Source organism: Cervus canadensis, chromosome 9, assembly GCF_019320065.1.
Source record: "Cervus canadensis isolate Bull #8, Minnesota chromosome 9, ASM1932006v1, whole genome shotgun sequence".
NCBI lineage: Eukaryota > Metazoa > Chordata > Mammalia > Artiodactyla > Cervidae > Cervus > Cervus canadensis.
Window position 1 is genome coordinate 83214437 of NC_057394.1, and position 287439 is coordinate 83501875.

At 44.6% G+C, this 287439-nt stretch overlaps 5 protein-coding genes and 1 non-coding gene across 22 annotated transcripts; 3 read left to right on the plus strand and 3 right to left on the minus strand.

Moving 5' to 3' along the window:
- The first annotated feature begins 3526 nt into the window (after nt 1-3526).
- XPO4 (exportin 4) lies at nt 3527-89909 on the plus strand. 4 transcript variants are annotated; one of them, XM_043477625.1, is made up of 23 exons: nt 3527-3728; nt 20799-20904; nt 26041-26182; nt 29976-30114; nt 39682-39798; nt 40503-40656; nt 51744-51856; nt 56091-56248; nt 56449-56623; nt 71313-71489; nt 72036-72178; nt 72676-72821; nt 73570-73747; nt 77012-77171; nt 77660-77829; nt 78830-79004; nt 81243-81536; nt 82574-82754; nt 85312-85430; nt 86489-86619; nt 87135-87252; nt 87630-87722; nt 89686-89909. In XM_043477625.1, exons 1-23 carry the CDS (start codon nt 3660-3662, stop codon nt 89881-89883), a joined length of 3456 nt encoding a protein of 1151 aa, XP_043333560.1. In that variant the 5' UTR covers nt 3527-3659; the 3' UTR covers nt 89884-89909. The 4 variants fall into 4 exon arrangements, with proteins under 4 accessions (XP_043333560.1, XP_043333562.1, XP_043333561.1 ...); XM_043477626.1 differs by lacking the exon at nt 3527-3728 and adding an exon at nt 25779-25932 and having other exon boundaries at nt 20793-20904; XM_043477627.1 differs by lacking the exons at nt 87135-87252; nt 87630-87722; nt 89686-89909 and having other exon boundaries at nt 85312-85483; nt 86489-86620.
- Nucleotides 12073-12197, minus strand: LOC122447695. The gene has a single exon (XR_006271352.1). It is a non-coding gene; the product is annotated as a small nucleolar RNA SNORA40 (small nucleolar RNA).
- A 7616-nt stretch (nt 89910-97525) lies between the features above and the next one.
- Nucleotides 97526-116779, plus strand: EEF1AKMT1 (EEF1A lysine methyltransferase 1). 4 transcript variants are annotated; one of them, XM_043477645.1, is made up of 5 exons: nt 97526-97673; nt 109477-109630; nt 112158-112240; nt 115191-115471; nt 116260-116779. In XM_043477645.1, the coding sequence occupies exons 2-5, from the start codon at nt 109484-109486 to the stop codon at nt 116427-116429; spliced, it is 681 nt and encodes a 226-aa protein (XP_043333580.1). In that variant the 5' UTR covers nt 97526-97673; nt 109477-109483; the 3' UTR covers nt 116430-116779. The 4 variants fall into 4 exon arrangements, with proteins under 4 accessions (XP_043333580.1, XP_043333582.1, XP_043333579.1 ...); XM_043477647.1 differs by having other exon boundaries at nt 97582-97734; nt 112161-112240; XM_043477644.1 differs by having other exon boundaries at nt 97583-97734.
- A 382-nt stretch (nt 116780-117161) lies between these two features.
- IL17D (interleukin 17D) lies at nt 117162-152330 on the minus strand. 10 transcript variants are annotated; one of them, XM_043477633.1, is made up of 5 exons: nt 149977-150997; nt 149425-149548; nt 147975-148184; nt 147226-147521; nt 117162-118476 (listed from the first exon to the last, which is right to left on the minus strand). In XM_043477633.1, exons 1-5 carry the CDS (start codon nt 150007-150009, stop codon nt 118090-118092), a joined length of 1050 nt encoding a protein of 349 aa, XP_043333568.1. In that variant the 5' UTR covers nt 150010-150997; the 3' UTR covers nt 117162-118089. The 10 variants fall into 10 exon arrangements, with proteins under 10 accessions (XP_043333568.1, XP_043333569.1, XP_043333574.1 ...); XM_043477634.1 differs by having other exon boundaries at nt 149425-149506; nt 149977-150762; XM_043477637.1 differs by having other exon boundaries at nt 118085-118476; nt 147975-148135.
- Nucleotides 152331-152471: 141 nt separating this feature from the next.
- On the minus strand, nt 152472-214672 carry IFT88 (intraflagellar transport 88). Of its 2 annotated transcripts, XM_043477632.1 has the most exons (26): nt 214546-214672; nt 207560-207655; nt 201305-201367; nt 194844-194900; nt 193700-193753; nt 193020-193083; nt 192254-192323; nt 189538-189628; nt 188121-188225; nt 186785-186887; nt 186291-186405; nt 184258-184489; nt 183236-183306; nt 176637-176723; nt 176151-176250; nt 173471-173557; nt 170676-170862; nt 169709-169817; nt 168281-168431; nt 167703-167818; nt 166305-166357; nt 165346-165411; nt 162242-162348; nt 156345-156411; nt 152989-153099; nt 152472-152780 (listed from the first exon to the last, which is right to left on the minus strand). In XM_043477632.1, the coding sequence occupies exons 2-26, from the start codon at nt 207647-207649 to the stop codon at nt 152659-152661; spliced, it is 2478 nt and encodes an 825-aa protein (XP_043333567.1). In that variant the 5' UTR covers nt 207650-207655; nt 214546-214672; the 3' UTR covers nt 152472-152658. The 2 variants fall into 2 exon arrangements, with proteins under 2 accessions (XP_043333567.1, XP_043333566.1); XM_043477631.1 differs by lacking the exons at nt 193700-193753; nt 194844-194900 and having other exon boundaries at nt 214546-214671.
- A 16288-nt stretch (nt 214673-230960) lies between these two features.
- On the plus strand, nt 230961-283900 carry CRYL1 (crystallin lambda 1). Its single transcript, XM_043478041.1, has 8 exons — nt 230961-231118; nt 235115-235222; nt 246940-247066; nt 268134-268295; nt 270096-270290; nt 279184-279289; nt 282902-283008; nt 283347-283900. The coding sequence occupies exons 1-8, from the start codon at nt 231069-231071 to the stop codon at nt 283455-283457; spliced, it is 966 nt and encodes a 321-aa protein (XP_043333976.1). The 5' UTR covers nt 230961-231068; the 3' UTR covers nt 283458-283900.
- The last annotated feature ends 3539 nt before the right edge of the window (nt 283901-287439 follow it).

Below are 287439 nucleotides of genomic sequence, written 5' to 3' on the forward strand. Positions count from 1 at the left end.
TTTAGAAATGCCTTTTAAAAAAGAGATTTGTTCTTGAGTCTCTCAAGTAAAATAGAATAATCTCTCACTCTGTTGCATAATTTTATCTATGTTCCTTGTAAGGCTTCATTGTAGTTTTGACTTGGATAAAATTTTTCAAACAAATATTTAGTTGGCTGCGTTGGGCCTTAGCTGCAGCACGTGGGACCCAGGCTGTTGTGGCATGCTGGCTTAGTAGTTGCGGCTTGCCAGGTTAAGGGCTTAATTGCTCTGAGGCATGTGGGATCTTCCTTCCCCGGGGAGGATGGAACCTGAGTCCCCTGCAGTGGAAGGTGGGTTCTTAACCATGGGACCACCAGGGAATTCCCTGAAACTGTTTTCTTAATTTCCTTTCCTGATGGCTCATTGTTAGTATATAAAAATGCAACTGACATTTAAAAATTCATTTTATATTTTGTAACTTTGTGGAATTCATTGATTAGTTCTAACAGATTTTTGTGGAATCTTTAGGATTTTCTGTATATAAGATCACGTCGACCTCCACGAGTGGAGGGAAGAGTGATCTATGTCTCTTCCCCCAGCAGCTCGGACCAGTCCCAGCCCCCCACCCCCTTTCTCAGCCCCTGGGGAGCTGGGGAATTCCTGCCAAGCACCTTGAACGGGAAGGGCCTCAAAGTGGGTAGAGCCAGGGTCCAGTGGGGGTGGGGGGGGTTCCTGCTCTGCCCCTGCCCATCCCCACCCCATCTTGCCCTCCCGTCCTCTCATCTATCCCCCCTCTCCCCGCTGGAGACGAAGATCTTTTATTTTCTATTATTTATAACCTTGGGCCCCCTGTTCTTTCTTCCCCATTAACTTGAGTCACCTGCGTAAGAGAAACAGACATGCCCCGCAAGGATGGTTGGACAAGGACTTTTACTTTTTATTACATAAAAATATTTTAAAAAATTAAAAAAAAAATAAAATTTTAAACTAACAACAAAAAAAATAAGATCACGTCATCTGTGCAGAGATAATCCTTCTTCCTGATTTGGATGCCTTTTTTTTTTTTTTTTTGTTTTTTTTTTTTTTTGTCTTTGTTTTTTCTTTTTTCTTATTTTTTTTTTTGTTGGATGCCTTTTATTTATCTTGCCTAATTGCTTTGGCTAGGACATCCATTAGTATGTTGAATAGAAGTAGTAAGAGGGAACAGATAGTTGGATCCTGTGTTTTTAATCCATTTAGCTAATCTGTGTCTTGATTGGGGAGTTAAATCAATTCAAAGTAGTTACTGATAGGACTAGTCACTAAGTTGTTCAGCTGCTCAGTCATGACTGGGTCTGAGTCATGACTCAGTCTGACTCTTTGTGACCCCATGGACTGCAACAAGCCAGGCCACCCTGTCCCTCACTATCTCCTGGAGTTTGCCCAAGTTCATGTCCATTGAATTGGTGATGCCATCCATCCATGGCTATAGGACTAAAGCCATCTGAAAATAGTTTTGACCAAGATCCTCTCATAGGATCTTAGGGATCTCCTTGATGTTCTGGGACTTAGTAAGTGTCCCTAGCCTACGCTCTGAGAACTGTTGCTCCAAGGTATTTCAATCAGCATGTTTATGTTGACAAGATGTTTATGGCTTGACACACACACACAAAGACCAAAAAACCACCCCACATCCCCCAAACTAAACCTGTTTCCAAGGAAAAGTATACAATATATTCAACTAATCACTTTTGGAGCCCATGACATCACAAGTGTTAAAGGCATACCCTAAGAGTATAGGAGATGTAGTATTTGTGAATTGTTCTTGATTTCAGGAACATTTCGAGCAGATTCTTAGACCATAAATATTTCTCTTTTGTGTCAAGTGAGAAATTGCAATCTGACAACTTTCTTCTACTTAAGGATGTGAAGCGTTATGTGGGTAGGCAGGGACACTACTCTGCCCCACCCCAGGAGAGTGCTACTGTCAAATAGTAAGTCAAGAAATAACAAGAGTCAGACACTGGAGAGAAGGCTAAAGTAGTAGGTAAATTCTAGTATCTTTCAACAGTGAGAGTCTACAACCCTGTCCTAAAATTTATGGCTCCATTATGTTGAGATGTAACTTCAAAATGCTAAGCTAATTTGAAAGGAAGCATACTCATCTTCACATTTAATAAAATACCTTTTCTTCTTCATTCTTAAAGAGCATCTTGATGCAAAGCTCTTGTGTAGCTGCACAAAACAAATGCTCTGGAACACAGGGCACAATCTGAAGCATTATAAGCCTCAAACATTTAATGTCATAAAATACTCATTTGTCTACACTTTTGAAGATGTATCTTTGATCTGCAGTGATAACTTTTGGTAGCAGGTAGAGACACTGTAATCTTGCAGATTGCTATACAGATCTTCCTTGGCTTATGATCGAGTCAAGTCCCAATAAACCCATCATAAGTTGAAAACATCATAAGCTGAAAATGCATTTAATACATCTAACCTACCAAACCTCACAGCTTAGCCTCACCTACATTAAAGGTGGTCGGAACACTTATATTAGCCTCCAGCTGGGCAAAATCATCTAATAGCGAGTCTATTTTATAATAGTGTTGACTGTCTCATTTAATTTAGTGAACATGGTACTGAAAGTGAAAAACAATGTTTCTAAGATATCAGTTGTTCACCTTCCTGATTGTGCACCACGTCTGTGTCAGACCGCACCTGCTGCCCAGGAAGAGATCAAAATTTGAAGTACAGTTTTTAATGAATATGTATCGCTTCACACCATGGAGTAGTCGTAAAATCAAGTCCAGACGTTTGTACTTAGTGAAATATTTATTGAATGCCTTCTACATGTGAGGCACTATGTGAACCAATTTCACACAATTTTTTAAAAAGCCATTAACTGCACTCACTTTGCCCTTTTGTAACGAAATAAGAGGTACTTCCTTTGTTTCTTAAGCAATAAAAACCTTGTTAATTCACTTCCTCAACTTCATGTTGTAGAGATGCCAAATATAATAACTCGTTTCTCAAAGAAGTTAACAATGCAATTCTGTTGCAGGGACATAAAAAAGGGAAAACTCCGCAAATATGGCTTATTTACAATTGGAAGAGGAAATGAAGTTATTAACAGAGGAAACTTACACTGAAACGAAACTGACTTTCTGTGTACCCCAAGAAGCAGACCGGCACCAAGAGGTGGAAGCTAGTAGCAGGTACGCAGGTGTCGCTCAGAACAGAGCCTGGTCTCCAGCAGTTGAGGGCCGGCGCGAGCGCGGACAGGGCGCTCTCAGGCTCGGGTGGGGAAGCTGGGCACTGAGCCCTTGCCAGACCTGCCCGTCGGCTCCGCCCGGAAGTCGGCCTCGCGGGGGCTGGCCCCGACCTCGGCCCGGTCCCGCGCCGGCCCCGCACGGGGGCACGCGCTCTCGCGGGGCGCAAGCCGCCCTGCCTGGGAGGGACGCGTTCACAGAGGACACTGCAGGGCCGGAGGCGCCCCCGGGGCCGGCGGCGAGCGAACGGGCGGGCCGAGAGGCGGCCGGTCCCGGGGGAGCGCCCACAGCCCTCGCCCGCCCGCACCCGTGACCCCGCGACCCTGCGTCGACGTCGGCGGCCGCGACGGCTCGGGCGGGAGCGCGCGAGCCCGAGGAATCTCGCGATTGGCCGGCCGGGCGCCCACTCCCAGAATGCAGCGCATGGCGCGTCATTGAAGAGAGACCATGATGGCGGCGGCGCTGGGGCCCCCAGAAGTGATCGCTCAGCTGGAGAACGCGGCCAAAGTTCTGATGGTAAGTGCTCGCGCCCCCGCGCCCCGCGCCCGCGGTCTCTGCCGGCGCTGCCGTGCTCGGCCTTGGCGCCCGCCGGACTGGTGACCGGCCGGGGCCTCCCGGGAGCCCAGGGCTGGAGCAGGCGGCGGTGGCGTGGCGCAGGACTCTTCTCCGCCTGCGCTCCTGCCTCGGCGCCCCTGGCCGGACTGTCCGCTCCCTGACTGTGCGGCGCCCCAGCCGCGCCACCGAGTGGGGCCGAAGGAATGCTTCGTGCGCCCCGGCCCTCCGCTCGGGGTCGGGGGGAGGCGGGCGCTAGGTCGGGGCTGTGCGCGCCGCTGGGGAGCGGGTGCCGGCGGAGGGCTGGCATGGCCCGGGTGCCGTCTGCAGCTGTGGTTCCGCTCGTGCTTTTGGGTCCCCGAGCGCTTTCTCCCACCTGCGACCGCGGCTGGGCAGCCGCAGCCGGCCGCACAAGGAAGGAGCGGCGGGAGGGAGGGAGGGGAATCCTAGGACCAAGGTCATTGGGGCACAACTTTGGGGCCGAGCTCCTTGTGGGTCGTGCGTTGGGGAGAGTTGGGTGTGCAGCTCTCGTGGACTTTTTCCTGCTGCAGTACAATGAACACAACAATTTAGTCAGTAGGTTATTACCTACTCGAGAAAGTAAGGCCGAGTCAGAATAAGGCATTCCACTCACAGAGTAGAAGCAAGGATAAACCATGTTTAGTTACTCAATAAACTACTTGCTGGCTCAGTTTTGTTTTTGTAAACCACGACTTCCGTGTTTTTGATTTCTCTGGAAGTTAAGAGGCTTGATTCCTTGAATTGACAAACAGCCTTATTAAGAATTGGATGCAGCAATCTTCGGTACCTTTTTGCACCTTTTACCCCCTTTTGGCTAGGTGTTTGGGTTATATGTTCAGGCATCACATTTTAAGACTTTTGAACTAATTCTCATATAGTTCGTAGTTCCTTTTATCAAGTTTTCACACCCAACACCAGATAGCTTATGAAATTTAGCTTATGAAGCTGAGAAGTTTAATTAAAGCAGGGTTTACTTGCCGCAATATGAGCGAAGTTAGGTGAATCGTTTTATCACAAAAAGTGACTTAGGGAACGTTTTCAGACTCTGGCAACTTAAGTCCAGAAAAAAACTAGCTATTATTTCCCTTAAATACCATGTTCTTAAAATCTCTGACTTAGAGCGTTTCCTGAGATATCTGGAAATTTTCTATAAGGCAGAGGCCCCGTTTTCATTAGACTTTGGAAGGAGTATGTGACTCCCTCCCCCCAAAAACACGGCTTTAGTTCTCATGGCAACTAATATAAAATAGTTGTCCTTCATTGTTGGTCTCAGTACTGGTTAGTATTTGTGCTTGCTAGGACCTTTTCTCTTCCTGGCAAAGCTATTCTTATCACTTGTAAGGGAGTAGGGGGGAGGAGTCCGAGTAAATACTAGTAATTGAGTGTATATCACCCGCCTGACACTGTGCTTGATGCTTTACATACTTTGTTAATCCTTGCAACGCCTTTACAAGGTTGAGAGAGAGCTTAAGTGGCCCGGGTTACATAATTACTTTGTGGCTGAATTAGGTCTACAACTCCCATGTGTGGCTCTAAAGCTGGGTCTCTTTCTGCTCTGCCTCACCACCTCTCCTGTGTGTTGTATTGGTATCTGTTTACATACTTGAAATCTTTCCAGAGGAGAAGAGTATTGAAAAAAGTGTTATTAAAATAGAAAATTTCTTTTTGGAAAGTCCACTTACTGTTTGACAGTGTGGATATGTAGCAGAGACTGCGTGGTTTCCCAGATGGAAGCTGCAGTCCATCTTAAGAGTGACAGCTGACATTTTACCCAGTGCTCACTGTGTGTGAGGTACTATGCCAGCCACTTCACATGTATTACCTTATTTGATCATCAGTAACTGTGAGGTAGTTATTACTTTCATTTTCATGAAAGACTAAGGGACTGAAATATGTAGATGTTAAGTAATTTACCTAAATTTTCAAAGAAAGTGGTAGAGTGGGGAATCCAGCGCAGGTTCATCTGTTACCAATGCGTGGTTTTTAGCCTTCGGGGTAGTGAGAATAGAAAGCAGGTGAACTAATAATTTGGGGATACCTGGCGTGCTGAAGTCCATGGGGTCACAAAGAGTTGGACACGACTGAGCAATTTAACTGAAGATTGTCAAACCTCCTTCAGTTACTTACTGTTCAGTTCAGTTGCATCCGACTCTTTGTGACCCCATGAACTGCAGCACGCCAGGCCTCCCTGTCCATCACTAACTCTCAGAGCCTACCCAGACTCATCCATTGAGTCGGTATTGCCATCCAACCATCATCCTCCGTCATCCCCTTCTCTTCCTGCCCTCAATCTTTCCCAGCATCAGCATCTTTTCAAATGAGTCAGCTCTTCACATCAGGTGGCCAAAGTATTGGAGTTTCAGCTTCAGCATCAGTCCTTCCAATGAACACCCAGGACTGATTTCCTTCAGGATGGACTGGTTGGATCTCCTTGCAGTCCAAGGGACTCTCAAGAGTCTTCTCCAGCACCACAGTTCAAAAGCATCAATTCTTCAGCGCTCAGCTTTCTTTATAGTCCAACTCTCACATCCATACATGACTACTGGAAAAACCATAGCCTTGACTAGACGGACCTTTGTTGCAACGTAATGTCTTTGCTTTTTAATATGCTGTAGGTTGGTCATAACTTTTCATCCAAGTAGTAAGTGTCTTTTAATTTCATGACTGCAATCACCATCTGCATTTTTTGGAACCCCAAAAAATAGTCAGCCACTGTTTCCCCATCTGTTTGCCATGAAGTGATGGAACCGGATGCCATGATCTTAGTTTTCTGAATGCTGAGCTTTAAGTCAACTTTTTCACTCTCCTTTTTCACTTTTATTAAGAGGCTCTTTAGTTCTTCTTCACTTTCTGCCATAAGGGTGGTGTCATCTGCATATCTGAGGTTACTGATATTTCTCCCGGCAATCTTGATTCCAGCTTGTGCTTCTTCCAGCCCAGCGTTTCTCATGATGTACTCTGCATATAACTTAAATAAGCAGGGTGACAATGTACAGCCTTGACGAACTCCTTTTCCTATTTGGAACCAGTCTGTTGTTGCATGTCCAGTTCTAACTGTTGCTTCCTGACCTGCATACAGGTTTGTCAAGAGGCAGGTCAGGTGGTCTGGTATTCTCATCTCTTTGAGAATTTTCCACAGTTTATTGTGATTGTCCTTAATGAGTGTGTGCAGTGATAATATAAAATAATGGCGAACACATACATTAATTGATACTTTATATTTGTTTTAAAGCTGGAATAGGTTTTAATGAATCTAAATGGAACTTTAATGAGAAGGGTTCATGATTGGTTTTTATTACGGAATTTGGTTAACATTTTAAAAGCATTGGCCAAAATGTAGTGCTGTAGAACAATTCTTTCCATTTTATTTGATTCTCTTTTTGGCTGCACTGGGACTTAGCTGCTGCGTGTGGGCTTTCTCTTGAGTTGTAGTGAACTGGCGGTTTCTCCTGTGGAGCACCGCCCTAGGCCACGGGCTCAGAAGTTGTGGAGCAGCATGTGGGATCCTCTGGGATCAGGGATTGAACCCTTGTCTCCTGCATTGGCAGGCAGATTCTCAACCTGTGAACCACCAGGGAAGTCCACCATTCTTAAATCAGCCCTGTGAAGTGGATGGGAGAAGAGTTATTCTTAAACTTTATAAATGAGAAAATCCGAGGTTCAGAGATGGTAACTGGTATGCCCACGGTCACACAGGTGGTTTGGCTCTGGAATTCAGTGTCTGGCCATTCACTCATTCTACAGAGTGTCTTCAGTACACGTCTGCTAGGCATGAATTGTACATGCTGAGGAAACAGGAGAAAAGAGACCTTTTAAAAAAAATATTTATTTGGCTTCGCCAGGTCTTAGTTGTAGCCTGTGGGATCTAGTTCTCCCACCAGGATTGAACCTGCAGCCCCTGCGGTGGAAATGCTGTCTTAACCACTAAACTGCCAAGGGAAGTCCCAAATTCAAGTTTTGTTTTTTGGAACTTTCTGAAATTTTGTCCTAAATATTTTTGATCTGTAGTTGGTTGAATCTGTGGATACACAGGGCTGAAAGTAGTTATTTACAAGTATAAGTTGCAGTACATTTAGAACTGATGATTCTTGCAGAAAGTTTTTTCTTAAAAGATTTAAGTCTTGACAGAGTTCCTGTCATTAGGTTCAGTCTGAAGCATTTAGTATCTGTAGGGTGCCTTAGGGACAGGCTCTGGGGTGGACCAGCAGGCTGGTGGCGCCCTTCTGCTGCTGCCGCTTGGACCCAGCTCCCACTCTAGCCCCCTTGGCCGGTTGCCCCAGGCCTCCTAGAGGCATGTTCTTGAGTTCTGTCCTCACCACTCCTGTGCATTCTCCATTGTCCTGTTGGGCTTCACTTACAAAAGACAGGTTCAAAGATAAAATGGTTAAGAATTTCAGGATGGCCACCACAGAGTGTCACATTAAGGTCGAGGCCCTTTGGAGAGAGCTGGGCCCGATGCTACCGCCCTGGTCACACACTCGGGAAGCTGGCCTGGGGCTTTGTAGACTGGCACCTGTCTGTCACATTGGATCAGCTTCCTCCTCCCTGAGCCTCCCAAGCAGGTACGCCCCTGGCTTGCAACAGCCTCTTCCGCTTGTACCTAGTGGGTGTTTGGCTTTTCAGACCTCAGTGTAGTTGTTCACTTTGGCAGAAATAAGTCTGAGCACTCTGGACTAGATTTAATGCTCTTTTCATATCACTGTTTGCTTTAGTAACAGTGATAAAACCTCCAGTTTTATGCTACTTGTCGATTATGTAATTGACTCCTCTGCTGGATTGTGAGCTCCTGGGAAACATGGATTCTATTTGTTTTTGCTTATCATTGACTGACTTGTGTCTGAAGCATCTAGCACATTGCCTAGCACAGAGTGGACGTTTGATTGTAATTTGTGGATAGAAATATGTTGTAGGGGAGGGTTCCAGACAGAGTACCTGGGTTTGAAGTTTCACTACATTTTCTGTTTGTAAGGCTCTGGATAAGTTTCTATCTTTCCAGCTTCCAAGGACCCTTCTCCCATCGCTTTTCTCTGAATCAGCATAGCAGCTCTCTCCATCCTTCCATCTCCCATCCTGTCCTTGGTCCTGTCTCAGAGCCTTTCGTTCCTGGTCACTCTGCCTGAAACACTTTTCCTCACTCTCACTTGATCCTTCAGGTCTCAGGAATGCCCTCTTAGCTTCCCAGAAATGTGAGACTCACCTGTCCTGAACTTAGGTACATCTGTGCCATCTGGGATTTTACATTTGTTTGTGTGATTAATGAATGAATGTTGGTCTCACTGCTGCTGCTAAGTCACTTCAGTCGTGTCCGACTCTGTGCAGCCCCATAGATGGCAGCCCACCAGGCTCCACTATCCCTGGGATTCTCCAGGCAAGAATACTGGAGTGGGTTGCCATTTCCTTCTCCAGTGCATGAAAGTGAAAAGTGAAAGTGAAGTCGCTCAGTCGTGTCCGACTCTATGCGACCCCATGGAGCGCAGCCTTCTAGGCTCCTCCATCCATGGGATTTTCCAGGCAAGAGTCCTGGAGTGGGTTGCCATTGCCTTCTCTGTTGGTCTCACTGGCTGGATGCTAATATGTATTAGCTTAGGAATTTCGTTTGCACTTAATATTTGGTTGGTAATATTTGTTGAAGGAAGGGAACGAGTAAATAGGGAAGGAAGATGGGCCCAGGGGGATGGGCAGGGTGGGTGATCTAAGGTCGCCCTACAGTATTCCACACCAGTTCGGTGGTTTCGCTGGGTGACAGCAATGTGAAGATCGGCCTGAGAGAAGCAAGAGGTTAAGTTCAAAGACCAGTTAGGAGGCTTTCGACGTTGTTCTGCAAAGAGAGGATGAGACTCTGCGCAAAGCTAGGATGGAAGAGGGATATGTTAATATTCTTCCAAAAATTTTTTAATGCCAGGATGATTTGTTTGGTAAAAGAGAGTGCATGTGTATTTGAGGGAAGCTGGGGAGCTTGAACAGCTTGTATAAGCTAAGAATTTCTGAGTTTTTATCTTAGTAGAAATTTTATTTTAGTCCATAATATATCCATATAAATAAATATAAAATATATTTATTTTATGAAATATAGAAATGTCCAAATATAAAATTCTTTGACCCCATTCCTGCTGGTCTATCTATAGTTTGTGACTTTGTGGCAGGGATTAGAGAGCTAATTGGGAAATAATACTATTATGACGGTGACATAGATAAGATGTTAGAAAGTCATCCCATTGCTAGACCAGGAAGCATAAGTACTGACTCTTAGGAATTGAGCAGCAGGAAAACACAGAGGTTCTGGAGCCAAGTTGTTTGGATTCTTCTTGGCTCCACCCATGACCAGACATGTGACACTTGGCAAGTCACTTAACCTCTGTGTCTGTTTCCTCATCTCCAAAATAGGAAAATATATTATTTCCAGAGAGTTAATGTATAGATTAAGTGATTTCATTTACTTTAAAAGAAACATGTTTAATACAGTACCTGGTACATAATAAGTGCTCTAGAAGTGATAGCTGTTATTTTGTACATTAATCTGTCAAATAACATTGCATGAAATCATGTGAATCTAGGTAATCTCATAGGAACCACTTAGTAAATATTTGCTGAATTAATTAAATTTTTTCAAGTGTCTTCTCTTCAAGTGTCCTCTATATCTGCACTCTCCAGTGAGGTAGCCAGTAGCCACAGGTGGTTGTTGAGCCCTTGAAAGATGGCTTGTGCAAAGGAGGAACTGAGTTTTTTACTTTAAAACAGTCGTATGGGGACAGTGGCTACCATTTTGGGCAGCTCGGGCGTAAAGTGTGACTATCTCTTTGGTTTCACCTTCTGCTCTGTAAATACTGATTCTTTTGTGACCTCTGCCAGGCTCCTCTGTCCATGGGATTTGCCAGGCAAGAGTACTGGAGTGGGTTGCCATTTCCTCCTCCAGGGGATCTTCCCGACCCAAGAATTGAACCCATGTCTCCTGTATTGGCAGGTGGATTCTTTACCACTCAGCCACCTGGGAAGCCATCTTTAATTTGTTTTAGATTATTATTCTGATTCTTTTTCTTGCTGTAGAATCATTTTATGAACTGTATCAAGCAGATTTTCTTACACAGACATCATAAGAGAGAAGACATTGTCACATATCCTTTTAGCAAAATATGTTGGTTCAGGTTCTTGGTGACAGAATATTGGGTAATGAAGTAGTTCTGTGTAATGGATGAGAATTCTGAATTGCCTTTTTGTCCTTGGAGGTATGTTGTTCGCTCGTTGATTCTTGAGTCTGAGAAAATCCACCTGGGGTGGGGGTTCCCAGCCCTGTCACTCTGGGTCTTTGGGGCTGGGCTGTGCACTGCAGGACCTTGAACAGCATCCCTGCTCTTTCTGCACTTGCTGCCAGCAGCACCCCTTCCCAGCTGTGGCAACCAAAAGTGTCTCCAGACACTGCTAGCTGCCCCCTAGGGCACACAGTCGCCTCAGCTGAGAACAACTGATTTCGAGTATCACCATCTCAAGACGAGGGCTGAGATTACACTTATATGATCAGTTTTATCATCATTAGTGGAGTTGTCCCTTAGAACTCTCTGCTGTGATAGGAATGTTCTGTGTGGTCCAGTGTGGTAGCTGCCAGCCACACAGGGTGTTAAGTTAAGCACTTGAAATGTGGCTAGTGCAGCCAAGGAACTGAATTTTCTGTTTCATCTATTTTTAAAATTATTATTATTTTTTTTCCTGCACAAAGGTTTCTTTTTATTCATAACATAGGCAAAGTTATTTAAGTCAATAAATTTTTAAGGATTTTCACACGTCCTGATTCTTTCCACTGCCAGTCACCATAGTTCCTCCAAAGTTGTCATCTTCAAGGCAGCCCTACAAAAAGTTCTGCTCAATCCACAGCTGTGATGCCACAGCTGTTTTAGTTGGGCCTCTCTGATCTTCAGTGGAGTGCACTTCAAAGTTTGCCACCTGTAATCTAAGATCCAATTTCCTCAAGCAGTTCACTATAGGTTCCTGTTTAGGGTCAGGAGATGGGATGTCTAGTTCTCTAAAAGCTTATCAAGTTCAAATGATATTAATTCCTAAGTTATCACACCCTAGAACTTGACAGAGATCATTGGGATATGCCAATACCTTTGGAAAATCCAGACACTGTATTCCGAAGATAAAAGCCTAAAAAGAGGAGCCCATCTTTGTTTGTTTTATGTCAACATTAAAACTGAGTACTAGGATCAACACAGCTGGTAATTTAAAAGCTTATTTAACTTTATAGCCCTGGAAGCAATCTTCATGCTCATCAATACACACCCATTTTATGGATCATGTTCCTTCTTATCTGTATCAAAACTCATACTGAACAATGAGTTGTGGGTTGCAAAAGAGGACTTACTTTTGCACTTGTCTGTAAGTCTTTGTCCACAAATTATAAAATTATTTTTAACTGGAGGGTAATTGTTTTACAATATTGTGTTGGTTTCTGCCCTACATCAACATGGATCAGAGGTATATGTTTGTCCCCTTCCTCTTGAAGTTTCTTTTAATTTCAACAAATGTGGCCAGTCACTGCTGTTTTAGACAGTATAGGTTTAGTGTGCTGCTGTATGTCTTTTTGCATTCATCTTCTGATTTATATTTCAGTTATGAAATGCCTTTCCTTACCAGTTTTTTTCTATTTGTCATTATGGGTAGAAAATGAAAAATTCTTAATTCTCAACACTGTTCAATGAAACTTAAAAAAAAAAACTACAAAGATGGTGTTCCCAGGTTTCATTTTTACCTTCTAGGAAGATCATATTACACTCTGAGCAATGTAGTAAAAAAAATTGAGGATAATATAATAGTGCTGATTTATTTTTATTTTACTATTGTATTACTTTTCTAGGTGGCTTTAAAATCATTTCTTTTTTTAAAATTTTGTTATTATTTTAGTTTTTTCTTAGCATAATTTGAAATAATTGATGAGTTCTGATGAAATAATCCTTAGAATGATGAAATAACAAAATCTTTCAAGATATAGAAAAAATATGATCATCAAGATCATCTTATATGTCTTAGAAAAGGGTCCATTGGATCCATAAATGACTTCAAATTACAGTGAGTTTTATTCTGTTTTTTAAAAATAGAATTTGCCTTTATTCTTTGGAAGACCTCTAAGTAAAAATCATGAAATATCAAGCCTTGCAGTTAGTTAAAACTGCTTTAAAAAGAAAAAAGAAATCTCCAAAATTTCTGAGTTCAGTGGACCTTGATGGTTTACTGATAGTTTACTGACAATTCAAGGAAATACCTTTTTTGTTTCAACATTAGTTGATGTCTGCTGTAGTTTTTTTTTAAAGTTCTTTCTATCAGGTTAAGGAAATCTCTAACCATTCCTACTTTGCTAAAAATTTAGTCATTGATCTTAATAAACATGTTTCTGCATTTTTTTTTTTTTTAATAATAATGTCGTCTTTCTCCCGCAATACATCCAGAGCAGGGAGGGAGACTGAAGAATTGGAAAGGACTGTGGCTACAGGGGCAAGCAGCCTTGTGGGAGCTGTGGCTTTGGTGGGGAAAGGAGGTGCTGGGGCCAGGAAGAGGTGAGGAGGCTGAAGGGCCTGGTCTCTGTGGGTCAGCTCCTGGGGCTCCATGGAGGGCAGAGAACTGACCATCATTTTGTCCTCTAAGACTCTTAATATTTGTGCCTTTCTTCATTCTCAATAATTTTTCATATCTGTGTTCAGTTTTCTTCTCAATGTATCTAGTCTGTCTTTTAATTTGCCCATTGAGTTTTTGAAATATTTTGCTTGTGGTGTATTGACTTACAGTAAAATTCACAAATCTTGGGTGTCTATTTTGAGGAGTTTGGGCAGTTGAATATACCCTTGTAACTACCATCCAAACAAGGTCTATGTCTATGAATATTCAAGTTTCTCTCACTGCTCCTCAAAATTCTGTTGTCTTGTGCATGTGCATGCAAAGTAGCTTTAGTTGTGTCTGACTCTTTGTGACCCATGGACTGTAGCCTGCCGGGCTCCTCTGTCCATAGGATTCTCCAGGTGAGAATACTGGAGTGGGTTGCCATGTCCTTCTCCAGGGGATCTTCCCGACCCAGGGATCAAACCTGTGTCTTAGTCTCCCGCATTGGCAGGTGGGTTCTTTACCATTAGCACCACCTGGGAAGGCTCTGTTGTGTTTTCTTCCTTCTTATATATTTTTTTAAAAATGTAAAATTTTTACTTATGTTATATGTAAAATATAACATAGAATTTTCCATTTTGAGTACTTTCACATTGTTGTGCAACCATCATCACTATGTCCAGAATTTTTCATCTTCCCAAAGTGAAACTGGTTGCACTAAACAGTAACTCCACATTCTCCCCATCCCCCAGCTCCTGGTACCAGTATTCTGCTTTCTTTCTCCATGAATTCAACTATTTTATATTTTAGGTACCTCATATGTGTGGAATCATACAGTATTTGTCTTTTTTGTGTCTGTCTTATTTCACTTAGCATAAGGTTTTTGAGATTCATCCATGTTATAGCATGTGCCAGAATTTCATTCCTTTATAAAACTGAATACATCACATCCTGTGGATATATTATTTATCCATTTGTCCATCAGTGGACACTTGGTTGTTTCTACCTTTTGTCCATTTTGAATCGTGCTGCTATGAACATTGGTATACAATCTTTTTGAGTCATGCTTTCAGTTCTTTTGAATGTATACCTAGAAGTGGAATGCTGTCTTGTATAGTGTGTGTAATTTTTTGAGAAACTGCCACTGTCTTCCATGGTGGCTGTGTATTTTTTTTAACCTGGCACCTTTTACATTCCCTCCAACAGTGGACAAGGGTTCCAGTTTCTTTACATCCTTGCCAACAAGTTATTTTCTGTTTTTTTTTTTTTTGCTTTGTTGTGTTTCATCAAGTGCTATATCATTGCAATGTTGATATGTTTCCCAGATTAGTGATCTTGAGACTTTATCAAGTGCTTTTTGACCATTTGTGTATTATCTTCTTTGGAGAAACATATATTCAAGTTTTTTGGCCCCCCCTCCCCCCACTTTTTTTTGGCCATGCTGTGTGTGGCATGTAAGATCTTCGTTCCCCAAGCAGGGATCAAACCCGTGCCCCCTGCATTAGGAGCAAGGAATGTTAACCCCTGGATGGACAGAGAGATCTTTTCCTTTGCCCATTTTAAAATTGTTTTTTATTTTTAGCTGATGTTGTAAGAGTTCTTTATAGATTCTGGCTATTAATCCCTTATCAGAAATGTGACTTGTAATATTCAATAATTTTCTGAATTTCTCTCATTCTCTGAATTGCCATTATCTCCGTTGATAATATCATTTGATGTACAAAGGTTTTTATTTTTGATGACATCTGCTTCATATGTTTTAAATTTTTCTTTCAAACATTTTATATTACATTTCTGGCATTTCCAGTGTCTACGAGTGTTGCTAGTTTGATCCTTTGATTTGCTGTTCTGCAAACTTAGGGTGGCTTGTGTCTTTATATGTTTTGAATTCGAATATCAGCTCTGGAAGTGTTTGTGATAAACTCCAAAGCCAGTATTCACTGTGTTACTCTAATGCCTGAACACAGGACTACTTTATGTTTCTCGGGTAAAAGTTTCCAGACCTCATGGGTCCTGTTGAAATGGAACAAGAACTCTGTCTGTGGACCTGCTTCTGGTTGTCAGCTGTCTGGAGTCATTTTCCCTCTCTTATCCACTGGGGGCCAGACTGGCAAGCTTCTCCCTCTTTTCCTTCCTCCTCCTTCTGATTTTTTTAAGTTTACCCTTGTCTGGAGGATGCTAGCTTTCTGTGGAATGTGTCCCTGTCTATCTCTCCTGTCCTCTACATCTTGGGTAGCTATCCAGATGGAGCTTGAGGTGACTCGGGTTGGTAGGTGTCTCCAGGGTGGATCCATGAGAACATGCTGTCATGTCATCTTTGGATCCCTGCTTTTGCTTCCTTTCTCACTTCTGGGGATTCCTTGATTTCTTGTAAGTGCAGCAGTATATTAAAATTTTAAAGAAGTGTTTTATTCACTATTTTAATTTGGTTTTAGCAAAAGAGTTGTTCATGGTATCTGGTCATCATTACTATCAGGATTGAATGCCCACTCATTTAAAAAAAGGACATGTTTTAAATAAGTGGGAAAGCACATAGAACAATATAAATCACACCCCTGTACCTACCTCCTTGGGTAACATGTTAATAGCCATTTTACTTACCGTCTTTAAAAAAAAAATCACAGATATGATTCAGGCCCCTTTGGATTTCCTTTAGATACCATTCTTCAGCCCCTGCTTCTTCATCCACAAAGATAACCACGGTTTTAAAGTTGTTTCCTTTTTGTGTTTGTACACTTTGCCTACAAAGGTAAATAATATAGTATATTGAGTTAAAAATGTTTTTACATAAATGATACATTGTATATGTCTCATCATTTGCTTCTTCAGAATAACTGTCAGAGTTTATCTCCTTGGTAAACATAGCTCTTACAAACCATTCTACGGTGGTACTGCACATATTCCCCATTGGTGGGCATGTCGTTGTTGTTAGTAGTCCTGTAGGCGTGTCTGAGTGTAGGGGAGAGGTTCTCCAGGAATAAGTGCCCAGAAGTGGACTGGTGCACACCTTGCTGTTCAGGCCCATGAACTTACTCTAGAGAACTGTGAATTTCAAGTGAATGGCCCATCTTAGATCATCAGCAGTTTATAACTGTTTGCAGTACCCGGAGCTCTCCAGGCTCTTGTTTTTGTACTAGACTTCTGTCCAGCATTCAGAGACAGACAGCTCATTGTTTCAGCGTGCATTTCTGAGGTTCCCAGTGAGACTGAGTATGTCCCCTTGTTTATCAAGCAGTTTTCCTTCTACTCTGTGAGTTGTCTGTCCATTGGCCATTTTTCTGCTGAGTTGCCTATCCACTGGGATTGGGTTTGGCCGCATGTAACAGGAAACGCCGAGGACAGTGCCTGAGCTCTGGGACTGAAGAGGACGCGCTGCCCGTCATGCTGCATGTTGTCCTTTCTTTTGTGGGGTTTTTATGATTAATCCTTTGTTAATTACATGCAGTGCAGTTATCTCCTAATCGTCTTTTACTTATGGTTAACGTTTAGGAATTATTTTAATATAATTGAATTGATTAATTTAAAAAACTGTGTCTTTTATTTATTGTTTAAAAAGTCCTGCCCTACCCTGGTGTTTTCCTGTGTCTTGTTAAAAGTTTTTTTAAAGTTTTGCTTTTCACTTTTCACCTAGAATTTATTACTGTGTGTATAAACGGGTGGAGAGCTAATCTTACGTTTTTGCTTATAAATAGCCAATGTTCTAGTGCCTTGTATTGTAAAGTTTAGTCTTCACTAATTTGTTGCATCTCATGAGTTTCTGGGAATTCTCTCTGTTCCATTGTTTGTTTTTTCCTGCTCTTATACTGTGTTTTAAATTATTATTATGCCTTAAGTGTTGACACTTAAATTATTATTTTAAGTATTTATATCTGGTTGGATAAGACTCCCTTCTTATCATTCTTTTTCTGCATGTTTTTAAAAGGCTATTTTTTTGAACTTCAAGTGTGATTTGCTTTTTATTTGAGGTGTAATTGACATTTAACATTATGTTAGTTTCAGGGATTTCCCTGGCAGTCCAGTGGTTAAGACTCTGCTTCTAGTGCAGCGGGTGAGGGTTTGATCCCTGGCCAGGAACTAAGATCCTGCATGCCACGAGGCCAAAGACAAAACATACAAAAAGCAACGAAAAAAAAGCCACCCGAGTTACGTTAGTTTCAAATGTAAGACATAATGATTTGTATATATTGATAAATGATCATCATAATAAGTCTAGTTGACATCTATCACCAAATATTTTTATAGTGTGTGTGTGTGTGAGATGAGAACTTTTAAGATCTGTCCTCTAAGCAATATTCAGATAAGCAGTTCAGTATAATTAATTGTGGGCTTCCCAGGTGGCTCAGTGGTAAAGAATCTCCTACTAATGCAGAAGACCTGGGCTTGATCCCTGGGTCCGGAAGATCACTTGAAGAAGGAAATGGCAATCCACTCCAGTGTTCCTGTTTGAGAAATTTCATGGAATAGGAGCCTGGCGGCTACAGACCATGGGGTTGCAAAGGCGCACCGACTTTGTGACTAAACAGCCAACAGAATGGTTATTGCAGTTACCACGCAGTGCTTTACAGTCCCAAGGCTTAGTTCTTTTGTAACTGGAAGTTTGTACCTTTTAACCACCTTCATTCATCTTGACCACTCCCCCTCCTGCTTCAGACAGCCACCAATTTCTGTTTTCTGTATCTTATGCTTAGGGTTTTGCATTTTGTTGTTGTTAGGTTCCAGATGTAAGTGAGACCATAAGGTATTTGCTTTTCTCTGTCTGACTTATTTCATTTAGCATAAGGCCCTAAAGCGCCCCTTTTCCAAATTATTTTGACTGTTCCTTGTCTTTTCTTAGATGTGTCTGGGTCACCTTGTCATATTCTGAGGTAGTACAATTCCAGTTTAAGTCTCAATAAGGTTTAATTACTGGAGGTGGATTTTGGGAGATCCATAAGCACGTTTTTAACCACAGTTCTCTTAGCAATTATAAGGTGCATTCCTTAGCATCATTAGATGGGGGGACCAGAGAGGGGTCCTTGCCCAAGGCTTCCCAACTGTTGTGCTGCACAGATAAACAATTAGAAACCAGGTCTTTCTGATGGCTATAAGGGATTTTTAAGAGAGTTGACCTGTTGTAAGCAGAAAGACCTGTCTAGTGCAAACTGCTGCATGCTCCATACTCAATGTCAGTGCTCTTCCCACCTCTCCCTTGTGCATGGGCTCGGCTCTAGGAATTTAGAGATGAGTGAAAGGATGGCTCTGGTGTCACAGAAACAGTAGAGAAAGGAACGAGGGCAATGAATACCTGCAGTACCTTGTGATGAGTCGGGTGATGGAGGCCTCACACGTGTGGGTACTGGGGACTCATGTGTTGGTGGTGTGAGGTGGGGTAGAGACGTCTCTTGTGCTCCATCTAGGGGAAGGTCAAGAGAGGCTGGTAAAGAGGGACGGGACTGAGGCAGCTGTGAAGGGTGACGTTCTGAAGAGGAGGGCATTCTAGGTCAGAGCTGCCTGGGGATCTTGGAAGGGAGATGCGTGTGTTTGGTTTTGACTCCCAGCCTGTTGAATCTTCAGGCACTGGGGATTTTTTTTTTTTTTTTTAAGACGAAGTTTCTCAGGACTTTATAATAACTTGCTACTTGGAAACCGTTTTAAACTCATTTTCAAGGAGAAAGAATTTGAAAGTTTAGTTTTGAGAAATTAAAGTGAATACCATCTTGTACCTTAACTTATTGACTTGATGATTTTATTGTTTGTATGATATTCAACCAGGTGGTTAACACAAGCTTTTAGTTTATACTTCATCATTTGAACTTAAAAATGAAATTCATTTTTTATGTTATATTAAAATTGTATTCAGACTTGTATGTTATTAAGTGTATGATATTAGGCTGTCCCAGTATCATTAACTTTTGGAACTGTTTTGTTTGTAGAACTTGTGTTCATAAACAGTATAGCAGGTGGTGGTAGTGTTTAGCATGCTGTGTATTCAGGTCATAGTCAGTAGATGAAGGGTCTTATGAGAGCACAGACTCAACTTGTTGAATTAGGGAAAATGGTGGAAATGAAGAATTTGCAAATGAAAAAATATTTATATTTAGCATAGTTAGCTGTTCACAGTATTTTATTAATAAAGCCTTTAAAAATATTCAAGGGGACTTCCCTGATGGTTCAGTGGCTAAGACCCTGTTTCCAATTTAGGGGATGCGGGTTTGATCCCTGGTTGAAACTAAGATCCTGTATGCTGCAACTAAGTTACCTGCTGTAACTGAACATCCTGAGTGCTGCAACTAAAACCTGGTGCGGCCAAAATTATAAAACAGAACTGAATGTAACACAGTTCTTTTTAAAAGACTGTCACATAGATGATTTACAGTCTTAGTTTCAGGGTACAGTATAGTCAGTGGTTTTGTAGATTATACTCCATTGTAGGTTATTACAGGATAAGAGCCGTAGTTCCCTGTGCTGTGCAGTGTGATTCTTGTTCTCTGTTTACCGGAGATTTTTAGTGGAAATTTTTCATTTTTACCTGGAGAGCTGTAGAGGGTGCTATATCTTTAGGAATAGTAGTCTGAACTGGCTTTAGCTAATTAGAATTCCTTTAGGCAAGAGAATCAAAGTTAGTTGACTTCTTGGATTTTTAAAAACTATTTTAACTGAAGATAGAGTGACTAATGTTGCATAGTGGATAGACTTTATATTGAGTATTGATTTAATGTATCTGGCAAAATGTTTTTCATCTTCCTAGGTCTTTGAATACACTTGAAGTGATTTCCCTAATTTATATTGGTTACAGCAACAAAGGTTTATTTTTTTGCCACCCACCCCCCCAGTTGAGGAATCTGATATTTTAATCTGTATGCTGTATAAGCCAGTCTCTCCTTCTAAGCTTCAGATGGGTCTCAGTGAAGTCAAAGATAACTGAACCGTGGAATGGGAATGTATGTTTTAGGTCGGGCTGGTTCAGAAGATACTGTCTTTGAAAGAAATATTGTTAAAACAAAATGGAACTTGAAGACCTGGGCAGACCATATTAAAAGATCATTTTTAGAAATCAAGTTTTAGTAACTTTGGATTCAGTTTCACCAGTGCCTAAGAATTTAGAAGTGATTTGAACTTCATCAGTTTAAATGGAATGGTATATTTGGGAATAAGAGACAATATTAGCTATGTTTTTTAAAAAACTTATCAAAAATTTTTAAATAAATACCTGCCTTTCTAAAATGTTAGGCAACTTGATCCAAACCTTGCCAGGAGTTTCTTCTGTTTTCTTGAAGATGTATTTTAGGTGTCTATTATAATGTTTAATACTGTAGTTCCTTAAGCAAGTGTTTGTCCTCCTGTTGTCCCCGAAAGTGAAAATATCTTCTCTTGTTGTGGATAAAAGGATTGCTGTTGTTGAAGCCTCCTTATTAAACAAGTGTGCTCTGTGTGTGTTTGACTCTCAAGGCGCCACCTTCCATGGTTAACACCGAGCAGCGCCAGCATGCCGAGCACATATTCTTGTCATTCAGGAAGTCAAAGTCACCGTTTGCCGTTTGCAAGCATATTTTGGGTAAGTGTGTTTACTTTAAAAATACCTAATTTTTCTGTCTTGAACTTTAGATGTTTGAATGCATTTAAAGATAAGCAGGTTTGTACAGTTAAATTTTCCATTAGTCATTCCACTGGAGTGACTTTAAAGATATTCCATAAGGCCAGAGAGAAAACTTTGGTTTTGCTTTGGATTTTTCTTCGCTGAGTGTCTCATTCAATAAGTTGTTTCATTATTGGCCATAATGTCAAGGCTGATAATGGTGAGAGGAAAATCTAATGTTTTTTCTATTGTTTTCAAGTATGATATCACTTACAGGAAATGCACTGTAATTCATCCCAGTGTTTTAAAGTTAAGATTATTTTTGGAGATTTCCACAGTTTCTTTTAGTTGTTTTTTCAGTTTTTTAAAAACCGTATATAATAGTTTGTACTCAGCTCACGTAGTGAACATTAGTCAGTTCTGTGTAGGTTCTTCATTGTATGTCCTAAAATGAAACATTGAGTTTTTTACTCTTGTAAAAAATGTTTTGTTTGTACTTTATATCTGACATACGTACAGAGTGATCTCTTTCCTTTAAAAGTAATAACAGCAATTATAACTTGTTCAAAGATGGCATTCTCTTTGCCTCTTAGATATTTTTCAATTATTATAAGAAAGATTTTTGTTGGCTGTTTTTCTTATTTGGAATCATTTTTTGTAATCCCTATTGGGGGCTCTGAAAGGAAGCCTTTTGAGGTGTCCATGGCTACAGAATTGGTTAGTTGAGTGTTAGGAGCTGAAGAATCTGCCGTGTGTCCTTGTGCTTTAGGAAGGCTAACCCGCTGGCCCCCAGCGCTCTGGTAAATAGCCCACAGTCGGTCTCTGTGTGCGCAGTGCTTTCCGGGTCAGGGCTGAGGTCCAGGGCCTTTAGTGGAAGGGCTGGGCACTGGGGTCCCTGCAGCCTGGAAGCAGCACGGGAAGTCACATTGCCCCTCAGAGCCTTTTCTATCTGTGAAATGGGCATAATGATGCCATTTCCTTAAATGGACTTGACCGTGTTAAGTCGTAGTGAGGCGCAGATATAGCAACATGTGAAAGCACTTGGCGAGAGGTCAGATGAAGGTCATTGCTGCGTGACCACATGTCAGACGGCCTTTGAAAAGTGCTCTGTGCGGAGCTGGCAGCGGTGGTAAAGGCGGCCCTGTCCCCTCCAGGAGTTAGAGCTTGAGTTAGAGAAGCAATCTAGTACTCACCTTTAATTCTAAATGAGGCAAGGTTTTTTTTTTTTTTTTTGAGTAGTCAATTTTTATACTTGGTTGAATTTGTTTCTGACACTAAGAAAACTTGTTACCATGTGGAGAATATTTAACTCAGTATTAAAAGAAGCAAAACTGAAGATCATTAAGAGTAGGAGGGAGCCTTGCTTCTTCATCCTTACGGCCTTGAAGCTGTCAGAGTCAGTGGAGGGAGAAAAGCTCAGATGATCTGAGCCTGGCTTTTGAGGCTTTGGCCTAACTGCGTCAGCAGGTCCCCGCGGTGTCTCATCCGACTTCCGGCCACGACTCGGTTGTCATTCTGTACTGGCTGGGAAATACCGGTCTCAGTGATAAGTATGATATTAGAGTGTATTTGTTTACCACTCTCTTTTTTAGAGTATGTATATTTTATAAAGAACTATTGCTTTGTTATGACTTGAGCTTGTTTTAGAATACTATTGTTTTCCTGATAAAAATTTCTAAAGAATAGTATTGCTAGTTCTGGCTACACTACTGAAAGCATTTTGGGTTTTGAGACATAACTATTTAAAAGTTGGGTGCATGTGTTACAAGCATAATCATTAATGTACTGCAAAGCCTGGTGTTACATTAATGTTGACCTCTGAACTTCACAGAAAGCTTAACTCCTTACCCAGTTGCCACCAGCCCAGAAACGTTAGTTCCTCTGAGAAGACTTCTCACGCATGTGGCAGTCGATTGCAATCCAGGGTTTTCACGTTCTTGTTTCGGGATATAGGTCACTTGTGTGGAGTGTCTGGGTGATAGGTTCTGACGAAGGGGAGGCTTTCTCTTGGATGTTTCCTTTTTCTGACTTTTTAAAATTCTTCCTTCTGTCTTCTAAGTTTTGTTATTTCTTATTTTTCCTCATTTCTTTCTGGTCTTAAGCTTTTGTTTTCATTGTAGCTTTAATTTCTTTGCTCTTTTCTGAGTGTGTGCACATGTGTGCATGTTGCATGTTTCTGTGTTTTGTTAGAAGGGCACTTTCTGACTTTTTCGCCTCAGAAGTCTTTGGAACTTAGGAATTTACTAGTTTTGTAGGGTCAGATGTTCCTTCAGGAAACCTGTGCGTTCTGCTCTTGTTGAAGAAATCCCCCCCCCAGACCAGTACTTTTGGAGCTCTCCGAAAGAAGAGGATTTTTCTCGTTTTTCATCTCAGAGACAGCCGAGACAGAGCGAATCTGAGCCTTAATACTATTGGTGTGCGTGGGTCACCATGCGGCTTACATGGCCTCTGCTTTGGATGGGAGCCCCAGCGGGCAGGGCGGTGCAGTTGCTGGATGCTGGAAGGCAGTGCTTGTGCTCCCAGCCCTTAGCTTTGCTCTCTCTTTAGTCTTCCTGTCTCTGTCTGGTTTCAGATGGCTGACAAGATGCACCTGAATTTTATTTATAATTGTTATTAGAGTGAGTTACCATGGTAGGAAGTAAAAGCTTCCTGCTAAGCTGGCTTAAATTAACTTGTCATCTTTCAGACAGTGTCCTAGTCAGTGGGAAATCACCCCTGAGAGTGCTGGTGATTCCAGCTGAGCCAGGAGCTCTGCACAGGGACCTTGCAGTTTTGAGCATCTCAGCAGAGAGAAGACAGAGGCTCCTTGGTGTGCGAAGGCCTCACCTGCTACTGGCAGGCTTGCAGAGTTCTGGCTGCCGTCTTCTGCGTGTTTCTGTTATGTTTAAGTGCAGTTTAGGAAGGCCAATGGCAGTGTTTATGAGAAAGAACTTTTTATTAAGTTAGGAAAACTACTCAAATTTGGAATCTGACTTTTTTTTTTTTTTTCAGATTCCTCCTTTCTTAAAAGAGACATTTTCTTACAGAAATAGTAGTACAAGGAAAAGAGTTCTCTTGAAAACTTCTGTATGTCATTTATTTTCTGTAATTGTCCCCTTACAATTGCAAAGAATGGGACAGGGAGGAAAAAGGCTAGACTGTAAGCACAGTTAGATAGGAGCATGTTCAGCGGTCATGAGAAGCGGGACTGCCTGCCAGGCCCCCTCCTGGCGCCTGCATTCAGGGCGGGCCCACATCACCCAACAGACAGGGCCAGCCACGCGGGCCTCAGTCTCCTCTGTCTCTCAGTGCGACTTCTTCAGCTGTTTCATGCAGGGATTGGATTAGGGAATCTTCAGGGTTCTGTTTCTAAAATTCTGTGAGTCCCTACAATATTACTTCCCTGTTCAAATCCAAGGTTAAGGATTACAGGTCCTTAAAAACTTTACGTTGCAGTGAAAAGTGCAGATAGGCAAATAACCATTGTTTTAAGAAGAGGTTTATAGTAGATGATTTGAATTACTTTTATGAGGCAGTACCATATTTCTCCTTAGTGAGCTAAATAGATAATAGCACTGGTTTCTGTTTCAAGTCCTCTTTGACTAAAACACTTTCTTTTCCCTACTAGAACTTTAAATGCATCTTTTTAGGATCGGTTTACATTTTTGGAGACTATTGCTTTATTCATTATATTTAAGTTTTCTAAAATTTTGTGAGTTCTGATTACCATTTCTATTAGAATTCATGTTAAAATGGCATGGACTAATAAAAAAAAAAAAAAGAAAAAGGTCCAGATTGATTCATTCCCCTTACTAGTTTTGATATTTTCAAACCCGCCCCCACTGTACCCTAGTATAATAGGAATTGACGTAGGCATACCTTTCTTCGAACACTTCTATAGAAAATTGTGTCGAGATCACTTGTAATAAATGGTCTGCACTTGAAAAGCGGAGAATATGATGTGCCTGCCCATGTCTTCATTCTCTTCTGAGAAGTCATTGTAGGTGCTGTTCTGTGCCTACAAGTGTCTCTCGGGCCTCAGGCACTCCTGTGCAGTGCAGTTTCTGTCTAGGCAGAAACCCGGAGTCGGATCAGACTCCGTGTGGGTTGCACATGATGGTTATTTTGTAGAGCTTCAGAAAATTTCTCCTTTTTCTTGACTTCATTTTGACTGTTTCTCCCTTTTGATAATGCTGCTTTGGAAACCGATAATAGTGGTGTTGATGAATAAAAGAAAAAAATAGAAAATTAATGTAAAGCGATTCTTCAGTATGTTAATTTTCTATTTTTTTCTTTTTTTAAACTTTCTTGATTTAGTTTTAGTTTACTGGGTAAAAAAGGAACAGGTAACCATCTCCTTCCTTGTCTGAAAGTTCTGTTTAAAATGAATAAGCGCAGAATGCGCAAGGGAAGGTGAGCTGCTGTTTAAAGATGGTGTCTGGTTTCCCCTCAGAAGCGAGTTCAGTGCAAATGCTGTAACTTGCTCATTAAAGCTGGATCTTTCTGAGTGTAGCTTTGGGATTTTACTCAGTTTGATCACTACTGCAATCAGAAAATTCACAAGAACTTCTCACCTTGTGTAAATGTGACTTTATTATTTCTTAAACATTCTGAGGAAAAGAACCTGAATGTGATTGTGCTCATTTCTGAACTTGCTATTGGAGATGGGCCATTCTGCTCAAAGCTTAATTACCTAACAAACTTGAGATGTCTTGACAGCATGGCTCATCACAGATAGTAATGTTCAGAGGCTCATTTGTCAGATTCTCTGCAGATACAAAGTTCTGTTTTGCATAGGGTGAGAATCTCTTAGAACATTTTCTGATTGCTTTCTATTTTTATTTTATTTTTGTTAAAGCTGTGTTATTTTTTAGTTCTTCATGCTTTGGAAGTAACAGTTGAAGAGAGGTGAGGAAAGTTTGTGACAATTGTGATCGGTGACTAGCTGCCACCTGCCTGAGGTGTCTTCTGAGAGGAACTAACCTCTTTGTGGTGCTAGAGCAAGGTCACTGGATAAAAAAGGAACAGGTAACCATCTCCTTCCTTGTCTGAAAGTTCTCTTTAAAATTAATAAATGCAGAGTGCGCAGGGGAAGGTGGTCTGCTGTTTAACGATGGTGTCTGGTTTCCTCCCCAGAAACGAGTAAAGTGGACTATGTCCTCTTCCAAGCTGCCACGGCCATCATGGAGGCCGTGGTCCGAGAGTGGATTCTCCTGGAGAAGGGCATTATCGAGTCCCTACGCACCTTCCTCCTGAACTATGTCCTGCAGAGGCCTCAGTGAGTACCTGCTCTCAACTCATCCTCGGGTTGGGTTTTCCTTTGCTTTTCAATCACTGACATTTATAGTTAAGCTCTGTGTGTGGCTCGTATCTTAAAAATTCACATACATGTGATTGTAGGTTGTTTTGAAACTTAATGAAAGAAGATTTTTTACTATAAACTTGTGACACTGGGTTTCATTTCTTTGAATAGATTATGCTTGGATGTTAGGGCTTTTTGTTGTTGTTTAGTTCTAGGATTTTGTTTATAAATAAAAGTTGATCTTTGACTCAGTCGAAAATCCTTTGTACTTACTTATGCTTCTTTTGGTTCTTGGTGTGTATTACAATAGGTGAGTAGCCATGAGGGGTGGGGGAAGTCAGGCACCATTAACATGTACATGTTGGGAACGTCATAGAGCAGAAAACACTGCATTCTTTTTAAGTTTCCTGTGGAGAGGGGTCAGGTCTGAGGAATGGGGTGAGAGTGAGTTTTCTTTTTATATTATACACATTGTGTTGTTTAAAAATTTTACAAGATTGTGTGAATTCATTTCCTGTATGATTTAGAAACAAATGAGGAAAACTACTGGCCATACAGGTTTTGGGAGAAATTCATTTACTGTACACTTTTGTACCATTTTTTTTTTAAGTCCCCTCAATGCCAAGTCTTCTAAGGAGAGGCATCGTACATTGTCTGTGTGCAGTTTGTGCAGTTGAACACTTTTTGCACAGATATTTATTTTCACGCTCGATGTAGAAATGTTATGTGATGAGAACTGCTGGTGATTAAGGATGCTGGTCGTGGTGACAGAGATGCACACAGCCTTAAAGATATGTCAGAGTGTTCTGTGTGGCTTTGTTCCTGCTCGGTTCACTAGCAGTCTCTGAGTTCACAGTACTTAGCACTCAGTAAAGTGCTAGTAAGTGCTTCATGTAGAAAAATGCACAAGGGAAAAATCCCAACAGGCTGTGACTCAGCCTGTTAGCATCACAGGTTGGAAGGATAAAGTGTTCCAGGGATGAGCAAAGGTGCTTGTCTCCGAGTGAGGGTGTGGCTTATTTGTTTCAGTTTTAACAGCATAAGGAAAACTTGCTCCTGTTTCAGACCTTTCTCTTCTCCTTCATGCTGTTTTTCTTCCTTTATTTAAATTTGTTGTTTAATGAACCCTTTTGAATGTTGCTGTCAACTTGCCCTGAAGCTTCTCATGTATCACAGTCCAACCCCCCCCCCCCCACCCCACATACACACACAGACACTCCCCCACCAACCTGGAGCTGCTCATTTATCACAGGTCTCCCCATCCCCACCCGTATGCGCCTACTTACCCAGCCTTTCAGCTTGGCAGAGTTCAGTTGTGTGCATGTCATCTCTTGTGTTATCCAAAATCATCTCACCATAATAATTCCAGTGAGTTCAGGAGCTATTTTAGAGTTGATTGTCAGGTTCCACATGGAAATAGTTCACTTATATATTGTCTCCCACACTTACTTTTAGGGAAAAAAGTTTTCAGCCAAGTGGAAAGAGGAGTGCTGTGACCATGCCATGTGCCTTCTCCCTGGCAGAGGCTCAGCCAGTGATTGAGTGACTCCCACCCCTTAAATCCTGCAGTGCAGCTCTCCTCAGATCATCTCAGTGCTCTTGATATAACTCTGTATTTACATTATTCACCATAATTCTGACCTTCCCAGTTGTCTGAATAGTGCTGCTTGTATCCCTTTTATCTTCTGTAGGTTACTTTTTGATCCAGGATTTAACCACAGATTATATGTATTTAGTTGTTGTGTCTCGTTTAATCTAAAACAGTTCTGCCTTTTTTGGACTTTCACGGCACAGATGTTTTAATCTTGTATAATGTCCTGTGAGTGGATCAGAGTCAAGTTAAAGCTTTTGGTATGCCACATGGGTAGAGTGCTACAGGTTAGGGACTGTGGACTAATACATACATACTGTTGTGTATCTCCCATGGCAGACACCAGAGTTTTCCTTTCTTTTCTACTGTTTCCTCCAATCTGTGAGTGAAATGCAGGGTACACTTTTTAGAGGCAGTATAGCATAGTGATTGAGAACTGGACTATGAATCCCCCTTGTGGCCCTTACTAACTCCATGGCCTTGGGCAAATTAATGTCTTTGTGCATTAGTTGTCTCATTATTAAATAGAGTGAATAGTTGTACTTTACTCAAAAGATTGTGAGGATTAAATGTATTAATTTTTGTGAAGTTAGTTTATATAAAGACAGATCATAAGCACTTAATGAATTGTAGGTATTACTGTTCTCCAGTGAGTTGGGCTTCCCTGGTGGCTCAGATGGTGAAGAATCTGCCTGCAGTGCAGGAGACACGGGTTTGATCCCTGGGTTGGGAAGATCCCCTGGAGAAGGGAAAGGCAACCCACTCCAGTATTTTTGCCTGGAATTTTTCCATGGACAGACGAGCCTGGTGGCATACGTCCATGGGATCGTAAAGAGTCCCAGTAGTGATCTTTAAAACTAGCTCTGTGTACCTTTCTAGTGGCAGTCATTGTTTCAAACTGTTGTGTCCCTGAGAAGTACAAACATTCCCCCTGGTCACCTCACATTTTTACACACAGTAGGGTCTTTGCTTTTATTTGCTTAATGAATCCTTCAGGTCTATTTTGAAGGAATATTTTTCTCTTCATTCTTGACAGAGCAAGTCATGTTTGTTCATTTGGATGAATGTCTGGTAAATGCCTGTTGTATGGCAGGCAGTGTGCTTTTTCCATGGGACTACAGCAGCATGCTCGGCATGGCAACCAGCCTGGGAGACACAGTTAACCCCCCAGAAACAGACACTTCGTGTTGTGTGTGGTATGGGGAACCCTCCTCTGGATGACCAGCCAGGTGCAGAGAGAGGTGTTTAGGGGGCAGGCCCTGAGGGAGGTTCAGTGCAGCTGCAGTTGTGAGAGTGAGTGGAGGGGCTGAGATGGAGGGAGGCCCAGGAACCCCCTTAAAAGTGAGGGCTCTACCTTTTATGTCTGCATGGGGACACCATTCAGAGTAAAGCAGGCACTGTTTGTTCTTGTGCTGGACGGCAAGGGGTGGGGAGTCTGGGGTGGCTCCTACTGCCATGAGCCATGCTGGGGAGTTTGGGTTTTGTCCCAGGGGCACGTGGTTATTGAATCTGTGTGACGTTCTAGAGGCTGGATTATGAAGTTCAGAGTTAGGTTTTCCAAGCCTTCCTTTTAAGAAACGGTTGTGAAAAGGCAGTTAAGTCTGTATGTCCCTGTGGCCCAACGGGCTTTGTAGGAGGCTTCCATCTGAAACAGGTGTTTCTGCCACCACACTGAAGAACAGAACTTAGATACAAAGACTTTTGTATTTCGTGTTCGTATCTGTACAAACAGGTTTTTAAGAGTGTGTATGTTTTTATGGTGCTGTTTCTTGGCTAGCTGGCACATTACCTTTCCATGTTAGCAGTGATGGAGATGGAGACGAAGTTGCAGCATGTCCGTCTGGCAGGGTTGCCCGGAGTTGCCATGGCGCTTAGTGTGCATGGACTGTGAAGCTGAGAGTGGGCAGTCCTTGTTGTGACAACCCTGTTACTCTTACCCCTATTTCATGAGGAGACTGAGGCTCTGGGTGTGAAGGAGCTTGTCCAGGGTCACATAACCGTTGCTGCTGGAGTGTGGATTCGAGCCCCGGACTCTGCAGTAGACCATTGTGTGACCAGGAGCACGCCACCTTAGTTGTGAGCCGTGCTGCTAGCAGCTGCAGGCACAGTGAGGAATCTGGGAGTATTTTTATATTGGATTTGTGTAAAAGTTTTCACAATGATTTTTATGTTTTACAGCCTCCAAAAGTATGTTCGGGAACAGATTCTATTAGCAGTAGCAGTAATTGTAAAACGAGGATCATTAGATAAATCAATTGACTGCAAAAGCATTTTTCATGAAGTCAGCCAGTTGATAAGTAGTGGCAACCCCACTGTGGTAAGTGTGCTATTTGTAAATATTTAAGTTTTATTTTGTATTACACTAATACTGTTACAGCAACAGTAATGGGTATCTACATTGAAAAAAGGCACAGTCTGATAAATCAAGCAATTTCTGTTTGTTCATGTTTTCTTCTAGTCTTTCTTTTATATGTGTACATACTGTGGGTAGAGTGTACTTTGCTTTTTCATTTGATTCTGTTTTTCTGTGTTACCAGGATTCATAATCATAAGTTCATAAATCTTGTATAGTTTTCATAATCCTATTTAATGGTGTCCAGTATTACAAGCTAATATACCATAATATTCTTAACCATTACCCTTCTGTTGAACATTTCCCCCCATTTTTAATAAACCTTTGAAAGGATTTGGAAATGTGTGAGGCAAATACGAAAATGATATCTGACATGAAAATTCTTAAGTGTTGCAATACTAATAGGTGAAGGCGTGCTATGACTACCAGGTGTGACTGCACACCTGAGTTTTCTGGGGAGCCTGGCTGGTTCTTACCTTTCCATCTCCTGTTGCCTATGAGAACCAGTCAGTCTAGAGAGTGGTGGGCTGTGGTCAGCTGTGGTTCTTGGCTGGAGTTGCTGACTTCATCAGCTGGGGGAGATTTAGTTTGTGTCCAGTTGGGGTTGGCAGTACCTGGCTCAGCTGATTCTCAGGTGTTAAACCTTTCGGTATTTTGGGCCATCTTTTCACATTCCCAGTTCCTTTTCCTTAATCATTTGAAAGGTGTCTTTGAGGCTCTGCCCCTTACGTCTCTATATGGATGGTGTCTAGTGGTCCCCCAGCGAGCAGGGTGGTGGTATGTGACTTGTGGTGTGAGATCATTTTAGGAGGACCATAGGCCCTGTCCTTTCCCTTCTACAGTATCTGGGGTGTCTTCTGCCACTTCTGACACACACACACACAGACACAACATATGTGTGTGCACGCTTACCTCCCACTCCTTCTGGGACTGACCCAGTGAGGTCTCCACCAAAGGAATTTCCTATATCTGCCCTAGTTATTTCTTTCCTTTGGAGTTTTTCTTATCAGCTTTATTGAGTAAATTCCATGCATTACTGTATCCATCAGGTTGTGACAGTTCTGTGTGCCGGTGAACAACCACACAGTCAAGACAGAGCGTTTGAGGTTGGCTGTGTAGATGGTGTGCTGTGTGTTGTGTCGTGGCTGGTTTCTTCCAGGAGCCGTGCTGTCGGTAGGAGTCACTGTGTTGATGCAGATGTCCTGTCTTCACTCTCCAGCCTTGGCACATGCAGCTTCTGAGTATTTGAAATGTGGCTTGTGTGACTGAGGAGCTGAATTTTTTATTTTATTTTAATTAAATTTTATTTGAATTCAAGATAGCCACACACCACAAAAGACAACTGAATTGGACCCTGTAGTCTAGAGACTTTGTAGTCTAAAAATCCTATTCTGTGTTCCTTCCACTTAATTGTAGTCTTCTAGTTTAATTGTTTATATAAAGCTAACAACTTCAAAGATGTGCATGTTTGAATCATTAAATTTTATGAGTTGTTTTGACTTTGTGTAGTGAGGAGCTCTGTTGAAAATAGTCTGCAGATAAGATTCCATTAACAGTTTCCAAGGTAAAGATACCTGGGAATACGCTTTCAAAACCCTCTGTAGGTAGATGGAGTCTCCCACTTCTGGTGAAGAGCTTTGCTCTTGAGGCACTGGCACCTCAGGGCCTGCATTCATTGTGTGTCCAGAGTACCACAGTGGCGTGGATTTTGTTTTCCTGCCTCACTTTTGGCCATGTGGGCAGTCCAGCAAGGACCTCGCTGATGGTCATGGGGAAGTCATGTGGCAGCCTGTCTGGCTGGAACTCATAGGGAAAAGGTTGGAGCTGAGGCTGCCCCTTGGAAATATCATCCCAGCCCCAACTCTGAACAGGCTCCTCTTTGTAACTTTGATTTTACTTAGCGACTCTCTGTCTCAGGTGACTTGTGTGCAGGACAGGATTCCAGCTCACTGTGACTGACCAGGAGGTGGACTTGAGGAACTTAGCAGTGGCTCTGGGATTGTTGTTGATTGTCCTTGGTGATCCTGTCGGCTGAGGTGTCAGTGTCGAGGTGGAATTTCTACTCTGTTCTCGTTCACCATGGTAGTCTCTGGATGCTGAAGACGAAGGCCTGGAGCCCTTGCTGTCAGGAATGCGCACACGCCGGGAATTGGGAATTGTGCCCTCCTCTCTCTCCCCCTGGGTAACCAACCCTGACCCACCCCAGAAAGTAGGCTCACTGCAAATGGCGATAGGTTCTTAGAGCCACTGAAATAACCGATGTTCCAGAATGATTGAAACAGATGTAGCTGTTTAGTTAGAGAAGATTTTGCGCTGTTCACAGTACATTCCCTTTGAGAGGAATGAGTAAATTTAATATTCTCAGGAACTATTCCAAAACAGGAGGAGTTTTTTAAAGTTAAATTTCTCCTAACAGGACTTTTATAGTAGCAGGAAGTCAGTAGTGGGATGTAGAACTTAATTTCAGGATTGCTAGATGAATTTGTTTTGGTGACCACACTGAAAATGTGTGGTCTTGGAAAGCATTCCCGCATTTATATGGCAAATTCAAGTTCAAGACGTGTGCCTGGAGCCGTTCCTGTTCCTTCAGCAGGTTTAAAGATGAGGCTGCAGACCAGGAAACGTTTTAGTCTGTCTTCCCGTCTTCTCAGCTGCTAAGGATTTGTGCGAGTGCTTCAAGAGTTTGCATGAGATTTTCTTAGTCTTGGAGACATGAATAGCAGTGAGGAAGAGGTTTAAAACTTTGATAAGAAAGCAAAATGATAAAATCGGAGAACTGATGATGGTGGCCAGAAACTTTTGGTATAAAGGTGATTTTAGAGATACTTGAAGTGGTAACTGGTTTTCTTTGGATGAAAGAAAGGGTTGACCTCATGATTTTGTAGGTTAGTTGACTAACTTTACCCTTTTAAGAACGATGCTTCCTGTTGTTCCTAATTGACTGGAAAGTAGTCAGTTTGGCTAACTGACTATTAGCCAACTTAGTTCTGGCTCTCCCCCTTGCTTTCTGAGTGTAGCTTCTGGTCCAGCATCATGCTAGTCAAGTTGCAAGTGTGAACGCATTTGGGGCAGGATCATATGCTACAGCATGGATTTTGACTTTGGATTCACACTTAGGTTCACGTCCTAGCTTTGCCATTTATCAGTGGTGGTAAACTACCTCTCTTACTTGAGAAATTGTTTTAACTTCTCTGGGTGGTAATTGACCATTATGGGAAGGACAGCATTAAGAGCACTTGGCAAATGCTATGTCCCTCCTGGCCTCACACCCCCTTTTTTTTTTTACAGGATCTTAGGACATGCTATCATTTTTGTCTATTCAATGGCATTTTAAGTGTTGAAAACCAGAAGAAAGTATTTCTGCTCTTATCCATGAATGAAAACTATTTGTGTATTTTAAGAGTATATGACCAGCATGTTTCCTTTAAACACTTTTTAAGAGTGCCCTATGGTCTTTGTTCTCTGCATTTTGTGAGTTAACACAGTTTCCTGTTGAGACCACACAGTTGTCTGTGTGTTGTGCTGTCTTTGCGGGCGTTGTGTGTGTGGGTCTCTGTCCTGTGCCGTCCCCTCCTGATGTGCACAGGCCTCCCCCTGGGCTGCTTTGTCCCCAGGGCAGGGGGTCACCCCTTGGAGGAGTTAATAGGAGTCCTCGCTTCCCAAGGAAAGTGGCTAAATGTTGTATTTTAATTAACATTCAGACTAAATTTTTAACCTATTTCATGTTTGTTTTATTTCCTTTGAAAGCAGTTGGCCTATGTAAGTCACTCTTAAAGCTGTTGAATGTGTGGTTTAAGCCTCCTTTCTTCCTCTTTGCCATGCTAGAGAGAAGAGGGTGAGAAATTCCCGGCTGCTGGTGGACGTGATAGCAACTTAATCTCTCTTATCACAAGTCTCATTGATGTTTGCTTAGAGGAGCAGCTGGAGGTCTGCTTTATGTATGGCAACCTTTCATAAAGTTTATTCTTGGTAATAAAGCTCTAGGGGCAAGAGCCAGGCTATTATAAGAGACAGTTCTCTCTGAACAAGAGTATTGTATTTTGTCAGCTGGTTAGTGTGCGAGTATCTTGTTCTAGTGACAGTAAGCTGGAGAGTGAGGCACGTTGTCCCTGAAGGGTGTTCTTTCCACTTCTGTGAAATTAGTGTCTTTTACTGGAAATGAGAATTCTGCTTTAAGACTTCTAATATGAAGGCTGCAGTTACTTCAGCTGTTAGCTGGTGAATCGACTTGTGAATTTTAGTACTTCAGTGAAAGAAAACATATTAGACTCTTTCATTACCTTCAAACCTCATTGAATGTCCTCTACTTGTTTTACATATTAAGTTTTGTCTTTGACATTCATCAACAGCTAAAAAAAAATTGGGAACACTCATTTTCCTCCTTCCCTTGTGTTAATGTTAATTTTCCTCCTTCCCTTGTGTCAGGCACAGGTTGGCTTACTAACCTAGGTGAGTAAGCACTGTTGGACGAGCGATGCTTTAGTTTTGGTTTTCTTTTTTAAATTGGTAACTTACCTTGTGATTTTAATTTGGTGGATTGTAGTTAACAGTCAGGAAGTAGGACTAAAGAAGCCAACACAGGCTATTTTTATGATCATGAGGATGCTGTTGCCTTTTGACTTTATCCTGTCATATTTGCTGCATTTATGTAGCATTTTCCCCCGTCATCCAGTCTGAACCTCAGGGCCGTCATGTGACCTCTGTGGTGACAAGGTATAGCCGTTTCATGGTTGACAGTCGAGGCTGTGATGAAGTGCTTGGGTTCAGTCACTAGACGTGCTGAGTCTCAGCCTGTCAGGGCCCAGCTTTTCTGACCTCTTTATGTGAAACAGTAGGGTTTAAGGTCCATGTCCTGGCCCACTGGGGGAGTCCCGCAGAGGGTTTTCATTTGGAATTGATTTGGGGTATAGTTGTAACGAATATTATTATTTGGCTTCTGAGTTATTGGAAATGAACGCTGTCGCTTGGGGCTGCTTGTTAGTGCTGATCACACTGCCAGCAGCAGCGAGTGACAGGCACAGACGGCGCCTGGGCACAGCCGTGGGCACACGTCTGTCCAGCAGGGCTGGGCTCTGCCCCCAGTGTCCTGGGCTGGGAACTCGCCTTGTGTGTTTTAGTGGATTCCCGGTGCTCGCTTTGTCACCATACCATGTATAATTGCCTTAGAATGGTTGTTTTGGAAAATTTTACATGAAGTAAGTTTCATTAAAAGCGTTTGCTTGCTGCATTTGGAAGATCAACAGATACTTAGTCTTTATGATTTTGGATAAATGAAGCATTGCCGTGTTCACCTCTTTGTACTGACGGTCCTTTATACCAGCTTCATCCTGATTGATAACTTCAGTGCAAGCCTCACGGTACACTGCTTGCCAGTCAGCCAGTCACCTCTGACCTGGTTTCAGTGGGGTTCCCACTGTAGTGACCACAGATTCTGTTTCTGGCCCCCGAAATATTGGAGTCACTGTCTTTAATACAGCAATAAGACCTAGCTCTGTCTGTCCCTAGAGCAGAAATAAGACCTAGCCCCGGAAGGCACTGAGCTGTGGGGGTTCAGGGGTTATGCCCTCGGGGGACCCCTGGAGCTGGCAGAGGGGAGGACTTCCTCCACTTCTCCCCGAGAAGGAGCTTCCCCTTCTCTGAGGCTCTTTGGCTGCCTCCTGAGTGCCCTGCCCTGCTTGCACGATGCTTAGTGTTCATGGGATCTGGTTGGTAGATGGTCTGGAGACAAGTGACTCGTCTTAGACACCAGGAAGTGTCTGCGTCCTCTGTGAACAGGAGGAGCGCTCTGCTGGTCTGTGCAGAGCACCTCGCTTATTCCGTGTGCAGTCCATGCTTCACATTGATCATTCTCCAGGGATTTCTGTTAACTGGCAGTCTTCTGGGCCACAGTATTCTCATTAATGATGCCAACCTCGAAGCCTTGCAGGGCTTCCACATTAAGGAGCGAATAAAACTGCTCAGTTATCTTTTAATGATACAGTATCTCACTTAACTTTAGTTCTTAAAGAGCTGGTTGTTTTAGGTAGGTCAAAGCCAGGATATTTGATTTCTGGTAGCACCGCTGACCATGCTGCATGATTTATTTTCATGTATTTCTTAAGTCCTTGAATGGTGGATTTGCTAGGGACCCACTTGTTTTTGAAAGTTTGTCCTTTTGTTTCATAATTGTAAAGTGGAAAAGGTAGAATATAAAACAATACACTGGGATAATGGTAATGTATTATAATAAATAATGTATAACTGCACTTAAAAATTAGAAAGCAGTAAACACATTACAGTAGTAACCTCTCAGTGGTTATTTTTGTAGGAATAAAAATTAATTTAAAAACAAAATATTCTTATGGTCAACAAACTAAGTCTACAATAAGAATGTAGTTTGTTTTTACTTATGTATTGAGTTGGCTAAAAAATTCGTTCCCATTTTCCCATAACATCTTATGAACTTTTTGGCCAATCCAGGGTTAAGAATACACTTCCCTTTATGGGTGTATTTGTACTTTATTGGTGTGAAAGTCTCCGTTGTGCTGGGATGTTGCAAAAGCAATACCATCCCACTGGGGACTCCCTGTGTGTCTGCTGAGGCTTGTGGCTAAAGGAGACTGACTTTTAAGCATGCTTCCTTCTCCTCTGCTGGAGTGGCCTCAGGAAGGTCCTCACCTCTCCCTGCTCCTGCCTCCTTCACTCGCTCACCACAGACCCGTGCTCGTACTCCCAGGAAGTGCTTATTTCACATAAAAATAAAGCTTTATTGTGAGTACATGCTCAGTCAGCATGTACTCAAACAATAAAGTAAGTTATGTTACTAAACATTTATATATGGTTGTAGTTTATGCTGTTTTGAGGTGAATATAGTTTGGAGAAGAAGTGGAAACAATGACAGATTTTATTTTCTTGGGCTCCAAAGTCACTGTGGATGGAGACTGCAGCCATGAAATAAAAAGACCCTTGCTCCTTGGAAGAAAAACAATGACAAATCTAGACAGCATATTAAAAAGCAGAGACATCATTTTGCCAACAAAAGCCCATCTAGTCAAAGCTATGGTTTTTCCAGTAGTCATGCATGGACGTGACAGTAGGACCATAAAGAAGGCTGAGCACTGAAGAGTTGAAACTTCTGAACTGTGGTGCTAGAGACGACTCTTGAGAATCCCTTAGACATCAAGGAGATTAAACCAGTCAATCCTAAAGGAAATCATCCCTAAATAGTCACTGGAAGGACTGATGCTGAAGCTGAAGCTCTAATACTTTGGCCACCTGATTTGAAGAGCCAACCTACTCAGTTGGAAAATACCCTGTTACTGGGAAAGATTGAGGGCAGAAGGAGAAGTGGGCAGCAGAGGATGAGATGGTTGGATGACATCACCAAATCAATGGATATGAGTTTGAGCAAACTCCAGGAAATAGCGAAGGATAGGGAAACCTGTCATGCTGCCGTCCATGGAGTTGCAAAGAGTCGGACAGGACTTAGCTGAACAACAAAATAATCTGGCACTAAAAACCAATTTGTGGCAAGTTGTAGATTACTTGTGCAAAACTATTATAGATAATTTGTAAAGATGATATGTTTATATTTAACGAGTGCTTCTGGGTTCTTTTCAGTTTGCATGTTTTTGAATAACTTGTGCATCAGTCCTGTTTTCAGTAGATTGATTATTTCACCTGAGATTCCAAAATTACTTTCTGTTTTTCAGTAAGACATGTTTTCTTAAACATTTAGGTTTCTGTTCATAGTGTTCTTTCTGTGTACTGAAGTCTTATTTAGAAGGGGTAAGAGAAAAGTGGAAAGTATGGGGGAAAATTGTTTTCAGAATCATAGGATCTTGTAACTCATCATGATACATCCTTGTAAGTTAACTTTTCCTTTTGAATTTCATTAATTTGTATTTAATACTACTACCCACTTTCCTTACCAGAACCTAGCCGTATTTAAAAACTACATTCATCGTTGATCCCAGTGCTACTTAAATGTATCTGTGAACTTTTGATTGCTGGCACTTCGATCATTAATCACTATTTTAAAAGAAAGCCAGTTTTTCAACCAGTTTTGTTAGCTAAACATGAAGATGGTTGCACTTGGTGCATGTCTATGCCCCTTTCAACTGTGAGATGAAGGGAGTGTGGTCAGCTGTCGCTTTGAGAGAAGCTTTGAACGCTCATTTCTCCCCCGTGCCTGGGTCCCTGCAAAGGCAGTCCAACTTACACACTCTTCTTGAAGATTGGGTAAAAGGGGATATTTTAATGTTATAACATAAGTGTATTTTGAAGTACAGTTACAAAGTGAATGTGTGTGTCTTTAAGCTTTATAGTCAGAGGACTTACTGTCAAAGGCAGTCGGGTGTGTGCACCCCGGGATTCCTGAGGGTATTCACACGTAATCCATGTTGTTAGGGCTTTCTGGTATGGAAAAGTCTGACAAGCTGCTTGAATCTCTGGGTCAGGGTGCTATCATAATTGTTAATTATACATCATACTTACCAGTTAAGATTTAGAGGCCAATAGGAATTTATTTCCTTTTTGCGTTTTCTTTGAGGAAAATTTTAGACACGTGCAAAAACATACCAATACTACAAAAGTGTACAAGTACACTGTGGGTAGTATAGTGGTCACCTGTATAGCCATCTTTCATCTTCAACAAGTATCAATGTGTGGTAATCTGTAGGAATTTAATTCTTTGTGTATTTGATAAGATTGCCGAGACAAGTATCTGTAAGGTCAAGGTACGGACATCAGAAGCATTTCTGAGCAGAGATGCTGCAGTTGGTGGGTGGGTAGGACTGTGCTCAGCTGTTGTATAAGCAGCATAAATAGTATCGTCCTGACTTTAATCTTTGGGTTGTTCAGAGGTAGTGTGCATATTTCTGTGGGTAGTGTGCATATTTCTGTGTAACCTCTGGAAACTTGCCAGAGTAAGTGGTATCGTCCCTGTCATGGTACCTTGACACTGTGAGTAAAAGCAGTGAGCTGATAGTTGGGCCTATTGATACAGCTACCGAGAAGGAAAATCTTTGTTTTCAGTTGCAAAAACTCAGCAGTACTACCTGGTTAATATTTTGGAGACTCTAAAATCTGTTTCACTTTTCTTCTGTTTGGAAATACAGGTTACAGTCATCAGAACTTAGAGTCAGACAAACCTGGGTTCAAAACTCAGTTGGCCTTGATGACTCGCTCTTTGACTCTCACTTCTTTCAAATGTCAAATGGGGATATGGATTGTGTGAATCAAAAGAAATAATACATTAAATATCAATCATCTTAAAATACCATTTATACTGTGGTTGAGGAGCAGTAGGAGGGCGTCCTGAGTGCCAGGCTCAGTGTCTCCCATAACTGGGGTGAGCTGATGTATCCACAATTCCAAGGCCACAGGGAGCGGCGAGCTCATCTTTACCCTGTTGTGTGTGATTTTCTCGTGGCAGAAGATATGATGGGTGCTCCAGAGATAAAAGCATTTCATTATGTTGAACAGATATTGTATTGAAACCAAGCATGGGAAAACAGTGACTCACGATCATTTGTTATCGAATACTTACAGCAAACTTTGGCCTGTTCAATTCTCACTGCACTGTTGAGTGAATTCTCAAGTTCAAGTAAAACGAGCAACATTGGACTGAGTATGGAGTTCCATGGCAACTGCAAAAGAGTTTTCCAGGTACTGTTATTTTTGTTTTTATGTTTTAATCATTAGATCATTCACTTTTTACTCAATTTGTTTCTAGTGGAGTGAGAATGTTTCTTTTATCTAGTTGAATGATAGCCTGTACCTGAAAATTTGTGTTGTGATTTCATAGGATACAGTAAAGTGATAGCTTCAGTGAATGTAGTTGATGATTTAAGGTTATTTGTTTAATTTTAGTCTTAAAACAGAAATGCTACTATTAAGATCCTCAGCTTATTAATTTTGTTCGTATTGTGTTTAGATAGAACTAATTCAGTTGGTGGGATTCTGCTGGTCTTAAAAATAGGCCTGGCAGTGTGCCAGAAAGGGCTGTGTATTTCAGTGTTATTGCAGATGGCGTGGGCTCTTTGTTTTGTGTGTATTGTTTGACTCCAAAGTGAGTTATGTGAAGACACTGGTTTCAGTCGGAGGGCTCACGCTGAAGCCACTGGCTCTCACCTCAGACCTGCTTCTCTGGAGAGTGGCCTGTAAGTGACGGTGGTGTCTTCAGATGGCATCACTTGAGAGCATTCTGCAATGTAACTTCCAGGCAGGCCTAAAAATGGAAGGTGTCTTTAAAGAAGTCATGCTTTCCATTGGAAATTTTAAGGTTTCTGTTTGTTTGCTTTTATGGTTCTAAAAGGGAATGTATTTTGTATAAGCGTTTGACCAGCGCACGTGTGGTTAATTGACTGCAGGAGGAAGACCTCCGCCAGATCTTCCTGCTGACGGTGCAGGTGCTGCAGGAGTTCAGCCAGCGGGAGCACCTTAGCGCCCAGATGTCGTCCGTGTTCCAGCGCTACCTCGCCCTGGCCAACCACGTCCTCAGCTGGAACTTCCTGCCTCCAAACCATATCCTTCCAGCCTCTGCAGGCTGACATGTGGCCGTGGTCATGCATGACTTTTGTAGCTGAGGGCACTGTGTCTCTGTAGGTCAAGAGAACATGTTTTTGAAAGAGAAGAAGAACCTTTTAGAAATAGAATTTTACTTTATGTTACCACAGTGCAGTGGAATGCTTAAGACATTTAAAGTTTCATTTATAACTTTGTAGAAGAGGGTTGAATACATGGAAGTGTGGTACATCACCAGGCTGTTGCTAACCACGGGGTAGTTGCACACCTTGGTGGGGAGGGATTTTATGAAGAAACCCAGTCATTTTCTCCTGTAACCTGTGATTCCATTCAGATTGTGGCTGACTTTCCTTAAGGCTAGTTGGGAGTTCTCCACTTGATCTTTGTTGATTACAGTGTTGTTAAAGTGTAGATAATAAGGTAATAATATGTTTACTCCTCAAAAAGTGTTCCCAATATAAAAACATGAAAATTTCAGTAGCTCAGCTGGTAAAGAATCCACCTGCAATGCAGGAGACCCTGGTTCAATTCCTGGGTTGGGAAGATCCCCTGGAGGAGGGCATGACAACCCACTCCAGTATTCTTGCCTGGAGAATTCCATGGACAGAGGAACCTGGCAGGCTACAGTCCATGGGATTGAAAGGAGTCAGACAGGACTAAGCACAGCACATTATTAGTAGTACAGAGTTTAAATGGACTATATTATAGACACAAAGTATCTGCTTTTTAATTATTTACTTAAGTAGAGATACTTGTGTGTTAGAACTGCTATTAGAACTGTTCTAAATAAGTTGCTGCTGTTCCTTAGATTTTGATTTGCTTTTCTAGCACATTTGCTCACTTGATAGACAAAGCAGTAATATGCATCCTAGTTGAGTCACAGATCCAGGCCCGAGTTTCAGCCGATCTCAGGCCTGTTACTTACTCCTTTGAGTCTCACTGTATCTACCTGTAGAATGGGGACATGGGCTATGAGTGAACAAGAGGATGCATTTACAGCACTCTTGGGAGCTAGCACATGTTTGCTGAGCTCGTAGGCGTCTGCTTGATCAGCTGTCTGTCTGTGCTGTGCTCTCTTTTCCTTGATCTGGTCTGTTCCTTACAGTACAGGAAGTTACACGGTGTTTCATTTAACCTGTTCTCCGTGTGTTAGTCCCTTCTTGGAGGATGGGGGTCTGTTTAGGAGAAAAGAGTAGACGGACGTAGAGGACCAACCATTTCAGACATGAGGATGCACTGGACTCTGCACAGATGGGAACTCATTCGTCCCCTGGGCTGTAAACTGGGAGTTTGGTGGGGGGGCTACTCCATTTATGTGACAGAATGCGAGCTGTCAGATGCTGGGAAGGGGAACGAGTCCCCAGACCTCTTGCCCAGAGGGGGTCACAGTGAGCGGGGCAGAGCTCACAGGGAGGTTAATCCTTACCATCCTAGTCTCGAGTCCTCTTTCTCCTAATAATCAGCTTTATATTTTCAGTATTTTCCTTTTGATTGTTAGGGGGCATGTATTACCTTAGGTTTGCTTTGAAAAACATTTCCCGTTTGTGTTTTGCAATCTTAAGTTTTGCTCCAGTTTTTGTTGGGGGTTGAGGGGAAAAGAAAGAAAGTGAAGTCACTCAGTCGTGTCTGACTCTTTGCGACTCCATGGACTCCAGAGGAGCCTGCGACTGCCTGGCTCCTCTGTCCATGAGATTTTCCAGGCAAGAATACTGGAGTGGGTTGCCATTTCCTTCTCTAGGGGATCTTCCCAACCCAGGGATTGAACCCAGGTCTACCTGAATTATAGGCAGACACTTTACTGTCTGAGCCACCAGGAAGATCTGGTGGAGAGGACGAAAGATACTAAAAAACTTTGGGACAGATTGAAAAAGTAACAGGCCATAAGGAACTATCAAAACATTAATGATATGTGGGAAAATCAAGGAAAGTTACGCTGTGTATATTGTAGCCAACTTTAAAGTCTCTGTTTTACGGGAAAATTCAGTGGACTGAAGAATAACTGTTTTGTATGGGGAAATAGTGCTCTGGGAGTTTGGAAACATAATTTTTTAAAAGATACACACATACAAAATGGTTTTATAAAGTGTAGTGAGGGCTTTGGAAGACCTGTCATCTGAAAATGATAAGCAGGACTGCCGTGTTGCTGAAGGCAAGCTCTCCTTGTGTCAAGAAAAGGGAGCCTCAGTCTTGCGGGACGGGATCCTTTGTCACGACGCACAAGGGGTGCCTCTCTGCCTGTGTGTTCCTGTACAGCCGTCCGCTGGCTCAGGAACTCCAGTCAAGCATTTCTTCCTTTGAGTGGATTAGCCCAAATGTAGGACAAAGACTATGGCAGTGGAATGAAACTCAGTTCAGTTCAGTCGCTCAGTCGTGTCCAGCTCTTTGCAACATTATGGACTGCAGCACACCAGGCTTCCCTGAGCTTACACCAACTCTCAGAGCTTACTAAAACTCATGTCCATTGAGTAGGTGATGCCATCCAACCATCTCATCCTCTGTTGTCCCCTTCTCCTCCCGCCTTCAATCTTGCCCAGCATCAGGGTCTTTTCAAATGAGTCAGGTGACCAGAGTACTAGAGCTTCAGCTTCAGCATCAGTCTTTCCAATGAATATTCAGGACTGATTTCCTTTAGGATGGACTGGTTGGATCCCCTTGCAGTCCAAGGGACTCTGAAGAGTCTTCTCCAACACCACAGTTCAAAAGCATCAATTATTTGGCGCTCAGCTTTCTTTATAGTCCAACTCTCACATCCATACATGACTACTGCAAAAACCATAACTTTGACTAGATGGACCTTTGTTGACAGAGTACTGTCTCTGCTTTTCAATATGCTGTCTAGGTTTGTTACAGCTTTTCTTCCAAGGAGCAAGCATCTTTTAATTTCATGGCTGCAGTCACCATCTGCAGTGATTTTGGAGTTCCCCCAAAATAAAATCTGTCACTGTTTCCATTGTTTCTGCTTCTATTTGCCATGAAGTGATAGGACTGGATGCCATGATCTTAATTTTCTGCATGTTGAGTTTTAAGCCAACTTTTTCACTCTCCTCTTTCACTTTCATCAAGAGGCTCTTTAGTTCTCCTTAGCTTTCTGCCATAAATGTGGTGTCATCTGCATATCTGAGGTTATTGATATTTCTCCTGGCAATCTTGATTCCAGCTTGTGCTTCATCCAGCCCAGCATTTCTCATGCATTTCTGCATATAAGTTAATATGCATTTCTGCATATAAGTTAAATAAACAGGGTGACAATATACAGCCTGAGTGTACTCTTTTCCTGATTTGGAACCAGTCCGTTGTTCCATGTCCAGTTCTAACTGTTGTTTCTTGACCTGCATACAGATTTCTCAGGAGGCAGGTCAGGTGGTCTGGTTTTCCCATCTCTTGAAGAATTTTCCACAGTTTGTTGTGATTGACACAGTCAAAGGCTTTAGCATAGTCAGTAAAGCAGTAGTAGATGTTTTTCTGGAACTCTCTTGTTTTTTCAATGATCCAGTGGATGTTGGCAGTTTGATCTCTGGTTCCTCTGCCTTTTCTAAATTCAGCTTGAACATCTTAGTTGTTAATATATTGTCAGTGCTGATTAAGAAAATTAGTTGCAAGGAACCCAGTTCTGACATAATTTCTAATTTTGGCCATTTCTTGGAGATCTACTGTTTAGGAAACTGAGCAGGAGTTGAATGGTTAGTTTTATACCTTGTAAAAGATCTAATGATCACATTTAACTCAGTATATTGAGTTGAACAGATCAGGGATGTTTAATTTTAGTAAAGTCCAGCATATCAGTTCTTTCTTAACGTGGATCATGCCTTGTTATTCAGCCAAACACAAGATCATCTAGATTTTCTCCTATATTGTCTTTTAGGAGTTTTGTAAGATTCTCTTTTTTTCTCTCTCAGCTGCGCCGCACGGCACGTGAGATTGTAGTTCCCCGACCAGGGTTGAACCTGTGTCCTCTGCGTGGAAAACATGGAGTCTTAACCTCTGGACTGCCAGGAAGTCCCTCGCAGTTTTCCCTTTTTACCTTTAGGTCTGTGATCCAGTTTGAGTTGACTTTTGTGAAAAGTATATGGTCTGTGTCTTGATTCTGTTTTTTTGGTATATGAATATCCAGTAATTAAGCCTTTGTAGAAGACTTTTTTTGCCTCATTGTATTAGTCTTCTTCAAAGATCATTTGACTATGTGTCTGTAGGTCTATTTCTGGTTTCTCTGTTCTGTGCCATTGATCTATTTGTTCTTTCTCCAAAACCATATTGTCTTGATTTTTGTAGATTTATAATAAGTTGAGTTGTGTCGGTTCTTTGTTCTAAAGATCACAAAGATTCAATCCTTTATTTTGTTCTAAGAGTTTTATAGTTTTGGCCCTTGTGTGTAGGTCTATCATGCATGAGGTCTATTATCCATTTTAAGTTTTGTGGAGGTATTAATATAAGGTATAATGGGATTTTACATGTAATATTCTGTTGTTCCTGCATAGTTTATTATAAAGGTATTTTTTTCTCAGTTGAATTCTTTGGTCTCCATGTGTAAAATCACCTAACTGTAAATGTAATAGTGTATTTCAAGATTATTTTGTCTTCTCTGTGTCTTTTTTTGTAACCATTTGGAGTTTAGGGTCAGTTTATCAGTTTCTTCAAAAAAACCTGCTTGGATTTTGATAGGAATTATGTTAAATCTGTAGATCAGTTTGAGGAGAGTTGCCATGTTAACAAGTGGCAAAATATTAAGTTTTCAAATCCATGAACATGGGATGTCTTTCTACTTTTTAGGTCTCTTTTTTTCTTTCAACTCTCTTTTAATAGTTCTCAGAGTATAAGTTTATACTTTTTTTGTTAAATTTATTCTGAGTATTTAATTTTTTTAATTCAGTTACAAATAGCTGATGTTTATTGCTGGTATATAGAAATACAAGGTTTTGTATATTGATCTTGTACCATATAACGTTGCTGAACCTGCTTATTAGCTCAAAAAATAGTTTTAGTGGATTGTTTTTGGATTTTTTGTGTACATGTCTTCTGCAAACTGTTTTTTTGTTTTTTTTAAGGATTTACATGTAGGTTTCATATGCACAGAAGTGGTTTATGGAGGTGTCCTCACTCCAGGCCTGGCGGTGCAAGGCCTGTAGCTCCTGCAGTTTGGCAGATGTCACAGACAGCCACTCTGGGCTCACTGTCTTTAAAGATCTGAGGTGAAATCCACCTGCTTTCGTTTTTTTGGATTATTATTGTCTAAAGGGAGCATCCTTGTCCTGGGTCCTCTGTCTTACCTCCACCCCCATTGAAAAGTATGCGCTGCCCCCGTGGGCCCTGCCTCCTTCTGCCCTGGGCCTCTGCACGTGGAGTTCTCTGCCTCCTGACCGTCCCTCCGTCCTGCACCCAGGCCGTGCCACGTTTACTTTGCTGTGGCTTTTGACGTGCACACTGTGCGTGCTTTTCTCCCACTGGCCCATTCTCAGGTGTCACGTTCCTTTCGTCAGTGTGTTGAGCAGTGCCTGTCTGCTGCTTTTCTGGGAGCGCAGGGAAGCGCGGCTGTGTCCTGCTGCTGGGTGGTCAGCTCTGTGCAGCGTCCAGTGTGCGGTGACAGATGCTTGACACGTGCGTGCGTCCTGCTTACTGAGCGGGCAGCTCAACAGCCTTCGCTCAGGCCTCGGGTGTCTCTCTCTGCTGTTGACACTGTTTAGCCGTCAGCTCACCTAGTGTCCATAAACGCTCGGGTGTTGGCAACGCTCATCAGAGATGACAATGTCGTTTTGTAATAAGAATGCTTGGCAGGTATGTGTGGTATGTTGGCATAAGTAGTCATTCTTTTTTTAGTTTGGTTACACTGCCTTTTATTGGTATTCTATTTTTGTGGATCCGATTTGGTTTTGGTAAAATTTTTCGGCTCAAGCTCTTGGGGAAGCTAACTGGATCATAAGATAGTAACGGGGTACAGAAACTTCCCCTACTCTAGGATTTCCAGTAAAGCCGACGTTGCTATTTGGAGGCAAGGCTTTGGAAGACTTTCAGGTGAGGTCAGTTCTCCTTTATTTCAAAGGACTTTGGTCCCTTGGACTAAGTGCTGTGTGAGACTGGGCTCCATGGTTCTGTGCTCTGCCAGAAATAGCAGTTTTTATTGTTAGAAAAAGTAGTACCAATGAAGATTAAATATGTCAGGAGAAAAACTGGGCTTCCCCTTGCTTCTGAAATTTTTCATTTTACTAATGAGGTGGGGCAAAGAGTGTGGCCAGATGGGGGAGTTAAGGTATTCCTTCTGTAAGATGTGCATGAGGTTGCTGCGAGAGCTCCCTGTGCTGTGAGGTGCTTGCACGGCCAGGCTGCTAAGAGTCTAGCCTTTCCACCTTTGTCGGAGGGTAACTTGTCGCTGTGGTGTGAGCTGTGGAGTTGTTGCTTTGCTGTTGGTCCCCACTGCGTGGTGATTCTGTGCAGAAGGGGTCAAGGGGTCCGCAGATGAACAGGACCTCATTTGCATGTGTGTTTCCAGGGTGACCTTCCCTTTGTGTTAAGAGCCTGTACTTAGTTAGGGTCACGCTGTGTGGTTGAGACAGAAGACGTGGCTGGTTTATCTGCTGACACTTCTGTGCCCCTGGCTCTTCGGTGTGTGAGGCTCTGGCCGGCGGTCCCGGGGCCGGCCAGGTGCTGGTGCCTCTGGTTGCTTGGACGGGTGAGCTTCACCCAAGGAGAGCTTTAGAGCTCTGTAAACTCTCCGCGGGAGGAAGGCCAGGAGTCGGAGAGTTAATTCTACACCGTGTGCGCAGTTAGCCTCCAGCTGTGACCAATTTCCAGGGGACTGAGAGCGCAGAGCTTGGAAGACACTGGGTTTCCACTTAAGCATTGCAGCCTTGCTCGGAGAGGGGCTTATAGTGTGTCCAGGGACACGGGATTCCTTGTGCTGTAGCTCCTGTTTGCAAAGTTGGTGAAAACACGGGAAGGTGAAGTGACATTGACATGATGACAGATTTTTTTTTTTTAATGTGGGATTATTAAAAGCTGAAAGCAGCTCCCTGTGTCTGTCATGTGGGTTGAATTTTATTTGATCACAAATGAATAGTTCTGATACAAAATATTAATTACTTGAGTTTAGTATTTATTTAAAAAAAATATGTAAAGCCATAGCCCCAGAAAATTCTTGGTTTAAAATCTGATTTGAATTTTGGTAAACGATTGCTATTTAATGTTTTTAATCACCAGATTGACTTGTATGTCTCCTAAAATCTGACTGGTATATAATAAACAATCATTTAGTAAATGATCAGTTCATTATCACACTTCTCTTTATTGATAATGTATTTAAATAAAAAGATAAAGCAATATAATATTGATATTATGACACAGCTGTTAAAGTAGCACTGTAAACTGAGACTTTTGCAACTTTTTCCTATTTAAGGAACCTGTTGTTTTGCTAAAACTGTTAGAGACTCTTGCTTTGTGTAATAGTTTTTTTGGGAAAACTTACTTTTGTCTATCAGGAAAAGAAAAGTGTGATTACCATTTGTATATCATAGACTAGGTTTGAAGAGAATCACAAATTATTAAACAAGAACTTGAAAAAGGTAAAGATTTTGGAATCATGGAAAGAAGGGGTATGATGGTCACAGAAGAGGAAGAATAAAGGCACAAAACTGGAAAAGAAGGGGAAATACTGCTTCATTTAAATTTTAAATCATTTAAAATTACTTTCTTAAGAGGAAAAGTGCTAGATTTCTGAACCTTAATGATGGTCTTCTCCTTTTGTTTTTAAAGTATTCTACATTAAGAATTATCTGGGAGAAGTATATTTCGGGGTCACTTATACATAGATACAGACATAAGTAACTGGTAATGCCAAATCAAAAGTTGAATTACCTTAATTCTCTATGTTATTTTGAGTCTGCAGTTACGGTCCAGATCTACGGGTGACTGGTGTGTTCACGCTGTGATACGGTTCTAACTGACTTTTTAGTTGAACTGTGGTGTGAGTACACATTCTTAATAGCAGTATTTTAGGCAGCACAGGGGTCCCTGTTCTCTCCTTTCACAGGCAGCAACTGCAGCCGTTTCACAGGACAGTGTGCTAAGAATGTGTTTCTTGTTAGAATAGCATTTTTAAAAATTTGTTTCATTTTGTTGTTTTTGTTTTAAGTTCGTGTTAAAACGTGTCTGAGGATAATTACGTTATTTTAGTAGAGATGTTGTTTATAACTGAGTCACAGGATTGTGTCCTGTTGTACAAACTGGAGCACATGTTCACTCTTCTGTGAACACCTGGTGTTAGGTGGTGGTGCTCAGCTGAGCAGCAGAGAGAAGGTAGGTTAGTCTGCGGGATCTAGAGCAACTCCTCGGGGAGCAGTCAGCCTGCCTCTTGGCCAGGCATGTTACCAGTGAGCTTCCTCAGCAGAAGGCAAGAATCATGGCAGAGATAAAGAGCCTTTCCAGGTTTGGAGTTAGAAAACAAAACTTACCTGGAACTTTAAAATACTTGTTGGGGAAAAGTATTTTCTGATGGTGCCCGATTTTAAAGTCTGAGGTCTTCTTGTGCTGTGGAGAACATGTAAGGAATGACGATTCTAAAACCAGCCTGGTTGTCAGCTTTTTAAGGACATTTTCCCATAGAGTCTGGGTTCAGGAATCAGTGTGTTTAAAACCAGCTAAGATCAAGAGAAGCTAACACTGGAAGTAAAAGATTTGAGGATTATTTTGCACCTGATGTTTAGGTGAGCCATTGCATGTAATTCCATTTCATATCTGGAAAAAAGCCCTCTCTCAAACTTTTACCTATTTCCTCTTAATATGAGTAACTGATATCTACAACTATTTATGGAGCATACGCTCTTCGTAATTGAAAGATAGGAAGGAGACTTGAACAACTGTCTTGGTCTAGGTCTTGTTTGCTTTTGTAATACTTATTTTTCACGTTATCACCTCTCACTTACCAAAGGACCTGGATGAAGCCCTTGCTGTTTTGTAACTGGCAGGCTGAAATGAGCTTTTCCATGTGTCCAGGGCTATCAGAGTCCACAAGCGCCCTCTTTGCTTCTGCCCCCAGTGCTCCCACTCTGTGCTGGGCCTTCCAGGGGCCTCCACTACTCCTCACCCGAGAGCTGCATGCGTTTGTTCTGCCTGGGCGGCTGTGTGAATAAAACCCAGGGCAAGTGACCTGACCATTCTATCAGGCTCAGTGAGTCTGTTGCACAGCTCCCCTGATGTGAAGTAGAATCTTGACACCTTAGCATATAGCATATTAAGTTCTGTTATTTTCCTAATTGAAAGTGTGTAGTGATTATGCACATATATTTTGTGTATTAGATTTGGATATCCAACAGATAACAGTTTATTACCATTTTAATGTCAGGTTGTGACTCCTTAAAAAAATAAAATGAAATTGTTGTAATTTTTTTGTGCATCTTTGCTCAACATAGTCCTCAGTGTAAGTATTTAATAAATATTTTTCATTATTGAACAATTTAAATACCCCCAAATTGCCTTTAGTTGGCAAAAATGGGACATTGCAAATTAAGGAAATTAACTTGGAAAAGAGTAAGTGAAGTATTTTTAGTAAAGTACAAAAACTTTATTGCCTTATGCAGGTGCTTTATTTCATGTGTTCGAGCTTCCTTGTTTTATGCCCCAACCTTTTATTGTGGAAAATTCCAAAGATGCACAGAAATAGAACACGCAGCTTCAACAGCTGTAAGCTTTATTTCATGTGTGCTCTTCCAGCCCCAGATTATTGTGAGGCACGTCCTAGACATCAGATAAGTCCACCACAGACATGTCAGTGTGTTTCTCTAAAGGGCGATCAAGCCCCGTTTGTAGACAGCTCGTGGGGAGACCTAGTGCTCAGTCATTGTGTTCCCTTCTGGTGGAGCCGTACCCCAAATGGGAGCTCTGTGAGAGGACGAGGTCGTGGAGGAGGTGGTGCCTTCCCCACCATGCACAGAGTCCCCATTGCTCCCGACTCCACGAGGGGGCAGACAGAGGAAGGGGAAAGTGAGCTGGACGGAACCTGGTTTGAGTTTCACTTTTCAGCAGTCACGTGAAGGCAGACCATTTCTGGGGTGACTTTTCAGAAGCAAGCAATGGCTTCTTTTCTGAAGGAACTCAGTGCCCCTCCTTGCTCTTAAGATACAGAGTGAGATTAGATACTTATTAAGCAAAAATCTTCTAAAACATTTCCAGAGCATTGCCTGTAATGTTCTCTGTTAATGATTTGGGCTTTAATGGAAATACAGCATTTGAACTTATATCTGATTTTTGCAACCTGTAGTTTTGGATAACCTGTTGAAGTTTCTCACTGGGCGATGAGCATGTGGCCTAATTGACATACGTCTGTGGGCACTTAGCTCGTGCAGACGGGGTGCAGCGCTGTCTCTGTGCTCACATAGCCTTCTCCTTTCTTACACCCTCAGTGACTTTGTCCGTGTCACCAAGTGAGTTCTGCTCACAGACACCTGCAGGTGTGTCGTGGTGACTCTGGCGCGGACAGGGTTCTATGTGAAGCAGCCAACAGTGAACGCCTGAACACTGTAAACGTTGGTTTTTAGCCTGAGATAGAGTTTGTGTAAACAGATAACTTCTTTGTGTGAGGTCATATGCTCTGATGTGTGGGACTTGTTCTCCTTCAGCACCACGTGTATTTGCTCTTACTGTGCTCTTTTTTTGTTTCCCAGAAAATGTATTTCTTTGGGGAAAATGCTGTTTTTCCAAGCAGACTGTATGAGACTTGCACTTTGTATAAGTGGTTTTAGCTGCTGTAAAATCCTGGAGGGAAGTGATGGGATAAAAATGCAGAAGTTGATTTTTCTTTTTTCTTTGCCTGTGTTTTGGCATCTGTTTTGCATTGGTTTCCTTCTGTTGCCACCACTCAGATCGCCTATCCCTGCAGCGTGACATATAATTATAATAGAACTGCTATCTGCATTCCTGTAGCATTCTTTTTTTTCCAGCACTTAATGCCTTTTATTCCTTAGCTTCAGGCAGGAATTGTGTAGCATATGTGAAGAGGCTTAAACTGTTTCCATTACATTCTTTCTGGATGGCTCTGTTATATTTAGGCTTACATTTTAGACAAAGTCGGAATGTTATTGTGGTTGACCTTGACCCCAGATCACTGGGCAGACATTATATAGCCATGTTTGAGTCCTCACAGAACGTGCTCCTGAAGCCGACGGAGTCCTGGCGGGAGGCCCTTCTGAACAGCAAGGTCATGGAGCTGTTCTTTACCGTAAGTCCTTCCCCACTCACCCCTGCCAGAAGGGTTCCATGGAAATGCCGGCTTCTGTATTTCTCTTAAGTGAAACAAGACAGATGGCTTTTCTCCTTCGAAGCATTCTCTTCTAATCAGTATACTGCTTAAACAAAGATCATATGTTTTTGCTGGTTTATAAAAATGTTATATAATTAGGATGGGTTTAATGTCATAGGGCTCAAGGTGTTTGCTCTTGGGACCTCTTTACACTCTTAAAAATTATCGAGAACCCCAAAGAGCTTTTGTTTATGTTGGTTATAGCTAATAGTATTTATATTTCCCATATTAAAAATTCAAACTGAGAACTTTAAAATATAAGTCATTAATTCACCTAAAAATAGCAATATCAGACCACTACATTGTAACGTAAATAACATTTCAGTGAGCAAATAGCTACATTTTTAAAAACAAATTAAACCTTTAGTGAGAAGAGTGGCGTAGTTGACGTTTTTGCAGATGGCGCTGATGTCTGGCATCCTAGCCCAGCCCTCACCCCTGCTCCTTGTCCAGTTGGTTGCAGCTTTGCCATCACATTACCGACACGTAGAACGTGTGTGTGTTGGAGGCGGGGGTTGGGCAGTGGGAGTGGAGAAGGCAGGCACTGCCCTCACTGCGCTGAGAGGAGTGTTGACCTTATGACCTGGCAGAATCAAGGAAGTCCTGGGGACCGTGGGCCACATGAGAAGAGCTCCCTGGAGCAGTGCACTTTGTTGCCAGCCATGGGTTAAGTCAGTGTTCTTGAGTAGTAGTTCACTTGGGCTGTATCCCTGCTTTAAGGAGTCCTGCTTATTGTTTGCTAAATAATGAAGTTAGGAACGTGTTCCCATTTTTGCCCGAGAGAGTCCCCGGTGTAATAGGCAGAAGCTGGGGAAAATACATGTGTGTGTGTGTGAGATAGAGTGTATGAGAGAGAGAGTGTGTGTGTGTGTGTGTGTGTGTGTATATGTTGGATGCTGGTCTGCAGATACAGCGCAAACATCCACATTAGTTATAGCAACTGGGACAAAAGTGCAAATAAAGACCAGTTAAAAAAATGATAAGCTATTTTGCTAAATGCCAACCATTAATTATAGTTTACCTTTTCATTTGTTTTAAAAATGCTAGTCACCAGCCTTACAACTGCTTGCCTATTTATACAGCATTTAAAATATTGTAGGCATATAGTGTATATTTAAAAAAAAGTGAGAACAAGGTTATTCGTCCCTCGGTGTACATAAAAATATTTTTCTGTGGAAATGTTCAAACTGAGTATTACCTTGCATTTTATCCTCTAAATCCGAGAAGTAATGGGTAAAAACAGTATCAGTATCAAAGGTGATTGTAACTACACTTTAACACTCTTTTGCCTGCCTCCTCGGGCAGAAATTGTTTTGATGTGGATCCAAGTTCAATTCTCTGTATTATTCATTTGACTGAAAACAGTTTTTGAAAAGGTAGAAAACTTTCCGGCAGTGCTGGAAGTGGCTCCTGGCCTGAACAGCTGTCTAGACACGGCGGCAGCTGCCCCTGTCAGCTGGGAGCCACCATGGGCAATCACTCAGCCTTGAGAATTAACCCTTTTGCTTTGTTATTTTAACAGTTTTGTGTCTGTGGTCTGTTACTTTCACAGTATGCACTTTATGAACAATTGTAATTTTGTCATTTGTTAGAAAGATGTCAGTGACTAATCTTGTTTCTTTTTTTTTTTTAAGGTTACTTTTTAAGTTTCAATTCTGTGAATTTATTGCCTCTTTCCAGCCTTTTTCCACAGGTTGTTCCTTTTCTCTAGGTTTGGATTGCTGCACTTGCATGTATTGTGTCACAGCCTCAAGACCTGGATGTGGCCCTTCTGGGTTCAGGGGGCTACATGGCCTTCCGGCCCTTGCAGGTTGACGACTGATCCCGTTTTCTCCTTTCCCTTAGGTGTTGGAGAAGCCCCTCTCCTTAGTTTTTCCTTTCTGATCTTCCACATGGTCTCTTCTTCACACTGCTTGCTGTGTGGATACTGGTGGTCCCGTCTCAGCTCTCAGCTTTGCAGCCGTGTGCGATCTCCTGGTACTTGTCTTCTGCTCATCGCCCATCTCGCCCCACTCCTTGTCTGTGTTCAGTCCCAGAGCCTTCTGGTCCCATGCCTCACCAGGCACTTGACTGGAGGCCCACAGACATCTTTGATTGCCTGTGTCTCCACAGAGCCCAGCGTCTTACTCATGAGCCTTTCTTTACTCTGTATTTCCTGTCTTGCTTCTCCACTCACCTCTCTGGGTCTTTGGCTGGACTTAGCCTTTCTTTATCCCTCTGTTTTCCCCTATTCAGGTGTTGGATTCGGGTCTTAAGTTGTGTAGCGTAGTTCAGATATGGTAGAGCTCCTGTGTGACGGAAGGAGGGCAGGAATCTACATCTTCCATAAGAATCAGTCGTTGATTTATCATGCGCTTTATCTGAACATGTGGTTCATGTTTCAGGAAAGATAAGCCCGAACAGTGAAGTCAGGCTCTGAGGATGGTTTATTTTATTTTATTTTATTTATTTCATGACATGGTCCACATTGGTTATTTCTTTTGCTTCCTCAGCTCTAGACCAGGGTCGAGCGACCACTTGGCTGATGAAGCAGCCCTCTGGGGCCCCAGACTGTGCTGTCTGTCACATTTAAATGTTGATAAGGTTAAAAAACACAGTGATAGAAATGTAGTTACAGCCTTCAGATAAGGTGCTTGAGAATAGTTGTGTTCAGAAGTTCTTGAAGTAGAGTTTATATATGCCCTTGTGCATCGTACTTTTAATCAACTTTATATAAAACACCGGATATACTTCTAAAAACACTGTGTTGCTCTGGACCAGGGAGGGCCTGGCCAGGTGAGCTGCTGGGCTTCGCAGGTCGTGAGTTCTCCAAGGCAGCTTCTACTCTACCCTCCGAAGACAAGCACACAGCAAAAATGACCTGAAAGCTGTTAAGTCATGAGTTCTGTGTAATTTTCATATGTCCTGAAATACTGTATCATTCTTCAGTTTTGTTTTTCCCAGCCACATGCAAAGGTAAACACCATTCTTACCTCACAGGCCACACAGAAGCAGGCAGGAAGCCAGGTCTGGCCCATGGGCTGTGGGTTGCCAACCCCTTTTCTAAACCAGAGAGGGTAACATGTCAGTAGATAAATTAATTTTGTGACTTGTGGTAAGTTTCTAATATTTTAAGTTTCTTAGAACCTTAAGAAGCTCGGGAATTGAAGGCTAGTGGAATCCATCTGAGAACTGGGGTTGTGTAAGTGCTCGGTGTCCCAACCCTGCACCAGTGCATACTTGGGAAACATTCTACCTTCACATAACTTGTAAGTGATTTGTAGAGTCAGAGTGAAATAACATGAAACCCATGGAGAATAAATGTATACATTGTGACATTCAGAAAGCAGAGAGGTTTGTGTAGGGGAAAGGGGGCTGGAAAAGTGAAATGCTTGTGGAAAGTAGAAGATGGCCATAGTAAGTGTGGTGGGTTGAGATGAGAAGTTTCCTGTGAGTTCTCTGAACACGTTTTCCTGGGTGGTTTTGGTTATTAAGTCTGAGAACATTAATGACCTTCATCAGAATGCTGTATGCCAGGTGTTTCAGATAAGTATTGCAGAACTGAAGTAAAATCTAGATGAGGTTCAAAGTGAACTTAAATATAATCTAAAATTAAAATTTTTTTAAATTTATTAATTGCAATGATGTAGCATAAAATGAAATTGGGACAACTTGTAGGCAGTCTCAGAGTTAATGGAAGACTGTTTATGTGTTGTCTGAATGAGCGCGCTCCTAGGGTTGGAGGGATGCGCTGGTTTTCTGAGTGTGACTGTCTGTGTCCACCGGAGTGCCATCTGTACACTCCTGCCTGAACTTCGCTAACTTTAGCAGGAGCCTGGGTGAGGCATAGTTAGCATAATACAGACGACTGTCGTCCTTGCTGTTTTTAGAAGGAGCAGTGTGCCTGACTGGCCAGATCTGTTTCTCTCTTTGTCACAATAGGCTGGAGACAGTTCAGTTTTCACATTGTAGGTAGCCCTCCACTGAAGATTAACTGATACGTTTAAAATCATGGCCTGTAACAAGCAGTACACTGAGGCACAATTTTCAAATTTAACTTGGGAATCAGTTTTCTAGAAATAATCAGCTGCAGTGAATTTTTCTTTCCCTTCATTTGGCGTGACCCTTAAATAAGAGGAATTTATTTTTATGGATTAGCTCATCTTTCCAACAGGTACATCGAAAGATCAGAGAGGATTCTGACATGGCCCAGGACTCGCTGCAGTGCCTTGCACAGTTGGCGTCCCTGCACGGGCCTGTCTTCCCTGATGAGGGCGCTCAGGTGGACTACCTCTCCCACTTCATCGAGGGCCTGTTGGGCACCATCAACGGGTAGGTGTCCCAGCTGGGAGCAGCCCTGGCTCTCCTGCATGGTTCGTGGTGGAGGGGAAGAGAAACCAGTGATTTCCCTTAACCCTATGAAGTAGAGTTATATGTGAAGTGAGCACACAGAGACGTGCCTTTGGAGTGAGTGGATGGAAACCAGTTTCCCTTGCTCCACTTAACGCTGGTGCCCACACCTTGGGTTGTAGGATTGAGATAGAAGACTCTGAGGCTGTGGGCATCTCCAGCATCATCAGCAACCTGATCACCGTGTTCCCTCGCAACGTGCTGACTGCCATCCCCCGAGAGCTGTTCTCTTCCTTCGTCAACTGCCTCACGCACCTCACCTGCTCTTTCGGGCGCAGCGCTGCACTGGAGGAAGTGGTAAGTGGCTCCTCTTATCACATGGTGTCCGTCTCACAGTGAGGGCCGCTGAGCACTGCTCACAGCGAGTCATTGTTTTAAAGGCGTGCATTCTTGTTTATATGTGCAAATTATTTGGCGATCTGTGCTTGGAAACAGGGCTTTTAAAACTTTTGTGATTAAAATCACATTCAGCTCAGTTGTGTCTGACTCTTTGTGACCCCATGGACTGCAGCACGCCAGGCTTCCCTTATTGGTCTAAGTAATTATTTTTAATTACTTTCGTCTATTTCTTATAATTTTAGTTATTTGTTTTTGACTGCATAGGCCTTTTCTCTACTTGTGGCAGGTGGGGGCCTCTCTCTGGTTGTGGTGCTTGAGCTTCTCATTGTGATGGCTTCTTTTGTTTGGATCCTGCGCTCTAGACCACAGGCTCAGGAGTTCTGGTGCACAGACTTGGTTGCTCTTTGGCATGTGGAATCTTCCCCTGATCAGAGATCAAACCCGTGTCTCTTGCATTGGCAGGAGGATTCTTTACCACCGAGCCACTTTAGTCCTGGTTTAAAGGTTTTAAGTTGAGATAATTTAGTACATGAATATAGGAGATGGAGTGAAATGTTTATATTAAATATTATGCTGAAAGCCCATTTTAATATTAAGCTATTTGATTAAGTTCAAAGGGTGCTGTGAGCTTTATGGTATGGTTGTGACTATATGTAATTTTAAGTGTTTCTTGAGAATTTAAAAATCTTGGGCTTACCTGAAAACTGCATAAATATAATTTGGTTCAAATAATTGTAACCCTGTTTATTTTGATTAGACTATGCTCTTGAAAATTTTTTTGGTGCTATGGTTTAATAATATACCTTAGTAAATTTTAATTTACATTAAAATGAAGACCAGTTCAGTACTCAGAGATGTTTCTTGGTACAGATTTTAAATGCTTAGCTTCCAAGTTTTATATTTAATTTAGAAAACATGTACTAAATTTTTTGACAGCAAAGCTGTGTGTGTAATCGTTACTGTGAATAACTCCATTAATCTTGGGAAGTAATTGATTTTTTTCCCTGCAAAGTAGTTATTGTTGAAACTAATTTTTCTTTTTATGAAATGTAAATCCTTTTCAAAGATTGTAAGGGTAAGAATATTTGTGAACTTGACAGAATTTCGAGTTAAGTCCTAACGGCTGTTTTGTTGGAGATCTGGCAACATGCATGGAAGTGTTTAGTGTCCCTTTTTGGAGGTGTCAGAGCGTGAAGAACCCAGATGTGGCTGTGTCTGCACCGTGGGCGCCCCGTGGTTTGATGGGGAAGGAGCCAGGCCAGGAGGACATTTGTGTGTTGGAAAGTGTGGGAAACACAGCTGCTTTTTAGTGTCTGTCTGTGGGTTGAGGAATCTTCTCACCATTTTACAGAGGAATTGTTGGAAGATACATAACATTTTTGGTTTGCAGATTTTTAATTTGAGCATTTATTTATTTTGCCTAGAGGACTAACAACTTGGAAAACATTGTTTCTGCCAAGGTTTGACATAGAAGTATTGGAACTCAGAGAGCCTGGCTGCCCTTGCAGAGAGTGGATGTTTATTGTGCTGTCTTCCTTTCTTTTAACAAATCGACTTCTTTTAACCTGTTTATGACGTTTAAAAAATGGTGTTAGAAACAGTTGGTTATCCATTGAAAAAAGCAAAGGGAAAAGATTTGTCTCATGCTTTCCATGACTCATAGCAACCAAATTGGCAAGGGTTGTACTGCTTACAAGACTATTGTTGGAAACAACTAGATCTAATGGCCAGGGTTTCATAAGGGAACACTCGAGTAAGGAGGCCTGGCCACCTCAGGGCAGGTGGGCGAGTCCCAGCGACACTGGCCCTTCGGAGGGCTGCTGGGTCAGCCCAGTTCTGTGGACGTTTATCTGTCGCCTGCATTTCACCAGGCACTGTGTTTGATGAATACGTTCTTTAGCGTTAAGAATTTGGAAAGTCATGTATGTTTCCAAAAGGAAAAAGTTAATCTAAGAGTGTAACGTTAAAAATTCTCTGAAAAGTTATAATTCAGACTATTTATTCAGAGGCCAGGAACACTGTCATATACATGGGTGCTCTGAGTCAAATTAATTCTGTGCTGTAAGGACTGGCTAGAAAAACAAGAGAATGAATTAATTTCTATTATATTTGACATTCAGAGACTTCTCTAAATTCTCTCTTTTTTTTTTTTTAATATTTGTTTGGCTGCACCTAGACTTAGTTGCAGCCCACAGGATCTTTAGTTGCAGCATGAGAAGTTTTAGTTGCAGCCTTAGGGATCTAGTTCCCCAACCAGGGACTGAACCTGGGCCCCCTGCATTGGGAGCATGGAGTCTTAGCCACTGGACCACCAGGGAAGTCCCTAAATTCTTTTTAAAATGGAGAGATCATGACTTTTTATTTGTAACATTTCTGTGTTCTTTCTCTGTGTTGTGATTTTTGCTTCATACGATGCTACACCTGGAAAGCTCCTTTCTAGGGGCTAGTAGTTAAGCTAGTAGTTAAGAACCTCAAGAACCCAGCTACCCATGCTGGAGATGTAAGAGACACTGGGGTTGGGAAGATCCCCTGGAGGCTGAAATGGCAGCCCACTCCAGTGTTCTTGCCTGGAGAATCCCATGGACTGGGGAGCCTGGCAGACTATAGTCCGTAGAGTCACAAAGAATGCAGTCACAGAGACACAGCTGAAGTGACTTAGCATGCATGCATACCAGAAAGAGTGTAGCAGATGAACAACGGCACAGACTGTTTTAGTTCTTTCCATCTTTAATCTTTCGTATGTCCTTGCTTGCTATTTTACACTATATATTATCTGATACATGTATTACACATGTATTATCTGTCATTGGACTTGTGGGCTATGGCACTGCCTATAAAATTTAAACTTATTGTGAAGTATTTTGTTCATGTCAAGTAAAAACTTAAATGTGTGTGTGTGTCTAAACATTGTGAAGAATAATAAGATGAACAGCTGTGTGCCAGCCATGCAGATATTACAGTATATCCCTGGTGCCTTTCCCCCTTCCAACTACCTGGAGTTTCCCCCTGTTGTCATAAGCATGGTTTATATTGCGCAAGTTACTTCTGCCAAATGATTTTGTGTCGTGTTTGCTCATGAGCGCTGTCAGGGTGCCGGGCCGTGCTGTTGGCTCCTTTCTACCCTCTGTGACCTCGATAGTTCTGCGTGCTCGCCTTCCCAAGTCCTCCTGAGAGCAGGAAGGCAGCCCTGGCTGTGCACAGGAAACAAGTGTTCAGCAGGCTTTTCATTAGAGGTGCGGCTCCATGTGAGAGCTGATGGCCCACAGCCACTTACTGTAGTCTTTATGTCTGTGGATCATAATGCTTTTCTTAACTGAGTCAGGTAACTCACGTTTATATATGAAGACAATACTCCCAGGCAGAGAGAGCTTCCCAGTTTTGTGAAAATGATTTGGAGTTGTCACGTTGGTTTTTTGCTATTTGTAGAAAAAGGTCTGCTGGAGTTGTCTGCAGCATAGCAGTCAAATGTTAGAAGCACACTGGCACCAGGTTTTATCTGGTATACTTTTACAGTATCTGACATTAGGCACACATGCACACTTTTTTTTTTTTTTTAGCAGAGTTTTAGATTCATAACAAATGGAGAGAAAATACAGAGTTTCCACCGCAGCCCCCCCCAACACACGGCCTCCCCCACCATCAACATCCTACCAGAGGGTGCATGTGTGACAGTTGATGAACCTGTCTGTCTGACTACCTGACTACTACTGGCCTGACAGTCAGTCTACCCTGACTGTCACCAGCTCCCCGAGCCCATGTCTTTGTCAGGGTTCCCTGTGTTGTATGGGTCATGGGTGTGGACGTGTGTGATGAGTGCATCCGCCATTATGGTTTCACACAGAGGAGTCTTACTGCCCCCAGCCCACCCCTCCCTGGCAACCAGGGATCTTTTCCTTGTCTGCAAAGTGTGGCCTTTAAATGTCATACAGTTGAAATTGTACAGTAATGCTAGATTTTAATCTGAAATTCACATGCATGTTAAAAGGAGACCAGATTCACATACTGAAACTTTTCTTCCCCAAACTTCATTTGGCAGTGTTTTCATAAACAAAATTAACCACTGTTTCTGTGTGTCCAAATGGTTCTTCTTGTTGTTCAGTTGCTAAGTCATGTTTTAGGCACTTTTTGACCCCAAAGATGGCAGCATGCCAGGCTTCCCTGTCCTTCACTATCTCCCAGAGTATGCTTAAACTCATGTCCGTTGAGTCAGTGATGCCATCTAGCCATCTTGTCCTCTGTCATCCCCTTCTTCTCCTACCCTCAGTCTTTCCCAGCATCAGGGTCTTTTCCAGTGAGTCAGCTCTTTGCATCAGGTGGCCAAAGTATTGGAGTTTCAGCTTCAGCATCAGTCCTTCCAGTGAATATTCAGGACTGCTTTCCTTTAGGATGAACTGGTTGGATCTCCTTGTAGTGCAAGGGGCTCTTAAGAGTCTTCTCCAATGCCACAATTCGAAAGCATCAATTCTTTGGTGCTCAGCCTTCTTTATGGTCCAACTCTCACATCTGTATTTGAGTACTGGAAAAACCACAACTTTGACTAGACGGACCTTTGTAGGCAAAGTGATGTCCCTGCTTTTTAATATGCTGTCTAGGTTGGTCATAGCTTTTCTTCCAGGGGGCAAGTGTCTTTTGATTTCATGGCTGCAGTCACTGTCCACAGTGATTTTGGAGCCCAAGAAAATAAAGTCTGTCACTGTTTTCTTCTTTGCCCCTTCTGTTTGCCATGAAGTGATGGGACCGGATGCCATGATCTTAGTTTTTTTAATGTTGAGTTTTAAGCCAGCTTTTTCACTCTCCTCTTTCACCCTCATCAGAAGGCTCTTTAGTTTCTCTTCACTTTTCTGCCATTAGGGTGGTATCATCTGCATATCTGAGGTTGTAGATATTTCTCCTGACAATCTTGATTCCAGCTTGTGATTCATTGAACTGGACATTTTGCACAATGTACCCTGCATATATAAGTTAAATGAGCAGGGTGACAGTATACAACCTTGACGTACTCCTTTCCCAATTTGGAATCAGTCCGTTGTTCCATGTCCAGTTCTAACTTGCTTCTTGACCTATATACAGATTTCTCAGGAGGTAGGTAAGGTGGTCTGGTATTCCATCTCTTTAAGAATTTTTCACAGTTCGTTGTGATCCACACAATCAAAGGCTTTAGTGAAGTCGGTGAAGCAAAAGTATGTGTTTTTTGGAATTTCCTTTCTTTTTCTATGATCCAGTGGATGTTGGCAATTTTGTCTCTGGTTCTTCTGCCTTTTCTATATCCAACTTGTACGTGTTGAAGTTCTCAGTTCATGTCCTGCTGAAGCCTTGCTTGGAGAATTTTGAGCATAATCTTGCTGTCATGTGAAATAAGTGCAATTGTATGGAATTTGAACGTTCTTTGGCATTGCCTTTCTTTGGGATTGGAATGAAAACTGACCTTTTCCAGTCCTGTGGCCACTGGTGAGTTTTGCAAATTTTCTGGCATATTGAGTGTAGCACTTTTAACAGCATCAACTTTTAGGATTTGAAATAGCTCAGCTGGAATTCCATCACCTCCACTAGCTTTGTTCATAGTGACGCTTCCTAAGGCCCACTTGACTTAATACTCCAGCATTCTGGCTCTAGGTGAGTGATCACACCATTGATGTTATCTGGGTCATTAAGATATTTTTTGTGTAGTTCTTCTGTGTATTCTTGCCATGTCTTCTTAATATCTTCTGCTTCTGTTAGGTCCATACCATTTCTGTCCTTTATTAAGCGCATCTTTGCATAAAATATTTCCTTGGTATCTCCAATTTTCTTGAGGAGATGTCTAGTCTTTCCCATTCTATTGTTTTCCTTTATTTCTTTGCTTGTTCACTTAAGAAGGCTCTATCTCTCCTTGCTATTCTCTGGAACTCTGCATTCAGTTGGGTTTATCCTCTTTGCCTTTCACTTCTCTTCTTTCAGGAATTCATAAGACAACCATTTTGCCTTTTTGCATTTCTTTTTCTTAGGGATGGTCTTGATCACTGCCTCCTGTACAATGTCACGAACCTCTGTCCATAGTTTTTCAGGCACTCTATCAGATCTAATCCCTTGAATCTATTTGTCACTTCCACTGTATAATCATACAGGATAGTGTTTAGGGCATAAACTTGAATTACTGTGATATTGAATGGTTTGCCTTGGAAACAAACTGAGATCATTCTGTCATTTTTTGAGATTGCACACAAGTACTGCATTTCAGACTCTTCTGTTTGACTATGAGAACTACTCTATCTCTTCTAAGGGATTTTTGCCCACAGTAGTAGATACAGCGGTCATCTGAATTAAATTCACCCATTCCCATCCATTTTAGTTCACTGATTCTAAGATGTTGATCTTTACTCTTGCCATCTCCTGCTTGATCATGTCCAGTTTACCTTGATTCATGAACCTAACATTCCAGGTTCCTATGTGATATTGTTCTTTACAGCATTGGACTTTACTTTCCTCACCAAACATCCACAGCTGACTGCCGTTTCCACTTTGGCACAGCCCCTTCATTCTTTCTGGAGCTATTAGTAATTGGCCTCTGCCCTTCTCCTGTAGCGTATTGGACACCTTCTGACCAGGTGGAGCTCACCTTCTGGTGTCATATCTCTTTGCCTTTTCATACTGTTCATGGGGTTCTTGCAGCAAGAATACTGGAGTGGTGTGCCATTCCCTCCTCCAGTGGACCACGTTTTGTCAGAACTCTCCAGGGTGACCCGTCCATCTTGCGTGGCTCTGCATGGCATGGCTCATGGCTTCATTGGGTTATGGAAGCCCCTTGCTGTGACAAAGCTCTGATCCATGAATGGGTTCAAATAGTTACCAGATATAAAAGCAGACTGTTTTCCTGAGGCTGGAGAGCTGCAAGTTCACCCCTCTGTACACTCGCAAGTTAATTATGGGTGTTGACGTGTCAGTGCTGATATCATGTTTTAATTACGTTCTCTACCCTCTGTTCCCAGACGAAGTGAATGGGGTCAAGTACCCCCCTAAGCTCCAGGGCCTCTCTAGAGCTCTGCTGGCAGTGGGCCCAAGGGCCCCCGGGCGTGAGCAGTGTCCAGCTTGGTCCCTTCGTCAGCCCTGGGCACGTGCTCTAGCTCGGCTGCTGGGTGCTGGCCAGAGGGGTGGTGGAGCGGGGCCAAAGCATTAGGAGACAGTGCTGGGCCGGGTTTCAGTTCTCTGATTAGACTAAAAGTTTAGCTGCCAATTGTCATCAGCCAGATTTCTCACACTTTGCCTGATGAGTCACTTGTGCTGGTTTCCAAGTGGAACAGAAGGCTCTGGGAAGTTTGCAGTGCTTATTTTAGATCTGCTTCAGGGAGGGGGCTGAGTGTCCGATGTGATCCTGGTTTGTCTCACATCAGGGCTTTGTACGATGGACTGTGGAATGCTCTTCCAAGAGTAAACAGCTTCTAAGGAAGGCTTTTACAGTTTTTTTGTATTTCTCTGTGTCAGAATTTCAGATTAAACACGGTAAGCGTGCATCACATATATGCTGAGGGACAGTGAGGAACATTGCTTCTTCCTCCTGAGACATGGGCTCAGAGGATGCTGTTCCTCTTAAGATATGTTACCAGTCTGTTTATTTTGGCAAGATAAATTGTGTTAAGACTTAACAAATGATGTCTGCAAAGCACATGCTTCGTGAAGTGTATTGACAGGCCGCAGATGTTTCTCTGGGCGGAGACTGTCTTGTTGATCCCCCTCCTCCATCCTTAGTTGGCTCTGGGTTAGAGATTTGTGTTGAAGGCCCATGGCCAGCTGCTCTGCTGCTGCTGCTCAAAGCAGATCCAGCACTTACCTGGCCGCTTTATGTGTCTTTCTCGAGTCCTGAGAACCAACATCCACAACTGTGTTATAGCATATGCGATACAGATAAAAATAAACAATAACAAAATGCCCACAGGTGAGCTCTCAGCCCAACTGAGAACGTTACTGGCTGAGTAATATTCCATTGTACGTCTGTTCCACATCTTTATCCATTCGTCTGTCGATGGACATTTAGGTTGCTTCCATGTCTTGGCTATTGTGAATACTGCTGCTATGAACACATTTGTCTTTTCCAGATATATGTCTTTATCATCTTTTTATAGTTGTCAACATATAAGTCTTTCATCTCCTTGGTCAGGTTTATTCTTAAGTATTTTATTTTTTTGTATGTGATTTTAAAAGGAATTTTTTTTTTTAACCTTCTCCTTCTGATGTTTCATTAATGTAGTGTTTCCCTCTTGTGTCCTGTCGCAGAGCCCGCTCATTAGTTTCTTAGGCTGCTCTGCCCTGATGGGGGGCTCCCGCAGTGGACCTGGGCTCAGGGGCGCACACATACCCCACACCCCTGATTGTGGCTCCGACCACACTCCAGCCCCTTTGGCCTGTCTCCAGCCCCTTTGGCCACCCTGTGCTCACCCCAGGTCTGTCTGCACTAAGACTGGAGACTGCAGGGTGGTGGCCAGGACCCTGTGTGCGCAATCGCTCTGTCCTGCACGCCGCAGTCCATGCTGCTCCCCCAGCTGGTGAAGGGTGAGAGCACCTTTCCTGTCACGCAGGTCCCATCCTGATTCCCTGATTTTTTTTTTTTTTTTTCTTTTGTCATACCAGCTACATGATAAACTTTCTGGCAGTTTTGATTGTATGAGGTCTTCTGCCAGCTTCCAGTGGGTATTCAGTGAGAATCGTTCCACGTAGAGATGTAGTCTAAATGAATTTACGGGGGGGAGATGAGCTTCGAGTCCTTCTCTTCCACCATGTTAATCTCTCAGCCTTAATCAGATTCTTAAGCTGTTTCTTTCATCTGTTTGGTTTTTTTTTTTTTTTGCTGTTGGATTGCAAGAGTTTCTTATATATTTTGGATATTAACCTCTTATCAAATATATGGTTTGCAAATATTTTTTCCCCATTTGTTAGATTGTCTTTTTGTTTTGTTGCTGTTTTCCTCTGCTGCCAGCAAGTTGCATCAAATAGCCCTTCCTTTCCTAATGATTTGTAAGACTATTACTGTCATATATCTAGTGTTCACATACTAGTTCATCTTTCCTGAGCACTAACCACTTCCATTGGTCAGTTAGTCTATTTTTGCACCTTTGTGTTGTTTTAAGGTAATGTCAGTTCCCACTGCACCCTGGATTTTCAGGAGGAATCTTGACTGTGTTGGCTTTTTCATTTTCTGTAAAAATTGTGTCAGTTTTTCAAGTTGGATTGTGCTTGGAATTATAATGATTCTTTAGTGAAAAGTAGACATCTCTACTGTATTAATTCTGCCCATAAATGTGGTATTTCTCCATATTAATTAAGGTATAATTTATTACCTTTCAATAAGGAATAAGTTTTCCTTTAATGCCTTTCATTCTTGTTGCTGTTGTAAATAGTATCTTCTGTAAATCTCATTTTTGAGATTGCTGCTGGCATGGAGAATTGAAGTTGGCGTTTGTATGTTGATCTGATATTTACTGACCTTTCAGAATTCTTACTGATTCTAACAGTTTTCCTCTGTGGACAGTTGTGTCATCTGAATAATGACAGTCTTGTTTTTTTCAGTCTTCACCATTTGTATTTCTGATGCTTAGTGTATGATTCATTTCTTATGGCGCAGTGTTGAATCACTTGGTAATAGAAGACATGTTTTCTGGTTCATCATTAGGAGTAATGTTTGCTAACCGTTTTTGAGCTCTCCTTTATCAGAATGAGTAATAAGTTTTTTGTTTGTTTTTAAATTTTGATTGCTAGGTCTTCATTGTGATGTGTGGGCTTTCTCTGCTTGCATGGGGGCCTCTCTTGTTGCAGAGTGCAGCCTCGGTAGTTGCACCTTGCCGGCATAGTTGCCCTGAGGCAGGTGAGATCTTAGTTCCCTGACCAGGGATGGAACCTGTGTCCTCGGCATTGGAAGATGGATTCTTAACCACTGAACCACCAGGGCAGCCCCACTAATAGATTTTAAAAACATGGTTGAGTATTGAATGTCATTAATTGTGTTTCTACTTGATCTGTTAGTGTGATCAGTTGGTTTTATAGATTTTTCTTTTGTTAAAGTTGCCCTTGCATTTCTGAGTTGAACCCAGCTCAACCATGTGTCATGGCCTTTTGTGAATGGCTGGGTTTGTTTGGTGTCAGGGTCACATCACTTCCTGAGTTATGTCTTTCTCATTCTTGTTTCCTCTTCTCTGGATCAGTCTCTGTAAGATTGGTTGTTTTGTTTTTGCTTTTTGCTGGTTTAGTAGATCTCACCTGTAAGTTTAATTAATAATAAGCTGGTATTTTCTTTGGGGGAAGAATTAAAAAAAATTTTTTTTGTTTGGTTAGTTATCGGAGTATTCAGGTTTCCTTTTTTCCTTGATCCAAATATGAAGACACTTTTTTTTTCTATTAATACATTTATTAGAATGAAACATGCCTATTTCTTATAATTTTGTTCCTACTGTTATTTCAGAATACAATTTTAATGTGAAAATGGTATATGGTCATTGGTAAAAGCAATTCAGATAGTACATGAAATTAAAATTCTCCAACATTCCATCATTTATCACTTTCTTGGCATCTGTTGATTCACATCCAGACCTATATAATACCTTTATATAATCAGCATCTAATGTCATTAATTGGAGTTAGAAATCGTTTTTAATGCAGAACCTTAGGGAATGATTCAGTGAATTAGTTTGTACTGTTTTCAGTAATGCTGCAGCAAATACTTTCATGCACAAATCACAAGTGACTCCCCGGTTAGACAGACATTCTTAAATCAGCTCCATTTTCACATAACCCCTCAAATGGTGTCTTGTTCTCTGTAAGATTTCCCTTTCATGAATTAGGCAGCCTTTAACAGTGGATGTGTCCTAGAGAGAAAGAACTTAGTCATTAAAACTATAACAGAGGTTATTGTATTTTTTCATAACTCTTTGTTTCATACAAAACTTCTGATGGCTTATAAAAAGAATGTTTATAGTGAGATAATCTTTTAGAACTTGCAGAAGGCAATTAGATGAAAGAGGAAAGTAGAAAGCCAAGCCTAGAGAAAAGGAGCAATCTGAATAATCAGGCTGTAGTATCTGTACCTGCAAGCCTGACTTTTTAGAAGGGGCTGGAGATAACCAGGTCCTTAGAAGGCTCTTGGGGGAAAAAGAGGAAGCACACCTGCTCCTCAGAGGAATGCTCCCGAATATTTGGTAAAAATAAAGATGGAAAATGATCTCCTGCAAAGCTTCATGTTGTGAATGACACGGATCCTCAATCCCATGGCAACAGATGATGTCTGAATAGGTTTTATTTGACTCTTTAACCTTCAGTGTTCCACCAGAGTCTAGCTTTTGGATTTCTTTTTGAACAGCTCTGTTTAATCATCAGTTTTTCATTATTTTTATTCTTCCTTAGAGACCTTAGAACAAAAAGAATATTTGTAATTATCTTAACATAAGGCTAAAATGCATTGTGGAATTTTAGTGATCTGCTTTATATTTTGAAGCGTTTTGCTATTTCATAATCTTAGAAAGTAGTTCACCATTACTCATCAATTCCCATCTATAATAAAAAAAAAGAGACTAAAAGAATAAGAAAATGGAAGAATGATAGAATCACCTACAAGGTTGGTGGAATAGTGAAATTAATCATCACAAATAGAATAAATACTCTTTATGACTTCAGTTTCCTGATTGCATTTTCTAAAATATGGTACAGTCTTTCAAGAGGTCTTGAGATGCCATCTTTTTTATGTTATGTTGTTGTTGTTAACATTTCATTGGATGCTATTTTAAATTCAGAGTTTTTCACTTTCTGCCCAGAGTATCAAAGAGAGAAATTTTCAGAATAAGATGTTTCACAGTGCTAAGCAGAAGATGAATGTAGAGACAGCAGCTCTCTGAGCTCTAATAATGTTGGTAAAACTGATGTGTAAGTGAAATCTGGGACAGTTTTAGGCAATCAGTTTTCCCAAGCTCAACAATTTATGAGCCAACAGTCTTATTTCCAAGAACAAAAAGAAAATATGGCATTCCCATCCAGTCAGTTATTCCATGGAAAAGCTTCACCCAATATTTTGTGAGTTTAAAGTTTCCTAAAGTTTACTGACGGTACTCCTTCATCTTTTTTGATGTTTGTGCAAAAGAATTTATTTAATAGGGTTTATAATTGCATTGAAAGCAGTGTGGAAGGAAATAACGGATGTAATGGAAAAATTGACTGAATTGATCATTTTTATTGGTATTTAGAAATTAAGCAAATATATGTTACTGCCTTTATGGAACCAAGAACATGGCTGTCCTTCAACAAAATTACGAGCTGTCAAGGTTTGAAAAAAACACCTTCTGATGGTGCGTGAGCAGGAAGAACCAGCATGAGTAGGACGCTAGGACCTCCTGGAGTTAGACTTTACAAGTGCAGTTGGTCCTCGTTGAATGTGGATTCCATATTTGCAGATTCACTTTCTTGCTGAGAACTCTTTGTGACCCCCAAAATCAGCACTAGTGTGACTTTTCTTGGTCATTTATGGACATGTGCATGCAAGAGAGTGACAAAAACCATGATCCACCCAGCATGCTTGTTCTCACTACAAACAGATGTCCTTCTTACCATCTCCAGTGCTGCATTTTTGTGTGAAATGGGGTTCCCCAAAGTTTTGTCAAAAAATACTGAAGTACTTAACAATTCGATGATCTTGCTATTTCAGATGGCTTCCAGGTGTTGTGCCCAAGTGCACTGAGGCTAGAGCATGCCTTAGGGAGAAGATGTGTGTGTTAGATGAGCTTTGTTGAACAGGCTGCTGGCCATGAATCAACATTGTATGTGAAGTAAGGTGTCTATGCACAGAAACACATGTGAAACAAGGTGATGTATCTGTTCGTCCACCTTTGCACAGTGTAACTGTAGTGACCAGAGTGTTCGCTGATTCAGTGCTGGGTCAACTTTACAGGATGTAAATATCACAGATACTAAGAATTGACTGTTTACAACATGAGTATGTCCTAGTTAGTTGTACTCAAATAATGTTGCTCGTTTTCAGTAAAAACACCTTCACGGTCAGAAAAATAGGAATAAAATTTGGGTTTGCTATTTTAAAAAATTATTTGTATAATTTACTCTACTGATTTATTTTTGGCTGCGCTGGTTCTTCATTGCTGAAGAGAACTTTCTCTTGTTGAGGTGCTCGGGCCTCTTGTTGCAGGGCAGGGGCTCCAGCTGTGTGTGCTTCAGCCATTGAGGCTCCCGGGCTTAGTTGCTCTGAGGCATGTGGGATCTTGCCAGATTAGGGAATGAACTCTGTCCCCTGTGTTGGCAGGTGAATTCTTAACAGCTAGACCACCAGGGAAGCTCTAGGTTTGCTATTTTTAAATTCTTTATGAAGTTATCTAATGAAGATTTTTTTTTACTTTCCCTTTATTCTTTTGTGAAGTTTTCACAGATTACTTTTAAATATTTTTTCAAAAAATTAAAGCTTCATCTGATATAGAAAATGACCATTTTTCTCTGTATCCCCTAGGTTAGTAAAAGCTAAAGACATAAAACACTATTGCTGGACGCAGTTCTTCAGGTGCTTACCTACTCCCGTCTGAAGGTGGTATTTGACGTCTGGCTTATTTGGAATTCTTGAAAGAGATCTCCCATTACTTCCTTCTTTGAGTCATTGACAGATTGCTGGGATAACAGTCTGAGGTGGTTGTCCTCTGATGGAGGTTCCAGACCTCTGTGTTTGTAGCTTGAGGCTAGAAGACGAGCTGTAGACCAAACCTGAGAGACACCATTATCACAGCAAATACCAGCCCCGTGATGTGCATTTCTCTCTTGTGACCTTCAGTGTGTCTTCTGCGATTGTTTGTTCGCTTCTCCCTTTTTTTCATTGGACACAATGTGAAAGTCTCTGAATGCTGTTATTTATGTTTTTGAACATAGTGCTTGATACATAAGTATTCTGGTTTTCGCTGATTGGTGATCTGGTGAATTTGTGGATGAACAAATCAATGCAAAGACTGAATTGTATACAGTCGTACTAATTAATGGCAAACTTCAGGCGTAGTTTCTCACTGGCACGTGAGAAGAGTAAAGTGTCAGACGCTGCGCTCGCAGAGCTGCCCAGAGTCGCTCAGTGTGGACTCTTCCTTACCGAGAAACCCTCTGCTCTGAAGTGATCTTAGAACCCAGCCTGTCCACGCTGGGGACATGCTATCCAAGTCTGACACCCACCCCCGGCCCCCAGGTTTGCTCGCCATCCGCTGGCCTCCCCATGCGTCCTCACTCATGCTTCTCCTTAGGGCCCTCCTCCGGGTTCTCTGAGGCCCATTTTTGCCTTTCCAGTTTCTAATACAATGTCATGGAGTATGTACAAAGCCCGAACAGTTCTCTTCTTGACATAGACAAATGTCAGTTATCTTTGCTTGAAAAATACATGATCTACAAAGTGCTGAATGGTTAGTCTTTTACAGAAATGAACATTAATTCCTATTTGCCTAAGAATTTGAGTAAGTTAGAAAGCTTTTTAGAAAGTGTAATAAGAAGCCTGTACATGTTTACTGCAGTGTTTGAGTTGATCAGTTAATTTGAAGATGAGATCAGTTAGCTCAGTTGCTGATTGCTGATTGGGAACTTTGTTGAAGGCCAACGCGTGGACCTGTCTGTGGTGACTCGTCTCACTGGTGTCTGTCTTGTGAATGCCCCTTCCTCCTAGCTGGACAAAGACGACATGGTGTACATGGAGGCATACGACAGGCTGCTGGAATCCTGGCTGACGCTGGTACAAGACGACAAGCATTTCCATAAAGGCTTTTTCACCCAGCACGCAGTCCAGGTGTTCAATTCCTACATTCAGTGCCACCTCGCTGCACCCGATGGCACAAGGAATCTGGTGAGTTTTAAGCCAGGTTGTAGTTAAAAACCTGTTTCCTTGTGGGCTCTCGTTGGTCTGTTTGTCCCATCACACATGATACTAGAAATTTAGGGTGAGCTCTTTCCAAGGACTTGCTGAGAGTGCCAGGTGGAGAGCAGGCATCTATGCAGGTTCGTGTTTCATGGGCTGTGGCTTCTGGTTCTCCATTTCTCTTCAGTTCTCAGTCACCTGCTGTGTCTTGCTGATTGTCCAGTGACACCCAAGGTGTGGTGGCTCTTAGTGATGTCAGAGCTCCTCAGAGACGACAGGAACTCCACTCCGTGTGGGGAGTGGAGTGTAGGTGTGCACTGGCCATGTTTACCTGTGATTGGTGGGAGTGGTCAGACCCCCACTTCTTTCTCTTGGAATTTCCCCCCTTTTAGTAACTGGGCAGGCAGGTGGGCATCCCTAGCAGCTGCACTTGAAGGTGCTCCTTCTTGAAGGTCTTGAGGTTCTGTTCCTCAGCGCAGCAACAGGCTGGGTCCTAAGATCAGCTCAGTCTTTTCTTTCTTTCGTCAATAACAGACTGCCAACGGAGTGGCCTCTCGGGAGGAAGAAGAGATCAGTGAACTCCAGGAGGACGACCGAGACCAGTTTTCTGATCAGCTAGCCAGTGTAGGAATGCTAGGACGCATTGCTGCAGAGCACTGTATCCCTCTCCTGACAAGGTACACACGGTCCAAAGACACCCCATGGAGCAAACACCCTGTAGTCACATGCCCCGGAGAGCTTTAAGTGTTTAAAGACTGTAAACACCCCCGCCCCGGGCACAGCACATGGAACAAGTGGACAGAAACGCACTCGTGGTGGCGTTCCTTGGCTTGTACATTTGGAGCCCAGGCACCACAGCATAGATGGCAGACAGATTATGGAAAACGTGGTATGAGAAACATTGGACCCATATCAATAAACACCTGGAATAACTGGTTTTCAAATGCCTGTTGTAAACCTTGATTGTTTGTAAAGTGATGTTTTAATACTATGTCGTAAACAATAAATCACAATTCTTATAGCGCCATGAGAACATTGTGTATATAATAAATATTTCTGTATATGTGCTCTGTGCTAACATCTGAATCCACGCTGTCAGTAAATGGGAGTGATAAGTCGCTCTGGTCTTTGCTCTCCGAGCCTCATGAAGGCGTTGGTGTCTTCCCTCTTGTAGTCTGTTAGAGGAGAGAGTCACGCGGCTCCATGGGCAGCTCCAGCGGCAGCAGCAGCAGCTCCTCGCCTCGCCCGCCTCAGGCTCCGCTGACAGCAAGACGTTAGACGACCTGTATGAGGACATCCACTGGCTCATTCTAGTTACAGGTCAGTTGCTTGTTTCCTGGCCTGTGTTAATAGCAGCAGTTCTCGTGTAGGGTTGAACTTGAGACCTGGACACAGCTGCGTGTGTCCCAGAGCCGGGGCAGTGTCCTTACCGGTCCCGAACCACATGTTCTGTGTGGAGCTCAGTGCGGCCCTGCATTGGTGCCATCACTAGGTCTCACTGTGTCCTTGTTGCTGTTATTGATACTCTGGCTGTTAATTATCACCCCGTCTTATCTGTGAAGAAGCTGAGACCTGGAGACTGGCCCTGGCCATGCTAACATTTGGAGCCAGAGTGCTGGTCCTGGCAGTCTGACTTTCCTTTAGGGTCTTCTGTAACCATGTTGTCAGTGTTTCTGTATTTTAAATAATCAAAGGGGAAAAGACCTTACTGTTTGGAAAGGCGTTCCCAAATATTGACTTTTTATTGAGGTAGTAGAATCCATGTTAATTTTGCAGAATATATTACCAGAAATTCTTTAAAGGTCATAGAGTAAAAAGCCTACATGTCAATATATGAATTTTAAAATTGGTGAATAAAACATTTGTCCTTTCCTGTATTTTTGAGGATTAATTATCTTAGAAATAGAAAGTTTCTTCTCATCAAGCTTGAAATTAACATATTAACGTTTATTATTTACTTTTACATCAATTTATATGATGTATATAAATCAAAACTGAACGCGTTTATAGTGCAATTTGATAAATGTAGATTCTTAAGTGTTCATTTTTAATTTTTTTTAAACTGAAGGCTACCTCTTAGCTGATGATACTCAGGGAGAGACTCCGCTAATACCTCCAGAAATAATGGAATATTCCATTAAGCATTCATCTGAAGTTGACATTAATACAACACTTCAAATTTTGGGATCTCCAGGAGAAAAGGCTTCTTCCATCCCAGGGTACAACAGAACAGATTCTGTGATTAGGTAATATGACCTCTATAGCTGTGCTCTTGTAATTTATTCTGTTTTATAAATTCTGAGTTGATGAGTAGATGACTCGAGTGACAGACAGGTTGTTTTAAAGCTGACACATGAAAGAAGATAAAACTTGGAGAAGCCTTGAAACAAGCAAGGATGCAGGTACTCTGTGCATTTGAGCAGCGTCACTCTGCTGGGAACGGACAGCATGTCCAGGGCTGAGGAAAACAGCGTGAGCTTACTCCGGGTGCAGCGAGGCTCTGGGGGGACATCTGGGCTGATTGTCACAAACACATCCCTTGCCCACCAGAAAACAGTGCTAATGTGGGCTCAGGCACCCGAGTGAAAGCACCAGGACTGGGGAGTTCTTGGAAACCAGGTGGACGTGAGCACATCCTTGCTGTTCAGGAAGCTGGAACGTCTTTCCAGGGGCGTTCCCGTCTCTTTCAAAGCAGAAGTGTTTGTCCTGAATATGTGACCCTTGGGAGCCCTGTTACAAGATGGCAGCAGCCTCCAGAGAGAAAATTCACTGTGATCTTTCTAAGAGCAGTGGCAGATCTTCCATTAATTCTTGATGGTGAGGTTAAGGTGGGATGAACCTCAACTAAATATCCTCCTGAAAGCAGATTTGAAAACAGCAGTTTAAGTTTCAGCATCTTTAAATTTAGGTGGCTGGAAGAGAGAATAATGAAATAATACTGCGTCTGTCAGTTGCAAGATCAGTAACTCAAGATGCTGCCCCCTCATTCTTTTTATTTTAATGCAAAATACATAGATACCACTTAAACCTGTGCAATGAAAAATACGATTTTTAAAACATTAAACTGTTAAGCAGACGTCAAGGAAACGTTTGGGAATTTATTTCCTTTATTGTTGCATTCTCTCATTGGGAATAAAATACCCACCCTTTACTAGAAGACTCTTCTTTCTTCCCTTTGGAGTTGCTTGTAGGCCTTAGGTGAACAACTGGTTTGGATTGGTTTGGTTCATGGGGAGTGTTAATTCCATGGTGCTGTCCTGTTATTTTCCGTGCCTTTGTCCCTGTCTGGGCAGCACCCTCAGGAATGCTGTCCTTGTATTTTCAGTGCTTTTTCGATTCTTACCACTCTTGGGTATCAGTGTGGGGGCAAAACATTTTGGTATCTGAGAGCACAGACTATGGAGGGTTGAGGTGGAGGTGAAACAACAAAGAATCGCTATTGTTTTTCAGTCCAAAGAATTAGTGTGAAATTGAGTGGTAGGAGAGAATCAGGCCTTGTTTATTAAAAAAGTAGTTCATATTTCTTGAAGAATTGATCATTTGACAACTATTGAATCCTTACTATGCACCAGACACTGGTCTAGCCAAAGCAAACAGAGGCTCCCATCTTCCAGCTCCTCATGGGCAAGAGGGAGAAGTAGGAAGCGGGGGAATTGTTAGCCAGCATAGGAGCTGCGGGAAGCAGACAGGGCCACGGGCGCTGTCGTGTCACGTGATGTCACCTGATGCCACGAACGTGGGCTTTACCTCAGAGGCACCAGGTGCCCTGCTGTTTCAGAAATACCTTCTATTTACTTACATGAATGTGTGTTCTCAGTGCTTACATCCATTGAAATGAAAAGCAGGAATCAAACATAATATGGGCTAATTTAGAAAAAGAAAACCCACATTTATCTTATTCAGATACATACATCTTTGTGTATGTTAATTTTTTAAGTTACAGTATAATTGGCCTACAATATTATGTGAATTACAGCTGTACAGTATAGTGATTCACAATTTTTAAAGTTTATGTAACATTTATAGTTATGAGATTTTGGCTATATTGTACAGAAATTTTTAAATAAATGTGTTTAATTTATTTAAATTGGCATTACATTTTGCTTAGTTGTGTACTAATAAGTATTGTAATGATAACTTAATCCAGAGGACATCTTTAGCACAGTCTTATGGGAAATTTTTAAGAATGGTATTTTAATATCTTTATATACTTGTTTCAGAGAAGTGTATGGTATATGATCAATAAAGTGAGTATAAACATTGATTGTGTTAGGATAATATTTTTATGGGGAATGAAATAGAAATAAAAATTTAAGGAGAAAAAGAATATAAAGTTTCCAGTTGTTAAAAGAACAATTTGTTTATTTTTCAAATGAATGATGGTGGTGTCAGAATTCTATGATTATTACATTCCAATGCATACATTCAAGTGGCCACTGTAATTACTTAGTTCAGATTCTGTGAAGCTGCAAATTATATCATTTAAACAATTAATGGAAAAAATCTGATATGCCAGCTTAAAATGGGTTGTGAAATTGTTGGGTTATTTTTGTTCATAAACTCTCTAACTTTTAGCACTGTTGGCATAGCATTGTATATACATATATATATATATATAGTGAGACATAAGAGGTTCTGGGGACAGGACGTTAGAACCCACGTGGTGTGGGAGGTGGGGGTGGTGTCACAGGCCTGGAAGGAGCCGGGCAGCAGGGAGCAGCCATGGCAGGAGGTGCTTCTCAGTAGCTGGTTGGGTCAGGAGCTGAAACTGTCTATGAGCTTCCATGTAACGAGGGGATTTCTGTCCCGAGAGGAGTGGTCTTGCCTCGGCACTGAAGCTGCTGAAGTGGTGTCAGGATGGGCTCCTCCCCTTCAGTCCTTCGATACTTTGCCTTTTAGCCAAAGTCAAGTTAAATGGACATAACTTGTGTCCCCTCCCAAACGCAGAACAAAGACTTTTTTACTTACCCGCATATCCTGCTATGTTAATACTACACAGGGTATGTGTAGTATCTGAACCCCATAGTGTTCAGAAGGGATCATACGTGCAACATTTTTATTGAAAAATGCCATTACTAATCAAGTTTGTTAGAAAGTAAATAAGACTGTCAGATTTAGAGACAGTACTCAATATTCAGATGAGTCACTTAGCTATGCCCGTGTACACCGTAAAATAGCCAGCATGTGAAAATAGAGCAGTGCCAACAGTGGGAATTTTAAGTTGCATTTACTCTGTGCGGTTAACTTCACGCACTTCTCCATCTTGAATCTGTACATGGTAGATTCACGTGTGCTCTGTCCCCGAAGAAGGTGTCTCTAGCCATGACTCTATGTTTTCTTTCCTCCTGCTTCCTGAAAGGTCAGCAATAAGAGACACAGATGTGTCTCCAACCCTCTTGAAGACAGTTTCAGAGAGTTGAGAAACATAAAAGGGCTTTTAGGGGAAAAAATATGGTTAGACAGCCAGTAAATAAATAAATAAATACATGACCACCTTTTTGTGCCCACAGGCTGTTGTCTGCCGTCCTCAGAGTTTCAGAAGTTGAGTCTCGGGCAATAAGGGCTCACCTCACACACCTGCTAAGCCCTCAGATGGGCAAAGACATTGTCTGGTTTCTAAAGCGTTGGGCAAAGACTTACCTCCTGGTGGATGAGAAGCTGTACGATCAGGTCAGAATGTGGCACCGCTTGACTGGGTTTGCGTTTATGAGGATGGGAGTTAGAGAAATGAGAACAATTTTCTTGGTGATTTTCTTATCAGCATGTGAGTAATAGCCAAGCATCTTCCACACTGTGTGGACAGCGTGCTGTTTTATTAACTTTTCCTAGAGAGCATCGTGTGATTCTGCATACTTTAAGCTCTGTGAAGTTCAGAATACTATTTAGGAATGGATTAATTTACATGCTCTGCATTTGATGTAAATACCTGCCTATGTTCCTGTTGTGAGAATAGTTAATGCTAACAGAAAAGCCACAGTGGGGAACATCTGTGGGTTAAGAGTGTCCTTTCTGGACTTCAGGAAATGAATACCTATAGAAAATTGGTGCGAGGTACTTCAGGTTTAGTGCTAATTTCAGTTTGATTTCTCTGTGGGTTTTTCTTCCTTTCTTTTTCAGCAGATCTTTCTGACCTTAAAACATTTGTTTTCTCTCTGAAGATAAGTGTGCCGTTCAGCACAGCGTTTGGAGCAGACACAGAGGGCTCTCAGTGGATTGTTGGCTACCTCTTAGAGAAGGTCCTGAACAACCTCTCGGTGTGCAGCAGCGAGCAGGGCCTCGCGGACGACACGGTTCAGCTGCTTGTCACGCTGGTGGAGAGAAGGGAGAGGTGAGCAGATGCTGACCTCAGGCACTGCTGACTGAGGTCTGCCTGTCAGGTCAGGAGAGATTTTCCCACTGACGGACAGTCGCCCGGTCCTGAGGTCCAGGGAGACCCTGCAGTTTTGGAGCAGTGTTTAAAACAGGTGCCAGCCCTCGGGCCATTGATGGGTACTGTCCGTGTCCTGTTGGGAACCTGGCTGCCCAGCAGGAGGTGAGCGGGCTTCATCTATATTTACTGCCGCTCCCCATTGTTGGCACCGCTGCCTGAGCTCTGCCTCCTGTCAGATGAGGGGGCAGGAGCACAAGTGAGATGTGCTTGAATCATCCACAAACCACCCCCACACCCCTCCCCTGTCCATGGGAAAATAGTCTTCCACGAAACTGGTCCCTAGTGCCAAAATGGTTAGGCACTGCTGCTTTAGAACATGTATTAAACTGTTGGTACAAATGCAGAGAGGTCTCTCCCACATTAGGAGTAGAGTGGTCTAATTTGAATTTTCAGGTATCCCATTAGTATTACTCCATTTTACAGATGAGAAAAGTTGGTAATTTAACAATTACTTTAATTTTACAGAATAAAATTTTTAGTGTGTTCTACAACAGATTCTGGAAATGTTTTCAGTTTTCTTACTCTGTGGGTCCGTGGTTGTGGTTACTCCTGTCGTTGGCTGCTGTTATGTTGAGTTCTCACAGTTTACCAGGTGCTGCTCCTGACATTGCATGTGCGGCATCTGCACGTCTCATCAGTCTCAGTCATGAGGTTCAGAGCTGTTATTCTTGTTATCTTTATTTTACAGATGAGGAAGCTGGTAATTAAGGGAGATTAAATAAATTTTACCTTGACAAACGGCTAATTGGGTTTGAATACAAGACTTCCAAGTCTGTACCAAGTTTACCATGCTGGACTTGAAAAAGTAGTTAAATCCAGTTGTTTTCCACTTTTGTTACTGCGTGTCCATGCAGGGTAAGTAAGTAATGCATCTTATGTCTGTCCTTTCTCCCTACAGGGCAAACTTAGTCATTCAGTGTGAAAACTGGTGGAACTTAGCCAAGCAGTTTGCAAGCCGAAGCCCACCTCTGAACTTCTTGTCCAGCCCTGTGCAGAGGACGCTGATGAAGGCGCTTGTCTTGGGAGGGTTTGCACACATGGACACAGAAACCAAGCAGCAGTACTGGACAGAGGTAACGGCCCCCCTTATCTGCATGGCATCTCTGTGTCGCCCATGAAGTGAAAGTGAAAGTTGGTCAGTCGTGTCTGACTCTTTGCAATGCCATGGACTATACAATCCATAGAATTCTCCAGGCCAGAATACTGGAGTGGGTAGCCATTCCCTTCTCCAGGGGATCTTCCCAACCCAGGGATCAAACCCAGGTCTCCCACATTGCAGGCAATTCTTTACCAACTGCGCTACCAGGGAAGCCCTGGTGTTTCAGTGTCCACCAGGGAAGCCTTGTCACCTGTGGGGGTTCTGAAATAGCCCTGTTTCCAAATAAGGTCGTGTTCTGAGGTGCTAGGGGTTCAGACATCAGCATTTCCATTTGGGGGGATGTAATTCAACTCATGGGCTTCCCAGGTGGTGCTGTGGTAAAGAATCCAGCTGCCGATGCAGGAGACCTATGTTTGATTCCTGGGTTGGAACAATCCCCTAGAGGAGGAAATGGCAACCCACCCCAGTATTCTTGCCTGGGACATTCCATGAACAGAGGAACCTGGCGGGCTGCAGTTTGAGGCTGTGAAGAGTTGGACACATGACTGAGCACAGCTCGGATGCAATTCAACCCATAGCAGCCTCCCTGGACACAGTGTCTTATATAAGAAGGTTTCAGCTGGCACTGAGAGTTAGCAGTCTGTCATCTCTGTGATTGGATGCTCTCAGTGCTTGAGAAAGGGCACAAGAACAGAAATAGGCAATAGTCTGGTTTTAGAACAGGATCGAAAACCAGCCCAGTCCCATGTGTTCTATTTAAATTTATTATTGTATGTGCAGCTTTAAATAATATTAAGACATCCTCTTCATGGTTACTCATATTTACTTGTACCCAGGGCAGGTCTCAGTATCTGGAGTTATGGTCTGTGCCAAGAGGAGTTGGGAAGGAAAGAGACAGACTCAGAGCTTATTGGTCTTCACCCATAGGACAGAGGTTGGCCTGCAGCCCGCAGGCCAAATCTGACTGCTGTCTGATTTTATAAATAAAGTTTTATTGAAATACAGTCACGCTTAATCAGTTATATCTTTTCCTTGGCTACTTCTGCACTACAGTGAAATCATAATTAAGTAGTTAGGCCAGAGATAGTTTGTCCTATGAAGTCTAAAATATCTACACTCTGGCCCTTTATAAAGTATCTTTTTTCCCCCCTAATTGAAAAGAGATGAGAATAGTAGCTGAATTCTGTGAATGGCATTGAGGAAGTCATGTTTTTTTTTTCTTCTCAAATTACTGAAGGAAGTAAGATGATCGCATGGACTTACATGGTTTTTCATTAACATTAACTTCTTTATTTCAGTTTTACTGGGACGTGATTGACATACATCACTGTATAACTTTAAGGTTTGCAGCATAGTGGTTTAACTTACATATGTTGTGAAGTGGATTGCTGCAGTAAGTTTAGTTAGCATCCATCATCTCATGGGTAACGAAAAAGAAGAAGCAATTAAAGAGCATTTATTTTCTTGTGATGACAACTCCTGAGATTGCCTCTCTTAACCTTCCCACATCTCCTACAGCAGTGGTTAACTGTAGTCAAGTCATGTATGTTATACCCCCAGTGCTTCCTTTAACAGGAAGTTTGTGCTTTTGACCGTCTTCCTCCCTCCATGAATGAATGGCATGATTTCCTTGTCCTTATGGCCAAGTAATATTCCACTGTGTGTATGTCCCTCACCTTCTTCACCCATTCATCTGTCAGTGGACGCTTTAGTTGCTGCCTCATCTTGGCTGTTGTAAGTGGTGCTGCTGTGAATATTGGGTGCGTGTATCTTTTTGAATTAGTGTTTCTTTTTTCAGATAAATACCCAAGGTGGAATGACTGGATCATGTGGGAATTCTAATTTTAATTTTTTGAGGAACTGCCATACTGTTTCCATAGTGGCTGCACCAACTCGAGTTCCCACTGACAGTGCATGGAGGTTCCCTTTCCTCCACATCCTCACCGACACTTGTTTCTTGTCTTTTTGAGGATGGCCACTCTGACAGGTGTGAGGTATTTCACAGAGTTTTGACTTGGTTTTCCTGTTGCCTCATCATGTGAGCACCTTTCCAGGTGCCGCTGGGTGATTTGTTTGCCAGAAGTTAGGATCACCTTTGTTTTCTGTGCTTTTTTGCCTCCAGCAGTTAGAAATGTGGTGGAAAGTGAGTATTTGTCCAAATTGAAAAAACTCGTGAGTCATACGTTTAGAAAACTCATGCTTTATTTTCTAGGTTCTTCAGCCGCTTCAGCAGCGGTTCTTGAGAGTGATAAACCAGGAGAACTTCCCACAGACATGCCAGCAGGAGGAGGTGAAGCAGGAGATCACGGCCACGCTGGAGGCCCTGTGTGGCATTGCTGAGGCCACCCAGGTGGACAATGTGGCCATCCTTTTTAACTTTCTTATGGACTTCCTTACCAATTGCATTGGGTTGATGGAAGTTTACAAAAACACACCAGAGACAGTCAACCTCATTATAGAAGTTTTCGTTGAAGTTGCGCATAAGCAGATATGCTATCTTGGAGAGGTGAGTCGTTGGTCCCTTCCAGATCAGAGTTCCTGAGAGCTGTGTAACAGGGTAACAGACCCTTCCCACTGAGTGAACAATTATTTGAAATAATACTCTTGTGCCCCCAAAGCATTGTTCAAAAAAATTATTTTCAAAAGAGTTCAGAGGATGGCTCATGGAATGAATGTAAATTCTTGCCCTAAAAATGTTAATCATCAGTCATTTCTTTTGACTAGTATTTTACTCCTTATTCAGATGAAGACTATTTGATAAAACAGTTGGATTATGGTAGAAAATTGTAACCAAGTTCTCTATGGTGGAACCCTAGGACTTAGAATCTTAGGTGGCGATTTGTGTCTTTGTTTTGTAATCAGATGAATGTTTAGACTGACTAAGTTCTTTTATATTCAGTCAGCAAAGATGTTCCCGATTTGTGTTTTGTTGTTGTTGCTGTTAGATCAAAGTGGTGGTTTAGTTGCTCAGTCGTGGCCGACTCTTTGCGACCCCACGGGCTGTAGCCTGCCAGGCTCCTCTGTGGGATTCTCCAAGCAAGAATACTGGAGTGGGTTGCCATTTCCTTCTCCATTAGATCAAAGGAAACTGCTCAGAAGTGAGGTTTCATTTTGTAAATGGTGTTAAGTGTCATCACAGGTGCGTTGTTCAGTGGTTAGGCCAGGGCTGTTTATTCTAAGCTTTGGTACTCTGTGCTTCTGCAAGTTAAACCATTTTCAATCTTAAAATAAAACTTGTCATACAAGAAGTTGAAGTAGTAAAGCAGTTCTGTTGCCCAAATCATACTGTCTTTCTCGTATGTATTATCAAATTCACACAAAGTGTCAAATTTTATGTTAGACTACTAATACTTTAAATGCAACTGTAGTCTTATGCTTTTCCATTTTTATTAATGCTTTAATATAATTTAAAACAAATGTTAGAGCAACTATCAGAATTTAGAGTAAATTTATTATATCCAAATTTAAATGTTCTTTGATATTTATGTTTATTTCGCAGCCAGGTTCTCCCTCGTAGCATAACTTCTGCCTGCTTTTTTCCAGTCCAAAGCCATGAACTTGTATGAAGCCTGCCTCACTCTGCTGCAAGTGTATTCAAAGAATAACTTGGGGCGGCAGAGAATCGATGTCACAGCTGAGGAGGAGCAGTACCAGGACCTTCTGCTCATCATGGAGCTTCTGACCAACCTTCTGTCCAAAGAGTTCATAGATTTCAGCGACACAGGTAGTGTGTGCGAGGCTTCGGTGTGGCCTCCCCGGGAAGCTCCGTTCACATGGTAGGCAGAGTTGGTCTCTGTGGCTGTGGGGGCAGGGCGGGGCGGGGGGCCCAGCGCTCTGTGTGCCAGGCTGTCCTCTTCCAGGGACGGCAGTGCTGGTGTCTGCCCTTCATAAGGTTCCGGTCGGTGCCAGGCATGCTCATGTCCAGCAGCATGAGGCTGGTACCACTGCTCACTCACATGAGAGAGGAGGAAACGGCACAGAGAGGCTGTGCCACTTGCCCAAAGGTGCACAGCTAGCAGGTAGCAGGGCTGGTGCTCACATCCCCACATGGGACTCCAGAGGCCATTGTCTTCAGAGTTAGTTTAATTGACTCTCTCCTCTGTGTCCTCTGCGGTATGCCTAGGGAGCCCGAGCCTTGGTCAATGCAGCTTGGGAGCCACTGAAGTTGAGCGCTGGCACACCACTCTGTGAAGCCCTGCGCTGGGGCCTCCCCACCAGCAGGACCTGGGGGAAGTCTGTTAGCTCCGCTGGGCCTCCCTCACTGTAGAGGGGGTGTGATGGTCAGTGCCTGTCTAGTCAGGTGGGTTTCAGGTGGGTTAACGATGAGCTACAAGGTACTTCTGGTACCTGTTCTCATCACTTGCGGTCTCGTCACCTCCGCCGTCACAGGCCAGTGCATCTGGGTGATTTGACCTCGTGAGTACTGCTGTCTCCTCTTCTCAGAAACCTCCCAGCCCCTGGGCTCAGCACACCTGACAGTGGACACTGTTCTTTGCACTGGTCACTTTCCTGTCCACTCGCCAGTGGTTTCTGGCAGTCTCTGCCCTGTGTCAGGGCCCCGAGATGATGGACCTCCACTGCCCACTGTCTCCAGGCCTGGCTGCTCACGTGGGTGTCGGTCCTGGGGTTCCTGATTCCTTCAGGCTGGCACTGCGTCACCTTTCCTAGATCAGGTGACCCTGTAACGCCTCAAGCTGTTCTGACCTTTGCCTTGAAGGGCGTGTGTGACACGACTTGCTGAGGTTCAAGCACTGTGCCCATTGGGGTGTGGACATCTGAGGGGAGTGTGGACCATAGTGCGCGAGCCCTGAGCCCTGACTGGAGTTGAGAAGTTGGGAGGGACAGAGAGCTTTGTGTGAAGGGCATTCGGAGGGGCCAGAAGACCCCAGGAGTGAGCCGTGGAAAAGAGGTTATGGGTCACTGTGGACAGGCAGGTTTTCAGAATAAAAAAGCAAAAGGATTAAAATCATTTTAACATGTTAGAAAAGAAATTGAGGCCAAAATGCTCAGGATTGAAAGTATAAAATAAGGGTAAAAAGAATAGAGTAAAGGTGGGTAGAGTTGAAATCTAGAAGGAAAAAAAATGAAGACAGTTAAAGTACACAATGAAAAAGCAGCAGCATTAGCTGATAAAACAGATGGTAAAATTAGAAAGAATGGACACACTGGGTGAGATATCGAAGCACATTTGAAAGTGAGCCTCTGAGCGACGTTCCGGGGGGAACTGGCGGCTGCAGAGCCAAGTGCCACAGTCCGGGCCCAGAGCCTGTCCCGTGAGCAGGTGTGGGGCGCGGGGAGCCCCACGAGCAGCCCAGGCTTCCTACCAGTGGGACTGAGGTTCAGCAGTGCCCGACTGTGGACAGTAGGATCCTCCCAGCTAGAGCTGAGCCTCTGAAGAGAAGGACAGAATTACACTGAAAACATGGTTTTTAAGTAGAGGTAGGTTTTTTTTTTAACCCCATTTTTTTTCCCTCCTTGTTGTAAGTGTAATATCTCATAGTAGAAAAGATGTGAAGTATATAGACCGAAAAACCACCCATACTTTGACTTAATCCAGAGTCAGCTGTTTCAGTTGCTTTTTGTTAATTTCTCTTTAGGTTATTTTGTACAATTTTTTTTGTGGTCATAGTCCAAATGTAATTTTATATTCTGCCTTTTTCATTGTTAGCTTTTCCCTTGTCTTTAACACATCTCATGACTTTCTCATGGCTGCATGGTAACCCACCTGTTTTCCTAATATTGAACATTTGAAATACAGTTTCTTAGATGTTTATTTGTGGATTTTGGTCCTTTATCTATCTAGGTCTTAGGAGTCTTAGTAATTTATGCCTCATTTTTGGATTAAGAATAATAATTCTTTGTCATATTGGCAACTTAAAAAAAAAAACCCTCTATTTTATGTAATATTCCAGTATTTTTCTCCCTTCCTTTTCAGCTTAGAAAAATCCCATGTACCTAGGAGAAAAATGAATATTGCTGTGGAAATAATTTACTCCACAATATGACCATTGTGTCAGTGGAGTCACCATTACTTTTCAAAAAACGTTGATGAAGCACTAGTTTTACTTTCATCACTGTAGAATGATAATGTCAACACAGAATACCTGCACCCGGTGCTCAGACCCTTAGAGCGAAGCAGGAAAGGAGGACCCGGGTGTCTGTGTCATCCTCCCGTGGATTTGTTTTGTCCTGAGGCGTGACTCCACTTTCACTGTCAGGCGGGAGAGCATATCTGTCTGTTGATGTTGCAGCTGTAAGACCGCTTTGTTGTCACATTGCAGATGAAGTGTTCAGAGGTCAGGAGCCTGGGCCGGCAGCGAGCAGATCTGTGTCAGCGGCGGACGTTGTGTTATATGGAGTGAACCTGATCCTGCCTTTGATGTCACAGGACCTCTTGAAGGCACGTGAAGAGAGGAATGTCAACGTTGAAACCATGCGTGCTTGAACGTGAAGGTTCAGGATACTTGGGATACAAGTGCACGTCTGATTTAATTAAGGGGCCAGTACCTGTGAAGTGTGCGTGAAAACAGCCTGTGTGTTGCTATGCTGTGTCCTTCACACCTGGGCCTGCCCCAGCCCTGTGCCCATCGGTCCCTCAGTGGCAGGGAAAGACTGGGTCTTCTAGAGACCGAATGCTAGTGTTTGCTGGTCGCTTGTGTTCAGCAGATACAGTACGTTGTATGTGTGTAGTTGTACATGTAGATGTGTCCTCTGGTACTTCCCCAGCACATGCCCAGGCTGAGGGGCTGGGCATCAGGGTCCATCCCAACCGCTCCTGGACAAACAGGTGGAGAGAGCAGGGCTAACTCAGCTGGTCACGCTCCCTGTCTGACTGCACTGGGCCTTGTCTCCTCTCACGAGTCTGTGTGGAGGGTGTGCTGGTGATGAGGCCTCACACCCCTTCTGCCTCGCCCACCCCAGAACCATCCAGGAGTAGGAGGGAGAGGAAGAGGGGGCTGGGTGCTACACAGAATGCGGGGGAGGGGCAGACCCTGAGGAGCGTGTGTATACATGGAATGGTAGGGGAGACCCTGAGGAGCGTGTGCATACACAGAATGTGGGGCAGAGCCTGAGGGGCGTGTGTACACACAATGGGGGGAGACCCTGAGGAGCATGTGCTACACAGAATGGGGGGACACCCTGAGGAGTGTGTGTGTACACAGAATGGTGGGGGAGACCCTGAGGAGTGTGTGTGTATACAGAATGGGTGTGGAGAGAGACCCTGAGGGACGTGTGCAGTTGAGGGTCAGGGTGAGGGTTGTTAGTTCCCAGCACAGGATCCATTAGTTCGTAACATACTAGCTTTATTGTAACTTTTTTAACATCTTATTTGTGTCTTTGTGTTTTCTGTATCCTGTATGTGTTTTAGACAAACCATTAGAAGCTTGGTGCTTAATGCTTTATTCCACTAATGAAAACAGATATTGAACATCTAAATATTTAATATTTCTTTTTCAGTTTCCAACTCTGTGTAATCAATACTACAAATTAATCACATTTATCTGTGAGATTTTTCCTGAGAAAATACCACAGCTTCCTGAAGATCTTTTTAAAAGTCTTATGTACTCGCTGGAACTAGGAATGACATCATATCCTTTAAATGTGTGTCGTGAGCACTTGGCACTGGGGTAAGACGGTGCTTGAAGAAGCATTTTCAGGAGTTGTATTTTTCCTTTTGTTGTTCAGTCTTATTTCTTGAAAAGCAGTGTCTCTTAGCTACAATGATGCTGTGTTTCTTCGTGAATTTGCCTCACCTTGGCTTCCTTTCGCAGATCCCAGGGTCTCTGGTCCCTGGTCCCAGAGTCCTGTCTGACAGAGCCCAGTCAGTGGAGCTGGGCCCTGTTGCTGGCCTCTGATCTTAGCCCTACTCGGTTGTGTGCATTGCAGTCAGAGCACATGGAGACCCCTAGTCCTGGGCCCCAGGCCATGCGGGCAGGCTGGGACACAGTGGGGAATCCTCATCTCTCACCTCACTCAGCAGACTCCCATGTACTCACGTCAGTGCGCTCACTTCTAGAACAGCCGTCCACTGGCTGACAGCTCTAAGTGTTGTGTTCTGAGTCACGGCTCTCTGTGCTCGTTGTTCTTTGACTGTGGTGCTCAGAATGAGTTCGGAGGTTTGCCAGCTGTGCCTGGAAGCTTTGACTCCATTAGCTGAGCAGTGTGCAAAAGCCCAGGAGACGGACGCACCCCTCTTCCTCGCCACGCGGCACTTCCTCAAGGTGAGGCACTGGGCCTTCCTGCCAGGCGGTTCTGATTGCTTTGTCCCTGACAAGGCTTTCTTTCTTTCCACTGTGGTTTCTGGAGCTCAGCTTCCTAGCTTCCTCGGATACCACTCCTCTGTCGCTTTGTGTTCTTGAAATTCCACATGGTGACTGTACCAGGAATTCGATAATCAAATAACTTTATTTACTACAGCAAGCAGTAACATCTTCACATTTGTCCTTGGGTTTTTAGAAAACCATTTTCTTCACTTTTTAGAGTTACTTAATAAATAAGAATAACTACCACCTTCTTTTTCCCTCTTGGAATGGGGAGGGACTGAAGGGTGGTACGGTCATCCCATGTCTTTATTGAGAGGTGTTCCTCTGTCTTCCAGCTGGTGTTTGATATGCTGGTTTTGCAGAAGCACAGCACGGAGATGACCACTGCGGCCGGCGAGGCCTTCTACACGCTGGTGTGCCTGCATCAGGTACTGGTGTGTCCCTGGGCCTCTCCTGGCTCATGAGGTGGGGGTGGGGGTGTTGGACAGATGGGCTGCTTGTTCCTCAGGGACTGGGCGTCCATGCGTCAGCTCCTTCCTCGAAGCCTTGTTCTCAGTAGCTCAGGCATTCTCTGTGTTTATCTGACAAACTGTTCATAAGTAGTTACTTTCCCTTCTCCATTGTCATGACCATCCTTTGCTTGATGGCTACCCTAAAACTTGTCCTGAACACCTGTGCTGAAAGACACGGTCTCTGTCCTTGAGAAACTCACAGTTTTGCAAGGAAACGAGATACAGGAGCCTGGGAACCCCGAGGAGTCTGCCCTCAGGAAGCCTGGAAAGCCACAGTGTGTTGTCTCCTAGGACAGGGTGGACAGCTGTGGGCGGTTGGAGCCTGGAGGGCATGTGCAGTACCCCCTTGACGGGGCGGGGATGGGGGGAGTGCAGGGGTTTGACTGGCCTGCCCATTTTCCACAGCGCCCTGTCCCCCTTCCCAGTGGAGAGGTGCCTGTGGGTGTGGGGGAGGTACGGAGGCTGTGCATTTGCTGGGCCTGGGACCCAGGGTAGGTTTTGAAGAGCCTCACATGCTACTTAAAGACTACCTTCCTGCAGCTCCTGGCTCCAGAGGGCTCAGGGACTTCTCAAGAACTCTGCCATGCGTGGTGCCCAGCTGGGGGGAGGGGTGCTCCCCCATCACCTACTTCCCTCCACCGTCTTTCCTCCACCCCTGGACATAAGCCATTACATCTTGGTGGCCTTTTAGAAAACACAGGCACACGTTGTAGAAAAGAGGGCAGTGCCTCAGGCTTGGCTGGTCTGGCCCTAGAGCCACTGCTATTCCTGTGACTGGGGAAGTGACGTGTGTGTGTGTGTGTGTGTGTGTACATGTGCACGCTCATGTCTTTGTGTGTGTGTGTACACTTAATCCCTGTGCACAGGCCTGCCTCCTGGGGGCAGTTAGGCCAGCTCCATGACTGGGGAAGTGACGTGTGTGTGTGTGTGTGTGTGTGTGTGTGTGTGTACATACATGTGCACGCTCATGTCTTTGTGTGTGTGTGTACACTTAATCCCTGTGCACAGGCCTGCCTCCTGGGGGCAGTTAGGCCAGCTCCATGCTGGGGCGTGGGGTGCGGTGTGTGCCTCACTCCTCTTTGTCCAGATGGGTTTAGCATCTGGCCTCCCCACTTTGGTTCATGATGTCCTGAGAAACTCAGGAGAAGGAGTAAAAGCAGCTTTTTTCATGGCGCTTATCTTAGAAAGCTGCCCTGCATGCGTTCCCTTAACCCACACCCTGTTGGCCGTGCTAGGCTTTATTGTGGAGGGCGTCACGGGCAGGGAAGCCATGCCCACTACCGCCCCACGCCACTGAGCCTGGAGCACACCTCCCTTCTGCTGCAAGGGAGGCGGGGCCATGCCCCTCCCCGCCCCCACCCAGCTTCTGTTTGCACTTTGTGCAAGCGCTGTCGTTGCTGTGCGGGTAGGATTTCTGCATCGACCTCGAGGAAACCTGGGAGTCAGCTTGAAGATGTAGGGCCCAGGAGTCCACCATAAATCTACCCACCAAGAGTATCGTAAAATGCAAAAAAAAGTGCTTTGAAACAGCAGGGAGAGGTGGCGGCACAAGGTAGGTGATCCTTTGGGCTCTGGATGCGGGTTCTTGGATCTTTCTTGCTCAAAGGCCTCTGGTCTCGGGTATGTCCTCGACTCTCTTTGTGGAGAGCTTTTGTCTATAAAGCAGGGGTGTTAACAGAATCTGCCTCACAGGCTTGTTACACAGCAGTGAGTTACCAGTGGAAAAGCTCAGAGCAGGAAGTGTCAAGGATCAGAAGAGCTGCTGGCCTGCGTTTTGGACACTGCAGCCCACTGATTGGTGTTTTGTGTAGTGTCTGAGGATGGTCATGCTTTTATGTACTTATCTTACGGATGCTCTGTGCTCTTCTCTCTTCAACAGGCAGAGTACTCTGAACTGGTGGAAACACTGCTGTCGAGTCAGCAAGACCCAGTCATTTACCAGAGGCTAGCTGATGCCTTCAACAAGTTGACCGCGAGCAGCACGCCCCCTGCGCTGGACCGGAAGCAGAAGATGGCCTTCCTGAAGAGTTTAGAAGAGTTTATGGCAAATGTTGGTGGTCTCCTTTGTGTAAAATAAACAACAGAGCTTTATGCTGTACCAGACCCTTCCTGCGAAGTGCACTGAATTGCTGAGAGTTGACTAGAGTCTTGTCCTGTTCATCAATCCCACAGCCGCTCGGACTCTGGAGAGCCTGCCAGCTCGGGGTGTGATGTGGGGAGAGTCGGCTCAAATCGGCGTCTGCTGTAGGCGTCAGCCGCCGTGCGGCGTAGGGCTTGTACTTTGTCAAATGAAACTCAGTCTGTGTGCAAACACACGTGGGCACCAGGAAGTACATCCCCAGTGCCTTTTCCCTCTTTGACAGAGCATCAGGTGGCCGCCAGCGTCCAGTCTTGTCATTACAAACAGCTGGATGTCTGCTCGGCCACTGGCCGTTGACGGCACATCACCGAGGAGCTGGTTGAAAGGGTAGACCCTGGGGCCCAACCGTGGACCCTCAGAGTTTGTTTGTTGGACCCTGGATTCTTCATTTTAACAAGCTCCTCTCCTCTGCCACGCTGTAGCTGTCAGTCAGTGCGGTAGACACGAATGCTTCTAGCAATGTGCCCTGCCCCCCCAACCCGGTCCGGTCCTTCCCTGGGAGGGGCAGGTGCTCCGACCAGAGAAGGGCACCAGGGTGGGTGTCTGTGGCCTCTCGTTACCCCCTGTCTGCTGGGTCACGGCAGCCTGACCACTGCAGGTCCTGTGAACCTGCTCTGATGCCTGAACCAGAGGAGGGAAATGTGTGTCTATTTTTGTTCCATAAAAATAACTTTAGGAACTGTAGCCATTTCATTGCCTTAATTTTCAGAAGAAATTACAAAAAGGAGCAGATTGTTTTAGTGAGAAATCAAGTCTTGACGCTTCAGAGGTGGTTTAGGGTGTTGGCTGCTATGAACCCAGGGCCCGTTCAATTGTGTTTTTGTGGTTTTATGGGTGAAATGAAAGGCTCATTCATACCTAGTCTAACTTTCTGAGTACGTTTCTGTTTCTGTCCACCCTTGTGGCCCGTGGCTGATACTCTGCTCTGAATGGCTTGCTTAAGCAATAACTCTTTTTAAGGATGTGAATTGCTGGTTCATACACACACTTAAACGTGGGGATGTCAGAGCAGTAATCACCCTCATTTCACAGGAGCCACATGAACTTAAGAGATTAAAAAGTTCACCTTGATCTCCTTTGATTTTTTTAATCGGGATTTGTGTACTGCAGGCGTGTGACCCTGGCCCCTGTGGGTCAGGACCCACAGCTCGGTCACAGAGGACGTGTGCGGTGCAGGGCCCTGCGCTCTGGTCAGTTACAGGCCCCCAGCCTATGCAGGCACCACTGGACACAGAGCAAAGCCTCAGCTTTTTGTGGAATGTTCTCTTACTCAATCATGGCTGGTTAACAACTGAGGTGGAACAGAAACATCTTAGAAGACATCTGCGGAAGCTGGTGTCCTCTTCCAGAAGTACACATATGACCACCTTCCTGAGACACTTGGGACAGTGCATTTACTTTTAGGGTTCTCTTTCCTTCCCTTAGAGAACTTGAAGTCAGAGGCAGCAGGAGTCACTCTGTTTCTGTTTGTGTTGTTCTGGTGTTTCAGTGTCCAAGTGTCCCCGGGCCCAGCAGTTGTGATCTAAATACATCCCTGTCCCTCTGCCTAAGGGCGCCAAGATGCAGCTGACCGGGCCAGTCCTCTGACTGTGACAAGACTGTACTCAAGTTGTTATTAAAAAAAGAAAGATAAGTGGAAAGGACTGCCTTGGTAAACAACAGGGCATCTGGACAGAGATGTCTTTGCTAAATTTGCCCATATTCTGTCATGATACTGTGTTTTCATTAGGAACCAGTCAATTGAAATGAGAGTTTCTTCAGCTTGGACCAAATGGTACTGAAAGTATCATAAGACTGTGGGTTAGTGGCAGACTGGAAGGACGGGCCGCCACCATGTCTGGGTGGTCGGAGCCAGGCTCTCTCCAGGCATTTGTGTGTGTGTTTTCCTGGTTGGATACCTGTTTAGCTTGGGTGTTGTGTTTTACTTTGCTATGTTTGTTGGCTTCCCAGTTTTGGAGGGTTCTGTTGTTATGGTCTTGGCTGAGTGGGTGTGAAGAATGCTGGCTTAATTCTAGTAAATTGATTTTTACTGTTAAAACTGTTGTCAAAGGAGTTTTCAAAGCAAAAACATTATTTGTGCCCCGTTTTTATACATTCAAGGGACACTGTTGCGTATTTGAGTTCCTACATGAGTGTGTTTATACTTTCTCTGGTTCACGGACGGCGTCCTTTCACCTCCGCTGTCAGCTCTCTTTCTCGGGTTTTATTTTCCTCGGCCCTTCTGTGTCTGGAGGTGCAGTCCCCGCGGACTCTGTATCTTTGCAGTGTGTATTCCTGTGACAACCTCTGACAAGCGTTAGCAGCTCTGTGGGAAGGACTGGTCAGCGTGCAGGTTCTGTGTGCAGTCCTGGGCGGCTGGCTGCCTGGGGCACACCTGACAGCGTCTTTTCAACACTGATTTGGGTCTTCATGGGCTGGGAAATCATGGCATATTTCCAAACTTTGCAGTTTTTTTCAAACTAGTTTTAACAATTTAGTCTTATTTCCTTGTAAACAGTGTTTCTAACTATATTACATTACTCTGTTCAGAGGAGGTGGTTACTACCTTTTTTTTTTTCCTTCACAGCTTGCATTTCACAACCAAACATCTTTCCCCCAGTCAGCTTTACTTAACTTCCGTTACTTTCTTTGGCTGGATTTTCTCTTCTACCAAAAATGTCAAGTCTTTGTATTTCTGATATGACCATATTCTCCATGTCTGTTAATACTTGTATAAATCCCTCAAGTACTGAAGGAAATGAGTTGTCAGTTTCAAGGATTTCAAGTTTGAGTATCTTAATCTGCAGGGTCTGTTGCACCCTTAAAATATTATTTTCATAATTTTACATGTTTCTGTTTGTCACCTCTGCTGTTAGAGGTGTTGTCATTAGATCTTAGTAATTAGCTGTCTCTGACAATGATTCTTGTTATAAGTTCCTGAATAAAATATTAGCTGTTCAGAAGAAGAAACCTCAGTACTTCTTAGGGGTTTTTCATAACCAGAGAATAAGGAACCAATTTGGAATTTGAGTTCTTAATATTATAATTTTCTGTAAATTTCTCTGTAAAACAGCATAGGTGATTTGAGGATATGATAATAATGTTTTAAATTATTTTTAAATGTAAGTGAATATTCCCTCACTTGGTAATAACTATGTTCTGAAAACACTGCATCTAAGAACTCTTTAAAAATTGATATTCTAAAATTTTAAAATATCCAACTTAGGTATATTGCTGAGCTGAAATTAGTTTGAAGTGCTGTAGTTCAAATTGAACTTTAAACATTTTAATTTAGATGTAAGAAATGTGACGTATTCCTAATCAATTATACTGGGAATCCATGACATTTAGCCAAAGACTGTATTTGGTTCAGGTAAAGATGAAAGCCTAACGATGGGCATCCTCTGTGTCCTGCAGAGGATGGATGACGTGATCTGTTTCTTGTCTCCAGCTCTGTGCACATGAGTCTTTGTAAAGGTGGATGCACGGTGACGGTGAGATGTGGTCCGCATGTCAGCCCCTGCGGCTCTCACCCCAAACCAACTATGTCCCGCTTGCCCTCTGTGATCTGCCCTTCACCTGGTCCCAGAGTTTCCAGCATTGGAGAGCTTTTGGCCTTGGATTTTCTTTCCAATCTGTGTTCTTAGGCTCTCAGCTGTTAGGAGCGGTCAGAATGTACTGATGGCGGACTGTCCCAGCTTGACATTCAGCAGTGCGTCTGCGCTCTGTGCCTGAGGGGGGTGTGCCCACAGTGTCTCAAGCCAGGCTGCCTGGTGTGGTGTCGTCTACCACGTAAGATGGTGACAGATTGCAAATACTGGTATTGTGATTTGGTTCTCTGTACAAAGGAAAAAGCTCCATGCAGTGAGCTTTTTGGCTTCATTTCTGGTTTAATGGTCACAAAATGTTAGCACTGCTACCATTCAGCATGTGTAAAATTTTTTAAATTTATAGATATTAAAATTTTAAACTTATACTGACTTTTCAGTTTTTTTAAGAGACCCAGGGATGAGTATACTGTTTAAATATTCACCTCTATTAACATTATTAATAAAGATATAAAGTTGCATTTAATTTTTCAAAAGATGCTATAGTACAATTCTAGGAATTAAATCAAGGCTGTGTATTGAGCCAGTTATAAGCTGAATATCAAATTGATAAAATTTTATTTGTATTTTTAAATTCATAAATGGGAGTTAAAATGTCTTCACTAAATATTTTTATTACATTTTTGTTTTGATCATGTGTGATTTGTTCATGGGAGTTTAGCTAGACTACCATATGAAACTTACGGAATGGTGCTACTTCATTGACCAGCCAAGCCGAGGATGACTGACACTGGGGACGTTACACAGTCAAAATAATTTTAAATAAAAAACATGAGGACGTATCTGCACAGTTAAAAATAGGGAGTTGCATTACCTTCTGGGAGAATACCCAACCCTAATATTAATAGAATGTCCAAGATTCAAAGAGAAAATCAGAATTTCATTTATATTCTGTTGTACTGAGTAGATGTGTTTTTATCTCAGCTCACACTTTTAGAAAGAATTTCAGAGTTATTAGTTAAATCACTGGAGTGGAGGCATATTTGTAGTAAGTGTAGTTGGATCATTGTTCTTGACTTTTCAGGGAAGATGGAAAAGTACCATCTGCTGGGCGTTAGGTGGACTTTCTTTTTTACCTAATCCTAAATCTTGTAGACATATTCAGTGAAAGGTAAAGTTTTTATTTTAAACTTGATATTGCTTTGAATGTTTGTTGATTTCTTAGGTTATATTGAGATTTAATTCTACTCCAAGGATGGATAAAGAAACATTAGGCTGTTTAGGAATTCAGTGGAGTTCTTTCATTCTCAAGGGGGGGACCTTAACCTGTGTACATCACCTGGCATTTGAGGGAGCTGTAGATGGTCTTAGAGGCCACGAATGTAAAAGTCTGGTGTTGTTTCTTAGATACCATCTTTAAAATCCTAGTGCTCTCTTAAAGTACTGTGTGTTTATAGTGTGTGGTTTATGAATGATGACTTTGGTGAATTAATTAGATTATGAAACATTTTTGTATGTTTGTTAAACATAGGATCCCAGATTGGGTCCTGTGCATTTTCTGTAATCTCAAGTGGTAATTCTTTTAAAACTTAAGTGGAAGCAAAGGGCGTATTTGGTGATCCCAAGGAAAAAATCTTTTGCTTGGAAACACCATACAATACCAATGGCAGCAAGCACTGTCATTTCGAGCACATAAGTCAACATCCTGCTGAACTCTTTCAGTGTAAATTATTTTTAACATCTAGCAAGAGAATGAACTGTGATTAAGTCACTGATGCTTCTCAGAGCTGATAAATGAAAAAAAAAACCAAAAACCTGAAGGAAAGACAGATTTTTGTTTGTTCGTTTGTTGTTTATATGTTGTGGTCTCGCTGTGGAGCATGTGGGATTGGACCCTCGCCCCTGCTTTGGAAGCACAGTCTTGACCTCTGGACTGCCCGGGAAGTCCTGCAGAGAGTTTAAAACAGGGACGTGCTAAATACTTTTATTCCTGTGGTAGTTAGCAGTTTTAAGTTTTGGTAGTGTTCACTCTTGATTGCTTTGCCAGGTCAGTTTTCAGATACTCCTCTCAGTAAGCCCTGCCTCTCGGGCTGCAGTTTTATTTGCACAGCTGCTTGTAACTGCAGTGCCCGGGGTGGTCCTTTCTCAGGACTGACCTGGCGAAGCTGTTGGGACTGGCAGAGTACAGGCTGGAGACACAGACTCAGTCTCTGACTAAGCTTCTTAGGGTTTTCATTGATCACAGGTCTGTCATGTGTGTCACAGGGCCACACAAAAGGAGTAATTCCTGAATTGAGGTTGATTTGAACGTATCTTTCTAGTCCAGTTTACTTGACGAGTAGCTTCCCTTTATTTATTTATTGGCCACATGGCTTGTGGGATCTCAGTTCCCTGACTAGAGATTGAACCCAGGGCCTCAGCAGTGAAAGCGCTGCATCCTGATCACTGGGCTGCCAAGGGAATTCCTACAATTTCTTTCCCCTTTGTTTCAATGATAATAAAATTGCCTCTTGGTATCTTAAATTTTTTTTTATGATTTGCAAAAGCTTTTAAATTACAATGCAAGCGTTTCAGCTGGAAGAGTTTAATCTTAATGTATGTATTATGTGACACGCTGTCTTAGCAGTCAGCACTGTTGGTGGAGGTGAAACTATCTGAACTTCTGACAACTGTGGTCACTTTAATTATAAAAATAACAGTAATACACATTAAATGGCAGATAACTATTGTCTCACGGTGAAAGCAGTTGAAACTTTGAAAGCTTAAAATATTATAGATGTTTAATCCAAAAATAACTTGCTTTAACATAAATAAGCCTTTCTGCTGAATAAGCCAAGGCAGTGTGTCCTATGTATGGAACACTACTACCTCTGTAAAAAAATATACTGCCATAAAAGTCGGTTATTGTCTCTCGGTTCATATTTATTCTTTTAGCTTGATGTATATGTTTTCTTTCCTGCTGCTTCCCTAAATTATAGCTGGTTTTGACATACCCGGCTTAGTGGACTTGTCATCCAAGCAATCAAAGAAAAAATGAAAGCATGGTTTGCCCTAAGCTTGGGGGCCGTATTTAAAGTGGAAATTACGGTATTGCCACAGTAACAAACCTGTTTTTAATTTATATCCTCACCTTATACTAGAAAGGATTAAAGGTATTCAACAGAAGGTAGCGTGGGAAGATGACGGAATTGGTAAGGAGGATGAGGGGAAGGCAGGCAAGGATGCTGCATGGATTGTTGGCCCTGGGGGAGGACAGTCAGGACACTGCTGGGGGTCTGCAAGCGCCTCCTGTCCGCACGCAGGGGTCGGCTCTGATCCAGCAGCGCGGACGGTGCGCTCCCACCCATGAGTCGCTGCACACAGCGCTGCTGCTTCATGAGGGGAGGGCTTGCCCAGCTTGTAGGCGGTCTCAGCACGGGGACCGCATCTTCGGATCGCCGAAGCCCTCGGTGTCAGGCGGCGGTCTACGGTGGCTCCGGCAGACGCACCGCGGAGGGGCCCGTGTGCGGGGTTTTAAAGGCCTCTAACGCAGCGGTTAGGGCTTCCCTGGTGGCACAGAGGTTAAAGCGTCTGACTCCAATACGTAAGACCCGGGTTCGATCCCTGGGTTGGGAAGATCCCCTGGAGAAGGAAATGGTAACCCACTCCAGTATTCTTGCCTGGAGAATCCCATGGACGGAGGAGCCTGGTAGGCTACAGTCCACGGGGTCGCAAAGAGTCGGACACGACTGAGCGACTTCACTTCACTTCAACGCAGCGGTGGCGCGAAGCCTCGGTTTATATCTGTATATCTCCATTAGACGGAGGAGACGGAACAGACAGGGCCTTGCTGCTTGTGAAACATACAATGAAGTGCAAACGGCAGGTCTCTTGGTGCGCGTTAAAACCTGCCAAGTCTCTGCTGCCCCTGTCCTCGAGGACACGTGCTCAGCCCCGCAGCTCCTAGTTCGAGGCGGCCCTGCACGCGGCGCGGGGCCAAAGGGCCTCCCGGGAGCGCTCGTCTGCGCGTGCGCGGACCGGGCCGGCCCGCAGCCCCGCCCACGACCACGGCCTCCCACCCCGCCCCGCGGGACTGCTGTGCTGGCGCGGACGCGTCCTCGCGCACGCTTCCGGCCTGGCGCCGCATTGCGCAGACGCAGTCGGCTGCCCGACCAGGCCCCACGGGCTACGGAGCACGCGTGGACTCGAGCGGCGAGCCGGGTGAGCAGCCCGAGACGGCTCCGCGGGACTCCGCTCGTCCGCGTCTCCCGACACAGCCAGGGTAGAGGCTCTGGTCCGCGGGGCTGGGCGGAAGGGGTTGGGAGGGGCTGCCGTCTCGGGTGCTCTCAGGGCGGCCGCCGTGCCGGGCCCGGGCTCGTGGAGCCGAGCTTCAGCGGGTGTCTCAGCGTGTAGAGTAACGGCCGTCTCCAAGGCGTTGGGGGTAGGCTGGGACGGCGTCCGGCGGTGCGGTTCCGGGAGGCGGGGCGGTTGTGGGAGCAGCCGGTGGGGGTGGGCCGTGTGCGTGTGGACACCGGGGGCGCGGGCGGCGTCGGTTCTGTGGAGGGTCATGGGGGAGCCTGCCGGCCACGGCCGCTGAGCCCTTGTCCCCGTAGAGGCCCGGATCCTGGAATACGGACAATTTAGAGATCCACCCTCCGCAGGAATTTTTTTTTTTTCTTTGTCAGTCATGCAAGTAGTTTTCTTAAGCTGCCCTTCGGAATTATTTGCCATGAAGTTAAAGCCAACTGTTTTGTTTTCATGTTTTTATTTCTCAATAATTAGCTAACAGATTTCAGGTTGCAAATTGAAAGCCATTCTCCATCCGCAAATGCAGCTGTGGAAACATCCTTATGCATTCATATGTGTACATAGGAAAGTATGTGGACTCGCTCAGTTTTCCTTGCCTTTCAGCTCTTCCAGGCAGTGTCGTCATGCAGCTGGAATCAGGAACCAACTGTACCTGCAGTCTCGCAGGAGACGTTGGATTTTAATATTTGCTAAAGTGGTGTTGCTTATTTTTTATCTTAGCACTTGCTGTTGGCAGCTGCCAAGGCGTGTGTGTTGTTTTCCCCCACTCCCACGAGTAATCTGTGGCTCCTTCTCTGGCCAGTGAACATGATGGCAGGACTGGGAGATAATTTAGACTTTCTGCCCTTGACAGAGCTTCCTAAAAGGGAAGGAGAGAAAGCCACCCGCCTTTGCTTTACCTTGAATGAACGCACACTAGGCCATTAGGTAGGGATGCTCCCAGGAGATCCTAAGCGTTGTGAAGTAAGACCATCCTGAGCAAATGCTGATGGCCCCCCATCACCTCCGCTGAACTGGTGTGGTCTCTGGGAGACAGGTGGGCACCCTGGAAATACCTCAGATTTTCCACCGAGGCTCTGAATATGCACAGGCAGCTACTCAGTGTGACCATTTCACATTTATACATGTGCTGCCTTGGAGTGTATGATCCAGTTTTCTGGGGGTGAAAAGTTTCATATTATCTGGGGTCTTTGATCAGAGTAGCTTGAGTGAGTTGAAGAAATTACATTATCTACAAACATTATTTCCAAACCTACAGAAAGGGGTAAAGTTTTTTTTAAATTTTAATACAATTTTTAAGAATTATTTTAGCCTTGAGCGCAGTCTGTGTTTGTCTTTGTTCATGTTTGGCTGTGTCAGGGCTCAGTTGCTGCGTTTGGGATCTTGTGTCATATTTAGCTGCAGCATGGGATGTCTTAACTGCAACATGTGGGATCTAGTTCCCCAACCAAGGATCAGACCTGGGCCCCCTGCATTGGGAGCACGGAGTCTTAGCCACTGGACCACTGGGGAAGTCCCAAAAGGGGGTAATTTTTTGATAGGTATGTTCCTCACTGGAGCATATTAAGTTTACCTAAGATGTGTAAAGCTGTTCAAAGAAAATTGAACTGTCATCGTACTAGACAAATTCAGCTTGACCCAAAGCTGGCACAGTCAGAGATTTCTCCTGGACCTACTGTACTTTCTTCTCCATATTACTTACAGTCATAATTTGTGGTAATTTTCATTTTCTGTCTAAGAAGAGGACAAAGAGAAAAGATAGTCAAGGCTTTCCAAGATTCCTGAGACTTCTAAGCTGTCTTTTACTCTGACAATGAGAGGAGATGGGAGAATGGCAGTATGTTTGTTGGCAGAATAATCACCTTGCTCGGACATTTTTAGGATTCCCTGTCTAGAGTAGTAACCTTTAGAGAGATCCTGAAGGAAAAGAAAAGATGGTGTGTCTTGTGGGTGTCACTGGAAGCTAGTAAGCATTTGGACAACCTCTCAGAAGGCACTTGGGTACACGTACTTTCATCACGTCCGTACTTCTCCCCACAGTAGAAGCTTGGCCTTCCACTTAGGAAGGATTAATGTATATTTGGCTAACTGAACAAGACAGAATCCTTTCAGTGATAGCACATTTGATTCATTAGAGCTCATCTTTGCAAAAATGTGAAGTTAGAAGGACACCTTTTGGGGAGGAAACCAGCTTGTGACTGAGATGGAGGTGATCTTATCACCTCTCGATCCAGCTCTGCAGGGAGCTCTAGAAGTGGTGCTGGTGGAATGGCAAGCCTGTGAGTCCCCAGAGACTTGACTTTGAAAGGCAGTGTTCGTTGGGATGTGTAAGCGTCAGGTGCCCTGTCATCATTACGTGCATGTCATTCTGAACATAAACCTGCCCCAGATGTCATATTCCATGATGAGAGTATCTGAACTCCTTGGTTCAGCCCTGCAGCTTTGCTCTCCTGTTACTGATGATTGTGAACAGTGCCCCTCATCGGAGCACTAAATCCACCCCCTTAGCAGTTCTGCTCCATTTCTCAGCAGCTTCTAGCACAAATGTGGGACCTTTGGACAGCCCTCGCCAGGTGCCCAGTCAGTTGGCAATCTCTTTCCCTCCCAGACTGCAGTCACTTCTTAAAGAACTCGTGTTCCCATGTGTAGCTCTAAAGCAGGTGACTGCCTGGTGTGTAGCATCTAGAGCTGTTATTGTGTGGGTGATGCTGGAAAGGTTGCAGTCTTCTCTTTTATCATGTATGCACACATACACATGCCAAAAGTTAAGGCTGTCAACTTTATATTTTAAGAAAAGTTTTTAATTAAGGAATATTGGTAGAGACCAATAAGTAAATTACACTTTTCTTTATTTTGAAGTAAAAGAGCTGAAGCAAGAAATAACTTATTAAGGAAATAACCTGATCATGAAAAGTATTTGTGTGAAGAAATACCATTTAAGTCAGTAGGGAGAGTCAGAGGGTCATGAGCAATACAAGAAGATGTGATTTTGCAAACTTTGTGGAAGAAAACATTTCCTTGTATTTTTCCTACTAAAAAACCCTATCTTATAACAAGTTGGTTACATGAGCGTGCATTTCTGAATCGTTGATTAAAATCATTCGCTTATGATTTGAGTTGTGGGTTTTATAACTCTTTAGCTTCCCTGCCCTCATCTTTCTTTTTTTTTAAGGTGAATTATAAAACTTTAGAGTTTATAAGTACAGTATACTTTAAGTCATTCTTCTGTTAGCTGAGCTCACGTGTTTGGTCTTGGAGGGCCTGGCTTCCCTGCTGTTTGTGATCTTGTGGAGTCTGTACATTAGCGTCAGTGTCTGGCGACTCCTGTCCCTGTGATGTGCACAGATACTGCTTTAACTCCAAACACACTCTGCTTCTGGGCGGCCCTTGGTGGTCTGCAGTTGCTCACTCAGGGATGCCTAGTAGTGACATTAAAATACCCACTAGCTGTCTGATGGTATGTTAAGACTGCTTATCTGTTACAAGGGTGTTGGTTCTTTCAGCAGTTCTTTGGACATACTGTTCACTAGACCCCCTCTGGAAATGTCCCAGCCCCATCCTCAAGCAGGCAGGAACCTGTGTCCCGAGGCCACCTGTGTGGTTTCTTGTTGCATTGCTGCATCGCGGCCCCTGGGGCATGGTGACGTGATCGTCAGATGCAGGCGGTGATCATCTTCTCCACTTTGCTTAGAAGAAACAGGCACTACTCTGCAGAGCAAGTTTTCAGGATTCTTTGGTTACATTTTTTAATCACTTCTCTTTCATGGTGAACAAATGTTTTCTGTTAAGCTACCTGAGAACACAATAAAGAGATAATGCTTGTTTTAAGGGCCGTCCTGTCTATTTTACAAATTTTAAAGTGTGGTCAATATCTCCTCCCTGTACTTTACAAACAAGCCCCCCGGAGATGCTTGGTACCCTTGCAAAGCTGATCCCATCCACAGATTCTGTCTGTTTATAGATGTGTATGGAGTCGGTGATGACAAGAAGGGTGACCTGGAAGTAATTCGGTTGCTTCCCAGAAAGCTGATGAGCCAGTCTCGTGGCATGTTTGATGCATGAGTCCCCTGTGTCATGACAGTTTCACCACAGTGTCAGTAAAACAACTCATCTGCCTCATTTGAAACTGACTGGGAACAGTCCATGTCGGATGAGACATGTGTTAAGGTTGATTTGATCTGGTTAACAGATTGGACAAAATGATGTCTCTATAAAGAAGAATCACTTTTGACCAGATGCCAGAGGCTGTGATACATGTAGATTTCCTTGGATTTCTTTTGGAAGTCAGCATTTACTTCTCCCACAGTGTTCTTTGGATTGTTTGTGATTTTGTAGATCCATGCCCTTTGAATATCTGTCACATGCAATCTCACGTTGCCTGTTCTTGTCCTTCAGCATTTTCAGTGAGCATCATAATGACAGTAGAAAGCAACTGTCCTGTGGTTTGTTGATTCCTTAATTTTAATGGACCTTTACTAAAAATATTAAGTGTTGGAGCCGTTAAGGATCAACTGATAAATGAGAATTTCATATTTATGTTTCATGTAGAAGTCTTTCCAAATTCTTACTCTGTATCTTGTGGGGAGGGGGAACAAGGCAGGGATTTACCTTTTTTGCAAAAATATTTGAAAACATCTGATAGATTTTATATCCATCATTTATAAAAAAACTTACTTTTAAAGCATTAAAAATTTTTTTCCTGATTCTGAATCCTGAAATACAAGACCAGAATGAAGCCTCTTTGTACCTTGCAGATCAGTTTGCAGTGTTTGACTCTCAGTCCTGCACAAAAGCTAATAATCTCTCCCTTTATTTTTTCTTCTGGGACAGTGAGCATGGTTCACTTGAAGGTGTACCCCGTCTCTGTTGATACTTGCATTATGTTCATTTATTGTTTTTTTAACTTTGTCCATACTTTTTAGTTCTTTTAGCATATTTAGGACAGTTGAGGCCTTTGTCTAGCAGGTATGCTGTGTGGCCTTTTTCAGACATGGCTTCTCTAGGTTTACATTTTTCTTTTCAGTGGGCCGTACTTTGCTGTCTCTTTGTATGCTTTGTTCAAAGTGCTTTTGTTCATACTTTGTTCATAAAGTATGATTTTGTTCATACTTTGTTCAGAGTATGATTTTGTTCAAAGTGCTGGAAATCAGATTCTCCCCCTTCTCCAAGATTTGTTTTTTCTCTCATTCTGTTGTTATTGCAATTATTTTAGTCTGTTTTTGTGCTAAAGATCAGCCTGAGGAAGCTTAAGGTCTTTCTAAGCCTACACCTTTTCCTGGGCATGCACATGGACCTTCTAAATCCCTCCATGTTTGCGATTGCTGTTTATAACGGTCTGGTTGGTCCTTAAATGTGTGGCCCATGAAGGGGGCGGGGCAGTGGTAGCACATTGAATCCCCTCAGAATTGCTTCTGCTGGGGGTGTGGGGGTGGAGTGCTGCAGCAATGGTGCCTGCCTCTGCCTCCATGATCAGAAGTACCATCAGCAATCAAAATCCAGATTCCCATTATTTGAAGTCTTTATTGCCCACTTTCCTCCCACTGGTTACATACAAGCTTCTCCTAGAGCTGTTGGAGTTGCGTTCTGAGACTCGAGCACATCTGTCTGCCTGGCATCTGTTCTTCTCAGGGCCGGAGGGGCTTACGTCTTCTCCGCAGCTTAGCTCTCAGGTGCACAGGAAAGTCATCTCTGCCCTCATAGGATGTTTTCCCCTTCCGCCCACTGTCTGAGCAGTAAAAACACTGTCCCCATTTTCTCCCTGCCTCCTTGTTCCTGCATGTGACCAGTCTTAGGTGGTCCTTCCCGCTGTGCTGTGACTTGGATTTCTAGAACTGGGAACAGCAAACTTTCCGTGGCATTGACCTTGCTGTGTCTTTGTCCTCACTCAGCTGTGTAAGTTAACCCCTGAGCACAAAACCTTCCTGAGGCAAGTGGGGATAGGAAGCCACTGCTGAGTTAAGGGCCCAAACTGACTGAAATTAACGACATTTTAAGTCTTCTCCTGGGAGTCGAAAACCTTTGAATAGACTAGTAATCCAAAGTAGTTTCATCAGACAGACTGTGTCAGTACAATTATCTCAGTATGGAGACAGTCTTCCCAGATCCTTCTAATAACTTGATACACACTAACCATTCCTTCCCACCTTTAGATCCCACCTTGATGATGTCTACCTTCTGAACAGTCTCACCTCCCTGACCACTTTATTTTGTGCTATGAGATGATAGATCTGTTAATCTGTGTTTTGTCTAAAAGTGATATAGTGATAGCTTGTTCAGTTGTGTCCCGCTCTTTGTGACCCCGTGGACTGCAGCATGCCAGGCTTCCCTGTCCCTCACTGTCCCAGAGTTTGCTCAAATTCATGTCCATTGATTCGGTAATGCCATCCAACCATCTCATCTTCTGTCGTCCCTCAATCTTTTGCAGCATCAGGGTCTTTTCTAATGAGTCAGCCCTTTACATCTGGTGGCCAGAGTATCAGTCCATCTTACATCTGTGAAGGTGACATGTGACAAGTCAGCCAGAGCCAATCCTGCTCCCTGCACACAGCGTTCACCATGCTCATCGTTTCCTGTCACACTTCGTAGTGTTCTTTAATTATTGATCTCTTGTGGTCCCTTTGCTGCCAAGTAGATAGTCATATGAAGGCACTAAACTCGTGGTTGCCACAGATTCCATATTGTCGGTGAGATGCTGCAATGTGAACAGTACTGAAGGTAATTGTTTCTGTTCCTGTTATGTGCCAAGGCCGATTAGGTGGTTTGTCACTAGAAACTCATCTAATTCAGAACAACTCTATTAAGTAAGTTTTAACATTATCTCCATTTCATAGATGAGAAAATTAAGGCATAGAAGAGTTAAACACTTGCTTAAAGCTATGTAGTTAAGAAGTGGCAAAGCCATGATTTACGCTTAGGTAGTTCGGCTGCAGTTCTTGGCTCTTAATCCAGTATTATATTGTTTTTCTGAATGTCTAAATAATAGCAGAAATGCTTTTTCACAATCAGTATAAAAAATACCAAGTATCTGCTTCAGATAAGAGCTGTTTGTATAAAGGATTAGAACGTCTCTGTCTTGAGATGAGTCTGTGCAAAAATTATAGATCATTTACAGTGAAAAACTCCAAACATTTAAGACTACAGCCTGCAGTAGGAAGTTTGTCGTGATGCACGACCCTATACTCACGTGTATTTTTTGCTAAAACATTTCACAGAGCACTACTGGCTTCTACTATAAGCCATACATGTACTTGGATACATTTTTTTCTGTTTTTAAAAAAGCTTATATTTTCCTATGTTGAATTCATACCTTAATGGAAATCATTGTACAGTGTGAAAAATGCAGGTAGAAAAATAGATGAGTCATGGGATTTATTCTAAGTTCTTTGAAAAAGATTTTTACTTGGGGAAGGCTCAAAGTGTTTAGAAGCCATTTCAGACACTTTTTGGTTACAGAATCAAGTCCATGGGTCTCTGCAGATAATATAATAAACATTTTAAAAATTATGTATTCCTCACTCCCAGTGGTAACCACTGTCTTTAATCTTTAGTTTTTCATTAACTTGCTTTTATCTCCATGTTTCTGAACTTCACTGAAATAGAATTATTGATACTATATGTATTCTGTAACTCTATGATTTAACATATTCTTAAGATTGATTCTTGTTAGGATATATGGCTGTAGGGTTTTTTTTTTCCCCCTGTGGTGAACTTCCACTAGGAGTAACAAGGACTAAATTTCCCCTCCCATCTGATAGAACTGAAAAAAAAAAAGAAAAACAGGTAAAATATGTGGGGGAAAATGCCTTTGAAGATAACAGGAACCAGGCCACAAAGGTCAGTGGACCCTGAAAAAGGGAAATGAACAGACTGCCTGATGGTTGTTCCATCTTACTGCCTGAGAGAGTTTTTAGGCTGCTATGCAGGGAAGGGAACCCAGGGACCACTCTGAGTCAAGGAAATACTGATAGATTTGGGGGAGGCCTCATGGGAAGCAGGCAGGGCAGAGTGAGAACCAGAGGAGCCCCAGAGAGCTGCGTTACAAGAAACGTTCGTTCAAGCAGAAGGAGAATGACAGGTGACGGCAGTATTAATCAATACAAAATGAAGTGCAATGTAAGTGTTACTGTGTAGGTAAATATAAAAGATTTTTTAACAGTGTGGTGTGTTCAGTTCAGTCACTCAGTCGTGTCTGACTCTGCAACCCCATGGACTGCAGCACTCTAGGCCTCCCTGTCCATCACCAGTTCCTGGAGTTTACTCACACTTATGTCCATCGAGTCGGTGATGCCATCCACCCATCTCATCCTCTGTTGTCCCCTTCTCCTCCCGCCCTCAATCTTTCCCAGCATCAGGGTCTTTTCCAGTGAGTCAGTTCTTTGCATCAGGTGGCCAAAGTATTGGAGTTTCAGCATCAGTCCTCCCAATGAATATTCAGGACTGATTTCCTTTAGGATGGACTGGTTAGATCTCCTTGCAGTCCAAGGGACTCTCAAGAGTCTTCTCCAACACCACAGTTCAAAAGCATCAATTCTTTAGTGCTCAGCTTTCTTTATAGTCCAACTCTCACATCCATGCATGACATGACTATTGGAAAAACTGTAGCCTTGACTAGATGGACCTTTGTTGGCAAAGTAATGTCTCTGCTTTTTAATATGCTGTCTAGGTTGGTTATAACTTTTCTTCCAAGGAACAAGTGTCTTTTAATTTCATGACTGCAGTCACCATCTGCAGTGATTTTGGAGCCCCCCAGAATAAAGTCTATCACTGTTTCCACTGTTTCCCCATCTATTTGCCATGAACTGATGGGACCAGATGCCGTGATCTTAGTTTTCTGAATGTTGAGCTTTAAGCCAACTTTTTCACTCTCCTCTTTCACTTTTATCAAGAGGCTCTTTAGTTCTTTACTGTCTGCCATAAGGGTGGTGTCATCTGCATATCTGAGGTTGTTGATATTTCTCCTAGCAATCTTGATTCCAGCTTGTGCTTCATCCAGCCCAGCGTTTCTCATGATGTACTCTGCATATAAGTTAAATAGGTAGGGTGACAGTACACAGCCTTGACAAACTCTTTTCCTATTTGGAAACACTTTGTTGTTCCATGTCCAGTTCTAACTGTTGCTTCTTGACCCGCATACAGATTTCTTAGGAGGCAGGTCAGTTGGTCTGGTATTCCCATCTCTTGAAGAATTTTCCACAGTTTGTTGTGATCCACACAGTCAAAGGCTTTGGCATAGTCAATAAAGCAGAAGTAGATGTTTTTCTAGAACTCTCTTGCTTTTTCAGTGATCCAACGGATGTTGGCAATTTGATCTCTGGTTCCTCTGCCTTTTCTAAATCCAGCTTAAACATCTGGAAGTTCACTGTTCATGTACTGTTGAAGCCTGGCTTGGAGAATTTGGAGCATTCCTTTGCTAGCATGTGAGATGAGTGCAATTGTGTGGTAGTTTGAGCATTCTTTGGCATTGCCTTTCTTTGGGATTGGAATGAAAACTGACCTTTTCCAGTCCTGTGGCTGCTGCTGAGTTTTCCAAATTTGCTGGCATACTGAGTGCAGCACTTTCACAGCATCATCTTTTAGGATTTGAAATAGCTCAGCTGGAATTCCATCACCTCCACTAGCTTTGTTGATAGTGATGCTTCCTAAGGCCCACCTGACTTCACATTCCAGGATGTCTGGCTCTAGGTGAGTGATCACACCATCGTGATTATCTGGGTCATGAAGATCTTTTTTGTACAGTTCTTCTGTGTATTCTTGTCACCTCTTCTTAATGTCTTCTGCTTCTGTTGGGTCCATACCGTTTCTGTCCTTTATTTTGCCCATCTTTGCATGAAAACTTCCTTGGTATCTCTGATTTTCTTGAAGACATCTCTAGTCTTTCCCATTCTGTTATTTTCCTCTATTTCTTTGCATTGATCACTGAGGAAGGCTTTTTTTTTAATCTCTCCTTGCTATTCTTTGGAACTCTGCATTCAAATGGGTTTATCTTTCCTTTTGTCCTTTGTCTTTCACTTCTCTTTTCACAGCTATTTGTAAGGCCTCCTCAGACAACCATTTTGCCTTTTTACATTTCTTTTCCTTGGGATGGTCTTGATCACTGCCTCCTGTACAGTGTCACAAACCTTCATCCATATTTCTTCAGGCACTCACTGTCTATCAGATCTAATCCCGTGAATCTATTTGTCACTTGCACTGTATAATCGTAAGGGATTTGATTTAGGTCATACCTGAATGGTCTAGTGGTTTTCCCTGCTTTCTTCAATTTAAGTCTGAATTTGGCAATAAGGAGTTCATGATCTGAGCCACAGTCAGCTCCCTGTCTTGTTTTTGCTGACTGTATAGAGCTTCTCCATCTTTGGTTGCAAAGAATATAATCAATCTGATTTCAGTGTTGACCATCTGGTGATGTCCATGTGTAGAGTCTTCTCTTGTGTTGTTGGAAGAGGGTGTTTGCTATGACCAGTGCATTCTCTTGGCAAAACTCTGTTAGCCTTTGCCCTGCTTCATTACTTGAAGGCCAAATTTGCCTGTAATGTGTTTATTTTATATCAAATATAAAAATAAGATGTTGGACAATAGTAACACAAAGGCTTGGAGGAGAGAAATGGAAGTTATATACAAATTGTAAGGTTTTTGTATAGCACAGGAAGTGGTGTAATGTTATTTGAATGTGTGCCATGATAGATATCCTGTAAACCTGTAATCCTTAAAGTAACAGTTACAGGTGGCAAGCCCGCAAAGGAGAAGAGGAAATGTTTTCATTGTGATATAGTGTCCTACTGTAGGAATATACAGCAGTATATTATGTAACGTCCAGGGAGTGGACACTTCAGTAGTTTTAGTTGTGGCCAGTACACATTCCCACTTTGAACATATCTCCATGTCTATCTGTGTGAATCACAGGAGTTTCATATAGTTATATGATACAGAATTACTGAGTTTGAAGCAGAGGTAAGGTAATATTGTTATCCAAAATGTTTTCATCAGTTTACATTTCAGCAGCAAAGTAGGCAGTTTCTATTATTCTACACCGCCCCCCCGCCCCAAAACATTCGGTGTTACCTGTCTTTTCCATTGTAGTCAGTCTGGTAGGTATATAGTTATATCTCATTGTGATGGTAATTTGCATCCTCTCTCATCCCTTTTAATTTTCCTATCTCTTCCTCTCCCCCTCCTTTACCAATCCTTCACTTATCCCATCATAACACCTAGGAGCCTTAGGTCACCTTGACAATGACATTCACACATAAAAAGCTCTGATTCAGAGAGTCTACTGTGAATTATCTGCATGTGACCACTGGGGTACCAGGAGAAAGCAAAACATCTTTACAGATTTCATTCTGCAAGGAGTCATAAAAATGTGAAAAATTTTATTGTAGAATCTGTATATATGGAGAGGGAAAGCATGCATTTATTTTTTCAGCTGTAGTTCAGGGGAAAATCTCTGCAGACGTATGTATGCATGTGTTTGGCTGCGCCAGGCCTTTGTTAATGGCACGTGGCATCTCATTCCCTGACCAGGGGTAGAACCGGGCCTTACACTGGGAGTGTGGGCTTGGGCACTGAACCACCTGGGAGGTTCCCGGTCTCAGAAATTTTAAATACCTGTTTTCCTTATACAACTCACTTCCAGTTTGGATCACTGCTGTGAGTTAATTTTTTTTAATTGTTTGATGGAAAAGAAAAACACACTCACATCACTTAGACTCATTCCCCACAGGTGTGAGATGAGTGACTCCGAAGACGAGGGCCCCCCCCAGCTTTCTTCCTACGCCCTCGCAGCTCTGCAGGAATTTTATGCTGAGCAGCAGCAGCACCACTCTGACCTCCGTGGTGACGACAAGTATAACATCGGGATAATAGAAGAGAACTGGGTAAGTGAACAAGCTCCGCGTCCTTCAGGACGTGTTGGCAGTGTGGAGCGTGTTCTGTAGCTAGTCCACTCTTGGTCTTCACCCCACCTAACAGCCCAGTTTGTCTCACTTGTCACTAGGAAGCTGATAGCCTGTTCAGTAGCTAAGACACTGGGAGTGCAGATTCTCCTCATTCTGACCCGGGCTGCTTGGTGGTCAGAGGAGGGGACATTTCAGATAGGGGAAGAGCGTATCACCGTGTCCAACACAGACTGTACTTCTTTCTCGTAGACAGGTTCCTTCTGTCAGTTTTTACTGGAGCCCAGCATTCCTTGTGGGAAGGGATCATTGTAGTAATGGGGCAACTGTAGTAATGGGGGTGTTAAACATGTAGTGAAAAATTGATGAAAGGGGTTTTTAAAGAAGATATTAATAGTTCCTGGTGCACAGTATGTATTTTAATTGTATTTCTATGGGCCAAATAAAAATAGGAATTTTTAAAAGTGAGTTGAGGAAAGCTAACCTAAACTGTAACATAGAAATCTACCTTTTTTGAAGCATAGTTAGAGATAGATGAGGCTTGAAATTTCTTTGACTACCTTGATCATCGATCTGCCTCTCTTCATCACTTTGCATCTGGGAGGTGTGTGTGTGCAGTCTTTTACATTTTGTGTCAAGTTTAGATCTCTTTAAGTTATAAAGTTTATATTATTTTATATAAAATTCATCATCTCTTTGAAACTGTGACAGAAATGTTTCTTTATATTTACTCTGAATGTTCCACCTACTCAGATGCCTCTAGTTTTCCTTGGTCACGTTTTTGTCTTTAGCTTGATGCTTTGAATAATAAATATTAGAAACCTGAAGTCCACCTTAAGGTAATCTTTTTGTCTTTTCCTTTTGCTTATTTAAATACTGTGTACTTTCTTTCTGATTCTGAAAGTAATCTATGGTTGGTGTAGAAGATAGGTAAAAACATGAATTAAAAAAACAAGTCATAATTTCACTACCTGAATTAACTAATTGTATATTTTTGGCACTTGTTTTGGTTTGTTTACAAAAATGAAGAAATCTCCCAGGAAGTTTGAAAGAATACATTATAAAACTAGAGGGCAAGTCCAGGAGGCATGTGTGAAACTTCTGGATGTAGGTGACTAAGAAGATCCTAGAACCTTCTGGAGAAAAGCATGTCACCTCCAGTGTCTCAGGACAGGTCACGTTGCACTTCTCAATAGCTTTATTAGAAATTAGGAAAAAAGTGAAGCACTGCCTTCAGTGTTTAGAGTGAAAATTTCATTCAGTCTAGGACTCTATGCCCAGCTGAGTTACCAATGAAATGTGAGGATAAAATCTCTTTTTTTTTCCCCTTTATTTATTTATTTATTTTTGTGGGTTTTGTCATACACTGATATGAATCAGCCATAGATTTACACGTATTCCCCATCCCAATACCCCTCCCCCCTCCCTCTCCACCCGATTCCTCTGGGTCTTCCCAGTGCACCAGGCCCGAGCACTTGTCTCATGCATCCCACCTGGGCTGGTGACCTGTTTCACCATAGATAATATACATGCTGTTCTCTCGAAACATCCCACCCTCACCTTCTCCCACAGAGTTCAAAAGTCTGTTCTGTACTTCTGTGTCTCTTTTTCTGTTTTGCATATAGGGTTGTCGTTACCATCTTTCTAAATTCCATATATATGTGTTAGTATGCTGTAATGTTCTTTATCTTTCTGGCTTACTTCACTCTGTATAATGGGCTCCAGTTTCATCCATCTCATTAGAACTGGTTCAGATGAATTCTTTTTAACGGCTGAGTAATATTCCATGGTGTATATGTACCACAGCTTCTTTATCCATTCATCTGCTGATGGGCATCTAGGTTGCTTCCATGTCCTGGCTATTATAAACAGTGCTGCGATGAACACTGGGGTGCACGTGTCTCTTTCAGATCTGGTTTCCTCGGTGTGTATGCCCAGAAGTGGGATTGCTGGGTCATATGGCAGTTCTATTTCCAGTTTTTTAAGAAATCTCCACACTGTTTTCCATAGCGGCTGTACTAGTTTGCATTCCCACCAACAGTGTAAGAGGGTTCCCTTTTCTCCACACCCTCTCCAGCATTTATTGCTTGTAGACTTTTGGATAGCAGCCATCCTGACTGGCGTGTAATGGTACCTCATTGTGGTTTTGATTTGCATTTCTCTGATAATGAGTGATGTTGAGCATCTTTTCATGTGTTGAGGATAAAATCTTAAATGTATTAGACATGGTAAGTCTCACAACATTAACTTCCCATGCACCACTTTTCAGGAGCTACAGGATGATGTTGGGAGAATTAGGGATAGTTTCGGAGAACCCAAGCAAGTGCAACAGTGGTTTGTTTATTAACTCTAGAACAATAGGAGATGCCATACCAGAAGGAAGCACAGAATATACTGCATGGCCCAGCAGTGACACTGGCTGTTGATAGAGTTTATATTGGTAAGTGGATATGAATTAAAAGGACAAGTGTATGCCAGGTCTAATATAATTCACTCGTTCCTGTCACAGCAGCTGAGCCAGTTCTGGTACAGCCCGGAGACAGCCCTGCGCCTTGCTGAGGACGCCATAGCAGCTGCCGGGGAGGGTGGCAGGTGAGATACCAGGTTTGCTTCTCTTTTGCCTTTTAATCTAAAGTAATACTTTAAATGTCCTTCCTGGATGAGAGATGGTTCATAAGAAGGTTCAACTGTAATCTACAAAACCTGTGGTTGATGATTTGAAGACCACAAGGAAGTAAGAATGGTTTCCTGTCACATCTAGGGGCACACTCAAAATGCTGTTCCGTATAAGTCATCTTAATCTGTTTCTTATTTTAACATTTTTCTAACCTGTTTATTCCCCTAGAATTGCTTTAAAAGAAAAAAAATCTTAATGTTTGATCTTCCTAAAATTTTAAGAATTACAGGTTTTGTTAGTTTGGTTTTTATTTCTATCAGAACTTTGTGTGCATATAAAGTCAAATGGACCTGAAAGACTTATTGAAAAAAGTAATCCATTGTTAATTTTCCCCTTGTCCCCCCCTTGCCTTTCAGCTCTTCTACATCTTTAAGGCTGTTTATGTTGGCACTTGTTCATTTGTCACTCACAGACATCTCACCTTAAGAGACTAAGGATTTAGCTCCTTCATCCTCCACTGCACACGTGCTTACTGTCCATGCTCCCAGTAGTTCTACCCATTTTTTTTTTATGGTTGGACTTGTTGGTAATATTTTGTTGAGGCTTTTGCTTCTACATACTTCCCTGGTGGCTCGGCTGGTAAAGAATCCGCCTGCAATTCGGGAGACCTGGGTTTGATCCCTGAGCTGGGAAGATCCCCTGTAGAAGGGAAAGGCTACCCACTCCAGTACTCTGGCCTGGAGATCCCCATGGAGAAGTCCATGGGGTCACAAAGAGTTGGCCATGACTCAGCAATTTTCATGAGTGATAATTAATTTGAAATTTCCTTTTTTATTCCCTTGGTTTGGGTTTCATATTAGTAGCTTCATAAAATGACCTGAGAAGTGTTACTTTATTTGTTTTCTGGAAGTGATTGTGTAGAATTGGTGTTAGTTATATCCTATCTTGGTTAAATAGGGTTTATACATCCATATCACTAATCCTCAAATTCTCCCCAGTGGCGTAAATGTCTTAATCAACGAACTCACACATATTTCAACTCCTTGAAAAAATACCCCCCCCCGCCCCCGACTTTGCCATCTCTTCTGCCTGGACTGGTTGATGTCCAGCTCTGTTCTTGGTGTTTCCCTCCACCATCTACCAAGTGTCCTCTTATCTCTCTCATTTTGATCTTCCTGTATCTAGTATCCCAGTCCTTAGTTCACAGCTTTATCCTGGTTGGGTACATCCTTCAACACTTTTCACTAGAGGGAAAATTTTAAAACCTGTCTGAAAATATTTTTATTCTACCCATTCTCTTGATGTGTTAGTTATTGAGAAATACAGTGCCGTTCTGATTTCTTATGCGAAACCTGTTTTTCCCGTCCCTGGCCCCTGCTGGCTTAGGGTTTTCTCCTGATCCCCAGTGTTCTGTGTGTCCTGGTATGGTGCTTTCATCTGTTGAACGGGGTGGAAGCCTTTCTGGTCTCATAACTCGGGTCCTCCAGTTTGGGAAAATTGTCTTTTTTTTTTCTATTCTCTTTACCTGATTCATTTTTCTTTCTGTCCTTTTCACATATTTTGTCTTACCTGACCTTCTGGGAAAATTCCTCAACTTTATTTTTGAAAATTTCCACTGAGTTTGCCATTTCTGCTGTCACGTACTTTATCACCTGTAATTTCTTAGGTCTCTGGATATTTATCATGGTATCTTGTTCATCCTTCTGAGGATATCACATTACAGGATTTCTTCTCTTCGAAGTCTGACTCCAGCATGCCTCTTGTGTTTTATTAATATTTTGGCTCTAGTACATGCTGACTCTTCTGAGTTGCCTGTTGACCCTCTGCTGTGTGCTCCTAGTTGAGGTGGGCATGCTAAGGCTGGAAGCTCTGACACTTGGGCAGGCTTTCTCTTTGGTGTTTGCAGTTGGCTGCTGTGGATCAGCTGTTTTCCCGGGAATGCCTGGTCAGTATATCCAGGCTTTTTCTTGTGGGCTGGTAAAAGCCCCAGAAAGAGCGAACTTCCGTCCTGGGAATCACGCATCTCGTTGACCTCATTCCAGGAGGCACATAGGTCAGGGGTCCCAACATCTGGTGGGTTTAATGTGATCCTTGCCATTCCACACGGCCCTTCACCACTAGCTGTGCCCCCACCCCCATCCGGAGAACATCCTTCCCGTTTTCTCCCACAGTGTGGCGGCTTGGCACAGAGATGAGAATCCTGGGAAGTTTCCTCTTCGATAGACCTTCCAAAAACAGTCCCCCTGCCGCCCCTTCACCCCTACTTCTTGAGTTACCTGATTTTCAGCTTCCTGAGCTGCAGGTGCTTTGGTGTCGGCGAGGCCCTCTCTCAGCTTTCCTGGCTGCCAGTTTGGGACTTGGCTCCCTTGGGCCTGCAGAGTCAGAAACCACCCAGCCCACACCCTTGCCTGTCAGCTTCCTGAGTGTGTTTCCTTTGTCTTCCCTCATTGTCTTGCTATTGGAGGTTTCTTTCTCATGATTTATTTGCTTTGAAGAAGCAAATCTAAATGAATGTGTTCCCTCTGCATCTTTATCTGAAAGTCCTAAGGCTTTCTTTTTCTTTATATATTAAATATATGAATATCATAAAATAACTTGAAAATATTTAGTTTGAGGCTTAAAAGTATTTGAAATAAATGTTAAAAGAGACCAACAGGAAAATAATAGGTAAATTCAGGTCATGGGCTGCGTAACTCTTGTACCTAATGTTTCACATTTTTACTATGAAAAGTACATTTCATACTTAAAAATTATGAGTTGTAGATCTGTAAACACCACACTCCTCCCAAAATTCACTGCTGTTATTAGTTTGTAGTGTTGTTTTAAGAAAATCTGAATGCACGCCATACTTTTTTAGTGAAGTGGTTATTCGCTGCTATAACACTATCACAAAGCTCGTTCATGAGCTGCGTCTCTCTGTCCCAGAATAGCGTGTGTGAGCGCCCCCAGCGTCTACCAGAAGCTGAGAGAGCGGCACAGAGACGATGTCTCCGTCTGCATCTTTGAGTACGACCGCAGGTTTGCCGTATACGGAGAGGACTTTGTCTACTATGACTACAAGAGCCCTGTGGACTTACCTGAGAGGATCGCCACACACAGCTTTGACATTGTCGTAGCAGATCCCCCCTATCTCTCGGAGGAATGTCTTAGGAAAATGTCGGAAACCATCAAGCTCCTGACCCGGGGCAAGATCCTGCTGTGCACAGGTGGGTGCTGGCTGACCACACACCCTGTGACCTCATTCCACTTAACTCCCTGCACCCTGGGGCTGAGGTGATGCTGCCTCTCGGGGCCTGTTGAGAATTCTGTGGCACAATGCCCAGGAAGTGGGGTGTGGCATGGGGTGAGGGCACCAGGAGTGCTATCTGTACTCAGCAGTGTCAGTTCTAGTAACATGTCTGACTCAGCCTCTCCAGCTGATAAAAGAAATTTGCAACCTCTGGGGTTAAACTGGATGTCAGAGGTTACAGAGTGAGACATTAGGTTCAGTTTACCAGAACAGAAGACATTCTCACTGGTGAGGGGAATTATCCTGGTGTGTCAAAACGAAAACATGAACTGTAGGTCCCCTTACTTCCAGGCCTGTAGCCCCTTGCTCCCCATGGTGTAGTGGGTCCTAAGGAGGGGCTGGAAGGAGAAGAGCATTCATCAGCCAGAGGCTGGTACGAATGTATCAGTATGAGTTTGCACAACGAATGTATCAGTATGAGTTTGCACAATTCGATATTATTGAGAAAGGGGCCTCTGAGTCCAAGTTGGAAAAGTTTTTAGTAAAATTATCTTTTGTTACTTTGTAGAATATAAGCAATTTTTAAAGTTTCTAAGTATCTCAGCTTTGTAGAGGTAGAAAAAAGTAGGAACTTGGCAAAAATGTTGGAGGAAGTAAAAGGATAGAAAGCAGTGACGTTCCCCCTATTGCTGAGTGGAACTGTCAGCTCACTGCTCCTCGCCCCAGCCAGCGTGGCGCTGAGGCTTGTCTGGTGGTTCTCTTCAGGTGCTGTCATGGAGGAGGCGGCAGCAAAACTGCTTGGAGTGAAGATGTGCAAGTTTATTCCAGAACACACTCGCACCCTGGGAAACGAGTTTCGATGTTTTGTGAATTACGACTCTGAGCTGGACCGTGATCTGTCAGTGCAGCTCCCAGGGCAGGAAGGACCCAAGTGACATTTCCCCTCTGAAAAACTACCACCTCACCAGTCCTCATTTTCGAGATTAAAGACATCATGATTTCCTTAGGATGTCCCTGGAGCTCAGGGTGCTTTTGCCGACGTGAGTCTGTGGAATTATATCTGGAAGAACTTTTAGACCCCATCTAGTCTGCTGTCCTCACTTAACACAGGTAAAGAGCAGTACGTAGTGACCAGCCAAGACCTCAGCCCCTGGCTCTAACAGCCAAGGGATTTGTAGTTGAGGACACAGTTTGTGTTCAGAAGAGGGAGGGCACGTGCTCAGTAAATATTTGTTAAATGAATTCCATTCAGAGAAAAAGTGCAAATAAAGGTTACCTTTCTGGATCTTGGCAAGGAAAGTCAATTCTTCCATTGGGAATGTGCTGCCTTTAACAGCTAAGGTGAGCTAAACTGATGAACACGGTTAATGGAACTGCAGTATTTTCCACATGCAATCCATTTACTCTTTGTTCAGTGCTCTGATGTTTGCACTATTTATATTTGCAGAGTGGCTGGAAAATGTTACACAATAGTAGCGATGATTGAAATAATTACCCAAGGTTTGAAAGGCAGTTTTTCTTTTTGTGTAGTTCTTTGTCTTTGACCTGAACCCTTCTGAAAGGTTCAGATATACCACCACTAGTCTTATCTTATGTTGTTATTTCCAGAGGTTGAGCAGGGAAGTAACATTTGCCCCAAGCTGTATAGAACTACCCACAGCTATCAGTTTCAGTTCTGAATTTTTATTTGGAAAATATGAATTTTGCTCAGCAATGTTTTTCATGTACAACCTCTGTCAATATATAATACAAACTGGAAGTTCTCAGTAAAGCTTCCATTCAGATCAAACCAAGGCTGATTTTAAGTGGGGAAGAGAGCACATAAACAGGCTGACTTCACAGCTGCTCTTAAAAACTTCAACCATAAAATTAAGATAAGACCTTAATAAACATCATTTCCTCTAAGAACTAGTTGAGCCTATCAAAGTGGAGTCCAGAGAGAAAACCACAGCCAGCATGCCCTTCACCTACCTACAGGTGTTACATAAATCGAGTTAAGAAGGTCTCACATTTACAGATAGTTCTGGTCTTTAGCTGCAGTGCTAGAAGAGGCTCCACTCTTGGCGTTCTGGAAACTGTTAAGTCTGCGCACTTAATAGCTCCTGAAGCCCTTAAAACTAGCCATATACCTGGGAATTGGCACAGATCTCACATACCACGTGCTGACCTCACTGCCTCTTGTCCATAAACTGGCCCCTGACTTTGAAAAGTAAAAAACTTTCTCCCTGTATAAACCTGTGGCGATTTATATCCTCATGAATAAAGTGAGACTGGGGTGAGCTGAGCTGCCCATTGGGAGGGCAGGTCCTGTCCAGCCGTGTCCACTGGTGACCAACTGAAGCAAGAGTCAGCCTACCTGAACTTCTAAAAATTCCGGCTGAGGAAGTGAAAACAATGTTTATAAAATGTTTACAGATCAGGTAAAAACAATATACTTGCTCAAAACGGCAAGTATGAAAATATTTTGTTCCTGCCCCATTGAGAAAATAGCTGAATAAACGGTTTACTCTACTTTTTAAAAAAGACTGCAAGCATCCGTCTGTCCTCTGAGACTCGCCCCTCCCTTGGTCCTGGGGGTGAGGCGGGCCACCCCGCTCAGTCCCCATCACCTTCCGGGCGGCCCACCACGCGGTCCAGTCCGGTCTGGTCCAGTCCACCGCTGGGCACGTTTCCTCGGGCCCGGGGTCCCGGGTGGGCGGTCAGGGCCGGGCCGACTTGTCCAGGCTGGAGTTGGCGGCATCCACATCCTTCTCCGGCCCGGGCACGCAGGTGCAGCCCACGGGCACAGTGACGTACTCCTCGACGTAGACAGCGCGACCACCCGCGCAGCCTGGGGTCCGGCGCAGGACCACCGCGGGCACGAGCACTGGGGCGCTGCGCAGGCGCACATCCTCCTCCCCATGTGGCCCGGTCAGGCAGCCCCGGCACAGGCAGTAGGCCTCGGGCAGGTACCGCGGGAAGCGGCCGGGGTCGTAGGAGATCCTGCGGGGAGAGGGCGGCGCTGGGGCCTGGGCCATGCTCCCTGAACCGCGCCCAGAGTCTACTGCACACCCCGAAAAGGGAGATGCCCCTTCTCAGCCCGGAGCCTGCAGCTCCTCCAAGGGTCCTGTGGCCTCCCACCCCGAGCCGCCAGACCCGTTCAGGAGGCCCAGACCCAGGTCCTTCTGTCCATCAAGGTCCACGCACCCCCTGTCTGCGGGAAGGGGCTTAGTGACACGGGGAGGGGGGGTGGGCAGGCCGGGACCTGGAAAGTGAAGGAGACCCTGACCACTCCATGACCTAAACCTGACCCCTCCATGTTCCTCCAAGTCACCCTACTTTCTGGTCAGACGCCAAAATCCAAGCGTCAGCGCCCACAATGGGCCCGCAGCTGCGGGCGGACTCTGACCCCACCACCCTGAAACCAGGAGGTCACTGGTGGGGGCCGGCACTCCTCCCTAACATCCCCCACGTCACAAGGTTGCCATGACCCCAGACTCTCATCGCTGTTCATCTGCCCTCTTCTAGAGCCGAGCCCTTGTGACCCTGAAGTCTCAAGAGTCACAGCTGTGACCGCTGACCTCATGGGGGACACACTATGCCGGTCACGCCTGGGAAGGCCCTAGAATGCTAGCCCCACGGGAGCACAGGACAGAAATAAACCAAAGGAGATCAGCCCAAGGGGACCTCTGTGGACTGGTCTTCCCTGGCCTGCAGTGCCTGGGACTGCTGGGCAGCAGCTGAATTAAGAAGTGTCCAACTAAGAAGGATCTTCACACAACCAGTTATGGAAGCACAGATGCGGGAAGGCACGTGATGAGTGATAGGGTGGGGAGGCAGAACCTGACCAGCTGTCAGCGTTGGAGGAAGGAGACCGTGTCAGCCAGGCTAACTGCCCACAGCCGGGGGGCAGCCATGGCCCCTGACTTGAAGGAAGGCCCATGGCTCGCTTCCTCCTTTAGGTCCAGCATCTTTAGACACTGATTGAGCAGATGACAGAGCAGGAAGACCCGGAAATGGCATCTTGGCAGCAAGTCCACCTGATAACGCTGCGTACAAGCCACTTATACAGCAGGAAAGAACTAGGACGGTCTGTGTGGGGTGATCTGTGGCTCCAAGGAAGGAGGGGGTGCTTAAACTCAGGGGCCACGCACCTGCCCCCAAGCACCCCAGTGCCCAGAGGGACATGTCCGAGTCCTTGGCCACCACATGGATGTGGGGATAAGGTCAGGAAAGGTCAGGCGACCAAGACAGGAGTCACAATGGAGAGGGAGAGCCAACTCAGGTGTGGACCTCCAGCAATTCCCTTCTCATTGCTGTGGGGGGTGGCAGCAGAAATCTGTCGACATGAACAGGAGGAGGGAGGCAGAGCTGGTCAGCCAGCACCCCGTCTGCCCCAGGACCTCAGATCACACCGAGCCTGTCCAGCGTGCACACACAGGGCTGACAACATGTTACGGGATTTTCATCACTTACGGTCAGTCCTGTCTTTGCAAGAGCTTTACCTTTCCAGCCCTCCACCCCCTGAACCGCCTCATTCCCATCCTTCAGTGAGGGCACAGCCTCCCCGGAACTCCTGCAGGCAGGGGTGGGGGTCATGTCAGGAAGAACCCCAGCTCCTCAGCTTCGCCTTCAAAGGCCTCCACAACCTGCTGCTGCCGCCTGTCTCCCCGAGCTTGGGCAGGCTCCCCAGCCCCACAGTGGGACACCTGTTGGGGGCCACAGCTGAGCTTTTGCTCAAGGTGAACTCTCCCCAAAACCAATCTCATTTCTTAAGGTCCAATGCAAGTCAGTATCTTAAGAGTTTTCAGATTGCCTTAGTCAAAATTAACCTTCACTTTCCCCATATTCCTGTAACACCTGGGGCCTCTCAGACAGAACTGCACCTTTTCCTTACCTTCCCCTGGGAGGGAAAGGTAAGGGCTGCATCTGTCCTCCCCTCTTGCTCCAGAAAGCCCACCCAGTGCCTGCACAGCAGATGGTGAGAGGGTGGGTCTGACTCTGGACCCCTCAGCTTCCTGTCATTCACAACTTAGCATTAGAAGGACAAGGAATTTATTATAGTATCTCCACTCACATTCAACAAACACCTGAGTGCCAGGGATGTTTCAGGCAGTAGGAATACAGATGAAATAATACAGTCATCGGTCATCCAAGGACTCACCCTCTCTGGGATAAATGTACAAAGAAACAGTTAACCCAGCCATGGCAGCACGGGCGACTTCCTGGCAAAGTGGAGCCGGGGTGGACTGGTCCAGATGGAGGGGAGGAAGGGCCTCTGGGCAGAGGTCAGAGCCTAGACTCAGGACCACGTCAGTTAGGAGGTGCCACCCAGGATAACTGGTGCGGCTGGAGTCCTCTGGAGGGTCTGACCCTGAAGGCAGCAGGATGTTACAGGAAGAAGTGACCCAGTCTCGTGGAGTTTAGATCCCTCAGGGTACAAAGTGGAAGACAGTCTGGAGCCCAGGAGGGATCCTGGCTGAGAGGGAGACTTTTACATTATTAGCACATGAATAGTAGTTAAATAAGATCATTCATGGAAGTGCATATAGAGAGAAACTCAACAGGTTTCATTCCAAGAGGGAAAAGAGGCAGGGGAACTAAATATTAAAAGAGCCTTGAGAAACCATCAGCAAAATGAAAAGGCAGCCCACCGAACAGGAGAAAGTATTTGCAAATCATATACAAGGGGGTAATACACAAAATACACAAAGAATAACTCAATACCAGAAAATAAAAATGTGGTTTAAAAATGGGCACAAGACCTAAACAGACATTTTTCCAAAGAAGGCATATAGATGTCCAACAGGCACATGGACAGATGTTCACCATCACTAATTATTAGAGAAATGCAAATTAAAACCACAATGAGATGTCACCTACATCTGGAAGAAGAATAGCAGTCATCAGAAAGACAAGAAATAAGTATTGCTGAGGACACAGAGAAAAGAGAACCTTCATGTACTCTTGGTGGGAGTGTAAATTGGTGCAGACACTGTGGAAAATAATACGGAGATTCCTCAAAAAAGTAACAATAGAACTACTATATAATAGAACAATTCCACTGCTGGGTATTTATCCAATGCAAACAAAACACCACCTTTAAAGACATATGATCACTGCAGCATTATTTACAACAGCCAAGATAAGGAAACAACAAATGGATGAATGGATAGAGAAGATGTGGTATATATACCATGGAATATCGTTCAGCCATGATAAAGAATGAAATCTTGCCATTTGCAACATGGATAGAACTTGAAGGCATTATGCTAAGTGAAGTAAGTCAGAGAGAGGAAGGTAAACACTGTGTGATCTCACTTATATGTGAAATCTAAACAAAAAACAACACAATCATAGATACAGAGAGCTGACCAGTGTTTGCCAGGGCAGGGAGTAGAGGGTGGGCAAAATGGCACAGGAAGTCCACAGCACAAATTTCTGGTTATAAATTGTGGGGATGTACAGTACAGCATGAGGACTAGTTAACAATGCTGTGTGCATATTTGAGAGCTGATAAGAGAGTAAACTCTTAGGACTCCCTTCAACAGCCAGGAGATCAAACCAGTTAACCCTAAAGGAAAGTGAAAGTTGCTCAGTTGAGTCCAGTGGAATTCTCCAGGCCAGAATACTGGAGTGGCCTAGAGGAAAACAGAGGCAAAACACTCTCTGACATAAATCATAGCAGGATCCTCTATGACCCACCTCCCAGCAAATAAAAACAAAAATAAACAAATGGGACCTAATTAAACTTAAAAGCTTTTGCACAACAAAGGAAACTATAAGCAAGGTGAAAAGACAGCCTTCAGAATGGGAGAAAATAAGCAGAATAAGCAGAAAATAAGCAGCTCATGCAGCTCAATACCAGAAAAATAAATGACCCAATCAAAAAATGGGCCAAAGAACTAAACAGACATTTCTCCAAAGAAGACATACAGATGGCTAACAAACACATGGAAAGATGCTCAACATCACTCATTAGCAGAGAAATGCAAATCAAAACCTCAATGAGGTACCATCTCATGCCAGTCAGAATGGCTGCTATCAAAAAGTCTACAAGCAATAAATGCTGGAGAGGGTGCGGAGAAAAGGGAACCCTCTTACACTGTTGGTGGGAATGCAAACTAGTACAGCCACTATGGAGAACAGTGTGGAGATTCCTTAACAAACTGGAAATAGAACTGCCATACGATCCAGCAATCCCACTGCTTGGCATACACACTGAGGAAACCAGAATTGAAAGAGACACGTGTACCCCAATGTTCATCGCAGCACTGTTTACAATCGCTAGGACATAGAAGCAACCTAGATGTCCATCAGCAGACAAATGGATAAGAAAGCTGTGGTACATATACACAATGGAATATTACTCAGCTATTAAAAAGAATTTATCAGTTCTAATGAGGTGGACGAAACTGGAGCCTATTATACAGAGTGAAATAAGTCAGAAAGAAAAACACCAATACAGTATATTAACACATATATATGGAATTTAGAAAGATGGTAAAGATGACCCTATATTCAAGAAAGCAAAAGAGACACAGACTTTTGGACTCTGTGGGAGAAGGCGAGGGTGGGATGATTTGAGAGAACAGCATTGAAACATGTATATTACCATATGTGAAACAGATCGCCAGTCCAGGTTTGATGCATGAGACAGGGTGCTCAGGACTGGTGCGCTGGGACAACCCTGAGGGATGGGATGGGGAGGGAGGTGGGAGGGGGGTTCAGAATGGGAGACACATATACACCCATGGCTGATCCATGTCAGTGTATGGCAAAAACCACTACAATACTGTAATGTAATTAGCCTCCAATTAAAATAAATAAATTGAAAAAAACACTGGTGTGGGTAGCCTTTCCCTTCTCCAGGTAATCTTCCCAACCCAGGGATCAAAACCAGGTCTCCCACATTGCAGGTGGACTCTTTACCAGCTGAGCCACAAGGGAAGCCCCAAAACACTGGAGTGGGTAGCCTCTCCCTTTTCCAGCAGATCCAGGAATTGAACCGGGGTCTCCTGCATTGCAGGTGGATTCTTTACCAACTGAACTACTAGGGAAGCCATCCTAAAGGAAATCAACCCTAAATATTCACTGGAAGGACTGATGCCGAAGCTCCAGCCCTTTGGCCACCTTATGGGAAGAGCCAACTCATTGGAAAAGACCCTGATGCTGGGAAAGACTGAAAGGAGGAGGAGGAGGCAACAGAGGATGAGATGGTTGGATACCATCAACAACTCAATGGACATGAGTTTGAGCAAACTCTAGGAGATAGTGATTTATTGTGGTGATCATTTTGTTATATATGCAGATATTGAGTCATTATACCGTACAACTGTAACTAACACAACCTGTCAATTATATCTCAACAAACTAAGAGCCTGAGCAGAGATACTAAGTGCCAGAGCATTGCTGACCTGGTTTACACCTCCAGATCAGGTGCAGTGAGGAACTGAGTCCCAATTAACAAGTGTTTTCATTTGGATGAGAAATTATATGATTGCTTAAAAAAACATCAAACCCTTAGAGAGGGACATTCAACAAAACAATACTCCAGCATTGTTTCAAAGTGTCACAAAGTGCCACGATAGATAAAGGATGGAGGGACCATCACAGACTGAGGGCCCTGAGCTGCCCCTAGGCTGGACCCCAGGCGGTAAAGAGGCACCAGTAGGACCCTCTGCTGGTCACAGGTCAGAACACGGCAGCGCCTCCACACACGTCCTCATCGTGCTGAGCGGTGATGCTGACCTCTGGGCAGAGGGCACAGGGATTTCCTTGTGCAAGTTTCACAGGTTTTTCTGTTACTTTGAAATTATTTCAAAGCATAGGATTAAATAATAAGAGAAAAAATTTTTAACTTTTAAAAAATATGAGACAATCAAGAAAATCTGGACTGGACTATTTGAAGATATTAAGGAAGTATTCACTTTGAGGTGTATTAGTGGTACTGTGGTTTTGTTAACAGAGTCCTTACCTTTTAGAGAAACTACCAAACTTGCAAGTGTCTACACATGCGCACGCACACACACAGACACACACACAGTGACCATGTGCCTCTGAACCTGACCCTGTCAGCCAGGGGTCAGGACACACTCATGCAGGCCCTGAGGGAGGCCCGGGGGTGAGGTGAGGACAGAGAATTGCTGGGCAGGGAGCAGCACACCTGCGGGAATGGCCTGTGTGTGTGTGGGTACACACGTGTGTGCAGTGGGGCAGGGACCTGTAAGAAGTCTGTGAGCTGGCAGGAGCCCTGAAGCCCAGAGCAGAGTCTGGAGTTCCAGCCCTGGAAGCCACGAGGGGCTATGAGTGGCAGACTAGCTCAGGGCGACACGGGGACGCTCAGGCGGTGTGGATACCGCCACGGGTGGGACAGAACCGGCCTGGCAGAGAGGCCCTGCACAGCTGCCGCATTTGTAACCTGAGTCTGACCTCGGGGCACAAAGGTCCCTTTTGCAGCTGGGGTTTCTCTTTTGACACGGGTGACAGTCCCCGTGTCACTGGCTAGTGGACCTGACGGTTGCCTGGATGCGACGATGGGTCAGAAGCCTCATCTGACTAAAAATATCCGCCCCTCTCCCACCAGTCGGCCTTGGGGACGTGCTGGCCAAGGCACTGGGACAAGACCCCCGCCCATCGTGCAGCATCTGGGTTCATGGCCGGGGTTTCTCTCAAAACACAGAGATGATGGCAAGGGAGGGGGCGCCACGCATCCATGCCATGGCACCCAGCACCGGGGGGCCTGTGGGGACCACAGAGTGAGGAGGGGAGGGACCCAGATGCCTCAGGACACAGGACAGATGCACGTTCAAGCTGATCCCCCCCAACCTCGTGCCTCAAGATCCCGGAAAGACCCTCGACTGGAGCACTTTGTGAAGAACACAGCCATCAAGAGCCGCCAGAGGGGTTGTCCCTGTCACCAACAAGGACACACCGCGGACGACTCTGCGTGCGCGCCCGCCTAGGGGAATGGGAACCGGGCCAGGTCTCCTCTGCTGGGACCCACATGTGAAGCTTGGCCGGAGGCAGTGACAGCTGGCCGGCTTAATCCAGGAACAAAGGACGTGAGGAGGGGATGGAAACCGAGCCCAGAGGAATGTGGGTGACGGCAGGGCCAGGAAAAGCCGCTGGGCCCCGGACTGTAGGAAACAATTTGAAGCAGCTCACGAGGACGGTGAGCAGGTCGAGGACAGAGCTGCAGAGTCGGCGCACAAGCCCACCCTCCCTCTTTGCAAAGCACAAATCAGTCCACAAACAGCAGAGGCTGTGGGATCGTCTCTCCCATGGCAGTCAGTCTCAAGTCCCCAGACCCCAAAGCCAGGAAGAAGTGGGGAAAGGCCCTCCGCGACAAGCACTGGAGGAAGTGGCCTTAACAGCCCGGGGTCCCCAGATCCCAAGGTCAACAGACTTTCTTAAAGGGGCGGCCTGGAATGAGGGTCCTGAACCTACAATTTCATTCCAACCTGCTTACCGACCAGCAACAGGGGCGCGTCACCCCCACTGGTTCTCAGCAAAGTGGAGGTCCCCCAGCTTCCTGAAGGCAAGACTGATAAAGTGACATTTTTATCAATGTTTTCTGCTTAAAAAAGATGTCTGTAATCCCGAGGTTCCAAGGTATCAGAGACTCTGCCCAAAGTAATTTGTCAAGTCAGTGCAGTTCTTGTCGATTTCTCTTAAAACTGGGCAGGCTGACCCTAAAATTCACACAGGCAAAAAAGGGCCCAGAATAGTCTGGACCATCGTGGGGAAGGACAGGGGGACCTCCCACTAGCCGTCAAGATAACAGCTGGTAACAGCAGTGGCCCTTGGGGAAGTTTAAAGGGGCACGTTCCTTTCCCAGGAGCTAGAACTTCTCCTGCACGGGTGCAACTGAGGCAGAAACCAGGCTTCCAAACTTTTTTTCAGAATCGGGTGGTGACGAGGGGCCTGTGACAGCCCCGACTTCTCACCCTTCACCCCACACCCAGCAGCTCAGCCCTCTGGCCACCAGGGGGCCCAGGACAGAAGCCCCCCAGCTGGGCTGTAGCCCCAGGCACCTCAGAGGTGGGGAGCATTTTCCGATACACTTCCATCTCAGGATGCCCCCCACCCCCTGCTGGGATGCCCCGGCCAAGGAGTCTAACTAGAGTTCAAGGCCACTGCTAACCCAGCGTGGACAGAGTGGCGCTGACACTGCCAGATGCAGCCAGGCAGTTGAGCCCTCCCCAGGGCTTGGAGCTCAGCCCAGGGCCAGGCCTGAAAGCCCCCTAGACAACCCTGCCCAGCCCAGAGGAGGGCACCGGGCCCAGGTCTGAGGCCACGAAGCACCGAGACGGGGGTCTGTGGTTCCCTGTGGAACAGGCCCCACAGCTGGGGGGAGGAAAGGGGACAAGGGGACAGAAGACCTCAGCACCGGCACTTAGGCCAAGCCAGACGGGCCTTCGGCCCCGCCTGACAGGAACCTGCGCGGTGCATCCCAGGGGAGGGCCAAGGGGAGGGCAGCGGGCCTGACCCGCTCAGACCCCGAGGCCACCCCTTGGGAGCACCTGGCCCCATGCCGGTGAGGACAGCCAGGGTCAGTCACCCCAAGCCGAGGCCACCGCACTGCCATCCTGAAGCTGAGCCAGACCCACGGGGTCCTCTGCCCGCCAGGCTGGTCCTCACTCCCACCCCTGCAGGGGGACCCAAGGCCCCCAGGGGCTCAGCCCCACCACCAGGGGTCTTGGAAAGGGTGAACCCCCTGAGGCCACAGCAGACGCGCCCACCTGGAGGTCAGGGAAGAGCCCGGAGACACTGGAGGACCAAGCGCTGCCCAGGGACAGAGAAGGGGCCGGGTGAGCCAGAAGTCCCCGGCCCTCTCCTCCCTCGGGGCAGATGCCATGCATTCCGGGCGGCCAGCAGGTCTCTTCAAAGGAAAACAGAACTCTTGCCACAGAGGCTCCAAGGAAGCTGCAGAATCTGGGGTCGGAGCCACATTCTCGCGCTGTCCCCAGGGTGAGCGGGCAGGCCAGCCCCTCGTGTAAGGAGCTTCTGGAAGGTTACTGTCTCCCTGACCTCGTCAGCTGGGGGCAGCGCACGCACCACCCTCCCCCAAGCCTCACCAGGCGGCTCTGGAAGATGGATGCCAAGAGCTTGTCCACCCTCTCCCCGCCCGGCCCCGTGTCAGCCTAAAGAGCACACTGTATCCGGATGTCAGGATCTGAGAGGCAACCACTCCACGGACAGTCACGTACCTTCCATGAAAACCACATAGAGCAAGACCCAGCAGTCAGAGAAGACAACCTTTAAGGCACAACACTCTCATCCCGTGACAAGGCTCCCAATGACACTTGTATTTTTATTCTCAAACAGTGGTGGCTGCAGCCAAGCCTGCTGTGTTCTGAGAAGCTTGGAGAAAAAGAAAAACTATATAGGACCTCGACCTATTAAAGTCATTTACCCGTAAAAATATGTGGGGGAGACACACCAACATTTAACAAGCAGCTTTAAACAATGAGCTTGTCCTTTCTCTACCTCGGAGTCTGACGATGTCCCCCCCACCCCCATGTCACATGCTGTGGCTGGAGGCCATCCACCTGGTCCTTTTCTCCCTCCCTCCCTGCCCTTTGTAACAGAAAGGACTCAGTGCCTGTGACGATGTGTAGACAACACATAGACCCCCGTGAGGGCTGAAAGCTTCCTTTCTAAGTCATTAGGACAGTGAAGCAGCCCCAGGCAGCAGTGAACTTGCAAAGGAGACAGAGACATGGCTCCCCAGGTTCAAAGACGCAAGGGCTAACAAAACCCACTGGAAAAAAAAAAAGACGCAAGGGCTGAGGGCAGGTGGGCCGGTGCTGCCCCCTAGCGGCGCCCCCCCCCTCCCCGGGAGCCCCGCTCCTGTCGATGGGCATCTGGGCCCTCGGGGCCTGAACACAGGTCTGACCCTGCACTAGGGGAGGGAGGTCACAGAGACAAAGCTAAGCACAGAGACTAAGAAGGGGGAAGGCTGTCTCCAGCGTCAGGCTCCTCACCTCTCTACTTTCTCTAATTAATATTCTTCTACCGGGACTTCCCTGGTGATCCAGTGGCTCAGACTCCATGCTCCCAGTGCAGGGGACCTGGGTTCGATCCCTGGTCAAGCTAGACTCCACACACCACTACTAAGACCCCGCACAGCCAAATAAATAAGAAAATTAAAAAATATTCTTTACAATTTTATAATTCTTTTACAATGAAGAAAAAATGATGTCCAGGGCATAGCCCTGGGCAGTGGATTCGACGAAGGGGCACTGCAAGGATGGTTGATGCGGGGTCGGGGGTGGGGGTGGGGGGAGCAGAGCACCTGTTTCAACCTCCTGAAACCAACATTACCAAACACCCACTGAGGGGCTTGTGGGAATGAGGGTGACCCCTGTGGGCACCCCGCTGGCCTGGCTGGGAGAGGGGTGACCCCCTCCACAAGCTGTTGCTGCTCCACCCCTGCTCCCCAGAGTCACCTGCACAGAGTCTGGGGTGCAGAGAGCAGAACCAACTGAGTTCTCTTGGGAAAATGCCACTTTTCTGCGCCCGCTAACCCGGGGACGCCCGTGCAGGTCCCCCAAGCAGGCACATCCCCACGGCCCCACAAGGTGGTGGCCCCCACCCCTCCCATCAGGTCCTCGACCTCCCCTGCTGGTCCGCCCCACTCCTCCCTGTCCTGCTGCTTTTTCCCTCCATTTATTCCCGAGCTGCTGCTGTGATCCATGCACTTGTTTACTACACAATCAACGTAGGTGTGGTCGCTTAAAGGTCCAGGAGGAATTGACAAAGAAAGGTAGCAAAGCCTAAAAATATAAATCCCAAAGGAAAGTTATCTTTAGACTACTACCCAAAATTGAGGAATATAAACAAGTAAAAATTACACAGCGAGTTGGAGGGTATTTATCTTTGGGGAGTCAGTACAGCAATGTGTATCTTTAAACCCTAATAAACCTCTGTGTTCTTACAATAGGTTCCTTAATATGTCAGTGTAGCTTAAAAATATCTATTGAGCAACCACACTGATTTTATTTTTGTCATATTTGTTTCTAAGCTTAAGAGAAATAAACAGGATGCCACAAAGTAAATGAGAAAATATTTTTATATTCTGGAGGCTGAATGTTGCTTTTCTAAGAGCCCATCGGTGGGAGCACAGTGGGGAAAACAGCACCCTCTGCACCTGTCTCCTGGCTGGGTCTCCCCCTGGCCCCTGCACACCCAGGCTGTGGGTCCCAGGGGTCTGACCTCCGTGAAGCCTGTGAGAGCAAACAGTTTCCTCCAAGCCAAGGCTCCTGGGAAATGGGAGGCTGTCATGATCCACTGAAGCTCCTTTCTCCAGTATCTACTCTTTCCTCACGACTGGTAAATTTCCCATTCTGCTTTCCACTGTAAAATTCAGATGCTTTGCCCAACCCCCACTCCTTTTTTTTGAGCTTGGCCATGATGGTGGAGCAGGAACACCATGAGCTCACATCCTCTCACAGGCACACCAAAATGACAAACATTTACACCAAAATGACAAACATTTACACCAAAATGACAAACATTTATACCAAAATGACAAACATTTACAGAGCAACTACTGATAACACATACCAGAACCTACGAGGAAAGATGCTCTATGACTGAAGATAATGACACTCAGCCTATACACACAAGCAAGATACTATACATAGAAACTCCTAAAGACACCACCAAAAAACTACTAGACTCAGTGAATTTGGTCAAGTGTCAGGATACAGGGCTTCCCAGGTGACTCAATGGTAATGAACTGGCCTGCCAATGGAGGAGATGCAGGTTCAATCCCTGGGTTGGGAAGATCCCACATGCCTCGGGGCCACAACTCCTGAGTCTGTGCTCTAGAGACCGGGAACCACAACTACTGAGCCCATGCGCCCTAGAGGCCCTAGAGCCCTTGCTCCGCAACAAAAGAAGCCACTGCAATGAGAAGCCCACACACTGCAACTACGGAATAGCCCCATCATTACAACTAGAGAAAAAGCCTGGGCAGCAATGAAGACCCAGCACAGCCAAAAGTTTACAAAATAACTAAACAAAAAATTTTAAAAGTTTCCGGACACAAAATATACATTCCTATACTCTAGATGGGGAAACAATGGAAACAGTGACAGACTTTTTCTGGGCTCCAAAATCACTGCAGATGGTGACTGTAGCCATGAAATTAAAAGACACTTGCTCCTTGGAAGAAAAGCTATGACAAACCTAGACAGCATATTAACAAGCAGACATACTTTGCCAACAAAGCTCCATCTAGTCAGAGCTATGGTTTTTCCAATAGTCATGTATGGATGTGAGAGAGTTGGACTATAAAGAAAGCTGAGTGCCAAAGAATTGATGCTTTTGAATTGTGGTGTTGGAGACGACTCTTGAGAGTCCCTTGAACTGCAAGGAGATCAAACCAGTCAATCCTAAAGGGAATCAGTCCTGAATATTCATTGGAAGGACTGATGCTGAAGCTCCAATAATATGGCCACCTGACTCATTGGAAAAGACCCTGATGCTGGGAAAGATTGAAGGCAGGAGAAGGGGATTACAGAGGATGAGATGGTTGGATGGCATCACCAACTCAATGGACATGAGTTCGAGCAAGCTCTGGGAGTTGGTGATGGACAGGGAAGTCTGGTGTGCTACAGTCCATGGGGTCGCTAAGAGACACGACTGAGCAACTGAACTGACTGATAAGCTAACTAAACAAAAGATCAGAAAGAGAAATTCAAGAAACAATCCCATTTACCATCTCATCAAAAAAGAATAAAATACCTAGGAATAAACCTACCTAAGGAAGCAAAAAAACCTGTACTCTGAAAACTATAAGATGCTGATGAAGGAAATAGAAGATGATACAAACAGATGGAAAGATATAACATGTTCTTGGATTGGAAGAGTATTTTTTAGATAACCGTACTACCTACCCAAGGCAATATAGAGATTCAATGCAATCCCTATCAAATTACCAATGGCATTTTTCATAGAACTGGAACAAAAAATTTTTTAAATTCACATGGAAACACAAAAGATCTTAATCTTGAGAAAGAAAAACAGAGCTGTAATAATCACGCTCCCTGACTTCAGACTATACCACAAAGCTACCATAATCAAAACAGTATGGTACTGGCACAAAACAGACATATAGCTCAATGGGGAACAGGGCAGAGAACCCAGAAATAGACCCACACACCTATGATCAATTCATCTACAACAAAGGAGGCAAGCATACACAATGGTGAAAAGACAGTCTGTTCAATAAGCACTGCTGGGAAAGCATATAAAAGAATTAAATTAGAACATTCTCTAACTAAATACACAAAAATACACTCAAAATGGATTATTAAATACCTAAATGTAAGGCCAGATACTATAAAACTTATAGAGGAAAACACAGGAAAAACACTCTTTGACATAAATCACAGTGATATCTTTTTGAATCCACCTCCTAGAGTAATGAAAATAATAACAAAAATAAATAAAAGGGACCTAGTTCAATTTAAAAGCTTATGCACAGCAATGGAAAGGAATAAACAACCCACAGAATGGGGGAAGATATTTGCAAACAATGCAACCAACAAGGGATTAATCTCCAAAATATACAAACAGCTCAGGTAGCTCCCCTTCATGGATCACAGCCTTGTCGTGATAAAGGGGCTTGCATAACTAAATGAAGCTTTGAGCCATGCCGTGCAGGGCCACCCAAGTTGGATGGGTCATGGTGGAGAGTTCTGACAAAACATGGTTCACTGGAGGAGGGAATGGCAAACCACTCCAGTGTACTAGCCATGAGAACACCATGAACTGTATAAAAAGGCAAAAAGATATGACACCAAAAGATGAGCCCCCCAGGTCAGAAGGTGTCCAATGTGCTACTGGGGAAGAGGGGAGCAACCTCTAATAACTAATAAACAACCACTAATAACTTCAGAAAGCATGAAGCAGCTGGGCCAAAGCAGAAATGACACTCAGTTGTGGATGTGTCTGGTGGTGAAAGTAAAATTCAGTGCTGTAAAGAACAGTATTGCATAGGAACCTGGAATGTTAGGTCTATGAATCAAGGTAAACTGGACGTCATTAAGCAGGAGATGGCAAGAGTAAACATTGAGATCTTAGGAATCAGTGAACTAATATGGACGAGAATGGGTGAATTTAATTCAGATGACCATTATATCTACTAATGTGGGCAAGAATCCCATGGAAGAAATGGAGTAGCCCTCATAATCAACAAAAGAGTCCGAAATTCAGTACTCAGGTTCAACCTTAAAAATGACAGAATGATCTAGTTCATATCCAAGGTAAACCATTCAACATCACAGTAATCCAAGTCTATGCCCCAACCACTAATGGCAAAGCAGCTAAGTTGAACGGTTCTATGAAGATCTACCAGACCTTCTAGAACTAACACCAAAAACAGATATCCTATTCATCATAGGGGACTGTAATGCAAAAGTAGAAAGTCAAGAAATACCTGGAATAACAGGCAAGTTTGGCCTTGGGAGTACAAAATGAAGCAGGGCAAAGGCTAACAAGATTCTGCCAAAAGGTTGCACTGATCATAGCAAACACCCTTTTTCAACAATACAAGAGATGGACATCACCAGATGGTCAATACCAAAATCAGACTCATTACAGTCAGCAAAAACAAGACCTTGAGTTGACTGTGACTCTTATCATCAGCTTCTCATAGCAAAACCACTAGGGAAAACCACTAGGCCCCAGTCAGGTACAACTTAAATCAAATCCCCTATGAATATGCAGTGGAAATAGGGAATAGATCCAAGGGATTAGATTTAGTAAACAGAATGCCTGAAGAACTATGGGCAGAGGTCCATATACTGTACAGGAGGCAGTGAACGAAACCATCCCAAAGAAGAAATACAAGAAGGAAAGTGGTTCTCTGAGGAGGCCTTACAAATAGAGGAAAGAAGAGAAGCAAAAAGCAAGGGAGAAAGGGAAAGGTACACCCAACTAAATGCAGAGTTCCAGAGAACAGCAAGGAGAGACAAGAAGGCCTTCTTCAATGCAAAGAAATAGAAGAAAACAACAGAAAGGGTAAGACTAGAGATCACTTCAAGAAAGCCGGAAATATCAAAGGAACATTACATCCAAAGATAGGCACAGTAAGGGACAGAAACGGTAAAAACGTAATAGAAGCAGAAGTGATCAAGAGATGGAAAGAATACACAAAAGAACTGTACAAAAAAAAAGATCTTAATGACCCAAATAACCACGATGGTGTACTCTCTCACTCGGAGCCAGACATTCTGGAGTGTGAAGTCAAGTGGGCCTTAGGAAGCACTGCTGCCAATAAAGCTAGTGGAGGTGACAGCATTCCAGAAGAGGTATTTAAAATCCTAAAAGGTGATGCCGTTAAAGTGCTGCACTCAATATGCCAGCAAATTTGGAAAACCCGGCAGTGGCCACAGGACTGCAAACGGTCAATCCTCATCCCAATTCCCAAGAAGGGCAGTACTAAAGAAATGTTCAAACCACTGGCAACTGCACTCATCTCCCATGCTAGTAAGGTAATGCTCAAAATCCTCCAAGCTGGGCTTCAGCATTAGTGAACTGAGAACTTCCAGATGTTCAAGCTGCGTTTAAAAAAGGCAGAGGAACCAGAGATCAAATTGCCAACATTCACTGGATCATGGAGAAAGCAAGGGAATTCCAGAAAAACATCTACCTCTGTTTCATAGACTATGCTAAATCCTTTGACTGTGTGGATCAAAACAAACTGGAAAACTTTTAAAGAGGTGGGAATACCAGACCATCTTACCTGTGTCCTGAGAAACCTGTATGCGGGTGAGGAAGCAACAGTTAGAACCCTGTATGGAACAACTGACTGGTTCAGGATTGAGAAGGAATACGACAAGGCTGTTTATTGTCACCTGTTTATTTAACTTATACACAGAACACATCATGTGAAATGCTGGGCTGTATGAGTTACAAGCCAGAATCAAAATGGCTAGGAGAAATATCAACAACCTCAGATATATGGATGATACCACTCTATTTGCAGAAAGTGATGAGGAACTAAAAGGAGCCTCTTGATGCCGGTGAAGGAGAAGAGTGAAAAAGCTGGCTTAAAACTCAGTATTAAAAAAACTAAGATCATGGCATCCAGTCCCATCACTTCATGACAAATAGAAGGGGAAAAGGTGGAAGCAGTGACAGATTTCCTCTGCTTGGGCTCTAAAATCATTGCAGATCTAAGATCACTTCAGACGGCAGCCCTGAAGTTAGAAGACGATTGCTTCTTGGCAGGAAAGCTATGAGAAACCGAGACACTGTGTTAAAAAGCAAAAACATCACTTTGCCAACAAAGGTCCATATAGTCAAAGCTATGGTTTTTCCAGTGGTCATGTATGGATGTGAGAGCTAGACAATAAAAGCACCAAAGAATTGATTATTTCGAACTGTGGTGCTGGAAAAGATTCTTGAGCATTCCTTGGAATCAAGGAGATCAAACAAGCCCATTTTAAAGGAAATCAACCCTGAATACTCTTTGGAAGGGCTGATGCTGAAGCTGAAGCTCCAACACTTTGGCCACACATGAAAAAAGTTGACTCACTGGAAAAGACCCTGATGCTGGGAAACATTGAAGGCAAAAGGAGAGGAGGGTGATAGAGGATGAGATGGTTGGACGGCATCACTGAATCAATGGACATGAACTTCGGCAAACTCCAGGAGATGGTGAGGCACAGGGAAGCCTGGTGTGCTGTAGTTTATGGGGTTGCAAAGTGTTGGACACGTGACTTGGTGACTGAACAACAGATAGCTCAATATCAAAAAAACGAACAATCCAACCACAAAATAAGCAGATTGGCACAGACATTTCTCCAAAGAAGACATACAGACAGCTTAAAAAGCACATTTAAAAATGCTCAACATCACTAATTATTCAATTCAGTTCAGTCGCTCAGTCATGTCCAATTCTTTGTGACCCCATGGACTGCAGCACGCCAGGCTTCCCTGTCTATCACCAACTCCTGGAGCTTGCTCAAACTCATATCCATCGAGTTGGTGACGCTATCTAACAATCTCATCCTCTGTCATCTCCTTCTCCTCCCGCCTTCAATCTTTCCCAGCATCAGGAGCATCAGGAATTATCATCTAATAATAACTAATTATTAACAAAATGCACATTAAAACTACAATGAGATCTCATACTGGTCAGAATGTTCATCATCAAAAAACCCTACAAATAATAAATCCTGGAGAGGGTGTGAAGAGGAGGGAACCCTCCTATACTGTTTGTGGGAATGTAAACTGGTGCAGCCACTATGGTGAACAGTACAGAGATTCCTTAAAAAACTAAAAACAGACCTACCATATGACTCAGAAATCCCAGTCCTGGGCACATATCTGGAGAAAAACACAATTCAAAAAGATACATGCACCCCAATGTTCATAGTGGCACTATTTACAACAGCCATGACATGGGAGCAACCTAGATGTCCATCAACAGATGAATGGATAAACGTGATGTGGTACATATATACAATGGAATATTGCTCAGTCATAAAAAAGAATAAATAATGCCATTTACAGCAAACATGGATGGACCTAGAGATTGCCATATTGAGTGAAGTCAGACAGAGAAAGACAAATATGATATCACTTATATGTGGAATCTTAAACAAAAAAAGGGTAGAAATGAACTTATTTACAAAACAGAAGTAGAGTCATGGAGGTAGAAAACAAACTTATGGTTACCGGAGGGAAAGGGTAGGGGGACAAATTGGGAAACAGAGATTGACATGTACATGCCACTACATATAAAATAGATAACAAGGACCTAGGACCTACTGTATGATACAGGGAACCCTACTCAGTATTTTGTAATAGCCTAAATAGGAAAAGAATCTGAGAAAGAATGATAAATGTATATACATATATAAGTGAATCACTCTGCTGTACACAGACGACCACAACACTGTAAACCAACAACATGCTAATATGAAAAAGATTCAGATGCTTTGCCCACCACTGCCCTCCTCTAGCTGTTTTCAGGAGCTCGGCCATGATGGGGGAACAGGAAGACCCCAAGCTCACGTCCTCTCACAGGCACACCAAAATGACAGATACTTACAGAGCAACTATTGATAACACAGACCAGAATCTACCAGGGAAGACCTTCTACAACTAAAGATGTAAAGAAGGAACAATGGTGAAACAAGCTGGAAGGGCTAAGTCACAGCACAGCCAAGGCCCACACCCCTGGGGGGCAGAGGGTGAGCAACCCACAAACGGGAGGACAACTACACTGCAGAGGTTCCCCCACTCAAGGAACAAGAGCTCTGAGCCCATTCCTGGCTCCCCAGCCTGGGGATCTGGAGCCAGGAAGACGAGCCCCTAGAATGTTTGGCTTTAAAGGCCAGTAGGGCTTACATCAGGGCATCCCTGAGGGCCTGTGGCAGGAGCAGTAATCTGAGAGAAGCCCAGGTCAGCTCCCCTGCTGATCCTGGTGAGTTTCCCAGGATGCTGGTGACTGAAGCTCTGGGGGCCACAGTCATGGGCATGGCCATTCCTTGGAGTTCCTTCAACCACGTGGACAATGGCGCTGGCACACGCCACTGTGGATCCTCTCCAGTGCATCACCCGGCCCTGCCCTGGCCACCTTCTGAGGCCCCAGTACCGGGACTCCTCAAGCTAAACGGCTAACTGAGCAGAAACGCAGCCCCACCTGCCAGCAGACAGGCTGCCCTAAGACCCCTGGGTCCACATACCCCCTAGACTCATCAGTGAGCCGGCAACCAAGCCCAGAACCCCTGGACCTGGCCGTGCCCTCAGGAGCAGTACCAGTCACCAGTGGGCTGACACCAGCTCTAGGGTCCTAGGGCCCAGCAGCCAGGGAGCCCAGGACCCAGCCCCCTGAACCCTGGGCCCCCACCAGCCCCAGGACCACGGAAGCCCCGAGGTCTGCCACAGCAGGACACAGCCCACCCAATGCCAGCCCTGAGATGCCTGGGCCCCTCGGCCAGCTGCTCCACCCCCCCACCAGCAGGCTGGCACCAGCCCAGGTCCCTAAGGCCCAGCACCATTGATCTGGGACCTGGCTCCACCCATCACTAAACCAGCACTTGCCCCAGGCCCCACCCCAGGCTCCAGTCCCCCCTCCACCCCCAGGCCACCATGAGCTCTACACATCTTGGACCCCTCAGCAAGTCTGCCAGGATCCAGCATCACTCATCAGCAGGCCAGCACTGGCTCTGGGACACCCTGCAACCTGCAGCAGCCATGTTAAGAACCCATCCCCATCCCCCAGCAGCTGACACAAGATCCAGAAACACTGGCCCCAGAGCAGCCCACCCTGGAACTGCTCCCCACCAAGCCTGCCATGGGCCAGCACTGTCCCTGGGACCCGCAGGCCCTGCAGCCATCCTCCTTGTGGCCCAGCCCCACAATGGTTCCAGCAGCCTCAACACAAGACAAGGCCTAGTACCAGAGCCCCGCAACACCTCCCAGACTACCCACAGTGGTCAGCCACCACAACAGAAAGACACAGGCAGCCCACATAGGGTTCACTACAACATACAGCTCTGGTGACCAGAGGGGACCTGTGTGCTACAAGAGGCCACTTCTCCAAGGTCAGGACACACAACCAACCTACCAGATACATGGAAATAAAAACAGCTAACTAGGCAAAATGAGGCAACAGCGGAACACGTTCCAAAGTGAGGAACAAGATAAGAACCCAGAAGCATTAGGTGAAATGGAGGCAGGCAATCTCCTTAATAAGACTTCAAGATGGGACTTCCCCGGTGGTCCAGTGGTTAAGAATCCACCTGCCAATGCAGGGGACGAGTTCAATCCCTGGTCAGGGAACTAAGATCCCACATGCCACGCAGTGTGGCCAAAAAACAACAAAGAAGGAATTTAAAAATACCCAGATACAAATGAAAACAGAAGGCCGATGATTCAAAATTGATGGCATGCAACAAAAACAGTTCTAAAAAAAATAAGACAGGACACCATAAAACTCTAAGAAGAGAGCACAGGCAAAACATTATCACATAAATCTTGCCAATGTGTTCTTAGGTTGATCTGCCAAGGCAATAGAAATAAAAGCAAAAATAAATAAATGGGACCTAACAAACTTACAAGGTTTTACTTTTAAAATCCTTTTTCATTTTAAAAAGCTTTTAAATGAAAAGACTACCTACAAAAGGACTGGGAGAAAATATTTGCAAATAATGCAACCAATAAGGGTTTAATTTCCAAAACACACGAATAGCTCATACAACTCAATAACAGAAAACTAAAATACCCAATTAAAAAAGTAAGTAGAACACCTTTAAAAGGCATTTTCCCAAAGAGGATATACAGATGTCCAAAAGGTACGTAAGAGATGCTCAACACTTCTGATTACTAGAGAAATGAAATCAAAACCACTCAGACCAGCCAGAATGGACATCATTAAAAAGCCTATGAATAACAAATGCTGGAGAGGATGTGGAAAAGATGGAACCCTCCTACACTGTTGGTGGGAATGTAAACTGGTGCAGCCACTGTGGATAACAGTATGGAGGTTCCTTAGAACATTAAAAACAGAGCTATCATATGACCCAGTAATCCCACTCCCGGGCATATATCTGGAAAAAATGAAAACTCCAATTCTAAAAGATACATGCACCCCAATGTTCACTGCAGCACTATTTACAATACCCAGGACATGGAAGCAACATAGATGTCCATCAACAGATGAATGGATAAAGAAGATGTGGTACATATATACAATGGAATACTACTCAGCCATGAAAAACAATAAAATAATGTCATTTGCAGCAACATAAATGGACCAAGAGGCAATCATATGAAGTCAAGTCAGACAGAAAAGCAAATACCATATGATACCACTAAAATGTAGAATCCAAAATGTCACACAAATGAATTTATTTACAAAACAGAAACAGACTCCCAGACACAGAAAATAAACCTGAGGTTACCAAAAAAGAAGGGGGAAGGATAGGTGAGGAGTTTGGGATTAGTAGATACACACTACAGTATATAAAATACATAAAAAACATGGCCCTACACTATAGCACAGGAACTATATGGAAAAGAATATGAATATATATATGTATACACACATATGTGTATGTACATTATATCTGAATCATTTTGCTATACACCAGAAGCCAACACAACATTGTAATCAAAACTACACTTCAATTAAAAATGAAAAAAAGGAGCTTCCCTGGTAGTCCAAGTGGTTAAGAATCCGCCTTGCAATGCAAGGGACACTGGTTCAATCCCTGGTCCAAGAAGATCCCACATGCCTTGGGGCAACTGAGCTCGTGTGCCACAATTAATGAGCCCAGGCTCTGGAGCCCAAGAGCTGAAACTCTTGAAGCCCACATGCCCGTGATCCACAACAAGAGAAGCAACTGCAATGAGAAGCCCTCACACCACAACCAGAGAGCCGCCTCTGCTTGCTGGAGCTGGCAGCTGGAGGAAGCCCTCATGTAGCAACGAAAAGCCAACACAGTAAAAAATAAATATAAAATAAATTAAAAAATACCTAAGGGCATTTGAACAAAAAGTATGAAGACTATTTCAATAAGTATTTTTTAAAAATTAAAAAAAAAACAGCTCTAAGAGGGAAGTTTATAGTGATACACACTCAAGAAACAAGAAAAACTCAAAACAACCTAAACTCGCACCTAAATGAACTAGAAAAAATAAGAACAAAACCCAAAGTTAATGGAAGGAAAGATAAAATCAGAGCAGAAATAAATGAAATTGAGACAAAAATAAATAAGAAAATAAAAAGATCAATAAAACTAAGAGTTGGTCTTTGAAAAGATAAAGTTGATAAGTCTTTATCCAGAGTCATCAAAAGAGATTTTGGTTAAAACCAAAAATGAAAAAGGAAAAGTTAACAACTGATACCACAGAAACACAAAGGATCATAAAAGACTATTACAAACAACTGTATATCAATAAAATAGCAAAACTAGAAGAAATGGACAAATTTCTAGAAATGTACAATCTCCCAAGACTCAACAAGGAAGAAATAGAAAATATGAACAGACCAATTACCAGTAATCAAATTGAATCAATAATTTTAAAAAACACCCAACAAACAAAAGTGCAGAACCAGATGGCTTCATGGGTGAATTTCAGCAAACATTTAGAAAAGAGTTGATCATTCTGAAGACTATTAAAAAAAAAAAGAAAAAAAAAAAAAAGAAAGAAAAACAGAGGGAAGAATGCATCTGAACTCATTCTACAAGGCCAGAATCACCTTGATACCAAAACTAGACAAGGATATCATACAAAAAAGAAAATTACAGGTCAACATCACTTGATGAACACATGCAAAAATCCTCAACAAAATATTACCACACTAATTCCAATAATACACTAAAAGGACCATACACCATGATCAAGTAGGATTTATCCCAGGGACGCAAGGATTTTTTCAGTATCAATAAATCAATCAGTGTTATACACCACACTGACCAACTGAAGAATAAAAACCATATGATCATTTCAATAGATGCAGGAAAAAGCTTTGGATAAAATTCAAAATCCATTTATGATTTAAAAAAACAACAACAACAAACTCTCCAGTCCTGGGTATAGAGGGAACATACCTCCACATATACTGAGAAAAACGGAGCTGGAAGAATCATATTCCCTGACTTCAGACTATACTACAAAGCTACAGTAGTCAAAACAGTATGGTGCTGGCACAAAAAAAGACATATTAGCTCAGACAGGATAGAAAGCCCGGAAATAAACCCACATACCTATGATCAATTAATCTACAACAAAGGAGGCAAGAATAAACAATGATAAAAAATAGTCTCTTCAGTAAGTGCTGGGAAAACTGGACAGTTGCATATAAAAGAATGAAATCAGAACATTCTCTAACCTCATACACAAAAATAAGCTCAAAATGGATTAGAGACCTAAATATAGGGCTGGATACTATAATATTCTTAAGAAAAAAACATAGGCAGAACACTTGTTGATATAAACTGCAGCAAGATCTTTTTGAATCCACCTCCTAGAGTAGTGGACATAAAAACAAAAACAAACAAATGGGACCGAATACACTTAAAAGCTTTTGTACAGCAAAGGAAACCATAAACAAAATGAAAAGACAACCCACTGAATGGCAGAAAACATTTGCAAATGATGCGACCAACAAGGGATTCTACCTCCAAAATACACAAACAGTTCTGCTGCTGCTGCTAAGTCATTTCAGTCGTGTCTGACTCTGTGCGACCCCGTAGATGTCAGCCCACCAGGCTCCCCCATCTCCGGGATTCTCCAGGCAAGAACACTGGAGTGGATTGCCATTTCCTTCTCCAATGCATGAAAGTGAAAAGTGAAAGTTAAGTGGCTCAGTTGTGTCCAACTCTTAGCGACCCCATGGACTGCAGCCTCCAAGGCTCCTCCATCCATGGGATTTTCCAGGCAAGAGTACTGGAGTGGGGTGCCATTGCCTTCTCCGACACAGTTCAGGCAGCTCAATACCAAAAAAGAAAAAAAAAAAAAAAAAAACCAAACCAACCCAATCAAAAAATGAGCAGAAGATCTAAATGGACATTTCTCCAAAGAAGACATACAAATGGGCAAAAAGCACATTAAAAAATGCTCAACATCACTACTTATTAGAGAAATGCAAATCAAAACTACAATGAGGCATCACCTCACACTCATAAGAACAGCCATCTATAAAAAAGTCAACCAACAATAAATGCTAGAGGAGATGTGGAGAGAAGGGAACACTCCTACACTGTTGGAGGGAATACAAATTGGTGCAGCCACTATGGAAAACAGTATGCAGGAAACAGAGCTAACATCTGATCCTGCAATCCCACTCCTGGGCATATACCCTGTAAAATAAAACATAATTTGAAATAATACATGCACCCCAATGTTCATTGCAGCACTATTTGCAATAGCTAAAACATGAAAGCCACCTAAATGTCCATCAACAGCTGAATGGGTAAAGATGTGGTACATATACACAATGGAATATTACTCAACCATAAAAGAGAATGAAATAAAGCTACTTGCAGCAACATGGATGAACCTAGCGATTATCATACTGAGTGAAGTAAGACAGAGAGAGACAAATATATGATACCCCGTATATGGGAAAATCTAAAAAAATGTAAAATGAACTTATTTACAAAACAGAAATAGAGTCACAGATGTAGAAAACAAACTTATGGTTACCGGGGGAAAGTGGGAGGATATATGTGTGTGTACACACACACACACATAACTGAATCATTTTATGGTACACCTGGAGCACTACATTGTAAATTAACTATACTTCAATTAAAAAATATAATGAAAAAAATAGAACTCTCACCTCTAAAACAGAGAGTTGACTTTCTTAAAAATGTGGAAAAATAAAATTCAAGACAGAAAGAAAGAAAACAAGAATGCCCACTCTCGCTACTTTCATTCAACATACTACTATTGGAAGTCCTAGCCATGGCAATCGGAAGAAAAAGAAAAGGGATCCAAATTGGAAAGGAAGTAAAACTGTCATTGTTTGCAGATGACATGATACTATACATAGAAAATCCTAAAGATGCCACCAGAAAACTGTTACAGCTCATAAATGAATTCAGTAAATTTGTAGACAACAAAATTAATATAGAGAAATCCATTGCATTTCTATACATTCACAACTAAAGATCAGGTTGAACACTGACATAAATCATAGTGATATTTTTTCAATTCTTTTCTTAAGACAAAGGAAATGAAACCAAAAATAAATAAATTTACAAGCTTTTGCACAGCAAAGAAAACTAATGACAAAGTGAAAAGTCAGTCTACTGAATGGGAGAAGATATTTGCAATTGTTAAAACCAATAATTACTATCAAAAATATACAAACAGCTCATACAACTCAATATAAAAAAAAATTTAAAAAGGGCAGAAGACTTGAATACACATTTTTCCAAAGAAGATATACAGATGACCAACAAGCACATGAAAAGATGCTCAACACTGCTAATCAGGGAAGTGCAAATCAAAACCACAAAGAGCTATCACCTCATACATGTCAGAATGGCTATCATCAAAAAGATCACAAAAATCAAATGCTGGTGAGGATGTGGAGTAAAGGGAACCCTTGTGCACTGTAGGTGGGAGTGTAAATTAGTGCATCCTCTATGGAAAATTGTGCACGTTCCTCAAAAAAACAAAAATAGGGCTTCACTGTCAGCTCAGTGGTAAACAATGGTGGTAAACTGATGTCAAACAGGAGACAACCAGTTTAATCCCTGGTCCAGGAAGGTCCCACATGCCTCGGAACCACTGAGCCCATGCACCACAGCAACTGAACCTGTGTTCTAGAGCCTGGGGGGCCGCAATCCCTGAAGCCCACGTGCCCTAGAGCCTGTGCTCTGCAACAAGAGAAGTCATCGCAATTAGAAACCTGCGTTTCAGAAACTGAAACTAGAGAGTAGCCCCTGTTTGCTACAACTACAGAAGAAAGCCTACACAGCAACAGAGGCCCAGCACGGCCAAAAATAAAATAAATAAATAATTTTTTAAAAACTAGAACTGTTATACCATATGATCCAGCAATTCCACTCCTGGATATAAATCCAGAAAAAATGAAAAAAGACACACGTACCCCAAAATTCATAGCAACGTTGTTTACAATAGCCAAGACATGGAAGCAACCCAGGTGTCCATCAACAAACAAATGGATAAAGAAGACATAGTAAATATATATAAGGGGATATTAGCCACAGAAAAAGAATGAAATTTTGCCACTTGCAGGAATTGTGGACAGATCTGGAGGGTATTATTCAGGAAAAGACCAACACTGTTACCCTTTTGTATGTGGCATCTTAAAAAAACAGAAAAGAAGCAATAAAACAAAACAGAAACAGATACAGAGAGCAAACAAGTGGCTGGTTGCCAATGGGGAGAGGAAATCATGGAAGGACAGGGTAGGGATTTGAAACTGTCATAGTTACTCCCCAACTCTCTTCCATGGAAGCTGGACCAGTCACACCGACACTGTGTTGGGAGACCCTTTCCCCTCACACACCTGCAGCCCCGCCTGATGAATGCCCCACCAGGAAAGTTCTCTTGGTACAACACTACACCTGAAGGCAAGGTCTGTCCAGGACAGTCCATGGCTTCTATCATCCTTTCATCACATCTTTTTCTTGGTTTGTAAGCACTCTTTATAAAACAAGCTCTTTGTCACATGGATTTTGTACCATATTTTCTTCCAGTTTGCCCTTGTATTTCTTTTCAATTTTGCCAAGAAGAAATGGCATATTATTATGCAATTAAATGTATTGCTCTCCTCTTTTGTGACTCTGGGGGTCTCTTGTGTATGTCCTTTGTTGCTCAGCTATGTCCAGCTCTTTGCCACTCCATGGACTGTAGCCCAACAGGCTCCTCTGTCCATAGGATTCTCCAGCCAAGAATACTGGACAGGGTTGCCATTCCCTCCTTCAGGGGATCTTGCAGACCAAAGGATGGAACCCAGGTCTCTGGTACTGGCTGGCAGATTCACCATCACCTAGCAACCAGGGAAGCCCATTGGGGGTCTGGAAACTACTAAACAGGCCTTCTCCACTCAAGAGTATGAATATAACTTACTGCTCTTTATGTGTTTTTGTGGTTTTATTCTTCACACTTAAGTCTTTGAGTCATCTGGAACTCATTTTCATACAGGGGTGAGATCCAACTGCATCTTTTCCAAGCTGGTTACCCAGTCCCAGCACTATTTATCGAATGACCTGTCTCTCCCCTAAAGACACTGAAAGCTACCTTATAGTCCACGTTTCTATTTCAAAGCCGACCTTATTCACCTAAAGTGGTCCTTTCTGGTCTGGCAAGTAGTGGCTTCCTCATCCAGTTCCCTTTGTTCTAGCTTTAAACACCACTCTGAGTCTGAGCTGACTCCACACAGGTAAGGACACTATTTTGCTCAAGACCTGCCGGGCAAGAACACCTAAGGGACCCCACCACTCACAGCTTAGAATAGGTTCCTGGCTGCCAAGTGCACGACTTTTTCTAATCTTCCTAGGAACTCGGGAGGTTGGGAGGCGATCCGAGGGCAGGGCGGAGAGGGGTCCCCCAGCAGCCAGCCACCTGCAACCCAGGCCCCGCCCAGAAGCCAACCCCCTGCAGAGGGTGGGGCCGGCCGCCACGTGAGTGCTCACAAGACGCACTCTCACCCGCCTCGAGACGCATGAAAACCACGCAGGTGTAACTCCTGCTCCTTTCCAGCACCCGGGACACTGACTGCTATTCTCAACAATCATCTCTCCCCTCCGAGGCCTCCCCCGGGGAGACAGGGGCTCGGTCTACACACACACACACACCCTCATGCCCCCAGCCCCCAGTCTCAGGGATGAGAACCAGCAGGCCCAGCTCTGAAAACTCATCTCCTCGCAAACAACAAAACTCATCTCCTCGTGCTGCTGCTAGAATACACCGACGCAAGCCAGTTGCGTGGCAAACAGGCCCCTCATGGTCCCGTGGTCCCCGGGCCTCAGCTGGCCTGGGAAGCAGCTACCCGCCTGCAGAGAGGAGTGTGTTGTCCACGAGGACACGTGGCACACCAAGGCTGTATAGGAGGCTACAGGAAGAGGGGCCTGACAAGAACCCACCCTCTGGGGCCCTGGGCGTGGTGGGAGGAGGGAAGGCAGAGACCAAGGCCAGGATGAGTCCCGAGAGCTTCAGACGGAGCAGAAAGGGGGAGCAAGGGGAGGCGGGAAGGTGGGGCAAAGACCAGGGAAGCAGCCTGGGGTTCTTCAGAGGTTCCCTGCACACAAACCCCAGCGGGGACGTCTGTTGTGAGCCCCTACCTCCAGCAATAACCATCCTCCACTCAACCCGGTCAGTTTCACTTCCTGAAGCAAAGCTGTTCAAACTGGTCCTGCTTCACCTCCTCTACGCCCCAGTTCCGAGTGTCCCTGTTCTCTTCCAGTTTACCCTGCTCGAGGACAGCTTCCTTGATTGAAAAACACCCTCAAGGATAAATGTCAACTTTGCAGCCCTGCTAAAGTCAAACCCAGGCCTGCGCTCCCACCACACACATGCACACCCGCACAAACACACATACACACAGGCCTGGGTCCCTCACTCTCCTCCTTTCCTCTGGTCACCCCTTCCCTTTCTCGAGGCTTCGGAGTGAAGGCTCCAGCCTTCTGCAGTCTGACTATGAGCGCCTTGGCACGGGGATGGCGGGGAAAGAAGGGGACAGTCACACGTGTGCTGAGGACACTCCAGCCACACTGGTCCTGTCTGCATGCTGCTCCTTTCCTCCGAGGTGACCGACCTCTTGAGAAGCCACGTAAAGCCTCCCAACCTCCAAAGTGCCCGGCTCCGCGCGCATCCTCACCCCGCCAACCACCGCACGCTCAGCTCCTCTCTCCTCCCGCCTCGGTTACTCTCTGGTGACCCCCACCGCCCCTCCCGTTTGGCCACCGGCTAGAAAACTCAGAAGATGCGCTACTGAGATCCAATGCCCAGCTGTCCCTGGAAGGGCACAGGCACCCGGAAAACATCTGCAAGACCCGCACGGGCCGCCGGTGCAAAGCTCTGTAACAAAAGCCCACCCGGCTCGGTCCCCCGTGGACTCCACTTAACCACGTACCTGGCAAAGAGCAGGTGCTCAAGAAACCCTGAGGCGTCTGGCAGAACGACGAGTTCCCCAGAGGACGCGGTCCCCTCGGAGAAAGGTGCAGGGCCTCTGCGGGAAGGCCTGCTCTGGGTCCAGACCCCTGGCGCCCCCCGCCCTCCCGGCGCCCCGCTCACCTGTAGGCCCAGGGCGACACGCTGCGCAGGTTGGTGGGCGGCCGGAAGCGGCGGTCGGCGGGCCTGCCCCCGGCCGGGCAGCTGGCGTTGCGCGCCTGCTCGCGCGGGCCCAGCTGCAGCGTGTGGTGGAAGGCGCCGAGCACGCCGGCCGCCAGTCGCCCGTACAGCTGCTCCAGGAGCTCCTCGGGCCGGTCCGCGCAGCCCCGCGCCCGTGCTGGCCGCCGGCCCGCCTTCGGGGCGCCCCCCGCCCGGCCCGGCGACAGCGCCAGCAGGACACCGGCCACCAACGCCCAGACCTGCGGGACAGGCCGCGCTCAGCGCCGCGCGCAGGAGGGGCCGTACCCCCGGCCTCCCGCGCCCCCCGCCCCGGGTCCCCGCCCCGCGCCCTCCACCTCTGGGGCCCCGTCCCGCGCCCCACCCGTGGCCCCGCGCCCCCCGCCCGGAGGATGGGTGCGGACCACGCCGGGCCCCGCGCGCCCTCCCCGCCCGTGCGTCGCCCTCGGGGACCCCGCGGCCCTGCTCCGCGCCGGCCCACGCGCCCCCCGCCGCCGCCGCCCCGAGCCGGGGTCCGCGCGGAGCACGGGTGTGCGGTGCGCGTGTGCGTGTGCCGGCCGGGCTGCTGCGCCGCCGGCTGCGAGTGCCTGTGACGGCGCCCGGGCCCCTCGGCGGCCCCCGCGTGTCCGAGGCGCGCGGGCCCCATGAGCCGCCCGGGCCCGGGACTGAGCCTGGCGCTCGCGCCGCGCACTCACTGGCGGCCCCAGCATCGCCGCGAAGTGGCTCCGGTGGTCGCGGCGGCGCGGACACGTCCGAGCGGAGCCGCGCGGCGCGGCGCGAGCGGAAGGAGGCGCCTCGGCTGGAAGGGAAGTCAGCGGGTCCGGCCGCGCGGGAAGAGCCCCGGGACGACGGGCACCTGGAGAGGAGCGCGCGGGCCTGGAGGCAGCCTGTCTCACCACGCCTTCCTGAGGGACTGGAGACTGAGTGTTCCGAACCGGGTGGGGGAGCGGCCGTTTGTCCTTCCCCCAAACGCCCAGGAAACGGCCCTTCTCTGCACCCACCCCCGCCCCCCAGCAGCTCAGAAAACCGAGCACCAAACACCCGACCCAGGCTGCCCTTTTGTGGCTGGAAACCGGCACCTTTGGGCGCGCCGGTGTCTGGACGCCTGCTCCTGAAGCCGGGACTCTTAAGAGCGAGCAGTGGTGTGAAATAAGACCGATACTTTGTAAATAAAGACAATGTACTTAGCTCGAGGGATTCTATTTCAAGAACAAGCAAACGTGCTCGCTCGTTCTATAAATCTACCTTAATGCTTTTAGGCGGCGGCCTGGTGAATACGGTCATTTCACAGCCGTCATACTTCGCCAATAAAAACAAAAGAATGATAAGAGCTGAAAGGTTTCCGAAGGTACAGAAAATACACAATTTATGATTCCTTAAACGGTTTCTAGCTTTGGTATTTGCCTTGTAAATCATTGGTGAAACCACATTTCAGTTATGCTGTGTAGAAAAACAACACTTTTGTATGCCTTGAATACCCTATAACTGAAGAGGAGTCGCCCTATTTACTGCTAAAAAGCCCACAGAAATTGCCAATTTAAGCAATTAACAGCTTGGTGAGTAAGCGTTCGTTTTGAGGTTACTTTTTTTTTTTTTTTTACTAGTAGGTAAATTGTGTTCTTTGTTTCCTTTCTGGTAAAATGGGAATAAACATATCAATGCACAAACATACTGTTTGTGTTTTTTTTTCCCCCAACTTGGTAAAGGTGTGGGAATACTTTGAAAGGTTAGGCAGTACAGACCAGACTGTTCCCTCTGCATCATTCAACGAAATACCTTCCACTGTCTGATAACTCAGTAACTTCCCTCTCCTCCCTTGTTACTTGGAAACGAAAATATTTACTTTCCAACAGTTTTCATTTTGTGAAAGATCATAAACACTGAACATGCTCGCCTACTTGATAGAACATACAATTCATCTTTTCAATACTAAACAAAGTTGAGAAATTCTAACAGGTGCAAAATCCAGTAGTCAGTACCCTCAGCTCAGAACATACTTATGAAGTGAACATACTTATGAAATAAACATGTTAACAATTCAAATCCCACCCTAAGACAAGTGAGATAATGGGAAGGAAGTTCTCAAAAGCCGGGCCCCTCATCTAGGCACCCAGAGCCGCTGTGGGGGCAGCTGTTTCCACTCACCTTCCTGGGTCAGGGCAGACCAAAACTCTTTCCCTCCTGTGAAAGTCAGCACCTCTTCCTCTGCCGTCTCCTCTGTCAGCACCTGGATGTCCCACCCCTGCTCTTCACTCCCCACCTTGGACACCTGAGGAGTCATCCAAAACTGGCCTCCAAGTGGCTACCCCGGCTCCACCCGCTGTTCCCCATCAGGTCTCAGGTCCTGGAGCGTGTGGCGGCCCCCCCGCCCCTTGCACACACCCCTTACCCCCCATCTCCAGGTGTGATCACTGTGGATACCGGTTCCCAGTGTGGCCTGTGACTCACCTCAGGCACTAGCACTTTCTTCCCTCACCTTCTGCAATTCTCTGATCTCTGACCCTGCCTCTTCACCACTGCCCCCTCACCCCAACGAGTGCTGGTGTCCTCCCCACAACGTTCGACAGTTACCCCAGTCCCTTGATCCTTTTTAGCTGCTCTGTTCAGTTCACACAGCTGGCTGACCACACACAGCTGTCTATACCACATACCTGAGGCCTCCACCCACACCCCTGTGCGTCACACTTCAGGACTCACGGTCACTTTTCCCAAGACGACTAACTTCCACATCCATCCTCGGATCTCTGCTCTCCTTCACCTCCATGCCCCGGGCTCTACACACTTCTTAGTCGTGCTGCTTCCAGCCCTCCCGTGACCGAACACCCACAACTTTCTGCTATTCTCCCTTGGGAATTAGAGCAGCAACCCTGGCCTGGGGTGACCAACGGCCTTCCCCCTGGACCGCCCACCTCCATAAAAGGCAACACCAGCAGCCGCTCAGCTCCTCAGCCGCAAAAGTGGCCATCAGCCTCCCTTCTGGGCTTCCCTCATCAGGACTCTAGGTGTGCCTTTCTCTTACTTGTCAGGGTTGGACTGAACTGTTAACATGTTTATTTCTTTAAGTAAATAGTGTTGTCTAGTCACTCAGTTGTGTCCAATTCTTTGCAAGCCCCTCCTCTGTCCATGGATTCTCTAGGCAAGAACACTGGAGTGGGTTGCCAGTTCCTTCTCCAGAGGATCTTCCTGACCCAGGGATTGAACCCGAGTCTCCTGCACGGGCACGCTCCACCTCCTAAACATGGGCTCAAATGGACCAATCCCAACAGCTCTCACTGCCAGAACAAGGCCGGCCCGGTGACCTCTCACCCAGGCCTCTGCAAGTGGTCCCCTCCCCCATCCCCCTGACACCAGTGGGGTCACTGTTTCTAGAAGTGAAGTCACATCACTCACCTTCCTCTCTGCTGTTGCTAGAAAAAGACCCACTCCTGCCTCCCTGATGGATAGCAGCCACTTGCCCACTCCCGAGCACACTGTACCCACCACACCGACGGCCCCAGACACTCTAGCTCTCTGCCCCCAACAGCCCCAGACCCCTCTGCTTGTGGGTTAGCATCTGCTCCTCCTGCCCCAGGGCATTGCTGCCCTCGAAACATCACCTGATGCTGATACAAACGCCCCTCCCAGAGGGGTTCCCAGATCATCTCCTCCACCATCAGCACTCTCCTTCATTTCGTCTTCTAACTGCCCTCATCAGATCTGTGGTGTTCCCAGTAGTCATGTGTGGATGTGAGAGCTGGACCATAAAGAAGGCTGAGCGCTGAAGAACAGATGCTTTTGAACTGTGGTGTTAGAGAAGACTCTTGAGAATCCCTTGGACTGCAAGGAAATCCAACCAGTCAATCCTGAAGGAAATCAGTCCTGAATATTCATTGGAAGGACTGATGCTGAAGCTGAAACTCCATTATTTCGGCCACCTGATGCAAAGAACTGACTTATTGGAAAAGATCCTGATGCTGACAAAGATTGAGGGCAGGAGGAGAAGGGGGTGACAGAGGATAAGATGGTTGGATGGCATCACCAACTCAATGGACATGAGTTTGAGTAAACTCCAGGAGCTGGTGATGGACAGGGAAGCCTGGCGTGCTGCAGTCCATGGGGGTCATAGAGTCAGACACGACTGAGCAACTGAACAACAACTGCCCTACAGCCCACTGAAACTACATTCACTATCTGTCTCCCTGGCCAGAATTTAAGCTCTTTAAGGACTGGGTGTTGCTCTCTTGGTCATGACTGTGCCCTTAGAATCTCACACACACCAGACATCTCATGTATTTGCTGAACACCTGACCTTTTTAGGGAGCAGGGAACGTGCTCTAATTAGGTGTTTCTCTCCTGCACCTAACAGAAGTGTGCATGTGGCAGAAACAAGGTAAGATGAGACAGATGGGCCCTCCTCTCTCATGAGGTATTAGAGACAAGCCACTTCTCCTGACTGCCCACCAATGCAAGTCTGCAGGACACAGCCAACCAGTCAGGTGCACTGCTGAGGATGCAAGCAGGCCTGGCCTTGACCCCACACCCAGAGTCCTGATAGGGAAGCCCCCTTGATGCTGCCATTGCTTGGGTGGTTGGTGCTACGAGGCTGTAGGAGGAGGCAACTACAGAAAAGATTGAGAGGCTCAAGACCTGATATTTCCTGTCACTACACCTTCCTGCCTTCAAGACACAACTGCTTCACTAGTGCAGGAGCCTCCGCCAGGCAAAACTTCCAGACTCAGTCCCCAAACACCAAGCAAGCTTGCTTAAACAACAACTCATCAAGGGTATATCCGAGCACAGTATTTTTCAAGCCACAAACCATTAAGTCAATATAGTTTTTTCACTACTAACACTGTCTAAGAAATTACAGAAAAGAGCAGAACATACCTCAGTGATTAGTGATACTTACATGGGTGTGGGTACCAGGTAGTGCTGCAAGATTTACTTCTTGTCCGTATTTCATTGTTACTGTTATTTAGTCACTCAGTTGTGTCCCATTCTTTGTGACCCCCTCCTCTGTCCATGGATTCTCCAGGCAAGAATACTGGAGTGGGTTGCCAGTTCCGTCTCCAGAGGATCTTCCTGATCCAGGGATCAGACCTGAGTCTCCTGCCTTGCAGGCAGATTCTCTACCACTGAGCCACTAGGGAAGAAGATTTACTTCCTACTGTGGATCAATGTTTTCAAAAGGGTAAGTCAGTCGCTGGCCTAAGTGTTATTTTCACATGTTTTTATTCCATTAAAAACAAAACCTAAACCCAAAATTCACAGAACAGAATATACTTATTAAAAGTTTTGACTGTGCAAAATTAAAGTTTGGATATTTAATTCAAAGTTCAACATGAATATAATCTTGTAAGGTGACTTCTTTCCTTTAATAAATAACACATTAAAATTGTACTATTCTGGAAGCAAATCATCTCCTAACTCTTCATCAGCAAAATCATCCTCGTCCATTCTCTTTTTGGCTGCGGTTTTAGGTCTTTCTATTTGAGGGCCAAGCGGATCCACATAGGAGGCGTCTGGGTTTCAGAGCAGATGGTGACATTAGAGGAACAGGAAAAACAGCAAATGTAGAACCAGTTAGACTCGTTGTCAACAGTGAGCAACCCAAAGTGAGCAGGAACGCCTCCCAAATCACGAGAAGCTTTGTCTGTGTCGCAGAGACCCCCAGGGGCATGCGTCTGTCCCTCCGCCATCCCAGCAGACCCATGGGCCAGGGACACTCACCTGGCTCCTTGTTGCTGCTGCTCTCATAAGGCTCGTCTGTGCCAGGCAGTGCTCGGAGCTGGGCACTCAGTCGCTCGCCTTTGCTGCCAGCGCTACAGTTCTGGCCACTGTCTGGAAACGGAAACAACAGGTGTTGAACATGCCGGGGGGAACATCACACTGCATTATCTTACAGTATAGTTATCTGCCAAAAAACAGGCTGGTTGTTTCATCTGACAGCCAATTTCCAAGGGATGTAATTCTCGTCTTCTGAAATTTCTAGGAAATTCCATGGTGAAATCCCAAGTAGAAATCTCATACTATAGTGAGAGCATCACTTGAGTAGTCTTTACATGGCTCAGGTCCCACCGGGTGCTGGAGACACTGGCGAAGGTGCCCCAGTTTGGGGGAAGGGGCTGCGCCGTCAGCTGTGTGCAAGCCTGGGAGCCACCACAGCCTCACAGACTCAGTGGGCTAGGAGGCCAAAGACTGTCACTGTGTGGCCATGGGTCTGGTGGAAAAGTGGCAGCAGTGACCTACACAAGGTCGTTCCTGTAAGACACAGCAGTGGTTTTCCGGGTGTGGCCCTGGGACCACCACAGCTGGGACCTGGTCAGAAACACAAAGTCCCAGGCCCATCACTGGCCAGCTCAAAGATGCTGGGGTTGGGTCTGTTTTAACCAGCCTTCCTAGTGACTCTGATACACAGTAAAACCTGAGGACCCCTCATAAGGAAGGGTACTGAGGTTTATAAAACAAATTATTGAGAAATAAGGCTACAATGAGACCAGTCTGACACACAAAAAAGAACCATTTTCAAAGGCCCTCAAACATTTCAGAAAGAGCCATTTTGTAGAAACTAATAATTCTGATTATATGTTCCCTATGGTCCTCTCATATATAATCAGAATTATTTGTACAAAATGGTCCTCTCTCCTAAGCAACACTTTAAAAATCCAGTTGTAGGCATGGCATTTATTTCAACACACTACACTTAAACCAGCTCAAGTCTGGCCTCAACTGGACTCAAGAAAAAACCCCTTTCCCCTTTGTGAACTGTGATTCTCACCCAGACAGAAACACCAGAGATGTCCACGCTGAGACGTGAACGCGCATCACTGGGTCTCCCAGGGCAGAAGTGGAAGTGGTAGGACTGGGCACCCTTTAACACTCAGGTTGTGCTGGCAAGTGCAGGGAGGGGACGCTGCTGAGGGTGGGCCATGTCCACGGGGGCCCCATGGTGCTGTGGGAGGGGCCCAGGAGGTGAAGTGGGGAGGAATTCAGGTGGCGCCACAGCCTGGTGGACTCAGACCCCAAAGCCAGGGAGAGCCTGGCCCCGGGCCTGAGAGAACTGGAGGCGGGGGTGCTGACAGGCAGGCTCCGGAACAGTGTGGGGGCGCTGGGAGGAGGTGGGGCCATCGGCGATGACAGGAAACCAGGAACAAAAAGGCAAGTGTTGGGAGAGAGAAGCAAGAGAGCCAGGTGCTGCCCCAGGGCCAGGCCCTGATACCTGGCCCATCGGGAAGCCCAGCTTCAGCTTCCAGAAGCTTGTTTGTGCACCAGGACTGCCTGTTTGTGTTGGGCTGACATGAGCTGGATGACAGAAGGGAAAATTTGCTAAGAAATAGCAGCAGCGGCAGCAGGAAGGCCCCCAGGAGGCCCCTCTCCACACAGCCTTGGCCCTCCTCGGCCTGAGGCAGCATCCCAGGGCCTGGGGACACTCTCTGGGTCTGGACACTGTCCTCCGGGCTCTGGTTCAGCTTCACCAGCTCTCAGGACACCTGGCTAGGGGGACGGAGCTTCCAAAGTGGACTTTAAATGTGAGGTGGGGCCTCAGCCACACCGCACAATCCCATGATGACCCGGGAAGGAGGTTTGGTGGTGGGTTTGGGAGGAACCGGTTGCTTACTCTGAACCGAGGATTTCTGGAGCCAAGTGTAGGATCCTGAACTTCAGTAAAGAACTGATGCTCCCCTAGGGTTATTCCTTAAAGGGACACCCAATTCAAATGCGCTCACAGCCCAGGAACCTGCCTCCTAAGAAAAGGGGAGTGGGAGGAGAGGGCTGCTGGGGCCCTTTCTAGGCTCTTCTCATGGATGCACAGGCTGGTCCACAACTTCCCGGCTTCTGAGAACTGTTGGTGCACGCAGGCCCACGTTCCTCATCTATAAGCCCAATTCCAAATGGCGCTAAAGCAGGTTTCTGGGGGGAAACATGGCTTCATGTCAAGAATAAAACCTGCCTTGGCCTGAAGCTATCCCAGGCCATTATTTATCCTCAGTGTGAACATTCCTGTTTCACTAAAGTAATGAGATGTCACCTGATACTGAGGTGATCCCCAGGGGTATTACATAGCTGGGGTTCCCCTGGAGCAGTGGGGCTGCCCCTCGGGGCATCCAGGTGCCCTGCTGCCTGCAGTGGCTGCACACACCTGAGGAGCAAAGTCCCGCCCTCAAGGAGTGGCTGTCCCGGCCACGGCCCCACTCCGCCAGGCAGCGCCCACAGTAGATCAGGGCTCGTGCGTCCTTCCAAGTCGATCCTGACTTCCTTGAGGGCAAAGGCCCCATCTCATGTCGTTGGCAGCCAGAATGCAGCCAACAGTAATGAAGGAATGAAAAGAAGACCTCTCTAAGCTGCAGGCCAGGCCTGCCTGCGTCGTGTCCCCTGGACCACAAGCAGACAACAGGATGAAGTCAGTCCTGTGTGCATGGTGGGGCTAAGTGTGGACACAACTTGGATCTCAAGTTAGCACTTGGTTTTCTAATTAGTTTCCTTAAAACCACCCAACTTCCCCTAAATATAACTTCTACTACCCCTTGAAATAGAGAAAGAAGGTGGATTCTGTTGACAGGGAAAAGGGGGAGGAAAACATAACAAATTTTAAGTAACGATGTCACAAGCAGTCACAGAGCAGGAACTCAGGAGCAGCCCAAAGCAGCAGGGTTTGTGTGGCTGGTCCAGAGGCATGATGCTCAGTGCCCAGGCTGGCACCACTTCTGCACTGAGGTGCAGTGGTCCGTCAGCATCCTGTGAGACCCCACCTAACAACATCCATCTGAACACCGTGCCACAGCAAACCTCACTGGTATGGACGCCTGCAATGATCTACCTAACATGACCGTTTACTCATCAATCAGCAGAAACAGGGCTGGTTATTTAACAACTAACACCTGCAAACACCTGTTCATAATACAGCAGGCTGATGCTTAGAAAAGTAACTTTAAGTAAGTCAGGTAAGTGACTAAAAGTGAAAGTGAGTGAGGTTTGCTGTATATAAAAAAACAAACAGGATGTTTCTGGATTGTTTCAAGGGGCTTCCAGAAGCCAGCGCACTAGGATCTGCCGACCCCGGCCTCTCCAGGGTCAGGGACACTCACCACTGCCTGCACTCCCGTCTCTCCGGCCGCGGGGACACCCGCTGCTGTCCCGACCAGACTTGATGCGCTAGAGCAAGAAGACCACATGTTAACAAGGACACGCTGGACACAAGTCCTGCTTCAGTGAAAAGAACAGATGATACCTGCAGGGACCACAATAACCAAGCGTTGATTTATTGTTAAAACACAGCCCCCAGGCCTGACTGGTCCTGCCTCCCAGGCTGGGTTCTCGTGACCTGCCCTGGAGCCGGCCCCACAGGAGGAAGGCCCGGCTGTCCTGGAAATGAAGCGGGAAACCTGGAGACCCCAGTCCCACTACACACACAGATGGCACTTGGCCTTAACAGGGCAGGGTCACCCAAGCTTCTGCAAGTAACTTAAAAACCAAGTACTTTCCAGATGTGAAAGCTCAGGTTTTAAACACAGCAGCTAAAGAGGTGGAAGGAGAAGGGGACTTGAGAGTGGGCCGTTTCTGCTTTAGCCCCATATGACAACACTGGACCAGAACTATTTCAGGGGGAAAAGGACAGCAGGGCTTTGAAATTCACCTTCCACAGTAAAGGCACTATTAAATCTCAAAGGACACCTAAGGTCTGCCCAACAGTCTACTTTCCTAGATGTAAAGCACACATAAGTCATAAGAATTATCTCCAAACTGTGACATTCTTAGGTTTCTTTCTGAATCTTACGGTTATTCTGTGTTTTGCCCAAGTTAGAATTTTTGAATTAACACTGAACCTGCCTCCAGCACTGTCAGTTTCTTGTACATATAAAGGTTCATTGAGAGAAAACAGTACTCAGTGAATAGAAACAGTGTTGGACAACTATTTACGACTGAATTAAAATTTTCTCAACAAAGGTTGATATCTTATTTAGATCTTTAATATCATGAACATAATTCCATAAATAACTCAAAGGACACATTATTTACACCCTCAAACCTGACAACTCTCCATTTATAAATTATCAGGTCACGGATGGGGTTATTGATAATATAGTCTGCAAGGAAGAAGAAAACTTTTTTTTTCACAATCCAAGACTCAAGTCTGTATAATGAAACACTCTCCTAAAATTCCAGTCTTCCAAATATCAGTAAACATGCTCAAGTTTCTATTAAAAAGAAACCTCACTGGGAACCCCATCTCTCCCTTTGCCTCCACAGACAAAAGAAAACCCAAAGATGATGTAACAAAAATATTTATATCTATACTCAGACTGTAGAAACTTGGTGTTTATCTGTGCTTAGATGTTCAGTCATGTCCAACCCGTGCGATCCCATGGACCATAGCCCACCAAGCTCCTCTGTCCACGGGAATTCTCCAGGCAAGAATACTGGAGTGGGCTGCCCGTTTCCTCCTCCAGGGGATCTTCCCGACTCAGGGATCCAACCTGCATCTCCTGTGTCTCCTGCATTGGCAGGCGAATTCTTTACCACTAGTGCCACCTGAGAAGCCCATAGATGAATAATTACCAGCATATTTAAAAGACTTAAGACAATGATAAAATAATTAAACTTGTAAAGACAAATGTCCATATAATCTTCCCTCCTAGCAGGGAAGGAAGAGGGACACCTGGGGGCAGGAGGGACAGGTCCAGACTGGGGGAACTTTCTGGAAGAACAGTAATGGAACAGGTACAACAGTAATGGCTTACTGAGGGGCCCAGCCCCACAGCGAACAGGGAGGGTACAGACGCAGTCCCAGGGACACAGGCACATTTCAGTGACTGAGAAGCCTGTCTCATTTCTTTCTCAGCAGGTGGTCTGTGCTGATGCCAGGAGGAGAGACGCTGCCATCTTCTCAGAGTTTCGACACCTCGTAAAGTTCCTGGGAATCTGGACTGATCTGGGGGAGTGAGGTATGGATACAGGACCGACATGTGAAGGAAACAGCTACGTGACAGAAGAGCCACAAAAAATAACAGGGGTCTGCCTTCAGGGACACAGGATGCTCCCCAGGTTGTTTTGCTAAATAGGGGGAAAATGCAAGGTATAAGCAGTATTTTGTAAAAATCTCACTTTTGTAAAAAAAAAAGAAAAGAAAAGTTCCCATTTTAAAATGCGTATTGAATATATGTTTGTATATATTTGTAAAAATGCTTGGGAATATAAATACAAAAATGATAATAATAGTGATCTCAAAGTTGTGGTTTAATGATTTTCAGCTTTTTCTTTACACATTTTAATTTGACTACTACTTACAAAAGTCATCTACCTATATTTTTAGAATAACACTTGTCTTTCCAATAATATGGGGAAAAAAAAAAAAGAGAGAGAGAGAAATGCCATTCCCATATTGGGGGAAAAATGAGAGAAGAATGTAAACAGAGGAGTGTCGGGAGACAGCACCCTCCCCGCCATGAACACACAACACTGCTCCCCCACAGGGACCCACCGTATGGTGCCCTCCGGCCACACTGTCGCCTGCCCCCAAGAGTGGCCACAGGACCCGGCGGTGGGGGGATGGGGGGGCTGCAAACTCCCCCAGTGACTGGATGTTGCTGACATCCGAGTATGTGGCCATTTTCTAGCAATGCCAGTGACAGACTGGGACAAACCTGACTTCACTGTGGACAGTTTCTGAATGCTGACTGGGGGTAAGAAGGACAACAGCCCAGGGTTCTGTCCACGACAGGGCTTTTATTCCGTAAGAGTTAGAGCCTTGTCTTAGAACAAGGAACGGATGTTAACAAGTTAAGGATCCTTAAGAAGACTGACTTCTATTGAAAACAGACCTGAAGACATTTTTTCGTGGCTTCAGCTCCCAAAAAACCCATGAACGTGGCTGCACCTTCCTGCTCACACCTCAACTCACACCTTCCCGCCTCTGCACCGGGCCCTGAGGTCCAGCCACACCCTGAGGACCACACTGCATGTCTGTGGGTCGGGCGGAAGCAACCTGCATTCATTTTATTCTCCCACCAGGTGACCAGCTTTTGGAGCACCTTCCCCATTCGACTGTTTCCTGGACAGGTGAACCTAGGACTAGCACCGTCTACCTAGGACAGAAGCCCACAAGGCCCCCAAGCCTCAACAAAATGCACCGGAGCCTCACCTGGACAGTGTCATCCAGCCCCAATCATTACACACTTTGCACCAAGGATAAATGTCATATGGGTTATCCTCTGGTTTTCTTTCTTGAACTTTGTAAATGCAATAATATATAAAATGTGCAAAACATGCTTGCCACTTTTATTACAATTTCCTTTACAGTCGATTTAAAGCTGTGCCTTTAAGAGTTCTTCACATAGACTCTTTTTCCGTTTAAGAAATATAGCCAAAAAGGTTTCTGCTCAAATAGCTTTTGGAAATAATTGGAAATTTAGGGGTAAGTACCAACTACATTTTATATTAGTTTTGAATGTCCCACGGTATTTTAAGTTGGCCAAAACAAAGAATTTCTTGAAACTGTTTGATTTCTCTGGGGTGGGGGGGGGGATGCAAATGACAAATATTAAGACAGGAGTTCTTTATTTATTAATGTTACACTATAACTGGTTTACAATGTTGTATTAGTTTCTGCTGTACAACAACATAAATCAGCTGTATATATGCATATAACTCCTCCCTCTTGGGGAGTTCTCTTTTTGAATATTGTAAGAATTTAGAAATTCAATTTCTAAAATTGAACAAATTATGAGTATGCTTCATTTTTGGATGAGCAATGAAAACTTCCTACATTGTGTAAACTATCTCTCTCCCATCCTCTTTCGCCTCCTAGTCGTTCCCTTTTATTCTCTACTCCTCTCTAGTTTGGGCTAACATTTTCCTCTTCCTTGTTGTATTTAAAATACTCAGTCCTCAGTTCCTGCTCTTCTCGTTTTGCTCTTTTCCAGTTGTACAACAAAGTTTCACAAGTTTCTTGCAACTAATGTTTTTATGTTCAGTGAAGCAGAAACACAAAATGCTGAAAACTCAGCACTGCTGGGGGCTGCAGTGTCCCACCCTGCCCAGCTGTCTGTCACTGCCCCCAAGAACAGAGCGCAGGCTCCCTCCAGGCCCAGGAAGGAACTCGACCCAGAGCACAAAGGGAGAACAGTCATCTTCTCCATAAATGTTCCAGAAAAGGACACGCTCCTCTGAAAAGTCAGCCCACAGAAACAAACTTCCAGCTTTAATATCTTAAAATAGGACCTAGGGGCTTGGTGAGATCCATTATCCTGACCCAAATAAACCTGAATCCTTTTACCTTTCCTTCTGTGGTGGTGGTTTAGTCACTAAGTCATGTCTGACTCTTTGTGACCCATGGACTGTAGTCCTCCAGGTTCCTCTGTCCATGGGATTTCCCTGGCAAGAATACTGAAGTGGGTTGCCATTTCCTCCTCCAGGGGATTTTCTCGACCCAGGAATTGAACCTGTGTCTCCTACACTGCAGGTGGATTCTTCACTGTCTGAACCACCCCAGGTCTACACAAATCCTTCTTCATTTGAAAACAGTTTTTAAAGTCCATGGCCTAATTTATTTTGTGTTTACTTTTCCCTTTAAATCAGACTTTGTATCCTAAGCTGGTGTTTGATCATTTGAAGGTAACCCTTCAGAAGCATAACTCTAGACCAGTGTTTCTTGAACACTGTGGATTAAAAAATTACCTGGAGAACTTGTTTCTAAAACACAGACTCAAAAAAAAATAAATAAAATAAAATAAAACACAGACTCTTGGACTCCAGAGATCTAATTCTGGGGCCAGGATAGGTATAGGGTGGGGCCCCTGCTCTGCAAGACCAATTTAAAGCTCTTTTAGCTTGATGGGGGTTTCCCAAGTGGTGCAGGGGTAAAGAAAGTGAAAGTGAAAGTCACTCAGTTAGGTCTGACTCTGCGACCACGTGGACTATAGAGTCCCTGGAATTCTCCAGTCCAGAATACTGGAATGGGTAGCCTTTCCTTTCTCCAGGAGATCTTCCCAACCCAGGAATTGAACCCAGGTCTCCCGCATTGCAGGTGGATTCATCATCAGCTGGGCCACAAGGGAAACCAAAGAAACCGGAGTGGGTAGCCTATCCCTTCTCCAGGGGATCTTCCTGACTCAGAAATGGAACTGGGGTCTCCTGCATTGCAGGTGGATTCTTTACCAACTGAGCTATCAGGGAAGCTGCCTTCTAATGAAGCAGAGGTAACAGACATAGGTTCAGTCCTGGGTCAGCAAGATCCCCTGCAGGAGGAAGTGGCAACCAACTCCAGAGTTCTTGCCTGGAGAATCCCATGGACAGATTGAAAAAAGGATAAAACAGATCACATCCTCCAAGCAAACACAAGAAAACCACATTTTGAAAGCAAATATGGAACTTAGGTTTAATTATCTAAGGTAATTAAGTTCTTGAAAAAATTTAAGCTTAAAGAATATATTTCTTTCTATGAAAAACAGATACTCAAAAATAACGTTAAATTTTTAAATAGTCTAGTCTCAAACACAGGAGGGAGTACTCACTTGCAGAAGCAAAAATACTGCAGGGAACACAAACACATACAACCCTTCAGGCACCAGCACTATTCTCAGCGCCATGTCCTACTATACAACAGAGCAGCCAACAAAAAACCACCACTGCTACACATGAGCCCCTGCATCTTGGTTCCCACAGGCATGGACTCTCCAGCTGAAGTCAGGTCTATAAATTAATCTGTGGTTATTTGTAGCAGGAAAATTACCATTGTTAGTCTATTAGTAGCCACCCACTAAGGACTACATTGAATCTAATGCACTTCCTCAGATTAGGAACAAGGTTTTGACAGAAATGTAAGCTAAAACTACAGTTTCAGTTATCTCTCCTTTTATGCTAGAGCAGAAAACTAATTTCAACTTAGTTTTATTGACAGAAGCCCTGACATCACTCAGATGAGCACGAAAGGCTGATGTTTTCAGAATCAACAGACAGCAGTTTTCAGCTCATTCATGTGAGATACCTGTTCTCTGATTTCTTTCATTTTTTCCAATCTCTTGAGTTTTGTTGCATATTCTTGAACTTCTTTCAATCCAATGTCTGTGCAGAGACGGACCAAGAAACGTAGACCTAAATTATGAAAAACATTTTCAGAGACATGTATATACATGGTGTTCAAAGAACAAATCAATACATTCAATCCTCGGGGACACAGTCGAAAAGATGCTCACAGTGTTTGTTTCTCCCGAAAAATCTCTGCAGTTTGCATTCCTGGCCTTCAGAGAAGTAGCCTCCTTGAAGGAGGGCTTAGAGCGACTAGACACACCTGCCCGCCGCCCTTCAGGGGAGACCATGACACCTACAATTCGAGCCTTTAGCTCCTCACCCGTTTCTCCTTGACGCATTTACGACTCCTGACATGTTATACATTTATTGTCTTTTCCTTCCCACTAGAATCCAAGCTCCACAAGGCCATGATTTTCATCTGTCTTGTTTTCTGCCATGTCCATAGGGCAGGAACAGTGCCATGTACCAGCACTGCAGTCACCTGATGACTTTTCTGCGTTCATCAGAAAAGTACTCTGCTCAAAGTGAGGCTGCACATGGGTGCAAGGGTTTCTCCTATGCTAGCATCAAGGTAGGCTACTGATTACACCTGTTCTGAAAATTACCCAGGCCCAAGTGTCCTGGACATTCCCTGTGGCATAGATAATCATTTGACTTTTACAAGGAATCCTAAACTCTCTTTAAAGAAAGAAATGTGGCCTTGCTGGGAGGTGCTCGCTCTGCCGTCCAATGCGGAGATGCTGTGACTACTGTGGTGGTCCTCCACCCATGTCAAGTGCGTCCCCAGGGGACACCTGGCAGCACCCGACAGAAGGTATGCAGCTGGCACTGTGGTGGAGGCCAAGGATGCTGTTAGACATTCCAGAATTCACAGACAACCCCACAACAGAATTATTCGATCCCCAACATCAGTGGTGCAGAGGCTGGGAAACTGCCTAGCAGACTGCTGGGTTTCCATTTCCAAAATGGAATTACTATTATTACTACTACTACTATCATGGGCTTCCCCGATAGCTCAGCTGGTAAAGAATCCCACCTGCAATACAGGAGACCTAGGTTCGATTCCTGGGTCGGGAAGATCTACTGGAGAAGGGATAGGCTACCCACTCCAGCACTTCCCTTGTGGTTCAGCTGGTAAAGAATCCACCTGCAGTGCGGGAGATGTGGGTTCAATACCTGGGCTGGGACTACGATAATGATTATTCTATCACTGCTCCCATGTAATGTCTAAAGCATCAGTTTCCCAGTGTGGCTGAGCTTAAGAATTATATTAAAAGTTGTTAAAAAAGAAACAGGAAAAAATCAGACAGCCAGGTCCACTGCAAACCTGAAGGAGACTCTCTGTGGGCTGGGCTACAGATTTGAGGTTTTTACAGGCTTTACAAGCAATCCCCATGTACCCTATTTTTTTGACTGGTGTTTGGAAACTGCTGTGAGCTAATGAACCCACATCTGAGCAGCATTACAAAACCCCTTGCCCCTAGGCTCCTTTCAAAGGCCATAATTCTGAGTTTTCTGCTTTTCACAAAAGCCAAATTGAGAAAAATATTACTGAAGGAACATGCAGCATATCTAACCCCTGGATTGGACTGTGCCACTGAAAACTTGGCCCAGAAAAGATCCGTTTTTACGGAAACGTGCCGTTTTGTGTACATAGTCACTGGAGGACAACATTCAGAATGGTCTTTTCACACACGTATTCTACTTGCTGCAGGGATGCTGGCAGGAGGGCCGACGTCTCTCAGTGACCTTGCCCATCCTCCTCTGCGTCTCAACACAACTGCAGCAAGAGCTGAACAGATCTGCTTCCTCCAAAAGAACTACTTCCTATTTTGCTCATAAATAGTAAAGATTTCATTCATACAAACCACCGTGTTTTCTCTTTTTCCTTTAGCCCCAAGGCTACTCAGGGCCAAATGCAGTTTAGTGAGAATATACAACCTAGAATACAGTATTCTTCCCTGAAAAGTTGCATGGACAGAGGAACCTGGGAAGTTATAGACCAAAGGGTCACAGAGAGTCAGACACAACTGAGCAACTGAGTACACACATAGGATACAGTTAATTTTGTCCTTTTCTGGATCCTGGTCTTGTTGTTACTGTAACACTTTGCATTGTTACTTCAAGTTGCATCAAATCCACTGTGTAGTAAGATTGAAAGAAATAAATATTTTATACAAAGCCAACTTTATAAAAGGGAAATAAGATATACCATAAGGTTTAAAAATAATCTAATAAAACTTCATTTGCTCTATCAGCAAGATTATTAGCATTCTATTATCATAAACTCTAAAGGTATATTTTCAATCTCAAAAAGATACATTAAATGGATAGTTTAAAATACCTTTTCTATAAAATACCATAGTTTATAAACTTTAAAAAATCAATAATAAACCAAAATCTAGTCTTAAAATTTCATAAAGCTTTGAAATATAGATATCTTTGCTATTGAAGAGAATTAAGTGGTATATTTATTTGTTTTTAACTGAAGCCTCACTTTTTAAAAAATTCTTTTTTTGGCCAGGCTACGGAATTAGTGGAATTTAGTTCCCTGACCAGGGATTGAACATGGGCCTTTGGCAGTGAGTGGGTGAAATCCTTTCCACTGGACTGCCAGGAAATTTCCCAGTGATGTATTTAAATCCACCAACAATTAAATTCTATAAAAATATGTGCGTGTGTGCTAAGTCACTTCAGTCTAACTCTTTGTGACAATATGGACTGCAGTCCACCAGGCTCCTCTGTTCATGGGATTCTTCAGGCAAGAATACTGGAGTGGGTTGCCACACCCTCCTCCAGGGGATCTTCCCAACCCAGAGACAGAATCTGCATCTTTTAACGTCTGCTGCATTAGCAGGCAGGGTCTTTACCACTAGCACCATCAGGTACTTGCATAGTCAATTTTTCTGATCCTATAATCACATATTTGAATACATGTACCACAAATTATAGGTTGGTATCTACATACGCAGCTACTGTAGCAAAGGTAATTATTATACCTTTAGACATAAAATGTGAGAACCTATACCCTCACAAGTTATAAACTGTAGTCCCACTTACATTCTACATTTTCTGGAAATTTTCTGTGAATATCTTTATAAGTGTCTAATGCTTTCTGGTAGTTACCTATAAGTAAAAGAGAAAACACACATACAAGCAATTACAGAAATTCAGAGGATTCAGCAAAGGACTGATTTAAATTCCATATGCTGGCACCACTTCATTGGTTTAGAAGAATGACTTTCATGCTTGCCACAAGCATAAGTAACCATTCTTAATACAACCTCTGGAAGAAAATGGACAGATAAACTTGAAAAAGGGGTAAAAGCAGATGTAAACCAGTGACGGCTGAAACTTAGTTCTACTTCTTAAAATAATTTGAGAGACTAATTGCAATGTCTAATTTGACTAATTGCACCTGGAAAAGATGAAACATAACTTGTTTTGCAGTTTTTATTTTGAAACATTAAGAAGTTTATAGAAGGCATTTTATTTTGTAATAAAGTAATTTAGCTTCACATATCAGCAAAGAATTAAAAAAGTGAATTTTGGATCAAAGATGTTTGCGAAAATCTCAGGAAATAGCTTTGGCCCTGTGTTGGCCTCCGTGTACAAGAGGGCAGCCCTGCAAGCCTCAGAGTCTGGTGGGAATGACCGAGGTGAAGTAGGAGCGTCCAGCTCGGGTTTGCCGGGTTAGCTGAGGCAGCTTCTCTTCTCCTGACCTACACATCAGAGCTCAGACCAGAGGACCTCACACACACACTTCACAGACGGGCGTTCTGTGAGTTCAGGCAACTGATGTAATAAAATGTGTGTACACAGCGAGGTTGTACTGCCAACAGGAACATAACATTTTTCTTTATTGTGGCAACCACTGTGTCTTTCATATAATGCCTCAAATATGTGTGCTTATAAAAAGTTAATATTAATTAATACACAAAATCAGAACACATGTTTATACATAATGACCTAAATGACAGAAAGAAGCAACATATATTAAAATGAATAAGAGCATTTACCACTTCTTCTAAAACAACTAGCTACCATCAGCTGCCATTTCACTTGTGTAGGCCTATAAAAGAAATAAATCAGATGAAATTAGATGAAACAAAAATAATCTGTGGTCAAACAGCTTTATAAAGCCACCTACCTGTACTATCTTCTGATTACTTTTTGACATATGATTAGATCATCTTTGTTATTAAAAACAGCATATATATAATGTCCTTCACCATCATCTGCCATATTTATATGAGGAAATTTAGATTCAGAGTCCTTCAACCTAATTCACACCTTTATTTAGCTGTAAGAATAAAGCTCACCAATCTGGGTAAAGTTCTCAGCATTCTATATTAAACCTTTGCCAGTTCTTTGGCTTAGTACCTCAGGCTTGGAAACTGAGCTTTAGGCTTGCAAATTTAGTACCTAAAGGCAATTTTTGACCTTGTATTTGAACAATTAGACTTCTACTAAAAAGAAAGTAAAAAATAATTCTACTCATCTTTTTTTTATCCCCTTAAAAAGAATTAAATGAATTTTTTTTCTAAAATAAACATGACCAGGATTTCTAAAGACTACTATTAAAAATTTCTAAGAAAAAATTTGACAAAATAAAAGACTAGGGAACAATTTAATGCTCTCCTCACTTTATTTTTCCAAAACAAATATGTAGTTGATTTACAGTATTAGTTTCAAGTGTACAACATAGTGATTCAAATGACTCCATTTAAAGTTGTTCTAAAATATAGGCTATATTCCCTGTGCTGCACAATATGGCATCGTGTCTTATTTATTTTATCCTCATAACCACTCCCTCCCCACCTTGTCCCCCACCTCCACTTTCCCCACATTTAACGTTAAAATTCAATTAGGCCAAATACAAAACAGAACATGATATAACCCAATTATTTTTGAATCAGACATGTACAGAACATTCTGATATGAACTTAAAGCCATCTTTAAAAGTTTCATTCTTAATATATAATATATGGAGAAGGCAATGGCAAACCACTTCACTGTTCTTGCCTTAAGAACCCCACAAACAGTATGAAAAGGCAAAAAGATATGATACTGAACTGTACAATGTATACCAATTATAAATTGAGACAAGTGAAACATTTCTATTAGGGCTCTTTCAGAAATTAAACTCTGCCCTTGGACTGAGATAGTCATTTTCTAATTGATAAAGAAATAATAGTTGCTTGCTGAGATGTGAAAAATATACAAAGTACCTTAAAGAAGTTTTTTTTTTAACTTGTGCATAAAAAGGAAATATATTTATCACAATAAAGACTGAGTCAAATAAAACACAGAAAATGGAAATGATGCATGAATGTTCACTACAACTGTTCAGGAGCACAGCACGTCTATCAGATTTCAGGCATTTAACTAAACACAAAATCACAACAGTTACTTACTGTATAAGTGAAGCTCTTTCAAAGTACTGAATGGCTTTTTCACAAAACTGGGTGTCAATGTAATAGGCCCCAAGCCACTCAATGACCTCAATGTTGGACGGGAAATACCTATACGACTGGAGAGTGAACTAGTCAACAACGGTTCAGTCTGTAGCATTTACCCACTGGCCAGAGTAATTTATCCAGTGTGACATGTCTTAATTAAAACACATCAGCTGTCAGAAGCACTGTACAACCTTTGAAAGTACACAAGATTTGGAGAACTTAAGATTTGCTTGACACATTTTTCAGTTATCTATAAACATCTTTTTGATGTACTGATACACAGCCTGAGTCAAATTAAATATGTAATAGACTCAAAAGGAATGAAATCATCCTTCAGGAGAAAAATGAATTTGAACTTTTTATTTTTATTTTTTATTAAAATCAATCAAAAACTAACTTTATATTCCACAGATGCTTTATTTTAAATCATTATTCATTTAAAAGCTAATAAGCATTTCTAACTTTTAAAACTTAAAAGGTCTGCTGTCTTCTTTAAAACAACTCATGGAAGGAAGGCAAGACTGCACACCCACCTCGTAGTAGTACTGGAACGCTTGGGACTTATCCCCCTCGCTGTCGTACAGCCCTCCCAGTTTAGACAGGGCCCTGGAGTCAGTGGGAACAACGCTGATCAGCTGCATCAGCCATTCCATAGCTTGACTGGGATCTTCCATTAACTCATACCTTAGACAATTTCAATTAAGGATAACATAATTTTTCTAAATTCATTGATCAAGAAGCAAACCTAAAGCCAACATTTCAATAAAAATGTTTCTTAGTCTATACTAATGTGCTACGTAACACTGTTTACTCCAGGTTTTCTTCAGGGATGAGGATGAAAAATGGGGTCTCACTGGAAACAGCACTTCTGTCCCTGTGTACACCTTGCTTTTCCTTCTTCATTACTACCCACTAAGATCGCCACCACATTTGTACAAGAATTAACAGTGTGCTGTTTTATTCAACATCTTATCCAAAATTTGTTCTTAACAAAGAAACGTGAATGCTGTGTTCAATTATTCACCGTCTCTTAACATGAGCAATATTTTAAAAGAATGGTTTCTGTGTACTTTCCGATGAGTTTTTCTCTAATTGTACTGTAGTACAAGCCCAAGACAGCTTTTTGTAGCTCTGTGCCTCGTAAATCCTCTGCATACATTAAAATAATTTATTCATACCAATACTTATGGACTACTGACTAATTATTTTGTAATAGCTACCTTAATGAAAATATTTCAATCCAAAGTTTCACTGAAAAATAAGTCTTCTGTTTTTAATGATGACAAACATGACACAACAAGAAAAACATAAAAACAAGGAAATGTATTCAAATAGCCTCAAACACATCAATTGTTTGGACCCAAACTGATCAGGAACCAGACACCAGCAGGTCATAACACTGACATCTCAGGAGAAAAGAACTCAACAAAACAAAAAAGGCTAAAAGAAGTAACAAACACTATCTGCTCTACAACTAAAATTTTTTAGCCAAAAAATTTTATCTACCCTACCGGAAGAACAGGAGACAATATGTAAAACATTATTATTTCTGATTATTTGGCATGATGCACAGGTTGCAGGATCTTAAGTTTCCTGGCCAGGAATCAAATCTAGGGCCTGGCAGTGAGAGCACACAGTCCTAACCACTGGGCGACCACGGAGCCCCCTGAAGGGTCTAATTTATGCTTAATGAACAGCTGTGTGGACCTGACATGACACCCAATTATTTCAATTATTATTTCTAAAGATTAATAATAGCTGCCACTTCTAAATAATTCCTCCTATAATGCACATGACCGTTTAAAACAGGATCACTCAAATAATATTTTCATCACATATTAAACTGATAGCTAGATTTTAAAATATATCCCCATCAATTACTTCACTGGGTAAGCTTATCTAGTAAGTGGTACTCAGTCACCAGCTGAGTGAATTAATGAAACCGTCCTTAAGGAAGATACACATTTGCTATCTGGTAAAGGACTTGGGCGCTGTTTCTTAGGATTGCATGAAGTTTCAGGAAACAGTCCAAAGCTTCATCAAGCCGGTTTAGCTTCTTATAGGTAAGGCCTTGAAAAGAAGGAAAAGAAAAAACATAAATTATAAATACTAGCACTGGTAGTAATTTTCTCAAAGTAACAGAATGAGTATTTAAACATAGGTAAATATTCATCCAGAAGACAAAATAAAAATGAACACAATTTGTTAAAAAGGGAGAGAAGACAGGAAATTCCATTGATGTTTGGCAGACACCAAAACAAGCCCAAAGCTTTCATAATTTAAAATGGGGGGTGGGGCAGGAATGAGAAACAGATAGAAAGGGCCATAACAAACAGTTCAGAAATGAGCTGGGTTACAGAATTCAGTCAGTGGGCATTTGAAGTTGAGGACAACTAAGGGACAAATTATAAAGGTGCCAGGACAAGTGACCACGCATGACGAAAAATCGAGAGTCCTCTCTTGAATTTTTTCCTTTTTCGAATAAATTCATAATTTATTTGCAAAACAGAAAAAACAAAGCTATCAAACTATGAAAAGAAAACAGAGGAAAATGATTTTGTAATCTTGAGGTGGGGAAGGGCTTTGTAAAGCAATAAACAAATAAGCCACAAGTTTTCAGAAGCCAAATATGACTACATAAAACATAGAAAAATTCCTTTTCACAGAAGAACTAATAAAGCTCCTTCAAGCAATGGACTAGGAGACACATTTAAATGCATGAAGAAGCTAAAACAGGTGCCTGGTGAGCGACCTCCTGCCCCAAGGGGTCTACACTCGCCCCTCTCCTATCTACGCCCATTCCTTCACATGCAGCTTTACTGTCTGCCTGTGCCACTAAAACTGCTCATTCCTCCCTGCTGGCTCCTCTTACCCAGCCCCAGTCCAGGAGGGTGGAAACAAAAAGGGCAACTTTCCCATTTTACTCACCAATGTTATAAAGCGCTTCAGTGCAAGAACAGTCATTTCTTAGAGCCTCTTTATAGAACTCAGCTGCCTTCTCATAGTCTCCATTTGCAAAGACTGTATTCCCTTTATTAGTAAGAGCCGACGGATTATATCTGTCAGAGTTCACAGCTAAATCTGCATAGCTACTGGCTTGTGCAAATTCATTTTCCTAAATAAAGTACCAAATGCACAAATTACCTGAAGCTCTTCACACCTTTTCTGATTCTTCTGAGATTACAGACATGATAAATGGACTTTCTGAAATTACATATAGGAGAAACACACATTTTATATATCCTGGTCTTGCCAGACTCATCCTACAGAGGGGTTTTAATCATCAAGAAGTTTCTTATGAATGACTTCTCCACAGTCATGGTCTGAACACCCCACCACTCAGAAGTCAGTGGCTCCATCTCCTGTCACCACGGATGGAAGGTGTGAGCACCCTAGGCCTACAACACCCACACAGCTACCAAGGCACCACTGTCCCCACCACCACCCTGGCTGCATGGCCCAAGGATCCCCGCATCACCACAGTCCACGGCCTCCGCTGCATCCCCAGTGTCACTCTGTCACTGCCTGATGCGGACACGGCTGTCCTTCAGCTGCCCCGTGCAGGCCTCTCACATAACTGGTGGTGCCTTGTCATCTTGGCTGAGGGAGGGACCCAGTTTCCCACCTCCCCTCCCCTGTGGTTCTTATCCAGCGGCTATGGGGCTCCAGGATGTGAGGCAGCACCACCCTCCCCCGCCCCGCTGAAGGTTCTTCCAGGTTTCCAGCTGCAGGGCTGGAGTGGAGACGCCCCTGGGCCCCAGGCTGTCCTCACTTGCTCCTTGTCACAAAGTCCAATTCTTCCTCCTGCTGATGAACATGACCCGGATCTGTGCCAGGCTGGGCAGTGAACCACAGAGGGGGCAGCCGCATCCCAGGGACCTCTCCACCAAGCTGACGGGCACTGGGGTGTTTCTAGCCACTTATGGTTATTGAGAGCGGCGCTGCCCTGAGCACGCACATATGAGAATCAGTGGGGACCCTGCACAGTAATTCATGAATCAGTACCTATCAGCCGGGTGCTGCTGCCAAACACACTGAAACGTGCAACACTGTCTCCTGGACTAGGCTGCAGGAAGAGCTGTGAGGGGCTGCTGCAGAGAGGCCATGAGCCATGAGTGGAGGCTGGAAATGGCTTTGAGCCTGATACTGTGGCTCGATGACCTCAGGGTCACGGGAGGGAGGGCAGCTGCACACAGCAGGAGGGGAGGGGAGGGGAGAAGGGAGAGCAAGACTCAAGAATGGCCTCGAGGACAACCGTAGCCTTCACATCCTCCTCTCCAAACCTTTCCCAACAAGACAACAAACTCCATGCGGACAGCAGCCTCTGCTCTCAGGGACCCTGGCAGACGAGCAAGCAGAGCTGTGAGATGGAGGGAGCACCTCCCAGCCTCAGGTGATGGGGCACCAGATAAATCCAGGCCCTTCAGGCAGGATGTGAGGGGGCCTTGGTGACTTCAAGCACCAAGTCTTATTATACAGCAACAGACCCCACACTGGACACAAGCCACATACCTTGGACTATGTCACCCACATGACACCCCAGACTGGTCACACTGCTCAAACACTCCCACAGAACCAGGAGCAGTGAGTCACTGGTCAGAGGCTGCAGTGGCTCTGCTTGGCTGACCACTCAGTTCTCCTCCTCCTTGTAAGTTTTTCTTGGTCTCCTCCTGCACACTCATCCAACCTGATAAAACTCTGGTCAGAAAGTAAATCATCTTCACAAAGTCCACTGAAGATTTTCTAAATCTAATGGACTGACTGCAGCGGAGACACGTCCAGGAACAGCTGGGAACGCCAGGTTCCAGCCTTGCTGTCAGCCCGCTCATGACCCTGGGGCGGGCAAGGGCCCCTCCTGGGAGCAGCTGCAGGTACAAAGGCCCAGACCTACCGCAGCAGGAAAGGTCCTCAGGGTCAGCTGAGGCGTCAAGTGATGGTATGAAGGCCAAGCCCTTCCTCTCCCCTCTCTGCCCCTGTAGGACTCCCACCTCCAGCCCAGGATCTCTGTTCTCCTGCACTGGCTCTCTACTCTCAAGACTCCTACTTCCCTTCGTGCCTCCCACCAATCAGAGTCGTCAGGCTGTGAGCTTCTCCTCTCCTGTCTCCATCTGACTGGCACTCTGGCCTCCTTGGTCCCCACTCTGTATCCTGTGCCCCACTTGCTCCCTGGACACACAGCTGCTGTCTTCATACCAGAGCTGGGCCTTCAACAACAGTCACTCTCAAGGTTCTGGAGACTGGAGGGCAAGGATCGAGGGGCCAGCAGGCCTGGTGTCCAACAAGGGCCATGTCCTGACCTGCAGGTGCCCACTTGCTGTGTCCTCTGAGGGCAGGGCTCTGGTCTCCTCCTCTTCTAATAAAGGCACAAATCCCCTCACAGCCTTGGCTAAACCTAAGTCCCCACCTCCAAATACCATCACACGGGGTATGAGGGCTGCAAATATGAACCTGGGGGAGATGGTCCTCCTGTTCACGGAATCTATTATCAAAGCTTAAACCTCTAAGAGACAACCAGCCAAGTCCATCTCTCATCCTGACGTCCCAGCTGGGATCAGTTCCAAGGTCCTCATTCCGGGACAGCCCTCGCCCTCCTTCCACAAAGCCAGTCCAGCACCCCTGACCTCGCCCTGGTGTCACAGTCCCCCAGCTTTTCCAGAGCCTCACCTTGGCACCAGCATAAAAATACAAGGCTCCAATACATGCTTGTGAAAAGCAAAACTCACCAAGTAATACAGGAAAGAGAGGTTGGTCGCAGCTGCACTCTTCACTCTACTGTCCTTTTTTTCAAACATTTTTAAGGTCTCCACAGCCTAGAAATGAAAAATCTGCAAGTTGTTACCCTGGTAACATGACAGCACTTAGACTGAAGTAGGGGACAAGATTAGCGTACCTGGAGAGAGGACCTGGAAAGGCCAGGGGTGGCTAGTGTGTTAAAGAGAACAGGTGACAGGTCAGGAGGTCAGTGATTGTCAGGACTTGTGAAAAAGGACAAACTAGAAACACTTAAAATTTCACAAAGGTCCCTCACTTCACAGCAAACAGATGGGGAAACAATGGAATCAGTGACAGACTTTATTTTCTTGGGCTCCGAAATCACTGCAGACGGTGACTGCAGCCATCAAAGTAAAAGCTCCTTGGAAGAAAAGCTATGACATACCTAGACAGAGTACTAAAATGTAAAGACACTACTTTGCCAACAAAAGTCCATATAGTCAAAGCTATGGTTTTTCCTGTAGTCATGTATGGATGTGAGAGTTGGACTATAAAGAAGGCTGAGCACCAAAGAATTGATGCTTTCAAACTTCGGTGTTGGAGAAGACTCTTGAGAGTCCCTTGACTGCAAAGAGATCAAACCAGTCAACCCTAAAGGAAATCAACCCTGAATATTCACTGGAAGGACTGATGCTGAAGCTGAAGCTCCAATACTTTGGCCACCTGATGTGAAGAGCTGACTCATTGGAAAAGACGCTGATGCTGGGAAAGATTGAAGGCAGGAGAAGGGGGCGACAAAGGATGACATGGTTGGATGGTATCACTGACTCAGTGGACCTGAATTTCAGCAAGCTCCAGGAAATGGGGAAGGACAGGGAAGCCTGGCGAGCTGCAGTCCATGGGGTTGCAAAGAGTCGGACACAAGTGAGCGACTGAACAACAACAAGAAATAGTGACGTTACGAACACAACTGGTGGGTCCACAGCAGATTAGATTTGGCTGAGGGAGCAGTGACACTGATTCTGTGAGCCTGTGATGTAGTCAGTGTTTACCTGAAGAAGACCATCTTCTCTCAGAGAACAATTAGAAAAGGCAGATAACTCACTAAAAATACTTTTGAGGGCACTGGAGAGCTACTGAGGCAACAGAATTTGAAGCCAAGACTCAGCAAACACTGAGCCTAAATGAGCACAGAGGAAGAAAAGGCTGAGAAACATTCTTAAAACATGAGGGCCCTGTGGATGGAGGTGAAGAGAGGGACAGACACGATTGCAGCCCCAGGAAAGGAGACACAGCTGAGCAGCCTCACAAGTGGGACAGGAAGCAATTCTGGAGCCTTACAAAGTGACCCGCTGCAGATCCAAATGTGACTACACTCTGCAGCAAGAAGACTTTAAAGCACGTTCCTAACCCTCTGCAAGTCTGAGATGTCCCGACCAAGCAGGACACAAGGGATGTCAGACTTAGAAGAATTTACAAAAGTATTTAGAACCTCCAACATCCACTTAAAAACATGGACAGAATAAAAACATATTTCATATTTTAAGATTCTATACTATAATATTCTGAAAAGACTAAATAATTAAATTCTAATAAAAGGAACATTCTCAGGTATTTTTGGCTCTGAAGTAGGCAGTTTTCACAATGTTCTTTACATGTTTTATGAATGTCTCCAACATTTGTTTTTAAAAGTAAAATAATATAAACATATTTATAAATGAAACTGATAAAAGTTCACTTAATAAAATTTAGTTGTAAGTGGAAAAATAAATAATGAAAATAAACAGTGTTAGTTTGAGTTTTTTTTCCCCCTCCAAGAAGAATTGTTGTGGCTATTCAGTTGCTAAGTCATGTCCAACTCTTTGTGGCCCCATGAACTGCAGCATACCAGGCTTCCGTGTCCTTCACTCTCTCCCGCAGTTTACTCAAACTCATGTCCATTCAGTTGGAGATGTCATCCAACCATCTCATCCTCTATTTCCCCCTTCTCCTCCTGCCCTCATTAGGAAAACAGACAAATCTCTGTTTTCATTTCTTTTCCTGGCTGATACTGTCTGAAGCTACAGGCTTCAGCTTTCCTGAATGTGTTCATCTACCACCACTGGCCTTCACCCTGTCCATGTGTAGCTCTAATGGAATTCTTTCTCTGATATAAAGATGACCACAGGGACCTCCCTAGCGGTCCACTGATTAGGACTCTGTGCTTCCACTGTTGGAGGCATGGCTCCATTCCTGGTCAGGAACTAAATCCCTGCAAGTTGCCTAGCATGGCAAAAAAAGAAAGAAACAGAAGTAACAGGTCAAAATTAAAAACACAGCATTGTTAAAGGAAATTATGTTTAGAAATAAAAATATTACTCTACTTCAGAATAATCACAGGTAATAGTATTCTAGAAAAGAGTTTCATAACAATATCACTTTGATCAGTTAACATGAAATTCCATCTAAACACTTTTTTTTTCTGGTTTTATTCATGAAATGAGAGCCAGTGCACAAGCCGAGCAGACCCAGAGGGGACAGTGACAACTGGCCAGGCCAGCAGAGCTCCATCTCACCCGCTCCATCCAGGGTCCCCTTTCCGTGGCTGATTGTATTCAGACCTACCCAAACCCTAGGCTGTCAGAGCTAGCGGGGCCTGGGGGGCTGTGGAGGGGCAGTCCCTGTGCATCTAAACACTTTTTTTAAACTTACTTGATTAAAGTCCTTTTGTCTCAGGTATGTAATTGCTTTGTTTATTTCCAGATCATTTGCCAGCTCTACATACTGAGAGGCTTTCACAACTTCAACACACCTATAAAATAAAGCATAAAAAAGGTTATTTTAGGTGACTTCCCAGGTGGTACAGTGGTTAAGACTATGCACTCCCAAGGCAGGGGGCATGGGTTAGACGCCTGGTCAGGGAACTAGACCCCACATGCTACAACTAAGAGTTTGCATACCGCAGCTAAAGACCCCTTGTACCCAACTAAGACCTGGTGCAGCCAAATAAATAAATACATAAATTTTAAAAATGTTATAACTTTTAGAGTGTCCTATGCTAATTTACCATATAATATGATTTGCTTCATAAGAAGAAATCACTATTTGTAATTATTTATTCATTTTTCTAATAACAAAATTTTAAATCAATAAAAGAAAACACCATGTCCATCCAGTCACAGTGAATTTCTCTCTTACCAGTCATAACCTACAGCAAAGGATGTTTCAATTACAGGAGCAATGAGCTTTGCAGCTGTCATGATATACTTTTCTGCCATGGCTTTTCTACATCAAAAAAACAAAACAGTTTTATTTAGAAATATGGTATAAAAAGTTTCAACTTACTCCTTAAAATATAAACTTATGCCACTGGGGAAGAGCAGAGAAACAGCTCTAGAAAGAATGAAGCAGCTGGGCAAAAGCGGAAACACTGATCAGCTGTGGATGTGTCTGGTAGTGAAACTAGAATATGATGCTGTAAAGAACAATACTGCATAGGAAGCTGGAATGTTACACCTATGAATCAAGGTAAATTGGATGTGGTCAAGCAGGAGATGGCAAGAGTGAACACCGACATCTTAGGAATCAGTGAACTAAAATGGATGGGAATGGGTGAATTTAATCAGTGACCATTATATCTACTACTGTGGGCAAGAATCCTTTAGAAGAAATACAGTGGCCCTCATAGTCGACATAAGAGTCCAAAATGCAGTACTTGGGGGCAATCTCAAGAATGACAGAATCATCTTGGCTCATTTCCAAGGCAAACCATTCGATATCACAGTAATCCAAGTCTGTGCCCCAACCAGTAATGCTGAAGAAGCCGAAGTTGAATGGTTCTAAGAAGACCTACAAGACCTTCCAGAACAAATACCAAAAAAAGATGTCCTTTTCATCACAGGGAACTGGAACGCAAAAGTAGGAAGTCAAGAGAAACCTAGAGCAACAGGCAAGGTTGGCCTTGGAGTACAAAATGAAGCAGGGCAAAGACTAACAGAGTTTTGCCAAGAGAATGCACTGGTCATAGCAAACATCCTTTTCCAACAACACAAGAGACGAGTCTAGACATGGACATCATCAGATGGTCAAATTATTTGCAGCTGAAGATGGAGAAGCTATATACAGTCAGCAAAAACAAGACCAGGAGTTAGCTGACTGTGGCTCAGATCATCAGCTCCTTACTGCAAAATTCAAGCTTAAATTGAAGAAAGTAGGGGAAACCTCTAGCTTATGACCTAAATCAAATCACTTATGATTATACAGTGGAGATGACAAACAGATTCAAGGGATTCGATTTGGTAGGAAGACAGCCTGAAGAACTATGGATGGAGGTTCGTAAATTATATAGGATGGGATGACCAAAACTATCCCCAAGAAAAAGAAATGCAAAAAGGCAAAGTGTTGTCTGAGGGAGCCTTACAAATAGCTGACAAAAGAAGAGAAATGAAAGGCAAAAAAGAAAGGGAAAGATATACCCATGTGAATGCAGTGCTCCAAAGACTAGCAAGGAGAAATAAGAAAGCCTTCTTCAGTGAAGAATCAAAGAAATAGATGAAAACAATAGAATAGGAAAGACCAAAGATCTCTTCAAGAAAACTGGAGATACTAGGGGAATATTTCATGCAAAAATAGGCACAATAAAGGACAGAAATGGCAAGGACCCAACAGAAGCAGAAGAGACTAAGAAGAGGTGACGAGAATACACAGAAGAACTACACAAAAAAGGTATTAATGACCAGGATAACCACAATGGTGTGGTCACTTGCCTAGAGCCAAACATCCTGGAGTGTGAAGTCAAGTGGGCCTTAGGAAGCATTACTGTGAAGAAAGGTAGTAGAGGTAATAGAATTCCAGATGAGCTATTTTAAATCCTAAAAGATGATGCTATTAAAGTGTTCACTCAGGAGAGGGAAATGGCAACCCACTCCAGTATTCTTGCCTGGAAAAGTTCATGGACAGAGGAGCCTGGCGGGCTGCAGTCCATGGGATTACATGACTGAGCATGTGTGCACGAGGGTGGAGGGAGATGGGTTGGTAGCAATAAAGTGGTAGAACTAAAAAAAAAAAAAAGTGTTCACTCAATATGCCAGCACATTTGGAAAACTCAGCAGTGACCACTGGACTGGAAAAGGTCAGTTTTCATTCCAAATCCAAAGAAAGGCAATGCCAAAGAATGTTCAAATTACTGCACAATTGCACTCATCTCACATGACAGCAAGAATATGCTCAAAGTCCTTCAAGCTAGGCTTCAGCAGTACATGAACAGAGAACTTCCAGATGTACAAGCTGGGTTTAGAATACGTGTAAATCTATGGCTGATTCATATCAATGTATGACAAAACCCACTGAAATGTTGTGAAGTAATTAGCCTCCAACTAATAAAAAATTAAAAAAAAAAAAAAAAGAAAAGGCAGATGAACCAGAGATCAAATCACCAACATCTGGTGGATCACAGAAAAAGCAAGAGAATTCCAAAAAAAATCTACTTCTGCTTCAATGACTATGCTAAAGCCATTGACTGTATAGATCACAACAAACCATGGAAAATTCTTAAGAGATGGGAATACTAGACCACCTTACCTGCCTCCAGAGAATCCTGTATGCAGGTCAAGAAGCAACAGAACTGGACATGGAACAGCAGACTGGTTCCAAATAGGGAAAGAAGTACATCAAGGCTGTATATTGTCACCATGATTATTTAACTTATATGCAGAGTACATCATGAGAAATGCTGAGCTAGATGAAGCACAAGCTGGAATCAAGATTGCCAGGAGAAATATCAACAACCTCAGATATGCAGATGATACCACCCTTATGGCAGAAAATGAAGAAGAACTAAAGAGCCTCTTGATGAAAGTGAAAGAGCAGAGTGAAAAAGCTGGCTTAAAACTCAACATCCAGAAAACTAAGATCACGGCACCTGGTCCCATCACTTCATAGCAAATAAGATGGGAAACAATGGAAACAGTGACAGACTATTTTCTTGGGCTCCAAAATCACTGCAGATGGTGACTGCAGCCATGAAATTAAAAGATACTTGTTCCTTGGAAGAAAAGCTATGACCAATCTAGACAGCATATTAAAAAGCAGAGACATTACTTTGTCAACCAAGGTCCGTCTAGTCAAAGCTATGGTTTTTCCAGTAGTTGTGTATGGATGTGAGAATAAGTTGAGCACTGAAGAATTGATGCTTTTGAACTGTGGTGTTAAAGAAGACTCTTGAGAGTCCCTTGGACTACAAGGAGATCCAACCAGTCCATCCTAAAGGAAATCAGTCCTGGATGTTCATTGAAAGGACTGATGCTGAAGCTGAAACTCCAATACTTTTGGCCAACTGATGGGAAGAACTGACTCATTGGAAAAGACCCTGATGCTGGGGAAGATTGAAGGCAGGAGGAGAAGGGGCCAACAGAGGATGAGATGGTTGGATGGCATCACTGACTCGATGGACATGAGTTTGAGTAAGTTCCAGGAGTTGGTGATGGACAGGGAGGCTCTGCGTGCTGCAGTCCATGGGGTTGCAAAGAGTTGGACACAACTGAGCTGAACTGAACTGCTCCTTGGAAGAAAAGCTATAACAAGCATAGACAGTGTATTAAAAAGCAGAGATATCACTTTGCCAACAAAGGTCAATCTAGTCAAAGCTGTGGTTTTTACAGTAATTGTGTACGGATGCGAGAGTAGGACCATAAAGAAGGCTGAGCACCAAGAATTGATGCTTTTGAACTGTTGTGTTGGAGAAGACTCTCGAGTCCCTCGGACTGCAAGGAGATCAAACCAGTTAATCCTAAAGGAAATCAACCCTGAATATTCATGGACGGACTGATGCTAATGCGCCAATACTTTGGCCAGCTGATGCGAAAAGCTGACTGATAGGAAAAGACCCTGATGCTGGGAAGGACTGAGATCAGGAGGAAAAGGGGGCGACAGAAAATGAGATGGTTGCATGGCATCACTGACTTAATAGACACGAGTTTGAGCAAACTCCAGGAGGTGGGAAGGACTGCAGTTTATGGGGTTGCAAAGAGTCACCGACCTAGCGACTGAACAACAACAACAACAACAAGCATAAACACTGTCTACCAGCAGCTGTGCTAGCAATCTGTTTACAAAACAGGTTGAAAACCACGACCAGGAAACGGGATTAGAAGGCAATGACGACCTGTGAGATCAGCAGTTTTTGGTCTGTGATGCCTCCGATGAAAGAAGGAAAGCAGGGAGTGGAAGGGGGAGGAAGGGACGCAGCGGACAGACACAGGACTCGGCAGCTGAAGCTCTGGGACTTGCACCATCTGGGGAAGTCAAAGAGTGAAAACCGCCACTGAAGAAGCTATGGTAAATATTAGAACTGAACTGCTACACGTCTCTACAGAGCTGCCTAATCTTCACCTTTCATACAAATGGAGTCAGATTTATGTGTACTGTAGCATATGTCAGTATTTCATTCATTGTATGGCTAAATAATATTTTATTGTATGGATGGACCAATTTTTTATCCATTCATGTTGTGGACATTTGGGTTGCTTCCCTTCTTGGATGGCTACTATGAACATTTGTTAAGTGACTGTGCGGATGTATGCTCTAATTTTAAGCATGTTCATAATTGCTCACTGAAGCATTTTCATCATGGTTGCTTTAAAATTTGTCAAATAATTCTAACATTTCTGTCGTTTCAGTGTTGGCATCTATGGACTGTCTTTTTTCACTGAGATCTTCCTGGTTCTTGGTATGGTGAGTGATTATTGATCAAAACTTGGACATTTTGAGGAGTTCCCTGGCAACCTAGTGGTTAGGGTTCTGGGTTTTCACTGCCATGGTCTGCGTTCAATCCCTGGGTCAGGGAACTGATACCTCCTGCAAGCTGCAGCACAGACAAAAAAAAGAAAGAAATTTTAACATTTTTGGTATATATATGATGATGGAATATTACTCAGCCATAAAAAAAAATGAAATAATGTCATGTGCAGCAACAAGGATGGACCTAGAGATGAACATACTAAGTCAAATATGCAGTTTATATGTGGAATCTAAAAAAATGATACAAATGAACTTATTTACAAAACAGACTCATAGGCATAGAAAACAAAGGGGAATGCGGAGTGTTTATTTATCAATATACAGAGAGTAAATCAACTATGTTTCAATAAAAAGTTAAAAATAAAATAATGTTCATTCAGGATCTTCTATACTACTTTCACCTTTAAGGATTTGGGAAGTGATGTATTTTAAAGAGGCAAATGCTTTTGTATTTTATTTGGGAAAAAAATAATAGGTAGAAAATAAAAAGACTGAATTTTATTGAAATCTTCTGTTTTAGCTGTCTTTCTTGACACCACTCCAGCTGGCAGAGAAGAGATATCACCTCATCACTTGCAGATAAAGGGAGACGCCCACATTCCCCATAGCCTGCTCTGACCCTCATCTTGTCCTTTGGCTAAAGAAAGCAGGCTTTTTAAAAAATGCAGCCCCCGGCTTTCTGACTCCCTATTTATTCAGTTCCCAGTCTGAGAAGCATGAGGGGATCACTGTCAGGCTGCTCTTCAAGTCACCAAGGCCCCTGCTCATCTGCCCTCTTGTCTCCACATTTCTTCTCACTTTGTTTTATATACAATTCCCAGGGTTTTTACTTGTACTTAGTGGGACGAACATGGAAAAGTACATCTACTCCATCTTCCCAGAAGGATAAGCTTAATTTTTACTGTTAAACTAACTCCTAAAGATTGAGGGCTCTCCATACACAGGACTTCCCAGGTGGCGCTAGTGGGAAAGAACCTGCCTGCCAATGCAGGAGACCTAAGGGACATAGGTTCGATCCCTGGGTCAGGAAGATCCCCTGGAGGAGGGCATGGCAACCTTCTCCAGTATTCTTGCCTGGAGAATCTCCACAGACAGAGGAACTTGGAGGGCTACAGTCAAGAGGGTCATATAGAGTCGGACACTACTAAAGCGACTTAGCATGCATGTATACATACAATGGAATATTATTCAGCCTTAAAAATGAAGGAAATCCTGTCACATGCTAAGCACAGATGAAAAGCCAGTCATAAATGAACAAATACCGTGATTCCACTCAGATGAGGTCCCCAGAGCAGTGGATTTCATATAACAGACAGCAGAGTGGTGGCTGTCAGGGACTGGGGGGTAGGCAGAAGTTAGTTGGTGGGGGGAGTTGTGCAGTGGGTACTGAGCTGCAGTGTGGAAGGTGAAGACTTCTGAACACCAGTCACAAATCAATGTGAATGTTCCAATACTTAACATTATCTTTGAAATGAATTATCTACCATGGTTGAGATAAATTTTACGTTATGTGTATTGTATCACAATTTAAAAAAACTGAGCCTTCTCTCATGTGATATAACTCCTAAGATGCCTGATGCATACTCAATATTAGAATGTTCAAGCCATACTTGACAGAGACTAGGTACCATACTGGAGAAAGGAAGAAAAGATATAAAGAGAAAGAATTTTGTCTCTGGGAGCTGTAATTTAATTGGGCAGGATAAATACAGAGATATATTTAAACAAAGGTAATATGAACAAAGTCCTAATACTGCACCAGATGCAGAGGGAAAGCAAACTACAGAGAAACAGAGAAACTGAGTAAAAATAACTGCGATTAACATGAGGATTGAGATTACTTTGAAGGAGAAAACAGAATTTAGTAAAGACAGTAATGGTGAAACAGCACTATTCTAGAAATATACTGAACACAACAAGTTTTGAAAGGAATAATCAGAATGCACATTCAAGTCTCTTAGAGAAGACCATATTTAATCATTAAGTGCCCAAAATATTACCTTTCACGTTCCATTTGTCTCAGATGATCATTTTTTATAGCTTCAATCACTAAATTAGTATGTGGGTCATCCTGGGGGAAAAGTGAGGGAATCAGAAGTAAACACTGAGAACTGGGTGGCTAATCAGCCTCAGCACTAGGCCACACTGTATACAGTGGAGAGCGAGTGAGTCTTTCTGAACTGTTTTTCTCATGTAAAGCAGAACTTTCTCTCTTCCTTCTGATGACCTGTCACACTCTTCACTGAACTAATGCAGATTCTAGCAGCTGACACAAGGTCAGGCTGGAAAGCATAGGACCAAGAATACGGAAGCCATGGTTGTCAGTACAAACGGGTGGAAGCCTAAGTCACATGTAATTGCCTTAATGACATCAGTGACTTAGTATGACCCTACATTGACCTCTACTTCCTACTGAAGACACGGATTTCTTTCACAACATAATTTTTTCTCAATATGAAAGTTATATATGATAAGTAACATCTACCCAGCACTTACTATGTTCCAGGATTAAGCATTTCACATGCATTCCCTCATTGGATCCTCACAACCCTATACAGCAGGCTGTTGTAATTAGTGCTATTTTAAAAACAAAGGACAAGGAGAATAAATACTGAGCAGTGGGGCCAACCACCACACTGCCATTCCCTTGTAATCCATCAAGAAAATCTAGCAGGTTCCTTTTATGAAATCGACATTACTATACCATCACGATCTATCAACATGGACAATTTCACATGATTTAACTTCACATAAGATAACATTAAGGAAGGATAATTTTTCATAAGATTCTCCCTTTTGTTTTTTGAGTAAAATTGTGCAGTCTGTTTAAATCATAATCTCCAGCCCTATTTCAATAGTTCTGTTGTCAACCTAATCTAAATAACAAATGAAAATGATAAAACATATTAATATAGGACTGGCAGAAACCTGAAGAGTCATTCACCCCAACTTCATCACTTCTGGAGACAGAGAAGCACAGCTAATTAGGAGCTGGCTACATAAGAGTCTTCTTCATACTCACGCTTGGCGAAATGTATTTATCATCTTCGTCAATTTCTAGTGGAACAGCAATCAGTTTTTGGAATGACTTCTTCATTTTTTCTCGATCTCCAATGGCAAAGTAACTAAGAATCAGATTGAAGCCTGCCTTCAGATTTGGAGCCATACTCATGATGTGCTCAAAAGAAGAGATGGCATCCGAATACTGGCCAGTTTTAATAAATGTGACTCCAATGTTCTGCATAATTTTAATCCTGAAAAAACACATGGACTCCCTTTAAAAGTTTGAACTCCCCAGCTGGCAATCAAGTTATTCCACAAATAATTTCCTCCTTTTCTTTGCCATGTTACTTTTTGTTTTGTTAAAGATTTACTGAGGTTTATTTTACATATTATAAAATTCACTTGCTTTAAGTATGTGATTCAATGACTATTGCTGTACTAACACAGTTGTGAAACCACAATCACACTCTAAGTCATTTCCATCTCCCTAGAAAGAACACCTGTGCCCACCTGCAATCACTCCTCAGTCTAGCCTCTAGCCCCAGGCAAACGCTAATTTCCTTTCTGCTCTCTGGACTGGACTTGCCTTTCTAGACATTGCATATGAATGGCGTTACACAACATGTGATATTCTGTGCCTTCATTCAATTAGCATAATTTTTGAGCTTCCTCCATATAACAGCATGTAAGAGAATGTCACTCCTTTTTCATTGCTGAATAGTATCCTACAGTGCAGCTATACCACCTTCCATCCATTGATTACATGATAGATACTTGGACTGCTTCTACTTTTTGGATATTATGAATAATGCTGCTACAAACACTCATGTACAATCCTTTGTGACGATGTATGTTTTCAATTCTCTTGGTTATATACCTAACAGTGGAATTGGCTGTATAGTAAATTTGCATTTAATTTTTTTAAAAAACAACCTTATTATTTTCCAAAGTGTCTGTGCTATTTTATATCCTCAGTGCATAAGGACTCTCATTTCTCTGCATCTTCCTCAGCACTGATCATTGTCTATATTTGATGACAGCTATTCTACCTTATTTCCAACCACTACGTAATATAATCCCATTTCAACTAAATCTCTTTATTCATAATTCTCTGACCATCAGACCATGGTGTTTCTCAGCCTTTTCTCAGTGTCTTTTGTCTGGAATGTCATCTCTGTGTTCACTTCAGTAACCAACTCAAGTGTACCTCCTTCACTAAGCCTTTTCTGACCTTTCCTGAGAATTCCTATTCTCAGTAATTATTCCTGCAACTTAATTATCATACTACCTCTTGACTGTGGATTGTTAAGCACTTACCATTTACTATATAATACTATCTTTTTCTAAAATGTTTAAATTCTTGGTCTCACCTGGGTTAAAAGTACCTCAAGGGCACTATGTTCTATAAGTTAGATAACTGCTGATGATAGTGAGATATCTTGCATAATTCAAAAGCAAATGTCCGCGAAAAGTGGCATTTACAAATAAATTAACTTTCTCAAGGGAATTGCACCATGCCCAGGAGAAATTATGAACAGTAAATATCCTAGAAATCTAAGTTCCCCTAGTTATACCAGACTAAGATAACTTACTGTTTCTGCTCTTAAAATATTATAATAGGAAATACCCCAGCACCTCCCCTGCCCACCTCTTCTAAGAGTCAACAGTAACCCTTCCTCCACTATTTCCTTCTCGAGCTCTGGTAAGAATGTAAGGAATTAAGTATCCTGTCTCGCACTCTGGAGTCTGCTATGTTCTAAACAACTGCTGTCTGATTTGGTGTGGGCAGTAAGTTGTATTACAGTGCTAATGGCTGGAGGATTATTTCTTATACAGGCCCATTAGCTCTGTTTTATTCCAACTGATCACGTATTATGCCTTTAACCTTTAGCTTCCATCATACAAATGCATGCAAGGGTCAGACCTAAACACTACACCTATAAGAAAAATCTAACACCTCTCATGTACCCATACCACAAAGCACTCAGTCCACTGGAAACACGTCAGAAGAGTGACTTTGTTTCTGAAGAATGACAAATTTTACAAACTTACCTCATTTCTTTATGGACACTTGGAATTTGATCTAAGGCCATTCGGTAGAATTTAATGGCTTTGGAATAATTTCTTTGCTTTAAATAAATATTTCCCATATTCACTTTCAACCGTCCTAATTTAAAAAAAATTAATGAATATGTAATATCCTATTTCTTTCACTTCTTCTATGAGACCAAAAAGTATACAGTATAAATGCTAAATATAAACAACAATCTCTTGTGGATAAATTCTACAAGGCAACATGTTCCATGGGGTTACTATGGCTAATTCTACTTGTGATACAGAACATAGTCTTCATTTACTATTAGGCAATATGTCTTATACAAACTATATTTTTTCATTTGTATTTGTGTGAATTTTCATATCCTTTAAGCAGGACACTATCACAAATTTAACTTGCTTAGATAATTTCATAAGAATAACTGAGGAAACTGTAAACTAACACTACAAAAGAACTATACTTATCAGAAAAACTAACTACACACACCTACCTGCATTGCTAAACATCTTATTTTTCACTATAACTTGATACGTGTTTAGTGCTTCAGCATACATCTCATTAGCTGAATACTGACTGGCCAAGTTGAAAAGCACCTAAGGAAAAAATATTGCAAAGAAACATATAATGATCATCTTAGGTCCCTTTTGCCTATCTTTCTAGAGATTAAAATACTATAAAATACTATAAAAATGTTAGTTGCCTCTATGAAGACTCCCAAACCATTAAGAAATGAAGTCCACAGAGAGTATCTTGCATTCCAACATGAACCAAAACATTAGGACAGGTGGAGCTATCCTCTAAATTCCACCTAATTTTCCATGTATTCTTTCTGGTCAATGGCTTTGCTATCCTTTAATCTCAGGAAGACCCACAAAGAATATATGTGTATTGTTAGTATTGCTGGTAATAAAAAGAGTAAGGAAGATAGTGGAACAAATTCTCTTTGAAAACATAAACATCATGTGGAAATATCTTAAACCTTAATTTGTAGAGTATTGCTGCTCTATATGCAAATTTATAATTTAAATAATTTAAATAACAGTAAAGTATGTTCCTAGAGGAAAAAGATGATCATTGTAAATTATTCCCATATCTAAAGATTCCATGGAATCTAAAAATATTAACTACAAATAGTAAATGTCTAAATTCTTCTTCCTCCAAGTTTCAATGTCCTTTTTTCCACTTGTTTAGCATATGAAGATTTCTCCTACTGAAAATACACCCTTTTAAACATCAGTATATATATGAAAGAAGTGTCTTTTCAGAATTGAATAAATTTTGCTAGAAACTAGCTGTTTTTTTTTCCCCTACTATCCTCACAAAACACTGTCTTATTAATCTAGTTTGAAGCTCTCTAAAATCACAGACCAAAAAGTCCACATTCAAACCTCATTATCTAACTATGTTGTTGACGGATGTTCACTAGACTTATTGTGGTGATCATTTCACAATATATACAAATATCAGGTTGAATAGCTGAAATTAACAGAGCATTGAATCACAATTATACCTCAAAACAAAACAAAAGGAATCTTGTCAAAGTAACCACAATGAATAGAGTCCAAATATTAGTAATTTTCAGGAGTCCTTAGCTGGAAGGTTTACTAGTATTTACTGCATTATTTAAAATGACTAACTAAAGAAGATCACTGTACAGACCAAAGATGAGAGTGGTCCCATTAACTGAAGAGCATTATTAACTGAATTCTGGGCACCTTAAGTCCAGTAAGACTTAAGGAACAAGAGAAAACAACAAAGAAAAAAGACTTCTGGAATCTATAAATTCTCACCAAGATAACTGTATTCAACAGGCACTTTGTACTTACTGAGTAAGTTAAATCCAAGTTGATGTTCTCTGGCCTTGTAACTTGTTCTCGTTGCCTCACCAGGACTCTCTCCTTTCTGCCTGCATCTTTTGCCTTTTCCAAGGCCTGAAACCAAGTGTACAGGGTGTCAACTCCTTTGCAAACTCACATAGCTCTTGGTGCATCAGAGGCACCTGCAGATGCATTACCCCTACTTCCTGAGTGCTCTGAGCGCTCCTACCACAAACTCCCCTCCTGTTTGTCTAACCGTGAGCTCTCATCCCTCATGGAAAGTCCATGTGTCTTCTCTGGAAAAGAAGGGGAAGCACAGGGTGGGGGCTAATACCTGGAGCATACCTGCCCACACTGAGTTTCTCATCACCTCTCCTCCTACCAACTTCAGGTCTGACCATGCCTACCTACATGTCTGACCTACCACCATTAGGGCTTCCCTGGTGGCCCAGCCAATAAAGAATTTGCCTACAATGCAGGAGATCTAAGTTCAATCCCTGGGTCGGGAAGATCCCCTGGAGGAGGAAATGGCAACCCACTTCAGTATTCTTGCCTGGAGAATTCCATGGATAGAGGAGCCTGGCAGGCTACAGTCCATGCGGTCACAAAGAATCCAACATGACTGAGCGACTAAAACTTTCACTGCATGCCCCTCTACTTCTTTATTCCTTTCAGCTCCTGAATCTTTGGTGTTTTAATTCAATCTCATGAGACAGGAATTTAGGTGAGTTTGTTTGGTTTCTGAGATGCTCAAAGTACAGATAAGCCATGGATAACTGCTATCCAATAGGACAACAGATCCTCAGTTTCCCTAAGATCTTACTCAGAACATTAAGAACCTTTAACTGATTTTCACGGAGAGACTGACCAGTCCCATTAATGCCTTAATCTGATAATTAAGTCACAGAAACTGTATTTATGTGGTGTAATGATCAAAGTAATGTGAACAAAGCACCTAAGAGAAAAAAAAAAAAAAAAGCCACAGAGTTGGAGTCCCAGAAAGCAAATCATGAGTTTGCAGTTTTACTTAGGACAAAATATTTTAGGGCAGTGAGGCTTAAATAAAAAAAGCCCTTAGTACTGTTTTTGTGGATCACAGTAGCTCTGCCTGCAGCAGGCTGTGCATCAATCCAGTAATCCACCAGGCTGCAAAACTTAGTCAACTGATACATCAGAATTCTCTCCCCTCCTTAAATGACCAAAGAGAAAAATTACAAAATCAGCCAACTGTTTTGACATCAGAGTTTATGAAGCAGAGTTAAAACTGTAGGCTCTCAAAATAATTATTTCAGTGAAAACTCCAAGGCCAGTCCACAGCAAAATGAAAATATTTATCTAGATGTGTGCATGTATGGGTGCATATACAAAAGCAGATACATACTCACACACTTCACGATCTTGAATCTTAATCAGTTTATGGACTTACCAATTTTAAGTCTCCACAACTGTTAGCAATACAGCTTTCTTCTACCAACTCATTTACTTTCTTCTCTAATTGTCTGATCTTTTCTTCTGGACTGTTAAAGAAAAAACCAAGTATATTCTGAATCATTCAACCACTAATAAAATGTACGAAATTTAACTTTTAACATAGTCCATCATGTGCTCATTAACTTTAAAAGTAGGTCACAGATAAGACAAATACATAAATGGCAATGAACAATAAATATACCACTGTTTTTAATAACTACAGTATATATTCATAATCATAGTAAATATAGTTAATGTTTTTTTCAGCATAAGTGTAATTTAATTTTGAGCTAAATGCTTTACCCTAATTATGTCACTTAATCTTCATAAAAATATTTGATACAAGTATTATCATTATTTAATTTCACTGACAGGGAAACTGAGGTTTACAAAGTTAAGTACTGGCAGTCCAGTAGTTAGGACTCTGCATGCTTCCACTGCAGGAGGCTCAGGTTCAGTCTCTGGTTGGGGAACTGAGATCCCATAAGTGGTGTGGAGAGGCCCAAAAAAGAAAGAAAGCAAGCTAAGTATTATGCCTGAGATCATACATCTGGTAAGTTACAGAGCCAAGGTTTGAACACAAATAAGGTAACTCTAGGGTCCATGCTATCATATTGTTAATACCATTCCTGAAGGGAAGTGGATCCTATGGCAAATGAAAACTTTATCAATGGTGGAATAACTGAAGCCCCCATAAAAAAGAGAAAAATTATTATGATTTACTACCAAATAGATACCAGAGTTTTTTTTATTTTTTGGCCGAGGAGCACTGCTTTTGGGATAACCAAGGACGGAATCCAGACCACGTTAGTAAAAGCCCGGAGTCCTAATCACTGGACCACAATAGGGAACTCCCCACAGAGACTTCTAACAAGGTAAAGAATTTTAAAAAATCTTGACTCCATCAGTAGCACACGAAGTATCTCCAAACCAATCACATTTCAAACCAGCATCAATGTTGTTTCATTATCACTTTCTTCCAACAAAGTACCACAACATTCTGTATGTACATCACTGCCTAAACAAACTTCTACTACAAATACGTCAGAATAAACATCAATTCTCCTAATTCTCTACAAACGGACTTTTAAAAAGAACACAGGAACAAATTAGGTCTATAAAATCAAATTCTTCAGTAAAAACTGGGATTAAGGCAACAAATTTTATTATAGAGATCTCCAAAATTCTGAGTAAATGAACACAAAAGACGGTGGTTTTGTAAAGGTTAGAAAGTTCAGAATTCAAGTACAGAACTCTATTTTCAAGTTGTCTGAAACACTCTAATAAATGTCTTTAAACAGTACTTAAAGAATGTTACTTTTAAGCCTAAAATGTCAATATAAAAATTTAAAACCTGTAAGAGAACTCCATGAGGACAGTGGCAGTAACTGACCCATCCCTACCAGATGCCAGGAGAATGAACCCTGTGTGCAGACCCTGCTGGATACCCTCCACAGGTACCTGCACCCGCCTACCACCGTGTGCTCAGAAGCCAGGCTACAGAAAAGTCTCCCTCTCCAGCCAAACATCTGGTTCCATCAGACACCTGTGCTGAGATTCTGGGCAATGAGAAACAAAGACACGTCTTCCCAGGGCAGACATCTCCCAGAAAGGCCTTTGCTTCTCAAAGGGGACCTGAGACTGGGCATCTTCTGAGTCTAGGTGTTAATGACTACACGAAGGTTCCAGACTCCCATGACCCTCTTGGAATCATGAGGACAGGCAGTCCTTGAGAAAGGCCAAGAGAATCAGAGAGAAGCTGGACCAGCGTGAGGTTACAGAGCAGCTAACCATCCTCCAGACTTCATGTTATGGGAGATAATCAACAATCTTGTGTTTTTCCTGATGCTTTCTGCTGTCAGCAGCTGAAAAGCTCCTAAATGACATATTTAAATAAACTAATATTTATTAGCAAACTTGCTGTCACTAACTAGCATACAAAGTAAAATGAATTTCTATAGAAGTTCCTTATTAGTCAAAAAGGGAAATTAATTTATATAACACCCCAAATACTGGGTTTAAGGATTACAATTTAAAGACATGAGCCTTGGAAGCAGACAGCCTGGGTTCCAATCTCAGTCCCACATGTCCTTGTAGGACCCAGCTCGCTCTCCACGCTCCCCTCTCACTGAACTGAGGACACAGGGCTTGGTCTTCTAGAGACACATGTGCATAGCACTGGGCACGCGGTGAGCACACTGTGAGCGCTGGCTGATGTTATTTGTAAAATGTATAGATTCACAGTGCTCAGGTATCAGTACATGCTACACAGCTGATTTTACGCTGTAGCTTTTAGCTACTCTGTACCAGCATGAAACTAATACTATAAAAAATTAAATTTCTCAATATAACAAACATTTTCTTAATTTTTTTTCTTTGAAGTATGCTTTTAAAATAAGAATATCTATCACACACACAACCACACTTGGCCTTCAGGAGAATCAATACTGGCACCCATAAAAATGAGACATGCCTTCAATGTGCTCCAGTAAAACTGCACAGATACATGGGGCTGCCTTTCTTAGACATGAGTCTCTTCCTAGATGCTAGGACAACGCTTTGATTACTATTCTGCTGACACAAACTTTCAAAATACGTAAGGATTATGTATTTGAGAAGTAAAAACTGAAGACATGCAACCACCACAGCAAAGCAGCACAGGACTTGCATACCTGTCTTCACTCCTGGCCTCCAGGGGTGGTGCGGGGCCCCGTGACTGTCCAAGGGGGTCAAACGCAGAACCTGGGACACAACAGTCAAGAGATCACGTTCAATGTGCATCCACACAATTGGAGGAACTGTGAAACCCTGCACACACTATCTAATTCACCTATCTATTAAATGGAATGGACCTTTTTTATGCTTACATGAGTATTCTTTATATCAAGAAACTGGTAAGATTTTTAACACTCATGCTGCTGCTAAGTCACTTCAGTCATCATAAAACCATGTAAATAAAACTGCATTACCATATAAAAACAAAAATAAATAATCTTAGTACTTATTTCTCCCCACAGTCATCTATCCTTGTTATGACTTCTAAACTGTCAATCATGGGATTAACAACCTGGTATTGGCTTTTTAATTTTCATTACTGGTATTATAAACATTAATTTTGTCACAGTAGTTTTATTTTAAAATTATTATTTAACTTATCATCCATTTAAATACTATTTTCACCTTTGATTCTTTAGCTCTAACTCACAGACAAATTTTTAGTGTGCAGCACGGCGTGATCTAACATGACATGCAGTGTGACTATACCTCAACTGGGACACAGAACACTCCCACCACCCTTTTCCTTTCCTGACCCTAACCCTAAAATAATCAATGACATGTTAAGTTTTATTTAAAATGGTAATATGTTTATACATACAAAAACATTTTAAAAATTAAAAGATTTGAAAAAAAATTAATAGCTGAAATAATGTAACAAACCTCTCAAAGCTCCCTTGGTAAAGCCAGCGGCTCTCACTGCTGTCATGGGTCTAGTAACTCCATCCTTAGGAAAACAAGAATCATTTAAAAAGTGTTCTTATGTATGATCTACCTCTTATTTACAGTTCTGCACATGACACACATCTTAATAAAGCCCCAGTCTTGGACAGAGGTTTATAATCCCTACCTACTGTTCCTCACTTCTGCCTCCTCATGTGTCAACCTGTCTGAACTTGTCCATTGTCTTATAAAATTTCAATTCTTTAATCAAACTGGACTTACTCCTAGTTTGAAAAGAAAAACACTCTCATGGTTTTTCAGTAGTACCTTATATAGCTTAGTGGCTGGCTACTCCCTACTTTGGGCTGGTCTCCTGTAGGCCTATGAGAGAAACCATAGAAACCATTGGAAATGACAGCACAGGAGAAATGGGTCCTAGAGTCCATCCTACAGACAAACTAGAAGGCCTATGTCCATTCCCCTGTGGGATTTCACTTGAGACCTGAGTAAATAGTGATAAACCCAGAGACTGCCACCAAAGATTTCAAGCAGTTCAAATTTCAGCTCACAGTTTAAAAGAATCAGGGTCACTATGTAAGTAACATCTTTAAAAAACACTTTGGCAATAATATTCTAAGTCACAAGAAAGACCCAAGATGCAAACCCACACATGGGGATACCTGAATAGCCCCTGTCATCGGTCTTCCCATTGACGACGCCAGGGAGGTCTTGGACTAGTGAACAAAAAACTAAGTTTTAATCATTTTAATGATTCCAAAAAACTTCTACACTTAATTTTATAAACCAAGGTATAAGAGTTTCTTTATAACTTTTTTTCCCTTCATTCTACTGGCAAGTAAACCTAATTTTTTTTTCATTTATCTCCCGAGGATATAGGATCAAACAATAAAACTCTAAAACAGGCATCAGCAAACTACATCCCTCGGCCCTTGTATGGGACAGAGCCACTCCCTTCGTCTGCATACTGTCTGTGGCTGCCTCTCCACAGATGCACAGCTGGGTCCCCCAGAGCCTAAACCGTCTGGCTCTTCATAGAAAGGCTCGCTGACTCCTGTTCTGAAACATCACCAAAACCAAACTCATGAGTGATATCTGCTCTGACTGATTAATAAACGGATGTTTCACACGATACAACGTTAAGGCCACTCTCTCAGTCTGTAGGAAGGGGATAACTGGAAGGCCAGTGCCCAGGACCTCTAGGTTCTGAAGCCATCTTTACGACCCCTATGATATATTATCAGAAAGACTAGGAAATGCTATTTCTTCTTATTCCTTCATTTTTTTCCCATTTCTCTATTGTTTAGCATAAATGAAAATATCCAAATTGTTTATAATTTGGGCAAGATTTAAAAGATTTTATGGATTTTTATATAGCATCTTTCCTCCAAAGATCTCAGATAAAAGCAAGATCCAATTATATATGCCTCTTAAATTTTTCTTCAATTTTATTTTCTCATGTATTACTTAGTAAATTTTTAGAAATTATAAACATTTATATAACACTAACTTCACACAAAATATATGAATGTAATACACATGACACTTGGTTATATGATATAGAAAATGAAAATCAACAAACACAATGTTTACAGACAGGAAAAGATAGTAAAACATTTTATTTACAACCAAAATGACTAGAATATTCAAAGCTATTTATCAACAATTAATAATATTCATCACTATTCAAAATGGAAAATACATCTGGATCACGAGCTGAAAGGTAGCCAGACTTATTTAAAACTGCCTAAAGTGAACTTATATATGAGAAAAGTATCTTCATATCTTCAGCTTAAGAAAACATACCCCATATCCAGTAGCTACGGGTCTAGAAACTGCTGTGCTTGGTATTTTAGCAGTTATCTTGGGGAGGAAAAAAAAAATAGTTAATAGAATTCAGATTAAGTTATATAATAGAAAACTGGAAAATAAATGGAAAATACAAACTTATCAATAGGGAAATATTTATATAACATTTAGAATAATTTCTTTTAAATTATTCTAAATATTAAGGTGCTGGAGTATTTTAAGTACTGAGAAGGAGGTCTATTCTGGAACTCATCTGAAAGGAGAAAAGGAACTTTAGAGTGACCTGTGGGTCAGTGGGATACAGGAGTCTCCAATGGACACACCTACCATTAATTCTGCATGATTATTACCACCAGACACTGGGTCTAACAACAGACGCTGAATCTGGAGTCAGGGACCCTGGGTTTGAGACTCAGCTCTCCCTCTACTTGCTGCGTTTACTTTACCTCTCTGAACATAAATGTTCTCATCTCTGAAATAAAGATACAAAGCATGTTGATCACAAAATTGTAGCCATAGTTGATCATGGAGCTTTTCATAGAAGCACTGGGCTGAACAGACAAACCCTAGAGGGGGTCTGCTGAGGGGGTAGCCCTGGGACTCCTCCAAACTTCAGACTGTGACCTCACAAGGCTTCACTCAGACTGGAAGGTCAATCAGCCTGTGTAAGACCTGAGCCCAATTTAGAAACATTTCACATTCAACTGGGTTGAGGTGATTCAGTGTTCCAAGCATCTCTGCAGCCATACACAAAAGTAAATTCTCTCCAGTAAAAGATACCTGCCCTGATAAGGCAGTCACATGGCTGTTGAGCATTTGAAATGTAGCTCAGGCAGTAGCATCTGGATTTTAAATTTTTACTTACTTTTTAATGATTTAGATGTAAATAGCTACAACATGGCTAGTGGTTATCATTCAAGACAGCACAGACACATGCCTTAAATTATCTCTAAAATGTTTCACTTACAATGTCTGGCATCCAATCTAAAACAAACAAACACATAGGAGCAAGGGTCCCTAATCAAAATCCAAGAGAAACAAAATGGAAAGACATGCAGAAGGAGAATCATATGATGGAAAGAAACATCAAACACAGGCTCTGACCAGCATGCTCAACATGTTCAGTGAATCAAAAGATAAGATTGACAATTTCAGTACAGAACTGAAAACTACGGAAAATAGATAACTGAAAATAATGTAAAAATTTGGCATTGTCCAGAAAGTAGTAAAATAGTAAATTATACTAGACTGATAAGTTAAAAGATGAGTATTGTAATCTTTACTAAAACACTAAAAGAATGGTCAAGGAATGTAAACTCCCAAGAGAACAGAGGGAGAAATGTAATAAAAATCAAATAAAAAAAGGTAAGAAAGGAGAGAAATAAAACAAAGGAAAAAGGAAAAAACAAAAAGCAAATACTAAGACAACAAATGAAACCAATTTCATTAAATGTAAGCAGATGAAATATTTCACTAAAAGAATAAGATTATCTGACAATATTTAAACAAAAACAGAATTCTATTCATATTGCTAATAAAACATACTTCTCTAAGAAATATATCTCAAATACACAGATATGAGAAAGCTGGAAGCGAAAAAATGGGGAAGACATACAATGCAAACACTAGACAAAAGAGAACCTGGGTTCTACAGCAATGTACTAACACCTGACAAAACAGACACACAGCACTACTAGAGCTAGAAGGACATTTCGTAACAATAAAAGACTCAACATAAAAATATAACAATCCTAAATGTTTTTACTACAAATATATAAAACAAAAACCTAAACAAAGAAATTCACGGTCATAGTGTACAATCTATTTTTCTCATTGATAATAATAGAACTGCAATTCCTGCGTTCCCCCCCCCCCAAAAAAAATCAATAAAAATACTGAACATTTGAACAAAATCATTAACAAACTTGACCAAATTGACAGATAACAGGTCTTGGAAAAACATGAAAAGGAAGGATGTAGTTCCCAGCAAAATTTTCTGTGAGAACAAACTGAAGGAAAGAGACTATTTTTCTTTTTAATCACTCACTAATGACTAGATCTGTTCTTCTGATTTTTACTCTTGGCACTGGACTGATCTCTTAGAAAGACTGGATCCTGTGTCACCTCGCTCCTTACTTACCCTGCACCCTCACCCACAGTGCCTTTCCTCAACATACCTCAAGGCTGATCTAAACTGCACACATCCTTAAATATTCAACTGTACATTTATCTCCTGACTGTCCCAACTAGGGATAAAGAACTTATCTTTGTGGTCCCAGAGCAATTTATACTCTTTTTAAAACACAAATTATAATATGCCCTGTCATTTCTGTGTCCACTTTACTCTTCTCTGGAGCTAGCTGGAATTTTATCCCTCTTAAATGAGCCCAGGGCCTCTCCTATAAAAGTTGCACAGTTTTTTCCCATTTGATGACAATATCATTCAAAGGGGTGCAGACCTACTTTCTGTCCTGGTTACAGGTAACTGTGAGACCTCTCCTCCCAGCCTTGTTTCCTGTCTATAACATGAGGGTCTCTGAAGTTAATTTCTAAACATCAATGAAGGGCCAGCTTGGAGACATTATCACTTGTTGATATACCAAATCACTAAACTGAAGACTTTCACTTATTCACTAAGTTGTGATATAAAGATCTGTGGAGTACCCACAGCAAACAAAGAAAAGATCAATAAATAAGACAGTTTACCTCTTCAAAAAGGTTACAGTCTTGTCATTAGCCAAGTGCAAGAACTTAATCTATAGTTTTCCTTTCCATAATGAAGGTAACCTTAAAATCAAAATACAGCTTATGGAATGTGTAGTCAAGAGCTGACTTCACCCAAAGAGAGTACTGGCTTTGCCCTTCACTACCGGGAGGTGATCTGTATGCCCCTGTAATGTCCTGCCTGACACATCCCTGTTTCCCTGGCGGGCTTTGGCCACCAGACAGTCTAACTCCCAGATATATTACCTTGAAGCTCCATGAGGGGCTAGAGACCAATGGGCAGCCACAAGGACAGTGTGTGATGGAGCCCCATAAACACCTTGGACATCAGCCATGGGAGGGCCTCCTTGCCGGCTCTACAAGTACCATCACCACACAGAGGGGCCAGGGTGGGTTAAAGCCACCCAGGGCTCCACAGGAAAAGGACAACCAGACCCCCCACATCTGACCTCCCAGACTCTGCCCCAGGTCTCTCTTCTCTCGGCAGATTTAATCTGTATCCTTCTCCTGAAATAAACCATTAAGTATAATAGCTTTCAGTGAGTTCTTTGAGTCTTTTCAGAAAATTACAGATGCTGAAGGTGGCTGCAGCTGGAATTATAAGTGAGGACAGTCCTGTGGACAGCTGTGCTAACTTCGAGGAGGGAACCCCACAAATGTGACGGGCAAGGTCCTTCCCACCGGAAGTGGTTTAAAGTGGACCTTTCATTACTGCTGAACAGTTAAGTGTGGTGGGAGGAAAGAGGCTCTGACAGAGGGAGGGAGGGCAGGCGGGAGGACACGCCATCTATAGCAGGGGATTCACTCCCTAAGAGCCTGTTGACCTGGCACTGCCAGCCTCTTTTAGGTAACTTACTGTGGGGTGGCCTGCTGCCTCCAAGATGCTGGCACTGGTCCAAGTTATGAGAACTAAAAATATCTCCAGGGCAAACATGTGCCAGGACAGGTGGGCAAGTGGGCACTGAGAACCACTGCTCTGGAGCCATGGGTGGGCAGAACATTAGGCATAGAACTTTCTGTACTTCTCGCTTTACCTGGTGCCAACATTGTTTATTTTCAACTACAAAAGATGCTCAGTAGAATTTATGCACAATGAAAGGCAGAAGTCTATTCTCTGTGTGACATATAAAAACTTTCCTAATAACACTGAAAACAATCACTCTAGCCATGTATGCACTGGTGGAGGATTAATTAGCAGACACTCATTAATCCAAGGGAGGTGTAAGTTGCAACTTTAGCCCCAGTGTTTTCAAAGATCAATATTTACATAACATTAAAAATTATAAAGACAAATTTTTAAAAATAATGTTTTGGGTAAACATATTGCAGTGTCTTACATAAATAATAATATTTATATTCTCAAGAGCATAAAAGCTCTTTGATCTATATTACTTTAAAATTAACTTACTGGATATACTGTAAACTATAAAACATTGCTATAAGAAACTGAAAAAGAAACAAATAAATGGAAAGGCATCCTGTATTCAAGGCTGTAAACCTTAATATTGTTAAGGTATCTATACTGAACTTCCCTGGTGGTCCAGTGGTTAAGAATACACCCGCCCTATAATTGATTGGAAGTGGCAAAAGTGGGCATTATTCCTAATTCTAGGGGAAAAGCTTTTGGTCTTTTACCACCAAATATGTTGTTAGCAGTGGGGTTTTCTTATATAGCCTTTATCATAGTGAGTTTCCTTCTATTTCTAGTTCATTATGTGTTTTTATTGTGAAAGGATGTGGAATTTTGTCAAGTTCTTTTATTGCATCAATTGAGGTGATTTGGGTTTTTACCCCTTCATTCTATTAAGGTGACATATCACACTGATTAATTTTTGTCTGTTGACCCATTCTCAAATTCCAGGAATAAATCCCACTTGGTCATAGTGTATAACCGTTGTAATACACTGCTTTGGTTTGCTTGTATTTTGTTCAGGATTTCTAGGTCAGTATTCATAAAGGATATTTGTAATTTTCTTGTAGTGTCTTTGCCTTGCTTTGGTATCAGTGTAAAAGTTTTCAAAATATATTCTGGATTAAAAAAAAAAAAAAGAATCTGCCTACTAATGCAGGGGACACGGGTTCGATCCTTGGTCAGGGAAGAACCCACATGCCTCGGGGCAACTAAGCCCATGAGCCACAACTACTGAAGCCCGCATGCCCTAGAGCCCACAATCCACAAGAGAAGCCACCACAATTAGAAGCCCACACACTGCAACTAGAGAAAGCACATGTGCAGCAACAAAGACCCAACACAGCCAGATATAAATAAATTACTTAAAAAAAAGATATCTATATTACTCAAAGCAACACACAGATTCAATGCAATCTCTACCAAAATCCCAATGTCATTTTTTTTTTAAGAAATGGAAAAATCCAACCTAAAATCATTTGAATCTTAAGAGACCCTGGAGAGCTAAAAAATTTTGAAAAAGATCTAAGTTGGGGGACTCCTATCTGCTGATTTCAAAACATATTACAACGCTATTGCACTGGAAACAATGTGGTGCTGGCATAAGAAACCAATGGAAGGAATGGCTTTCAACAAGGGTATCAAGAACACACAACGGGGGAAGGTCAGTCTCTCCCAAACGGCGCTGAGAATACTTGATATCCACACACAAAACAATGAAATTGGACCCTTAGTCTTATAGAGCATTCAAAAATGAACTCAAAGTAGATTAAAGGCCCAAACATAAGACCTAAAACCTAAAAGACTATAAAACTGCTAGAAAATAACAGAGGACAACTTCATGGCATTGGACTTAGCAATGATTTCCTGGATATGACATCAAAAAGCACAGGCAACATAAGCAAAAACAGACAAATGGGACCACATCAAACAAATAGCCCTTTGTGAGTTAAAGGATCCAATCAACAGAATAAAAAACAGCTACCTACAGAATGGAGAAAATATCTGCAAAGCATATATCCAATAAAGAACTCCTACAACTCAACAAGAAAACATTAAATAACCCAGCTTAAAAATGGATAAAACATTTGAACAGACATTTCTTCAAAGATCATATACAAATGGCCAAAAAGTATATGAAAAGATAACATCACTAATAATTGGAGAAATGCAAATCAAGACCACAATGAGAACCATCTCATACCCATTAATACTGCTACTATTAAAAAATAGAAAATAACAAGTGTTAGTGAGGGGTAGAGGAACTGGAGCCTGCGTGCACTGTCAGCGGAACTACCATACAATCCAGCAACCCCACTTCCAGATATACACCCTGAAAACAGGGCCTCACGATATTTGTGTCCCCAAGTTCATGGCAGTGCTGCTCACAACAGCCAAAAGGTGGAAGCAACCCAAGTGTGTGCAGAACAAGATGTGGTCCATTCAGACAATGAAATGTCATTCAGCCTTAAAAAGGAAGGAAACCCTGACACCTGCTATACCACGGATGAACCTTGAAGACATTATGCTGAGTGAAATAACTGTTCAATTCCACTTACATGAGGCACCTAGAACAGGCAAAAACATAAAGATAGAGAGTAGAAATGTGGCCAGCAGCTGGAGGACGTTGTTCAGCGAGGACAGAGCCTCAGTTTGGGAAAATGGAAAGTTCTAGGGGTCTGTTTCACAACAATGGGAATTAATTTAGCACTCCCAATGTGTACAACGTGTACAGTGAGTACAATGTGTACTCCCAATGTGTAAAAACAATGAACAGGGTAAGCTTTGTTGTTTTTTTTTACCATAACAAAAAAAATTCACTTACTGGAGGTCTTCTGCCATGACTAGTTCTCACAGCTTGCTGAAAGGCTGTGTCATTCTCCAATTCCTAAAACAAAAAGGCAAATTTAACATTCAATGTGAGGTGACAAATTTTAAAAAATGTTTAGCTACTACTGTTTGGTGTTCAGGATCCTTTAGGATCCATCTTTCTTCATCTGCTGACATCCAGGTACGGCTCAAGGACTCCTGTCCTCAACTTGCCCTTCACAGGACAAGAAATACTCTCCCTTGGGGAGAGGAGCACTGACAATCTAATAAAGTGCAAAGACATGTCACTGGATACTGGCTCAATGGGTACTGTCAGCATGCCTGGTCCCAAGATCAAGTCTTTCTTGTCTCTCTCTTCCAAGTGACTGGAGCAGCAAGAACAGAGAATCACCCCCTCCTTTCCCCCTCCTCTCTTCTTCCATATCTTGGGCCATGGCTACTAACCTTACCTGAGAAGCTGAGTTCAGAAAAAGCTGCATCCTCTCCCAGAAATTGGGCAAACTCTCTTGTCTCATCTCCCAAGTGAAAATGGTTTTTCATCTCAGGGAGAGGTAAAGTCTGAGACCCAGACTGGAGCCAGCCAAGGCTCCACTGGGTCCAACCTGTCATGCTTTGGAACCAAAGGCTCAGCTGACGTAAAACATTACTGTGCTTTGCTGATTCCTGACCCATGCTCACATTCTCCCTCAGGAACCTGAGGAAAGTCACATTAGTCAGGGGCAAGTTACCAGGGCCCCCAGGTTTCCAAGACAAAATGCTATTTTCCAACTGCCAGTGTAACCAACCTTTGCCTCTGGTTCATTCACTACCATAAGCTCTGAGTCCAGCCCTCTATACACATCAGTGCACACTTCTCACACTCGCCTCTGACTCACTTCAGTCTACTTCCCACAGAAATATATTTGCCGATTACTAAAAAACAAACAATACACTAAAAAAAAATAGTCAGTATCGATTAGCTTTTTAAAACCCTGGAGACAACATGGTTTTATAACCAGGATGTACTTTACACATGAACAAAATACAATGTACTTTAAACATGATTATGCACAAGCATTCTTTAGTTTTACTTCAAATAATCTTTATAACCTTCCATATCAACTACATAAAATGAAGTAAGTACAACACTGCTCTATTTAAAATGTATAATCAACAAGGCCCTACTGTGTAGCACATGGAACTCTGCTCAATGTTATGTGGCAGCCTGGATGGGAGAGGGGTTGAGGGGGGAGAATGGATACATGTATATGTATGGCTGAGTCCCTTCAAAAGAAAAAAAAAAAAATGAAGTACACAAATCTCACTCAGCCATAGAAACCAGGCAACTTTCCTGAGTCAAGCTAAGGGCTCCCTTGGGACATCTTTTAGGAAAAAAAAGTCTAATATTGCTATATTACTAGTAAAATTCAATTAATCAACTCAAAGAAGTCTAACTAAATGATAAACTAAAACCTATCAACAAATTCTCCAATTACAAATACCAAACTAACACAACTTTTGTAATTTCTTTTCCTTTGTTCATGATTTGATTAACAATTTGCACAATCTATGAACACCTTAGCAACTGTTTCAAGTAATTCAGTTATATATTAACTTATTCCAATTAATTAAAATAAAAGGAAACCAAGAGCAAACCAAATTTTTATTTTACTGTATAATTTACTTTTGTATATGATATTCTGAATATTTGCTTCAAGTTATTAATAGATAATGAAGCCACACTGTGATGACCTGAAGAGTTAGGAAGTTTATCTGATATTACTAAAAATGATCATGATGATCTACTAATTGCACTTGTGGGACTCTACCCAAGAAATGTTTGATCACAAGGTAAAAAATTACTTATGCATAAAATTGTTCACTGTGTTATTGTTATTAATGGGGCAGAAAACTATAAATAACGATCCTATAATAAGAAAGTAATCAACTGTATATAGTCAGTAGTATGCAGCCATTAAAACTATATTTAAATTTTTAGTATCATGAGATATTGTTTATGACATAGCCGAAAATAGGTAAGCAAACAGAAAAGTAATGGTCAGTTCAGTTCCAAACATTCTAAAAGAAAATTCTAAAAAAAAAAATAAATAAATAAAAGAAAATTCTGTGTATATGCATGAAGGAAAGACAAACAAAACATTCAGTCAGTCAGTCAGTTCAGTCACTCAGTCATGTCCGACTCTTTGCGACCCTATGAATTGCAGCATGCCAGGCCTCCCTGTCCATCACAAACTCCCGGAGTTTATTCAAACTCATGTCTATCGAGTCGGTGATGCCATCCAGCCATCTCATCCTCTGTTGTCCCCTTCTCCTCCTGCTCCCAATCCCTCCCAACATCAGGGTCTTTTCCAATGAGTCAACTCTTCGCATGAGGTGGCCAAAGTATTGGAGTTTCAGCTTCAGCATCAGTCCTTCCAATGAACACCCGGGACTGATCTCCTTTAGGATGGACTGGTTGGATCTCCTTGCAGTCCAAGGGACTCTCAAGAGTCTTCTCCAACACCACAGTTCAAAAGCATCAATTTTTTGGCGCTCAGCTTTCTTCATAGTCCAACTCTCACAATACATGACCACTGGAAAAACCATAGCCTTGACTAGACAGACCTTTGTTGGCAAAGTAATGGCTCTGCTTTTTAATATGCTATCTAGGTTGGTCATAAATTTCCTTCCAAGGAGTAAGCATCTTTTAATTTCATGGCTGCAGTCACCATCTGCAGTGATTTTGGAGCCCAAAAAAATAAAGTCTGACACTGCATCCACTGTTTCCCCATCTATTTCTCATGAAGTGATGGGACCAGATGTCATGATTTTAGTTTTTGGAATGTTGCACTTTAAGCCAACTTTTTTACTCCCTTCTTTCACTTTCATCAAGAGACTTTTTAGTTCCTCTTCACTTTTTGCCATAAGGGTGGTGTTATCTGCATATCTGAGGTTATTGATATTTCTCCCAGCAATCTTGATTCCAGCTTGTGCTTCTTCCAGCCCAGCGTTTCTCATGATGTACTCTGCATATAAGTTAAACAAGCAGGGTAACAATATACAGCCTTGACATACTCCTTTTCCTATTTGGAACCAGTCTGTTGGTCCATGTCCAGTTCTAACTGTTGCTTCCTGACCTGCATATAGATTTCTGAAGAGGTGGGTCAGGTGGTCTGGTATTCCCATCTCTTTCAGAATTTTCCATAGTTTATTGTGATCCACACAGTCAAAGGCTTTGGCATAGTCAATAAAGCAGAAATAGATGTTTTTATGGAACTCTCTTGGTTTTTCTATGATCCAGCTGATGTCGGCAATTTGATCTCTGGTTCCTCTGCCTTTCCTAAAACTAGCTTGAACATCTGGAAGTTCACGGTTCACGTATTACTGAAGCCAGGCTTGGAGAGTTTTGAGCATTACTTTACTAGCGTGTGAGATAAGTGCAATTGTGTGGTAGTTTGAGCATTCTTTGGGATTGCCTTTCTTTGGGATTGGAATGAAAACTGACCTTTTCCAGTCCTGTGGCCACTGCTGAGTTTTCCAAATTTGCTGGCATACTAAAAGCAGCACCTTCACAGCATCATCTCTCAGGATTTGAAATAGCTCAACTGGAATTCCATCACCTCCACTAGCTTTGTTCGTAGTGATGCTTTCTAAGGACCACCTGACTTCACATTCCAGGATGTCTGGCTCTAGGTGAGTGATCACACCATTGTGATTATCTGGCTCATGAAGATCTTTTTTGTACAGTCCTTCTGTGTATTCTTGCCACCTCTTCTTAATATCATCTGCTTCTGTTAGGTCCATACCATTTCTGTCCTTTATTGAGCCCATCTTTGCATGAAATGTTCCCTTGGTGTCTCTAATTTTCTTGACGAGATCTCTAGTCTTTCTCATTCTGTTGTTTTCCTCTATTTCTTTGCACTGATCGCTGAGGAAGGCTTTCTTATCTCTCCTTGCTATTCTTCGGAACTCTGCATTCAAATGGGAATATCTTTCCTTTTCTCCTTTGCTTTTCGCTTCTCTTCTTTTCACAGCTATTTGTAAGGCCTCCTCAGACAACCATTTTGCCTTTTTGCATTTCTTTTCCATGGGGATGGTCTTGATCCCTATCTCCTGTACAATGTCACGAACCTCTGTCCATAGTTCATCAGGCACTCTATCAGATCTAGGCCCTTAAATCTATTTCTTACTTCCACTGTATAGTCATAAGGGATTTGATTTAGGTCATATCTGAATGGTCTAGTGGTTTTCCCTACTTTCTTCAGTTTAAGAATTTGGCAGTGAGGAGTTCATGATCTAAGCCACAGTCAGCTCCCGGTCTTGTTTTTGCTGACTGTATAGAGCTTCTCCATCTTTGGCTGCAAAGAATATAATCAATCTGATTTTGGTGTTGACCATCTGGTGATGTCCATGTGTAGAGTCTTCTCTTGTGTTGTTGGAAGAGGGTGTTTGCTATGACTAGTGTGTTCTCTTGGCAAAACTCTATTAGCCTTTGTCCTGCTTCATTCCATACTCCAAGGCCAAATTTGCCTGTTACTCCAGGTGTTTCTTGACTTCCTACTTTTGCATTCCAGTCCCCTATAATGAAAAGGATGTCTTTTTTGTTCTAAAAGGTCTTGTACGTCTTCATAGAACCGTTCAACTTCAGTTTCTTCAGCGTTACTGGTTGGGGCATAGGCTTGGATTACGGTGATATTGAATGGTTTGCCTTGGAAATGAACAGAGATCATTCTGTCATTTTTGAGATTGCATCCAAGTACTACATTTCGGACTCTTTTGTTGACTATGATGGCTACTCCATTCTTCTAAGGGATTCCTGCCCACAGTAGTAAATATAATGGTCATTAGCAGCAGTTATTTCTGAGTGGTGGAATTATGGACAATTTTGTTTTCCAACAATGGGTACATATATTTTTATACATGTAACTTTTATAACTGGGAGAAAGGGAAAGATTTAATGGTTTTCATAATTAACACTAACTTAGGAAAATGCCCATGTTTTAATACATATTTTTAAAAACTAGTCTCTATAGTCATATCCATGTATACAGATATTTGTATTAAATATATAGGGAGGGACACACCTATCTATATAAAAAGACAAGGAACACAGCAAAACATCGATGCTATGACCTGCTACAGTACAGGTCATCACCAGGTAACAGTATTTGTCGTTTTATTTTTTTCTCTAATCTTCTCTATTTTTCAAATTTTCTATGATAAATAATATCTCCTAGATTTTTATTTCATACAGAGTAAATGAATAGTTTCTATTTTCTCTTCTTGCTTTCTAGGTCTCAAATTCACAAACCATCATTCTTCTCCAGAGGGAAAAAATTCAAAAATGACTGAAAGTCACGTGAGAAACTCGAGAATAGAATGTAAGTTCCTAAATTAAAGTCCTCTGAATGCTAATATTTGATTCTCACATACTAGCAAGAAAATTAATGCTCACATCCTTCATCCTTAAATTGTTTCACACACTAATTCAAGGTAAATTTATAAAGCAGCTTCTTCTGGTTTTTCTCTTTTACAATTTGGAAACTGTAATTCTCACAATGTAGACAGATTTAAAATAATCAAATAATTGTCTTAATAACAATTTCATCCTATAATTACTATACCACTAAATATTAAGCAGATATAGGCTTGTTGACATAAATGAACATTCATAAAAGGAAAAAAGCAGGTTACAAAACAGTACACATAGTATGATACCATTTTCTCAAAAAACATATAGACATACGGTGTACATATATATATACACACATATATTTCTGCATAGGGAAACATTTAGCATTAAGCACTGTAACTTAGTTGATGTTTATCTCTGGGTGGTGACAGTTTCAATTATTTTAATTTTTTATTTTTATTCTCTAGTTTTTCTATAAAATACTTGTATAATTTAATTCAAAGAAGAAAAGTAACTCTACATGACATTTCAAATTTAGAGCAGTAAAAACCCGATTTTAGGCACCTCAAGGGATCTAAGTCTTTTAACATACATATTCAGGTAACTAGTGTAAAAGAATACAAGAATATAATTGATCCTAATTCTTTTCCATATCTCTATGCTTTTCCCTTCTGCTGCGATTATTACTATTGGTAGAAGTTAGTACAGTCTTCAGTAATGCCCTTTTCTAGGCTTTTAATCAACTTAACTTAATCTAAAGCATAATATAGCAGAACTGTCAAATCCAAAATTTTAACAAACCAGCTGGTTAGCAAAGACCAAAGTAAAAACCAATAAAACAATTTTTTTTTTTTTTACCTCAGTATCATAGGTTGGATTGTAGTCATTATAGCCAGAATAAAGATCATCTTCATCTGTTTCTGGGGCCAGATGTACATTTTGCATCATTTGTACCTGTGAAAAATCACTGTTGTAAATGTATTCTTGAAATAAATAATTCTTAATTGAAATAAAGCATAACTATTAACAACCTTTCTGGTCAAATTTATGTCTACATATGTTTATGGCTTAAACATTTTTCGTGTCAAATTCTTAAAACTAGGTATCAAAACAGACACACAAGTCAACGGAACAGGACAGAGAGGGCCCAATAAATATGAGCATTTAATATTGATTAATTTATGACAAGGGACCCAAAAATAAACAATGGAGAAAGGACAGTCTCTTCGACAAATGGTGTTTGGAAAACTGGACAGCCACATGCAAAAAAATATATCTGGGCCCCTACCTTATACCATATACAAAAATCAATGCAAAATGAGCATAAGACTTGAAACCATAAAACTTCTAAACATAGATGATAAGTGCCTTGACATCAATTTTGATGATATCTTTTCTGGAATTGACACCAAAAGAAATGACAACAAAACTAAAAATAGTAAGTGGGACTAAATCAAACTTAAAAGTTTCTGCACAGCAAATGAAATAATCAACAAAATGAAAAGGTTATTGGGAGAAATATTTGCAAATCATGTATCTGATAAGGGGTTAATATCCATAATATATAAAGAACTCATGTAACTCAACAACAACAACAAAAACTCACTTAAAAAATGGGCAACCCAATCAAAAAATGGGCCAAAGATCTAAACAGACATTTCTCCAAAGAAGACATACAGATGGCTAACAAATACATGGAAAGATGCTCAACATCACTCATTATCAGAGAAATGCAAATCAAAACCACAATGAGGTACCGTTACACACCAGTCAGGATGGCTGCTACCCAAAAGTCTACAAGCAATAAATGCTGGAGAGGGTGTGGAGAAAAGGGAACCCTCTTACACTGTTAGTGAGAATGCAAACTAGTACAGCCACTAGGGAGAACAGTGTGGAGATTCCTTAAAAAACTGGAAATAGAACTGCCATATGACCCAGCAATCCCACTCCTGGGCATACACACCGAGGAAACCAGATCCGAAAGAGACACGTGTACCCCAATGTTCATCGCAGCACTGTTTATAACAGCCAGGACATGGAAGCAACATAGATGCCCATCAGCAGACAAATGGATAAGAAAGCTGTGGTACATATACACAATGGAATATTACTCAGCCATTAAAAAGAATACATTTGAATCAATTCTAATGAGATGGATAAAACTGGAGCCCATTATACAGAGTAAAGTAAGCCAGAAAGATAAACACCAATACAGTATGCTAATGCATATATACAGAATTTAGAAAGATGGTAATGATAACCCTATATGCAAGACAGAAAAAGAGACACAGATGTATAGAACAGACTTCTGGACTCTATGGGAGAAGGCGAGGGTAGGATGATCTAAGAGAACAGCATTGAAACATGTATACTATTAACTGTGAAACAGATCGCCAGTCCAGGATGGATGCATGAAACAAGTGCTCGGGGCTGGTGCACTGGGATAACCCAGAGGGATGGGATGGGGAGGAGAGGGAGGTGGGAGGGGGGGTTCAGGATGGGGAACACATGTAAATCCATGGCTGATTCATGTCAGTGTATGGCAAAAAACACTACAGCATTGTAATTAGCCTCCAACTAATAAAAATAAATGGAAAAAAAAAATGGGCAGAGGGGACTTCCCTGGTAATCCAGTGGTTAAGAATTCGCCTGTCAATGCAGGGGACAAGGGTTTGATCCCTAGTCTGGGAAGATCTCACATGCCATGGAGCCTGTGCTATAAAGCCTTTGAACCACAACTACTGAGCCCATGTGCCACAACTACTGAAGCTGGTGAGCTCAGAGCCTGTGCTCCACAACAAAGAAGCTACAATAAGAAGCCCATGCAACACAACGAAGAGCAGCCCCTGGGGCTCACAGCTAGAGAAAGCCCTCACACAGTAACAAAGACCCAGGACAACCAAAAATAAATACAATATTTAAAAAAATGAGCAGAGGACCTAAATATACATTTTTCCAAATCAGACAATACAGATAGTTATGAAAAGATGAAAAGATGCTCAACCTCACTAATCATCAGGGAAATAAAATAAAAAATACAAGGAGATAGCACCTCACACTGGTTAGAATGGTTATTGTAAAAAACAATAGAAGCATTGATGAGGATGTGAAGAAAAGGAAACCATTGTGCACTGTTGGTAGGACTATAAGCTGATGAAGCCACTACGGAGAACAGTATGGAGGTTCCTAAAAAATTAAAAATACAGTTACTGAACAATCTAGCAATTCCACTTCTGGGTATTTATCTGAAACAAATGAAAACAGTAACTCAAAAAAGTATCTGCACCACTATGTTTGCTGTATCATTACTAACAAGTAAGATATGGAAACAACCTAAGTGTCTATCGATGGATGACTGGATAAAGAAAATGTGATACACACACAAACACAGGTGCACACACACAATGGACTACTATTCAGCCCCCAAAAGGAAATGTTGCCATTATGATTATGGATGGATCTATATGGCGTTGTTGTTTAGTCACTAACTAGTATCCTATTATTTTGCAATCCCATGGACAGAGGAGCCCAGCGGTCCATGGGATTTCCCAGGCAAGAATACTGGGGTGGGTTACCATTTCCTTCTCCAGGGCATCTTCCCGACCTAGGGATCAAAACTGCATCTCCTGCATTGGCAGGCAGATTCTTTACGACTGCACCACCTGGGAAGCCGAGAAGGCACTATGCTGAGCAAAATTAAGCCAGATAGAGAAAGACAAAAACTGCATGATCTCACTTATCTGTAGAATCTAAAAACAAAACCAAGGGAATTCCCTGGCATTTCAGTGGTTAGGACTTGGTGCTGTCACTGCAGAGGGCCTGGATTCAATCCCTGGTGGATGAAACTAAGATCCCACTAGCCCCATAGTTGAGTTGAGTTGAGTTGCTCAGTCATGTCTGACTCTTTGCGACCCCATGGACTGCAGCACACCAAGCCTCCCTGTCCATCACCAACTCCTTGAGTTTACTCAAATTCATGCCCATTGAGTTGGTGATGCCACCAGCCATATCATCCTCCATCATCCCCTTCTCCTCCTGATTTCAATCTTTCCCAGCATCAGGGTCTTTGCCAATGAGTCAGTTCTTCACATCAGGTGGCCAAAGTATTGGAGTTTCAGCTTCAGCATCAGTCCTTCCAATGAATATTCAGGACTGATTTCCTTTAGGATGGACTGGTTGGATCTCCTTGCAGTCCAAGGGACTCTCAAGAGTCTTCTCCAACACCACAGCTCAAAAGCATCAGTTCTTTGGCACTCAACTTTCTTTATAGTCCAACTTTCACATCCATACATGACTACTGGAAAAACCATAGCTTTGACTAGACAGACCTTTGTTGGCAAAGTAATTTCTCTGCTTTTTAATATGCTGTCTAGGTTGGTCATAACTTTTCTTCCAAGGAGCAAGCATCTTTTAATTTCATGACTGCAGTCACCACCTGCAGTGATTTTGGAGCCCCCAAAAATAAAGTCTGTCACTGTTTCCATTGTTTCCCCATTTACTTGCCATGAGGTGATGGGACCAGATGCCATGATCTTAGTTTTCTGAATGCTGAGTTTTAAGCCAGCTTTATCATTCTCCTCTTTCACTTTCATCAAGAGGCTTTTTAGTTCCTCTTCACTTTCTGCCCTAAGAGTGGTGTCATCTGCATATCTGAGGTAATGGATATTTCTCCCGGCAATCTTGATTCCAGCTTGTGCTTCAGCCAGTCCAGCATTTCTCATGATGTACTCTGCATATAAGTTAAATAAGCAGGATGACAATATACAGACTTGATGTACTCCTTTCCTGATTTGGAACCAGTCTGTTGCTCCATGTCCAATTTGAGCTGTTGCTTCTTGACCTGCATACAGATTTCTCAGGGGCCAGGTCAGGTGGTCTGGAATTCCCATCTCTTGAAGAATTTTCCACAGTTTGTTGTGATCCACATAGTCAAAGGCTTTTGCATAGTCAATAAAGCAGAAATAGATGTTTTTCTGTAATTCTCTTGGTTTTTTGATGATCCAGCTGATGTTGGAAATTTGATCTCTGGTTCCTCTGCCTTTTCTAAATCCAGTTTGTACATCTGGAAGTTCATGGTTCGCGTATTACTGAAGCCTGGCTTGGAGAATGTTGAGCATTACTTTGCTAGTGTGTGAGATGAGTGCAACTGTGCGGTAGTCTGAACACTCTAGAATTCGCCTGCAATGCAGGAGACCCCGGTTCAATTCCTGGGTTGGGTGGATCCCCTGGAGAAGGGATAGGCTACCCACCCCAGTATTCTTGGGCTTCCCTTGTGGCTCAGCTGTACAAGAGTCCACCTGTAAAGTGGGAGACCTTGTGGCTCAGCTGTACAAGAATCCACCTGTAAAGTGGGAGACCTGGGTTCGATCCCTGGGTTAGGAAGATCCCCTGGAGAAGGAAAAGGCTACCCACTCCAGTATTCTGGCCTGGAGAATTCCATGGACTAAGCCCATGGGGTCGCAAAGAGTCAGACAGGACTGACAGACTTTCACTTTCACTTTGAACATTCTTTGGCATTGCCTTTCTTTGGGATTGGAATGAAAACTGACCTTTTCCAGTCCTGTGGCCACTGCTGAGTTTTCCAAATTTGCTGGCATATTGAGTGCAGCACTTTCACAGCATCATCTTTTAGGATTTGAAATAGCTCAACTGGAATTCCATCACCTCCACTAGCTTTGTTCGTAGTGATGCTTCCTAAGGCCAACTTGACTTCGCATTCCAGGATGAACTAAGATCCCACAAGCCCCATAGTGGAGGCCCAAAACAAACAAAAAAAAACTACTGCAGTATAAACAATGAACATGCTTTAGTTCTTTAGTGCATTCTTTAGTTGTGCATTCTTTAGCTTGTGCATTCTTTAGTTCTGTGCATTTTTTTTTTTAATTTTTCAACTGAAGGATAATTGCTTTATAGAATTATCTGTACAAGCTTTAGTGTAGACGTGTATTTTCAATTCTATTGAGTGTGTCTATATGTGTGTGTGTGTATATATATGTACACACACACACAGAGGAATGGAATTGCTGGGTCATGTGGCAACATTATGTTTAACTTTTTGTCTGTTCAGATGCTTTGCCCATTTTTAAAAATTGGTTTTTTGATCTGATTCATGTTGAGGTTTGACAGAAAATGACAAAATTCTGTAAAGCAATTATCCTTAAATTAAAAAAAAAAAGAATTCCTTGGGAGTACCCTGGCAGTCCAGCGGTTAGGACCCTGCACATTCACTGCCATGGGGCTTCACTCCCTGGTCCCACAAACCAAGTCTTGTGGCACGCAAAAAAAAAAAAAAAAAAGAAGAAAAAAAAGAATCCCTATATATTATTGATATTAGACCTTGTCAGAGAAACAATTAGCAAATATTTTCTCCCATTCTGTGCACTGTCTTTCCACCTTCTTGTCATTTGAAGCACAAAACTTTTTAATTTCAATGATGGGCTTCCCAGGTGGCACAGTGATACGCTAAGAATCAACCTGCCAACGCAGAAGATGCAGGTTCGATCCCTGGGTCGGGAAGATCCCCAGGATGAGGAAATGGCAACCCACTCCATCTTCTTGCCTGGAAAATCCCATGGACAGAGCCTGGCGGGCTACAGTCTATGGGTCGCAAAGAGAGGGACAGTACCGAGCACGCACGTGCACACACATAATTCTTTGGTTGGTTGTGCTTTAGGTGTTAGAGCTAAAAAACCACTGCCTAATCCAAGTTCAAGAAGACTTACACTTGTTTTCTTCTAAAGGTTTCATGGCTTTAGCTCCTAGCTTTAGGGAATTTTTCTTTTTTTTTTTAAGCTAAAAGGCGGGGCATGTGGGTCTCAGTTCCCCCATGCCCCCTACATTTGGTGGACAGAGTCTTAACCACTGGGCCACCAGAGAAGTCCTAGATTTAGGTCTTTTTAGTTAACTTTGCATTACTTTTTGGAGATGAAAATTCACAAGAGCAAATGTCAATCATATACAAATGTTCATTCCAAAATACCTCCGGAAAGTATTAAGTCAATGATAGAAGATATATAAAAAATTTTAACTTACAAGCTTTAGGTCAGGTAATGTGAAACCAGGCGTTCGCAAAGGTTAGCATTTGCGAGAAACCCACGGACTTCTTAAAATAAGATTGCCATTCCCTGCCTTCACCAGTATCTTATTCACTGGTGGGAGTCATCACCCTCATTCCTTGGAGAGTGAAGTTCTAACAAGTTTCTAATCAGGTGTTGCTGATGCTGATATGGTCCACGGACCACACGTTGAGGACCACTGTGCACAAGGAGAACCTCCTGATTACAAGCTCCACTTAAGTCAATTTAGTTGACATGTCTGTCAGCAAAACTAGCTGCTTTACAACTGGAGATCCTTTCTTCTGGACTAACCAGATCAAACAAGTTCATCTATGAGAAACTCGGCCTAAACCGACACGGTGGGAACAAACGCAGAGAATGTGGGTGGGGAAAGGTGAGGCGCCCAGGTGAGGCGGTCGAGCTCCACCAAGGCCCGGTGCAAAGGCAGCTCTCGGACGGCGCCTCCCGGACTCAGCACGGGAAGTCCCCCCGGGGTCCCCTTCCCGACCCGCGGCCTCCTGCACCCCGGGGTCGGCACCAGACAACCCGCTGCCTAGAGGCGGGGGCCGACTTCAGCCCGGGGACGCCCACCTCTGTGAGGGAAGCCCGAACTCGCGCCTCCCTCACCCGCCAAGCCTTCCCGGGGATTTCGGTGCTTCCCGTCACGAACTCGCGGTGAGGGGTTTAGGGCCGCGCGGGAGGGAAGGGCAGAGCCCCCTACCGCGTCCCACCCCCACGGCCCTCTCAGAGGGCGCCTGGCACCCGCGCCGCCCCGGGGCCCTCCCCTACCTCGCCGCGAGTGGAGGAGGGTGACCGCGAGCGCGGCGGGGCGGGTGCGGCCTTGGCTGGACTCTTCAGAGAGCGGCGCGTCCGCGGGGTTGCCACGCGCGAAACCAAGGAAGCCGCTCCCACAGTGCTCCGCGAGAGGGCGGGACCGAGCCTTTAGAGAGAAATAGGCCTGGAGGGCGGGGCGGGGCCTGAGGGGCGGGGCGGGGCCGGTCGCGTGGAAGCGGGCAGGAGGAGGGGCCGCACAGAGGTGGTCCTAGCGAGGCGGCGGGGACGGTGGAATCGAGCACGGGGTACCGGAAGGCAAGGAAGCCACAGTCCTCTAGATCCTAATGAACTCAGCTGGAGGGCCGGTCACCGGCGGGTGGTGCTAGTTGCTGTGAATAGCTCCGGTGGCTGCGGCACTAGCCTGTGAGCCCTGGGAGAGCGTCAAGGCCGCGCTGGCTGTCTGGACCCACCCCCAACCCCACCCCTCGGTTCCCCTTGCGTCCAGCTGGAGCCCGGGAGGCTCTCGGGGCCTCCCGCACGTCGTGGTCCTGTCTTGTGTATTCCTGCCCTGGACACCTCGGGGGTGGCCTGAGTCGGCCCAAGGCCATCACCTCAGTGTGATGCTCAGCAAGAGAATGAGGAGTGGATTTCCTAACTGGTTCACATCATTAAAGTTTCTCCTACATTTTAAAATAAATCGCAAGGAGGCGTCTAAAGACACCAGTAATTAGTGATTTTTAAACTTTAAGTTTTAAAGTTTGAATTGTGCTGGAGAAGACTCTTGAGAGTCCCTTGGACTGCAAGGAGATCAAACAGTCAATCCTAAAGGAAATCAACCCTGAATAATCGTTGGAAGGACTGATGCTGAAGCTGAAGCTCCAATACTTTAGCCACCTGATGGGAAGAGCCAACTCATTGGAAAAGACCCTGATGCTGGGAAAGATTGAGGGCAAAAGGAGAAGCAGGCAGTGGAGGATGAGATGGTTGGATGGCATCACCGTCTCAATAAATGAGTTTGAGCTAGCTCCAGGAGATGGTGGAGGACAGAGGAGCCTGGTGTGCTGCAGTCAATGGGGTCACAAAGAGTCAGACACAACTGACCGACTGAGCAACAACAGACTTTAAGTACATGTAGGGAGACAGTTCTCCACGAATGTCTTGTTTCTGTTCTGGACCATTGTGATGGTTAATGTAATTTTCAGCTGGACCATGGTACCCAGTTTTTTGTCAAACACCAGTCAAGTTGTTGCTGTGAAGGTGTATTTTAGGTGTGCTGGCAGTTAGGTCAGTAGACTGAGTAAAGCAGATTATCCTCCATAATGTGGGTGGGCCTCATCCAATCAGTTGAAAGGCCTACGAGGAAAGACTGACATCTGCAGGGAATGTGGGAGTCCTGCTTCCAGTCGCCTTCAGACTCAGCCACAACATCAGCTCTACCCTGGGCCTCCAGCTGCTCCCATAACCTCAGAGTGGATGCCTTAACGTCATTTCTCTCCTACTCGGTCTCTATGGAGGCTATATTTTGAAAGGATTTTGTACAGGAAGGGCTTCCCAGGTAGGCAGAGTGATAAAGGACCCGCCTGCAATGCAGGGAGATGCAGGTTTGTTCCCTGAGTTGGGACAATCCCCTGGAGAGGTAAATGGCAACCCATCCCAGTATTCTTGCCTGGGGAATCCTATGGACAGAGGAGCCCATGAGGTCGCGACGAGTCGGATACGACTGAGCACCCACACATGCATGCACTGGAAGACTGAGATCATGGCCTCCCTCCAGTGCAAAAGGCAGGTTGTACTCTCTGGCACAGTAGAGACCATGTCTGCCTCCAGGGCAAACGCTGAGCCCTGTGCTGGCCTGTAGTTCATCACAAGACCGAGGTTTCCTCCGTTTAGGGTCCTTTAGCAGTGACACAAACTCACTGCCTGTGCAGCAGCACTGGCCTACCCCCTTGGGACTCGGGAGGCGAGTGGGCCGAGGGGGCATGAAGTCCAGGCTCTCGCTGGCAGTGAACAGTAAGGTCCTGTCCCTGAGCTGGTGCTTTCTGCTGCAGTCACGCGCCCGCTTAGCTCATCAGCTAGGAGGCGCTCTTAAGAGTATCCATGCCTGGCTCAAGCCGCTGCTCATGGCATGTTTGGTGAATTAATTGCTGAACACTGCAGAGCCCTCAAGTCTCTGTGTTTCCATTTTCATTATGTCTTTAGATCTCCCGGCTGTAAATTTCCAGCTCCCTCAGTTGTCTTTGTTTTGTTTTAAATCAGAAACAAATTCAAGTTCTTTTCAACTTGGTCACCCTTTAAGCAGGATACCATTACTTGCCAGGGTGTACAGGATCCTCTTTTGTTTCAAATGTTGTAATGAAGCTACTACTTAGTAATAGTAGTAGTAGTAGTGAAAGTCACTCACTCGTGTCCAACTCTTGAGACCCCATGGACTGTAGCCCACAAGGTTCCTCTGTCCACGGGGTTCTCCAGGCAAGAATACTGGAGTGGGTTGCCATTTCCTTCTCCAGGGGATCTTCCCGATCCAGGAATCTAACCCATGTCTCCTGCATTGCAGGCAGATTCTTTACCAACTGAACTAGGAGGGAAGCCCTACTACTTATTAAGCACATGCCTACGTCACCAGACAACATACTAAGGTCACATAACTTGTGTTACTAAAATATAAACTCCAGAGAGAACAGATTCTCGTGTCTGTCCCCTCCCACCTGGAGGCCAGGTAGCCATCTCGTGCTGCCCAGTTTCCTTACCCCTGACTCTTCCCACTGCCTCCTCACTCCCATCTTCTCTCGCTGTCACTCCATCTGTTCTCCACAGTGTAAGCCTACGTGATCATCCTGCAGTGAAAATCTGATCACATCCCTCTCTGCTCAGAACCTTCTGGAGCCCTCTGTCCCTCCTGGCCTTGACCTGTGAACAAAGTCTAAGGCCCTTCAGGGGTCAGGACTCAGGATTCTTTGTTGTGGCCAAGAAAAATCAATTGTTGCTAACTGAAGCAGAAAAGGAATTTTTTGGAAAGGTATCAGGTGACTCGGAATTGTCAGAGAAGCTAAGGAGCAAGGTTTGGAAAAACAACAGCAGATCAGGCAGTAAGGCCCAGCCAAAACCATCCCCCAGAAGTGAGTGGCTAAAGCCGTGACCTGCCCTCACCATCTGCTCAGGACCTATGTGGGATTTTCGAGTGTCAAGCTAGGAAAATCCCAGGAAAAGCAGGACAAGTTGGCCACCCCACTTAGTCTGCTGCTGTGGGTTCCTGCTGACTCAGTACCGTGAGAGCTGCCTTCTTGTGGGTGGACGCGTGGTCACACAGCTGTGCTCTGGGCTCTGGCGTGTCCTGCTTTCCCACTGGGCCCTGGTTTCGTCCCAGCCCCTGTGGACCATTTCTAATCATCCTGTCCTTTATCTGCCTCCCCACTTAGACAAAGATGAGAACACAAGTTGGCTGTTTTTAAGTCAAATGCTAGGAATTCCTCGGTGGTCCAGTGGTTAAGACTCTGCACTCACAATTGAGGAGGCACAGGTTTGGAGGCACAGGTTTGATTCCTGGTTAGGGAACTAAGATCCCACAGGCTGCACTGTGTGCCCAAAATATAAATAAGTAAATAAAATGAGGACACCAGTCAGATTGGATTAAGTCCTGTGCTCAGGGCCTCCTTTTAGGCCTATCTTAATCCCTCCTTAAAGGCCCTGTCTCCAAATACTGTCCCATTCTGGGATCCTGGGGGTGGAGCTTCCACATTTGAATTTGGGGGACAGGATTTGGTCCATAACACCTGGTGTATGTGAGGCCCTGTGGATCTGCCAGTATCAGAGCTCATAACAGTTTTTTTTTTTTTTTTTAAGATTCACATATTTATTTAATTTATTTTTTGGCTGTTCTGGGTCTTCATTGCTGCATGGGATTTCTCTAGCTGAAGCAAGAGGAAGCTACTCTCTAGTTGCGGGGTGCTAGCTTCTCATCGTGGTGGCTTCTCTTGTTGCGGAGCATAGGCTCTAGGTGTGCAGGCTTTAGCAGCTGTGGCACATGGGCTTAGGTGCTTTGCAGCATGTGGGATCCTCCCGGCCTAGGGATCAAACCTGTGACCCCTGCATTATAAGGTGGATTCTTAACCATTGGACCACCAGGGAAGTCCCTCATAACAGTTTTATAGTTACTGTTTATTCATAAAAGTTTATTTAAGTACACCCCAGGTGTTATCACCGCTGGGTTCCCACTCCAGCTTGGCAACACTTCGTTTATCTAATAAGTAATTTATTAGGCACTGTGAAGACCTTTCACCTCTTCTGCCCAGAAAAATACCATGAAATGCAGTGATTGCCTGTTAAATATTTAAAATTATCATGGCAATTTCTTTAACCATAAAAGCTAGAAGCCAATTAGCCTGAAAATGTAAATCAAAGTTTTTATCCTCATCTTTTAAATAACTGAGACCAAGTCTTTCCTGAGGCTAACAACATGACCAGTAAAGCTTATCATCCTTTTTAATACATGCTAAGGGAGGCTTCCCTGGTGGCTTAGAGGGTAAAACATCTGCCTGCAATGCAGGAGACCCGGGTTCAATCCCTGGGTCGGGAAAATCCCCTGGAGAAGTAAATGGCAACCCACTCCTGTACTCTTGCCTGGGATACTCTTGCCTGGAAAATCCCATGGGCGGAGGAGCCTCGTAGGCTACAGTCCATGGGGTCACAAAGAGCCAGACACGACTGAGCTAGGACAATGAAGAGGCTAGTCACCACTCACTGTCATGAAAATACAGTCACTGAAGTTCCATGTACTCTTTTAAATCTTTTACTGTTTGTAAGACATATTAGTGACCTATACTCCACAGGACGTCTTACCAGGGTTCTCTTTGGGTTGAAATGTGCAAGAGAAGGATTGAGTAGGCCTAATTTTGCACATGCTGCATCGAATGTCCTATGCTGCCTCCCTCCAGAGCCACCTCGGTGAGAGTCATATTTCTTAACATGGAAAGCACTGCTTCTCTAACTGGCACCAGCCAAGGCCAAAGAAGTCAACCTCAGGGCCTTTGGAGAGGATTGTTAGACCCTAAATTCTGGGCGGACGTTTTGTGCTCAGGCTCAAAAGATTTCTTACTTGCGAGTTACAAATTAACTTGAACCTGCCAATAATTTCAATCTGTTCTAAAATAAATGGACATCGGACTGTGAATTACCCTCTGTCCATCCACACCACAGAAACCAGGCTCATTAACTGGTTGATATCAAGAGGTAATATACAAGGCAGCGTGAGACACTTCAGGTTGTACCTATAACCGTTGCCTGCCCACAGGTGCTTCTTGAATCTGTGTTTCCTAGGCTACAGTCTTCCAGCTTGGCTTAAATAAAGCTCTTTTCTGTTCCTATTATAAATTGTTTATTGATTATTTTCATCGAACAGGGGTGGGGTGGAGAAGGAAATGGCAACCTGTTCCAGTATTCTTGCCTGGAGAATTCCATGGACGGAGGAGCCCAGTGGGCTCCAGTCCATGGAGTTGCAAAGAGTCGGATACGACTGAGCGACTATCACACTCACTATTTCCATCAACAGGGGCCAGGCCTTATATTTCTTGGTATCCTCCATGGATATGTAGATTTGTTTTTCTTCCCTTAGTTTTTCAACTATAAAAAGAAAATTCAGTTCAGTTCAGTCCCTCAGTCGTGTCCGATTCTTTGCGACCCCATGATCCACAGCATGCCAGGATTCCCTGCAGATCACCAATTCCCAGAGTTCACCCAAACTCATGTCCATCACATTGGTGATGCCATCCAACCACCTCATCCTCTGTCATCCCCTACTCCTCCTGCCTTCAATCTTTCCCAGCATCAGGGTCTTTTCCAATGAGTCAGCTCTTCACATCAGGTGGCCAAAGTATTGGAGTTTCAGCTTCAACATCAGTCCTTTCAATGAACATCCAGGACTGATTTCCTTTAGGATGGACTAGTTGGATCTCCTTGCAGTCCAAGGGACTCTCAAGAGTCTTCTCCAACACCACAGTTCAAAGGCATCGATTCTTTGGCGCTCAGCTTTCTTTATAGTCCAACTTTCACATCCATACATGACTACTGGAAAAACCATAGCCTTGACTAGACAGACCTCTGTTGGCAAAGTAACGTCTCTGCTTTCTAATATGCTATCTAGGTTGGTCATAACTTTCCTTTCAAGGAGTAAGCATCTTTTAATTTCATTGCTGCAATCACCATCTGCAGTGATTTTGGAGCCCCCAAAATAAAGTCTGTCACTGTTTCCACTGTTTCGCCATCTATTTGCCATGAAGTGATGGGACCGGATGCCATGATCTTATTTTCTGAATGTTGAGTTTTAAGCTAACTTTCTCACTCTCCTCTTTCACTTTCATCAAGAGGCTCTTAAGTTCTTCTTCACTTTATGCCATAAGGGTTATTGATATTTCTGAGGTTATTGATATTTCTCCCAGCAATCTTTATTCCAGCTTGTGCTTCATCCAGCCCAGAATTTCTCATGATGTCCTCTGCATATAAGTTAAATAAGCAGGGTGACGATATATAGCCTTGACATACTCCTTTTCCTATTTGGAACCAGTCTGTTGGTCCATGTGCAGTTCTAACTGTTGCTTCCTGACCTGCATACACATTTCTCAGGAGGTAGGTCAGGTGGTCTGGTATTCCCATCTCTTTGAGAATTTTCCACAATTTATTGTGATCCATACAGTCAAAGGCTTTGGCATAGTCAATAAAGCAGAAATAGATGTTTTTCTGGAACTCTTGCTTTTTCGATGCTCCAGTGGACCTTGGCGATTTGATCTCTGGTTCCTCTGCCTTTTCTAAAACCAGCTTGAACATCTGGAAGTTCACGGTTCATGTACTGTTGAAGCCTGGCTTGGAGAATTTGGAGCATTACTTTACTAGCATGTGAGATGAGTGCAACTGTGTGGTCATTGGAGCATTCTTTGGGATTGCCTTTCTTTGGGATTGGAATGAAAACTGACATTTTCCAGTCCTGTGGCCACTGCTGAATTTTCCAAATTTGCTGACATATTGAGTGCAGCACTTTCACAGCATCATCTTTTAGGATTTGAAATAGCTCAACTGGAATTCCATCACCTCCACTAGCTTTGTTCATAGTGATGCTTCCTAAGGCCCACTTGATTTCACATTCCAGGATGTCTGGCTTTAGGTGAGTGATCACACCATTGTGATTATCTGGGTCATGAAGATCTTTTTTGTACAGTTCTTCTGTGTATTCTTGCCACCTCTTCTTAATATCATCTGCTTCTGTTAGGTCCATACCATTTCTGTCCTGTTTTTGTTTTTGTTTTTGTTTCAGTTCTACCACTTTATTGCTACCAACCCATCTCCCTCCACCCTCGTGCACACATGCTCAGTCATGTAATCCCATGGACTGCAGCCCGCCAGGCTCCTCTGTCCATGAACTTTTCCAGGCAAGAATACTGGAGTGGGTTGCCATTTCCCTCTCCACATTTCTGTCCTTTACTGAGCCTATCTTTGCATGAAATGTTCCCTTGGTGTCTCTAATTTTCTTGACGAGATCTCTAGTCTTTCCCATTCTATTGTTTTACTCCATTTCTTTGCAGTGATCACTGAGGAAGGCTTTTTTATCTCTCCTTGCTATTCTTTGGGACTCTGCGTTCAAATGGGTATATCTTTCCTTTTCTCCTTTGCCTTTTGCTTCTCTTCTTTTCACAGCTATTTGTAAGGCATCCTCAGACAGCCATTTTTCTTTTTTGCATTTCTTTTTCATGGGGATTGTCTTGCTCCCTGTCTCCTGTACAATGTCATGAACCTCCGTCCATAGTTCATCAGGCACTCTATCAGATCTAGTCCCGTAAATCTATTTCTCACTTCCACTGTAAAATCATAAGGGATTTGATTTAGGTCATACCTGAATGGTCTAGTAGTTTTCCCCACTTTCTTCAGTTTAAGTCTGAATTTGGCAATAAGGAGTTCTTGATCTGAGCCAGTCAGCTCTGGTCTTGTTTTTGCTGACTATATAGAGCTTCTCCATCTTTGGCTGCAAAGAATATAATCAATCTGATTTCGGTGTTGACCATCTGGTGATGTCCATGTGTAGTCTTCTCTTGTGTTGTTGGAAGAGGGTGTTTGCTATGACCACTACGTTCTTTTGGCAGAACTCTATTAGCCTTTGCCCTGCTTCATTCTATACTCCAAGGCCAAATTTGCCTGTTACTCCAGGTGTTTCTTGACTTCCTACTTTTGCATTCCAGTCCCCTATAATGAAAAGGACATCTTTTTTGGGTGTTAGTTCTAAAAGGTCTTGTAGATCTTCATAGAACTGTTCAACTTCAGCTTCTTCAGTGTTACTATTCAGGGCATAGACCTAGATTACCGTGATATTGAATGGTTTGCCTTGGAAACGAACAGAGACCATACTGTCGTTTTTGAGATTGCATCCAAGTACTGAATTTCACTATCCTAAAGGAGATCAGTCCTGGGTGTTCATTGAAAGGACTGATGCTGAAGCTAAAACTCCAATACTTTGGCCACCTCATGCGAAGAGTTGACTCATTGGAAAAGACCCTGATGTTGGGAGGGATTGGGAGCAGGAGGAGAGGGGATGACAGAGGATGAGATGGCTGGATGGCATCACCGACTCAATGGACATGAGTTTGGGTAAACCATGGGAGTTGGTGATGGACAGGGAGGCCTGGCGTGCTGCGATTCATGGGGTTGCAAAGAATTGGACATGACTGAACGACTGAACTGAACTGCATGTCAGACTCTTTTGTTGACTATGATGGCTACTCCATTTCTTCTAAGGGATTCCTGCCCACAGTAGTAGATATAATGATCATCTGAGTTAAATTCACCCATTCCAGCTCATTTTAGTTCACTGATTCCTAGAATGTCAACGTTCACTCTTGCCATCTCCTATTTGAACACTTCCAATTTGCCTTGATTCATGGACCTAACATTCCAGGTTCCTATGCAATATTGCCCTTTACAGCATCAGACCTTGCTTCCATCACCAGTCACATCTACAACTGGGTGTTGTTTTTGCTTTGGCTCCATCCCTTCATTCTTTCTGGAGTTATTTCTCCACTAATCTCCAGTAGCATATTGGGCACCTACCGACCTGGGGAGTTCATCTTTCAGTGTCCTATCTTTTTGCCTTTTCATACAGTTCATGGGGTTCTCAAGGCGAGAATACTGAAGTGGTATAGTAATAAGTGGTATAAAAAGAAAATTAGAAGTTAAAAAAAATACTCAGATAAAAATATTTATTTGTAAAGGATTGCAGACAGCTTCTATAAAATATTCGGACATGCACATTCTTTCATCTAATCCATAGAGCTTGTTTATCTGAGTTCAAACACATTTAATAATTCACATCCAGTTATACTGAATATAATAACTGCCAATAACCATGACATTATTAAGAATACCTATGTAACTATGGGGCCTCTCAGGTGGTGCTAGTGGTAAAGAACCTGCCAGCTAATGTAGGAGACATAAGAGATGTGGGTTCAATCCCTGGGTCGGCAAGATCTCCTGAAGGAGAGCATGACAACCCATTCCAGTATTCTTGCCTGGAGAATCCCATGGACAGAGGAGCCTGATGGGCTACAGTCCGTAGGGTCACAAAGAGTTGGACACAACTGAAGCTGCTTATACACACACTCACACATCTAATTATATATATGTGTGTGTGTGTGTGTGTGTGTGTATATATATATATATATATATATATATATATAATTGTATATAATAACTACATAACTATTGTTAAGGGAAATTTCCTTAGTATTAATGAATATTTAAATTCAAAAATAAGATTTTCCTTTACATGAATCTCTCACTTTTAAGTCGGTAGAGTGCCCTAGATTTAAGGTAACAAATCTGTGTTCAGTGTGAAAGGAGATTGTTGATTAACACAGGGGAGTGGGGCAGACAGAAAAAAGTGGAAAAATACTAATAAATGTTCAGACAACATTTATGGATGGAAACTAGTTAAAGGCAAATTGAGGTGCCTCTGATCGCTGCCTCCGTGGTCCAGGCTGAGCTTGGAGCAAAGCGGACCAGGGTGAAAAGGTCTCTTCAGAAAGCCCTTGCTGGAGCCACACGCACCATGCACCCAAGATGCTCAGGCTTCACCAAGGCCTTGCTCTCAAAGGGCAGCTTGTGCAGCATGTGTGCAAAGTAAATACCCTTCGCCTTGACTTTACCTTTCTGCTTGCATAACAACTTGGTTATAAAAAGCCACACCCTAGTAGAACATGTCGATATTTTTCTACTTGCGTAACTCCGTAATTAAGTCAGTTTTATAATAACAGGCGGGAATTTAGCTTTCTAGCTCCAAAGTGGGATCAGTGAAGGTGGAACGTGGCTTGGGAAAAAACCTATAACTTTTTATCCAATCCAAAATAAACACTCATTCTCTCATCCAAAATCACACACACACACACACACACACACACACCCCCAAGTATGCTCAAATAACCAAAACTCCTTTAGAATATTGTACAAGGATATTTAATGACCTGAAACAGTGAAATTAAGTGCTTTCTATTGTCAGCATAAATATTTTCATTGCTCTATGTCAGTTGTGTTCAGGGTTTAATAGTAACATTTGCTCATTCTTTCATTCATTCATTCATTCAGGTGTAGGAGAGTCTTGAGAAATAAGGCATTCCTGGAAGATGGAGCGGGATGTGTAAACAGCACTAAGATGGTAACCAGTAGCTGCTGGTGACTATTTAAAATGAAAATTAAATCAAATATAAAGTTTAGTCCCTTAGTCCCGTTGGCTGCATTCAGCAGGTGTGTACTGGAGACACAAGTGCAGAACTTTTCCATCATCACAGGAGTACCTGCCCATAGACTCTGTACCTGTACAGGATGCAGAGATCATTAAACTACCTGACACACCACCAGGAGCAACTGGAATAATCTACAGATGTTTGTAAGCCCAGAACATGGCCTAAAGAATCATCAGTGACCTGGTCAGTAAACTCTGCTAAATATCTATAACAATACAATACATAATGTTGAGAAATGAATTACTGTTGTATTGACGCATGCTCTTCAAAATTCTCCGTGTGAAGAACAGGTATCACTTCACAGAAACATTGTTAGTCATCACATTCATTTGGTTCATGTTTTGGGTGAGTTTGTTTAATTCCAGGGGGAAGTGGGAGTGATTTGCGGGAAGATTTTTTTTTTTTTTTAAGCCATTCGGCTTGTGGGATCTTAGTTCCCTGACCAGAGAATGAACCTAGGACAGGGCAGTGGGAGCTCTGAGTCCTAACCACTGGACCACTAGGTAATTCCCAGGCTTTTGTCTCTTTGAGGTGGCTTATACACAGAATTGTTGAACTGAGCCAAAAGGCAAGAGGAATCTCTGTTTTTATTGCAAATGTGTCTATCCAGTAATGCCTTTGGAACAGAGATCAAAGGACTTTCTCTAAAACCCCAGTAAAGTCAAGGGTCACTCAGGGTGAGGGTCCTAATTGATTGAGCCCCTTATCTTCAGCTTTCTGAGCCTCCTGCCACCCCCAGAATCCTGAGCCCAGACAAAGATAAAATCCCTGAATGACATCTTCTCTGGGTAAACTCAGAAATCACTTGGAAACAAGTCATAGTGATTATAATGGTTATGAAATCCTACCTTTCTGACAAGGAGTTACAATCTATCCAGACAGAGCTACATTCAAGTACATGAATTTCCCTAGACGATGTTTTACTCCTCACAGCCTCTGTCACATATGATTGTACAGGTTGGGCACTGCACAAGAGGGGCATACATCATATATTGGGTATCATAGATTTGGTGCTTATCAGTTCAGTCAGTTCAGTTCAGTTGCTCAGTTGTGTCTGACTCTTTGCGACCCCATGAACTGCAGCACACTAGGCCTCTCTGTCCATCACGAACTCCCGGAGTTTACCCAAACTCATATCCATTGAGTCAGTGATGGCATCTAACCATCTTATCCTCTGTCGTCCCCTTCTCCTCCCGCCCTCAATCTTTCCCAGCATCAGGGTCTTTTCAAAAGAGTCAGCTCTTCACATCAGGTGGCCAAAGTATTGGAGTTTCAGCTTCAACATCAGTCCTTCCAATGAACACCCAGGACTGATCTCCTTCAAGATGGACTGGTTGGATCTCCTTGCAGTCCAAGGGACCCTCAAGAGTCTTCTCCAACACCGCAGTTCAAAAGCATCAATTCTTTGGTGCTCAGCTTTCTTTATAGTCCAACTCTCACATCCATAAATGACTACTGGAAAAACCATAGCCTTGACTAGACAGACCTTTGTTGACAAACTAATATCTCTGCTTTTTAATATGCTGTCTAGGTTGTTCATAACTTTCCTTCCAAGGAGTAAGCCTCTTTTAATTTCATGGCTGCAGTCACCATCTACAGTGATTTTGGAGCCCCCCAAAATAAAGTCAGCCATTCTTTCCATTGTTTCCCCATCTATTTGTCATGAAGTGATGGGACCAGATGCCATGATCTTAGTTTTCTGAATGTTGAGCTTTAAGCCAACTTTTTCACTCTCCTCTTTCACTTTCATCAAGAGGCTCTTCAGTTCTTCACTTTCTGCCATAAGGATGGTATCATCTGCATATCTGACGTTGTTTATATTTCTCCTAGCAATCTTGATTCCAGCTTGTGCTTCATCCAGCCCAGCATTTCTCATGATGTACTCTGTATATAAGTTAAATAAGCAGGAAATATAATAATAATAAAAATGATTTCCCAGAAGATGGCAATAAAATAATCTTATTCTAAAAAATCAATATAGCACAGCAATCTTAAGCAGATGGGAATATAGTGTCCTGAGGAGGAAGCGCCTTTTTCTCACTTACACAAAGGTGTGAAATGGCTCATTACTTGCTCTAGGTCCTGTATAAAGTCAGCCCTCTATTATTGGTGAAAATGAACTAATGCAGTTTAACAGGTGGAGAAAAGGAAAAAGAATTATCTAGGGTATATTTTGAAATTCTAGCTTCTAAAATGCTGACTCCTTGTTAAAATAACAGTTTCAATATATCACACATGCTATATAGTATGGATAATACAGCATAGTTTAAGCTTTCATAGGCCTCGTGGGACCACGGGTATAAACGTGATTTATGGAAATAGAGAGGAATCTTTAATTTTGAGGTACTTTTTTTGCTAGGATCTTGCAATTCCTTTGGATATTCCTGGAGACTGTTCCTGAGGTTATAAATTCAGTTGAAATTCAAATTTCCAATCTTTTGAGAAACATTGTTCAATCTTAGGATAAATATAAAACTCAGGGCAGCTTAACTGGAAAGAAAAGTTCTGATCCAAGATTCTCAGTATCTCCCTCAGCCTCTGGGAGTCCCGGATGCCCAGTCGGGGTGAGGGGAGAATGACATCCCAGCTCTGCAAGGAGGCTCTGAGGGCCATGGGGAAAGCACACAGCAGACCTGCCATGGAGAACTGTGTGGACACATGTCAGACGACACTGACTGTGTTTTACAAGGCATTACATCAATGAATACAGTAACCACCTTCAGAGGGAGCTCTTATTGTGCCCATTCTACTAGGGAAGAAATCAAGTTTTGGATTTCCCTGGTAGTCCAGTGGTCTGAACATAGGACTCTATGTTCTCACTGCCGAGGGCACAGGTTCAATCCCTGGTCAGAGAAGCAATATCCCACAAGTCACACAGTGTGGCAAAAAAAAGAAAAAGAAATTAAGTTTTGAGGAATGAATTAACTGGTCCAGATCACACAGTATGGAATGGAGAATCTGAGACGGAAGCTCTTGCAGGCCAACTCTGGAGCCCCCATTGTTGACCGTGGTACCACTGAGCCTTTCTGATGCTGACCTGTAACTGTGGTCTTCATAGCAAGATGTTACGTTGGGAATTACAGTCAGTACTCTAAGACATCAGACATGAGATCTATAAAGGTGAATTGCTAACTAACCCTAATCCTCACCACAGATCACTTTTTCCAAAGTAAGCTGTCAGGAGAGTTTAGAACTTTGGTTCCTTAACTAGCCTTGGAGTAAAGGATGGGAGCTGAACTCAAAGGAGGCGGAGGAGGGATGGTGGGGGTGGGGGTGAGAAGCCATCCGTGCTCTTCTACCTGCCACGAGGACTGTGGGTGGACAGAGAGAAAAGTGGACTGAAAGAGACCACTCAGAGAACTGAGGGTTGGGAGATAGAGGATGAGTATTTGACTCCTTTTGAACTGTGGTGTTGGAGAAGACTCTTGAGTCCCTTGGACTGCAAGGAGATCCAACCAGTCCATCCTAAAGGAAATCAGTCCTGAATATTCATTGGAAGGACTGATGTTGAAGCTGAAACTCCAGTACTTTGGCCACCTAATGTGAAGAGCTGACTCACTGGAAAAGACCCTGATGCTGGGAAAGATTGAAGGCAGGAGGAGAAGGCGATGACAGAGGATGAGATGGTTGGGTGGCATCCCCCATGACGCGATGAACATGAGTTTGAGTAAACTCTGGGAGTTGGTGATGGACTGGGAGGCCTGGTGTGCTACAGTCCATGGGGTTGCAAACAGCTGGACACGACTGAGCAACTGAACTGAACTGAACTGATTTGACTCCTGCTGGGGAATCTAAGGAGCCAGGAAAAAGTCACTGATTGAATAGAAGCCAGGAGATGGCTGTTACATTGGAGTCCAACATGGCCTAAGTGGGGGAGACAGGGTGCTCTGTGGCTGCAGAGCAGGAGGACCCCCTAGGAGCAGTGGGGCTCCCTCCACCCCCAGCCCATCTGCACTCCCTGTATTACTGAAGGCAAGTGAGGCCAAACAATTCCACACGGCTGGAGTTCGTAGCAGACAAGTTTCATTATGGGGCAAAGCAAGGAGAACGTGGTGGTGATGGGGGCCAACTACCGAGCCTGCATGCCACAACCAGAGAGTCTGTGCCCCGCAATGAAGATCCCGCATGATGCAACTAAGACCTGACACAGCCAAATAAATAAATACATATTAAAAAGAAAAAAGAGTATGTGCTTAGTAAGGAGAAAAAGAGGTATGGTTCTTAACCTTAAGCTTACAATTTAATTGACGACTAAACATTAAGCTGACCCTAACACAAGTGGCTCTTGTGGTAGAAATTTGAGTGAATGAATGACTCAGTGGACCAAAAGGTGCTTGCAGGAAGTTCAGATGCTTTAGGAAAAGAGCAGTCACCCATCACCCGGTCGAGCAGTCACAGCTTCAGAGAGGAAGTGGGGCTTGGCTACTTAAAAGAAGACAAATTTTCGGGTAATTTGTGGTGAAGGCAGCACAGGAGCTGGGGCTTCATTATAAATCCAAATAGCTATGTGAGGGCTTCCCTGGTGGCTCAGCTGGTAAAGAATTTGCCTGCGATGCAGGAGACGTGGGTTGGATCCCTGGGTGAAGATCCCTTGGAGAAGGAAATGGAAACCCACTCTAGTCTTCTGTATTCTCCATTGCAGTATGGAGAATCCCATGGACAGAGGAGCCTGGTGGGCTACAGTCCATGGGGTCGCAGAGGCGGACAAGACTGAGCAACTAAGCCCCCACGCATAGTTATTTCAACATTTAAAGCCTTATCTTGGGGACAACTTTGCTGTGTCACTTTTCTCTTAAGTGAGTTGAGTGCCTTTTCAAATGCTGACCGATACCTTGTGAAACTGCTCTAGGCTCTGACATTGCTCTTTCCGTTTGGGCTGGGGAAGACAGAGGAAAGGCCCTGCCGGCCAGGGTCACGCGTTTCCGCTGGAGCGCTGCCTTGACCTGGATGGCTGGCGTGGCCCCCGCTCTGGTGCTGCGCGGACGCGTGGTCACGGGCACGTGCGCCTGTTCCTCCGCTGTTTCCGAAAAGAGCCCGGGGCGGCGCGGGCACACTTCCTCCTCCTGGAAGAGAGACCAGCTCGGCCTCCGGAGGGGGCTCCGGGCCTTCCAGTGTGGTGGACAACCCCTCCCACCCCCCAGCCCTCCTGTCTGCTGTCCCAGGACTCCCGGGCCTCGGCCTCCTCTGTGCAGAAAGGCGGGTCTTCCTCGAAACCGACGACAGTGTGAACCCAGCAGTGGATCCTGAACTCGTGCGCCCGGACGTGGTGCTAAATCTTCACATGGGAGGGAATTCCAGGGGTAAATTTCGGGGTTCCTTTAGCGGTCGCACCTTGTCGTGGTCTGGAGGTGTCCCCCTCATTGTGCACGGACTTTGGGGGTTCAGTAGGGAACTGACCAAAACAAAGTGAGTCACTAGAGTCCGAAGGGGTGGCTCTCCCACCCGGCCCCCATCCACGTGACGCCCCCGGTACCTCCTCCGTGCGCGCTCCGGGGAGAGGGAGGCGAGTGCTCCGCACGCCCGTTGGTCCCAGCCGCTCCCCCCACCCCGCCCAGTCCCGGGCTCCCTGCCCGCCCCGCCCACAGCCCCGCTAGCCCCGCAGCCCCGCCCGGAGCCCTGCGCGCCCGCGGGGCGTGGAGAGGGGGAGGCTCCGCCTGCGCCCCACCCACGGGCCAGGCCCCGGGGCCCTGTCGCGGCCGCGGGGCGGGCGGAGCCAGTGCCCGGGTGGCGCGCGCCGCAGCTGTCTCCTCGGGCACCGCGCGGGCCATGGCGTCCCCAGGGTCCTCGGCGCCCGGCGGGGTGGCGGTGGTCGGCAGGTGAGGGCTCGAACCCGCGTGCCCGGGAGGGTGGCAGGTGGGCCCGGGCGTCGTTGCCCGGGCGGCGGGGGGAGGCTGGCGGCGCGGCTCCAATGACCCCAGCGCGCCTCCTTAGGACCGGGCCGGCCTGGGCGACGGCGGGGGGCGCAGCTACGCGGGGTCCCCGCGGCAGCCCGGCTGCTGCGCTGTGCGGTTACGGGCGGAGTTGGGTGATGCGGGCCGGGCGGGGACGGTGGCATTTGGCGCCGCGAGCGGACGCAGGGCTGTCGGGCCGCGGGTTCGCACAGGTGTGTTGTCTCCTTTCCCGTCCGAGGGACGGGCGCGCAGAGGGGCTGCGGAGCCGCAATCTGGGTCAGGCGGGGCGCGCGCTCGGGCCTGTGGCTGTCGCTGGGCGACCCCGCCTGGCCAGGGAGGGGTGGGGACCCACCGCGCGGTCCGGATCCGGATCCAGGCCTCCTGAATGGCGAGGGCACCCTATCCCCAGGGCATCCGGGTTCTCCGGGGCTTCGGTGTCGGGTTAGCAGCTCAAGTCCCATCCGCGGTTTCCTGGTTGATGCTCCATCCTCTTTTAAAACTCCTGCAGTTTTCATTTTTTAGAGAAAGCGTCCACGTGCACCTTTCCGTTGGTAAGCTGGCATAGCGAACTACCCACTTGTCGATACTTGTTGGTCATCAAGCACACCTTCTGGGAGGCTCGGTGTCGGGTTACGCCGCCGAGGGGCTGGCCCGCCTGACCTGTCACAGCGCCGTCCTGAGAATAAGTCGTGTCCGGGGACCCTCCTTGAAGCCTGCCGGGGTCCAGCCCCAGCAGGATCCAGGGGAACCCTCAGGATGAACGGCGTCAGCGAATGAGAGAGGGAGTGAGACAAAGCTCAGGGCTAAGTCTGAAGTTTATTTTTGCACGGCCCCTTTATACCCTTAACAACATCTTTGGGGGAAGTGCATGTTGCTCCCACACAGGGCATCTCAAAACATTACAGCAACTTGACCTTCAACAGAAACTGAATGTCACCCACATACTTTTTGTTCACAGGAGTCTTTCTTATCATTTGGCCTTCAGGCCTGCTAACATTTTATGGCTTGCACCTGGTGTGACTTAAGCAACTTCAGTAGCCGGCCCTGTTTTTCTTATAATTAATCTATTTTCTTTCTAATAAGCATCATCTCTTTGGGAACTAGATAGGATTACATTTTTACAGAACAGAAATGCGAAGGACTGCAGAAACAGCAGATATGGCACAAAACAGGCTCTTAGTCTAAAAGTTAACCACCTGCAAGAAGTTGCCAGCTAATCTCTATCTAAAGTATTTTCTATTAGGCACATTTGTGGCTATCATATTTGTGGAGCTTTTTTCACCCCGCGGAGGGACCTATGCTTAATAGTTTCTTTTGTTAGCGTACTGTGCTTAGGATGTTTAGAACAATCAAGAGCATTTTGTGCAATGAGAGCACACATTTATCAAACAAGCCAGAATGCCAGCAAAATGTTTGAATTGAAGCATTTCCTTCATCCCTGGCCCCTTCATAGGGTACCAGTGTCCAGGAGATTTATTAATTAGCTTTTAAGTTGGTCCTCATTCAGTGAAAGAGGAGCAGGAGAGCTCTAGGCAGGCAACACAAGAATCCGCAGCAGGGTAAACAAGATTTACAACAGCAGAAAAGAGAGGGGTAGAATTAAGTGGTGACAGGTAGAGGCGTGGTTGAGAGGCGCGAACCTGAGAAGGGTCCCTTATCTTGATCGGCTTCGCCTGTCAAGGTTCTCTCCCTTCGTGAGCCTCGTCCAGGATGGGGTCCCGCGCCTCTCGCCTCGCCAGTATTTTTCTTCAGACTATGACTCGTCACGGGCTGGGACCCCTAACGGTTGCCGGAGAGCCCATTCGGAGGAAGGGTCGGGGTGCTTTGGTCACTTCTTGGCCAGGGAGCATGGTTACCTGTAAGCCTGTGATAGAGTTATGCCAGGCAGGTTAGTGGGCGATCCGTTCGGTTACTTTCGCCTCTGATTGGGGATATAAATATACAAGGAAAGGTGCAACCTCTGTCCTGGGGCGTGGGTGACCTTGCCTTGCCTTGCGCCTTGTTCACCCTCAAGATTGTATAACCACGGGCTGGGGTGGGGCTTGCTTGCTGGCCCGCACAGTGTTTGTGGGAGTCTGGGAGTTGATTGGTAACAGGGGACCCTTGGACCACTGGCAGGTGGGGAGGGACACATGTCCATTCGCCACCGAGAGGAAGCCAAGTTGTAATTACCGTCCGGTTTGCCTCTGGCATCAGTGGTACTGTTCAAATGGCAATCCCAAGGTTTTGTGGTTTACCATTTTAAAAAGCCTGCTTATAGGTGGGACTCGGGGAGTATAGCTCTGTTGTTGCCAGGGTCCACTGTGCCTTTCTCCAGCTCTGCAAAAGGAGCCGTGCTTTGGGAGTCACTTATTTCCAATTCCCAGGGGAGGCTGACGAAATTAAGTAGATTGACTGCAAGAAATTGCAAAAAGTGAAGAGGAACTAAAGATCCTCTTGATGAAAATGAAGGAGAGTGAAAAAGTTGGCTTAAAACTCAACATTCAAAAAACTAAGATCATGGCATCTGGTCCCATCACTTCATGGCAAATAGATGGGGAAACAATGAAACAGTGACAGACTTTATTTTTTTGGTCTCCAAAATCACTGAAGATGGTGATTGCAGCCATGAAATTAAAGACGCTTTCTACTTGGAAGAAAAGCCATGACCAACCTAGACAGCATATTAAAAAGCAGAGACATTACTCTGCCAACAAAGGTCCATCTAGTCAAAGCTATGGTTTTTCCAGCAGTCATGTATGGATGTGAGAGTTGGACTATAAAGAAAGCTGAGCGCCGAAGAATTGATGCTTTTGAGCTGTGGTGTTGGAGACGACTCTTGAGAGTCCCTTGGACTGCAAGGAGATCCAACCAGTCCAACCTAGAGGAAATCAGTCCTGAATATTCATTGGAAGGACTGATGTTGAAGCTGAAACTCCAGTACTTTGGCCACCTGATGCAAAGAACTGACTCATTGGCAAAGACCCTGATGCTGGGAAAGATTGAAGGTGGGAGGAGAAGGGGCTGACAGGATGAGATGGTTGGATGGCATCACTGACTTAATGGACATGAGTTTGAGTAAGGTCTTGGAGTTGGTGATGGACAGGGAGGCCTGGCGTGCTGCAGTCCCTAGGGTGGCAAAGAGTCGGACACGACTGAGCGACTGAACTGACTGACTGACCTTCCCACAGCTTTAACACCTCAGGAAGCAGCCATCTTCACTTCTGGGGTAGCCCAGCTTCTCTTCCCTTCTCCCTCCTTCCTCCCTGTCCCCTCCTGTCACCTCTGGCCCCTTTCTCTCTCCTGTCTCCCCTCCTTATCTCTTGTCTTTCTCTCTCTCAACCTATAGGTGGCTGGGGAGTGTGAACTAACTGCTAAAACCTGGTTAAGTTTTTGTATTTCATTCTTGGATTTCAACAAACCAATACAGGGGCCCAGGTTCCATTCTTGGTCAGGGAACCGGATTCTCCATGCCTCAACTAATACCTGGTGCAGTCAAGTACATAAATAAATATATACAAAAAATTATAGCATCTCCCTTGTGGGGTTGTTTTCAGATTAATAGAGGTAAGATGGGTACAGTTTTAGCATCATCATCTTTAGTGCTGGTGGCGGTAGGAAAAACTGAGGCAGTGGGGGAGATGCTGTCTTTTTTCTCCAGTCCGGGACTCAGCTGACACTGGTCAGTTGGGGGTCCCTAGCACGGTGCATGGACGCCCTGCCCCTCCAAGCTGCCCCCAGGTCTGGAGGGCACAGCAGTGAGGACCCAGGACCTCTTGTGTGGAAGCAACATTTTAAGTGGATACTGCTGTCAAAATGTGGAGTTGTAAGCCATCAGGTGTTTCAGTAACAGGATGCTGTGTGCTCTGAGACGCACCCTGGGCTGGCGCGGAGTGGCTCCACTTTCCAGCTGACCTGCGCCTCTTCCTTCTCTCCCTGCAGTGGGCTCATTGGGCGGAGCTGGGCCATGCTGTTTGCCAGCGCGGGCTTCAGGGTCAAACTGTTCGACATCGAGCCTCAGCAGGTGACCGATGCGCTGGTCAGCCTCAGGTGAGTCCCCTGCGCATGCAGAGGCCCTGCGGCCTCAGTCTGTCTGTTCGAGCCCTTAAAGCTGGAGTCCTCCTTCTCCTGTGGGGTCGCAGTCTCGGAGCCGGTGAAGCCAGGCTGAGTGAGACGTGGATCCACCCCACAGCAGGGGCTCAGACTGTGAGGACGGACTTCCGGGGGTAGAGATGTGCGAGGGGGCTGGAGGAACCCAGTGTAGACCCTCGACTTGCAGCCCAAGAGCTGGTGAACGGTTCTGTGCCACATGCCCGGGAGCTGCACTGGCCCTCCCCTGCGGGCACGGAGGTCCTGAGGGCCTCAGGTGTGTTCTTACCTGTTGCTCTGCATGGCAGGACCGGAATTAACTGGGACGAGTGTTGTTTGAGGTGTGAGAGTATGCAGACTTAGCAGATGCTGAGCGTTGAGCCCACGGAGTGTAGCATTTCAGGGACCACCTCAGGAAGAAAAAGAATAGCAACGAAAGGAAAAAGGTGGAGACAGGGAGGCCAAAGACAGAAGGACAAATTAATTCACAGGTTGCCCCCCTATGATGCCATCACTGATCACGGCTCTGATCATCTCAGGCTTGTCAGGTAGTTACTCTCCTGGTTGGGGGCATAGCCATGAGCATTAATTTGAATGTGCATTTTGTGTAACAGAAGATGCTTTATCATTGGCTCTTTGAGAAGACAAATATATAGGGCATGATGTCAGGCTCTAGGCCTCAAGAAATTACATACCTTAGGCCAACTTTGTTGTATAGCAGATAAGAACCCAAAACCCAGAGAAGTAAAGTTGCTTCTTACATAGAGTAACAGGTAGCTGGTGACTAGGTGAAACAGCTTTCGAATTGTGATGCTGGAAACTTCTGAAAGTCCCTTGGACGGCAAGGAGATCAAACCTGTCAATCCTAAAGGAAATCAGTCCTGAATATTCATTGGAAGGACTGATTCAGAAGCTAAAGCTCCAATACCTTGGCCATCTGATGTGAAGAGCCAACTCACTGGAAAGACCCTGATGCTGGGAAAGATTTAAGGCAGGAGGAGAAGGGGACAACAGAGGATGGGATGGTTGGATGGCATCACCAATACAATGGACAGGAGTTTGAGCAAACTCTGGGAGATAGTCAAGGGCAGGGGAGCCTGGCGTGCTGCTGTCCATGGGGCTGTGAAGAGGCAGACACAACTGAGCAACTGAACAACAACAGATGAAACATCAATTGAAAGAAACAAAAAGCAAAAAATGAAGCAACCACCATAAAGCTAAACACTCCCCAATGCTTTGTTCTGTGCCATTAGGGAAGGAGGGGTACTTGGCACACAGACCTCTATTTCCAGGCACGTGCCACTCACCAGGGACACGTGGATGAACAAGACGAAGCTAGTCCTTCCCAACAGGACAGGTTCAGCCTGGTGATCCTGCCGTATGAATTCTCATAGTGACCCCCCACAATGCAAGACCTCATGTGGCCACAAAGCCTAAGATACTACAATTGTGGCTCTTTACAAAAGATTCTCAACCCACATGTTTAAAAGTTGGGATTCTGGTCTCCACTCCTGATGTGTGGGCCTTCCCAAACCAAGCTGTTCTCTGACCCCAGTGTGTGTCCTGCAACTCAGTTCAGCCCTGAGACAGCATCATGTCTGGCAGGTGCGGGTCTCTATCCCACAGGGCTGCCCTGCCACTGACACTTCAGACTCCAGCTCAGTCCAGTTGCCTACTGGCTGTGGTTCCTACCATCCCTTCCTGGGTTTGCTTTACTGGCTAGAGTGGCTCCCAGACTCAGGAGACCAGTTACTCAGTGGATTCCTGGTTTATTACAAATGGAATTAGGGTTACTGCAATCAAGCAACTCAAGCTTGGGACTTGAACTCATGGTCTTTTAACTGAGATCACACACCTAGTCTCGAGACTTAAGAAGCTCAGGTTCTTTATGTCTCATTGAGAATTCAGTGAGAGACAAAGTGATAGGGAAGTGGATTTATTTAGAGAGAAACACACTTCACAGATACAGTGGGGACCATCTCAGAAGGCGAGGGCCACCCCAGGGTAGAGGGTTTTTAGCTTTCATGTGCTCAGTCGTGTCCGACTCTTTGCAACCCCACAGTCTGTAGCCCGCCAGGCTTCCCTGTCTGTGGAATTCTCCAGGCAAGAATACTGGAGCCAGTTGCCATTTCCTTCTCCAGGGGATCTTCCCGACCCAAGGATGGAGCTCTGGTCTCCTGCATTGCAGGCAGATTCTTTACTACTGCAACACCTTACTTCTTTTATAGGGGTGGGTAATTTCCTAGGCTGATGAGTGGGAGGAGTATTCCAGCTCTTTTGGGGGCGGGATGGGGACTGTCATGGCACCTGGGAGTGTGTCACTTAGTATGCTGTGTAAGAGTGATCGCCTGCAATGTGGGAGACCTGGGTTTGAACCCTGGGTTGGGAAGATCCCCTGGAGAAGGGAAAGGCTACCCACTCCAGTATTCTGGCCAGGAGAATTCCATGGACTGTATAGTTCATGGGGTTGCAAAGAGGCGGACACAACTGAGTGACTCACTTTCACACACTGAGGCTCAGGATCTAGTGGAAGTCAACTTGCCTGCCATCTTGGTCCTGTTTGGTTTGGTTCTTATCTGTTTATGTCCTCAGGCTGTGTCATTGTTTTAAAGGTTGTGTACTTCCCTCCTGTTTCACTTCCAGTCAACAGCATGATGAAGAAATACACAGAAGACATGTGGTGGGCAGGGAGCTTTCCTGCCCTCTGGTGTCCCCTCTCCCTGAATATCCTGTTCAATCCTGTTCAACCTGGAGGCTCTCTGAACTCTCTCTTTGGGTTTTTCGGTGGCTCTGACACTTAGACCCTATTGATTAAGTCACTGGTGATTGTACTTAGCCTCCAACTCCTCTCCCTCTTCTGAGGTCAGGGGCAGGACTTCAAGTGCTGGCCCTGAAATTACTGGATTGGTGACATAAGCAACCAGCCCTGTTCTGAGGTGCTTTCAAAAGTCACCTCATTAACATAACAAAAGACACATTATTGCTCCTAGAACAGGATATTCCAAGGAGTTTTAGTAGCTCTGTGTCAGCTCTGTGAACGCCAACTACATCTTTCTTATTATATGTCACAACATCACAATAGTAATAGATGCTAAGATGAAAATATTAATATTAACACATTTTGTGGTGGTTTATCCCTATTGCTGTTTAGTCACTAAGTTGTGTCCAACTCTGCAACCCCATGGACTGTAGCCCACCAGGCTCCTCTGTCCATGGGATTCTCCAGGCAAGAGCACTAGAGTGGGTTGCCACTTCCTCCTCTAGGGGATCTTCCCGAGCCAGGTATCAAACCCACATCTCCTGCTTACTGCTGAGCCATGAGGTTTATCACTGTAGGGGTGGAGAAATGGTCCTTTGCTTTTAGGTTCTTTGGGTGATCTGAGAATTAAACTGATGTAAGGCAGATTAATAGGAGAAAAACAAATGTTATTCTGTGTGATGGGAGTCCTGTGAAGCAGTGGGGGCCCACAAGGGATCAAGGGGCTGAGGCTTCTGTAAGGCCTGATGGGTGGAGGGGGGGTCAGGATGTGGGGAGGCGGAGGAGGCCTTTGCTGGGAGAGGAGACCTGCCCTGCTGTGTGGGTGTTTCTTGGGTGAAACACTCTTTTGACCCAGGCCCCCCCACCAACCGAAGTATAAACATAAGCAGTTGAAGGGAAGTTCAGGAGAAGCTCCAGAACCTGCTGGGTTTTGATTGCCTTTAGGTCAGAATAGTCCTTGTGCCAAAGTGGCATCTTTTGGGGTGAAAAAACCCACTGCCTTTCGTTGCCTTGTGTATTTGGTGATCTCTGAGTTTGTGTGCATTGGCTCTAATCTGTGGAAACCCAGGGCCTGCACTGGGTCCTGGTGAGGTGCAGTGTGAATGCCCCGTGGAGGGGTTTCTCGGCCACCCACCTGTCTGGGGACAGACTAGGGTCTGACATTGTCTCCTTCACACCTGACCTGGGGTCTCAGGCCCAGGTCCCCCCTGCATGTACCCTCATGGCAACCCTGCCTTTTGCTGGTTTCAGTTCTTTCATTTTTTTAGTTGATAAATATTATCTAATGAAACATCTCCTTTTTAATTTCTAGGTTTTCTCTTTTTAAAATTGTTATTCAGTTGCTTAGTAATGTCTGACTCTTCACGACCCAATGGGCTGCAGCATGCCAGGCTTCCCTGTCCTTCACGGTCTCCCGGAATTTGCTCAGACTCATGTCCATTGAGTCAGTGGTGCCATCCAACCATCTTGTCCTCTATTGCCCCCTTCTCCTCCTGCCTTCAATCTTTCCCAGCATCAGGGTCTTTTCCAGTGAGTCAGTTCTTCGCAAAGTTTTGGAGCTTCAGTTTCAGGTAGCCAAAGTATTGGAGCTTCAGCATCAGTCCTTCCAGTGAATATTCAAGACTGATTTCCTTTAGGATTGACTGGTTTGATCTCCTTGCTGTACAAGGGACTCTCAAGAGTCTTCTTGAATACCACAGTCCAAAAGCATCAATTCTTTGGTGCTTAGCCTTCTTTGTGGTCCAACTCTCACATCTGAACTTGACTACCTGAGAAACCATAGCTTTGATATATGGACATTTGTCGGTAAACTAACATCTCTGCTTTTTAATACACTGTCTAGGTTTGTCGTGGCTTTTCTCCCTAGCTCTGGAGTTCATATAATTTTCACATGTCACAAAGTACTCCCAAGCATTTAAAAATGTAAAAATCACCCTTATCTCTCAGCCACAGGGCAATAGTGGACTCTGGTTTGCTGACTGATGTACTTTTCAGTTCCGTTATAGTTTCATCTCTTATGTTGTAGATCTTATGTTGCACCTGTAACCAAGAGAAAACTAAGATCCCTAATTGCAAAGTTCTTTGTCCTATCTCTTGGGGTATTTATATTGATTGACTTTATTGTTTAAGTGTATCATGAAAGAGTTTGGCTGCTTTTTAAAGTCCTTTCAGGCATCAAGGAGAACATTGGGAAATTGTAAATAAGGTTTTCTTTTTCTTAGGCTAGATTAAAGGCTTTCCTATAACATTTTAATACTACTATGCTTAATTAAGAGCTAACATTTTAAGTATTATTGGTGGCCAGTTAGATTGAGCTTTTAGATATCAGCCTAAGATTTTTGAACCAAGGAACAAATACCCCCTCCAAAAATTAGTTAGCAGCCTTACTGTAGGAAAAGCAAATGTCCTGAATTATGTGTCTTTCCTCATGTGTGGCTTTCTTTCTAGACCCACCCCTTCCCCCCACCACGTGTAAGCTGACTGCACTTTAATGTTCAGAACTGGTTGTGCTTCTCTGGCAGGAAGCAGGATTTCAGGGTATCTCGTGACACCTCTGCTCAAGTTTTTGCTGGCAAAGCTGCCAGGAGGATCGATTGTGAATCGTGTCTCCTCGCCTTCCTAATGGAGGGAAGGTACACTCAGTTTTAGGTCTTATGACTTGTGTAAGGCCACCTACATCCCTTTTTTTTTTTTTTAATTAGGGAACTAAAAGATCTCGCATGCCACAACTAAGACCCAGCACAGCCAAATAAATAAATATTTTAAAAAAGAAGAAGTGGCAGCATAAACAGTGTATCTTCTTGACTGGATTGAATTGACTGGTGTTTGGGGAGAATGGATACATGTATATGTGTGGCTGAGTCCCTTTGCTGGTGTCCACCTAGTCTTTTTCTAACAGAGTGGGAAAACGAGTCTCTTAAAACCTCATGTATTGAAACTCGTAACAGAAAGGGAACTTGACCTTGGAAAAGCCTATTAGATGCTTCGCTGCTTGGCTTTTGTTCTCCAGCGAATGCTCAATGCTTGGCCTGTGTTAGGGCTCAAGAATTTGAGAGGGTGGTTGTATTTCAAGAAGAAAAACCCAGGTCGAGTAAACAAAGTTGAAATGTGGACTCAGAGATTGGGAGTGTTTTGTTTCTCATGACTTGGGTTCAGTTTCATTTCCATGTCGTGATGCGCTGGGCTCGCCTCTCGGGACCAGGACCCCAGCCTGGGCCGTGGTGACATCTGAGTGACAGCCCCACGTGTGGGCGGGGGGCCAGCTGCCCATCTGCCTGGAGCCCTGGCTGAAATCGCCATCTTTGGGTAAACTCTGCTCTTATCTCAACTGCCATCTCCGTCATGTGGAGATGGTCATTCCGAACTTGAGTCACTGAAAATGGATCTGCTTTTCCACGTGGACATGGATTTAGTAGACCAGCAGAAGTGGTCTCTGAAAACTGGGTGGCTGCCCTGGGCTCTGTCGCCTCAGTAGCTGAACTTCCTATCCTGACAGCTGAGTCTCTGACTCGGTTAACTCGCCACCCAGATCTGTGCATTTGCTTCAACATCTTGAACCTGGATTTGATCTGGATTCCTCTGGACCGGTCTGGTTTGAAGCTGCCTTTTAGTTGTCCATGTAGCTTTGGTTGGAATAATTGAGGTTAATAGATCACAGAATGGCCTCCCCTGGCTCCCATCCAAGTCTGCTACAGTCATTGAAAAATGTATGCAATCTGGGTGTAACTATAAGAAACATGCACAAGACATTCATGGAGAAATTTTTTTAATTTAGTTAATTGTATTTCTGGCTGTGCTGGGTCTTCGTTGTAGCACAGGCTTTTCCCTAGTTGTGGTGAGTGGGGGCTGCTCTCTAGTTGCGGTGTGCGGGCTTCTCATCATGGTGGTTTCTCTTGTTTTGGGCACTCTAGGTGCATGGGCTCAGTAGTGGTGGTTCCCGGGCTCAAGAGCACAGGCTCAGTAGTTGTGGCGCATGGGCTTAGTTGTCCATAGCATGTGTGAGATCTTCCTGGACCAGGGATCCAACCCAAGTCTCCTTCATTGGCAGGCAGATTCTTTATCACTGAGCCACCAGGGAAGCCATCGCCAAGAGATTTTTTTTCAGCTGTATGAAGGCCAGTAAAGAAGAAATAAGTTAGCGGGCAGGAGCCTGTCTGCATGGATATAACCAGGAGGGTGCAGGACAGCGGGTGACCGAACCTCCCTGGGCTGAGAAGTTCCCAAGTGACCTGAGTGCTGTCGCCAGAAGCTGACTCCAAGGGGGCCATGGGTTCCATGGGTCGTTGAACCTGACATATCTGTGTGTTCACGGGTCATGCTGTCCCTTGGCTGTCACTAGGACAGTCCAAATGATTGCTTCATGTCACTTATTGACTCTTCTTCCCGAACAGGAATGGTTCCCCCTTCTCTGATTTGTGAAAGCTGTTATCATTGTTCAGTCGCTAAGTCAGGTCCGGCTCTTTTCGATCCCATGGACTGCAGCATGCCAGGCTTCCCTGTCCTTCACCATCTTCTAGAATTTGCTCAAATTCATGCCCATTGAGTAGGTGATGCCATCCAACCATCTCATCCTCTGTTGCCCCCTTCTCCTCCTGCCTTCAGTCTTTCCCAGCATCAGGGTCTTTTCCAATGAATCGGTTCTTCGTATCAGGTGGCCAAAGTATTGGAGCTTCAGCTTCAGCATCAGTCTTTCCAGTGAATATTCAGGGTTGATTTCCTTTAGGGTTGACTGGTTGGGTCTTGCTGCATCAGTTCTTCAGTGCTCAGCCTTCTTTGTGGCCCAACTCTCACATATGCTAATTGTACACTTAACACTGGGGAGAAGCCAGAGTACTTTGACTGTCTCTGGCTGGTAGGGTGAGGCGTGACTGCTCTTGGGTTCAGGGAATCATGCCGACGTCCTTGTCCTGTGGGCTCCAGGCATGTGGACACATGTGTTCCCTGGGCGGGAGGGCTGTGAAGGCTCACACAGGATTAAGTAGGGTGTGGACACAGGAATGTGAGTTCTGGTTGCTTCTCCCTATGAGGTTTGCCTCGAGCAGTGGGTCAGGGCATGCAGCTCCCCAGGTCTCCTGTGGCACAGACGGAGGGACGGTCTGCCTGCAGCGCACTGGCCTTTATCTGCCTCTGGGGAGGTTTTCAGGTTAAGGTGTCCGAGGCACAGGGCTAGTCACCCGCGTGAGTAAGTGGTGTGTTGGGGGGTGCAGCCATCGGCAGACTGGGGACTGGGCCCTGTGCTGTCAAGCAGAAGTCTCAGTTCAGTTCACTCAGTTGTGTCCAACTCTGCAACCCCATGGACTGCAGCACACCAGGCCTCCCTGTCCATCACCATCTCCTGGAGCTTGCTCAAACTCATGTCCATCGAATTGGCAATGCCATCCAATCATCTCATCCTCTGTCGTCCCCTTCTCCTGCCTTCAATCTTTCCCAGCATCAGGGTCTTTTCCAATGAGTCAGTTCTTCTCATCAGGTGACTGAAGTGTTGGAGCTTCAGCTTACTGACCAAACTGATCACATGGACCACAACTTTGTCTAACTGGATGAAAGTATGAGCCATGCTGTGTAGGGCCACCCAAGATAGATGGGTCATAATGGAGAGTTCTGACAAAATGTGGTCCTCTGGAGAAGGGAATGGCAAACCACTTCATTATTCTTGCCTTGAGAACCCTATGAACAGTATGAAAAAGCAGGTCTGGAGCTCATGTTTTAAATAAAAAACTTGGTATTCTGCCTCTCCCCCCCCCCCCACTTCAAAGACATTAAAAATGACAAAAATGAGATGAATGAATGAAAAAAGAGTGTCCACACAGTGTTCCACTGTGGGAGCCAACAGGGCCCCTCAACAGGGTCCGGGGCTGGGACGTCCCCCGCAACCCCCGGCTGGCCTCTTGTCTCCTGGCTGGCCTCTGCGGGTTAGGATTTTCAGTGGCAGAGGCCAAGTCACCTCACATTCGTGAGCTTGGTACCCCTGCTTCTGACTTCCCGACTCTTTCTTGTCAGCAGCAGCTGTCTCGGCACCTCAGACCTCAGGGAAGAGGTGGGGAGCGGAGAACCCTGCCAGAAACCCTCCTGGGGACTCCATGACAGGCTGACGGTGAGGTTCCAGGAATACCCTGAAACAGCTAAAAGTCTATGTTGTTGTAGTTTAAAATTTTTTAATAGGGAAATACATGCATAAAGACAACTATCACTACAGAGTGTATAACCCAATCCCTCAGTCTCCAGTCCGATGTCCCTATCTGACCTGGGAACACAGTCTTCTGTTCGGGAAATATTTGTTTTATTTTTTTGAGAAGTTCTTATCTTCTTAAATGAGTAAATGCTGCTTTTGAATAAAATCTCATAAACAGAAATATATTAAAAAAGATCACCATGTGTACCCTATACTGTTTTGCTCATAACATTTCTTTTTCTCCTAATTCAAAACGTAATTTTGCTCGTTAGGAGGCAAGTATCTATTGAGTCCTGGGCGGTGCTCCACTGCCCTCTAGAGGTGAAACTGGTGCACTGCAGTCACCTGACCAGGTAGGTAGCGTATGAGGCGGACAAGCTGGCTGAGCATCTCACCAAATAGTTCGTTCCCTGCAAAGCTTGAGGCAAAAGTTCTAGAATACTCAGTGTAAAATATTGGAACTAGTAGAACTAGTGTTTTGTGGGTTTTTTTTGGCTAATATACTATAACTCTTCCAAATCATTTATATGACAAAAACCTCAGAGATTGTCTCTCCTTAAAAAAAAAAAAACCCAAGTCCTCCTTGGTGTGATGGCTTGTGATGGCTTCTTCACCCAGCTCTCTGGTATCAGGAGAGGCCACACCCGCCTAAGGGGTCTTGGACTCCTTCTCTTTGCCATGAAGCTGCTTTCGGTTGAAGATAATAAGAAATCTGTATTTCAATGCGTCTTTCTGGTGTTTTTTTTTTTTTCCACAGTAACAGTAGCAAAAGAGTTTCCCTTCCTCTATTTGTAGCTAAAACAAAAAATTTGAAATGCACACCTTTAAGAAAGAAACAGGACAAGGGAGCTGGCTGACCCAAGTGGCCCTGGCATCCCAGGAGCGCCACTTCCCAGGGAAGGACAGGACGAGCAGGGCCCCCACAGGTGCCTGGGCTCAGGGGTGACCTGCAGACCCTTGACCCAGGCCTGCCCCTCCCATTCAGTGTTCCCACACTCAGCTGTGCCACTGCCCAGCCTGTCCCCAGCCTGAGACCTGAGACCCAGACCCTTCAGGTCACCAGCTGTGCTTGAGCCATCGCCCCATCCCAGGGCCTCCCCGACCTTGGCTGACACTCTGCACCCCTGAGTGCAAACCCAGCTTGCTGCCAAGAACTCCGACAGCTTAATGATAAACTGCAGCCTAAAACTATGTGAGAGTGACTGAGTCACTGGCATGGGAATCCAGAGAATGTTCTGGAGCCTGTGCGTGTTTGCTCATCTGTGTATTTAACGTGTCCTGAGTTACAGGCAGGACACACTGCGCCATCTGCTAGGCCGAGACGGGAATGTGGGTCCAGCTCAGGAGTCTTCACCCTGCCTGGTCCATATCTCCAGGCACCTACTCTCAGCCCTCTCCCCAGGGGCACTGAACTGAGGCCCAAGAAGCCCTGCTTTCTGCTTCTATGTCCCACGGGCATTGTTGGGGGGGGCAGGGAAGCTGTGCCTCAAGGTATTTGGATCTTAATTCCCTGACTAGGGACCAAACCTGTGCCCCTGGCAGTGGTTAAGTTCAGTCTTAAGCACTGAGAAGTCCCCTATCTTAGTAACTGTTGTGTCCATTTTGGCAGTGTTAAGTACATTCACAGTGTTGTACAACCATCCATCCCCACAACTCTTGTCCTCTTGAAAAACTGAAACACTGTCCCCATTGAAGAATGACTCCCCTCCCACAACCCCCATTCTCTCTGTCTCTGTGGATTCTGTCACTGCATGTCCCTCATATAAGTGGAATCACATGGAACCTGTCCCTTTGTGATGGGTTATTTCACTCAGCATCATGTCCTCAAGGTTCATCTGTGGAGTAGCAGGTGTCAGGATTCCCTTTTAAGGCTGAGTAACATTACATTGTCACTGCGACAGAAGTCTGTGGTTTTTCAGTAGTCACATATAGATGTGGGAGTTGGACCATAAAGAAAGCTGAGCACCAAAGAATTGATGCTTTTGAACAGTTGTGTTGGAGAAGACTCTTGAGAGTCCCTTGGACTGCAAGGAGATCAAACCAGTCAATCCTAAAGAAAATCAACCCTGAATATTCACTGGGAGGACTGATGCTGAAGCTGAAGCTCCAATACTCTGGCCACCTGATGCAAAGAAGTGACTCATTGGAAAAGACTCTGATGCTGGGAAAGATTGAAGGCAGGAGGAGAAGGGGGCAACAGAGGATGAGCTGGATGAATGGCATCACCTACTCAATGGGCATAAGTTTGAGCAAATTCCAGGAGATGGTGAAGGACAGGGAAGCCTGGCATGCTGATGTCCATGGGGTCACAAAGAGTCAGACACGACTGAGTGACTGAACCACAGCATTCCATTGTGTATCCATTCATCTGTCTGTGGACATGGAGTTGTCCCCATCTTTTGACCACTGTGAACGATGCTGCTGTGGATATGGAGGTACAAATATCTGAGTCTCCACTTTTACATTTGGGATGTAGGCCCAGAAGTGGGATCGCTGGCTCACAATAGTCTTGTTTTTAATCTTCTGAGAAAGCACCTGCTGTTGGCCACACTGGCTGCAGCTGTTAAGGCCAGGCCAGTGGTGCTGGGGTTCCTTGTTCCAGGTCTCACTGCACTTGGTTTCTCGTCTGTTCTTTCGCTGCTAAGGGCCGCACCGTGCCCTGCTTTGCATTTCCTGCTGATAGGTGAAGCAGACTTCTGACTTTGAGTTGTTTTGAATGCTCATGGCTCACTCTCCACTGCTTTCCAGGAAGGAGATGAAGATGCTGGAGCTGTCGGGGTACCTGAAAGGCGAGCTGGGCGCCGAGGAGCAGCTGTCACTCATCAGCGGCTGCTCTGACCTGCGGGAGGCAGTAGAGGGCGCCCTGCACGTGCAGGTGAGTGGGGACACCTGCCCACCCGGCTGGCAGGGCCTGTCCCCTGGGTCCTTGGGTCAAAGGCAGGGGGAGCCGTGGGGATCGTGAGCCCACAGGTGCGGATGGCGTTCACGTGACCGGAAACACTGTCTCCCTAACCCCCCCCCACACCCTCCCCAAGATGGAGTTCGCTCTTGGGTTGTTAGAATGTTGAGCAAAAAGAACATCTTCTGGACAGCTAATACTTTCCTATTTTCATCTAACTGGATGAGAGACTGTTGTTGTTCTGAGATATAAGAGATCGCCTAAGAGAAACCCTTTTGTGTCTTGTAACGTTTACATTTACTTTTTCCAACAACTTCACTCAGAGAATCAGGCTGTCCCCACTGCCAAGGACACTCCAGGCCCAGCGGACTGGGGGCAGCTCAGTGCCCATGCAGGCTCCAGCCCACCAGGGCCTGAACGCAGCTCCCGCCCCATGAAGACCTGGTGTCTCCTGGCTTCCAAAATGTGACGCTTAAGCTGCCTGGGGTTGACGGGGCCTTGCTCCTGAGCCCCTCCTCGCCCCATGTCCAGCCAGTGCTGGTGTCTCGTCTGGTCTGTGATACTGGTTGAACTGAGAACTGGGAGCAAAGCCGGGCCTGAGCGGGGCTCCTGGTGCAGAGGCCTCAGGCCTGATGTTCCTCCAGTCCACACTGTAGACTTCCTCGTCTCCTCCCGCTCTTTCTACTGCACCTTGTGTCCCGCTCAGTGAAGGGTCCAGGACACCAACCCGGCCCTGAGCTCTGAGCCCCTCGTCTTGGCCCGCTGAGGCCTCGATTCCCATCCTCAGAGGTTGTGGTCACCTCAAGAGGCCCTTATTCCAGGCCAGGCTCCATTGATTCCAATGAGAACAGTAGGAAACCCCTTTTGGGGTCAATTTGATACATGATATTTACATGATGGAAGTGAATGCTTACAATGACGTGTATGATGTGACCTGACAGATGAGCATGTGACGTGTCACCACACTTTTCCCAGAACAGTGGTGTCCACTTGGGTCTGTCTCCACTAGAGTGACTTGGCTTCTTTTCTGAACAGTTTCCAGCGCCCTTTGCTTTTACCTCTGAGATGTTTGCTGTGCTTTGTAATCCGTGTGTGATGATGGCTGCAAAGTTTCATCTCCAGCCTCAAGTACTAATTGTCAAGCCTTCCGTTGTTTCTTTTTTTCCCTACAGTGGTATGGTATGATCCACGTGATAACTGGCAGTGTTATTTTTCTAAAGCAATCTTTGTGTGTGTTTGTGTTAGTTTCTCAGTCGTGTCCGACTCTCGTTGACTCCATGGACTGCAGCCCACCAGGCTGTTCCATCTATGGAATTCTCCGGGTGAGAACACCCGAGTGGGTTGCCATTTCCTTCTCCAAAAGGAGAGGCTTTTGGAGAGCCTTTATGAGGCTCATTATAAATTTTCCAGCACTAGCCATTGTAAGGGAAGCCCTGTGGCTTAGTGGTAAAGAATCCACCTGCCAATGCAGCAGACGTGGGTTTGAATCCCTGGGTCAGGATGATCCTCTGGAGGAGGAAATGGCAATCCACTCCAGTATTCTTGCCTGGAGAATTCCATGGACAGAGGAGCTTGGATGGAATCGAAAAGAGTGGGACATGACTAAGCAACTGGGCATGCACACATGCAGCTATTGCAAAGTCATGCCCCAGGAATAATTAACATGTCTGTGTTAAATTTCTTCCTCTCCTGATCCCATTAAAAAAAAAAAAAATGGATTCTGGGACTTCCCTGGTGGTCCAGTGGTTGGGACTCAGTGCTTCCATGGCCTGGGGCCCAGGTTTGATCCCTGGTCTGGGAACTACGATCACAAACGCCACATGGAAAAAAAAGAGAAAAAAGACCTTGAACCTAAAGAGTCAAGGCTCAGGGCTGCACTTTCTCTCCAGGGGCCTCACAGCACCTCCAGTGTTAGTGCTCAGAGACCTCCTGCTAGCCGCCTCCTCTCAGCAACTCTGTATGGCTCCCTCTTTCCCGTTTAAGGAAAATTTTCTCATCGTAGAAAAATTCACCTAGGCTTTTTGGAGACTTCTTTGTTTATAAAAAGAAAACGATCGTTACTTTAGGGAATTGCCCAAAGGCAGGAGGAAAGCATGTGAATTAACACAAACACTTCTTTAATCACAAACCTTCCAGTTGTGCGAGTTACTGAGCCCTGGGAATCACCGCCCTAGAAATGCGAGTGGTCAATTTGTCTTCCACCCAAGTCCCAGTGGGCGGGTGCCTGGCTCAGAAGGTTTCCTCTGCTAAAATGTGGGAAGGAGTGAGAATGGAACCTGAATTTCTAGCACTTAGTGCAATTTTGAAATCAAATCTGGCCTGGCAAGAAAATCTAGTGTGCTGGAGAAATAAGTGTATTCTGAAAAGCTTCTAAAGTATTGATTGTTGCATAGCGTTAAGGGTCATTAGCTATGACACAGAGGCTTTATCTCATCTCTGCAACTTCTTACCTAAGATCCAGGTAGCTAGCTGGTAGGAGCCATGGGAATTTTGGTCATGGAATTGTGAGCTCTAAATGGACTTTCCTTATAGTCAGCACAGACAACTCAGATGTGTTTTTCCATGTCAGTCTGAACCTTTACCTCTAAAACTGGGCAAATGCTTAGTCATTTTGGTAAGGACTTTGAGATTGTTAGTAATTACAGGAAGCAGTATTCGTAGTAAATACTAAGGTTTAAAATTTATACATTTGCAAGGTCGGCCATTTTTTGGTTTTGTTCTACTGAGACTCAGAGTGATCCTCCTTTTGGTGGGAGTCGAGGGGAGAGGGGGGTGGTAGCACTGAGTGTGCACAGGAGTGCACGTTGAAACCTGAATTTCATTTTTCCTGTTCCATGTGTGTTTTAATTTGTAAAATTGGATTATTATTCACATATAATAAAAGCCGGCAGTTTTAGTGTTCAGGTCTGTGTGTTCTGACAAATGCATGTGGTCATGTCACCACCCTCCCCCGTCTCCCCCCGCCCTCCCCAGCTTCAGAGCATTTCGGCCACCCCACAAAGTCCCCTCCTCCCACTTTGTGGTCTGGCCCGGGCCCCAAAGCCGCTGGTCTGGTTTTGTCCCTGCAGCTTTGCCTTTTCTGTAATGTGGTACAATGTGGACTCACCAGGGCTGCACGTGCTTTGTTAGATTTACACATAAATGTGTCCTGATTTAGATGCTACCGTAAATAGTACCTTCACAAAATTTCAGCTTCTGCTTGTTCATTGCTAGCACGTAGTAATATAGTTAAAAGTGGGTTGTTTAATTTATTTAAATTTGGAGGGTTTTCCATATATCTTTGTTATTGATTTTTAGTTTAAATCTGTTTTAGTCTCATAACATACTTGACGTTATTTCAATTCTTTTATTTTGTTGAGGCATGTTTTATAACTCAGAATATAGTCTATTTTGGTGAATATTCCATATGCAGTTGAGAGAAATGTATTTAGGAGTGAACTGTAATATGTAAATATGGGTAAAGTTGCTGGATAGTGTTATCCAGGTCTTTTCCATCCTAATGGATTTTCTGTTACTTCTATCTATCAATGAGAGAAAAGTATTGACATCTATAATTGTAGATTGATTTCTCAGTTCAAACCAGGCATATAGTTGGGTATTGAGCTTCTGCCCCCTCTGACAGACCCTTTTAATTAGCATGTTTTGGTCCATTGCATTTAGTGTAATTATTGATAGAGTTGGATTAAGTGACTGTCTTGCTTGTTCTTTTCCATTTGTTCCGTTTGTTTTGTGTTCTTCTTCCCCACCCTACTTTTCGGCTGGCTTGTAGATGGAGCATTTCTTATCATTTCATTTATCTCCATGACTGTTCATTTATACCTCTTAGAAATATTTTTTTGGCGATTACCATAGGGTTTATGAAGTTTTTTTCTAACTAGTCATGGTATATCTTCATGTGTTGGGTAAGAACCTTATAGCAGCACATTCCCAGCACCTTTCCACTTTTCTGCTGTTGTCACAGGTTTTCCTTTTACACATCCTGTCACAGCACGTACAGCTGCTGCCTTTTCCGTGTATAGTCAACTAACATTTAGGGCAATTAAAATTAAACTTTATATTTATCTGTATTTTCACCATTCCAGTGTTCTTCATTTCTTTGTGTAAATTCAATTTCTCCTGAAATTTTTTCAATTTTATTTATATTTATTATTAAATAGTACTTATTTATTTATTTATTGTTTGGCACAGCAAGCAGCATTCCAGGATCTTAGTTCCTGACCAGGGATGAAAGAAGTGCCCTCTGAAAATTTCAAAAGTGGTGTACACACACACACACACACACTCACACAGCTTACACTTGTAGGGGAAAGAAAAGAGGCATAAAGACATTATGAAGTAAAAAGTGAAATCCCTCTTCCTTCATCTTCCAGCCTCTGGGGGTGAATATTGTGTAGACAGTCTGAAGTTTATTTATCCAGAGTTCTACAACTCTTGTTATCATATATTACAGACTTAACATTTTAATAACATGAATCCTATAATGGTGTAATGTTTTTGACTTGATTTTTGTAGTTAGTAATATATTGACTTTTCCCCCCATGTCCTTACATACTGATCTACCTATTAGCGTGTTTTTATAGGTTGGGAAATCATGTACTTGTACACTATCCAATTATTAACTAAATAATGTGTTTTTAACCATTGACCATTAATGTTTAGAAATACAACAGTTTAACACATTGAAATAATCTTTATGGTTTGAAGACTACCTTACCATATGACCCAGCAATCCCACTACTGGGCATATACCGTGAGGAAACCATAATTGAAAAAGACACATGTACCACAATGTTCATTGCAGCACTATTTACTATAGCCAGGACATGGAAGCAACCAAGATGTCCATCAACAGATGAACAGATAAAGAAGTTGTGGTACATACATAAAATGAAATATTTCTCAGCCATAAAAAGAAACACACTTGAGTCAATTCTAGTGAGATGGATGAACCTGGAGCCTGTTATACAGACTGAAGTCAGTCAGAAAGAGAAGAACAAATCTTATGTATTAGGACATATATCTGGAATTTAGAAAAATGTATGATTTGCAGGGCAGGAATAGAGACATAGACATAGAGAACAGACTTTGGACAGAGCAGAGGAAGGAAAAGGTGGAATGAATTGAGGGAGTAGCTTTGATACATTTACGTTACCATATGTAAAACAGCTAGCTAGTGGGAAGTTGCTATATAACACAGGGAGCTCAACACAGAACTCTGACCATCTAAAGGGGTAGGATGGGGTAGGGGGTAGAGGGGAGGTTCAAGACGGAGGGGACACATCATTCTTACGGCTGATTCACCTTGTTGTATGGCAGAAGCCAATACACTGTTGTAAAACAATTATCCTCCAATTAAAAAATATTATAAATTTTTAAAAAATAAGGCATTATACATAGTATTTCAGCCTCTGAAAGTTTGTGTGCTAATAAAACCTACTCTAAAGTGTGTGTGTGCTCAGTCGTGTCCAACTCTACAACCACATGGACTGTAGCCCACCAGGCTCCTCTGTCCATGGGATTTTCCAGTCAAGAATCCTGGAGTGGGTCGCCATTTCCTTCTCCATTACTCTAATATATGGTCCGCAAATTTAAAAAATAAATAAAAGCCAGATAGTAAATGTTTCAGGCTTTGACAGCTGAGTACAGCCTCTTGCATATTTTACAGCCCTTCAGAAATCTAAAAGCCGTTCTTGGCTGGGGGCCGTAGACTGTTTGGCCTGGATCCCAACCTGCTGGCCCTGCTCCAGTTTGCTGAGGTGCTTTCCTCCCCACGACCTAGGGGAAGGAGTCCGCCATCAGCGCGTCTAGCCTGTGGGCCTTTCCGGCTCTTCCTGGGCGTGTCTCCGGGGCAGTTTCCGGGTCTGCGTTTCCGGCGCGCTCTCTTGCTTCCCCTGGCGTCCGTGTGCTGCACTGCAGGATCTCCGAGCCGGACTGACTCGCATCCGCGTGGGGTCAGGGAGACGGAAACCAGCACCTCGCACCCCCGAGGCAGGCCGGTGGATGTGCAGCTCCTCCCGGGCAGAGGCTGTGGGCTGGGCTTTCCCTCCCGGCCCTGGCGGTGCTGGCTTAGGGGAGGCACTCGTGGATGACACCCACCTTCACGCACTCATTCTTGTCCGTGCGCCCGCCTGGCCCCGCCGCCTCCTGGACTGTGGCCCCAGGTGAGCCCGTCTGTCCACGTCCATCTGCTTTCTCTGCAAGGCCCCTGCGCAGGTGGGATTCGGTCAGTCAAAATCAACGTGATCATCCTCAGTGTTTTTACAAATGAAACCTGGTTGATGATCGCTGTGTATCATTCTTCTGTATTTTGAGTTGTGTTTTTAAGGTCAGGTTCATTGAAAATGGAACCTCGAGGGTTAGACCCCTATCTGGCCCTTGGTGACTTGCTGGTCTTGTGAGTTCCTCTCACCCTTGTAAGTGCGGCCAATTAAGACAGAGGATTTCAGGATCACCAGTGTGGGGTACATTGATCTTTAAGATGCTTATTAAATTGATAAATGAAAACAGGTATTTCATTACCCAAATTTGTAGCAACAAACATGTCCTTGTCCCAACACTGACATTTATAATTTGGTTCCAAAGTTACTGTGAAACTGAATGAGCAACCCTACTTCCCCTAAACTTTACCAAATAGAAGCTCAGATCTGTGTTTTAAAAAGTATGGTACCACTCTTTTGGAAAGAAGTGGTGACATTGTAACAAATCCTGGAATGGTGATGTAACATTGATTGTATATAATATAAATATAGATAGAAATCTAGATATCTCTGTGTATCTAAACCTTTCTTCCTATAGTTAGGAACTTAATTATCCCTTATGCCTTAGGAGTTGTAGGTTGCTAAATTAATGCTCAAAGTCAAAATAATCAAGTGTCTAATATAAACATTTTTATTTTATGAAATCTGTTAAATGGAATGTATAGATACCAACCAAAGAAATTATTTTTATTTATTTTTTTTGGAAATTATTTTTAATCTTATCATTCAGTTTTAAAAGTAACTGTGGCATGCATATTTAGTGCTTGGGATGTGAGAGTTGGACCACAAAGAAGACTTATGGTCCATAAAGAAGACTTATGAACTGTGGTGTTGAAGAAGACTTTTGAGAGTCCCCTGGACTGCAAGGAAATGAAACCCAGTCAATCCTAAAGGAAATTAACCCTGAATATTCATTGAAAGGACTGTTGCAAAAAAAAAAAAAAAGGAAGGACTGTTGCTGAGGCTCCAATACTCTGACCACCTGATGGGAAGAGCCAACTCATTAGAAAAGACCCTGATGCTGGAAAGGATTGAAGGCAAAAGGAGAAGAGGGCAGCAGAGGATGAGATGATTAGATAGTATAACTGACTCAATGGACATAAGTTTGAGCAGACTCCAGGGGATGGTAAAGGACAGGGAAGACTGGCGTGCTCCAGTCCATGGGGTTGCAAAGAATCGGACATGACTTAGCGACTGAACAACAAGAACAAATAGTAAATACTTTTGCAATTATAATATTATTTTCCCTTTTTGCTCTTGGTGGTGGGTGGTCATTGTTTACCAAGAACCTTAGGCATCATACAGCACATCATGAAGTCCTGCCTTTTTGAGAGAGATATTTTAAGGCATATGAGGAATCTGGGAATTTAGTATTAATAAAAACCCAGGAACACCTGGGGCAAAACTCCATGCTAGTGAAAGTTCGAGGGCCCTGTGTCCCACAGCGAGAGCCATGGAGGCCTGGGGTGATGTTTGTTTTCCCGCCAGCTCTCTGGCTCTGGCTGTTCCTGGTGGCACAGGCACCCGGGGTTCAGATCTGCTTACTCTGAGCCACCCTGATGTTTATTTTCATTTGAAAGTCAATATTCCAAGACTTGCTGCCCAGCATATCTGTTTGAACAACTGGGGGAAAACATAAGGAGGTTTCTTTCAAGTTGGTGACTGTCCCCTTTTAGGATTGGGTTCAGACCAGCTGCCCAGGGGAGAGCTGTCTGCCTGACACGCGGAAGCCTGGTCACCAGCACAGCCCTGATGGATGGTGTGTGTTGGGCATGGAGGCCTTCCTGGAGGAGGCGCTTTCACACTAACTTAGAACCCTTTAAGGACCACCTTGTTCCAGGTGGTCCTCTTCTTTCCTGAAGTGACCCTCAGTGACAGTTACTTACGTGAGTGGGGTTCCACACAGTGACCCTGCATAAAGCCAGCTGTTAACAGCTGAAAGTGCCAGAAATATGAAACACATGTTGTCTCTGCCTTAAAACTCCAACTGGTTTCTGTCCTGAAACAGAATGGCTCTCCGAAGCGGTGGTTGAGATCCAGCTGCTGCTCCTTATAGATTCAGGGCCCACACCCACACTTTCCTGGGTGTAAGCTGACATTTTTATTAACTGTCTGCTGCCTCCCTAACCCCTAAGGAGGGAATCCCCTTCTTTAGAGAGGAAGAGTTGGAAATGGATGTCCTTTATTGTGAGCATCGTGGTACAACGGAATTACCCTGTTCCTTAGACCCAGTTAACCTGATACGTTTCGGGTACTTTCCTGAGACATTATTCCTGAAATGTTAGAATAGGTGAGAGTCATTGTTTTAAAAATGAGAAATGAGAAACAAGTTATCTTGAGTCCTGCCACCCTCACAAAAGACCTGTTTTTCTTTTTATTTATTTGGCTGTATTGGGTCTTAATTGCGGCACTCGGGACCTTCTTTGCGGCTCACAGACCCCCTAGTCACGGCGCAGGGAGCCCCCCTAGTTGCGACTCATGGACCCCTAGTCATGGCGCACTGACCCCCAAGTTGCAGTGCACAGACCCCAGGTTGCGGCTCACAGTCCCCCTAGTTGCAGCGCGCGGACCCCCTAGTGGAGGCGCACGGACCCACTAATTGAGACACGTGGACCCCCTAGTTGTGGCCCTTGAGCTTAGTTGCCCCTCGGCATGTGTAATCTTAATTCCCCGACCAGGGATCAAAGCCGCATCCCCTGCATTGCAAGGCCAATTCTTAGCCACTGGGTCACCAGGGGAATCCCATGGTACTGATTTTGGTAATCTGTTTTCTAGCCTATTTGGGGTAGATTTTTTCATCACTGGCCTAAAGAAGACACAGAATATGGCAAACGCTATGGTCAGTCGTTGCCGATAGCCTCAAGCTGCAGCTGCCTTGGTGTCTCCCTGGTGCGTTTTCTTTCGCATCCTTGGTCTGAGCGTTCAGCTGGGACCAAGTACGTGTGTCCTAGAGGCGTGAGAGCCATGCCTGGGGAACGAAGGACAATTCCGGCTGGAAGGGACTCTCTGGAGGGAAAGCTCATTTTGTGTAATATTCTGCGGCCTGACTCTCATGCCAGGAAGAGGAGGATGAGGTGCTCTGGAAGCCTCCTGTCTGGGTGAGATGGTTTGGGGCGTGGAATGCACCCCTGTCTGCTCAAGTTATCACCTGTCCTTGGTCAAGAAAAGGATGGGAAAGGCTGGCGCCCTGGCAAGGCCACAGGGCACTTCTCTCCGTGAGAAGCTTGCACCTCCCTTGGGAAGTAAGTGGGACTGGAAGTAAATTGAACACACAGCTCAGAGTGGGGAGGGGCGAGGAGAGGGTGCAAATGATCTGGGGGACAGGCAGCTTCCACATGAGGGGGAGGAGTCTTCCTACATGTCCTTCTTGAGTAAAATGAAGCACCGTGTGTCTAAGGAAACTTCTGCTGCAATGACCAGAAAGTTGTAGAATGGGAGTCCATCTGTGGGGTGATCTGATTTTTCAGGGGGAAATGCTGGGAAAAGACACAAGTGTCTTGGAGGTGGAGTTTTGTGAGATTTGTCCTTTTCCTTGGCCGTATTTTCTAGATTTTCCACAATGAACATGTATTACTTCTGTGGTAAAAAGCACACAGATCCCCTGGCAGGTGCGCTGGGAGCAGCTGAGCCTGTAGTGGTCAAGACCTGGCCTTGGGAGACAGATAGATGCGGGGTCCACGGCTCGGCGCATCTCTCCCACAGTACACAAGCTTCAGTGCGTTCTCAGCTGTGCAGGAAACAGCTGTCTCTTTTCTAAGGCGTGGGTCATACACGAAATGATTATCCTGAGAATTAAATGAAAAGGTGTACAAAGCACATACCACATACCAACTGCTGTTGAAATGCTCAGGAAATACCAGAGTTTCTTATGCCAACAGGTTTTCTTAAGTTTTTTTTTATACCTGAGTTTGAGTTGGGCAGTTTGGGCTTTATTTCTGGCTATGAAGCACGCATGAATGTACGTTTCCTGCAAGTATTAGAAGAATCCTGTCATTGGCTATGGCTTTGTGTGCTCAGTTGCTCAGTCGTGTCTGACTTTTTGTGACCCCCATGGACTGTGGCCCACCAGGCTCCTCTGTCCGTGGAATTCTCTAGCCGAGAATACTCGAGTGGGTTGCCGTTTCCTCCTCCAGGGGATCTTCCTGACTCAGGGATCAAACCCACGTGTCCAGCGTCTCCTGCACTGGCAGTCTGTTGCTTTAGGGAGACATAAACTCGGTAGCTCCTCCAGGAGCTTGCCCAGGCCCAGGTGGGCTGCCCGACCGGGGCTTGTCCAGCCTCCTGCGTCCTGAGAACCTTGGTGTCGGGCGGTGGCTGGGCCTCCCCAGAGCCGACCGGTGACACCTGCCAGGCCTCCCGAGAGAAACAAGTGCTTACTTATTATGTTAAATGGCCTGTGTGAGTACGTGATGCACCTCAGCTCCTGCAGCTGCCAGGAAAAGGTTCCCACGTCTTCCTGGGAGGCCTGGCTGGGCCCCAGGACCCTCTGTGCTCAGACGTGTCGAGGTTGATCTTGTTGCCGGTTTCCGGCAGCAGATGTGGTCATCGCTTGCTCTGTGGGTGCTGGAAGGGCATCCTAGACACCCTAGACAGAGACCGTGTCTGTACCCTGATTCTCCAGATGTTTCCTGGTGCCAGGTGCCCCCTGGCACCTCACTCACCCCCGTCACCTCCCGCCCCCAGGCTGCTCCTTGCCGTCAGCACCTGATCCAGCACCTTTGGACAGTTTGGGGTCCCGCTCTTGTTCTCTTTGCTTTCGATTCTGTCTAGTGGGCTGTTCCAAGCAGTACCCCCTCCACCCGCACCACCTCCTGCTGCCCACAGGGTTGGGGTGGTTCACAGACCCTGCTCCCTGCTTCCCTCCCCTCCCAGCTCCCTGAGCTCTTGTTTCTTTAATAGTTTTGTTTGTTCTTTTAATGTGGTCCCCATCACATTTATTTTTGTTAAAAAAAATTTTTTTTTTTTTTTTTGCTATACTGCATGGCATTTGGAATCTTAGTTCCCTGACCAGAAATCGAACCTGTGCCCCTGCCTTGGAAGCGAGAAGTCTTATCCACTGGACCGTGAGGGAAGTCCCTGTTTCTTTAATAGTTTTAGGTTTGTTTTTTTTTAAGAGTGACATTCAATACATATTTTTAGTGGCTTTGGGAGATCCGCACTGTGATTTGGGACTGTAACTTCTGGCAGAATGGATGCTGGTGGCTCCTTGGTTAACACGTGTCCTTGGGCCCAGAAGGTGTGGTCGTGGTCGCCACAGGCCCAGCGAGGCTTGAGCACTTGACAGGTGCTGCGAACTGACACAGGTGTAAAATCCCCACTGGATTTCAGTGACTTACTAAGGAAAAAAGAAAAGAATGTAAAATATCTCAATAGTTTTTAACACTGATTACATATGAAAGTGACAATATTTGGGTATATTGAGTTGTTTAGTCACTCAGTCATGTCCGACTCTTTACGACCCCATGGACTGCAGCACACCAGGTGTCCCTGTCCAACTCTATGGAGTTGGTGATGCCATCCAACCATCTCATCCTCTGTCACCCCCTTCTCCTGCATCTTTCCCAGCATCAGGGTCTTTTTCAATGAGTCGGCTCTTTGCATCAGGTGTTCAAAGTATTGGAGCTTTGGTTTCAGCATCAGTCCTTCCAATGAATAAAATGACAGTATTTGGATATATTGAGTTAAATAAAATTTATTGGTATAACTAAGTTCATCTGTTTCTTCCTGCTTTCTTAATGTGGCTACTAGAAAACTGCGTTGCGTACATGACTCACGTTGTGTTTCGTTGGATGGCTGGTCTGGAGCGTGAGGTCTCCTTGGCCCTGCTTTATCAGTTAATTGTGGTCCCTGCTGTTCCCCTGGGCAGGGCCTGTCCTTTTGGTTACTGTCTAAAGGGAAGTAACCACTTGTTTTACTCACCTCTGCACATTTGATCAAGCCTCTGCCCGGAGCTGTGCACTGTGATTCTGCTAGCACATTTGTCTTCAGACCTCCGGGAGTATTCTGAGTGAATTATCTGTGAATGTACTGTATGACACCATATCGACGATGCTGTTGATTATAAGATGTCTTCCAATGTGAGAAATGCTAAGGAAAACAAATGCATCTTAGAAGGTGACCCGCAATATTCTCTAACCCTTGACCTATTTGGTGTTTTGAATTTCTTCCTCTAGTTAATTTGTAAATGATAAATCAAAATGCTTTGTAATGTTTTGCAGAGACCTTTAGAATGACGGACGTGGTGTCAGTGAAGTGGAGGAGTCTGGCTTCAGAGGTGGGCTCCTTACCCAGTCTCTCTGTCTCAGCCCTCTCCACTGTAAAATGAGGTGATCATGGAGCTGCTCCATTGCACTGAGAGCTGAGCGGGCACCTGTGAATTAAACGAGCTCCTTTTTATCAGCACCCGAGCAGCGCCCAGCTCAGAGGAAGTCAGCAAAGTGGGCTCAGCCTTCAGCCCCTCGGTATCCCCATTTACGACCAGGGAACCGAACTGACCAAGGTTAAACATGCAGTCAGTGGTGGCGGTAGGTCAGTGTTTATCTTCTCGAATCAGATTGCGTTTCTGAGCCAGAAGTGAATGTAAGAGTTCTGGCTCAGTGATGCATTTTCCCTCACGATCCTGGAATTGGATGAATGTTGCATCTCATGTGAACTCCTTCCCACATCAGCTATTCTCAGAGTTAGAGAGACTGGGCAGGTGGGCGCTCAGCCCCAGGAAGGATGCCTGGAATTGCCCAAACCTTCGGATTTTTCACATTAAGCAAGTGAGAAATTGGAATTTTTATTTCTGATTTTTAAATCTTAGTTCAGGTTTTCTTTTTTTCTTTTTAATAATTACTTCATTATTTATTTGGCTGCGCTGGGTCTCATTTGTGGCACGTGGGATCTTTTAGCTGTGGCATGCAAACTCAGTTGTGACATGTGGGATCTAGTTCTCTGACAGGGATCCAACCCAGACACTCTGCACTGGGAATGTGGAGTCTTTCCTAATCACATTGTGACCATGTGTGACCTCTGACCACAATCTGGTGTATTAATTCTGTTTGACACTACTTGTTTCCTTTGAGAACTTTCATGAGTATTTTCTTCTTGACCACTTTGTTTTACTTCCTTCAAAGACGTTTCTCTCAGGCTGGTGGATATGTATATAACCCTGTTGTTTCGATGGTGACTTAGAGAGTGTTAGAGTTTTGTATCCAGTCTTCATTACAAAACACATTTTTGGTAGGAGGAGGAGGTCTAATAAAGGCTTAACATAGATGTTAAAATACCTAACAGAATATTAGCAAATCAGATCTAAAAATATACATAGAAATTATATATCATGACCAAGTAGGACTTATTGGAGCTATACAAGGCTGGTTCAATACTTGAAAATAAATTAATGTAATCCATTACAATGCACTGCTGTTATTTTTGCTTTGGATGTTCACTTATATTTTAGAGCAATTGAAAACAAAACACTTATTTTATCTTCATTTACTCCATTTCCAGTGTTCTTCATTTCTTTGTATAGATCCAGTTTTCTGTCTAGTTTTTTTTCCTTCTGCCTGCAGACTCCCTTAAAATTCATTCCTATTCTTAGATTCATAGGTTGGCTTGGAATGAATTCCTAAACTTACTGTTTTTCTCGGAAAAGTTTTTGTTTCTTCATTTTTGAAAGATGTTTTTACTGACTATAGAACTGTGAGTTGACAGGTATTTTTTCTTTTAGCACTTAAAAATGTCACTCCATTACTTTCCATCTTCTATGATCTCTCAAAAAGTCTTAATTTCGTTCTTGTATATATTATGTGACTCTTTTTCTGACTGCCTTCAGTATTTCTTTGTCTGCCTTACTCAGCAGTTTGAATATAACATACCTCTTTATCCCCAAATCCACATCCATGTGTGTGGATTTGGGGGTAAAGGGGGGGCGTTTATCCTGCATTGTGTTCTCTGAACTTCATGCTTGTGTAATTTTGGATTTTCTTTAGTTTTGGAATATTCTCAGCCATTATTTCCTTGAATGTTGTCTTCTGCCCCATTCCCTGTCCCTAGAAATGTTTGGATTTCAGTCACACATGTGTTAGATCATTTGATAATTTTCCTACAGGTCCTGGATGCTCTGTATATGGTCCTCAATCTTTTTGCTCTTTGTTTTTCACTTTGGCTAATTTCCATTGACTGGTCTTCAAGTTCACTGATTCTTTCCCGACTATGTTGAGTCTACTGATGAGTCAGTCAAAGGCATTCTTCATCTTTGCTCCTTTGTTTTTCATTTTTAGCATTCTCTTTGATATTGTCTTCCAGTTTCTATTTCTCTGTTGAAATCACCCATATGATGTTGTCCACATTTTTCACCGGAGCCTTTAATATTTTTAATCACAGTTACTTAAAGTTCAATGTCAGATTGTACCAGCATCTGAATCATACCAGGATCTGGTCCTGTGATCCCTCTGTCTCTTGGGTGTGCACTTTTTTGTATGCCTCATAATTTTTTGTTTTTGAAATCCAGACATCTTGAGCAGGACAGCAGATTTACGCCTGGGATTTGACACGCCTTTCCTCCTACAAGGCTTTTATTATAAGGATTTGGGTTGATCTAGTTAGGAGTTGGGCAAGTTTTAAGGTTTGCAAGTTCCTGTAGTCACCCTTGGTGCTTACAAGTTTCAAATCCTTAAGCAATTTGGGTATTTAGGGTGAGGACTGGCTGCCAGAGGGTTTTCTCCCTCAATATGTTCTTCACCCTCAGCTTTCAGTCTTCCCTTTGCACTGCTCTCAGAGAGAGAGTCTCTTTCCATGTTCTTCCTCTGTCCCTTCCCAGAAGTGTTCTTTTCTCACTAGTTACTTAACACTTGCTGGCCTGGGAAGGGTCTTCTGTTGGGATTCTGATTAAGCCTTTGTCTCAGGCAGCCTCCCCTGGTGGCTCAGATGGCAAAGAATCTGCCTACAATGCAAGAGACCAGTTTTGATCCCTGGGTTGGGAAGATCCCCTGGAGAAGAAAATGGCAACTCATTCCAGTATTCTTGCGTGGGAAATCCGTGAATAGAGGAGCCTGGCGGGCTACAGTCCATGGGGTCGCAAAGAGTTGAACATGACCGAATGACTAACTCTAGCATTCATTCCTCTTCCTGCCCCAGGGATAAGGGTTTTTATTTCAGTTCTCTTCTCCCACCTACAGTGAGTTTTCAGTAATGGTAGGTTTTGTGCTTTTATCTGCATCCACTTCAGTGAATTAAGATGTATTTATGTGACATGCTGAAGGAGTCAAATGTTGGACCACAGTTTACCTGTATGTTAGAACTTTTCAACATTTCTACATGTTTTTTAAAAATCTTTAAAAAAATACTTCTTTTTATTTTTTATAATTTAATTAATTAACTTTTGGGTGTGCTGAGTCATCACTAGCTACATGGGCTTTTCTCCAGTTGCCCAAGTGGGGGCCACTGCCTAGTTTGGTGGGGGCCAAGTGCAGGGACCTCTCATTGCGGTGGCTTCTCTGGTTGTGGAGCACAGGCCCTGGGCACAGGGGCTTCAGTAGTTGCAGTGTGTGGGCTCACTAGTTGTGGCACACAGCCTTATTGCTCTGAAGCATGTGGGATCTTCCTGGATCAGGGATCAAACTGTGTCTCCTGCATTGGCAGGCAGCCTCTTAGCCACTGGACCACCAGGGAAGTCCCAGAATATTTTAAATTATAATATTTTTTCATGTCAAGCATTTTAACTTAATTATAAATAAGTGATTTCCTAAAAGGTATAAATTGTTGGAATGAGATGGGGATAGACATACTATCAAGGCCAGCAGTTGTCACCTGTGTCCCTTCTCTTACCTCCATCCCCTGTGGTTACTTGAGAAAGGACCACTGCTGGAAGCAGACCACAGCCACCCTGGTCACCTCGACACCCAGTCCCCAGGAAGTCACATTCCTCAGGACAGCCTGCTCTGCTTTTTACTTTAGAAAGGTCTCTTATTGGGTATAGTTTATTCTAGATTACTATAGAACATTGTTTAGGATTTATAATATGCTTTAAAAGTGTTTTGATTTTTAAGGAAAAATGTGAGGCTTTGGTTAGAACACAGTGCAGTTTATTATCTGTGATATTGAAAATCTGTACATTTCTCTAACATGTGCTATTTGTTCTGGAGTAAGGTTTATGGGATTTTTTTTTTTTTTTGTAATTATAACATCCACCTCTTGAGAAGTCTAGTTATAGTAGTCTATTAATCTGATAGATTTTTAACAATTGTCCTCTTTCAAGAAATAGTGGGACTTCCCTGGTGATGCAGTGAATAAGAATTGGCCTGCCAATGCAGGGGACACGGGTTCAGTTCCTGGTCCAGGAAGATTTCACATGCTGCAGAGCAACTAAGCCCATGAGCCACAACTACTGAGTCTGCCTTCCAGAGCCCATGACTCACAGCTACTGAAGCCCATGCGCCTAGAGCCCATGCTCTGCCTCAGCAGAAGCCACCTCAGTGTGAACCCTGTGTACTGCAGCTAGAGAGTAGCCCCGACTTGATGCAACTAGAGAAAGCCCCCACAAAGCACAAAGACCTAGTGCAGCCAAAAATAAATAAATTGATAAATAATTTTTAGAAATAAAATAAATAGATGATGAAAAAAAGAAATTGCTGATGATTAAACAGGTTTCCCAGTAGTCATGTATGGATGTGAGAGTTGGAACATAAAGAAAGCTGAGTGCCAAAGAATTGATGCTTTTGAACTGTGGTGTTAAAGAAGACTTTTGAGAGTCCCTTGGACTGCAAGGAGATCAAACCAGTCAGTCCTAAAGGAAATCAGTCCTGAATATTCACCGGAAGGACTGATGCTGAAGCTGAAGCTCCAATACTTTGGCCACCTAATTCGAAGAACTGACTCATTGGAAAAGACCCTGATGCTGGGAAAGATTGAAGGCAGGAGGAGAAGGGGATGACAGAAGATGAGATGATTGGATGGCATCACTGACTCAATGGACAGGAGTTTGAGCAAGCTCTGGGAGTTGGTGATGGACAGGGACGCCTAGCTTGCTGCAGTCCATGGCATCGCAAAGAGTTGGACATGACTGAACAACTGAACTGAACTGAAACAGGTTGAAGCAAGAAATTGCTGATGATTAAACACATTGAAGCAAGAGACGTATTTAGTGCAAAGAGACAGAACTTATGATGTAGATCATGTCCATCCTCACGTTGAGAATGGATTCCCTTCTGCCATGGTTACAGTAGGATTTTAGCTCAAATTTCCATTCTTGCCATCTCTTTCCCGCTAGAATTGGCTAATAGAACTTCTTTGCATGTAAAATATCTTAAGCACCAAAGTCTTCTAGTTTAGTTTTTCTTTCTATCTGGAAAGAACATTGAAGACTGTTTCCAGATATTTTGCACTGGCAAATGTAGGTTTTTCTAGCAACAGGACGCCTATCTAAGATGCATGACTTGCCTTTAAAAAAAAAATCAGTGAAATTTCATTTTCCCCGTGAAAGTATTTGTTTTGGAAGCTGCACAGGGTTGCACAGTGAGTGGGCCGTCCGCAGAAGTCAGCGCCCTCTCAACCAGTCCCGCCTTTGCCTGGGGATTGTCCAGAATCCTGCCTCGTGGCCGCGCCCCCGCCTCGTGGCCGCGCCCCCTCCCCAAAACCGCCCTGCAGGGTCTGAGTGCTCTCCTTGGTGAATTCTATTGATCTGTGTGCTAAGTCACTTCAGTATCTTCCGACTCTTTGTGAATAAAACACTAAAGTATATAAATTGTTTACTTTAAAAAATTATAAGTAAATGAGAGAGAACAAAAAGTTAGACCTGTAATAATACCGTCATCCAGTGTCTTCCTTCTAAGTCTTTTATGCTGCTGCCGAGTAATCTTCTGATGTGCCAATAATAGTTGTGATACTTGGAAAGTTCCTTACACTTTCCTTGTCCTCAGAATCTGAGCTAGTGGTTGTGTGTGAGATTATCACTTATTATAGATACATCTCTCCCACTTCAAAACAAACGAAACAGAAATAATAGCCATTGCTTGGAAAATGTCAGAGTTTAATGAAACAAAGTCAAGCTAGTTACCTTCAGCAGTGAAAGAATTTTCGCTGACACTCGACATCTAGTGGCTTTCCCTGGACGGGCCCTGGAAAGGCACGGTGAGCCCCGGGGCACTCTCACCTACTGGGAGCGGGATGTATGTCTAGCTGTTTGCTGTCACTTCCTCCCAGCTGTCCATGGCCACCAAGCGAGAGCAGCCGCTCTCAAGCTTCGCGATCCGCCCAAGAGATGACCATTCCAGACAAGCAGTTCTCAGACAAGCAGTGAGCAACAGTGAGATGATGAACTCAAGGTTTGACATGGATAGAGGCGTCATGACCCTGGCCAGCACATGGAACACAAGTGGGTTAACAATGATGGCAACAATGAAACTTCAAGCAAATGTGCCGTTAAAACCCTTACATAATTGTAGCAGGCTTGGGTTTCCTGCCCTTCGAGTGTTCTTGCCTCTTTGATAATCAGACGATCTAAAGAAAGGAATAGAATTTCAGGGGAGAATCTGCAGGCCAGACTCACAATGAGGCCATTCACGGGGCTCTTTCATTAGCCTGCATAGTATCGGCATCACGATTCGTCTCTGGCTTCACTACAAGGCTCCATTTAAACCCAACCCAACTCGCAGACTTAACTGATCCAGGAATTACTCAATACAGCCCGCCAGCTACTGTAGCTTTTCCCCTTTGATAAGGGGTTTAACACAATGGGCTTCACAGTTCTTAAATGACTCCACTTTTTTCATCCTGTCTTTGAGATGTGGTGCTTATGTGACCTTTTGTTCTGAATAAAATTTCACGTGGTGTGACTATATTTTTTTAAACTACTAACAGACAGTATCGACACCTTACCCACAGAAGAAAGCTTTTAAAACCTTGTAGATGGTATAGAAATGAAATTCATGTCATAATATTTACCCAGCTAACTTCACTCTTATTAGATTATTAGATATTATTAAACTTGAAGATATTTTATTTTGGGGGTGATTCTGATAAAGTTACAAGCAGTACTTCTGCATTTCGCGTCGACTTTTGCACGCTGCTCGTTGTCTTCTGGTTTGTGCAGTTTCTGCCTCCACAGTGCTGATAGACGGACCAGGGCACCCTCAGCAAGTTCCTGGTGGGGAGGGTAGTGGAGAGCCTGATCTCAGAGTGGGAGACCCTCAGGAATGAATGTATTTGGCCACAAACCATTGGGAGTGCGGTAGGCTCCCATTGCACCTCAGAACTGTGGGTCTTAGACTTCAGTGAACACAAGTCATCAGAGTGATGGATAAGCATGCAGGTACCCAGACCCCATGCTGAGTCTGACTCAGTACGTCTGCGGTGGGGGCTTGAGGATTTGCATGGTTAACAGTTGATTCTATTATCGGACCCCACTAGGAACCATTACCCCAAATTCACTGGGGACTGTGGGAACTCAGGGACCCTAGTTAGTAGGAGTGACCCCTGGTGGGATTTCCTGGGGCGATGCTGGGAGGGGAGGGCACACCTGAAGGTCCAGCTAGCATCCCCTTCTGTTCCCCATCCCTCCACAGCAGGGCAGCACCCGCCCTGAGCATCCAGTTCTCAGGGACCTGCCTGTGGGCCTGTGTTTGTGCATCTGAGAACGGCTTCCCACCCCACCCCCGCTCTGTGCGTAATTTGAATTTCTGAACCGTCATTATCTGCGGTATTTAATCCAAATTCGCTTCTCTACCCTCCTCCGTTGCCCCCTTATTAAAATAATTTCAGATTTTTAGTAGCAAAGGTCTTTTTCAAAGGATTTCTGGTTAGAAGTGGACTCTCAAGAAGCCGTTTGGGAATTATGGATGTAGCATGTTTGCTCATTTCATGAAGATAAGATTTTTCCTTGAAGATAAGTTGATCTGATGATCAGGACACACAAGTGGTGGTGACTATTGTTGATATTCATACACTTTGCCTGCCGTGCTGTTGGGTGTTCTGTTTGTAGAATCCACCCCCATACAGTTGGAGGGCTTTTTTATTATGAGAATTTTCAGCCTGACACAGAACTAGAAAATACAGTTCCCATATATGCATCACACAGTTCCCAGAGTTACCAAGATCTGTCATACTTTTTGACAGCTATTTTTTTCCTGTTCTTAAATATTTTTAAAATTTTTATTTTTGTATTTTTTATAGTTCTTTTTAAATTTATTTTTAATTGGAGTATAATGGCTTTACAATGTTTTGTTGGTTTCTGCTGTACAATGAAGTGAATCAGCTATAAGGGGAGATATATATATATATCCCCTCTCTTTAGCCTCCCTCCCACCCCCCCATCCCACCCCTCTAGGTCATCACAGACCACTGAGCTGAGCTTCCTGTTTTACACAGCAGCTTCCCACTAGCTCTCTGTTTTACACAGAGTAGTGTGTATATGGGGGCTTCCCCAGTGGCTCAGATGGTAAAGAATCCACCTATAATGCAGGAGACATGGGTTCTATCCCTGGGTCAGGAAGATGCCCTGGAGGAGGGCATGGCAACCCACTCCAGTATTCTTGCCTGGAGAATCCCATGCACAGAGGAGCCTGGCGGGCTACAGAGTCACAAAGAGTCGGACACGACTGAAGCGCCCGAGCACACACACTGTATATATGTCAGTGCTGCTCTCTCAGTTCCCCGCTGTGTCCACAAGTCCGTTCTCTACCAGTTCTTGAGTGTTGCTGGTGGTTTTCTAATTGGTTCATTCTGGGAATGACGCAAACACAGGATGCTTTGCTTGGGCCTGAGTGTGGCGAAGCTGCATGGTAACATGAGGTTGTCCTTTTTAGGAATGTGTCCCGGAGAACCTGGAGCTGAAGCGGAAGCTGTTCGCTCAGCTGGACAAAATCGCTGATGACCACGTCGTCTTGAGCAGCTCCAGCTCATGCCTGCTGCCCTCCAAGCTGTTCGCTGGCTTGGCACACGTGAAGCAGTGCCTGGTGGCCCACCCCGTGAGTTTGTCCAGCCTGGAAACCCAGCGAGTCTCATTTGCGGTTTCCAGGAGCAATTCATCTAGATGAAACTGCTTGTGCTTTTTAACTGCTTTCCTGAGATGTAATTCATATATCACACAATTCAACTTGTACAGTCTATGGCTTTTTAATATATTTAGCGAGTTGGATGTTGTCATCATTTTAAAAAGAATTTTATCCAGAATTTCTTGAATTGTATCTTGTATCTCATGCATTGTGAGAATGAACAAATCTTACAGACTTCTGGCCTCAAGTCACTGTCACAGGCCTGGGGTGCTATGGTCAGGTCGACTCCCACCACCTGAGTTGATCTCAGACAGGTGGGACATGTGCTCAGGTGGGGTATGTGCTTGGGGTGGGTGTGAGCGTTACATAGTTACATACTATGCATAGTTAGAACTATGACCCAGGGAACGGGGAGGCCACGTGTGGTCTCAGCGCTCCTGTGGCGCCATGTCTCCTGGGGGGTCTGAGTGGGCAGAGGGAGGCCGGCTGCCAGGGCGGCCCGGGGGCAGCAGGGCTTAAAGGAAGTGTGGGCAGGAAGTCTGCAAGGCAGCCTGCAAGCAAGACTGAGGCAGGAGCGAGCCAGATGCACAGAAAGATGCCTTTTACCTGTTTGTCCTGACCTGTGTTCTGCCCCTACAAGGCTCACAGCACTGCAGAGACCCCAAGCCCAGCATCCCTGTCTCCCCGTAAAGAGAAGTTCATCACAGACAGACATGCTCCCAGTTCTTATAATTCTGATGTTTAAAAAGGCCAGAGGTCACACGTCTCTGGAAGGAACTCAGTGACTCCAGGCAGGGGGCCAGTGAGTCGGCCGAGAATTAATTTATAGTTTATTTGAAGTAGGTACTCCCCTAGGACAGGCTGGGAGCAGAGGAAACCTCCAAGGTGTGAGGGCCAGCTGCCCCTCCAGGCTGTTCCAGGGGAAATACTTTCTTCTCTCTCCTGTGGAAGTCATTTTAAAATGGATACCTCTTATACTTTTTGGTAAATGTGAGATTTTTACCCGTTTTCACCCATACTCAGAGGAAAAACAACTTAAAATATAATATCCTTTGGGGAAAGAGTTTAGCAAACGTGCATCTACTTAGTGGTGAGGGTCGTTAGCAGCCTTTTGTCAAATAGCATTTTCTTTAGAGGTAGGAGAACTCTCTCTGAGAATCTTCAAGAAGGATTTCTCAAAGTAAACCAAGAAAACCAGAGCCAAGAAGCCCCAAGAAAACTAATGCTGGGCAGGCAAGCCATCCTACCGTGGGCAGACTCTCTTCCTGTCTCAGACGGCACTCAGTACTGAGGCTCTAGGGCGTTGCCGTGTGACTCGTGGGTGAGATTTGATCAGGGGAGCCGATATTTGAGGCTCAGCATGGAGACATTAAGGGAGTTCCAGGTTTGGGGAAGATACTGCCCATGGCACCGATGCGGTAGAATGGCTGTGACTCATGTGGGAAGAGGAGGCTGGGCGAAGGTGGGGAGAAGCCCGTGAGGACAGCTGATGGCACAGCCCCGGGAGGTCAGTGGTAAACGTGCAGGGGCCCACTGGCACCCGTGAGCTGGAACCTCAGGGTTGGTTACAGTTCCTGCAGCTCTGTGCCCAAGTTCTTTCTTTGTCTCCCCTCTTTGTGAACGACTTTATTCCTCCAGTTTCTTGTCATCGGATGGGCCCCTTATTCCTGTGTTGAACCTGCCACCCACCCACCCTGACCGCTCAGGATTGTGAATTACACCCCGAACGCCAGAGCCGTCTTCTCAACTCTCTCCGGCCATCTCTCTCCCCAGGTCAACCCACCGTATTACGTGCCACTGGTGGAGCTGGTCCCACACCCAGAGACGGCCCCCGCCACCGTGGACAGGACCTATGCCCTGATGCGGAGGGTCGGACAGTCCCCGGTCAGGCTCCTGAGGGAGGTTGACGGCTTCGCTCTGAACCGCCTCCAGTATGCGGTCATCGCTGAGGCCTGGCGGCTTGTGGAGGTGTGTGGCTGGGCTGCAGCCCATGGCTGAGCAGGGGTTGGGGGGTTTGGGGGGGTTAGGAGGGGCAGGAGAGGAGAACCAGGCGCTCGATCTGTTCCAGAGACCAGGGGCAAGCCCTTCCTCTCAGAGATTCCTGTGTACCACCAGTCACCTGATACTTGCACGTGATGAAGATTTCTATTCTTGCCCTTTCCTGTCATTTCCACACCACTTTCTCTGTGATGTGCTGAGTTTCCCCATGGTCACAGTACCACCCCCAGTGGTACTGTTTTTCAAGAGGAAAAAGAAATATTTTGAGTAAACTTGTGTCCTTTAAAGGAAGAGCTTGAGGAAGAAACAGTGGATGGCTTTTAAACTTGTTAGTTCTATGCTTGTCTCACATATAGAGAGGAGTTTATTTACATATATACACCTATATATTTACATATGGACTTCCCAGGTAGTTCTAGTGGTAAAGAACCCACCTGCCAATGCAGGAGACACTGGTTCCATCCCTGGGTCGGGAAGACCCCCTGGAGGAGAGCATGGCAACCCACTCCAGTATTCTTGCCTGGAAAATCCCATGAACAGAGGAGCCTGGCGGGCTACAGTCCATGGGGTTGCAAAGAGTCAGACATGGCTGAAGTGACTTAGCACACAGAGGTTTGTCAGTTTCTTGAAAAGAAGGCTTTTTGTTTCACTGACTTTTTTCCCCCTTACGGTTTTCCTGCTTTTCATCTCACTAACTGTGGATGGAGGGTGTCCCTTCATCACAAGCAGGAGAGAGAAATTCTAGAGGAGACAGAGTGGGAGGGTGGGGCCGCTACTGCGGGCCTGTCGTAGTGGGGAACAAGGTGGGACATGACCAGGGGAGGTGGGCAGGAAGGGGCTCCACGGGGCACATTGTCCCACCCCCGGCCGTGACTGCACGAGGCTGGTGGGCGCTCACAGCCGCTCGGTCCTTTTTCTGTTGCCTGTTTGGCTGCAGAATTGGGCCGGAGCAGCCCTAGTTGGCCGGGAAACGCTGACTACTGCAACCTAGGGGCCCGAGGTTAGGTCCGTGGGTGATGGATCCTGTTGCTGGGAAAGTGCTTTTCAGCCCATTCTTTTAAGCTGATGGGCATGATGAGGGAAGAAGCGTTGAGATGATAGACTCTTGCCCAGACAGTGGCTGAGCTTGCACTGCCCGTAAATTCCTGTCCTGTTGCAAGAGGGTCGTGGAGGCAAGCGGGGGTGAGTCACAGAGCCGCCGAGGATTCTCAGCTCGTTGGAATGTGTGGATGGTAATGAGTTTCAGACTGCTGACCTCAGGTGGTGGTCACGCTTCTGAGAAACAGAACCTCCAAGTGGATATCTGCCCGTGGGCCCTGAGCTGCAGGGCTTCCATTCTAGTGTCCGGTTTGGGACGTGGGGTCTGTGGTCCATACGGGAACTTTGGAAAGAGACCAGGCCTCTGTGGCCCAGCTTTATTCTGGACATGGATGCAGCCGCTGTGAGCACTGCTTTCAGCTACTAAGGTGCATCTCAAAGGTCACGTGGTAAAATGAACAGACCAGGCTTTCTGTGGTAAACTCCGTCAAGCGTTTCTGTTGAGTGTAGTTTAGGACAGTGCAGTGTTTCCCTGCAGCAAACTTTGATCAAGTCTAATTGCTTACATACCTGATACCACGTGAATACAGCTGTTTTTTTAAATACATGTTTTGTTTTTCTATTTTTGGCTGTGCTGGGTCTTTGTCTAATAAATGTCTTCATTTATTTTTCTATTATTGACTGTGCTGGATCTCTGTTGCTGCTCAGGCCTTTCTCTAGTTGCGCTGCAGGAGCTTCTCATCTTGGTGGCTTCCCTTGCTGTGGAGAAAGGCTCTCGACTGTTCGGGCTCTACTAGTTGTGGAACACGGCCTTAGTCGTTCCTCAGTATGTGGGGTCTTCCCGGACCAGGGATCAAACTGGTGTCTCCTGCATCAGCAGGTAGATTCTTTACCTCTGAGCCACCCAGGGAAGTCCAATGTTGATTTTTTAAAACGATTTAATTCGCTTTCACTTAGAACACAAACATGTCTGAACAATGAACGCTAGTTTTTGCTGCTCCCCCCATCCCGCCCCATCCGCCAGACGGCGTCTCCCTTGTCCCTCTGGCCTCCTGCTTGGCATCTTGGCATCGTGGTGCAGCCTTTGATTTCAGGAGTGGAGGTGCAGATGGCAGCCTGCTTTTCCTCATCTCCATCATGTGAACAGAGGGTCCCTCCAAAGGTGGCGGCCGGATGGGACAACTCCTCAGGCCTGAGAGGAAGTCCCTTCTCCGGTCACTGTGAGTCTGGTGCTCCTGAGCCAGACCTGCCGCTGGGTGGTGAGCTCCTGGCCTCGTCCTGAGAGTGTGCTTAGACTGGGGGGAACAGCAGTTCCTTGACAGAGGGGTCAGCTGGTGGAGGTGATGCGGCCCAGGGAGTCTGGGGGCGAGAGGACCAGAGGCAGTGGATGCCCGAGGAGCGCTCACATTCCTCTCGCTTGGGCTGTGATCACCTGGAGGCAGGAGGTCCTTGGCTTTCTTCTCTCCTTTCAGAGCCAGGGTCAGCGTGCGTGCTCCTAGTTCCCCAAGTCCAAGTTCATCCAGGAAGTTTACCACACACACACGCGGCCTCTGAGAAGGACCTTTACTGAGTCCAGGGGTGGTGGGGGAAGTTTTTTCCACGAATATCACCCTGAGTGGGTTCCCTGCAGCCCAGTAAGTGCGGGCCCTCCCAGCTGTTCTGGAATGAAACTGGAACAAACGGACGGCGAGGAGGCAAAGGAAAGCACAGGCCCAGGCTGAGCCACACGCTCCCCGGCCCTGGATCAGGGAGGCTGCAGCCCCAGCAAGAGGAAGCAAGTTCAAAGCTTGACTCCGGGTGGTGGGTGTGGGGCTGGTTAGAAGGTTTCTTCAGAGGAAGGTGCTGCAAACAGCAGGGCTGCTTCAGCTTGGCTCCCCTGGTGCGTGGCCAGAAGGGAAAAGCAGAGGCTTGAGTGAAGTGCTGCTGAACAGACCTTGGCGACACCCATCTGTGTATTTGGCAGGGAGATTCATGTAGAAGGATGTGAGGGAAATCAGAGGAGCCAAGAAGGAGCCGGGCTCCTGCCTCCATGCCACCACGCCCTCTGCTGTAGGACTCTACATTTTATGTTGTCTACAATTTAAGCTTGAAAGTTTAGGGGTTGGGAATTCCTTGGTGGCCCAGTGGTTCGGGCTCCGCACTTCCACTGCTGAGGGCCTGGGTTCCATCCCTGGTCTGGGAACTAAGATCCCGCAAGCCACATGCCCCCTCCTCCCCCTCAAGAAAAAGTTTAAGAGTTTAAAAAAATAAATTTATGGTCTATTTATTTATTTGGCTATGCTGTACAGCTTGTGGGATCTTAGTTCCCCAACCAGGGATTGAACGTGGACCCCCAGCAGTGAACATTCAGAGTCCTAATCACTGGACCACCCGGGGACCCCTACCATCCTCCAGATTAACTGACACCTGCTTTCTCAGCTGTTAGTTGGAAGAGCCTCCTGTCAGTGGCCTTTCATTCGAGGCTGATGGAACGGGAGACGTTTTTTGTTATAGGATAGGTCTGGAAGGACCCCATGGTCTCAGCATTTTTAAGAAGCCCCAGAACTATATCAGAAGCACACCCATGGCTCAGCAAATGTTTAATGTCTTGCACTGACCACTGGGAGCCAATCAGAGAAACTAGAGGTCACTCATAGCTGACCTGAGTTATTCCACATGTGACAAACTGTAGAACCGGAAGGCTACAGGAGCTTTTCTAAGGCCAGTGGCGGTTTTGCGCAGACTCGGGCTTCCCGGATGGCTTAGACGGTAAACAATCTGCCTGCAGTGCAGGAGACGCGGGTTCGATCCCGTGTCAGTTTATTAGAACTCTTCCAGCAGTGATGGTCTGTAAGAAGTAGACCATTTTTATAACAGTGTTTACTGTTTTATGGGAGGTGACTTTCTGAGTAACCACAGTGGCGAGCAGTAAAGCCCTATTCAAAGGAGACATGCTGCTGATGTGTTATTTTAGAGACAACTCCAGCCCCATTAACAGATAAACATAATGAAAACACCAACCACACATTCAATTAAAAAAAAAAAAACCTGTCTGGCATGCCTGGGGTTACTCTAACAGTGTTTAAAGCAAAAGCATTTATGCTAGTGTTCTAACAGCTCTGAAAAAAAACAAAGTGAGGTGCTGTTACTCTAACACCTGACTGCGTGTCCTCTTCCACAGGTGCTCGGGCAGTGAGAGGCTTCAGCTCCTCTGGTGTGAGCTGACAGGCAGGCCGGGCGACCCTGGTGGGGGTGGGGGGTGGGGTGGGAATATGTCCCCAAGAGAGGAGGCAGAGAAGGGGGCCAAAGGTAACAGCTGGACAGGAGCCTATTCATCCCACCCCCAGTGCAGGCGGGAGCTGGCCCTGGAGGTCCGAGGGGCAGAGACTGGGTTGTGTGTGCCTGCTTTGGGGTGGGGCTTTCACTGCTTGATTCAAAGTGAAAGTGTTAGCCCCTCAGTTGTGTCCAACTCTTTGCGACCCCCATGGACCTTGGAATTCCCCAGGCAGGAACACTGGCGTGGGTTGCCATCAAACCTCTCTGTAAACAGCTTCATTCCAGAGGACCCTCAGTCCCAGCCTCACCGAGCCCCAGTGCACTTACATTTGCACAAACAAGGGATTTTGCTGTGAATGGTTTTAAGGTTCAGACTTTTTGTTTCTGTTGGCCTCTTTACCACTGGTGTTTTTCTTCCTGAGAGCTTTGTTACGAGAGAAGTGGGTAACACCACTGTGGCCCAAACAGCTCTGGACTGTCCCTTTGTTGTTCAGTTTCTCAGTCGTGTCCTACTCTTTGCAACTGCATGGACTGCAGCACGCCAGGCTTCCCCGTCCTTCACCTTCTCCTGGAATCTGCTCAAGTTCATGTCCGTTGAGTCTGTGATGCCATCCAACCATCTCACCCTCTGTCATCCCCTTCTCCTTCTGTCTTCAATGTTTCCCAACAAGTCAGTTCTTCGCATCAGGTGGCCAAAGTATTGGAGCTTCAGCATTAGCATCAGTCCTTACAATGAATATTCAGGGCTGATTTCCTTTAAGACTGTCCCTTGGATCGGCACTAAGTCTTTCCTCTCCTTCCCTTTCATTTTTTGGGTTATTTCCACTGAATGCTTTATTCTCAAAAATACTCACAGGGAAAATACCACTTCTGTTCCCCACCCTGAGTTAGATTGTTTTTATTTTTCTGCATTCTTGTCTAGTCTTGTGTTAGAAAGACTTAACACTTGTCTAGTGTTAAGAATACTTTACTTGAGTTTGTGTTCATTTTTAACAGCTTCATGGTATTTTGTTTCATTGATCTTTTTGAAAAAAAATTAACCTTTCCCCTGTTGTAGGATGTTTTAAGGTCATTTCAGGTATTCTGCCTTATGTTGCCTCTTTGCACGTCAGTCTCCTCCTCTGGCTCCTTCTCCCAGGATGACTAGGGCAGCAGGATCACCCGTCTGAAGGGATACCTTACCGGGGGTTGGGCCCGCTTGGGCCCGCACATCCCAAGGGCCCTGCCAGCCGTAATAGTCCTCTCCGTGTCTCTCATCACATCCCCTGACCCAGGATCCTGTCTGAGGCTCTGGACACAGGGGCGGGAGGGCTATGATCCAGTGCCCTGTTGCATCAGCTAAGCGTGTTCAGTCAGCTCATCTCCAAGGTGCTCGGAGCCGTCATCCCAAAGGAATGGCCCCGCCCCGCTTCCCAGAAAACGCACAGCTCATGGACCGCCAGCCTCGGGTGATGAGAGCTGGCTGGCAGCACTGGGCCGTCCTCCCTGTGAAGTCCTGTGAAGTCCTGTCCTGTCCTTGCCCCACCTCCTCCAGGAAGGAGCTGTGGGTGGGGACGGGCAGAAGGGACGTCTTTCGATCTTGCTCTGGAGCCAGTTTTGAGGTGCACGTCAGACACGTGTGCCTGGCAACGAGTGTAGAGAGGAAACACGCAAGTGTGTGTGCGTGGAGGGAATGAATTCATGGCTCCAGGTGCTTCCTCATGAGAAAAGCCGGCCTCCTTGTCACCGTGGTAGTTCTTAATTTAAACTCCACCATCTGTAACTGCCTTGCTCTGAATCCGGGGTCTGTACGGGCTGTGGAGTTGGACTTTCTAAAGGCGGGCCCGGCGCCCCCAGTTGAGCTTTACCGTCTTGCATTAGGGTCATTCCCATCTGGCTCCAGCTTGATCGTCTCTGGGGATCTGGGCTTAAGCCTCAAGGGGCCTCTTTCCCTGAGACCCCTTGTCCTGAGTCTCTGACGGGGGTGATGCTGGACCATCTCAGGCTTCACTCATTTTCACCCTCAGATACAGAATTTCATTGTCTAACATGTAACAGTAAAACGTTTTTTTGCCTTGGTCAAAACACTGGATTGAAGCCTGGTCGGCTCTGGTTGTGGGCTGGGAAACTTGTATATAACTTTGTCCCGATTCCTGGGGGGCAAGTGTGTTCCTGGTGGTGGTGGTGCTGGCTGAGGTGGAGAAGTGTTTGCACAAGAAAAACTTGAAAATTCAGGACCACGTGTGGTGAAAAGTAGTGCAAAACAAAGTAGAAGAAGATCAAGAGCTGGGAATTAGTAATTTCTAGAAAAGGATTAAAAAAAAAGAGAGACCAGGAAAGATGGCAGGAGAAACGTGAGAAAAGCAAGTGAATATGAGGGCATGCCAAAATACATGAATTAAATGAGAGAATTTAGTAGGAAAATGGGCTGATTAGAAGGAAGACTATTTCTGTAGCTGGTGATGAGTAGAGGAAATAGTCCCCAGGCTTGCCTCACTCAACACATTTTGCATCCCTGAACTGTGCACGACCCCCAGGACCTCCCCGTTCTTCCTTGTCTCCTCAGGTCCAGGCCAGGTCCCACAGTGGGTATTTTAGAGATGTCTTCCTGCCTCCTCTCCCTGCCAGACCCAGGATGCCCGAGGCTCCCCTGTGAGGGTCGGCTGAGCAGAGGGCCGGTCATTCTGTCACACACAGTGCTGACGGTGTTTGATACATGTGATTAGCATCTAGTCAGCTGACTCAAGTAAGGAGATTGTTCTCAGTAATCTGGGCAGACTTCATCCAATCAATTGAATGACCTTCAGGGCAGAGCTGAGGTTTCCACCAGTCAATCCTAAAGGAAATCAACCCTGAATATTCACTGGAAGAACTGATGCTGAAGCTGAAGCTCCAGTACTTTGGCCACCTGATGTGAAGAACTGACTCACTGGAAAAGACCCTGATACTGGGAAAGATTGAAGGCGGGAGGAGAAGGGGATGACAGAGGATGAGATGGTTGATGGCATCACCAATTCAATGGGCATGAGTTTCAGCGAGCTTCAGGTGATGGTGAAGGACAGGGAAGCCTGTCCATGGGCTTGCAAAGAGAGCCAGACACAACTGAGCGACTAAGACACAAAGAAGTCTACCTCAGAAAATCCATATGGAGCAGAAAGAAGCAGTTAGGAAGAGGAAACATGAAGACTTTTCCCTTTCCTAACTTGTTCAGCTAATGAATAGCAACTGATAAAAACCTGACTGCACTCCGTGGATGAAGCAGGAGGGAAGGACCCAGAGCCCGGAGGAGGTATGGGTCCTCCGGACCTGACAGTGTTGGGTGGTGGGAAGCCCTCTGACCCTTTGTCTAGTCAGGTCACTGTCCCTGCTCACGACACAAATCAAGAATTAACTGCTCTGGGGTGGCTCACTTTGTAGGTGTTTTGAAATCTTTGGAAGTCAGCTCTGAAAGTGTGGAACGTAGTTGTGGAAGAAGAGAGCCAAGGCAAACAGCATCGCAGGTCAGGCTGGCCTCCAGATCCACATCCCTCACAGTTTGGTGCTGGAATGAAAACCCCAGGCTGTTGGAATGTTGACCCAGGGACCAGGGCTGGGGGGTTGGGAGTCAGCCATCCCCGCCCGGCTGCCTCTCACAGCATCCCCAGGGGCCAGGGCGGCCCTGGGAGAGGACCAGCGGAGATGTGACATGGGAGGCGGGGCACCTTGCCATCCAGCAGTCGTTTCTGGTGGTTCTGGGCGGCCCCGCAGGCCTCGTGTGTGCTGTTTCCTCCTGAGACCCCCCTAACCCCCCAGCGTTGCTGCCACGAGCCAAGGCCGGTAGACTGAGCATTTGAGCGACCTGAGTGGATCTGCTCTCATCAGTGGTCATGTGAACCCGAGGATGGTTTAGAATTAATAGGAAACTTGGAGGACTCCTCCTGCTGACAAGGTGCCTGACACCCCAGTGTTGGCACCAGGGGCAGGGAGCCCAGGCCGCTGGGGGCGTCGGCTCTTGGCAGAGGACGCGCCAGGACATCCCAGGGGTGCCGGGGGTCGAGCAGGTTGTCACCACGCGTTCCTGGGCCTTCCCAAAGGAACGCATGGATGGTGGAGGCCCTGTGAACGGCAGCCCCACCTCTGCAAACACACAGCTCTGAGCTGTGTTTCATCACAGAAGCACTCTTCTACAAACTCATTAAAAGCTGGGCAAGGCCGGGCTTGCAGGCTGGCAGAGCCTGAGGATGGCTTTCCTGCTCCTCCGATGGCCTCAGGTCTTAGATGTCAGGGGACACTTCTGGCTGTTTCCTCTGGCGCCCCATCCCCCGTGCCCCCTCCTCCCCTTCCCTGAAGCTGTGATGGGAGCTAGAGAAGCCAGGACACTGGAGGTGGGGACCGTAGGGACAAGAACTGAATTTTTGTCCAACCACTTCACGAGCTGATCTTTTCTCAGGGTTTGTTCGTGTATGATCGCTGTGTGATGCCACATCTGATGAAGCCTGTTCTAGGGCTTCTGGGGTGTTTGGGGTCCTGTTTAGAGAAATGAGGATGAGACCAATGGTAACAGATTGTCCTCCCTATGAGCTCACCTCCGGACCCCATTCTCTCCTCTCAGGAAGGTGTGGTGTCTCCGGGTGACCTTGACCTTGTCATGTCAGATGGCCTGGGCCTGCGGTACGCGTTCATCGGGCCCCTGGAGACCATGCACCTCAACGCGGAAGGTAGGGGCTGCCAAGGGGTCTGTGCCGGTTGCTGCTATCATGGTTTGTAAACAGGCTTGCCTTTTCTTACAACTGAGGAGACCGCAGCACCATGTAGGAGACGCTGCCTGGAAGTATGTGTCATGTTTTTCTTTTTCTTTCTTCCTTTTTTTTTCCTTGAGAAAAATAATTCAGATATCACAAGAAATCAATAGGGAGAGACTGAGAACAGTTAATTCTCAAACAAATAGAAACAGAAGCTGATGAAACTCGAGAACAAACAGCGTGCAGACAGGAAGGAGGCCCGCGACAATTTTTCAAACAAAGCAGCTGATAAGAAAGCCTAATTGGGTGACCGTGATAGTGGTGGACAGATGTAGCTTTCAACTTCAGAGCATTCCAGGGAGCAGAGGGAGTCAGTTCTGAGATCTGGCTCAGGACCACGGACATGTGCGTGATTCCTCACCGTGCCACCAGAAACGTATCGGGAATGCCTCCTTTTGGGTGGAGTTTTCATAAAGCCAGCATCTCAGGTTAAGGCTGGTTACTAGTCTTAAAAGCTATAGTTTATCTGGAAGTGGTAGAGATATTTTAGGATATGTTTTTAATCTAATGAAATAGTGCCTGAGAAAGAGAAGGCCAGCGTGCCTACTCCCCTGTGAAGTGCCAGCTGTGGCCGGCGGGGCCCTGCTGGACTTGCAAGCTACGTGACCTTGTGCAGGTCAGTTCACTGTGCCTCAGTTTACCCACCTGTAAAACTGGTACAGCAGCCGTGACCCTCACAGCGGTGGTGTGAGAATAAGCTGGATGGAGACACTGGGCTTGAGTCAGAAACGGTGAGATGAGCTAAATCTAATCTCATGAGAATCTGTCCCCCCCCCCCCCCGGCCCCATCTTTTCTTATTCTGTATAAGCAGCTCTTAAGCAGTTAGGTTCAAAGTCTTCTTTTTGGAGGGAGAGGGAGCCTGTGCCATGCAGCATGAGAGATCTTAGTTCCCTCACCAGGGCTCAAACCTGGGCTCCCAGCAGTGGAAGCATGGACTTGTAGCCACTGGACCGCCAGGAAAGTCCCTCAGGGTCTTCTAGAAACCTAAGCTCTGTGAGTTTTTGTAAGCGGATATTGTTGACCGAGCAGAGGGCGTGGATGCAGAGAAGATTGGGGGGGGGGGGCGGGAGTGGGCAGCTGAGTGGGATAAAAGGTGAAGTGGCTTTTTTCCTTCACATTGTCAGTGAGATCATTATTCCAGAGTAATTCCCATACCACTCGCTTTCATGGTGTAGAGAAGCCAAAACTACAGTTGGAAATAAATTAAAACCCTCCATTTTGACCCTAATTGGAGGGGAGAACTTTTCTTCACTGGACCTTCCTTCACAGCACGGGTTCCAAGTCGCCACAAACTTCCTGTGTCTGGAGTGAGTGCAGGCTACTGGCCTAGCAGACAGTGAGCGTTTATCCAAGAGGTGAGGACCTGCTGCAGAAAGTTTTCTTATATTAGTAGGGCTGAAATACTAATTGGTTTTCGAGCAAGTTGGGGAGGAATTATGAATTGTTTAAGAGTTTTACTGTATTTTATTCTGTTCTGAAGAAATGAAAAGCTCTTTTAAAACTACAAATTTTATAAAAGGCACTAGGAGAAAAGGTACAAGAAAGCCCCTGGGATTCTCAGATGACTTCACTGGGGCCAGGAGAGACGTGAAGTAGCCGGAGGTGAAACAGGGCACCTGAATTGTGTCCCGAGGCTCATGGTGGGGGAGGAGGGGCAGGGCAGCTCGTTTTCCCCGAAAGTGGGTGAGTTCACAACTACAGCACACCTGCCTGCTGTCTCCTCTCTGTCTTTCCAGCGTTTTCTGTTGGGTGTATCTGCTCCCTCAAAATGGGTAAGCTGTGTTTGTGCCTAGATTGTATCACCTTTAGTTTGAATAAACCTACGAATAGGCACAATGAAGTAAACATTTAATTTCCAAAAATACGCAAGTGTTTGGGGCATTTTCCACGTTGCAGAGATGCTGCATATCCAGGAGAACTGGCGGAGGTTGGGGGGGCCTCCCCAAGCTCTGAACTGTCCTCCATGCTTCTGGTAAATGCAGCGAAACCCTTCAGTTTAAAAGGGAGAGTCTGGAGCTTAAGTGCAGGCGCTGATGTCAGAAAAGTAGAGTGTTTGAGTTTTCACCCATCGGACCACTTTCTCTCCTAAGACAAAGTGGGCGTCATCCTTCTCAGAGAGAAGGGAAATTATTTGAGCCAAATGCAGTTGAAATCCGTGAATTTAAGCCTTCACACAGATGTAGATACACAAAAACTAACCCCACAGAAGTTATGTGTCTTTTTTTTTAAGGCGTGTCCATTGGAGATCACTTTTAAGTGAATCATGCAGTGTATGTGATCCTTGGAGGAGGGCATGGCAACCCACTCCAGTATTCTCACTTTTAAGTGAATCATGCAGTGTATGTGATCCTTGGAGGAGGGCATGGCAACCCACTCCAGTATTCTTGCCTGGAGAATCCTGTGGACAGAGGAGCCTAGCGGGCTACAGTTCATGGGGTCATACAGAATCGGGCAGGACTGAAAGGACTTAGCACGCACGCACATGCAGTGTCTGTGGGGCAGGTGGGAGCCCTGCTCTGGGTTGCTTCACATCCTGCAGTTTGTTTGTTCCCTGTTATCCTTTTAGCCTGCCTGACCAACTGCTGAGTCTCCCTGGTTCTGAAAGAGGCTGGCTGAGGGCCAGGGCAGCTCAGCAGGTTTGGAGGGGGGTTGCGCTGGGCTCCTGTGAGACCTGCCCCGAGCGCAGGCCTGCACCGACCGGCCTAGCCTCCTTGCCTGGCAGGCAGGGGCAGGCTGGGCTGTGTGTGTGCGGAGCGGCCCGTCCAGGCAGGCTACCCCGTGTGCGGGCAGCTGACGGCTTTCTCTTGGAATCAGCCTCCCCCACGCACATCTGACACTGCCCTAAGAGGTGTCCCCTTTGCCCCTTCAGGGTCAGCCTCTGCTCCGCATGCTTCTCTGCCACAGACCTAGGACTCCGTCTTCCACTGAGGCCCGGTGTCAGCAGATGTGCTGGGAGGCGTGTGGTCGGGGGTCACCTGCAGCCCCCGGGGCTGGTGGGGCCCTAACTTGGCGGCCATAGCCGGGCCTGCCCCGTGGGGGTAAATAGCCCATGTTGAGAACCTGTTGCCCAGGAGATGAAGGACCAACTAGAGCCCATGGTTAAGAGGCAAGTAGGGAATGGATGCAGTTGAACTTGCCATCTTTGGTTCTCAGGGAATGCATTTGAGTGGTGTACACAGGTACACAGGTGACCTCGTAGGCACATAATGAAGGAGATGTTTGTGGTGCAAAGAGGACTCATGTGACACTTGAGGACTCAGAGCTGACCTGGGCTGTCCGAGGTCCTTGAGAGATGCTAACCCAGGCACCGTGGGGGCCTGGAGGTCAGGTCGCTTCTCAGGACTTTACTGCTGGGAGAGGCTGAGTTCTGACCCCGGTGTGGCTGAGCAGGGTGCGGGTCCCACCCGCTGGCCCTCACACCCACAGGGGCTGACACCCATAGGGGCCAGACCCTGCGGACACGCCCAGGTTTGGGTGGAGACAGAGCTCACTGACCCGGGGGTATTCTTGTTTCCTTCTGCTTCCAGGTATGTTAAGCTACTGTGACAGGTACAGCGAGGGCATGAAGCGTGTCCTGAAGACTTTTGGACCTGTTCCTGAGTTCTCTGGGGCCACAGCTGAGAAGGTGCACCAGGTGTGTGAGCTCCTGCCTGCAGAAACAAGGTGTCACTTGCAGCCGGGGTCTTTGCCTTGACCTCCAGGTTCCTGTTGCTGACCGTCCACGGCCCCGTCAGGGTCACAGGGGACCCTGCGAGCAGTGTGGCCAGAGAGCTGGCAGCTCACCCCAGCGTGTCCTGAGGAGCTGTTTGCCCCCTCGGGTTTGGGGAGTTACATCAGTTAAGGGTTTGCCAGGCTTCTTCTGTCTCTGAAAGCAGATTCAAGAGTGTGCACAAATAGGAGTGGTTTTCCTTCTGCTTAATTAGTTGTCCTTCACGCTTCTTTCCCCTTCTCTTTTTTTTTCCCCCTTCCCAGGCCATGTGCGTGAAGATTCCGGATGATGCCGAGCACTTGGCTGCCAGAAGGGCGTGGCGGGATGGATGCCTCATGAGACTCGCCCAGCTGAAGCGCCAGCTACCCCAGTGATGCTGTGGTGACCACTGCCGCCCCCAGTGGGGACCACCAGCCCCCAGTCCCGTGGCCTTGAGACACCGGTGTGGGGAGGGGGGCTGCAGGAGCCCGGCGGGGGGAGCCCTGCTTGCTGTCCTCACCCTGGCAGGTGCCTGGGGAGGGCGTGCCCCAGGCAGGGGTTAGTCACAGCCACTGGGGTCTGTGGGCCATGGATCCCCCCCAACTCCCAGCAGACAAGAGAGCAAATCTTCCGAAGATTTGACTGCTTACTTTCATGTGATTCCACGTGTTTACATATCATGATCAGTGGTTGTAGTTTCAAGTCATTTTAATCTGCGAAATGTTTTTGTAATTATTTTCTGATCTCTTGCTGAGGACCCTGTGGTCCTACACGTTTGAGGAGTTCCCTTCATTTTTCTGATCCTTATTCCAAATAAAAGTGTTTGATTGCATAAAGACATCTTTTCTTCTGCTCTTTCTGGGAAAGACGTGTCCTGGTGATGGACATCAAGTGACCACGATAGTCAGGTTGTAAAGCAGATGCTTTGTTCAGAGCTCCCTGTCTGCCGTTCGGTGAAAACCCACACTTTGGGCTGGTGTTTCCCATGGTGCTATTGGGGTCAGGGTCAGGCCTGTTGGGGAAGCCCCCTCTGAGGGTGGCGGACAACCCCCAGACGCCCCCACAGGGAGCACACAAAGATAACTATTACCCGGGCCCTGTGTCACCTCAGCCTAGAGAAGGGCTTGGTGTGGGGGACGGTTCAGAAAGGGGTTCCTGAGGGTGACCCTGGGCTGTGGAGGCTGCACCCAGGATAGAAGCTCTGGACCAGAGGCTGGGGCGTGAGGTAGAGCAGCACCCTGCAGGGAGGGGCCCTGGAGCCTACAACCTTCCCCTGGGGCCGCCCCCTCACCCCCGGTCTCACCCCCACCCCGTCCTCGTCTCTGGACCTGCCCCAGCCTCCTAGCCTGAGAGGATGGCAGACAGGACAGAGGTCCCGTGCTCTCCTGTGGGACCCTCAGCTGCCCTGAGCTGGCCCAGGGCTGCCCGGCTGGGGCCACTCCCCTGGTTCCCACTGCCCCAGGGTGCCCTCCCAGGCAGCTCCCCACCCCTGCCAGCCTCCATGTGGCCAGGGCCGGGCTCCTGTTGGACAGACCACAGGATACCACGCCCTCCGGAGGAGCTGTAGCTGTCGCTTCTGGGCTGGGCCCTGGGGCTCAGCTCCAGCCTGCTCCGTGCTTGCTGGACCCAAGATGGGGTCCCTGGAGGGTCTCTTGGTGAGAGAGGAACACACATCCCCCACCGGCAAACTTTCACCTGCCCAGGTGACTCTGGACAGGTGGGAGGGACTCCGAGCCTCTCAAGGACGCTCCTGTCCTTCAAAGGCTTCGCAGCCAGTCCAGCCCTGGGACTTCGGAGGGTTGTCCCAAGGCGTCCCTCAGCTGGAGGTGGTGACCTTTTGTTTCCTTCTCGGCAGGGCGGTCATTTGTATTCTGCTGAGGGAAGACTCTGTTCTGTTCCTTTTGGGCTGGCTTTTTTTTTTTTTTGGTGTCTGCTTTTTTTCAGATCTCTGAGCAAGGTCACTGCCCTTCCCCCAACCCACCAGATTCCACACCTCCCTCTGGAGTCCTGCTGCTCCAGCCCCGCTCCTGCTGGCCATCAGCTCCCGGGCTGGAGAACATCTCTGGTCCTGGCCCCCCGCCCGGCTCCCTGCACCCCCACCCCCCCCTCCCCCGCCATCCGCCACTCTGGTGGGTGCTGGGTTTCTGCCCAGTCCCACCTCTGGACCAACACAGTCTCTTCACTTACCATGAGGATCTCAAATGATCCCTTCACCTTTTTGGAAAAACTGCCTTTTAATTTTGTGTCCTTAGACACACCATGCTTTTTCTTTTTTTGTTTCTTCTTTTTTGGGGGGAAGTGGGGTATTTAACCTGAATAATTCCCAAAATAACTTCACTTCCACCACCCCTTTCCTTCCGGAAGCTGGCTGGAGACCAAAGTCTGCCTCCTAACCTGAGGCCTCTTGTGAGGATGACCCTACAAGGCTCCCAGAGAGGAGACTGTGAATGCCAAGAGCTTCCTCTGTTGCTCTAAGTGTCATTGTGTAGAGGCTGCATTACTGTGCAGTGTGGATGAATAGACACGGGCCTGTGGACTGGGCCCAGAGCCCCTCAAAGGCAGGGCTGCAGGGCAGGTCCAGCTAGTAGGGGGCTGCTGGTCCCCCAGTCTCCCCTGGGCTGTTGTACCAGCACTAGCGTCCAGGGGCCACCTCCTCCCTGAAGCCCTCTGGGCCCTCTACCGTTCCCTTGAGACCTTCTTGAGCGGCTGCGGCAGCACATGTCTGACCCCCGGCCAGCTGCAGGGGCCAAGGGATCATTCAAGTCTTGTTTCTGGGGGCATCTCACACAGAGCAGGTTTTCAACAAAACTGGCCCCACAAACAAACGGACTTGATGGTCCACTTCAGGCCTCTTCTGGTAACAACTGGGTGGGTGACTTGGAGCAACTCTCCACGGAGGACAAACGAGAAATGAGCCCACAGGGCTTCCCTAGAGGCCTAGTGGTTAAGAATCTGCCTTCGAATGCAGGGGACGTGGGTTCCATCCCCAGTCAAGGAGCTAAGATCCTATGTGTTAACAAAGCAACTAAGCCCGTGTACCGCAACAGGGACCCAGCGCAACCAAAAAAATTAAAAAGCAACGAGTACACAAACGTCTTCTCAAACAGAAGAGCTAACACAAGACATGAGGAATCTGAGCCACAGTCTGAAAACCCAGGAAGGACATGCACGCAAGGACACCTCTTGAACCACTAGGGCCGCCAGCCAGGCTCTCTCTGTGTCAGTAAGAAAAACAGACACCACGAGCTAAAGCACAACCAACGTGTCAAAGTCTGTGAGCTCCTAATGAAACTAAGAAATTAAAAAACCTTGTCAATAGTGCTTGGAGCTTCACTCACACGCGTGGTGCCCAGTGGGGACCTGGGCTCCTGGACATAGGGCTGGTTCCTCTGTCCTTGGTTCCCTTTCCTGGGTGACCCACTGGCCCCAGGTGCCCCACTGACTGCCAGGCAGCTCTACAGGCCCATCGTGGGGGTCAGTTCCCAGCTCTAAGTCCCTGATGTCAGATCCATAGCCTGAAATCCGGCCCCAGGTTCATCACAGTGTGCGTACACAGTGTGTACGCATGTGGACGCAAGAACTTGCTAGGGCTCAGAATCAAGTCCTGTGTTTGGTGTGTGCCTGTTTGTGTGTGTGTATTTGTGTGTGTGCATGTGTGTGTGCTTGCGTGTGCATGCGTGTGAGAGAAGGTTAAACACTCTCCAGCTTGGCATAGGCTGGCATCAACCTGCTGAGTCCTGGTTGGAAGGGACGAAGCAGATGTCCTGAAGCCACCACACAGGGACTCAGCTCTGCCTGGCTCTTGTGAAGAGATGGATTCTGTGTCTCTCAGAGTCCTGCTGACTCAGGGCCACCCCAGCAGGGCCCAGGGATCTGTGTTTTTGCAGGAATTCCAGGTAACGCAGGTGAGCAGCCAGCAGCCTCCCCCAACACCTGACACCATCTTGAAATCTCTGCAAGGCCCCTGGGGGGCCGTCTGACCCTGGGGACTCTGACTTGGAAAGTCTTTTTCACTCTGAGTCAAATCCGCCTCCTGGATTCAACTAACCCTTAGTTAGTCAATCCCTGTAACCCTTGGCTCCCAGTCAGTTGTGAACCAGCTTCCGGCCTGCTGACTTCTGACCCGCTCTTTCCAGAACCCCTGGTACAACAGACCTCCTCTGACTTGATCATGGGTTTCCCCTCATACAACTGGAAAGGCAGGTATGTTTCAAGAAAATGGTACTTTCCATCAGGAAGAGAAAGGGGGATCTCCCAAGTTTGTAGGCTGCAAGTAAACTGCGCCCTTGAGACATCATGTTAGACTCCCCATGAAAGCCTAGGCAACTGAACCTAGTTCGACATTCGACACTTCCAGGGCTCAGACACCTGCCACGC

Bases quoted from the DNA above. Each gene is read 5' to 3' on its own strand.
- XPO4 (XM_043477625.1), top strand. From the start codon at position 3,660: ATGATGGCGGCGGCGCTGGGGCCCCCAGAAGTGATCGCTCAGCTGGAG. The intron at 77,172-77,659 runs GTCAGAATGTGG...TTCTCTCTGAAG, and splicing joins ATGAGAAGCTGTACGATCAG to ATAAGTGTGCCGTTCAGCAC. The intron at 77,830-78,829 runs GTGAGCAGATGC...TTCTCCCTACAG, and splicing joins CTGGTGGAGAGAAGGGAGAG to GGCAAACTTAGTCATTCAGT.
- IFT88 (XM_043477632.1), bottom strand. From the start codon at position 207,649: ATGATGCAAAATGTACATCTGGCCCCAGAAACAGATGAAGATGATCTT. The intron at 170,863-173,470 runs GTGAGTTTTGCT...TACTTTATTTAG, and splicing joins TCTCTTTCCTGTATTACTTG to GAAAATGAATTTGCACAAGC. The intron at 162,349-165,345 runs GTAAGTGGGACT...TTCATAATTTAG, and splicing joins ATTTCCAGAAAATGTAGAAT to GTCTACGTTTCTTGGTCCGT.
- EEF1AKMT1 (XM_043477645.1), top strand. From the start codon at position 109,484: ATGAGTGACTCCGAAGACGAGGGCCCCCCCCAGCTTTCTTCCTACGCC. The intron at 109,631-112,157 runs GTAAGTGAACAA...TTCCTGTCACAG, and splicing joins GGATAATAGAAGAGAACTGG to CAGCTGAGCCAGTTCTGGTA. The intron at 112,241-115,190 runs GTGAGATACCAG...TCTCTGTCCCAG, and splicing joins GCTGCCGGGGAGGGTGGCAG to AATAGCGTGTGTGAGCGCCC.
- IL17D (XM_043477633.1), bottom strand. From the start codon at position 150,009: ATGTGGAAGTTAGTCGTCTTGGGAAAAGTGACC. The intron at 149,549-149,976 runs GTGAGTCCTGAA...ATGACTCCTCAG, and splicing joins TCGTCTTGGGAAAAGTGACC to GTGTCCAAGGTGGGGAGTGA. The intron at 118,477-147,225 runs GTGAGCGGGGCG...CTCTCCCCGCAG, and splicing joins GTGTCGCCCTGGGCCTACAG to GATCTCCTACGACCCCGGCC.
- CRYL1 (XM_043478041.1), top strand. From the start codon at position 231,069: ATGGCGTCCCCAGGGTCCTCGGCGCCCGGCGGGGTGGCGGTGGTCGGC. The intron at 247,067-268,133 runs GTGAGTGGGGAC...TGTCCTTTTTAG, and splicing joins AGGGCGCCCTGCACGTGCAG to GAATGTGTCCCGGAGAACCT. The intron at 270,291-279,183 runs GTGTGTGGCTGG...CTCTCCTCTCAG, and splicing joins AGGCCTGGCGGCTTGTGGAG to GAAGGTGTGGTGTCTCCGGG.